A 254993-nucleotide genomic window follows, 5' to 3' on the forward strand; every position below is an offset into this window, starting at 1 on the left:
AAAAAAAAAATCCAAAAAATTTGTGGAGTTCACTTCCCCAACCCCTTGAGTGAACAAGCAAAGCAACCAACCCAGAGCCAGGAGCACTGCACATGAGTGGAAGACCAGAAATCAGTGGACACAACACGAGGCTCCCTGAATGCTTTGCCTGTGTTACCTAATCCTCAGACATCCCTTCCAGTGGGTACTATTGCTACCCCATTTTACAGATTCAAACACTGAGGCCAGGGATGTTACAGAACTTGCCACCCAGCTATGAGGACAGGAACGGGAGTCAAGTTCAGACAGTCTTGGTTCAGACTCTGCCCTTCACTTGCAGGCCAAGAAGTTGATTCAGTAGCTTCCCATTTGCTGCTTTCAACTGCCCACCATCATGACCACCTACCTAGAAAAGGTTTGAGAATTACACTCCATCTGGTAGAGACAGCAGTGGTACGGACCAGGACCCAGACAAAGGAGAAAAGCCAGAGGGGGGCACCTGGCCCAGCCTGGAAGGTCCAGGCAGGCTTCCTGGAGGAGGAGCCACCAGGTAAAGGGACAGCAGAAGTGTGGCATAAAAGCCTGGCCCTGCCCTGACTCCTGACTGCACCTGGGCCTCATTCAATCAGGACAAGCTTCTGGTACCACACTGGGCCCTGGCAGTCATGCTACGAGCAGCCCTATGACACCAGCCCTGCTCTCATTCCCACCCTGGACGGAACCTCATCTCTGATCTCAGTTTTCTCAGCTGGGAAGTGGGCCTGCAGCCAGCTGCTCTCCCTGGGCTCTGAGCTGCAGGGGCCATGGTAGCCCTTTGATGCCCCAACAAAGCCCTGAAGGTGGTACAGGCTGCAATTAGAGGGGGCTGGGTGGAGGCCTCTGTTTCTGAGATTCCCAGTTGGGTAGGAAGTTTAAGCAATTTCACCAGGCACTGGCCTTGGATTTCCTAATTAATTAGCAAATCCTGATCCTCCCGACTCACAGCCCTGGGCTCTGCCTGTGATCTTGGCCTAGGCTGAGCCTGCTGCAGGGACTGCTGGAGCAAAGCTGAGTGATAATCTTGGACCTCAGTGCCCAAAACTCCACATGTACTCTCTGCCTGCTCCCCCTGCTCCCCATAAGAGTGCTGGACCCCAGTGGGCCCCCACTGAAAATTTGCTCAATAATCCTAAGTGAGAAGGTCTGAGGGCCTAGATAGTTCATGTGGAGGCAGATTGTTCAATACCCTGGGTTTTTTGGGGGGAAGGGTACTAAGTGCTCTGGCTGGCTGACTGAGACCACAAAAACAGTGAAAAAGAAGCAATGGAGTATTTTTGAACACCCATTATGTGCCAGTGAGCGGGTCAACGTGAGACCCACATTGTTTTGGTGCAGGATCACAGTCCTGCAAGGGATAGGTGAGTCCCACTTTACAGACAGGAGGCAAGATGCCACAGCTAGGAGGTGACAGGGTAGGATATGAGACACAGGCCAGCTTATGTCCCCACTGGCTGCTGAGAGACATTTGGAGGCCCTGGGGGTACCTCTCAGGGTACAGCGCAAAGAGCATTGGGCTGGAAAAGGAACAGTGTCTGCTGGTGTCTCCTCTTGGGCTTCCTCGGTGTGGAACCCTGGACATGTTTCTCAGCCTTTCTGGTCTCTGTGTGTCCATCTGTAATTGAGTGCATCCTGGCTGGGACCAGCTTCCCTAGACTAGAAAGCTCCAGGCTGGCGCCCTCTTCCCAGGCACAGGCCCCACTCCGATCTTCTGTCTTTGGCTTTCCAACCCAAACCCTGTCGGCCAGGCTCGGCTGGTCGGCGGAACCAGGCCCAGTTTCTGGGAAGCTGCAGCCGCATCCCACCCTGCTGGGGACAGGGCCCCTCTCCCCCGCTGGCTCATCACATTCCGATGGAGTCAGCAGCCCAGGGCCGACCGTGCAGTTTCCACACTGGTCTGGCAGAGCCAGGAGGCCCAGGGACCAGGTCTCCTGCTGGGCGGACAGAGGGGCCTTTCCCCCCAAGGACCAGGCCTCAGGGGCAGCTGGCCAATCCTAGTGTCTGGGCACCACCCTCTGTGGACCTGACTCATCCAGACTCCCCAGGCCCACCCTCAGTGTCCCTCCCTTTGAGCCCCCCAACTGCCCACTCTCCAGGCCCCACCCAATCCCTTGTCCTCTGTGGAGGCCAGTGCTGCCAAAAGGAGGGGACATGTCAGCCCACCTCTCCCAAGTCCTCATCACAGCAGCCGAGAGAGGAGTGGAGGACTAGGATGACACACAGAGGGTGTCTGTCTCTGACCCTCTACTCTACAGAAAGAGAGTGAGGGAAAGAACCATGACCACTGGTCCCTGGGAGTCTGGCCTTCAGAAGCCCTCCCAGGCCTGAGTCCCATGACACAGATGTCCCGCCCTGCCCCCACGGCCTAGTCCCCAGCCATTTGTCCTGCCCCCAGACTGGGCGTCTAGGAATGGCCATTGTGGTGGCCCCTGACATCACGGCAGGGAGCAGTGTGATGTCACAGGGGCCCATTGTGGCAGTGGGAGGAGTGTCCCCAACCAGAGGTCCACTTCCCGCCCCCGCCCAATCCTATTAAGCAGGACTACAGACAAAGGAAGGCCCTTTGTGTTGACCTTGTCTGAGGGAGGGGATGGGCCAGAGGGTGTGCATTCCAGAGCGTGCCACCCCCAGCTGGGCCTCCAGGTCAGAACAAGGCCCTGCTGCCACTACCAGGGGTCATCTTTGGCTCCAGCTCCTCTTCCCCAGAGCAGAGGACCATAGAGATGATAAAGGAACTCCAGACCCCATGTTATGCCCCTCCCACATAACCCAAAAAGCCAAGGTCCATATCTGAAGAGGAGACTGAGGACAGAACTTACCTGGGTCCCTGGATATTCTGCCTATGGGATAAGGAGGTGAAGCCCTGGGGTTACTCTAGAGGTCATAGGCAGAGGAAGGAGAAAAGTCAGCAGGAGCCTAACAGAGAGGCCCGGGGGACACACACCTAGGGTACAGATGGGGGAGCAGGGCCTAGAGAGGATTGGGGACTTGTCCCCCAGTGCGTCAATGAGCACTTATTAAATACCCATTGTACCTATTGAGCATAGTAGCATGTGTCTGTAATCCCATTACACTAGAGACTGAAGCAGGAGGATAAAGAGTTTGAGGCCAGACTGGGCTACATAGTTAGATCCTGGCTCAAAAATAAGTCAGAACAGTGGCTCACAGCTATTCGGGAGGTAGAGGTAGGGAGGATGGAGGGTCAAGGCCAGCCAAGCCAAAAGTTAGTGAGACCCCATCTCAATACAAAAGCTGGGCATGGTGACTCACAACTGTCATCTCAGCTACCTGGGAAATATAAATAGGATCGCAATCCAAGCCAGTGCTGGCATACATGCAAGACCCTATCTCAAAAAATAACCAAAGCAAAAAGAGCTAGGGGTGAGACTCGAGCGGTAGAGAACCTGCCTAGCAAGTGTGAGACCCTGAGTTCAAAACCTAGTACTGCAAAAAAAAAAAAAAAAAACAGAAAGAGAAAAAATAAAATCTACTGAGGGTTATTATCACAAGCCTAGGAGGTAGTGGCCTGGACCAACATTACACCTGGCCACTCTGGACAGGAGGTCTTGCTTGGGGACAGCTAGGGCATGCCCTCTTCTCCCTGGCCTCCCTGGGTCTCCCCTGGACTGGGAGGAGGAGAAGGATTCATGAAGGCTCAGGGTTTGGGGTCAGAGACCTGATTTGCATACAGTCCCTCTTCTATCCCTGACTTGCAGACCTTTTCTGAGCTTTCATTCACCTGCCTGTAAAATGGGCCCCATGCTGCCCTTCTTGGGGTGATGAGACAGGACAAGATTGTATGAGCACCCAAATGCTGCTCCAAGCCTTTCACAACCCCTACCCCACCCCCTGGCCCAGCTTGGAGTGGGCATTTCCATAGCTTGGCATCAACACTGACCCAACTTCCCTCTCTCCTTGGGCTCTCAGGCTGGTATCTGCACCTTTGCTGCATCTGTCTGGGCCCCCAGCTGGGAAGAGGGTACAGCTGACCGAGGACACCCAAGTTGTGGCAGGCCGAGGCTCCAACAGAGGCGTTAGCTCACCCCCACAGCCCCCACTATGTGGGCTTCTCAGTCCTTGGCAGAGTGCCCAGGCATGCAAGGCCGGGGCAGCTCGGTTTCAGGCAACAAAGCCACCTTTCACCCCAGCTCCTGGAATGCCTGGCACCCCATCCCACCCCTGCTTTGATGCCTATCTGCAATGACCCCAATCCTAGCATTCACTTGGTGGGGTTCAGTCAATACCACCCTCACTCCTCAGCAGCACCCCCTGCCCTTGATATACACAAGTGTCCCACAAGACAGTTCAGCCCTCACCTGGGAGCCCCAAGTCTCATCCAGAACCCAAAGCAGTCGTCAGCAAAGATGTCTCCAGCTGACTGGGAGTTGAGCAAGGCCACAGAGGACCACGTGCATGGCCTCACCTCAGCTGTTCTGGGTCTTTGTGCTTGACAGCGTTTAAAAAAAAAAATGTCCCAAATAGGCGAAGCATGAAGGTCACAGTCCACCCCAGCCTTCCCTCATGTTCTGGAATTTGGTACTGGCTTGTGAAATCTCAGAGTCTGAGACCCCTCTCATTCTTACCAAGGAGGATGCAGGGGCCCAGAGACAGGGCAGGCTGGCACAACACAGAGCCTGGCAGGGCAGGGATGAGAAGTGGGGTTGGTGAAGGCTGCCAATTACTCTGGTGGGGCCTAGTCCCAGGCAGGGAGGAGAATGGGTTCCCTAATGACAGTCACACCCTTTGCATAGATCTTACACTGAAGCTACCAGGGAAGAGGCCCAGGGCACCCAGTGACAGCAGAGCCAGAATTAAGCTCCAGCCCTGGGCCCCATGGATGGAAGGGACATGGGAGCTGTTGCTCCCCAGGTCTCCTCTTGGCCACCAGGAACCAAGCACAGCCCCAGGCCTTGGCCACAGGCGTGTGCTCCGGCCCAGGCTGACGCCCTGGTCTTGACCCTGGGTAGGATCTGTTCCTCTGGTCACAGTCCTGGCTGGGCTCTGCCCACAGTCCACTGGAATGCAGGAGGAGGGGCACTCAGTGAAGATGAAGCTGGGGTCTAGAGGTGGCTAGGACAAAGAAGCCACGTGTCTGGACTCTTCCTGTGCCCTGGGCTGAGACCACAAGCTGGCAAAGGGGGGCCCACAGAGATGGCTCAAGCATACATCCCCATGTGCTGTGTGACCTTTGGTATACAGCTGCCTATCTCTGGTTTCCTGGGATGCAAAATGGTTAGTTCCAGAGCCTGGGAGCTAAGACAGAATAGCCTGTGGAAGATCCAAGGTTGGGACTTCTGGCAGAGGGGAGGGAAAAGTGGGGGGCCAGCCTCATAGCGGGCTCTTCTCCTGGCCTCCTCCCGCAGCCTCAGGAATCGCCTTAATTACAGCATCAGCCTCGCTGTGCTTCCTGCCATAAACCCAGGAATCTAAATTAGAGGGCAGAGGCCTGCTCCCCCTTCCCTCCGACCCCCCAGGTCTGCTGGGAAGCTCTTCTGGAGACAGGCTGCCAGTGGGGGCTAACTACAGAGGTGCCCAGCTCCAGACTGGGGGGGTGGGCTGAGAGGCCAGAGGTGGTTAAGAGACGGTCCACAGAATTCTTATGCTCATCACTGCCCAGAGCCCACTGTGGGCCAGCAACACAGCCAGACACAGCAACATCAGGACTCTGGTTTCCAAAAGAGGAAACTGAGGCACATGCCAAGGTCTCCCGGGGCGATGGTGGCTGAGTTGGCTGGACCCACATCCCCAGTTCCCAAGTGGAGTTGGCCACCTTTCTAGAAGGCAGAAGGGTGGTATGGGACACCCAGTCCCCTTGGCCTGAGGGGGAGGTGGGAGGCAGAATGACGAGGGAGAGGAGCGAGGGGCTCTGTACCCAGGGCAGGCAGGGTGTGCACAGAGTTGGTCTTCTGCAAGTCTGCCCTGGGACCGCCCCATGTGGTTTTGCTTGCTGCTCCCCGGGGACCTGGCACTGGGGCCAGCCGGGGGGCAGGGCTTCCTCAGATTCAGAGAGAAACCCAGCTGAGACCCTGTGCATGCGTGTGCGTGGCTGTGCAGGAGTGAGGATGTGTGTGCTTGTGCGTCTTTGTGCATGTTTGTGTTCTGTGTGTCCCTGTGAGTTTGTGTGTGACAGTGGGTGCATGCGTGTGCATGTGGTGGGGAAGTGAGGTCATGTGGCAACTGGAGCTGAGCTTGTCCAAACCACTGGAGCCACTGGGGAAGAGAGACGGTCTCGGGAGGGGGGCTGGGGGAGAGAGAGGAGAACAAGCATGGGGCTGAGAGAGGGAAAGAGACCAGGGCAGAGGGACAGGGCAGGGGACAAGATGGTGGAGGTGGAGGATGTTGGGGCAGCAGTGGGGAGACAAGGAAAGGCTCAGGAGACTCCTAGAGAGAGGATGGGTTTGGGGAAAAGGGACCCAGAGAGCAGAGAGCAGGGACAGGGTGGCTGAGCCCCTTGCAGGGGAAACAGCTGGCAGTCCCAGGGCTCCTACCTCGTGCTCCCCAGTGGAGAGGAGCAAGGGAGGACAGAAGCTCTGTGGCTGTTTCTTCCAGTCAGTGGTTCTGAGATCACCAACCATGAAGGCAATTTTGGGGGAACCCAGGTTGGGCCTGCCTCCCTCGGGAGCTAGGGCTCAGTGGGATCCAAGGAATGGTCCCCAGGGGGTGGCCCAGGACATGGGGAGAGGGGGGAGGTGTCCTAAGGAGCACAGGAGGGACTGTAGACGTGGCTGTGGGGGAGGCTGGTGCAGAGCTAGGTGGGGTTCACCCCTGGGCAGGGCTGGGGGCCAGGTGTCCACTTCCCACCAGCCAAGTCCTAGCTCCTCTTTGACTCTCTGATTGTCCACCTCTTAGAAGCAGCCTAGAGGGGCTCTGCTGGCCCTGTGATCTGCCTGCCTTGTCACCTCCCACATTCTTCCTGACTCACTGGTTTTCTGTAATTTTGTCTACCCACCTCTACCACAGGGGACATTTGGCTCTGCCTGGAGAATTTTTGGTCTCAACTAGGGGTGAGGTGGTACTACTGGTATCCAATGAACAGGAGCCAAGGATGCTGTGACATCTTTTACAAAGAATTTCCCAGCGTGCTTGCCTCCCCTGAGCATGTCACATTAGTTCCTGCCTCAGGGACTTTGCACTATTACCCCTGCCTGGAATACTCTTTTCCCAAATCACCATCCAGCTCATTTTGGTGGGAACCTGCTCAAATGCCACCTCTTGAGTGATTTTGCCTGATACACCACCCCTCCTGCACACTGTCACAGACCTCATTTCCATCCTAGCACTCACCCTCAAATGCTGAGGATTGTGCTTCTTTATTTTGATCCTATTTGTAGTTAGCTGTGAGGTCTGTCAGGGCTGGGGACTCCCTGGCCCTAAGCAGTGCCCAGAGGGTAAGTACTGGCGACAGAACGGAGCAGTCACTTACAACAGCCAGGAGGTGTCTCTCAGAACACTTTGCATTTCTGTAGTGCCCATTTCACAGATGGGGAAACTGAAGTTCAGAGATGGCAAGTGACTTACTTAAAGTGCCACAACTAGTCTATGTCTGAGTTGGGATTGGAACCCAGGCAGGCTGACACCAGCCTTCACTCTGTTGACTGTGACATGCCCACTTTTTTATAAGTGAAAGTTGAGTGTCACCAGGTTACCATGTTCCCCACAGCAACCTGAGCCCGTCTTGCTCTCTCCCAGAGGAAGTCCTCCAACCAACTGCTATCATTAGAGCAGTGGTCTCCAGAAAGAAAGGGGTCCTTCTCCACTCCAGGCCCTGGGGAGGTAAGAGCCTTCTTGGCAAACCCTACAATGAAAAGATGGAGGACCCAGGGATGGGGCTCTTCACCATGGTGAGGGACGACCCAGGTCTTACACACCACACTGTGGCCATGACCGCTGTCCTGAGTCATTGTTGACTGTCTCAAGCACTGGACATGCCAGCTTGTGACCTCCCTGCCCTTCCTGCAGACCTGGAGCTAAGCAGGAGGGCTCCATGGGCGCTGGGGAGGAAGAGGACCCCTTCTGGGGTGAATTTGAGAGCTAAGCCCTGTATTGGGGACCCAGGATAGCTAAGACCCCTCTCCCCCAAAACACACACAGTGGCAGCCCCAGATGATGACAGGGGCTGCAACTCCAACGGGGGTCATGGCAGGGACAGCCGGAAGCACTGTGCAGGAAGCTGTGTGGCAGGCTGGGAGCCAGCACCTCTAGAGGTGAGGGAGGAACCTGGAAGTCGGCCCAGTGCTCTTTGCTGTCCAGATTCCAGCCAGGAGACACTGACAGTCCAGAGCCCAAGGACTGCCCTCTTCCCAGCACCTCATTACTGTCCCACCACTGCACAGTCGTGTCCCAGTCTCCCCAAACTCCTCCCTGTTCTGTCCCCCTAACATCTATGGGGACAATCAAGTGACAGTCTGGGCCTGGGGTCTGCTGGGGAAGCCCTGGTTGCCATCCACTCATCAGGTGGGCTAGATTCGTATGGCTGGGATAGCATTTTGCTTCGTCACTTGCCAGCTGTGTAACCTTGGGCAAGGTCCACCATCTCTGAATGACCAATTTGGCAACAGTAGAAAGAGCAAGATAAACACGGGCCTTGCCTTGCAGGTGGGGATGAGACACAGAGCACAGTGCACTGAGCACTGTGCCCAGCTTGGGGTAAGTGCTCAGTCCATGGGAACTGCCCTTATTTTATTCACCGTAAACTTTCCCTGACATCCCTTGGGACATATGGAGGCAGGGCCTCTAACATCTAGAAAAAGGTGCTAACTGCTAACAGCAATCTTCCAGTCCAAAGAAGACATGAGGGCTTCCAGCAGGAGTAGCCCAGGAAGCTAGGGTCCTGGGTGCCAATCCTGTCTTGGTCACTGAGTTGCCTGTGCTCTCTGAACAATGACCAGTTGGCCTGGTGGCGACCTCAGGATCAGGATTGTGAAGACTGCCTGGGTTTGAATCCTGACTCTGCCACTTACTAACTGTGAGCTCAGGCAAGTTATCTCTCTGTCATCGTTTTCATCTGTGAAAGGAAGCAGCAATCGCGCCCACCTGCCTACAGGAATGCACGAGGCATGAAGGAGTCCTTCGTGGAAAGCAGCCACCTCACACCCGACAGGAAGAGCTCAAACCCTTAGCCAGCATTAACTCTACCTCTGGAGGCGTCTGTCCCAGACCTAATTCACATATTTATCTTTGTAAAATATAGGGCTGGGAGTATAGAGCCTAGCATGGGTGAGGCTCTGAGTTCAATCCTCAGCACCTCGAAAGTAAAAACAAACCTATACATTCTTCAGTGGTTTTTATCATGTTCAAAAGTTACAAAACCATCACCATGGTCGGATTCCAGATGACATCACTCACCCTGGAGTGAAACTCTGCCTATTACTCACTCTTCACCCCTCCCCCTTGGCAATACTAATCTACTTTCAATCGCTAGGATTTGTCAATTCTGGACATTTCATAGAAATAAAATATACAGTATGTGGTATTTTAAGGGTTTTTTTGGGTTTTGTTTTTTTTTCCTGAGCTAGGGTCTTGCAAACTATTTGCATAGGCTGGCTTTGAACCACAATCCTCCTGATCTCTGCCTCCTGAGTAGCCAGGATTACAGGTGTGAGCCCACCGGCACCCTGCTGTAAATATGTGGAATTTTGTGACTGGCTTCTTTTCCTTACCCTAAAGTTTTCTGAGTTCACTCATGATGGAACATGTATCAGTACTTCGTCCTCTGATTTATTTTTTGTTTCATTTTTGAGACAGGCTCTTGCTGGTCTAGAACTCCCAACCCTCCTGCCTCAGCCTCTCTAGTGCTGGGATTGCAGTGTGCCCAGCTACTTCATTACTTTTGATGGATGAATCATTCATTGTATGAATATGTCACATTTCAGTCAACGTTCATCAGTCTGTGGACATTTGAGTTGCTTTTACTTTTGGGTTTTATTATGAATGTTGAGTGTATGTTTTTTGTGTGAATGTATGTTTTTTTTTTTTAATTTTTAATTTTTAGTGGTACTGTGGTTTGATCCCAGGGGTCTCACGCTTGCTAGGCAGGTGCTTTATCACTTGAGCCACTCCATCAGCCTTTTTTTTTTTTTTGTGGTGGGTTATTTTGAGATAGGGTCTTGTGAGCTATTTGCCTGGGCTAGCTTTGAACTATGATTCTCCTGATTGATGCCTCTTGAGTAGCTAGGATTACAGGCGTGAGCCACTGGCCCTTGTTTTCTTTTTACCCAGGCTAACCTCAAACTCCTAGACTCAAGTGATCCTCCCACCTCAGATTCCCAAGGAGCTGTGATTTACAGGTGCCACCAGGCCTGGCATCTATTTAATTTTTTGATAGTCTTCAGAAGGTGATTTTTTTAAAAGCTGGATCTAGAGATTTTAATTGTTCTCAGCAGGAATGTTGGTTCAACTTACCTATCCTGCTACTTAAAGTAGAAACTCCTCCACAGCCATGATCTCCCTCTGGCATCTGCTCACCTTTGCCCAGGCTGTGCCTCAGCCAGATGCAGCCTCTCTCCACTGTTTCAGCAACCCTCATCTAAAAGTGCTGCTTAGAACATTGCTACCATAAACCATCCCAACTACGTCCACCTTCAGTTCCTTAAGGTCCCCGACGTCCACATCTTCATCGCTGTGGTCACTCATCATCAAACATTGATGGGCACCTGCCAAACCCTGGGAATTCAACTGTGAACAAAACAGAGGCTGCCGCTGCCCCTCCCAGGGTGGTCAAGGTTGGGAGGAGGAAGAGGAAGAAGCCAGGATCTAACCAGGGAAGGCTTTCTGGAGGAGGGAAAATTTAAGCGGAGTTTCAAAAGATACATAGCCATCACCAGGCATACAGATGTGGGATGGAGGTGTGTTCCAGGCATTTGTCAGGGTGCAGGGTGGAGCTGGTAAGTGGAATGTGAGGGATGGAGAGGGAGGAGAGTCAGGACCCTCCCAACAGGCTTTGTAGAGTCACCTCTTCCCTCCTAGAGAGAGGCTGGAAGAAGTGGAAGACCCTACACTCAAGGGAAAGTCAGTCCCCTTGATCTCCGTGCTAAGCGAATCCTTTCTGGAAAGGTCTGTCTTTAGCTCGCACCTCAGTCCTTAGGTTTTGCTTCTTCTTCCTCCTCTCCTGCCCAGGGCAGAGTGGAGGTTGCCACCTCCCCTTGCCCCAGAGAGCAGGATTTAGAGCTGAATGAAGCTACAGAGACTCTTCCTTAACTTCCTGTCACAGCGTCCTCCTGACAAGCCCTGAGGCTCTGCCGGGCCTTCCTGTGCTACCTCCGGCTTGGTCCTGACCATCCTGTTTGGCTTGGATGAGGTCCCTGATCCTTGGAGCAAGGAGAGACAGAGGGAAGGACACAGAGCTGAACCCCAAGCAATCAGCAATGGTCACAGCGACTCTCCCTACCTGGCCAGGGGTCTAGTGACTGGGGACATATGAGTTCCCCTGGACCCTTACCTGCCTCTCAGATCAGCCCAACGTCACAACCCTCAGCAAACCAGGATCAAGAATAGGAGGCCAAAGTTCTGCTCTGCCTACTGAAGGGTTTACAGCAAGGACTTAGGGATGGTACCAGGTGGGGACAGTTCTCTTCAATCATTTAGTCCCCTCAGCTAAATGACTGATAAAGGGAGGTACAACTCACAAAACACATGACAGGCATTGGTGAGACCAAACACAGATCTCCTGCCTCCTGGCCCCATGCTCCTTGCTTTCCTCCAGCCTCTCCACGCAGGTGTCTGATGTCTACTGTGGGTACAGAATGGTCCGTGGGCTGTAGAGGTCTGGCTGGCAGGTGCTGTAGGGTCAGCAATGAGTTAATGTTCTCTAGCCCCCAGCTGAGAGCCTGGAATCAGGCCTCCTGGGAGTAGGAAATTAAGGCTCCTCTCCAGCCCTGGGCCTTGTCCTGTGTCATGAGAAGCTGACACTTTCCTGGCTCATGGCTCCAGAGACATCAACAAAATGGGGTGAACAAAACAGGTCTTGTTCAGTCGTGAGTCTGTGTCCATGCCCTCCAGTCAAAGACCTCCAGAAACAGCCTTGGATGCTGCAGGCTTTATTGCTGGCTGGAACGAAGGAGGATGTACCCCTTGGGAATATGGGGCTTCCGAGGGTCACAGCCTGGGTTTGTGCTAGATGCTTCTGGGCTGTGCAAGGGAGTGGAGCTTTGATCAGATGCTGTCACAAGACAGAGGTGATTCTGTGATTAGAAATCATGTGATTTTTATCTGGAAGGGAAGAGGAATGAATGGAAGATAAAACTGCTGTCACTCATCTCGCCAGGATAGAGGACGTTTGGTCATTTTTGTGGTTTGGACCACGTTCATTTTTTTGTCTCTGTTCAGGCACGATTGTAACTGTGGTCTTGTTTTTTTATCTTGGTCCATCACGGTCCTGGAGTGGCCTTGTCTGACACTGGTGATCTATGAAATCGCTTCTGTGTGGTGGAGTCCCACCCAGGCCCCGCTGCCATCTGAAAGGAAATAGTGTGGAGCCCTGGAAAGCTGGCTTTATCACACGGGGTGCCCGTGAAGGGAAGATGCCAACCGTGCCTTCTCTGTGGGCCCCAAGGCTGCAGAGGAAGCTTGGCCAAGGGTTCAAATCCTAGGTCATGTCCTTTGACAAGTCATATCCCCCCCTTGCAATGTCATCCTCCCAACAAATACTTAAGAAATAACTTGCATATGCCTAGGGTCAGGGACCTCAGGCCAGTGCCTTGATTAACTCTCTGGGGCTCAGTTTACCTTTCTAGCAAGTGGGAACAATGTTGGTACCAAAGATAAACACATACTTATCTCCCAGGATTGCCATGAAGTTGGATGAAAAGCCATGTGTCAAGTCTTGAGTACAGAGTTGGGCAGGTGCCATCTGTACCTCTCAGCTCCCCCAGTCTTCCCTGACAACCCCTGCCTCACAGGCTCTGTATTGATATAGAATCAGAGGATTCCAATCTAGATTAAACCTGCTATGGGATCAAGTCCCCTGTCCCCTTTCCCAGTGACCTGAGACCACAGCTGGTCCCTGTGTAGGCCTTGGCTGCACAAAGCAGCAACCTTGAATGTCCAGCTGCTCTCACATCTTGGAATTGCCCTGCAGGCAGCCAGCCCCCAACACTGTCCAGGTCTAAGCCCTGAAGCTGCGGCTAGGATGCTGCCATTCCTGGGCCCATCCCACCTTGGAATGCTGTGGGACCCCTCTAGCATGGATGCCCTGTGGTTCTCCAGCCTCCTCCAAAGCAGCCCAGCATAGCTACTGGGGCCCTGGGAGGCAGAGAGGGCACAGGGCTATGGGGGTGGAGAGGGCATGTGCTATCCTGCCTTCTGTGGGTGTGGAGGTGGGGTGGTGACAGAGGTGGGTGTGAGACCAGCACAGAAGGAAGTTTGTGTATTTGCCAGAGGTGGTGGCAGAGGGAGGGGGGAGTGCCCAATACACAGGCCTGAGTGGTGTGGGCAGATAGGATGCTCAGCTGGGGGTGGTGTGCATGGTGCACCCACACGGGTGTAGGTGTGTTTTTGTGTGCAGGCAGTGCTCTGACAACACACACATGCAAATGTGCATGTATGATAGCCCCTACCTCCATCGGTAGATTTGGATTTAGGATTTAAACTAACTTGTGTTGGTTCCTAGTTGAACTCTTTCCTGGCTGTGTGGCTTTGGACAGGTCACTTGCTCTCTCAGCTGGTGGGAACAGAGCCAAGAGGCCCCCTCCAGGACACCCTTTACCTCCCACAATGCCCTTGCTCTGTCTGCTTGTGAGGCCTGGAATGAGTGGTCAAGGGGTCCAGGTGCATGGGGGAGATAGGGACTTCAGTATTCCAAGAGCCCTGCAGCCTCCCAAGCACCAGCCAAGGGGAGAAGGGAGGGGGTGGGTCTGCAGGACAAAGATGCCCCATCCATCATCCCTGCATATGCCCAGTGTGGGTACAGGTGTGGGATGGAAACTCGGACACCCTCTGTCTCTAGGGGCAGGGCTCCAGGGAGGGGGCTGGGGAAAGGGCCGAGGAGGCAGCTCCAACTTCCCACTGGGCTGCTGTTTATACCCAAGCGATGAGCTGGCTCTTGGCTTCATCGCCTTCTCACCTGGCCAGGTGTGCCAGGGCAGGCTGGCTGGCTTCTGGCTGGCTTCTGCCCGGCTCCAGTCAGCATTCAAGGCTCTGGCCTTGTTGGGTTTGGGCACCAGAAGGAATGGCGGGAGGAGGAAGACTCTGTCTGATCTTTTGTTGGAATCAGTGGGGCCAATGGCAGCCCGCTGAGTGAGAGGGGCTGCAGCAACCCTGCAGGGCTAGCTGACAGGGCTAGGTCACCCTGGGCCAGGAAGGATGATGCATGAGGAAGGAGCTGGTGAGCTCTCTTTCCCCATCAGTGAGGCAGGGGAGGGGTATTGCTGAAGGTGGCTCTGGTTCTCAGCCCAGAAGGCAGGTGGACAGGAAGCAGCTGTAGCTAAAGCAGGAAGGACCTGAGTTAGACCAGAAGGGTCATTGTACCCAGGATGGGTACTGGAATTAGGAAGCAGTGTTCTGGCCTGATGTCTCCCAGGGCCTGACTCTGGTGTAGGAAGGAAGAGAAGCAGGAAAGGTGGGAGGAGGAGTCTAGACCCCTTTTTCTGAAGCTAAGGGAAGGCATGTGGATTCTGGACCCCTTTTCTTCTACATTGCAGAGAACCTGAGCTTGGGACTTAGACTAGAAGGCTGATTGTGAGAAAGTCTCTTTAACCTCTCTGAGCCTCAGTTTTCCCTTCTGCTTGATGGGTACAGTGTATCTGCCTCTCAGGGCTTGTGTGAGACGAAATAGCAAACTACTGGCAGCCAGATGCACCAGGCACGTCATTTATCCCACACCCCTCCTCACAGGGTCTCTCTCATTCTGCCATCATTCTTCTGAGGCAGACACTCTTTGGAGCCCTGTTTTAGGAGTTTATGGGTTTTTGGCAGTACTGGGGTTTGAACTCAGGGCCTTGTGCTTGCTAAGCAGGTGCTCAGGAGTACCGTTTTACAGACAAGGAAATTGAGGGTCAAGGGAGACCCAGATGAGCCAAGGAGATGTCCATGGTGTGGTCCCTGCCCTCCTCTCTCAGTGCAGGGAGGCATGGTCACAGATTGAAGCTGCAGAGGTGGACAGTTAAGTGTAGGTTGTGGCCACCCAATCTTGACGAGTTCTTTGACCCAGCAGTGCTTCTCTTCTGGACAGCATCTCAGGTTTCATTTCCTGAAACAATTGGTTTTGGAGCCAAAGTCAACCCCTACTGATAAATAATACCTAGTGCTGGTGGCCCATGCCTGTAATCTAGCTACTTAGGAGGCTGAGATCAACAGGATCTCCATTCAAGGCCAGCCTAGGTAAATAGTTCTCAGGACCCCTATCTCCAAAATAACCAGAGCAAAATGGATGGGAGGTATGGCTCAAATGGAAAAGCACCTGCTTTGCAAGCACGAAACCCTGAGGGAAAACCCCAGTCTCACCAAAAATAAGTAAATAAATAAATAAAAATAAGGACAGGAGAACATTAGTGTCCAGATCCCCACCTAAGCTCTGCCCATCTCCCAGGGCCATCCCCAGTTCCCTAACCTGTCCCAGGGGACACCTGCTTCCTTTTGGGTCCTCTGCTGTTGAGGCAGGAGCTCCAGACCTAATCTCATAGCTGTGCCTGCAGCCAGGCTCTGGGCAACCTCTGGTCAGAACAGTCAGTGCTGTGGAATCCAGGGAGAGAGGAAGGGGGTCCTCTTGGTTCTGACCCAGTTCCAGCCTCATTTCATTTTATGTTCAGAGATACAGTCTGCCCCACATCTGGGGAGAGGAGAAGCCAGGCAGGGAGCCAGACAGCCCTGCTCCAGGGCCTATACTTCTACTTCCTTTCTCTACCATCTTCCGTAGGCCTCCATTCAGCCTGGCCTTGTTTTTCCTTCCAGCCTCAAAGCTGGAGGCCCAAGTGTGGCCTCCTCTCCACTTGGGTCTTCTCTACCTCCCTATGGCCTCAAGCCTCCAGTCTGGCCTCTTCCAGCAGCCTCATCTAACCACTTACCCCTATGTGGCACCATCAATAGCTCCCCTTTGCCAAATCCTTTGGTCTGGCATCCAGTGCTCTCCCTGTGGTTCCTGGCCAAACTGTGAATCCCCTGGGACAGCAGGGACCTTTTCTTCACAGCCATTTTCCTGGTCCTGCATCAGCTCTGCCTGAAGAGGTGAGGCAGTCAATGGTTTCATGAGGCCCCCTGAGGGACTCTGCCCTGTTCCAAATCCTATGGCAAGGAAGACCCACAGAGGCTCAGCCCCTTTGCCTGGGGCCTTCTCCCTGTAGGTACCAGGTCCCTGGAAGCCAAGCAGTCAGTGGGTAGGGCTAAGCCCTTCTTCCCACCTGTCCAAATTCCCATAAACCACAGCTGATGAATGGGCATGATAACCCCGGGGTCATGTGTGCTCACAGGCCTCACCACCCACCCGTGTGCCTGCTGCTCCCTAGAGACTCAGCATGTCACAAACACAGAGAACCAGCCAGCTACCTTCGCAAAGGTAGGTTTAGAGCCCAGGCCTCAGACTCCTCCCAAGCCTCTTTGGGGGAAGGCCACCCCTCAGCCACTTCCTTCTCCAGGCCAGGAGGCCTCCACCCTATGCCCACCCCAGCAGGTTGTTTTCCGGGCACAGGGCCTGGCTCAGCCTCCAGGGCCTGCCAGTCACGTAGCCAAACTAGTTTCTCCTCTCTGCTGCCCCGGCTGCTGAACACAGCAGTTTCCTGCAGGGAAGAGCACAATGCAGCTTGCCCCAAGGGACCCACCCTGGGGAAGCGCCAGCCCCAGCCGTCTTGGAGAGAAGTGCTGTGTGACCCAGGACAGGTCCCACGCCCTCTCTGGGCCTGGTTTTCCTTCATGAGAAGTGAGGGGGCGAGACAAGGTCAAGGGAAGTCACTCTTCAATAACAGTAGCAGCAAACTTTCCTTGAGCACTAAGTACAGGTCCGGCAAGCCCATGGCCTCCTAGCCACTGGAAGTTGAGACAGAATGAGTTTAACTCATTTGGCAACGGTCGACTCTCCCTTTATGATCCGCCTGTTCCTAAACATCAGGGTCCCATCCTGCTGACCCCTCCTCCCAGGAGGAAGTGGTGAAAGTACAAAATGGACCAGAGGCACCTGGGCTGAGGTGGTCCAGGCCTGCTGACCCCCGCTGGTGATGGAGAAGAAAGTGTGGGAACAGTTGGGAGGAGGCATAGGGACTGACAATGAGTGCAAGTGGAGGAGGAGGAGAGGATCCCCCCACCCAGGAGGGAGCCAGTGTGCAGGCAAAGCCCCCTGACGTGCCCGCAGGTGGAGGGAACAAGAAGTGGCGGCTGTCCCCAGAACCACCCCCTTCTCCGTGTTCAGTATTAGTACTCCTGATGCTGCCACCCAGACCCCTCAGGATTGGAAGGCTTGTTCCTGCCCTGACCTCCATTTGCCCCAGCCAGGCCCTGGAATGTCACTGGAGCCCAACCCCAGAGAGGTGCCAGTCTTAGGCTGAGCCAGCCCAGTGGACATCACCTCTGCTCCATCCATCTTCTGACTCAACACTAATGCACTCTAGGGTTCCAAATCCCACCAACATGCTTGGAGCCTCATTTTCCCCATCTCACTATTGTCCTCAAAAGAACCCCTTCTTCCTCGGCTGTTTGTGAGGATTAAAAAGTAGCCTCGTCCAACAAAACACACAACTCTGAGCATTTTTATTCTTAATTGTGTTGTCTACCAGCCCCCTCCTCTCCTGCACTCTGACTTCCGTATTTCCACTGTGGGTCTCCAGGGCTGTGGAGTCCCCATCCTCAAACAGAATCTACTGTGAACCTCTTTCTTCCCAGCGCTCTGGGTTCCTCCCCAAATTAGCTTCCATCTTTCCCAGCAGGTCTCCAAGACAATTGTCATCGGTGGACCTCCTAGATCACCTTCCCACAGGGAGGTCTTCCAGACTTAGGGATCTTGGGGGTGTGGGGCTCTGGAATTTGCTTGTTTCAGTCATTTTGGGAGGTAATTCCCGGGAATTCTGATGCACCTGGAAAGAGCCCTCACCTCTTCAGCAAGTCCTGAGCCCTCTGTCAGAGTCACCCTGACCTTCCTACCACCCCCTCTCACACATCTGCCGGGAAAACTCTTTCCCACCGGCTCTCAGCTGGAAGGGCAGGAGTGGGCAGGGCAGGGTTGGGCAGGGCTGGGTGCAGGAGGCCATCTGGGCTCTTTGTTTTGGGGGTTTTCCTCTTAGACAGGTTTTCTAGACAAAAAGCCTGGTGGCTGTGGAGACAGAGCCAGCTCCAGCCCCTCGTGAGGCCATAGGGACCACAGTAGAAGATGGTGGGGCATTTGTTCTCTCAGAATTAGGCAGTCTTAGGGAATCTTTGAAGCTCTGTGACACAGGGGCTGTTTCCCCATTACACAGAGGAGAAGACTGAGGCTCAGAGAAGCTTAAGGCACACAGCTGAGGAGGGGGCTGGAGGAGTGACTCAGCAAGACAGCCTGGCTCCTCTCTCTTCCAGCATCCCTCTCTTTCCTCCCCTTTCCCCTGTCTCCCATCAACTTGTGTTCCCCTCCCCCAAAACCTGAGCTGTGTCTCTCATCCCTAGCAGGGGCCTTACTTGAACGCCAGTCTTTTCCTTACCACTTCAACCCCTCATAGCTCCATTTGCAGCATTTAGACTACTACCAAGGGGCCATGGTGACATTGAAGGGGTTTGCACAGCCAGGCCCTGTTCTAAGTGGTATTCCTCTGGGATCAGCTCACTCAGTCCTCAGGATAAATCTGGGGGTAGGCAGAAGGCTATTGTTCTCATTTTACAGGGGACAAGGGAGGAAGCTGAAGCCCAGAAATGTGAGATAACCTGCCCACAAGTGGCAGAGCCTGGTCCTGGAGCCCCCAGGCTTGACTCACCCATGTTACCCACTGACTTTCCAGCCCAGGGCCTCAGGCTTATTATCTCTCCCCAGTTTCCTGTGGCAACAAGGTAATAGGGTCACTATGCCTGCCTAGAGCCCATCTAACTCTGGGTTAATGCTAGCTTGCTCCATGTCCCTACCCATCTACCCCCACCACTAGACTGGGGCATCTTGGGTCCACTTCATTCACAATCATGTCCCCATGCCTGGCGGAGGCCTCAGTGGAGCCAAGTGGGTTCCAGCTCAGGATCCACCTGGCTTCCCCACAGTGCCCTCTGCTGGTCAGGCAAAACTTTGCAGGGGGCTGGGGGGCTGGAGGGGCTTGGAGCGCGAGTCCGTGCTTGATCCCGGATCAGCAGCATAATAACCCCCTAGGTTTATAGAGCTGCTTTCTTCCATTGAGCTCAAAGCACTTTCCCACCTGTGATCTCCCTGGCCTGGGACCAGCTGCAGGAGTGTGGGAGGGCCCGGCATTCATCTCCCCATTTCACGGAGACAAACCAAGGCCTGGAGAGGGATGGGACGAGCCCCAGCGTGCAGCTGGCGCATCTTATAGACGCTTTATGCAGTCCTCTCAGTTACAGAGGAACACAATGAGGCCCCCGGGGGGACAGACTTGCCAGAATAAGTCCTGAGCTAGAACCACTGTCCTAAACACCATCAGGGCTTTCCCATGACATCCAGCTCTCTGCCTGCAGAGACATGGAGCAAGGCCTAGGCTAATTCATCAAACATGGTGGGCCTCTTTTGTTTCACTTATAAAAGGAACATACTTCCCGCTCCTGCCTACCTCCCAGGAAACGCTCAGGACTGGCCAGGTGAGGGGGTGAGGGCAGATGAGGGCCTCGACCCAAAGGGCAGATTTCATCAGGACCCTCAGCCCTGCCTGACATGAACACCAACCTGGAAGGAGACTCCAGGCCCAGGTGGTTCAATACACGCGTGCTGCCCACCTCCTGCCGGGGCTGGCCTGCTCAGGGTACCAAGGGTGGAGGTGAGAAGGAATGACCAACTAGTCTCACAGTCCATCCCATTCCTGCTCCTCCTGACATTTCTCACGATTTGCCAGCTTGTTTATTTAGTCCAGTGTCCCCTCCTCCAAACTCTAAACCAGGCATTGGCCAACTTTTTCTATAAAGGGCCAGAGACTAAAGATTTTCAGCTTTGAAGGCTATACCACCACCCTCATAGGACAGAGAAGTTATGGACAATAAGTAAATGAATAAGCTTGGATGTGTTTAAATAAAACTTTATTTACAAAACCAGTCTGTGGGCCATAGTTTGCCAACACCAGCCATGATCTCCCAGACAGCTGGATTGCGCCTGTTTGTTCCCATTGCATCACCTTGTTTGAATAGTAAGGTACTTGTTTGAGTTTGCAGGAACTGCTTCAATCTATATTGGGAGAACAGAGGCATGGATGAAGGAGCAAGATAGGCAGGAGCTCTGAAGCCCTGTGACTAAGGTGCTGTTTCCCCTGTGGGACCTCTTTGGATAGGACTGGAAGGACAGATGTGTGGTGTGGACCAATGGAGAGGGGGAGTGCAAAGCTCATGCAAACATCCAGAGGCAGAAATAGAGGTGTGCTGCTGGTCCTTAGGCTCCAAGAGTTCCCAGGCTTGGAGTCACTTCAGAGGTCAAGATAGAGGGGAATTCTGGTGCTCTAAGAGCTGTCCCCACATGACCATGGTGTGGACACACCTCCAGGGCCTCTGTGCTATGTGATGCGTATTGCCGTTATTAACTCCAACACTCACACTGTTCCTCAAGTTCCCACCAAGGCCCCTCCAGAGAGCAGGGGACAGGACCCCACTGGGGACAGGTCATACTAATGACCACTGTCTCTGCAGGAGCTGGAGATGTCTGTCCTAGTGTGGGGACATTAGGACCAGTCTGAAAGGACCAGATAGGGCTGGTCCCATCCTAGTGTCCCCAGTGCTCAGGACAGGGCCTGGCAGAGTGACTGTGCCTCTACTATAACACTTGGTGCTCCCTGAGGGCTCTGTTTTCCCCATCAGACTGGCAACTTGTCCTCCTGTCCCATCTATAGCCCAGCCAGTTGTCTGGGGAGAACTCTAACCTGACATCCAACTCTAGCTGGAAGTCCCCAACCCAGGCCTGCAGCTGAGAGTGACCCTTTTAAACTCAGATTCTTCAGAAAGGTCCCAAGTCAAGCCCCTGGGACCCCCAGGCAAGGCCAGATGTCCGGCAGTAGCACCTAGCATCTGAGCCCCTCAGACTGGAGCAGGGGATCCAGCTGGCCATGTGTTCTGGTCCCAGCTCTGCTCCTAACTGGCCTTGGCTCCTTTCCTGGGTCTTAATCTCTACATCTGTACAATGGAGGTCAGGACCAGGTACATCTGAGTTCGGGGGTGCTGCCTGCCTATATGGAGACTTTGTGCCAATTAGAAAAAGGCCACCCTCTGGGAAAATGCAGGTTTACAAGGTTTGGCTCAGGGAAGATAACATGAATACTAAGAAAAAGATGCTGTCAAAACCCCACGGTAGTACTCAGGGTTTGGTGACCTGAGTACTGGCAGGGTTTCAGTCCCCACCTCCTTGGCTGGGCACCGTTGTGCACGGCACAGCATGCACAACCTTGAGCCCTGGCTGGGACTGAGATGCCAGCGTGGTATTTTCTGGGTCAATTGGCCAAGGAAGGAAGGAAGAGGAGGCAGTTTAGAATGATGCTATCTCCGCCTGCCCCCTCGTGGCCATTTACTGCATGACATACATATTTCAGGGAATCCTTACTGGGTATCTTTGCCTAGGGACTCCTCCTGTCTGCAGAGATCCTGAGACCCAGAATTGGGAAGCCAGCCCCCCTGAACCTTAAGGAAGGGATCCTGTCACAAAGAAGCCACCATGGACCAGACCTGGGCCAGGCATTTCAGAGAAAAACTCAATGCACTCCTTTACTGCCCAGGATGGGGGCTTCCAGGGTGTGGCTGGTTTCTCCCCAGCATCCCAGGGCCCAGCACAGAGGCTGTGTCTCCCGCATCAGACTTGGAGCTCCCTGAGGGCTCTTTCTCCCCCATTAGACTGAGGGCTTAGCCTTCTCTTTCTTTCTTTCCCTGCTCTTACCCAATTCAGCTGTTCCCAGGGGATGAAGTAGGGAGACCATCTGCCCGGCAATTCCACCTAGAAGCCCCCAGTCCTGAGCTTGGAGCTGAGAGCAAGCCTATTTTGAGGTAAATCCTTCATTTGGGGATTCCTGGTAAGGCTCTGGGGACCTCCAGGCAGAGCCAGACCACTAGAAATATAGGGACATCCACTGGGAAGCCCTCACAGGCCTCCATCCCTCTGGAGAGTGAGTGGAAGGCCATTGGAGCTCCCCATTGCTTTTTGACAAAGACCAAAGCTCCTCTGAGGCTGTCTCTGTCCTGTGATCCTTGCCACCTCCTGGGACTCCATGCCTCCTCCCAGTCCCAGACTACTTCATGAGCTGTTTTCTCTGCCTGGGGGCCCTTCCATCTCTCTACCCAGCCAAGTCCCATGTGTTCTTCAGCTGTGGGATCTTTGACACTCCCTGCCAGGTCAAGTCTTTCTCATCTTACTTTCAAGGGCTCTTCTGTGCACTTCCAGGGAGAGGATTTCAAATGTACCTGGGCCACAACTGTAGGCTCCAGTGTGCAGGAACCTGTCTGCTCATTTGTTACGATCTCAGCACCAGATAGATATGGCACCATGGTCAGTGCTGAAAGGTTGATGAGGTCTTGGCCATAATCATTCCAGATGTGAGACCTTGAGCAAGTCTCATTTCTTGCACTCAATCAACACATACTTACTGAACACCTATCAGATATGGTTCTAGCCATAAGACCCAGACCCAGGTCTGTAGGGCTCTTGGTTGTTCCTTCTACTTTGTCAAGGTCTGCCTCTCCCAGAGATGCTTGTGGCCTGGGGACAGGTAGCCTCTGTGCACAGCCTCACCCTCTCCCAGGGTGTCATGTATGCCCTCAATGTCCCCAAATGTCCCTGCCTCCATACCTCTGCACAAAGAGAACCCTCTGCCGGCTCTGCCTGCTAACATCCCACCCAACCTTCAAATTCCAGTTTCAGGGTCACTGCAGCCTTGGAGCTGTCCCCAGGCCCTTGGCAAGTTCCACTCACACACCCGGCTAGCAGGAGGATGAGGCATTGTCCACCCTGACTCCCAGCTATTTTCACACGTGGCTCCTGGCAGTGTCCCTGCCCACCCTCAGGACTGCCAGGAGAGGCACTGGTCTGATTCATCACTGTAGTGGTTCCCATTGATTGCTCTTTCTCCCATCAGGCCCTGAAGCACCTCTTCTCCACACTCCAGTGCCCAGAGCAGGGCAGGCACTCAGGGCAGTGAATGTCTGTTGATGAAGCGTGACTCTGTCTGGGTGCCCAAGATCATGGCAGGAGAATAGGATGTGAAGTGTAAAGGGTATGGCCTGGGGTGCCTTCTCTGGGCCTCTCCCCTGTCCGCCATGAAAGGGCATGGCAGGAGGGCACCTGGGACAGGCAGTGGAAGGTTACAGGGCAGATGGGCTGTGAGGTGAGCTGGGAAAGGACAGCCTGCCCCCAGGAGGACAGCCACACATCTTGGTGCTGTCTGAACATCGTCCACTTCAGCAGAATTCCAAGGACAGGGAAGGTGAATGTGGATATGCAAGGGAGAGCCGTATGTGCCCTCCTGGCCCAGTCTTCAGGCTGGTGCCAAGGCTGGGTTGACTGGCAGGAAACCTGGGTTCTAGTCCCTCTTCTGCTATCAATTTTCTGAGTGACCTTGGACAAAGCCTTGCCCCTTCTCTTAGCACCTGTCTATATGATAACAGAACTGAGTCAGCATGGGACTGACCATTATGAATGCCAGAGGCTGGGTCAGCCAGAAGGATACAGACAGGAGTATTCCATCCCACTCCAGCTGCATCTCTGAGTTGGTCCTCCTGTCCCTGTCTCAGGTTGAAGAGGGTACAGTGTGGTCCCCAGGCATGACCTTCCCTGTGAGATGCCCATAGTCCTCTCCACAGGGGTTCTCCTGTCTCTTCTACCCCAGAGCTGTCAGGATGCCAGCTGGAAGAATCAACTGCTATGACTGAGCTCCTGCGTCACCATGAGTCAGAGCCCTCCCTCCAAGCCAGACCCGGTCACTTGAGACAGGAATAAGAAAGAGGACATTTCCTGTTCCTCAACCCCAGGCCACACAGGACAGGACCAGAGCCTGACCACAGGCAGACCAGGTTTTCCTTCAGCACCCGGGCATCAAATGATCCTTCAGAGTCACCTCGGTGAGGCCAGATGTGGAGGGCAGAGCATGAGGGACTCTGAGCAGCTGTCCCTGAACACAGCAAGATGGCTTGTTCACACTGGCACATAGTAGGCACCTTGTACATGCCCATTGAATGGAAATCTTCAGTCCACCCATGGAAGTACGATGCTGTGGTGAAATTATAATATTCAACCAACTTGTGCTGTCATCAGTATAATCCCCCTGGGATCCCAGGAGGATTAGCACCAAGACCCTGTCACTGGAAATCCATTCCAACTCCTTATATAAAATGTCATAGTAATTTTTTCTTTTTGCAATGCTGGGGCTTGAACCCAGGACCCAGCACATGCTAGGCAAGCATTCTACCACTGAGCCATATCCCCAGCCCAAAGTGTCCTAGTATTTGGCTCCACTCCCTCCCATATACCTCATAAGTGCTGTCCTCCTTTATACTTGAAATCAAATCATCCCTGGATTATTTATGATATCTTATACCATCAAATGCTGTGGATACAGCTGTTCTTGTGCATTGTGGAGGAGATAATGGCAAGGAACCGTCTGTATGTTCAGCACAGAGGCAATTTTTTGGACTTGGATACTTTTTTTTTTCCTTTTTTTGCGGTATGGGAGCTTGAACTCAAAGCCTACACCTTGAGCCACTCCACCAGCCCTTTTTTTGTGTTAGGTTTTTTCAAGATAGGGTCTCGTGAACTACTTGCCCAGGCTGGCTCTGAACTGCGATCCTCCTGATCTCTGCCTCCTGAGTAGCTAGGATTACAGGCGTGAGCCACCAGCACCCAGCAGTCTTGGATACTTTCAATCTGCAGTTGGTTGAATCCACAGAGATACAGAACCCATGTGTATAGAAGGCCAACTGTATTTATTTTCAGCCAGTCATTTTTTGCACGTTATTTCACTAACCCTCACACGGTGAGGTGAGTTTTTTTTCACCCTCAGTTGCCCAAGATCACACGTTTGTGTGAGTCGAGCCCTCCTTCACCCAGGTCTGTCAATACCAGGGTCAGGTACAGAACCACTCCCCATCCCTACTTCACTCCTCAGAGGGCACCCACCCCATCCCAGCCCACTGCCCAGGCCCAGGCAGCCCCACCAGCCTCTGCCCTGAGAAATGCCTTCAGTCTACCCTCCCCAGGCCCCTGTCTCAAACCCCACTCATCCTGTGGGGCCATCTCCAGTGTGACCCCACCTTCTGGCCTGGAAAACAGACTCAGCGCTACCTCCCCTGACTGGGCACCACTGATAGATCCAAGGATCTATCCTTGGGTGGGCAAGATGGAGGGGATACAAGTGTGAGCCTCAGACAGGGAAGTGTTGAGGGCTGGGGAGGTTAGCTAAAGCACCCCAGGTGCCCTTCCCAGGAGCTGGCGTGTAAACGTGTGTGCAAGGCTGATTGTGCACAAGGCTGGGATGTGTGAGGTGTGGGGGAATGCACACGTGGCATTATGTGTGTAATGTCATTAGATTGGCCCCTGCTGCTCCACTAGAGAGGCCACCGGGATGGAGAAAAGGTCTTGTGCCTCAGTTTACTCTGCCCTAGAGGAGCCTTGGATGGCAGTCTGAGTTTCAGTCACTGCCAGAGCCCGAGGTCACTGGTGCACTATTCCAGCCCTTTGTACCCCCCACCTGGCCCACTCCCCCAGGTGAGGAGGTGCGGGTCAAAAGGCGCTGACCCTCAGGGCTGAGGGCTTTTGGCGCCAGGCACCTGCTGCGCACAATGAAATGACTCGTGGTTAATTTAAATTACTGTCGCTTACTTCGAGCCCCAAATGCAGAAGTCGCCCTACCCCACTGTCCCTTTCCCTGACCTTCAGCTCCAGCCACCAGGGCGTGCGGCAGGCCTGAGGCCAGAGATCCTTCCTCCGCTGTCCCCTGCCCCCAGACGCACCCGGGCAGCAACAACAGGTGCCCCGGGTGGGGGCGGGGCACTCCCCCCGCGCCCCCCCTCCGCTGCACCGCGCGCTCCTCGGGCCCCGCCCCCCGCCCCTGGCAGCAGCGGGCGCGGCGCGGCGGGCTGGACGCGGCGGTGGCAGCGGCGGGGGCAGCGGCGGGGGCGGCGACGATCGAGGTCGAGCCGCGCGGAGCCCGAACCCTTCGCTCGCCCGCCCTGCGCCCTCGGCTCCCGCCCTACGCCCGCTCCGCGCGCAGCCTGGCCCGAGGAGACATGAGCGCCCGGCGGCCCGACGCATCCGAGGCGCAGCGGCCCGGCCCCGCAGCCCCGTGATGGGCTCCTGCGTGTCGCGAGGTGAGGGGGCCCGCGCCCGGGACTTGGTGGGGGGCCGGGGACCAGCGCACTTCTTGATCGCGCGAAGGAAACGCGCGGGGGGAGGGGAGGGCGTGTGAGCGTCCGCCCTTCACGGACCGGCCGCACCCCAAGGGACACGGTGCCCCAGGGGAGTAGGGGTGGGAAGGATCAGGGGGCAGCGCGGGGGGCGTGCGGAGGTCTCCCCATCCCTGGCTCCACTTCGCACCCGGCAGGTGACATGAAGCAGGGTCCCCCGTGCCATCCATGCTTTCTTCCTGTCAGCCACACGCCCCCTGCGGTGTGCCTGGTAGGGGAGGGTTCTTCCTGATGCTCTGTAAGGGCTGCTGGGCACCAGGAGGGCAAGCAGACCCTCCCTCCCCGCCCCTATCTGGATCTCCTTTCTTCCCCTCCCCATGCCCTGTCTTCAGTCACTGAACCCCACTGGCAGGAAAGGATTAACGGTGGTGGTGAACAGGTTATAAAGAAGGTTCCCCTTCCCCTCCCATCCCTAATTCCTCATCCCCACCTCCATCCTTATTCACAGGGTGGAGGAGTCAGAGGACAGCTGATGTTCCCAGTAACCCCTGGGCCTTTCTCACCATCTCTGACCTGGCACCCTTGGCTGTCCCCAAGGTGGTACCAGGAAGCTGGAGTGACCTGCCTCATCTGGAGGCACAGGGTCTTGCACAGAGTCTCGGGACAGGCAGTTGGTCTTTGGAGCCCTCCATTCCCCACAGGCTGCTGGGCAACATGTTAGTAAACCTGGGACTCTTCACCCCATGTGGGACCAGAGGGTGGGGCTGGGAGTGGGGGAGTGTCTTTGGCCTTGGCCCAATTGCTGCAGCTTGGGGCCAAATTCACTGACCTGAATTACAAGGTACCAACCCACCTGTCACCTCCGGTAGCTTACTCAGGGGCAGAGGAGATGAGTTGGCCTTGGGAGGAGCTGGACAGGCCCTGGAGCAGACCTCAGTGTTTTGGGGGATGGTGAGAAAGGAGCACAACACCCCACCTCCCATCCTCTAGACTCTGAGGGGCTCTGCTTATTGGTTCTCAGAATGTCTCTGGAGGGTGTCGGAAGTGGGATCAGGGGTGGAGGAGGGGAAGGAACAGGGTCAGGCAGTGTCAGGTGGATTGTCCTTTTCACTAAGATGATGCATACTGTGTGCCAGGAGCATTGGCTCCAGTGTGAGGAGCCCAGCACGGCACCTGGTCCAGGAGGCCTGCATCCAAGCAGGAGAGCAAGGCAGCTTTCAGAGTGGAGGATGCTGAAGGGTTGTTAGGAGTTCCATGCTTTCAGCATTGGAGGTGTCCCCAGATATTCCAAAGGCTTTGAGTAGTCTCCAATGCTTTCTCAATGTCCCTTCCCATCACTTGGCCATCCCATGACAGTGCTATGGGGACCTGCCCCTAGGTGAACTGGCCTGTGAGCTGAAAGCCCACTGAGAGGCCAGAGGCCAGAGAAGAAGAGATGACTGCCAAGGTCACATGGTAATGCTGCCATCCAAGTTCTCTGTCCCCCTACCCAAGGTTCCCGCTGCAGCCTTCCTCAGGGCTGTTTGAGGTCACGCTGGCCAAGATGCTTTCTGCCCTGCTCCATCTGCAGCCTGGGCTCTGGGTGTCAGACCCCCCCCCCCCAATCTAGCTGTGCATTCAAAACTTGTCCCCCTCCTGAGAGGCTGGGGCCACTATAGTCTCAACACGCACCCAGGCAAGTTGGATAGAGGGGAAAGGAGATTTTGAGGATGACTGTTATTTCAGAAGCTGTGGGTGGGTGACCCACTGAACAGAGACCACTCACTCTTCTCATTGTCACCAATACTGTCTGAGTACTTACAGCTTACCAGGTACTAGTCAGAAAATTTTAGGCACACAAACTAACAGGTTATATATATCATAGTCTCAATTTTTAAAATGTGGAAACAGAGGTAGAAGGCAGTTGAGTGACTTGCCCAAGGCCACCCTGCTAGGAAACAGCAAAGGCAGGATTTTGATCCTGGCATGCTGACTCCAGAGCCTGTGTCCTTATCTCTGCACCACACAGCCAGCCCTCAGCCCTATTGCTTGAGCCCCCATCTGCTTTCTACACCTACACCTGATGTTAACAACAGTCTCCACGTGCCAATGGCTTGCTTAAGCCAGATACACAGCCTGGAGTGGAGGCCAGGATTCGTGAGAGTAGTACTGATGATGTCATGTGGAGCCTGAAGTCTGCGCCCTCCTGGAGCCAATTCCCAAGTTTAGGCCACACCTGAGAGAACCACCCCATCCAGCAGTTAGCTTCTGCATGTTGGGCTGAGAGATCTAGGGTGTTAAGCCAACCCCGAGATGGCCAGTTTGCATCCCTACTCCACCACTCCCACCGCGTGACCTGCTTCAGCTACTTAACCTTGTGTGTGTGTGTGCCTCAGTGTTCTCCCCTGTATAGGGTTGTCGGAGGTGGGGGGAGGGGCAGGGGAATTCAGTGGCTTCATTCATTCGAAGCACCCAGACCAGTACCTGCCACACCACCCCGTCAGCACTCATTAGCTGTTCCTCTCCTTTATAGTTCATATTACTAACCTTCTGTGCTCAGTTATGGATCTCCTTGGCTGCAAAGGGAGTTGAGACTTGAGCCCCTCCTGCCTCCCAGGGAAGGAGCAAGCTGCAGGCACTTGTACCCAAGCCAGCAGGAAAGTGGCTGGAACCAGATTATGGCACGAAAGCTGTCTCGAGGAGTCATTTCATGTTCATTATCTATTTTTAAGCTGCCATTTGTTGGGTGTTTATCCCAAGCTGAGCCTTTGCCCTCCTGACCTAGTTAGTTCTCCTTCAACCCTGGGGGAGAAAGTGGGCTCAGAGAGGGGGAGAGCCTTGCCTCAGGTCACCCAGCCAGGGATGCAGAGGCAGATTCAAATCTAGGTCTGTGAGACTCAATGCTTTCTCAAGTCCCTGCTTAGAGAGGTGCTCAGGGCATAGTCAATGCTTCAAGACAACTTCTGGAATAACTCAAGGGGTTCATGTTTCGCTGAGGCTCAGCCGCCACTGTTGGTGACAATCAACATGGAGCAGAGAGGAACTTAGTATCTGCCCCTTCTCTCAGCTCCAGGTGTCTCAGTGCCCACCCTCTGCCCCTGGCACTGTAGCCCCTCTGCCTGCCCCTCCTGCCCCAGCTTTCTTCTCCAGACCAAGCAGCCTGCCTCCTGGCCCACCCTGGGGGGGTCTCTAATATGCTGAGCACTGGGGGTTGTGAAAGCAGAGATTGGAGGCCGAAGATTTTCTTCTGGAAGGTCAGACATTTGATTATGTTTAGGAGCAGGCATAAGCCGTGAGATGGCCAGCCAGAGTCATGCCCTGCCCACAGTACCCAAACCCCGGCCTGCGAAGCCCTCCCTGGCATTGCCAGTGAGCAGTCTTGTGCTGGGCACTGTAGGTAAACTAAGGAAAGGTTAGATAGGACTCTCTGTTTAGGAATGCACAGTCTGGAGAGAAAGATACAGCTTTGCCTTTGGAGTAGTCTCATTGGGGAGGCCCTCCCGACACGCATACACCACACCATGGCTCCCCTCCAGAGATCAACGCATGCATTGGGGTTTCACATTGGTCTTGGTTTGAACTCTGTCTCTGCACTTACTAACCGGTGACCTTGCATACATGATTTAGCCTTTCTGAGCCTCAGTTTCCCCATCTTTAAAGTGGGCATAAGAACACCTACTTTGCAGGGTTCGATGAAAGATGATGGCGGAAACTCCTAGCACACCACCTGACACATAGTAGACGTTTCATGAACAGGGGCGGAAAAGCTCTACAGGGTGGCTTTGGCCCATTAGGCTGCAAGTTAGGAGGTTACCTGCTTACAGTAGAGGCCAACCAGGGTAGGCTGCCTGGGAGTAGTGAGGCCAGACCAGGATATTCAAAGAAGCTGAGCCCCAGGATGGCAGAAGGAGTGGGAAGGAGCTGAAGTGTGTAGAATCCTTGCCTAGGGTGGAAAGGGACTCCCTTGAGCAGCTCAAGGAACAACCCAAGAATGAAGCTACCAGGTGACATGTAAACAGAATTTCTGGGGAACAGAGGACACAGTCCATTGGAGACTTGGTCTCTGCCAAGCTCTGTGGCAGCTCCCCAGGCTGACTGACCAAGCAGAGAGGCCAAGACTCCTTCTGTAGGGCCCCCAGGGCAAGCTCTAGCCTGGGAAGGACAGGAGTGGCTGATGGGATCTGACCCATTGTCCAGAAAGAGAAACTGAGAGAGAGAGACAGAGCAGCACCAAGGAAGTGCTTATCATGGCAGGTGCAGCTCCTCATGGTGTCTCTGCACTGGGTTTCTCATCTCACAGACGAGAAGCAAGCCAGGCACACAGGTTGGATCATAAGCCCTCAGCCCAGGGACTGGCGGGGAGGCATGAGGCCTAAGCCCAAGGCACCTTGAGAGGAACACCTGGGCCGAGGACAGCCTGGCACATTGGACCCGGGCTGTGGTGGCTGGAGTGACCACCTCGTGCATTGGTAGCAGGTGTCTGGAGCAGGTGCCACCAGGGAGGCTCAGCACACAGGGCATTGGACCCAGGTTGCTACTCAGTTATGGTTGTGGTTTCAAGAGGACGTTTGTCTTTCCTGGGTTGCTGGGGAAGAGCAGGATTAATCATGCCCCTCACTGTTCATCCTTCCAGGGTCCCCTCCCTCTATCTGGAACTCTCTCTCCCAAATGACTGCAGGCTCACTCACTTGCTCCTGGGAGACACTCTGGGGTGGGGGAAGGGGGCAGGTGGCAACCATGGTGACTAATGGACTGGGATACAGAGTCCCAAGGAACAGCTACGAGCTCTATGTGGGTCTGAAGCAGGTAAGAGGAACCTGAAGAATTGTGCTGCAGACTCACCTGGGGAACAAGCAGAGAAGGCCAGGATGGGAGTTTTGCAGCAAGAAGGGTTTAGGTTAGACATCAGGAGGAACTGTTGGGTGGTTAGGCTGTAAATCTGATGAGGAGCTTGTGTAGGAAACACCCTTGATAAGCAAGGGGGATGCTGTGGTTGAAGACAGAAGGATGGAGGGGACATCTGGATGATACCCCTCTCCTTGAAGGATCAAAGTGACCCCTCCAAGCTGGACATGGTGACTCTTGCCTGTCATCCCAGCTATAAGGGAATTGTATGTAAATAGGAGAGCCAGGCTGATTCAGGTATAAAGCAAGGCCCTATTTGAAAAACAACTAAAACAAAAAAGGCTGAGGGTGTGACTTCTGTCTAGCAGGCGCAAGCCCTGAGTTCAAACCCTAGTACTGCCAAAAGAAAAAAAAAAAAGCCCCTCCAGGTTGCCGTGGCAACCAGAGACCTGTCAACTACTGTGGCCAGCAGAGGTGGGGGAAGGGAGCAGGTCCAAGAAGAGGCCTCAGACCTTGAGGTCAACAGAGTAGGGTGTGACTGGGAAAGAAAGGGGGCATCCCCCACAGTTCCCTTGGGAGAGGGATCCACCCCTCAAGTAGGGACCGGCGCTCCCCTAAGCTTGCCCCCAGCCCCCACCCCACACCCCACACAAAAATCTGTGTTTTTCCAGTTGCCAGTGGCAGTGACGTGGCTTAGTCTCAGCTGGGCTAAGAGCAGCCTGTGATTTCACCCTGGGTTGCTTCATTACCTGACATCTCCATGGCAACCAGCCTGTGACATCAAGGGGCTGAAGTCCTCAGGGGGAGAAGGCGACTTTGGCTGAGGCACCTGCACTCCAACTGGAATGGGGAGCAGGCAGCTGGGGATGGCTGGGAGCCAGGAGGCCCCAAGCCCACCACCACCTCAGGGAATAACCTTGTTCAAGCTATTCTCCATTGAGCCTTGGTATCACCTGCCACCTGCTCAGTGTTCACTCCTCTGCATGTCCACCTTGCTCCCTGCTGGGTGGCTTCATGGAAGGGCAGGAACCCTAGAAATAGCCCAACCCCTCTCAAAGTTCTCAGGGACAGCCTGGAGCCAGTGCCACCCTGTCTGCAGCTTGGCAGACCCCGGTTTTGCACACTGTTTAGAATTTTCAAAAGCTTAACAGTGGCTTTGTTTTGTTGTTTGTTTTTGTTTTTGAGTCAGGGTCTCATTTTGTAGCCCAGCCTGGCCTGGAACTTTCAATCCTCTTGCCTCAGCCTTCCCAGCACTGAGATTACAAGCATGTATTATCACTTGTGTCACAGCTTTCAAACTTTATCAACTGGACCCACAGGAACAAATGACCCAGGGTGCACACCCGGAAAATTCTTGCCATATGTGTGCACACTCATGTGAGCTCATACACGTACCCATGTAGTTTAGACAGAAGCTTTGCGAAGCTTCACGAACTAGACAACCTCACTCTGCCGTGGGCTCCAATGAGCACTATTTTATCCACTTTTCTTTTTCTTTCTTTTCTTTTTTTTTTTTGGTGGGACTGGGGTTTGAACTTCACACTTGCAAAGCAAGCACTCTACTACCTGAGCCATGACTCCAGTCTATTTTCTTCTGGCTATTTTTGGAGATGGGAGTCTCTCAAACTATTTGCTTGGGCTGGCCTCCAACCGTGATCTTCCCAATTTCAGACTCCCAAGTAGTTAGGATTACAGGGTTGAGCCACTGGCGCTGATTTTGCTTTTTTAAAAAGTAGACGTGGTCAGTGGTTTGCATGGCCCACTGAAGAATGTACTTTGCCCGCCCATTGAACACTACCCTTGTAGAGATGGACACTAGAGCCCAGAGAAGGGTGAGACTGGCTCAGGGTCACACAGTGAGGACAGGACAAAGAGCAGGATGTGCTGGGCACTGCAGTGTACAGGCACAAGACTCAGCACCCAGGGTCGTGCTGTCCTCTCTGCCCTGACCTCCTTCTGCCTGGGCTATTGCGGGGAGGGAGGCTCACCATGACCCTGCCTTCCTTTTCTACAGTCTCTGCCCCACATGGCCTGGCTCTGACCTCTCTGCCCTGTTCCCCCCACACCCATGCAGCCTTGGGCAGGTCCCAGAGCCCTCTAGTCTCTTGTGCGTACTAAATCCTGCACAGTTTGGCTGAAATGTTCATCTCTCATCCAGATAAGCGGTCACCTTCTCCCCTCCAGCCACGGGTGGCCGCACTTGAAGGTCACACTCTGCTCTTAGCTCTACTGACCCCCTTCCCCTCTTGGGGACCCTTTGTCCTCTAATGTGTTGACGTCCAGTATGAGGGATGGAGAGAAAGGGCCAAGTCATTTTTATTTATCTGAGCTCTGGCTTGAAAATACCCAACACAAAGCAGGACTGGCAGAGTGGCTCAAGTGGTAGAGCCCCTGCCTAGCAAGCATGAGGCCCTGAGTTCAAACCCCAGTACCACCAAAAGTAAATGAAAAAATAAAAGTAAAAAAGACTTTTGTAGTAGGCATGATGACACATGCCTTTATTCCCACCTAAGTCAAGAAGATCACTTCAGTTCAGGAGTTCAAGGCCAGCCTGGACAACTTAGTGACATCCCATCTGAAAAAAAAAAAGTTATAGAAAGCCACATAAGGTTAATTTATTATTAAAGGAAGAAAACATTTTAAATTAAATTCAGCGTAGCCTGAGTGCAGTGTGTGTGAAGTCCTCATTGCTGCACAGTCGTGTCCCAGCCCTCACACTAACTCTCCATTCAAGGACTCACCAGAGCAACCTCCAGTCCTAAGAGTTCCGTTCTCCTAAGTGCCCTACACAGGCGTCCACTTTCCCTGTCATACCGCATCTTTACTGTGCCTTTTCAGTTTAGATGCACAGACACCTGTCCTCAAGTTACAGTTGCCTACAGCATCCAGTACAGTGACATGCTGTGCAGATGTAGCCTGGGAGTGACAGGCTCTGCCCATAGCTTAGGTGGGTAGCAGGCCCCGCCATCCCTCTGTGATGCTTACAGGACCTCAGAATCCCCTCAAAGCATATTCCCATCCTTGTGTGCTGCATGGTTGTGTTTTGGGCTCCAGCAGTCCAAGGGCAGTCCTCCTAGAAGTCAAATATGCTGCCCGTTGGAAGTAAAGCAGATGGAGGGGCATGAAACGAGGAGGAAGGGATCCAGAGGCACCAGGTAGAGCGTCCCCTCTATCCCAACCCCAGCGACACCACTGGCCTGGGAGATAAAGGCCTGTTCTGCTGGGAGGAGCCCTGGGCTGGTGCTGTCCTAGTATGTGAGGACGGTGGCCTGCACCCCAGGAGCCATGGTGAGGGTGGGGATGGATGAATCTGGAATTCATGCAGGAGGGCGAGCCAGAGGACCAGCCTGTTACTTGGATGGCATTGAGGAGCACAGAGGAGGCAAGGCTCTGAGAGACTCCTAGAGTTCAGTCAGTACAGCTGGGTGGGCAGTCACCTTGTTTCCTAAAACCAGGGAAAGGGAAGAAGGGAAGATGAACCCAGGTCTGGGAGTTCCTTTAACCTGGGCAGGTGGCCTTGAGATGCCTACTAGGTATCAGTGAAAGCATTGGAAGTTCAGTTGGGAGTTCGGGCTGGGGCTGGATGTGGGCATCAGAAAACCTGGACAGAAATTCTGGGGAGGGAGAGGATGGAGAAGGCCAGGATGGAGGCATGGAAGGCCAGTGGGTAGGACAAGAGCAGCCAGTGAGAATGAGGAGGAAAGGGGAGCATGGCTCAGGAGGATGGGGGTGGGGGAGTAACAAGCCTGTGCTGCTGGAGCTCCCAGAAGGAAGATGAGTCTAGAGAAGTCACCACTGGACTTAGCCAGTTGACAAATGAAAATCCATGTGGCCTGGGTGGAGGAGAAAATGGGAAGTGAGGAAGTAGGGGTGGTACACAGCCCTTTCCAAAATTGCAGTGAAGGGGCAGAAGAAGGGGCAGGTAGCTGGAGGGGAGCAGTGGTCAGGAGGAGGTGTGTAAGGGGCAGGATGCTTGCGTGATGGCCTGATGGTGCAGGGGCACTGGATGAAGCCACTGAGAGGACAGAGGATGCAGGAGAATCCCTGAGAGGCAGCAAGAGGCCTCTTCAGGCCATTTGTCCATTTGCCCATTTTTCTGTTGCATTGTTTCAGCTCTCATGTGTTCTAGATATGAATCTCTTGTCTGCTGAGGACTTTGCAAATATTTCCTCCCATTCTGTAAGTTGATTGTGTCCTTGGCTGGCAGCAGCTTTCTAGTTCAATGTAATCCCCTTTGTCTGTTTTTCTTTTTACCTGGACTTTTGAGTTCATATCCAAAAAAGTCATTGCCCGGTGCAATGGCCTGAAGCATTTTCCTTGTTTCCTTCTAGTAGCTTTGTGGTTTTGGGTCTTTGATCCATTTTGAGTTGGGTCTTTACATGGTGGAAGATAGGGGTCTGCTTTCGTTCTTCTGCATGTGACTATCCAGATTCCCAGCACCATTTATTGATGGGACTTTCCTTTCTCTAATGTCAGTCTCGTGGTGTTTGTCAAGACTCAGTGGCCTTAGATGGCGAATTCACTTCTGGGCTCTCTGTTCTCTTCCACTGGTCTATGTGTCTGTGTTGATGCTCCTGTCATGCCATGATGTTACTACAGCTTTGTGGGGTGGCTTGAAGCCAGGTATTGTAATGCTTCCAGCTTTCTTCTTCCTTCCCAGGACTACTTTCGCTCTGTGGGGTCTTTTGTGGTTCCATCCAAATTTTAGGAGTATTCCCCACCCCACACTGGTATTTTGATAGAAATTGAATCTGTAGCTTGCTTTGGGTAGTATGGATATTTCAACAGTACTACTTTTTCTAGTCCATGAACATGGGATATCTTTCCATTTTTTTATGTCCTCTCCAACTTCTTTCTTTGGTACTTTATAATTTCCATTGTAGAGATCATTCATTTTCTTGGTTAAATTTAGTCCCAGGTATTTTATTTGTTATTTTCTGCAGCAAATGTAAATGTGGTTTCTCTCTCAGTAAGTTTGTTATTGATATATGAAAGACTATTTTTATATTTTTGGTGCTGGGGACTGAACCCAAGGCTTCAGGTGTACGAGACATGTGCTTTACCACTGAGCCACCCCCTCCCCAACCTTTGTTTTTGAGATGTGATCTCTCTATGTTGCCCAAGCTGGTCGTAAGTCTTGGGCTCAGGTAATCCTCCCATCTCACCTTCCTGAGTAGCTGGGACTATAGATGTGTACTATTGCACCTGGATATAAAGCCATGGATTTTTGGAAATTGACTTTTGTCTCCTGAATTTGTTTATCAGTCCGACAGTTTTTTGGTATAGTCTTTTCTAATATATAAAATCAAGTCATCTACAAACAAAGATCATTTGTCCTCCCCCTTTCCTACTTGGATACTCTTTCTTTCTCCTGCCTTATTCTCTGCCTAGGGCTGGGCTTTTCTAAGTTTCTCTCATTGTCTTATTTCTAGATCTGCTCACAAGTGCCCACAAGGACTGTCCTATGCCCCAGGGCACGGACCTCCTGAACCCACATCTACCCTCCAGCCACCCACCAACCTTTGCTCCAGACAATGTCACTGGCAAGGTAACTAGTCCCTCATCATCCCTTGTCCCACCTGTCCCTTGGGTCCTGGCATGTCCCTACAGCTACCCACAAGGAACAGAAACCATTCTGAGCTCCTTTTCCCCCTACCAAACTCAGCTGTACCTCCTGAGAGGGCCCCTAAGGTTTGGTGTTTAGCTGGATGAGCTCTCTAACAGACTGGAATTCTAGGGACCCGCCAGGCTTGACTAGAAAACACAACCCTCCCTGAAGGTCTTCCCACTCAGACTAACTCAGCCTTACACACAGCAGGTTCTGCCACAGCCCCTGACCCCTTAGCAGCTGGCCCCACCCTCTGGAGAATGGAAGGAATAGAATGTTCAGTCCAGGTAGATTAAGAAGATGGTGCTAGGGCTAGTCCTGGTAAATAATGTCTACCCTTTTCCAGGGATTATGGCTTGAACCTACCAGTTGACATAATTGCTTTTAAAGGCATATACCATGTGTTGAATGCTGTGCGAGGCACTCTGCCCGAGTTGTGTCACTTCCACTTCACCTCCACCTGTGAGGTTAGTGGCGTTATCACATCACCGTTCTCCAGAGGAAGAAGCTGGTGTTCTGAGATGTTAAGTCACTAGGAAATAGTGCAGATGTACTCGAGCCTGGTGTGATCTCTCTCCTGTGCCACCGTGCCCCTCCTTCTTTTCTGCATGCCAAGGGACAAAGGCGTGACTGAGGAGTGGGCAGACCCTGACCTCTGGGAGTACCAGAAGGGCCTCCAGGACTCAGTCATTTGTGGACACAGTGAGCCCAGCCCTTGCCTGATTCCTTTTCTCCTCTTGCTTTAGGACAAACAGATGGATTTCTGTTGGGATCCTTGGCAGGTCAGTGCCCTTCCTGTCCCCATTCCAGCCAGCCCAACTGATACCATTGTTGCTCCTTTTACCGTGCCCAGCTCAGGCTCACAGTCCTGTCAGCCCTGAGGGAAGGGATGGCCCTGTGGGAGTGGCTTCACTTGTCCTTCCCTGCCTACCACCCAAGGGGCTGGGGTGAGCTGGATGCTAGCGATGGTCACGTAGGGGGATGGCCTCTGGCTGTCTGCCCCTCCTGCTCACTCTGTCCCCTCTTCCTACAGAGGTGCTTCCAGACCACCAACGGCTACCTGTCTGACTCCAGAGCCTGTTCCAGCAATTACAGCGTAGCAGCCCTGGCCACCGCATCCCTTGTGGGTAGGTTCCAGCAGACCCTCTCTTGCTCTCAGAGTTGCCTGCTCCACCCCTGGACCCTGGTGTGGGAAGGCAAAGGTGACCTGTGACCAGGGGGATGTTAGTCCTGTTGGATTCTGCCTATCTAAATGTCACACTCTGAGCTGGGCTCTGGAGTGACTGGTGTCTCCAGTTCTTACTCCAAGCGGTTAAATTGCTGGGTTCTTAAACTCTGAGAGAATGGTGGGAATTTTTGGATGTCTGTCTGCATGGTTTCCCTGCCTCTCTGCCACCCACGTCACCTTGTAACCTGTTGTCTAGAAGCAGAGCCTGAGGTGGGAACTGTGCATGGAGGGATTGCTCTCTTGAGGGTCCCCCAGGGAGCTAGAGAAGCAGAGTGGGGCTAGGGATGCTGTTCAGCCAAGACACGGTTGTAGGACAGTCTCCTAGTACCAACCAGTGAAGGCTCTGCAGTGGGCAGTGGCCTGAGGAATCAATGACACTTTGAGGTCAGGTAGCTGGACTTGACATTCCCCTGTTGTTCAGTCTTCAGCTGCTCTTGGGGAGGACTCTGCCAGTTCGAGGACATCTCTGGTGAGGTAGTGCCCAAAGCTGGGGCAGTTCCCTAGAGAAGGTGCAGATGGGGCAGAACAGCATATCAGAGGTCCCTGGGGGATTAGCACATAAGCCACTGTGTGCCTGTGCTCCGGTGGCCCAAAGTCTGGCCTTCTGGGCCACCCCAGCTCATCAACTTCTTCTCACAGCTTTGCCCCACCCACCTCAGGCCCCCATTGCACCAAATCCCTCCATATTCCCAGAGGGCCCACCTGCCTCCCTCCCCACATTGGCCTGTGCTGCCTGTCACCTCTCCAACTCCGAGGTCCTGTGAAACATCACCTCCTCCAAAAATCCTCTGATTGCCAACACCCCAACTTGGGTGTGTAGCTGCTCCTTTCTCCCTTACCTCCCTCCCTGCCATGTTCCCTGGCTCTCTTTCCTTGTGGACACCTTATCTTTCTTTAGTATTGCCATTCCTCCTGGCCATGGGCCTTGGTAGCTAGGGGCACCAGGGATGCCCAGATCTGTGTTCTCAGCTTTGGTTAATGGAGAGGCTGAACCATTCCTGCCAACCCCTCTCCATCATCTCCTAAGATGATGGTCAACTCCTAAGAACCTCTACCACTTCCTCTTCTTCTGTCCAGCTCTTGCCCTGTCTCTTCCTGGGTCCCTGAATTGCCCCTAATGGAGGACCCCTAATCCTCCAATTGGGATCTCTTCCTAAACAGCAGGTCTAGCCTGTCACTGTCTTGCTTCTTATCCTGCTGTGGCTCCGCATTGCTTTAAGGACAGCATCCAAACTTGAAAGGAAGTAAGGGGAAGCATCGGTGGGCAGGAATGTTCCTGGGAGTGGGACATTGGAGAGAGTGGGCACGTGAGCGGGTGGGACCTCTAAGGGAAGTGGGGCCATAAAACTTGGGAAGTGCCCAGGGCAGGGCATGGGTACAGCGAGGTGAGGCATTGTGGGGGGAGGGCATGGACAGGTGCAGGATGCTGTGTAGAGGGTGGCAAAGGGGGTACATGGTATTCAGTCCTTGGGGCTATTGCGTGGTTATGTGGGTGTGGGGTACTGACCATCGGGTGGGCTGAGGTGTGGGGGTCTGAGGGTCCCAGGGGGAGCGCTCATCTGGGCTTTGTGCTGGGACAGTCACCCATAGTCCTCCGTGCCCCCAGGGGTGGTGCAGAGCATCAAGGACCACATCACAAAGCCCACGGCCATGGCCCGTGGCCGAGTGGCCCACCTCATCGAGTGGAAGGGCTGGAGTGCCCAGCGGTCAGGCTGGGAGCTGTCCCCTGCCGAGGACGAGCATTACTGCTGCCTCCCGGATGAGCTGTGTGAGGCTCGCTTTGCTGCAGGTCAGTAGGGGCAGGGAGGGCACAGGCCGGGCTCTGCAGGGGTGAAGCTGGGTCCTTGAAACCAGATCACACCATGGGCATCGTCTAGACGGGGAAAACAATGGCCTGGGATGGAAAGAGTATTTCATGGGTTCCTTGATCACACATGGGCCCTCAGAGAGGCCCGCTTGGCATGGAGACCCTCCCCGCTACTTTGCCTGGGTCCCCACTGAACCAGGTTTCACTGTCCCCCAGGGGTTGCAGAGCAGTTTGCTATCACGGAAGCCACTCTGAGCGCCTGGTCCTCACTGGATGATGAAGAGCTGCACCTTGAAAACAGCACCCTGGACGCCCTCCAGCTGCAGGGTACAGCCAGGGGACAATAGGGAGGGGTGGGTGGAGTGGAGCTGAGGCTGGGTGCCTGCTGTGCACCAGATGCAGTGTGGTGCAACTCAGGCCAGCCCCTGCCTTCCCAGCCTCAGTTTCTTCTGTGAAATGGGGTTGGTGGACCTTGCCCTGTCTGTTGCTCTGGGCAGGAGTCAGTAATCATGAATGACATGAACTGACTGCTTCTAGACATCAGAGCCACTCTTCAGCCTTCTTCAGTCCCTAGAGGGTCTGTCTGTCCCTTACCCTTCCACCTGCTTCCTTTGAGACCCCCTGCTCCCCATCCCAGGGAGCCCATTTCCCTTGCTTGTACTCTTTCTGCCCTTCTCAAGGTTCTCTGGCATTGCAAGTGTGTATCATTTCCCTGAATCCTCATGACATCCTCAGGAAGCAAGTCCTGTTGTCCTCATTTTACACATCAGGAAACGGAAACACTAAGAGGTTCAGAAACTCACTCCTGATTCACAGCTAGAGGTGTCAGAGCCAGGGCCTGGAACTCACCACCAGGTGCAACCAAACACTTTTTAGAACCCTAAGTTACTGTGGAGGCTTCATGAGCCTAGGTCCTGGGGAAACCTGTATTATATTTCCTCACTTGATTGATGCTCCCACTGATCAGGAGGGGAGGGGACAGAGGACTGAGAGGAGCAAAGGTTGATTCAATTCTTAGAGCACAAAAGTGCTTCAGAACCTGCTCTTAACTACTTGCTCCCTGCACAGGGAGGAAACTAGACTCAGAGGTTCAAGGATTTGCCCTGGGTCACTCAGCTCAGCAGTGGCATAGCAGGACCTGGAGGAAGGTCTTCTGTCACTTGCCCTGCCTCCCACACTAGGGAGAGTGAGAAGCAAGCTCCAGGACTCCTTCCTTCCCCCACACCCCTGTTTGGCTTTTCCAGACCTGGAGAGCATCTACCTTCAGGACAGCCTTCTGAGTGGCCCCTCGCAGGACGACAGTCTCTTGGCCTTCTCCTCCCCTGGCCTCTCCCCTGACGGCTGGCCCTCACCTGAGGAACCCCCCATCACAGCTGCTGATCCCCAACCACCCAGCCCTGCACAGCAGCATCGACGACGGCTGCCAGGGGGTCCTGGATCTGAAGGTGGGGTGCACCTACAAGGCTCCCTGCCCTCGGTGGACAGTGGCTCGCTCTCAGAGGAGGAGGATGAGGTGTTCTATAACTGAGGCTGGGCTGGGCCGGGCCAGCACCTGCTCATATCACCACTTGGGCTGGTGGAGCTCATGCATAATAGGACCCTGGAGTCCACTGCTAAGCATCTCTTGACTCCTCGGGCCAGGCATGGAGTGGGGTGCAGCAAGGATAGGGTCAGCTGTCCTGTGGACCACTCTGTGCCTCTGTAGACTGGCCACCAGCGCTGAGAGCCATAATCACCATTCTCTCTGTACTCGTCTCAGGTGGGCACCTTCCCCTCCAGGGTTTCTGCCCTTAGCAAGCTCAAGGACTCTCAGCAGATACCACAGTTGGTCCCAAGGGAATTGACAGCCATGTCCCCAGGCAGACACCCATGGAAGGATCTGGAGAACCACTTAGAGTGGGGTCTGGGAACTCAGCCTTGAGTCTGGGCTTAACCCCAACTCACTTCCCTTGTGAACCTGCCCTATGGAAAGTGGTGCCACATCTTTGGGTAGCTGAGAGCCACTCCTCAACCCTCTTCAGTCTCTGGAGGGACTGTCCGTCACACACCCTCTCACCTGCCTCCTTTGTGACCCTCTGCTCCCCACCCCAGGAAGCCTGCTCCCTCTCCTTGTATCCCTGCCATCCCCCTCAAATTTCTCTGGTGACATTAAAGTGGTCGATTAACCCTGAACGAACTTGACCTGATCACAATGAGGAAGGTATCTGGAAGGGTGAGGGAGGGCTTCTACCCCAATGTCCCCATGGAGGGTGCATGGAGGATGTCCAGGGCCTGTGGAATCCCTAAGTAGACAACTGAGGGACCCCACCTTATCAACTGTGTATCAACCAAGGCGAATAGGGCTAGGTGGCAGGAACTGTGCCACAGGGTGCTGTTACACATGAGGACACGCATCAGAAGGCCTGATGGGGACCCTCTTTCCCTCACAACTCCCTGCCAAGGAATGGGGACTGAGGAGGAAACAAGGGGCCCAGGCCTGCAATGCCCATGTGGACACCAGCAATCCAAGAACTCATGGGTGAAAAGCCAGGGGACCAAATGCACAGCTCAGAAGAGAGCAGGGTGAACAGCAGCTCTGGGCGTCAGCTTTATTTTCCTCAGGGGCTTTTGGTTGAGAACAGACAACCACAGGAAGGCACAAGGGCCACCCTTGGTGATGGTGCACACCAGTCTTCACCATGAATTGCTCATCACTCACTGAGCACCAACCCCCCATGAGTTCTCTGCCATCTCACACTCTGCTCCATCCACGGTGGGATTTGTCCTTCCAGCTAGGAGCTGTCATCTCCCGTAGTGGAACCTCTCCCAGGCTAGAGACTTGCCTGCTCTGCCATGGAGTTGAGCTGCTGGAGGGGACTGGGTAGTGATGGGAAGAGAGGTGGGGTTTCTGCCCAATCTCAGGCACCAGGCATCTGGGTGCCCTGCTCCGGCTGACCAGCCTGGCTCACTTTGAGGCCGGTGGATCGGTCAGGGTGGAAATTGCCTTCTCCAGCTGCAATAGAGAACAAGGGGTCGGGGAGCGGGGAGGATTAAAGGAGGTGGCAAGTGTGGGCTATGGCACTAGCAGCTCTCCTAAGGTGGATTCTGGGGTGATGTTGGAGCCGGTGCCTCCCCATTGCATGGCTGAGGTCACTGAACACAGAAAAGGTTTCCAGGCCCAGTGGCCATTCTCGGCCAGAAGCAGAGCTCGTTGGAGTCTTATGAAGCTCCCAAAGCTTTGAATGAGAGGATGTTGGTGCTCCCCACCTCCTCTGTTTTACCCCACCCTCAAAGACCCTGGTACCTCCACCCAGGACACAAAGCCCACAGCTCTGCCCCGCGACGTCACGAAGAGCAACTGAAGGTTCAACAGCTCAAACAGGTTGTGTGTCTGCAGGAGGATTTGTACGAAATGCTGGGGCAGGAAGCACCCTGCTAGCCCAGTAACCCACCTTGAAGTCGGAACTCCTCCTTACCCCCACCCATCCTGTCCTTAAGGTAAGGCAGGGAAGCCAGGGACCTAGCCTGTGATGTCCAGAATTACCACTAGAGGTGGCCAGAGTCCACACAAGCAGCTGGACCAGGCTTTAGATGGCCTTTAGCCACCACTACCCAGCATCACAGACATCTCCCCCTATAGAGAGGTGAGGGCCATGGCTGCTTCTGTCCCATGCCACCCCATGTGCTGACTGTCTCCTTAGTGATTAAATAATTTGCTGAAGAACACAGGAGGAAGTGTGGCAGATCTATCTAACATTGATCCATGTGTGCTCCCTGTGACGCACCTGGAGTCGGTGTTTCCCCACACTCCCCCTTCCCTGGTCTCTCCTCGTGACCCTGACATGAGCCTGGCAGTAAGAGGTGTCCAGGAAGGAGCTGCCAGGGGTGGGGAGTGGATGTACCTCAGCTCAGCTCGGGAGGACCTGAGCTCCTCCATCGGGCTCCTCCCTGCACCCCTGTGTCCCTGTCCGCCTGCCTTCTCCAGTTCTCCCCTACCTGGTGCAAGGAGGTCTCTGGGGACAGCTGCAGGGTCACTGGCTCCATGAGATAGCCCCCAGCCAAGATGTCCTGGAGACAGCGCTGAGAATGCAGGAAGGACATTGGAGGCCTGGGTCGGCCTCCCCACTGCAGGGTATACTCTCAAACTACCTCTCCCACAGATCAGCTGGTCCCTCTCCTCACAGCCCTACTGACCTCCCGCATTCCAGCCAAACACCCTCCCAGGGACCCACCTGTTGACCTGCAGCCCAGCAAGCGGGCTCAGCCTGGAGGGCCTGCACCAGCTGGGCTCTTCCCACGGTGCCCACTAGGATCTGAGACTCTAGCAGGTGCAGAGGGAGGGTGTGTTATGAAGAAGGAACTCCCATTTGCTGAGCACCCACCATGGTGCTGGATGTGCTCATGGCTTCTAGGAATCTTGGCAGCCTATAGTTAGTAAGAGCCATCATCACCCAATTTACAGATGAGATAACTGAGGCTCAGAGGCACAGACGGGCTAATAGTCCTTCCTGAGGCTACCTGATTTTTAGGTGGAGGTTAGAAACTGAGATGGCTTTGTTCCTAGAAGGAACAGCCATTCATGGGGCGAAGAAGGACCCTCTCATTTCATGGGGTGAATAAGCACCCTCTCATCTCTCATTTGAAGGTGTCAGTCACCCCAGAGGGAGTGGTTATCATGTCCATTTCACCCATGAAGAAACTGAAGCTCAGAGCAGTGAAGTGACTTGCCCAAGGTCACACAGCGGCTAAGCCACAGAGCATGGATTCAGGTGCAGGTGCAATTCTCCTCTTACCCCTTCTGCCCTGACACTCAGGCCTTAGAGGAAGACACCCCACTTCCCACCAACCCACCTCCCTAGCAGCCACCACCCCCTTCCTGCTGGGCACCTGTGCTCTCCACCAGGGGGTACTGGGCCACATCAGTGGAGGTCACGACCTTGACCACCTGCTCCAGCGGGGTGTCCTTGGCCAGCGTGGTGACGGTGGAGTTCATGAAGTGCCCCACAGTCACAGGGTGGGAGCTATGGCAGAGGGAGGCTCCCAACAGGTCTTGGGCTAGGGGATGTCACCCCAGGATGAGGCAGGGGGACTCGGGGGAGACTGGCTGGGACAGGATTCGAGGCTATCGTGTGGAGATGGAGACTGAGAGGGTCCTAGAATAAGCAAGTCCTAGGACCCCACGGTGGGAAGGAACCTGGAGACTGTGTCACTAGTAGTCCCAGTTTAAACCCTCCAGCCCCTGGGATCCCAGAGTCCCCAGACCAGTTCCAGTTTGGTCTGTTTCATCCAGCAGCCCTTCCTGGAGAATTTACTTGAAAAGCAAGCTACATGGTAAAAAGCCCCACCCCCACCCCACCCCTCACACTTTAAAGTTTTAGAAGTCCAGGATTAACCACACCCATCTTGCACATGAGGAAACAGGTTTGGAGCAAGCAGGAGCTCGCATGCATTTGAGGATGGACTCGGACCCAGGACCTCAGAACCTCTGAGCACCTGCTGGGGACAGAAACTGCTGGGGTGCTGTCTGGATGAGTGAGGACCTCAAAGCCCATTTCCATACCAGCTCCCAGCTACCCAGCAAGGGCAGCAGAGCAGGAGTGGGACAAGCGGGGACCTCGGGGGAGTGGTGCTCACTCTCCATGTGACCTGGTCCCTGCCTGGGCCCCAGGTTCCTCACCTAGTGCATGGGCACTGAGGAAATCAGACCAGTGGGCAACTGTGAGGCCCCTCCTACATCCATGTCCAAGGTCATTCACAGTAGCATTTCTTGGGGGACCTTCCACCCCAGTCCACCCAGGACACCATCACCCCATCAGCCAGGCCCAGGCGGCCCACTCACCCGATCTTGCGACCCCGAATCCATGGCAGGTAGGGCAGTTTCTTGACAATGATGGTACCATCATAGAAAGAGGGCTGGCAGCTCTGGGTGATGGCATTGGCCACCAGCACCGCCATCAGCACAGGCAGTGCGTGTACAATCTGGCCGGTCACCTCAAAGGCCAGCAGTGCCGTGGAGATGGTGTGGGTCACCGCCCCAGAGAAGGCCGCAGCCCCTGGAAGCAGACCAGGGCAAGGCAGCTCAGGCCAGGGCCCAGGCTCACCTGGAGGGAAAGGCGTGACCGTGGCTGGGTTTGCGTCCAGAGGGCACTTGATGGCCACTGCAGGAAATGCCCAAAGCCTGGGTATGGTGAGAGGAGAGGGATTGGGAGGGGGATGTGCATGGAGGACAGACAGGAACCAAGAGAGTTAGGGAGACCCAGGGGATGGCAGGGCTCAGGGAGGGGACAGGCCCGAATGGGGGTGGGGGACAAATTGGGCAGCTCAGTGACCACTGGGAGTCCTCCTGAACCACCCATTCTCCAGCTGTAGCCCAGCCCCATAAATCTGGCCACCCCACCAGGTCCAGCCCCACTCACCTGCCAGAGCATACCCCCCAGGCATGATGGGGTTGACCACACCTCCAGCCACGATGCCCTCAGGGAAGATGAAAGAGAGAGCCTCCCCCAAGAGGCGCCCGATGGCTGCCCCTGCCACAGACTCAGGGTGAAGAGGGCAGTTATGCTGACCCAGCCCTGCGCCCTCTTCCCTAAAGACCTTGCTAAGAGCCAGCAACGAGGGAGCCACGGCCCTGCTTAATGCTCCTGAACCTCTCAGAGCCTCAGGACCCCAGACTCACCATAGATGAATAAGGGCATGAAGTACCCAGCAGGTATGGGGATGGTGGTGGCCACAATCAGCATCCAGAACTGTGGAGTGGGTGGGGGGGCACCAGAGGGCAGAAGTTACTGGCAAGTGGGCAAGGTGAGGGCAAGGGAGGCACAAGACAGGGGTGAGGAGGTTCCTAGAAAAAAGGGTGTCCAGGCCTATGCCCACGGCAGTGTCTGGCATTAGGGACAATTCAACCAGGGGAGGGAACTGCAGCCTGAGAAGGTGCCCAAGGTGTGCAGGCCACACGCCAGCTTCGTTCCTTTCTTCACTCTCAGCCTGCTTTTTAGGTAATGACAGCCTCTAGCCCATCTTAAAGAAGGAAGCCAGGTGTGATGGCTCTGTGTGTAATCACGGAAGTGAGGAAGTGAGGCAGGAGAATCACAAGTTCCAAATCAGTCTGTGCAAGATAGCAAGCCTCATCACAGGAGGAGGGGGGGGCGGGTCCTAGGCTCAGAGGGCTGAAGTGATTTACCCAGGAGCACAGTGGGCATTTCTGGGATCTGGTTTAAGAGGAGGCTCCAGGTTCCAGCCGTGTAGGCAGCCCCATCTCTCCCAGAGCTGGCTTGACTCTGATCACACCTGGGGACCCACCTTCATAACCAGAAAGAAGGCCAGCGTTCCAAAGATGGTGAACTGCGGGTGATACCATTCAAACCACAGGTTCTGGGGGTCGAGCTCGGCTGGCCAGGGTGGGGACGAGTTCCGGGACATCAGTGCCCACGAGTTGTTGTCAAACAGCGAGTCCAAATGCTCCTTCATGGACAACTGGACAGGGGCAGTGACAGTTCAGCATGTCCCCAGCCACCTCACCACCCAACTGAGCCCCAACTCCCACTGTGCCGTGTCCCAGTGGAGAACCCAAAGATGGCTCTGGTCTCCCTGAGTTATGTATGGTCTCCTCTTTCTCAAAATGATATCAGGCCTCTCCTTTGGGAAGTGGGGAACTGAAATAATACCCAGAAAGGGGGCAACACACGGGGGCTTCCTGCTCCCCCACCCCAGCTCAGCTCCTTACCCGAGAGGCCATGAAGCGGCCCAGGCCAGGAGGGTAGGTGATGGTCGCCAGAACCAGGGCTGCCAGGGCAGAGTACACAGGCTTGCTGTGGGGGGAGAGGAGCTGGATATAGGTTCCATTCTTCCCCCACAATGTGGGGAGACAGGGGCTCCTCACCCAGGACCAGGTCCAGGACTGACAGACCCAGGCCCTGGCAGGCCAGGACTGACAGGGGAAAGAACTAGCAAGGAGGAAAGATCAGGAGCAGGTGTCAGGCCAGCCCCCCTCCAGGGAAGAAACAGGTGGAGTGGGCCCAGGAGACCTGGGATGATAAAGGTCTCAGCTGGAGAAGGTTAGGACAGAGGCAGTTGGGGGAAAGGACAAAGCCAGGCCACACCGGGCCAGGAAAGGGAGGAGCTCTTACTCACTGGCATAGGGCAGGGGGAGGTGGTGGGGTGAGGAAAGCCAAGGGCAGGGGTCAGAGCAGTCTTGTGGAGGAGAGGAAGCAGGGATCTAGTGAGGGGTCTGGATCCTAAGAGGGGAGAGTTGCAGTAGGAGGGTCAGTGGATGTGGAGACTGGTGGAGTGTTAGAGAAGGAATAGAGTTCTGTAAATGCAGAGGGGTTTGGAGGTTCCATGGGAGGACAGGAGTTCAGGTATGGAGTGGGGCTTTCTGTATAAGTTCGGTTTAGGGGGCTACCTGAGGGCACAGCCCAGCCCCTGGCCCACCTGGTGGCCAGCAGTTTGGAGGTGAACCAGTTGTTCTTGACGAAGCCAAGGAAGGTCCGCTGGCAGAAGAGGTAAGCACAACTCAGGACACCACAAATGACCCTGGGGACGAAGGTAGGTGACTCCAGAGTTCCCCAGGTTGGGCCTGGAGGAGACCCTAGCTGAGTTCTCAGGTCTAAGGTCCACTCACCCTAGGACCACAAAGAAGAAGATCTCAGGTAGGTCAAAGGGCACGTCCACACGGAAGCTGGTCTTGTAGATGGACGTGATGGTCTCTGGGGAAGAAGAGTGGGGTTTGAGGTCACATCCCTCCCCACCTAAGTCTGGTCCCAGAATAACAGGCAGGGCTGGAGGTGGAGCAAGGCCCATCCCATGTGTCCATGGCTTGCCAGGCCTCACCTCCTGAGTCCCTGCCAGCCTCAGCCCTCTACTGATGTCCACCCTGCCCAGCACAGGTTAGACCCTCTGTCATTCTAGAAAGAGAAGAATGAGAAAAAGGGGAAGAAGTGGAAGGGGGAAAGTAGAAGGGACAGAGTCAGGGAAGGAAAGGAGGAAAAAGGAGACAGGGAGTGGGCAACTGGGCACTCACCTTGCTCACTGTTGAACACAGCCAGGAGGCGGAACACAAAAGCCCCACAGGTGGCAGCGAAGAAGCCCCTCCAGTAATCCCATATGGTGAAGTGGGAGGACATGACCTCAATGCTGAATAGGACGCCTGGGGGGACACTAAACTCAGGAAGACCTGACCCCACATTTTCAGAACGTGGGTGTCAGGCTCTCCCTGACCCTTTTGACCTGCGGTCCTGCAGCCTGGGCAGCCAGGACCTCCTATCACCTTTGTCCTGAGCTGAAGGAAAAGAAGTCAGGGCCTGAGAACTGGATAGGGAGGACTTGTTGACCTGGGACCGGGCCAAGGGGCAGCCCTGGCATGCCTGTGTGTTTCCACTCTCACCTTGGGTGGAGGATGGTCCCCTTTTTTTTACAGTTGAGGAAAACAGGCATAGAGAAATGAATTTGTTGGGCCAGGGCCACCCAGCAGACTGGCTTCCAAACCCATATGTGTCCAGGGGAGGCCAAGAGCGAGTGGACACTCCATCGTACCCTGGGATGGTTGTACCCAGGGAAAGACTGCAGTGAGAATTACAGAGGGCCCCTGTCTCTAGGCCTCTTCACTGGGCTCCAGATCTACCTGTTTGGTCTGGCCAAGCCAGCAGGTCCAGGGGCTGGGATGGGGGAACCCTAGAGTACAGGGGAGGCAAGGAGTGTCTCACCGCTAAATGGGGCTGCAAAGACTGTAGCCACGCCCACAGCAGCCCCTGCCACCAGCATTTCATTTTGTTTCCTCTTGTTCTGGGGGATCAGGGTCCTGGGCTCAGAACCAATCACCTCCCTCATTTCCCTCCACTCTCTCCCATTCCTCCAAGAGGATCCCTACCTGAGCTCCTCACCTCAGATTCCCCGATGGTCCTGGTGCGCACCTGGCCCAGGTAGGCAGCAATCATCGCACTCAGGTGAACAAAGGGGCCCTGCAGGGTGAGGTGTTGGGCAGGGCAGATGGCCTGTGCCCTGGGGAGGCTGGCTCTTGAACCTCATCCTCTTTCCCGTTATCCCCCACCTCCTTCTCCTCCTCCTTCTACCTCTTCCTCTTAGAGACCCAGGGGTCAGGAACCACAAGCCTGACCCAGAGACAGCATGGCTTCCTCACTCACACCCTCATAATGCCCGGAGGCCATCCACAGATGGCTTTGGTCACACCTAGGGAGCTGGCTGTGCTCTAAGACTGAGCTCCCCTGGCAGGACAGGCTGTGGTGGGGGATGGGGAAGGCAGAGGGGGAGGACAGGAACTCTCACTTGCCCATACCACTTTGCCTAGGAAGATGGTACTGCCCGAGGCCAGTGTGCAGGACAGGCCAACCACCTTGGCCCCAAAGTTCCTGATGTCCAGGTAGTCCTCCAAGACCACACCTGCCAAGATGGTCTTCAGCTCGGGGACTCCAGAGCCTTGCCCAGGTGGGCAGGAGAGGGACAAAGTCTAGATTAGGTCTCTGCACACACAGCCCCTGCACACAGTGCCTGCTCAATGGCAGCAGCATTCTATCCTGCTGGAGAACCCCATACCCTATGTGGGGAAAACTCCTGACCTCAGTTCACAGAAGAATCTTGAAGGTCAGAGTGGGGATGGGAGTTGTTTATGTTCTTTCTACTTAGACTGGAAGACCATGATGGCAGGGATAGAGGACCCAGGGTGGAATGTCAGGCCACCACTGGGGGCACCCAGGAGCACCCTGACTGGCCTAGAGCTGAAGGTGGCATAGAAGGCGGGGGAGCTGGACACTCCTTCAGCCCCTCCCTGCACTAGCCATTGACCTCACTCTGCAGAACACCCTGCCACCAATCCTCCATCCCTGCCCAGAGGAACCAGAGGAAGCTCCTGAGCCCCAGTCACCCAGGAGTCCACCTCTGCCCTCTAACTGTGGGACTTCAGGGAAATGGTACTATTCTTTGCAGCTGGCTGCTCTGGCTGTGAAATTGGGCTACTGCTCCTCTCTGTCCCCTCAGAAGCTCCACGCCATTGAAAAGATTTGTGACAGTGGGGACTACAGTGAAAGATACACTGGCCAGTGGCAAGGTCACAACCAAGGACTTACCTCCAGAGAAGGGCGTGATGCTCTGGGAGAAGCCCGAGGAGAAGGACAGGAGGGCCACCGGGTACACGGTCCAGGAAAGATACCGGAGCAGGTGGCTGTCCCCGAGCTCCCCATATAGCCACTTGTGTGCTGGGGAAGGCCAGCCATCAGGGAGCCACCCAGAGCCTCTGCAGCCCTTGGGGGCACATGCTGTGATGTCCACTGACTGACCAGGAATGGAGGCCCAATACCACCCAGGGAGTGGCAGAGCCCCAAGAGGAAACTGGAATAGGACCCTGGGCCCTTGTCCCAGCTTGGCTACTTCCTGCCTGACTGACTATGGGCAAGTGATTGAGGCTCAGAGAAGCCTCAGTTTCCCCATCTACACCATGGGCTGGTGATGGTGCCTTCTTCACAGGGTCCTGCAGACTTATTGAGGACTGAATGACACAGAGTGTGGAGTCCCTGTAGGTCCTCACTATGGCAGCTGAGTGTCCAGAGAAGGGTCTCAGGTCCTTCCTGCCCACTCCCTCTTCCAGGGAAGCCTCAGGGTGGAGCCTGCTAAGGATGGGAAGAAAGCTCTGTGCCTGTGGTCAAGGGTCACTTAACTGGGAGCCAGGAGGGAGGGAAGGAACAGGGTGTTGTGAAGAGAGGGCTCAGTGCCGAGGGAGAAGGGCTGCTAGGAGCATCCAGCTCACTCTTTCTCATTGTGCAGATGAGGTGGCCAAGGCCAGGAGAGAGGCCACAGCCCGTCCAGGGTCACAGAGCAAGTCAGGAGTGAAGCCAGGATGAGCTCCAGGCTCTGAGCCCTATCTCCACCCCACTGTCCTGACAATGAGGCATCTCAAGGGCATGCAGAAACCCCTTGGCCAGGGCAGGCATGCATGCCGGGCAGGGCTTACCTCTGACCACTCGGCTGATGGCAAAGTTCATGGCGAAGCTGATGAGGGCCATGAGCACCCCGAGGGTCATCAGGAAGTACCAGTCCTCGCCCACACGGAACAGCTTCTGCTTCAGCCACTCCAGGCCACCTGGCAGGCCATTGGGGCACAGCTAGGGTGGGGTGGATGGCTACTGGGGTCTGGGCAGGGAGGTTGGGCGGGGTGGTGGTAGAGAGGACAGGGCTGGAGTCCAGGGTCACGAGGAAGCTCTGCCTCTCACAAGGGGCACTACAGGGCATTTGGCAGGTGAAGGTGGTGACCTAATGAGAGCCAGGCCTGTGGCCTTCACCAAAAAGTCTTGGCCTATCTGACCTCCCACCCCTGCTACACTGGGGACTTATGGAAGTACGGTGCAGAGGCAGAGCAATGAGGAGAAGGCTGGCAGCCACAGCTCTAGTGAGAATCTCAGCAGAGGCCGGGACATCAAAACCTCGAGGGGCAGCAAGGGTCCCTCATCATCCCAGGGACTGTGGCACCATCTGTCCTCTGGGTCTCAGCGATGCCCCTGACCACTGGCTGCCAGCCCAGCCTGGAAGCTTGGCTCTCTCTGGCTGTGGGAACCAGTCCCTGGGACTGCACTTTTCCTCTTTCTGGGATCTCTGCCTTCTTTGTCCCTGTCTCTAGTTCTCAAATAAATAGTGAAAATGAGGCTCCAAAAACACATGCCAAGTCCTCAGCTCCCCAGACTCTTTCAGTAGCACCTGCTTCCCAGCAGCTGGCCCTCCAGCTCCCCACTGGCACAGGTGAGCAGAGAGTGGACACAGTGACCAGGCCTTGTGCTGTGAATCCCAAAGGCCAAGGGCTGATGTCTGGCTCACCTGACCCACAGGCAGAGGGGAAGTAGACAGCTCCTTCCCTCCCTGAACCCAGGTTTCTGGAAGAATTTATCTGGGACCAGAGGACAGGTGGAGGGGGGCTCTTGGGCTTGGGGATGGGGGATGCGTGGCAGGGGTGATGTCACCAGGGATCTTCCATGGGGAGGAAGGGGTCCAACTCTCACATCGGATGCCTTGACGGACACGTGGACACGGGCCCCACAGCTCCTGCAGAGTCACAGGCCTCCCCAAGGAGCCCTCACGCAGCCCCACCAGCTCCTCCATGGGTTTTCTGATGAGGGGACAGATGGCGGACCCTTGTGTCACTTAACACCCAGACCCCACCCTCTAGACTCTTCCTGACTCTACCTCCCAAACAGAAAGGAAAGACCGTGTGCTTCTCTGTGTGGGTGCCTGTGAGCACGTAGTTAGAGGGGACAGAAGCCTGGTGTATCCTCTTCACAGAGACTGTCACCAAGGAAGCGCGTGTGTGTGTCCTGTGTGGGGTGCGTGTTACTAGGTGTTTCTTCCATGTCAAGCAACAGAGCCCCTCCCTTGCCATGGCCCCTGCCGTGCTGTTGCCCTTCTGGGACACTAACCTGCTTCTACTGCGTAGTCATCACTTTGTCCAGGGTGGCACTGTCTCTGTGGGGTCCTTGTGGCCATCCCTGAACACCCCTGCCCCTCAGTGCAGGCCACAGCAGGTAGGAAAACCCCAGGCCCAGAAGGAGACCCTTGGAAGTGAAAGTGAGGTGCAGCTCCTGCCCTCCCCTCCTCATACCCGGGCGGCCCCTCTGAGCACCCAACGTCCTTACCTGTCAGTCTGTCCTGCTGAGGTTCTGACTGGCCTTCCTTCAACAGAGCCTCTTTGTTTGCAGCTCTTATGCACCTGGACAGGTGTGCTTGCTCTCCGCCAACCAGCGCCCTCCCTCCCTCTCCCCTCACCACAAGGTTAACGTGACCTCTAGGAGGGCTGATGGCCAACCACCCAGGACTCCCAAAGCTACTTTGCCCGTAGGGCACAGCTGCTGAGAGGTGCGGAGGGGGCGCAGGGGTGCCCCCACCCAGAGACAGGCAGAGGATGGCATCCAACCACACTTAAGGCTCCCGGGGGCTCCCGGGGACCAGGTCTGGGAGGTGGAAGCTGGTGCTCCCAGCAGGGAGGGTTAGGGGCCTCTGCTGAGGCTGAGGCTTAGGGCTCTAGATTCTCAGCTGGGCATGAAAGGTCATGGAAAAAGAGGAGGAGGGGAGAGGGGAAGGGGTGGACAGACGAGAGGACCCAGTGGAAAGTGGTCATGGCAGTGGAAGTCCCTGAGGTCCGAAGGGTTCTAAGGAACTCACAGAAATTGGTTGTGGAGTGCCTTGGCAGGAGTAGACCTGGCTGGACCCTAACCTGGAGTGTGTTTCCTGTGGCCATCTCACAGGAGGCGGCTGGCTTTTCTTTTCTCTCTCAGCCTACCAACTATCTGTGGGTCTGTGGCCTCAGGCACAAACTACCATGTCTGGCTTCTGTTCTCCTTTCTTTTTCTTTTCATTTATTTATTATTTATTTAGCATTTCTGAAGGTCGAACCCAGGGCCTTGGTCATGCCAGGCAGGCACTCTACTACTGAGCTACATGCCCAGGTTTCTTCTTTTTTTTTCTTTTTCCTGATATGCTCATACCTTATTTTATTTTACAAATGTATTAATTTGTTGTTGGTACTGGGATTTGAACTCAGGACCTCATGCTTGCTATGCAGGCACTCTACCACTTGACTCATGCTCCCTGCCCTTTCTTGCTTTAGTTATTTTCTGGGAAGAGTTGTGATTTTGCCCAGGGCTGGCTTCAGACCAGGATCCTTCAGGCATATGCCACCATGCCAACTGGACTCTGTGATCTTGGGCCTGAAGCCTCAGCCCTCAGTGATGCTATTTATTTCAAACAGGATAAACTGACCACCTCCCTGGGTTTCTGGGGGTACTCCTTATTTTCATCTCCCAGGTAGCTGGGATTACGGGTATGAGCCACCTCCCTTGCTACTCATTTGTTCTTAGTTGGCACATAGTGATAGCACATATGGAAGGGGCACAGTGTGACATATCAGTGCATGTTTACAGTGCGCTGTGTCTGTCATTTGTCACCTCAACCTTTATCATCTCTTTATGCCGGGAACATTCTAAACCCTTTCATCTTGCTATTTTGAAATATATTTTGTTACCAACCATAGTTGTAACTATTGTACTATAGACATTAGCAGCGATTCCTTCTATCCAAGTGCACCCCTGTACCCCATCCTCTCTCTATTCTCTTCCCCACACCCTTCCCAGGCTCTGGCAACAACTATTCACTCTATGACACCAACGTCTTAGCTTCTACCCATGAGTGAGAACATGTGACATTTATCTTTCTGGACCTGATTTATTTTACTTAACATAATGTCCTCCGTTCCATCCATGTGCCATAAATGACAGAACTTGTCTTTTTTTTTTTTTTGGCTGCATTTGGGTTTGAAGGCAGGGCTTCATGCTTGTTAAGCAAGCACTCTACCACTTGAGCCACTCTGCCAACCAGACTTATTTTTTTTGATGGCTGCTCTGTGTCTGTCCACCACATTTTTATCCACTCACCCATGGATGGACACTGGGAGATTCCCCGTCCTACTGCTGTAATGAGCCTGTTTATTGCTGCAGTGACCATGGAGAGCAAGTGCCTGTTCCTGTACTGATTTCAGTTCTTAGGATGTGAACCCAGTAGTGGGGTTGCTGGCTTACATGTGTTTTGAGGAAACTCTTCTATTTTCCCTAGTGGCTATACTAATTTATCTCCCACAACGTGAAGTTTCTTTTACAACACATTCTTGCCAAATGTGTGTGTGTGTGTGTGTTTGAATTTGGGGCCTCACACTTGCTGGACAGGTTCTCTACCACCTGAGCCACACCCAGCCCTTCTTGTGTTGGTTATTTTTGAGCTAGGGTCTCGCTTTATGCCTGGCCATTCTCCTGTTTGTGCTTCCCCATGTACCTAGGATGATAGATGTGCTGACGTGTCCTGCTATTGGTTGGATGGGTTCTCTAGAACTTTCTGCCCAGGCTGGTCTTCAATAGAGATCCTCCTGATCCTAGCCTCCCAGGTAGCTCCCAAGTAGCTAGGATTACAGGCACAAGTCACCAGCTCCCAATTTGTCTTTGATAATAGCCATTCTAACGTTGGTGAGGTGTTACCTCACTGTGGTTTTTGTTTTTCGAGATACTAGAGGTTGAATTCAAGGCTTCGTGCATGCAAGGCAAGCGCTATACTGCTTGAGCCATGCCTGCAGCCCCTCCTTGTGGTTTTGATTGCATTTTCATAATGATTAGTGAACTGAACATTTTTTATGTACTTCTCAGCCTTTTGCACATCTTCTTTTGAGAAACATCTCTTCAGGCCATTTGTCCATTTTTCTGTTGCATTGTTTCAGCTCCTCATGTGTTCTGGATATGAATCCCATGTCTGCTGAGGACTTTGCAAATATTTCCTCCCATTCTGTAAGTTGATTGTGTCCTTGGCTGGCAGCAGTTTTCTAGTTCGATGTAATCCCTTTTGTGTCCATATCCAAAAATCACTGCCCAGTGCAATGGCCTAAAGTGTTTTCCTTGTTTTCTTCCAGTAGCTTCGTGGTTTTGGGTCTTTGATCCATTTTGAGTTGGGTCTTTACATGGTGGAAGATAGGGGTCTGCTTTCATTCTTCTGCATGTGACTATCCAGATTCCCAGCACCATTTATTGATGGGACTTTCCTTTCTCTAATGTCAGTCTCGTGGTGTTTGTCAAGACTCAGTGGCCTTAGATGGCGAATTCACTTCTGGGCTCTCTGTTCTCTTCCACTGGTCTATGTGTCTGTGTTGATGCTCCTGTCATGCCATGATGTTACTACAGCTTTGTGGGATGGCTTGAAGCCAGGTATTGAAATGCCTCCAACTTTCTTCTTCCTTCCCAGGACTACTTTCGCTCTGTGGGGTCTTTTGTGGTTCCATCCAAATTTTAGGGCTATTTTTTTTCTATTTCTATGAAGAATCTCATTGGTATTTTGATAGGAATTGAAATGAAGCTATAGATTTATTTGGGTAGTATGGACATTTTAATGATATCCACAAACATGGGCTATCTTTTCATTATTTTTGTGTCCTTTTCAACTTCTTTCATTGGTATTTTGTAATTTTCATTGCAGAGAACATTTCTTGTTCAGTTTATTTTTAATGTGTTTTCTTTATTATTATTATTCGTAGTTATTGTGAATGGGATTGTTTTCTTAATTACTTCTTGATCCATCTATTATTGTTGTTTGTAAAAACATTGTTTGTTTTGTTTTGTTTTTTGAGATGGGTTCTCCCTATGTTCCCCAAGCTGATCTCCAAGTCGTAGGCTCAAGTGACCTCCCATCACAGCCTCCACAGAAACTGGGACTGAAGCTGTGTGCTACCACACCCAAATATAGACCTACTGATTTTTGGGTGAGGGGGCTTGTGGGACTTGGGTTTGAACTCAGGACTTTGTGCTTGCAAAGCAGGCATTTTATTGCTTAAGCCACATACCCACTGCATTTTGCTATGGTGATTGTGGAGATGGGGGGTCTCTCCTCCAGATTAGGTGGACTGGAGATCCTCCCAATCTCAGCCTCCCAAGTAGCTAGGACTACAGGCAAGAGCCACTAGTTTTTGTAGGTTGATTTTATGAACTTGGCCTACTGTAGCCTTACTACATTTGCTTATCAACTCAATAGTTTTTTGGTGTAGCCTTTTGGTTTCTCAATTTATAAATCATGTGATCTGAATACTCTTTTCTATCTGAATACCCTTTTATTTCTTCCTCCTGCCTTATTCTCTGCCTAGGGCTGGGCTTTTCTAAGTTTCTCCCATCATCTTAATACTAGATCTGTTCACAAGTGCCCAGAAGGACTGCCCTATGCCCCAGGGCATTGAGTTCCTGCACCCCGTCTACCACCCACCAACCTAGACTCCAGACCATGTCACTAGCATGGTCCACCTATCCCCTGGGTCCTGGCCTGTCCCTATAGCTCCCCACAAGGAACAGAAACCATTCTGAGCTCCTTTCTTCCCCCTACCAAACTCAGCTGTACCTCCTGAGAAGGCCCCTAAGGTTTGGTGTTTAGCTGGATGAGCTCTCTAACAGACTGGAATTCTAGGGACCCGCCAGGCTTGACTAGAAAACACAACCCTCCCTGAAGGTCTTCCCACTCAGACTAACTCAGCCTTACACACAGCAGGTTCTGCCACAGCCCCTGACCCCTTAGCAGCTGGCCCCACCCTCTGGAGAATGGAAGGAATAGAATGTTCAGTCCAGGTAGATTAAGAAGACGGTGCTAGGGCTAGTCCTGGTAAATAATGTGTACCCTTTTCCAGGGATTATGGCTTGAACCTACCAGTTGACATAATTGCTTTTAAAGGCATAAACCGTGTGTTGAATGCTGTGCGAGGCACTCTGCCCGAGTTGTGTCACTTCCACTTCACCTCCACCTGTGAGGTTAGTGGCGTTATCACATCACCGTTCTCCAGAGGAAGAAGCTGGTGTTCTGAGATGTTAATCACAGGATGTAAATCAATTACCTCCAGATTTCCAGCTAGGAAATGAAGTAACAACGCTTATCAGTGGGGTCTGCTCTATCACCTGTACCCATTGCCACTCCTCCCAGTGCCACTGTGCCCTTTTCCTTTCTGCATGCCGGGGGACACCAGAGCATGACCCGTGAGTAGGCAGACCCTGACCTCGTATAGAACCAGAAGGCTCTCTCATCTCTGAAACAGCCTCCAGTCTGACTTCCACCTGTCCAATCAACACACCTTCAAAGACGAACTCCAGGCTACCTCCTCCAGGAAGTCCTCTGTGAAGGTTTGAATACAACATGTCCTCCACTGACGCATGTGTTGAATGCTTGGTTCCTGCTAATGGTGCTATTTGGGGAGGTTTTAGAAACTTTAGGAGGTGGGGTCTAGGCCACTGGGGGTGTATTATGAAGGTCACACCTGGTCCTGGGTGCCCTTCTTACTCTGCTTCCTGCCTTCCATGAGGTACAGAACCTCCACTGCTGCATGCTCCTAGAGTCAGGACGTGCTGCCTTGTCACAGGCCTTGACACATAGAACCAGTGACTATGAACTGAACCCGTTGAAACGATGAGTCAAAGTAAATCCTTCCTCCCTTAAATTGTTTTTTCTGGTCAAAGCAATGATAAGAGAGAAGTGGGGTCATTGACTATGTGGTTCTTAAGCCTTCAGAAGTGGTTTGCAGGAGGGATTTGGAAGTTTGGAGATACAAACTAGAGAAAGCATGGTGTGCTGTAAGCCGAGCTCAGTGGGTGGCTCTGGCAGGAGTTTAGAACCCCTGAACGTTGGTAGGAATGGGGACGGTGACTGCTGTGCCCATGAGATTTCAGACAGGAATGTGGACTCCACTGAGAATTGGACAGGAGGCCACGCAAGCTGCATGGAGGCAAAAATCATGTCTCCACTTTGTCCATGCACTGAGAGTTTGTGTGAGGCTGCGTTTAAAGGTGATGACTAATTAATCTGGTGGAGGACATTTCAAGGCAGCCTGGCCCTCAGGCTGTGACATGGGTGTTGCTGGCTGCTTTTAGCTAGATTTACCATGAGAACTGGGAGCAAAGTGTTTTGAAAAACTTGTAGGTTTGTCAGGAAAACCAGTGTGAAGTTAGGAACACTGAAGTCTTGGTTTCTGAAGAAATTAGCACCATTAAAAAGAACCCAAGGAGAATTACAAGTTCAAATCCAACTTAGGCTTCATAGCTAATTCTAGCCCAGCCTGGGTATATAATAAGAACTTGACCCTAAGAAGCACCCTCCCACACCAAAAAAAAAACGAAGAAGCCGAAAACTTTGCATCACAATAGGAAATATGCCTTGATGCCATCTCAGGAATTGGTCAGACCTCACCCATCCCAGGCTCAAGGGAATGAAAGAGTAAACCCATATGACTTTTGCCATGAGGAAAGAGGATATCTGGAGTACTCTGGTCACACAGGACATCTAGGAAGTAGTTATCCCAAGATATATTTCATCTCATTCCACCACCAAATCACACAAGGTCTAAGGAGGCCCAGCTGCTGCTGGAGCTGGCGGCAGACTTTGGCTTCATTGCTGTGATGCTGGTCTTATAAGTTGCGGAATCTAGGAGTTGCAGGGTTATGCAGGGTTATGGAGGCTTCCGCCCAGATTTCAGAGGAGGCCTAAGAAGCCAGACAATGTGTGACAGGGTCTGACTTCCTCCAGGAATCCCCTGAGAGGTCAATGTGTGGCAGGGTGGAGGATCCCGGCAGATAACCCTGAAAGGATGATCTGTGAAGCTGTGAGGGTGAAACAATGGAGACCCACGGATGTCAAAGATGCCATGAACTTTGAACATCCACTGAGGAAAGCCAGAGGAGAGAGGCCACGTTGACTAAAAACGGCAAGGTCATGGGGTAGCGATGCCCAAGCCCTTTGGAGCTCATACAGTATTTAGAGTGAGTGCTGCTGGGTTTGAGGAATCAGTCTTGCTTTGGTTCGATTTCTCCTTGCCATCCTCCCACTCCTCATTTTGGGAATGGAAACGTGACTTGGCCCACCACTGCAGGTTGGAAAAAGGTGACTTGCTTTCAGTTTTACAGAGACTCACAGCTAAGAGTGTGCCTTGAGTCTCAGAAGACTTCCAGTTTGAATTCAAACAATGTTGGAGTTGTTAAGACCTTGGGGACTCCTGGAGATGTAGTAAACACATTTTTCTATGTACCATGGCCATGGGCCGAGGCCAGAGGTGGAATGTTATGATTTGAATATGAAATGACTCCCACGAGCTCATGTGTTGAAAACTTGTTCACCTGCAGGTGGCGTTACTTTGAATGATTCTTGAAATGGGAGATGAGGCCTATTTGGAGGAAGTAGGTCACTGGGCACATCTTTGAAGGCTATGCCTAATCCCCAGTCCTCTCCTTGACATCTGCTTTCTGTCCTCTAGGACATAAAGGACCTCCCCTGCTACAGATTCCTGCAGCTGGTCATGAGGTTGTGCCTTACCATGGGCCCAGAAACACCGAGTCAAGTGACCAAGGCTCAGCCCTCCGAGTCCATGAGCAAAACAATTCCTAGCTTTTAAGTTATTCTGTCACGTACTTTGGTCAAAGTTATGCAACAGTAAATAACACAACCAGACCGCCTGCTCTCCCCACTAACATCTCACGCAGGCAGAGTTGAGCACCGAGGTGGCTTCCTCAGAACTGTCGATTTGTGGGTGGGATAGTTGGATCAGAGAGAAGTGAGGGGTGTGACCACCTGGGGAAGAATCACCATTGGCAGAAATGTGCCTTGGATGGGACACTAGAGGGAGGGGGATATGAGCGGGTGGGACCTCTGAGGGAAGTGGGGCCATAAAACTTGGAGCGTGCCCAGGGCAGGGCATGGGTACAGCGAGGTGAGGCATTGGGCAGGGGGTTGCATGGACAGGTGCAGGACGCTGGGTAGAGTGTGGCAAAGGGGGTACATGGCATTCAGTCCTTGGGGCTATTGCGTGGTTATGTGGGTGTGGGGTACCGACCATGGGGTGGGCTGAGGTGTGGGGGTCTGAGGGTCCCAGGGGGAGCGCTCATCTGGGCTTTGTGCTGGGACAGTCACCCATAGTCCTCTGTGCCCCCAGAGGTGGTGCAGAGCATCAAGGACCACATCACAAAGCCCACGGCCATGGCCCGTGGCCGAGTGGCCCACCTCATCGAGTGGAAGGGCTGGAGTGCCCAGCGGTCAGGCTGGGAGCTGTCCCCTGCCGAGGACGAGCATTACTGCTGCCTCCCGGATGAGCTGTGTGAGGCTCGCTTGGCTGCAGGTCAGTGGGCGCAGGGAGGGCACAGGCCGGGCTCTGCAGGGGTGAAGCTGGGTCCTTACAGACTCGGATCACACCATGAGAGTTGTCTGGGCAGGGAAAACAATGGCCTGGGATGGACGGAGCATTAAGTGGGATCCTTAATCATTTGGACATGAATGGGCAGCTGAGAGAGGCCCCTTTGAGACAGAGGCCCTGCTCCCTACTCTGCACACTCTGGGAGGGAGAGCATACTGGACAAGTACTCTACTACTGAGCTATGTCTCCCACACACATACCTTTGTTTTTGAGACATGGTCTCTCTATGTTGCCCAGGCTGGTCTCCAGTCTTGGGCTCAGGTGAACTTTCCACCTCACCTTCCCAAGTAGCTAGAACTACAGATAATCACATTGCTATGAAGCTATGGATTTTTATATGTTGAGTTTTGTCTCCTGAAACCTTGGAGGGAGAGAAGGGTGAACAGCAGCTCTGGGCGTCAGCTTTATTTTCCTCAGGGGCTTCATGTTGAGAACAGACAACCACAGGAAGGCACAAGGGCCACCCTTGGTGATGGTGCACACCAGTCTTCACCATGAATTGCTCATCACTCACTGAGCACCAACCCCCCATGAGTTCTCTGCCATCTCACACTCTGCTCCATCCACGGTGGGATTTGTCCTTCCAGCTAGGAGCTGTCATCTCCCGTAGTGGAACCTCTCCCAGGCTAGAGACTTGCCTGCTCTGCCATGGAGTTGAGCTGCTGGAGGGGACTGGGTAGTGATGGGAAGAGAGGTGGGGTTTCTGCCCAATCTCAGGCACCAGGCATCTGGGTGCCCTGCTCCGGCTGACCAGCCTGGCTCACTTTGAGGCCGGTGGATCGGTCAGGGTGGAAATTGCCTTCTCCAGCTGCAATAGAGAACAAGGGGTCGGGGAGCGGGGAGGATTAAAGGAGGTGGCAAGTGTGGGCTATGGCACTAGCAGCTCTCCTAAGGTGGATTCTGGGGTGATGTTGGAGCCGGTGCCTCCCCATTGCATGGCTGAGGTCACTGAACACAGAGAAGGTTTCCAGGCCCAGTGGCCATTCTCGGCCAGAAGCAGAGCTCGTTGGAGTCTTATGAAGCTCCCAAAGCTTTGAATGAGAGGATGTTGGTGCTCCCCACCTCCTCTGTTTTACCCCACCCTCAAAGACCCTGGTACCTCCACCCAGGACACAAAGCCCACAGCTCTGCCCCGCGACGTCACGAAGAGCAACTGAAGGTTCAACAGCTCAAACAGGTTGTGTGTCTGCAGGAGGATTTGTACGAAATGTTGGGGCAGAAGTACCCTTGCCCAATAACCCATCTCAAAGTTAGAAATTCTCCCAGCCTCCCCCAGGTAAGGCAAAGATCAGGGTTGGGTTCACGCTTATAAAATCCTAGCTACTTGGGAGGCTGAGATCAGGAGGATTGCGGTTCAAGGCTAGTCTGGGCCTGGAAGTTCAGCCCAAGTCTGCAAGTGCAAAGCTCTGAGTTCAAACTCCAGTCCCACAACAAACACACACACACCCCACACACACACACAAACCAGAATAAGACCAGGGCCCCAGCCTGTGATGTTCAGTGTGACCACTAGGGGTAGCCAGAGTCCACACAAGCAGCTGGACCAGGCTTCAGGTGAAGTGACTTAGCCTCCGCTACCCAGCATCAAGGGCATCCCTCCCACCCCAGCAAAGAAGCCAGAGCCACGGCCAAGTGGCCCATTTGTCCGTAGTGATTAAATAATTTGCTGAAGAACACAGGAGGAAGTGTGGCAGATCTATCTAACATTGATCCATGTGTGCTCCCTGTGACGCACCTGGAGTCGGTGTTTCCCCACACTCCCCCTTCCCTGGTCTCTCCTCGTGACCCTGACATGAGCCTGGCAGTAAGAGGTGTCCAGGAAGGAGCTGCCAGGGGTGGGGAGTGGATGTACCTCAGCTCAGCTCGGGAGGACCTGAGCTCCTCCATCGGGCTCCTCCCTGCACCCCTGTGTCCCTGTCCGCCTGCCTTCTCCAGTTCTCCCCTACCTGGTGCAAGGAGGTCTCTGGGGACAGCTGCAGGGTCACTGGCTCCATGAGATAGCCCCCAGCCAAGATGTCCTGGAGACAGCGCTGAGAATGCAGGAAGGACATTGGAGGCCTGGGTCGGCCTCCCCACTGCAGGGTATACTCTCAAACTACCTCTCCCACAGATCAGCTGGCCCCTCTCCTCACAGCCCTACTGACCTCCCGCATTCCAGCCAAACACCCTCCCAGGGACCCACCTGTTGACCTGCAGCCCAGCAAGCGGGCTCAGCCTGGAGGGCCTGCACCAGCTGGGCTCTTCCCACGGTGCCCACTAGGATCTGAGACTCTAGCAGGTGCAGAGGGAGGGTGTGTTATGAAGAAGGAACTCCCATTTGCTGAGCACCCACCATGGTGCTGGGTGTGCTCATGGCTTCTAGGAATCTTAGCAGCCTATAGTTAGTAAGAGCCATCATCACCCAATTTACAGATGAGATAACTGAGGCTCAGAGGCACAGACGGGCTAATAGTCCTGCTCCAGGTCACTGCCTCCCAATGTGGACATGTGACAGCTATGGGTGGCTGGGTAAGACTCCATTAGCCAGGAGGGAAACTGACACCCACTGAGCATCCTCAGGCTGCAGGTCCTCAAGTCAGGAGGAAGCGGGGGACATCTGTGTGATGAGGTCTGGGTGTCAGAGCAGAGTTTTCTCCTCTGTTGTACTGCAGGAAATTTTGCTTAGTGTTTGGGCCAGTGACAGATGGGGTGAACCTGGTAGGTCACCATGTTTTTAGGTTTACTGTATGCTAGGGGCCCAGCAAGACTTACTCCGATTATGGCAGGAGTTTGTGGGTATTCTAGGTTTTTGTTTTGTTTTGTTTTGTTTTTTGAGGTACTGTTGCTTGAACTCAGGGCCCACGCTAGGCAGGTGCTCTATCAGTTGAGCCATGCCCTCAGCCCTTTTCGTTTAAGTTATTTTTCAAATAGGATCTCATGTATTTGCCCAGGTCAGCTTTGGACTATGTTCCTCCTATTTATGATTCCCATGTAGCCGGGTTGACAAGCATGTGGGGTCTCCTTATGTTTTTGCCCAGGCTGGCCTCAAACCTCAGTTCTCCCAATCTCAGTCTCCCAAGTAGCTGAGATGACAAATATCTGCCACTGTACCAGGTGGGTATTCCATTTGGAAAATCCAGCTTGGTATTTATCCTTCTAATAAAATACAAACTTGAGGGCTGGGCTGGGATGTAGCTTAGTGGCAGAGTGCTTGCCTAGCATGTCCCAGGCCTTGGGTTCCATCCTCACCCACAAGCAAACAAAGAAACTTGACAACCAGACATATAAATGCCCCTCCCCTTATTAGTAAGCAAAGCTATTTCTTGGGTGGGCAGTGGATTCCACAGCTGGGTCTGTCTGGTTGGGAGCTCTTTGCTTACTGTGGCTCTAACGGTAGATGAAACCTTTGTCTCTGGGACCAATTCCTTGTTCTAGGTTGTGCAGCATTTTGGCAGGCTCATCCATATGCAAAATCTGTAACCAGATATGTGGCAGGTTCTGTAGCAGAATGCTAAAGGTGTCCAATTAGAGTAGGGAGATAGCTCGCATTGGGGTGGAACCTATAACAACATTGCATATGGATCCCTTTTCCAGATGAGGACACTGAAATTCATGGAGCTTAAGAGCTCTTAAAAGCTTCAGAGGTGAACTCTCGATCCATCAACTCATCAGTGGTGGTCTTCCTCTTAGGGAGGGGGGATGGCGATGTGTATAGCTGACCCCTAGGGATGTCCACACCACTCACTGCCTAAGGTGTGTTCCCTTAGGCAGTGGGGACCAAATTCCAGCCATGCTGTTTTCCCAGGGTGTACCCTGTCTCAGGGCACAGAGAGGACTCATGGGCTGATTGTAACCTTGTGGGACAAGGATCACCCCCTCCCCTAGACCTCCCAGTTTATCTATCCTGCTCAGATACCATGCTTGAGTCAACAGGAAGGGAGGCTCTAGTTAGATCCTTCACTAAGATTTAACCAACTTTTAACAAGAGACATTATCTTTAAAAACACATGCTTTCTTGGCACCAGGGACTAGGGAAGGGCACTCAAGTAGGGTATGCTGACAGAACACCTAAGGAAGAAGCTTCAGGAAGACCTCATAGTAGCCCCATCAGTCTTCCTCCATTCCCAAGCACACCAGGCTTGGATCATAGGTTCCCAAGAGCCATTCATGGGGTGAAGAAGCACCCTCTCATTTCATGGGGTGAATAAGCACCCTCTCATCTCTCATTTGAAGGTGTCAGTCACCCCAGAGGGAGTGGTTATCATGTCCATTTCACCCATGAAGAAACTGAAGCTCAGAGCAGTGAAGTGACTTGCCCAAGGTCACACAGCGGCTAAGCCACAGAGCATGGATTCAGGTGCAGGTGCAATTCTCCTCTTACCCCTTCTGCCCTGACACTCAGGCCTTAGAGGAAGACACCCCACTTCCCACCAACCCACCTCCCTAGCAGCCACCACCCCCTTCCTGCTGGGCACCTGTGCTCTCCACCAGGGGGTACTGGGCCACATCAGTGGAGGTCACGACCTTGACCACCTGCTCCAGCGGGGTGTCCTTGGCCAGCGTGGTGATGGTGGAGTTCATGAAGTGCCCCACAGTCACAGGGTGGGAGCTATGGCAGAGGGAGGCTCCCAACAGGTCTTGGGCTAGGGGATGTCACCCCAGGATGAGGCAGGGGGACTCGGGGGAGACTGGCTGGGACAGGATTCGAGGCTATCATGTGTGGAGATGGAGACTGAGAGGGTCCTAGAATAAGCAAGTCCTAGGACCCCACGGTGAGAAGGAACCTGGAGACTGTGTCACTAGTAGTCCCAGTTTAAACCCTCCAGCCCCTGGGATCCCAGAGTCCCCAGACCAGTTCCAGTTTGGTCTGTTTCATCCAGCAGCCCTTCCTGGAGAATTTACTTGAAAAGCAAGTTACACGACAAACTTCCCACCCCCACACCCATCTTGCACATGAGGAAACAGGTTTGGAGCAAGCAGGAGCTCGCATGCATTTGAGGATGGACTTGGACCCAGGACCTCAGAACCTCTGAGCACCTGCTGGGGATAGAAGCTGCTGGCGTGCTGTCTGGATGAGTAAGGACCTCAAAGCCCATTTCCATACCAGCTCCCAGCTACCCAGCAAGGGCAGCAGAGCAGGAGTGGGACAAGCGGGGACCTTGGGGGGAGTGGTGCTCACTCTCCATGTGACCTGGAGCAAGAAATGTGCCTTGCCTGGGCCCAGGTTCCTCACCCAGTCCGTGGGGCACTGGGGAAATCAAACAAATGGGCGACTGATTCACCCTCCTTTCCCCATGTCCAAGGTCATCCATGGTGGATGGTCCCCATATTCTGGGGATCATCTGAGTCCAGGACACCATCATCCCATCAGCCAGGCCCAGGCGGCCCACTCACCCGATCTTGCGACCCCGAATCCATGGCAGGTAGGGCAGTTTCTTGACAATGATGGTACCATCATAGAAAGAGGGCTGGCAGCTCTGGGTGATGGCATTGGCCACCAGCACCGCCATCAGCACAGGCAGTGCGTGTACAATCTGGCCGGTCACCTCAAAGGCCAGCAGTGCCGTGGAGATGGTGTGGGTCACCGCCCCAGAGAAGGCCGCAGCCCCTGGAAGCAGACCAGGGCAAGGCAGCTCAGGCCAGGGCCCAGGCTCACCTGGAGGGAAAGGCGTGACCGTGGCTGGGTTTGCGTCCAGAGGGCACTTGACGGCCACTGCAGGAAATGCCCAAAGCCTGGGCGTGGTGAGAGGAGAGGGATGGGGAGGGGATGTGCATGGAGGACAGACAGGAACCAAGAGAGTTAGGGAGACCCAGGGGATGGCAGGGCTCAGGGAGGGGACAGGCCCGAATGGGGGTGGGGGACAAATTGGGCAGCTCAGTGACCACTGGGAGTCCTCCTGAACCACCCATTCTCCAGCTGTAGCCCAGCCCCATAAATCTGGCCACCCCACCAGGTCCAGCCCCACTCACCTGCCAGAGCATACCCCCCAGGCATGATGGGGTTGACCACACCTCCAGCCACGATGCCCTCAGGGAAGATGAAAGAGAGAGCCTCCCCCAAGAGGCGCCCGATGGCTGCCCCTGCCACAGACTCAGGGTGAAGAGGGCAGTTATGCTGACCCAGCCCTGCGCCCTCTTCCCTAAAGACCTTGCTAAGAGCCAGCAACGAGGGAGCCACGGCCCTGCTTAATGCTCCTGAACCTCTCAGAGCCTCAGGACCCCAGACTCACCATAGATGAATAAGGGCATGAAGTACCCAGCAGGTATGGGGATGGTGGTGGCCACAATCAGCATCCAGAACTGTGGAGTGGGTGGGGGGCACCAGAGGGCAGAAGTTACTGACAAGTGGGCAAGGTGAGGGCAAGGGAGGCACAAGACAGGGGTGAGGAGGTTCCTAGAAAAAAGGGTGTCCAGGCCTATGCCCACGGCAGTGTCTGGCATTAGGGACAATTCAACCAGGGGAGGGAACTGCAGCCTGAGAAGGTGCCCAAGGTGTGCAGGCCACACGCCAGCTTCGTTCCTTTCTTCACTCTCAGCCTGCTTTTTAGGTAATGATAGCCTCTAGCCCATCTTAAAGAAGGAAGCCAGGTGTGATGGCTCTGTGTGTAATCACGGAAGTGAGGAAGTGAGGCAGGAGAATCACAAGTTCCAAATCAGTCTGTGCAAGATAGCAAGCCTCATCACAGGAGGAGAGGGGGGGGCGGGTCCTAGGCTCAGAGGGCTGAAGTGATTTACCCAGGAGTACAGTGGGCATTTCTGGGATCTGGTTTAAGAGGAGGCTCCAGGTTCCAGCCGTGTAGGCAGCCCCATCTCTCCCAGAGCTGGCTTGACTCTGATCACACCTGGGGACCCACCTTCATAACCAGAAAGAAGGCCAGCGTTCCAAAGATGGTGAACTGCGGGTGATACCATTCAAACCACAGGTTCTGGGGGTCGAGCTCGGCTGGCCAGGGTGGGGACGAGTTCCGGGACATCAGTGCCCACGAGTTGTTGTCAAACAGCGAGTCCAAATGCTCCTTCATGGACAACTGGACAGGGGCAGTGACAGTTCAGCATGTCCCCAGCCACCTCACCACCCAACTGAGCCCCAACTCCCACTGTGCCGTGTCCCAGTGGAGAACCCAAAGATGGCTCCGGTCTCCCTGAGTTATGTATGGTCTCCTCTTTCTCAAAATGATATCAGGCCTCTCCTTTGGGAAGTGGGGAACTGAAATAATACCCAGAAAGGGGGCAACACACGGGGGCTCCCTGCTCCCCCACCCCAGCTCAGCTCCTTACCCGAGAGGCCATGAAGCGGCCCAGGCCAGGAGGGTAGGTGATGGTCGCCAGAACCAGGGCTGCCAGGGCAGAGTACACAGGCTTGCTGTGGGGGGAGAGGAGCTGGATGTAGGTTCCATTCTTCCCCCACAATGTGGGGAGACAGGGGCTCCTCACCCAGGACCAGGTCCAGGACTGACAGACCCAGGCCCTGGCAGGCCAGGACTGACAGGGAAAAGAACTAGCAAGGAGGAAAGATCAGGAGCAGGTGTCAGGCCAGCCCCCTCCAGGGAAGAAACAGGTGGAGTGGGCCCAGGAGACCTGGGATGATAAAGGTCTCAGCTGGAGAAGGTTAGGACAGAGGCAGTTGGGGGAAAGGACAAAGCCAGGCCACACCGGGCCAGGAAAGGGAGGAGCTCTTACTCACTGGCATAGGGCAGGGGGAGGTGGTGGGGTGAGGAAAGCCAAGGGCAGGGGTCAGAGCAGTCTTGTGGAGGAGAGGAAGCAGGGATCTAGTGAGGGGTCTGGATCCTAAGAGGGGAGAGTTGCAGTAGGAGGGTCAGTGGATGTGGAGACTGGTGGGGTGTTAGAGAAGGAATAGAGTTCTGTAAATGCAGAGGGGTTTGGAGGTTCCATGGGAGGACAGGAGTTCAGGTATGGAGTGGGGCTTTCTGTATAAGTTCGGTTTAGGGGGCTACCTGAGGGCACAGCCCAGCCCCTGGCCCACCTGGTGGCCAGCAGTTTGGAGGTGAACCAGTTGTTCTTGACGAAGCCAAGGAAGGTCCGCTGGCAGAAGAGGTAAGCACAACTCAGGACACCACAAATGACCCTGGAGACGAAGGTAGGTGACTCCAGAGTTCCCCAGGTTGGGCCTGGAGGAGACCCTAGCTGAGTTCTCAGGCCTAAGGTCCACTCACCCTAGGACCACAAAGAAGAAGATCTCAGGTAGGTCAAAGGGCACGTCCACACGGAAGCTGGTCTTGTAGATGGACGTGATGGTCTCTGGGGAAGAAGAGTGGGGTTTGAGGTCACATCCCTCCCCACCTAAGTCTGGTCCCAGAATAACAGGCAGGGCTGGAGGTGGAGCAAGGCCCATCCCATGTGTCCATGGCTTGCCAGGCCTCACCTCCTGAGTCCCTGCCAGCCTCAGCCCTCTACTGATGTCCACCCTGCCCAGCACAGGTTAGACCCTCTGTCATTCTAGAAAGAGAAGAATGAGAAAAAGGGGAAGAAGTGGAAGGGGGAAAGTAGAAGGGACAGAGTCAGGGAAGGAAAGGAGGAAAAAGGAGACAGGGAGTGGGCAACTGGACACTCACCTTGCTCACTGTTGAACACAGCCAGGAGGCGGAACACAAAAGCCCCACAGGTGGCAGCGAAGAAGCCCCTCCAGTAATCCCATATGGTGAAGTGGGAGGACATGACCTCAATGCTGAATAGGACGCCTGGGGGGACACTAAACTCAGGAAGACCTGACCCCACATTTTCAGAACGTGGGTGTCAGGCTCTCCCTGACCCTTTTGACCTGCGGTCCTGCAGCCTGGGCAGCCAGGACCTCCTATCACCTTTGTCCTGAGCTGAAGGAAAAGAAGTCAGGGCCTGAGAACTGGATAGGGAGGACTTGTTGACCTGGGACCGGGCCAAGGGGCAGCCCTGGCATGCCTGTGTGTTTCCACTCTCACCTTGGGTGGAGGATGGTCCCCTTTTTTTTACAGTTGAGGAAAACAGGCATAGAGAAATGAATTTGTTGGGCCAGGGCCACCCAGCAGACTGGCTTCCAAACCCATATGTGTCCAGGGGAGGCCAAGAGCGAGTGGACACTCCATCGTACCCTGGGATGGTTGTACCCAGGGAAAGACTGCAGTGAGAATTACAGAGGGCCCCTGTCTCTAGGCCTCTTCACTGGGCTCCAGATCTACCTGTTTGGTCTGGCCAAGCCAGCAGGTCCAGGGGCTGGGATGGGGGAACCCTAGAGTACAGGGGAGGCAAGGAGTGTCTCACCGCTAAATGGGGCTGCAAAGACTGTAGCCACGCCCACAGCAGCCCCTGCCACCAGCATTTCATTTTGTTTCCTCTTGTTCTGGGGGATCAGGGTCCTGGGCTCAGAACCAATCACCTCCCTCATTTCCCTCCACTCTCTCCCATTCCTCCAAGAGGATCCCTACCTGAGCTCCTCACCTCAGATTCCCCGATGGTCCTGGTGCGCACCTGGCCCAGGTAGGCAGCAATCATCGCACTCAGGTGAACAAAGGGGCCCTGCAGGGTGAGGTGTTGGGCAGGGCAGATGGCCTGTGCCCTGGGGAGGCTGGCTCTTGAACCTCATCCTCTTTCCCGTTATCCCCCACCTCCTTCTCCTCCTCCTTCTACCTCTTCCTCTTAGAGACCCAGGGGTCAGGAACCACAAGCCTGACCCAGAGACAGCATGGCTTCCTCACTCACACCCTCATAATGCCCGGAGGCCATCCACAGATGGCTTTGGTCACACCTAGGGAGCTGGCTGTGCTCTAAGACTGAGCTCCCCTGGCAGGACAGGCTGTGGTGGGGGATGGGGAAGGCAGAGGGGGAGGACAGGAACTCTCACTTGCCCATACCACTTTGCCTAGGAAGATGGTACTGCCTGAGGCCAGTGTGCAGGACAGGCCAACCACCTTGGCCCCAAAGTTCCTGATGTCCAGGTAGTCCTCCAAGACCACACCTGCCAAGATGGTCTTCAGCTCGGGGACTCCAGAGCCTTGCCCAGGTGGGCAGGAGAGGGACAAAGTCTAGATTAGGTCTCTGCACACACAGCCCCTGCACACAGTGCCTGCTCAATGGCAGCAGCATTCTATCCTGCTGGAGAACCCCATACCCTATGTGGGGAAAACTCCTGACCTCAGTTCACAGAAGAATCTTGAAGGTCAGAGTGGGGATGGGAGTTGTTTATGTTCTTTCTACTTAGACTGGAAGACCATGATGGCAGGGATAGAGGACCCAGGGTGGAATGTCAGGCCACCACTGGGGGCACCCAGGAGCACCCTGACTGGCCTAGAGCTGAAGGTGGCATAGAAGGCGGGGGAGCTGGACACTCCTTCAGCCCCTCCCTGCACTAGCCATTGACCTCACTCTGCAGAACACCCTGCCACCAATCCTCCATCCCTGCCCAGAGGAACCAGAGGAAGCTCCTGAGCCCCAGTCACCCAGGAGTCCACCTCTGCCCTCTAACTGTGGGACTTCAGGGAAATGGTACTATTCTTTGCAGCTGGCTGCTCTGGCTGTGAAATTGGGCTACTGCTCCTCTCTGTCCCCTCAGAAGCTCCACGCCATTGAAAAGATTTGTGACAGTGGGGACTACAGTGAAAGATACACTGGCCAGTGGCAAGGTCACAACCAAGGACTTACCTCCAGAGAAGGGCGTGATGCTCTGGGAGAAGCCCGAGGAGAAGGACAGGAGGGCCACCGGGTACACGGTCCAGGAAAGATACCGGAGCAGGTGGCTGTCCCCGAGCTCCCCATATAGCCACTTGTGTGCTGGGGAAGGCCAGCCATCAGGGAGCCACCCAGAGCCTCTGCAGCCCTTGGGGGCACATGCTGTGATGTCCACTGACTGACCAGGAATGGAGGCCCAATACCACCCAGGGAGTGGCAGAGCCCCAAGAGGAAACTGGAATAGGACCCTGGGCCCTTGTCCCAGCTTGGCTACTTCCTGCCTGACTGACTATGGGCAAGTGATTGAGGCTCAGAGAAGCCTCAGTTTCCCCATCTACACCATGGGCTGGTGATGGTGCCTTCTTCACAGGGTCCTGCAGACTTATTGAGGACTGAATGACACAGAGTGTGGAGTCCCTGTAGGTCCTCACTATGGCAGCTGAGTGTCCAGAGAAGGGTCTCAGGTCCTTCCTGCCCACTCCCTCTTCCAGGGAAGCCTCAGGGTGGAGCCTGCTAAGGATGGGAAGAAAGCTCTGTGCCTGTGGTCAAGGGTCACTTAACTGGGAGCCAGGAGGGAGGGAAGGAACAGGGTGTTGTGAAGAGGGGGCTCAGTGCCGAGGGAGAAGGGCTGCTAGGAGCATCCAGCTCACTCTTTCTCATTGTGCAGATGAGGTGGCCAAGGCCAGGAGAGAGGCCACAGCCCGTCCAGGGTCACAGAGCAAGTCAGGAGTGAAGCCAGGATGAGCTCCAGGCTCTGAGCCCTATCCCCACCCCACTGTCCTGACAATGAGGCATCTCAAGGGCATGCAGAAACCCCTTGGCCAGGGCAGGCATGCATGCCGGGCAGGGCTTACCTCTGACCACTCGGCTGATGGCAAAGTTCATGGCGAAGCTGATGAGGGCCATGAGCACCCCGAGGGTCATCAGGAAGTACCAGTCCTCGCCCACACGGAACAGCTTCTGCTTCAGCCACTCCAGGCCACCTGGCAGGCCATTGGGGGCACAGCTAGGGTGGGGTGGATGGCTACTGGGGTCTGGGCAGGGAGGTTGGGCGGGGTGGTGGTGGAGAGGACAGGGCTGGAGTCCAGGGTCATGAGGGGGCTGGGCTGCACTTTGCCTCTTTCTGAGGTCTCTGCCTTCTCTGTCCCCTGTCTATAGGGACAGTCAGGTCTGAAAGTGAACCATGAACTTGAGACTCAAAAACACATCCCATGTCCTTGGCTCCCCAGATACTTTCTGTAGCACCTGATTCCCAGCAGCTGGCCCTCCAACTCTCCATTGGCACAGGTGGGCAGAGAGTGGACACAGTGACCAGGCCTTGTGCTGTGAATCCCAAAGGTCAAGAGCTGATGCCTGGCCCACCTGACCCACAGGCAGAGGGGAGGCAGATAACCCCTTCTCTCCTTGCACCCAGGAGACTCTTCGAGTATTTATTGGTGGAGGGAGGGGGGACCAGAGGACAGGTGGAGGGGGGCTCTTGGGCTTGGGGATGGGGGGTGCGTGGCAGGGGTGATGTCGCCAGGGATCTTCCATGGGGAGGAAGGGGTCCAACTCTCACATCGGATGCCTTGACGGACACGTGGACACGGGCCCCACAGCTCCTGCAGAGTCACAGGCCTCCCCAAGGAGCCCTCACGCAGCCCCACCAGCTCCTCCATGGGTTTTCTGATGAAGGAACTGATGGCAGACCTTGGTGAGTAGTTCTAACACCTACACCATCCCCTCAGGCTCATCCAGACTCTACCTCCCAAACAGAAAGGAAAGACCGTGTGCGCTTCTGCATGTGCATGTGAGTGAGCAGGAAGTTAAAGAAAGGAATACAGCCCTGATGGGTCCTCTTCACAGAGGCTCTCACCGCAGGGGGGTGGGTTTGCGGTGTGGGGTGCTAGTTATATTGTCTGTTTCAGCAGCAGGCAGGGAATAGCTGGGACCCTAAGACCTCACAGAGCCCCCTTACTCCCCACTTCTGGTACACTAGGCTGCTTCTATGCTCAGAGCTATCACTTTGCCCAGGGTGGCACTCTTTCTGTTGGGTCCCATGGATGGCTCTGATGCCCTATGCCCATCCCTGAGCACTTTGTGCCCCTCATCTCAGGCCACAGCAGGCAGGAAAATCCCAGTTCCAGAAAGAGACCCCTAAGAGTGATTGTGCCTCCTTCCCTTCCCCACCTCGTGCCCTGCCTGCCCTAGCCTGGAGATCCCTTGAAAATCCAAGTCCATGCCCTGCTGCACACCCAGGAGCCCTCACCTGTCAGTCCACTCTGCAGAGGCCCGGACTGGCCCTCCTCCAGTACAGCTTCTTTGTTTACAGCTCTGTTGCACCTGGACAGGTGTACACTCCACCAATCAGCGCCTGCCTACCCTCCCCCACCAGAGGACATTAAGATTGTCCTTGACAAACCAGCTAGAACTCCCTAGGCCAGTTAGTATACAGGGCACAACTGCCAAGGGGTGTGGTGGGGGAGCAGGGATGTCCGCATACATACACCAGAGCTGGGCAGAAGGTGGCACCCAACCACACTGCAGGCTCCTGAGGACCAGGCCTGGGAGGGGAAGCCAGTGTTCACAGCAGGCCAGTGAACACCTAATGCTGAGGCTCAGAGCTCTGCATTCTCACCAGGGCACTGAAAGAGAGGAGGAGAGGGGAGGGGATGGACAGAGAGGAGAAAGCAGATGGTTATGAGGCAGTAGGGGCAGCTATGACTGCACCCCACACCCCACCCCTGGGAGCCAGGCATGGTGCTCAGCACTGCCCAGAATTTCTCTGAGGACTCCCAGAACCCAAGTAGGTGGCCAGTTAATCCTGTTTGAAAGAAATAGCATTAGGGAGGAGTGAGGCTTCTCCTTAGCCATCACAGAGTCTGGCTGGCATGGTGGCATGCACCTGAAGTGCCAGCTACTCTGAAGGCTGAGGCAGAAGGAAGGCTTGAGCCCAGGAGTTCAAGATCAGCCTGAGCAGCACATCTAGTCCCCATCTCAACAACAAACCAGATCTCAGAGACTGAGGGCTAGAGCCTGGATTCTCCCCCACACCCCCGCTCTGGTTTGCCTGACACCTAAACCTGAACATTGTGTTCCATGGTGCTGACTTGATTGTCCCATCTTGTTCAGGGAAGGGGGGGGATGAAGGGCAGTGAATGGGGGCAGCTGGAGGCCTTCAGGACCTGGTGAGAAACTTGAATTTGAATTTTGTTTCTGTTCCCTTCAGCCTCAGAAAACTGCTTCTCAAACCATTGTATCCCAGGGGCTGTGGCTCTGACTGGGTCGATGTCACAGACCTTACCTCACCCCATGAGAGGATAGAAACATGGGTATCACGAGAGATGGGGAGGGAGCAAGCATGTGTGTGTGCAGCCACACGCCAGGCACTCTATGCCTGCCACTCAGTTCCTCTTCCCCCACCCATGTGAGTCGAGTTAACTTCACCATTTTACAAATGATAAATGGAGGGTCAGAGAGGTGCAGCTACTCATCTGAGGTCACACAGTAGAGGCTGACCTTCTCCTAATGGAAGCTCCCCAGGCTTTGAGGCCTTAGCAGGGCACAAAGTAGTACCACTTTTAGATTTGGGCAATTGTCCCCTGCTCCAGACAAAGCCACCCATCTGAAAGTCATAATGGCCCTCCCATGATTTGTTAAAATCTGGGCCCCTGTGCTGCCTCCACCCCTAGTCAATTCAAAATAGTAACGAGTGTGCTGCTCTTGATTGGACTGGGGATGGGGGCTTGCTGCTCTGCATGGATCCAGGGACCCGGGCCCCACCCTCACCTTAGCGACACCAACCTGTTGACTGTATACAGTCACAGGTATCTGGACACCCTGTTGACATCCCAAACCCATCTCTGGTTTTGGGCAACTGCCACTACAGTGTCACAGCTGACCCTGTACTTCCTCACTCCGACTCCTGGATCCTGTGAGCACCAGGAAGCTGAGAAGAGGGCAGCAGACTGATTCCTCTTCTGTCCAATGAGGAGAGCCTGGGAGCAGCAGCCTGCCTTTCCCTCAAGTCCCTCAGGTCTAGAATAGTGCCCAGCACATAGGAGGTGGTCCATAAATGGTTTCTGGATGCTGGCCTCCAGTCAGGAAGGAGGGGAGATGAGGGGAGCAAATTCTTGGTCCTTCCCAAGACCCTAAATCCAAATCTTGGGGAGCTGTGCTTGGGGGATGCTCCCTAGATTCAAGGGCTTACTTCATCTTTGAAGCTCTTCCTATTCTGTGATCTGAAGGAAGAGGCATGCCTGGACTCCAGGGAATGACCTCGATGACCTTTTGAGATCCTGCCTGGCCAGTGAAGCCAGAGGATTCAGTATTTATGAGGATGACGCCTCAGGGATAGGGGAAAGGGGAGGAGAATGGTAGGTGGGGGTGGGTAAAGAGCTCTGACATCCAGGAGCAGTGACTCAGGTCCTCAGCACCATGACAGGGTGTCTGCATTTAGCCACTGGCTCCTGTTACCCTGGTGGGCAGCCCCCCACCTGTCCCCACCACTTTCCATCTCACCTCAGTGCTGGTGACTTCCCACAGCCCTGCCAGCACCGCCTCAGCAAGGAGAAGTAACACAGGCCCAGGTTCAGGCAGGACCCTTCTTGAACCAGTCACCACCCTGGCCCCTGCTGCCCTGTGCCCTGCCCTGTCCTGTTAACATACCATTAGCCCCATGAGGTCCTGTACTGGGAGGCTCCCCCACCTAGCACTCTATGGGATCCAGAGAAAAGGGAAACAGGCCTCATCTTCAAGAACCCCCAGACTAATCGGGACACAGTTGAACCCTGTGCAGGGGAACTGGATAGGGTAGAGGGGACAGAACACAGGAAGACCGTGCCATCCTACCAGGGGTTAGGGGTAGGCAGACAGTCAGTGCTTCAGGTTCTAGAAGGGCCTTGAGTGGACTAGAGCAACCAGAGGCATTTCATGAGGGAGGGGAGCTTGCCTATCTGAGAAGGAAGGGCAGAATTGGGAGAGAAGAGCAAAAGCCCCAAACTGCCTCCTGGACAGAGCAGAGGGCCCCTCCCACCTCCCAGAAGGGCCCTCCCCAGGTTCCTGTTCCAGCCTCTTAGGAAAGGCTGAGATGGATTGGGGGCTGAGGGGAGTGTCCAGCATGACATTTATTCTGGCTCTGTGGGCAGTGAGGACCTTCTCAAGGCCTTCTGTCTCCACACATGTATGTTCAAGAGGGCTTTAGGGGCCAAGTATGATGGTAAACACCTATAATCCCAACTACTTAGGAAGCAGAGACAGGAGGATAGTGAGTTTGAGGCCAGCCCTGGCAAAGGTAGCAGCAAGATCTTATTTCAAAAACAAAATACAAGCAAAAATGGGGCTGGAGCATGGCTGAAGGGAGTTCCATCCCTAGAACTAAAAAAAAAGGGCATTGTGTCAGAAGCATCTGAGTTTGAATCCCAGCTCCCAGCCCTGCCACTTGCACAGGTCTAGCCCTTCCTTTTCTGTGAGGTTCCATTTCCCACACTATAAAATGGGACTAATACCTTTTCCCTATGAGCCTTGTTGGATCAGAGGGATGCTGGGAAGCTTGCAGGAGGAAGCCCAGGTCCAGAGGCACCCCAGAAATCAGAGCTAGGACACCTGTTCCCAGACTTCTCCTTTACCTAGATCTGAAGTCCTGCAGTCCTGGGCAGGTATCTCTTCTAAGACAGAGGCCAAGCAGAACTCCAGGGACCCAAACCTCCTAGATCTTTAAGGACAATCACCACCTTGTCTGCCCCCTTCCCCAAGTCTGGGCCCAAACCCCCAGTCTTGCCTCCAGCTGCCAGTTTTCTTCTCTTGGACCCCAAAATGTTTCAAGAGAGGGAGAGAAGGGGAGGATGGCATCCAGGTCCCTGTGGGAGCTGTCAGGGAGACAGCTAAACATACTCACACACAAACAGACACCCCCACCATCTCAGCCTTTCCTAAGAGATGGACTATAAATGGAGCTCCTGGCATCTCACAAGGGGCTGGAGCAAGGGGAAGGGGGAGGGTCCTTCACCCACCTCTGTCCTCAAAGAATCTGCAGTCTGATGGGGGAGGCACAGGCAGGCCCTGGAGAACCAGAGTCTGAAGGGAGAGTCACGGATGCTAGAGAGACCCCAGGCTGGTGGGGAAAACACAAAACCTATAGAGTCCCAGGGCAGGCATGGGACCCTGAGTGGACAGAAGACAGGACCCACCCCTGCTCCATGGTGTGCAGAGGCTTTTGGGACTGGAGCAATCAGCCTGGAATGCCAGGAGGTGAGCTCAGCCCTCCAACCCGGTCTGCATGCGTCTGACTGTCAGCAGCCCTGCTTCTCCCAGAAGATTTCCAGCCCCCTCCGGGCCATGAAGAGGCCTAAATTTAGCTAGTAGACAAGGGGCTGGCCCCGAGCCCAGGGAAGGTCGGGCCTTATAAAGCGCTGGCAGTCAGGGCCCCAGCATGCTCCCCTGGAGGCCTGCACCCACACGCTTCTCCTGTCCAACCCCTGCCCGCCTGGCCAGGGCCCACGCTGCCTGTGGATGAGCCACCGCACCTCCTCTTCCTTCCGAGCGGAGAGAAGCTTTCATTCTTCCTCTTCCTCCTCCTCCTCTTCTTCCTCTTCCTCTTCGGCCTCCCGTGCCCTCCCAGCCCAGGACCCACCCATGGAGAAGGCCTTGAGTATGTTCTCCGAGGACTTCGGCAGCTTCAGGCGGCCCCACTCGGAGCCCCTGGCCTTCCCAGGCAAGTGTTGGGGCTTTGAGGGGAGGGGGCAGGGACAGGTAGGGACATCCACTCAGGGCACCAACTAACATGCTTTTGTGGCTGACCTGACAGGAATAAGTGCTGCATAGCCCACAGTCACATGTGGCTGTCCAGACAGAGGGGACCACAAGGCAGAGGTGGTCATGAAATAAGTCCTCCCATGAACAGTGATGGCCCAGGGATGATATATGCTCCAGAAACCCCACATGGCCTGTAACTGTGACCAGGTCCTAGCCGGATCCCTGGAGGTCTGGCTGGGGTGGGGTTGCTGCAAACTGAGTGTCACATACACAAACATGAAAAAATCTGTTTTGTGGGAAGCCCATGCCACCAGACAACAAGTAGACTACGAGAGTGAGGAAGGGCTCAGGAGCAGCTGCTAAGGAGAGGTAGCCTGAGGGAGCCACCCATTTCCCAAGGGGACAGAGACCTGGGTTCTTGATGCAGGCCCAGTGCCTGGCTCATGATAGCCCTCCCGAACAGCCCGTCAGGGGGGGCCAGGCAACATCAAGACCCTCGGAGATGCCTATGAGTTTGCAGTGGACGTGAGAGATTTCTCCCCAGAAGACATCATTGTCACCACCTCCAACAACCACATTGAGGTGCGGGCTGAGAAGGTGAGCCTGGTCCCCACCCCACCCCTTGGACCCTGACTCCAGCCCCTGCTCTCAGTGTCCCCTGATCCTACCTCCTGCCCTAACAGTGTTCCTTCCCCACCCAAACTCTCCCAGGTCAAACTGGAAGTCTTGTCCCCTGTTGCTAAAGGGTCAGGGACTCCTACCCTCAGGCTCCTCTCCACTCAAGGTTTCCAGATTCTTTAGGGGCCCACTGCAGCTGGGGGGCCTCTGGGATGGAAGAGGGCTGAAGGGATGTGGGTATAAGGGACCTGAGGGGTGAGGCATAAGGACAGGAGAGGAGAGGAGGGAGATGGCCATGGTGGAATGAGGACAGCTCCTCTGGCAGGAGGTATTGGGAGGTGGGGAGGGGAGCTTATCTAGGCAGCAGGCAGAGATATACTTTCCTGCTGCATCTCTAGCCCTCTTCCATTCCAGTGCCAGAAGCCCAGACCCCATCCTGGGGCCCTGTATCGGGCCTCCAGATTAGACAGAGGTCCTGCAGTTCAGAGTCACACACACTCTGAACTGCATACTTCTCCACTCATGGGTCACCAAGTTATCAGGAGCTCTGAGTCTGAGCCCCCAGGAGGCACTGAGGCCTGTGTCCCAGAGGAAGGTGTGGCCAGGCCTAATAAAAAAGCTACTCCAGGCTGCGAGGGCCACCTGTGTCTTAGAGATCTGCCAAGGCCTCCCTGATCCCCAGGGCCCAACTTCCTCCCTTGAGCATGGTCTGATCTCCTGGGAAGTCTTCCCAGGGGCGCCAGGACTACAGGTTTATGGTGGCACGTGCCAGCCCTGTCACCCCGACAGTGACTCAGCCAGCCCAGACTCCACTGGACACTATGTGCTGGCTGAGCTGTGAGGGAGAGCAGCAGCCCTGGCAGTGTACGCACAGAGTGTCTGGGCATCCACGAGGGCACAGCCCATGTCATCTACCCACACTGCTCAGGAGCCCCAGATCTGAGCCACTGCCACAGGACCTCTGTCCCCACCCAGCTGAGCTCTCTCTCACATGGAGCCAGCTCCCCGGGGACTCCTGGAGCTCCTCCAAGCTCCTCTGTGCCCACCCCTGAACAGCCCTTGGCCCTTGGCCAGCCCTCTCAAGCCTGCCAGCAGAAGCCCTCAACATGTAAAGCGTGCTGGAGTCGGGATGGTGAGGAAGGGGCAGAGCTGGGCAGCCTTCCCTGACCTGTCACTCCTTCCCCAGCTGGCAGCTGATGGCACGGTCATGAACACCTTCGCTCACAAGTGCCAGCTGCCAGAGGATGTAGACCCAACATCAGTGACCTCGGCCCTGAGGGAGGACGGCAGCCTCACCATCCGGGCACGGCGTCATCCGCACACAGAGCATGTCCAGCAGACCTTCCGGACAGAGATAAAAATCTGAGGGTTTCCCCTGCCCCTGCCCTCCCCCCATCTGCCTCCTTGCTAACTGGCCTGCCAGGGAAGTCTCCCTTGAACCCTGGACAATAGCCCCCAGAACATCTCAGCTCAGGCTCCAGCCCCAAAGACCCCTGTGCCCCAGGTGGGTCATCCCCTAAACTAGGGCCCTCTACTTTGCCCAAGGCAGGCCAGGGACCCCCTTGCTTCCCCCATGGCCCCTGGATTTCAGATATGACCTCCTTCAATTCAGAATAGAGGGGTTTGGGTGGGGATAGGGAGGTCCCAAAGAACCCACTTTGGGGAAGAGAATGGGGACAGGCAGGGTCTCTGGGCAAACAATCTGCAGGACAGAGACAGACAAGTCCTTCCATCTGTGGCGTCTCTGCAGAGCAGGGACACTGGGGCCCGGGGATGCTCCTGGCTAAGTTGAGTGGGAGAGGCAAAGGGACAGTCATAGACAGTGATGCCTATCTAGGTGGAATTGCCAGAAGGCCCAAAGAGGCTAGAAGGAGTCAGCCATGACAACAATGTCCTTCTGCTACTGTCTAAGCCTCAAACCAGCTGCCAGGCTACCTATTGCTCTGTGCTTTAGTCAGCCAGCTGTGCCAGGGCAGGGTACATGACATCTGTACACAGACAGGTTTTATGAATGCAGCCTACAGTTGGTTCATGATAAACGATGTGAAATTCCTGTTGTTCTCTACCTCCAGGTGCCTCCAGGAGAGGCTGGGGTATGGAGGATGGCTCTTTCTCCCTCCCACCAGAGACCCAGGCCCCTGAGGCTGCTCCCCCTGCAGACAGGATCCCCCACAGAGTGGAGCAAAAGCAGGGCTTTGGGACCTCAAGGGTGGATTCCAGCTTCTTGCAACCTTCCCTTCTGGGCAGTCTCCACCCCGTCCTTCCCCCTTCTTATCTATGAATCCACAGGCTGTGTGTTACACACACATATGTACACACACACACCCATCATTCTTCTTCAAATACTCACCATTACCATTGGTTGAAGCCAAATTTAGAACATTCTAAAATCAGATTTAGTGTCTCCTTCTGAATGGGAACACTGAGCTCTTGGGTTCTGGGCTTGCCACTGAAGATTGGATCTGAACCCAGGGTGTCCCAGCTGCTGCCAGTCCCCCCACCTCTGTCCATTCACTGGGCCTCCCTGGAGCCATGAACCCGCCTATGTGGTCCTGCTGGGGAGGGGGAACCATAGGAAGAGCCCAAACCCATCCCCTACTGGTCTTCAATCCAGGAAAGGATCCTGATCAGCTTTAACCTTGGGGAGCCCTAGCTGCCCGGAATAACTCTGGCTCAATCTCCTTCATACAGAAGCAGGGAGAAAGGGAGGGGTGACTCACAGTTAGTCATGGTCCCCAGAGAAGTGGCGGGGCCAGCCTCTGGGGTCAGCGTGCTGTAGGGTGGCCTAACTCTGCCATTCTGGGGTCCAGGGGGAGGCCGGGGAGGGGGCCTTGGGAGAGTCCGGGAGCTATAAGATGTACACACAATAAAGGACCGTCATATCACAGATTTGTGGGCCTTGCAGCTCTCAAACCTGGGATGGGGTGGGGAAGCTGGGCTGGGAAACCCCAATGTAAACAGAAACGTTTAAGATCTCAGGAAATGTGGGTGTTCCTTGGCCTCCTTGGCTCCCAAACCCCATCTGCAGGAGTCCCAGGATTATCCTAGAGAACGGTCTTATACAGCATCCTGACCCTGACCCTGACCCTGACTGCTGCCCTTCCCTTTGGATCCTTCTCCTTCCAGAGTATTTGGTGTGCTTTGACTATGTACCTAGCACTGTGCCCAGCACTGTCACAGGGGGATGGACACAGGCTTCTTTTTGAAGTCCTTTTTCTAGCCCCCCGGGGGCTCTGAGGCCCAGAGAGGCTGACTCACTGGCCCAAAGTCGTTCAGTCCCTGAGACAGCCAGTTAGACTAGGGGATAGGACCGGGGTAGGGTGGGGTGCTGGCTGGCTCAGGAAGCCTGGGGGGGGGTGCTCTTTGGAGTGACCCCACACCCCCCCAGGCGCTGCTGAAATCGGAGCACCACTCTGCGGTCAGAGAAGTGGAGGGGAGGAGAGAGGTGCAGAATTTCCAGCCTTGGTGACTCACTGATTCCACTGGGCTATTTGCAGCCCCGACACTCATCAGCGCAGAGCTTGGGTGTGGGGGGAGCCAGAGTAGCTCTCCCCACTTTGCCCCCAATGGAGGTCGGGTTCACCTTGGCCGCGAGACCCCCGCGAAGCCCCTCCCACCGCAGCCAGGGAGCCGGGCGCAGGCTAGGAAGGGGGCGGTTCCCTGGTGGCCGGTGGGCGGAGCCTCCTCCGCCCCCCCCCCCCCGCCCCCAGCTGCCGCCTCCCCAGGTCGCACACTGGGGGAAGGGAAGGGGGAAAGGGAAGGGGAAGGGGAAGGGGGAAAGGGAAGGGGAAGGGGGAAAGGGAAGGGGAAGGGGGAAGGGGGTAGGGGTGGGGACAAGGGCAGCGCAGTAAACCAGCCGCTAGGAACCCGGCTAAACCGGTCTAAGCGAGCCCTTAGCCACTCGGGCCAAGGTGACCTCGCGGACAGGGAGGGCGGGGATGTGGGCGCAGTCCACAGTCTTTTTCATCTCTGTCCTCTGAGCGCGGGGACTGGCTGGGCGCTTTGTCTCTGGACACCTTCCTCCCCCCCACCCCCCCACACAAACACCGCTTTCCAAACTAAATATAGGCCTGGCTGCAGGCCCTGCGCCCCGCCCCCACCGTGAGGAGTAATTATAGCTGCCCCATTCATTGAACCCCCCCAGGGTGCGTCAGGCACACTGCTCACCCCAGTAATCGCGCGGGGTAGTTACTGTTGTTGTTATACAGAGAGGGATATGGAGGTTCAGAGAGGTCAAGCAACTGGTCCACGTCACCCAGCTTGGAAGTGCCATGACTGGGCTTTGAATCCTTGTCTGCTTTAGTCTGTCGCTCTGGAAAGCCCTCTACTGTGTCAGCACAGATCTGCCCCGCTCCAAACACACCAGGGAGCACCCTCCTCCCTTAGCTCCCACAAGGAAAGGGAACTCACTCCCATGTCTTATAACTGGGGGCCGGTCTGGACACTAGGTGAGGGAAATTGACCCAGGTCTCTGGGGTCAGAGACCTGTGGGAAATGCCAACGCAGGCCAGGTGAGGAAGAAAGGACCAGGAGATGCCCTCATTCTAAAGGCCTAGCCTAGGGGACTATGGCAGTGCTTTTCTATAATCCCAGCAGTCAGAAGGATAGTGTGTTCCAGACCAACCTGGCACATGCCCAGGGGTGGGGCAGAACCTAAGGCCCATCCTCTTGGTTGGACAGCCCCACCTCTCAGGAAGTCAATCCAAGGAAGGCCCAGACCCAGAGAAGGATAGGGCCTGCACAAGGTCACACAACAAGCTAGTGGCACAGCTAGCAGAGAGTGCCAGGCTCCTTGGTGATATTTATGTGACTTTTAATGTGCTTCTGTAAGTTTGTCGTAAAACCACCTGAACATTGTCAAAAATAAAGTCAAAAACCATATTCCAAAAGGAAAAAAAAAAAAAACCCACCAAGTTAGTGGCAGAGTTGAAATGAAGATGTAACCTTCCTGCTTTTAGCCCAGGACTTCTCCCCCAGACCAAACCCCTTATCCTCTATGGCCCCCACCTCCTCCATCTGCTCCCCAGTCTGACATGAATTTCAGTTCTGCATAATGCTGGCTGATGTCTTATTCTGTCTCTCTTGCTTCCAGGCCTGGCATGGAAAAGGAACTAAATAAATGTTTATAGCACTATGAAAGTAACTAGCTGGTTTCAGTAAAGCACCGCTGGCTCACATCTGTAATCCTAGCTACTGGGAGGCTGAGATTGGGAGGATAGAGGTTCAAGACCCCCCCCCCCATCACCAAAATAACCACAGCAAAATGGACTGGAGGTGTGACTCAAACCAAAGTAAAAAGGGCAGGTGGAGTGATTCTAGTGGTAGAGTGCTTTCCTAGCAAGCCCAAGGCCCTGAGTTCGAACCCCAGTAATGCTAAAAAAAAAAAAAATCACACTCTGAAGCCAGACCACTTGAGATGAAAGCTTGACTTGGCTGATTCTGAGCTTTATTTTTGAGTAAGTAAAGTAACCTCTCTGTGCCGCAGTTGGCCATCTGTACAGTGTTGCTGATAGGATCTACCTGCTGGGGATGCTTGTGCAGCCTGGGGATCTGATGCCTGTGCAGTGCCAGGCACATTGTAGCTGACTGGCAACCGTGTGCCATATGCTGACAACACCCAGGAGGCTCAGCTACTGTGATTTCATTTAGATTTGGATCAGGACCTCCCCAGCCTTACCACCCACACTGCCCTGGGCCCCATCTTGGCCTGAATTTGGGGTGATCTTCTCTTCACAGAGAAGCAGTTGGTGGAGCTGAAAGGTTCCCTGCCTCGCTCCGAAAATCTAGCCAGCCTGGGTCCTGGGGGTGGAGGTGAAACAGGAGTTTTTAGACCCAACTTGAGTGCCTCTTACAGAGGCAAGAAGGCTCCAGAAGCTATAGTTTCATCTTGGCTAAACACAGGTGAGGCCCCACCCTACCAGACTGGTATATGCACCAAGCTGGTGCTTTAGTATGAGCTCAGTAAATGCTAAGCCCGGGTGAGAATTGCTGGGGTACTTTTCTGGGCAGGAAGGAGATCAGGTCCTACTTACCCAGGCTTTGTCCCCAGAAGAGAGGGTTCTGGACACTATGAGTTGAGTCTGCCAGACTGATGCCCAAGGCAGCAGTCTGTGGGCCTGGGAGTGTGGTGTTTACAGTCAGTACCCCAAGCCTAGCCAAGCCGGTCTGGAACTCCTTGGGAGCAGCTGGTAGAGGCCAGTTCCAAGCTCTGAGGCCCTCCAAGGCCAGATCCAGGGAGGACCTTCTGTGGGAGAAGGGGGCCTCCCTGAAGGGCACTGAGCACAGCTGCTGGCCCCAGGAAGCCAGAGAGGAGTGGGCAAGACCATACATTGGCTTGTCCCTCCCTTCCTCCCTCCCTCCCTTCCTTCTGGCACATTTTTTTCTTTTCTTTTCTTTTCTTTTTTTGCCTGTTTGTTTGCAGTGCTGGACATTGGAACCCAGTGTGTCCACCAAGCACACTGTCCACCACTGAGCTACATCCCCAGCCCCCACCTCAGTTCTTGCTCAGTCCTATGCGCAGAGGCTATAGAGAACTAAAATTATAGTTCTGAATTAAGCATGGCTGCCAACCTAGAAGTATGTACTCACTTGTCACATTTTCTGTCCCTGGCTCAATGAAGTGTTTCTGTGATTGATAGAGTCACTTCCTCAAGCAGTATGTCCCTACAAGTGTGGTTGGTTGCTAGGTAGAAAACTCTGAGGTCAGACTGTTACCAGATTAGGGTACTGGTGTTTGAACTCAGGACCTTGTGCTTGCCAGGTTGGTACTCTACTATTTGAGCCACACCCCCACCCCTTTTTGCTTCAGGTATTTGTCTGAATAGGGCCTCACATTTTTGCCTGGGCTGACCTGGATCCCACACCTCCCATTTGTGCCAGGATAACAGATGTGTGCCACGGCACTCAGTTTTTATAGTTTTGATTGATTGAGCTGGGCCTCAATAACTTTTTTCCTGGGCTGGACTTAAACCACTATCCTCCCAATCTTAACCTCCCAAGCAACTGGGATTACAGGTGTGAGCCACTATACCTGCCTGGTGCTACTATTGTCATTTTTATTTAGTTTTCTTGTTTGTTTGTTTTTTGGTGGGACTGGGGTTTGAACTCAGAGCTTCTTCTTGCAAAGAAGCTCTTGAGCCATGCCTCCAGTCAAATACTTTTGGATTTTTGTTTGTTTGCTTGTTTTTTTGGCAGCACTGGGGCTTGAACTCAGGGCCTCACACTTGCTAGGCAGGCACTTGAGTCCTCCTTCAGCTGTTGTTTTTAAGACAGGGATTTGTTGCTACCTTTGCCCAGGTTGGCCCCAAACTTCTGATCCTCCTACCTCTGCCTCCAGAGTAGCTGGGATTACAGACATGTAATGCCATGCCTGGCACTTCATCTCTTTTAAAAGCTGAGTCACCTCCCACTGTATGGACATACCACACTTTGTTGATCCGTTCTTCAGCTGGTGGATGTCTGAGTACTGTGAGCAGTGTTGCTGTGTATATTCACATATGAGTTTTCACATGGACATATGTTTTCACGCTCTTGGGTATATGCCTCGGAGTGGAATTGCTGGCTCCTATGTGTGTTTGAGAAAATGCCAGACTGTTTTCCCAAGAGGCTGTATCATTTTACATTCCCACTAAAGATTATACTTATCTTGAGCTGGGATGTAGCTCAGTGATAAAGCAGTTGCCTGGCATGCATGAGGCTCTCAGCACTGAAAAAAAAATTACTTAACTCAGTTAATGAAGAAACAGGTAAGATGGAGGCAAAACTGGCTTCTTCTGCAGTGGCAGGGCATCTGCTGCCTGTCTACAAGACAGGACAGAATCTTCTAGTCTAGACAAGATTTATTTGCATTCTTGTCAGTTACTTGCAATGCACAGAGGTATAAGATAGTCACAGGCCATGCCAGCGGCACAGCCCCCAGAGTGTCTGATTGGAGACACTTTTGCTTATTCAATTTTTCTAAAGCCTCCTTAATCTTGAGCCCTCAGGTCTGGCCTTACTCCCTGCCTTCTCCAAGTGGCCTCAGTTACTAGCTTCTGAGCTCTCTGGTCACACCAGAGCTCCAGCAGGGAACCGGCTATCTCCTGTCTTGGCTGCATCTCCCTGACATCTCCCCAGGTCCTCACTTGAACCTTTAATGACAGCTGGGCTGGGTCCTGGGCTGCGCCCCACCCCAGCAAGCTCCACCTACCTGTTCAGTCACTATTTCCCTCTCCTCCCCCCACAGCCAGGCCTGGGCTGGGTCCTTGGAATCATCCATTCTCCTTCATTTGCTCACTGAACAAATGTGCACAGAGCACCTACGGCATGGTACAGGGCGTTCGTGGGCGTGCGGCCACACTGCACAGGGCTCGTGTTGAGCCTCTGCCTCTTTATTTTCTTTTATTTATTTTTACTATTATTATTTTTTGGTGTGTGTGACACTAGGGTTTGAACTCAGGGCCTCATGCTTACTAGGCAGGCTCTCTACCACTTGTGGCACCCTGCCAGCCCTGTTTTGTGTTGGGTATTTTTGAGATAGGGCCTTGAGCACTATTTGCCTAGGCTGGCTTTGAACAACAATCCTCCTGATCTCCTTCTGAGTAGGCAGAATTACAAGCATGACCCACTGGTGCCAGCTGCCTCTTCTCTTTTTTCTTTCTTCCTTCCTCCTTCCTTATACACAGTCTCTAGCTCTTTCTTTTTTTTTTGACTGAGTCTCACTATGCAGCCCAAGCTGGCCTTGAACTCTCCCCATATGTCAGGCAGGGGAGTTCCCCTGTTCTGGTCTACCACACCTGGCTTGGATTCTATTTCTTTCCAGTTAGTGACCATGAGCAAAGTGTTGAGTCTCTCTGCCTCAGTTCCCTCTCTTTAAAATGACAATGAAATTCATAACCCCTTCATGAGACGGGAGTGAAATAAACTGATGTGATGTGTGGTCCATGTAAAATGTCTGATCGATAGGAATCGTGACAGTTCCCGTCACTGAGCACATGAGTGCCTGGCATCTGTGAATCTCCACCAAGACCTCCACCACTAAATTCTGAACCATCACTACGCTTGGCAGTAGTGATGCCATTATTCGGCACGAAAGGGGTGTTAGATGAAAGAGGCATTGGTTAGAATGAAGCCTGACCTCTTTTTTTCTTTTTTATGTTTTCATTAGCATACATTAGTTGCACAGGGGGTGTTCACTGTGACTTTTACATATGTGCTTACAATGCACCTTGATTAGATTTATCCCCTCCATCATAATAAGAGGTGTTTTTTAAATTCTTTTTTTTTAGTAAAAGTAACAGTAAAGTTTATTAGGAGAGGAACAGTGAGGAGAAAAGGGAGAGAAACATTTCCTGTTCCCCATGCAGGAAATGGTAGCAAAGACTCTAATTCTTTTTCTTTTTATGGTTTTTACATTTACTCACATATGTATACATTGGGCAACCTCCCCTCCACAATTCCCCGAAGCCTGACTTCTTGAAAACACGGGGCATCTATGGCTCTGGCCAGCCCCTGTCCACAATTTCCTTTCTTTCTGCCCAGGCCTGGACCCAGTGCCCTCTAGGCTGATGATATGGCGACACCTGTTGGTAAGACGCTAGATGTGCAACCACAGGCCTCCTTTTCCCCCTTGGTCTCTGGCAGTGGTTCTCAGCAGTGGGAGACAGCAGGGAGCTTTACCACCTTTCCAGATGGGCATATGTCACCCATATTACACTGCCACTCTGCCTAGTCTAAACCACTGCTCCCCTTTGCCTGGATGAAGGCCCAGCCTCCTAGGCTTCCTCCTCTGCTCCCTGTTCTGTAGGCAGAAGAGCCAGCGGGACTCTTTTTTTGTTTTGCTTTGCTTTGTTTTTGTTTGAGACAGGGTCTCTCTGTGTAGCCCAGGCTGGCCTCATACTCTCCTTCCTCCTGCCTCAGCCTCCCCTGTGCTGGAATTACAGGTGTGTGCCACCACAGCTTGGTTAGAGGGATTCTTTCAAAGGTGGGTCTGGTGGTGGTGCTTTCTGCTCAGTTTCCATTGATCTCATTTTAGAACAACATCTAAGGCCTTGTGGCCTGACGGCGTTTCGTGATGTGGCCCCTTCACTCCTCTGGTGTCTTTGTTTTGTGTTTGTGCATTCATTGCCTGTCTCTTCTAACTAGAAGGAAGCTCCTTAGTGACTGAGCCTTACCTATCTTATTCATGGATACATCCCAGGGTCTAGCCAAGAGCCTGGCGTACAGTAGGTGCCCAACAAATACTTGGTGAATGAATACGCCAACCAGACTGAATGACCCTTTGTCTTTTTGCAGACATACTCCTCCCCACCCCTCTCTTCGAGTAGCTCACTCATGGATCAGATTCACTTTAGGTGTCACTTCCTTCACGAAGCCCACCTGATCTGCTCTCCCTGAAGAGGGCCAGGCACCCACAGTTCCGTATTATCCTTGCCCTTGCACCTATCTGAAGCTCTGGCAATGGTCTGTTCCCCTTCTTGCTTCACCCACCCTGCTGTGAGCAAATGGAGGACAGGGTTATGTCTAGTCTCTTGGGATCCCATCTGCTTAGAAGAGGCCATGCCAGGATAAGAGGCTGTGTGCCTCACAGTGAGGGGCAAGAATTCGGGCATCAGGTGTGCCAGGTTCTAATCTCAACTGTGCCAGACTCTGGGACCTTGAGTGCACTCCTTAACCTCTGTATGTCCCTGTTGCCTGTGAAGTGGCTACAAAAATAGTGCTTCCCAGAACACTTGCCTAGCATAGGAAAGGCCCTGAGTTTGATCTCCAGCACTACAAAAACAAAAACAACCCAGTCCCACGAGGCTCTTGTTTCCTTGGCACAGAGTAAACAGAATGTGATCATCACTGATGTTTGTAGAGCCTAGTAAAATGGTCATTAACTAAACAAATAAGTGTTCAGCAATTTTTATTTGGAACTTTGAGACACACTCGAGTTTCACCCTCTGCTTTGCATCTCTTAGACTCACACTCACCCACACCATACCCTGCTTGGGACTCTGACTATTCTGTGGGGCAGGGACCAAGCTCCTCTTTTCTTCTGTACACCCAGGGCTGCCTGAGCATCTGAAGAGGTGGAGATGGATTGCTTGGAATATTCACCTCCTCTTCCCCCGGCCACCAACCCTTAAAGGTCTTCTGCCATCTAAGTGGAATTATGTAGTTTGCAGGACTATGGAGGGAACTGGAGATCATCGTGGTGAGCGAGACAAGCCAAGCTCAGAAAGACAAACATCACATTTTCTTCATATGCCGAATCTAAACCTTCTGGGGTGAAGGGAATTTCTGGTTCCCAGTTTCTGGATAGATGAGGCTGCTTCTGGATAACTGATTCCACCGAATGCCAGTATCTCCAAAGGCTTCGACTGGCTTCAGAAAGTCAGTCTTCAGTGTTTCCAAGTAGTCCTGGTCATATCCAAAGATTAGACATCCCAGGCAAGCCGTGGTGACATTACCACCTTTTCATCCAGGTCTTTTCATTCTGCTCACGCCAAGTCTACCTTACCTAACCGTTGTGAGAATCAGATAGCCCCTCCCCAAAATAAACATTCTTAAATCTGGAAAACAAAAATCACTCAAAGTGTCAGCCATACATCAGGGAAGAAATATTTTTGTTTTCTTGCAGTACCAGGGTCCCGATTCAAGGCCTTAGGCACACCAGGCAAGCATTCTACCACTGAACTCTTACCCTCCCTCCTTTTTTGTTTTGGCAGTATTGGGATTTGAACTTGGGGCCTCACAATTGCTAGGTAGGCATTCTGTCACTTGAGCCACTCTGCCAGCCCCTCTCCCTCCTTTTTGAGAAACCAGTTCCCCTCATTTCCCACCTCAGATGGTCTAGTTCCCCAGGCTACCTTCTGGGATAGTCTCCTGAGCCTCCCACCCCTTGCCATACCCGCCAGTCTCCCATTCAGTGCCCCATGCCCTCCCAGCCACCTTCATACCTGCATCTGAGACAAAATGACAGCCATCAACATGCCACCTCCCTTTGCCCCCATCATGCCAGGGTATCCTGAGCCCAGCTCTGGTCTGCCCTGGGATGAGGATGCCAGCAGGTAGCCCTGGGGAGAGTGGATTTTCACAGACTGGCTCCTCTTGTCTTTCAGATCTTTCTGGAGTTACCTGCCCTGAGGCCTTTTCCCAACCACCAAATGAAGAAAGCACTTCTCACTCCTGCTGCAGCCCAGGGCTGTGTTTGAGTTCCCAAACAGCATGCATCACTGCTCAAAATCCTCCTCTTTGCTTATTTGGTCACTTGTTGAACCACCTCTCCTCCCCCAAGAATATAAGCCTAGAGAAAACCATGATGGCATTGCTGGCACTGTGCAGGGCTCAGCATATAGAAGATGCTCCGTTAGTATCTGCCTGTGAATGGAGTAGTCTTCCCGTGTGGGGGATACCTTACCCTGCCTCTGCTGTGAGCCTGGCAGAGGCAGGGAGGGCGGAGGACAGAGATCGCCCACCTTAGGTGGATCCAGTGCTTTCCTTGGCTCAGACTCTGGACAGTCCTGCTTGGTGGGAAGCAAGGCTGCTCTGGGAATGGCTGCCCCTGGACATTGGAGCCTGGTGTATCCTCCCCTCCCTCCCATGTCCAGCCCTTGCAACTAATCAGCCTGCCCACACACACAGGAAGAAATGACCTTGAGTGAGCCCTTGACTGCCCCCCAAGTTGAAGGCCTGGCAGACCTAGCCTTCAAAGGGCTCCCATTGGCTTTAGGAACATCCTGGGGGCAGGGTGGACTGACTGGGAGGGAAACTGGGGCCACAACCCCTCTGTAGGATGGCAAGGTATCCTCAGTCTGGGCAAGACATCCCCCATCCAAGGGAGTAACCTGAGTCGAATGGGGCTGGTTTTCCCCACAGAAAACAGTATATGTCTTCATTGTTGGAGCAACAGGTCCCCAGTTGGGACTGAGTGCCTGGGGCGGCACTGGGGGTGCTGTCAAGGAGAGCCATTTCCCAGTGGCGCAGTCAATAATGAAAGTTACATGAGCTGCGGGGATGGCCTTCTGAGGAGGGGCCAGCTTCCCATCTAAAAGGAAGGAAAAAAACAGAGGTTCATGTTGACGTCACAAGGGCTGTGGTCTCATTCATCCATCATGCTCATCTATTTTATAGGATTTAACTGATACTCAGAGATAGGGCATGATTTCAGCATGGGAGCGACCTGAGTTTAGATGCTGACTTCTTCTCTTATCAGCCACTCCCTTCCAGAACCACCAAGTTTCGCCCATGGGTACTTCTCAACTTTACTGCAGGACTTGAAACTCCTAGTAATTTCCTTAAAATGCAGATCTGGGGTGGGGCCAGAGGTTCTATCTTTCTGACAGGCTCCCAGGGGATGATGATTCTGCTGGGCCATGGACCACACTGTGGGTAGCAAGGTCCTGGACCAAGAGGAAGGTGATGAAGGACTGAAGGACAGACTGTGGGAAGTCCCAAAAGGGCGATAAGTGGTCAAGGAGACACTTCTCCTCCCTAGGAAATGCCTGTTTGCATTTGAAAGGCATCTCCACCCTCAGGCAATACAAACTAGGCTACAAAACCCACTCCCCACCCTGACCCACGGGATCACCTTCCCCGCCCCCCCCCCCCCCCCCCCCGTTTCCGGGTCCCCCTGCATTCTCCAATATGCAGTCTTTCTCTTCTCTTTTCTCCAACTAAATTCTCTATAAATAAAATCTTTCCGACCTCTGCTGTTAGAGTCTGTCTGTGCTTTCATTCTCAGAGCAGGCTCAAGAACCCTGAGCATCTGAAATTCCTGCGCGTGTCATCCTTGCATCAGTGGTGCCCTCTTTTACAGATGAAGAAACTGAGGTCAGTCTACACAACTGTTGGTGGTCTCTAGGAAGCACCACTGTGTACTCCCCCACTCACAGAATCTTGTTCACAGCCTTGGAGAATCCCATCCATGCTCTGGAGATTCCTGCTCTAACTGCTGTACCATGTTGTCCCCCATAGCTCAGAGCCCAGTACATGCTAGAAGAGTGGATGAACCAATCAGTGGGTTTTATCAATGAAGCAAGAGTCAGAGCAAGTCTGTCTGAATCCAAAGCCTGTATTCTTTAAAAAGTAACTTCTCAGGCTGCTCAAGTAATAAACTTGTCCTCCTAACTCCTTGCTCTTAACACCACAGGGGTTCAGAAGAAAGCCTATATTCTGGTAGGCAGGAAATTATCAAAGCTCACCTGTGGCTTGAGAATCCTGGCAGTCATGAGGCACACACAGGGTGTCTGCCATTAGACCCCTGCCTGCCCACCTTCCCTCAATTAGTCTTTTTCCTTAGACCGAGGTGCCCTGTGCCACCTCTTACCAGAGCTGGTCTCCAGGCTGGCTCTCCACTCCCTGGGGTGTTCTGAGGGGGCCATGCTGCTGTCACAGTGCCTGCCTGGAACTGGTCCTCAGACACCCCTTCCAGGATGTGCCTACTCCACCCTGGGGCCAAGCCTTTTATGCTCCTGGATCCGGATCTAGACCACCAAGTGGTGGAAGGATCTAGACCGCTGAGCGAGTTCTACCACAAGCCACAGGAACTGGCCCAGAGCAGTCAGGGGACTTGCTTTGATCCACTGGGTTATGTCAACAAAATTATTATTGGGTCCAGGGAGACAGACTTCCTACCAAACAGACACTATCTCTTCCAACTCCAGCTGCTTCCTGACTTGAGATAGGTCTCTGGAATCTCCTCTGCCAGGCCTCAGTTTCTAAACTTCAGTCATTATCTAGCTGTTCTTTGTTTCCTAAGAACTGGATTTTTTTTTTTTTTTTTTTGCGGTACTGGGGCTTGAACTCACTCAGGGCCTATACCTTGAGCCACTCCATCAGCGTTTTTTTTTTTTTTTTGCCCTGATGGATTTTTTTCGAGATATGGTCACAAGAACTATTTGCCTGGGCTGGCTTTGAACTTCCATCCTCCTGATCTTTGCCTCCTGCATAGCTAGGATTACAGGCATGAGCCACCAGTGCCTGGCTCCTGTCTTAAGAACTACATGTGATACTTTCTCTTTTCTTTTCTTTTTCTTACAGTTCTGGGGATTGACCCAGGATCCTTCACTTGCTAGGCAAGTGCTCTACCACTTGAGCCACTTGGCCAGCTCTTGTTTTTTTGTTTGTTTGTTTGCTTTGGTGGCACTGGAGTTTGAACTCAGGGCCTCACACTTGCTAGGTAGGTGTTTTTATGACTTAAGTCACTCCACCAGCCTCTTATTTTGTTTTTTAAACAGAATCTCTCACTGCTACCTTTGCCCCAGATAATCTTAAACTTGAAAACCTCCTGCTTCCTCCTCCAGAGTAGCTGTGTGCAGTCTGTGACCAGAAGATCCTGGTTTTTGTGCTCCAGATGGAAGAATCCAAGCAGAGCACGTGGGTGGGGTGAGGTAGGGTAGCTTTATTGAGAGAAGGGGAGAAACTTGTTCTCCCACGTGAGCAAAGGGAAGAAGAAGCAGAGAGTACGGTGGGTGCAGGTGGAGTCTGCCAGCTGACAGAGTGTGCTTTTTTTTTTTTTTTCCGGGTGCCTTTAAAACCTACCCTGTGGTAGGGCAGGCCCAGGAGGTTCCCACCCAACAGTGAGCGAGTGGGGAGGGGCATGGGTGATTCCCAGCCAGGTGTAGAGGGGTCTGGCCCATCCCCCGGCAACCTGCATGAGCTCCAAACTTTTCCTACTTCCAGCCTGCCTCACTGTGGTTACAAGTATTAGCCACTACGCTTGGCTTTTCCTTATTTTGTTTTGTTTTGTTTTTTGAGACAGGTGCTTGTTATGTAACCCAGGCTGGCCCTGAACTCAAGATCCTCCTGCCTCGGCCTCCAGAGTGCTGAGTGCAGAGTGCAGAGCACAGGTATGTACCTGCAGGCCCAGCTTCTATGCAGTACTCAACCAAATGATTTTACTAAAAAATAAATGTAAGTGTACTTTACAAGGAAAGCTAGTGTTGCAACATTAACTATAAATAGTAAACTTCCATAAAGAAGTAACCATTCTTCGTAAGTAGAATAAAGTTCCCCCAAAGGTGTCCCCGCCCATCTCTCCAGCATCCATGTGAATAGGTTACCTTCCATGGGAAAAGGGACTTTGCAGGTGTCATTAACACTGTGGACTTTGAGATGAGAAGATAATCCCAGATTCTACAGGTATCTCAAGTTAATCACATGAGCCCTGGAACTTGGAAAACCTTTCCTAGATGGATTAGAAAGAGCTGTGGTGGTGGAAGAAAGTCAGAAGACAGGAAGTGAAGACTTAACCTGCCATTGCTGGCTTTGGAAATACTATCATAGACAAAAACAACAACAAGCACACAAGAACTCAGTTCCTCAGACTACCCTGTCACAACACAGGTCCCTTCTGTCACTCTGACAAACTCTACACACCAAGAAATAATCAATTGTGGGGCACTGGTAGCTCCCACCTTTAATCCTAGCTACTCAGAAGGCAGAGATCAAGAGGATCGTGGTTCAAAGCCAGCCCAGACAAATAGTTCAAGAAACCCTATCTTGAAAAAACCATCACAAAGAAATGACCCAAGCATTGTATGCACATATAAAAAAAATCACAAAAAAGGGCTAGTGGAGTGACCCAAGGTGTAGGCCCTGAATTCAAATTCTAATACCGCAAAAAAAAAAAAGCAATCAATTCAGGAGTGGATACAAGCTGGGTGACCCCTAATTCAATTTTGTTGTCTCTTACCTAGAGCTAGCAGCAAATCCCATGGGTTGGGGACTCAGTTCCCAAGACTGCACCCCTTTTCAGATGCCCACAGAAAGCCCCAGTTTGTTTTATCTGTTGGTCTGACTGACTAGCATAAACTGGGGTTCTTATACAACTCCTTAGGTTCAATAAATTTGTAAGAGCAGCTCACAGAACTCAGGGAAACAATTAAGTTTACAGGTTTAATATAAAGACTATTACAAAAGATACAGGTGAAGAGAGGAGCAGGGCTAGGCACGTGGGAAGGGGTGAGGAGCTTCTGTGGTGTCCCCAGGAGTTCCACCTTCTAGGAACTTTCCAAAAGCTCTCCAAATCCTGTCCTTTTGGGCTTTTGTGGAGACTTCTGGAAATAAGCGTGACAGCATTGAAAGCCATGTAGAAACATGATCACATGACAAGGGTTTGATCTGATGGAGTGAGGGAGGCCCAGCAAGGCCTGTCTGGGCAGCACTCCTTCTCCCAGGTAGGGACAGGGCCCCATCTGCTTGCCATTCGACTCTTAAGATCTACTGGCAGCAGAGGGGATTGAGGGGTGAAGTGATGGGGGTGATCTAATCATTGTACAATGTTAAGACCATTTGGAATTGTGGCTACGAATCCCCCCTGTACAATGAACATATGCTAATAAAAATGGGGGGGTTACTATGGGGACTGGGGGTTCAGTTCAGCGGTAGAGGCTTGCCTAGCATGCATAAGGCCCTGGCACCAAAAAGAGAAAAGAAAAAAAAAATCTGTAACAGAGAATTAAAAAAAATTGTGGTCATCTCTAAGACAGAAAGATAGGGGAAGACTAGGGAATGTTTTAAAATTCTATGGTCCACTTTAGGGAAGAGAAATTTTAGTTTCTCTCCAAGGTAGGCCTTGGAAAGGTAGAGACAGAGACTTTGCTTTCTAAGCTTAAAGTGCCCCAGCATTATAACAAAAGTCTGCTTTCCATCATCATTGCCCTAAAGCTGTTCCAAAGCGTCTTTGGGAACCAAGGGCAAATACTCTAACCTTATTGTTCGAGTCAAGTAGAGCCAGGAACCATGAACAAAACCCCAAAAATAAATACCACAATATCACACAGAGATGGAGGAAGGGTTCCTGGGCCGAGGAACGCAGGTGCCTCCAGAAGCTAGAAGAGGCAGGAAGCACTCTCCCCTAAAAACTGTATAAAGGAGGCTTCCTGCCAATGCCTTGATGTTATGGGTGTGGATTACCTTGATCAAGGACCTAGTGTGACCCACGCTGGGCTTCTGACCTAAGGAGACAATATTTGAAGTGCTTTAAACCACTCTGTGGTCACTTGTTACAGCAACGACAGAAAATATGCTCTGTAAATAACAAGTAACCTTAACAATAAAATTAAATTCTACCTGGGTGCTGGTGGCTCCTGACTCTGGAGGCAGAGAGCAGAAAGATTGTGGTTCAAAGCCAGTCTGGGCAAATAGTTCGAGAGACACTATCTCAAAAAAACCCATCTCAAAAAAGAGCTGGTGAAGTGGCTCAAGGTGTAGGCTCTGAGTTCAAGGCCCAGTACCACAATAAAAAAAAAATTAAATTCTAGCTAACTAGTGCTGTCTGTGTTAAATGACTTTAAAAAAGACTGAGCTGTGGTCATGCCTATAATTCTAGCTTACTTGGGAGACTGAGATCAGGAGGATTGCAGTTTGAGGTCAATCCAGGCAAATAGTTTGTGAGACCCTATCTCCCAAATAACCAGAGGAAAATGGGCAGGTGACATTTGCAGAAAAAAATGGGGAAAATCTAAAGAAAGCCTGGAGTTTAGATCCCAGTTCTGTCCCAATGTCGCTGTCCCAGGTTTGTTTCAGCCTGCTGGGAATCCAACCCAGGGTTTCACATGCTAACCATGGACTAGCTCTACAGCTGAGCGTCACGCTCAACAACTTTTCAAGAAGTCTAAAATCATTCTGGGATTGGGGATGTAACTCAGTGGTAGAATGCTTGTCTAGCATGTGTGAGGCCCTTGCCTAGTATGTGTGATTCCCAGCACTGAAAAAAAAATTTTTTAATCTGTCTTAAAAAGGAAGTGGGGAAATTGCCTTGTAGGCCCAGCACCTTGGAAGGAAGACCAGAGGAAGAGGATAGTTGGGGAAAACAGAGAGAGAACACTCTTGGAATGTGAATTTGGAAGGCATTTACCAGGCCATCACTGTGGTCTCTGTGTAGCTGCTCCCAGGGCTGGCACGCCCATCAAAGCTGGAGAACCATGACTAGCACAGCTGACATGGAGTGGATCGTGCAGGCCAAGGCCCTTACAGACTGTTCTACAGTGGTCAAAAGGTACCTGGAGATCAATCCTGACCACCCCTTTGTAGACACACTGCAGAAGGCAGAGGAGGACAACAATGACAAGGCTGCTAAGGACCTGGTAGCACTGCTGTTTAAAACTGCATGGCTCTCTGCCTGGTGCCGGTGGCTCACACCTATAAACCTAGCTACTCAGGAGGCAGAGATCAGGAGGATCAAGGTTCAAAACAGCCCGGTCAAATAACTCGGGAAACCCTGTCTCGAAAATACCCATTACAAAAAGGGCTGGCGGAATGGTTCAAGGTGAAGGCCCTGAGTTCAAGCCCTAGTACCAGAAAAAAAAACAAAAAACAAAAAAACTGCATTGCTCTCTTCTTCTTTTCTCTCAAGGATCCCCAGACTCCTCCATCTGCATCTATCACCTGTGTATTGGAGATGGAGTGACAGCTGAGGAACCCAATAGTGCTATTCCTGATGAGATCTACCTCCCCTCTCCCGCCCCCACACACACTTGAGGGTGATGAGGGCATCTTTAGCATGAAATAGATTAGGCATGCACACTGGGAAACCTGTGCACTCTGTAGAGCCTTCAATGGTCCTGTCCCATCTAGGTCCCTCTGATGATGGTTTTTCTCTCTCCTGTCCTTAAGTCTAAGGCAGGAAACAAGGACCTCAAGCCTCCTTCCCTCCCTCATCTTGACAGCAGGGTTGGGTGTTGTATATCTCGACTTTTTGTTTATTTTGTTCTAAAATTAAAGTGTGCAAAATAGAGAAGATGCAATTTTATTTATTTATTTATTTTGCAATACCGGGGCTTGAACTCAGGGCCTTCACCTTGAGCCACTCCACTAGCCCTATTTTTGTGAAAGGTTTTTTGAGATAGGGTCTCTCAGAACTATTTGCCTGGGCTGGCTTCAACTGTGATCCTCCTGATCTCTGCCTCCTGAGTAGCTAGGATTACAGGCGTGAGTCACCTGTGCCAGGTTTATACAAATGAATTGAATTTTTTTTTTCAGTACTGGGGCTTGAACTCAGGGCCTACACCTTGAGCCACTCCAGGCTTTTTTGTGATGGGTTTTTCTGAGATAAGATAGGGTCTCCCAAACTATTTGCCTGGGGCTGGCTTTCAACCTTGAGCCTCCTGATCTCTGCCTCCTGAGTAGGTAGGATAGCAGGTGTGAGCCACTGGTGCCCAGCTTCTACCAATTCTTAAAAGTATTAAAAATGAGGTTTCTATAAGACTCCTGGGTATGGTCCACATCTATATATATACCCAAGAGAAATTAAAACATGTTCACACCAAAACCCATATGCCAATGTTCAGAGCAGTGTTTTTTATAACAGCAAAGGGAAAATCCAAATGCCCAATAGATAAATCAAACCATGGTCTATGCAGACAATAAAATATTTGTTGATTTAAAAAAATGACATACTGAGTCAGGCACTGGTGGCTCATGCCTGTCATCCTAGTTACTCAGGAGACAGACATCAGGAGGACAGCAGTTCGAAGCCAGCTGTGGGGCAAATAGTTTCAGAGATCCTATCTCAAAAAAGCCCAACATAAAAAAAGGGCTGGTGGAGTGGCTCAAGTGGTAGAGCATCTGCCTAGCAAGTGTGAAGCCCTGAGTTCAAACTCATACACTACCAAAAAAAATTTTTTTAATGACATAATGATTATGAAAAGCAAGTGAAAGAAGCTTGTGACTGGCTGGGAAGGTAGCTCAGTGATAGAGCACTTGCTTAACATGCTCCAGGTCGGAGATTTGAGCACCAGCACTGAAAAAAAAAAAAAAAAAGACCATATGTTGTATGACTTCATTTCTATGAAATGCCCAGAATGGCAGAAAGCAGATAATGGCTGTCAGGAGATAGAAGAGGGAGGAGTGGGAGTGTTTGTGACTGTAGTTTCTTCTGGAGATGATGAAAATGTTTAAAATCAGATCATGGTGATGGTTGCACAACTCCGTGAATAGTCTAAAACCCACTGCCTTTACACTTCCAGAAGGCTGGGTCTGAATCTAGTGAGGCCTCCAGAGTTTACAGGAAATAGGGAGCAGGTAACTGGTTAATGACAGCACAAGTAGTTAGACCAGAGAAATCCAGAATGTAGGATATTCTGTGAGATGACTGACCCCATTTCTGCAACAGGACAATGAAATGGAACAAAAAGCAAGGAGAAGGGATGACTTGGAATGAAAACAACTCAAAAGACAATCTGAAAAGCACTCCCACCCACTTGTGATGGTGATGGAAGGGCCCTTTATGAACCTCGAAGCGATTGTGAAAAGACATTTGGAGACGATTTGGGAAATTTGATTGTGACTGAGTAGTAAATGATTCCAACAAATCAGTCTTAATTTTGCCAGGCATGCAAAGCATTGTAGAAATGTAAGATTTCTTTCTTTCTTTCTTTCTTTCTTTTGTGCTACTGGTGCTTGAACTCAGGGCCTTCCACTTGCTAGGCAGGTGCTCTACCACTTGAGCCACTCTACCAGCCTGTCAGAAGCTTCTTTTTCTTTTCATTGTTTTTAAATTTGTAGTGCCAGGGTTTGAACTCATGGCCTACACCTTGAGCCACTCCAGCAGCCTTTTTTTGAAGGGCTTTTTTTGAGATAGGGTATTGAGAACTATTTGCCTGGGCTGGCTTCGAACCTCAATCCTCCTGATCTCTGCCTCCTGAGTAGCTAGGATTACAGGTATAAACCACCAGCTCCCAGCTCTTTTTTTTTTTTTTATGACAAATTTATTTTTCACCTTTCTGGAGGTTGGAAATCTGAAATGAAGGTGATGGCGTGCTGGTTCCTTGTGAGGGCTAGGAAGGGGGATTCTGTTGCAGGCCTCTAGCTTCTGTTGGCGGTGGCAACCATCGGTGTTCTTTGCTTGTGATGCTTCTACCTCTTTTTTTGTCTCAATGGAGTTCTCTTTAAACATGCCTTCATATGGCCATCTTTTTGTTGTTTTTGGTGGTACTGGGGTTTGAACTCAGGGCCTCACGCTTGCTAGGCAGGCGCTCTACTGCTTGAGCCACTCCACTTCTTTTTTTTTTTTTTTAATGGTCATGTACTGAAATAGATGAGCAGACGATCATGTTCTGTGGGATTTACTTTGAAATATTTCTGCACTAGGGGAAAAAAAAAGAAAGCTTACCTGTTGGATCTGGACGATGGACATATAGAAAATGTTCTATTTATTTATTTATTTTTGCTTTTGTATACTAAACAACTGTTCCAAAATGGAAAGGAATTACGAAGTGTGGCCAGGTGTGTGCTATTTGGGAGGTTGGAGGTGAGCACAGGCCCCCACCCCCAAAAACATTAGTGAGATCCCCATCTCAACCAACACCTGGGCACGGTGGTGCTTGTCTGCCAGCCCAGCTACTCTGCAGGTTATAGGTAGAAGGATAGTGGTCTGAGGCCAGCCGAAGGCAAAAAATGTGAGATTCTATCTGAAAAATAACTAAAAAGCAAAAAAGGACTGGAGCCTACTTAGCAAGCATGAGATCCTGAGTTCAAATCCTAGTACTGCCAGAAAAAAAGAACAGTGTATGCAATTTAACTCTGTGAAGAATTAAGAAAATCATTTCATGACCAGTGAGCAAAGGAAAAGTAGCATTTATGAGTTAATATGTAATACAACTCATGGTTTTCAGGATTTATGTAATTAAATTGATGAACTAAATTCCATAAATAAACATTTGTCAGTTTATATATAGCTCTTTTTTTTCTTGGCAGTACTGGGGCTTGAACTCAGGACCTCACACTTGCTAAGCAGGCGCCCTTACCACTTGAACCACTCTGTCAGCCCTAAGTACAGCTCTTCAAGTTTGTGTCTACAACGTGCCAATTGAAAAGCTGTTCTTACTGGGAGAATGCAGGGCTGCCCACATGTGCATAGTAACTTTGGAGGCATTGGGGTGGGGATTCTGGAGATGGGGGTCTTGTGTGTCACTCTGGCAGTGGAGTGGAGGGAACATCAGAGGGATCTGGCTAGTAATATACTGAAACAATGACTCCTAGTGAGAAGGCAACCAAGTTGTCATCATTCATTCACTCACCAATCTACACGTGTATGCTTAGCTCCTGCCCCATCCCAGTCGTTTAGCCAATATTCTTGTATTCTTTCTTCTACGTTATTCTGCAGAGTTTCCTGTGTCTCAACTTTATAAAGCCCACTTGTCCACTCCAATTTTAATCACCCACTTGAACCATTTAGAACTAGTTCCACTAGGAACATTAAAACTCCAAATCTCAGCTGGGTGTGGTTGTGCATGGCTGTAATCCCAAGTACTAAGGAAGGCTGAAGCAGGAGGATCTCAAATTTAGGCCAGACCACTCTGGGTCTGAGACCCTGTCTTAAAACAACAACAACAACAAACCCCAATCAAGTCAGGGGTGGTGATTCAAGCCTGTAATATCAGCTACTCAGGAGGTGGAGATCAGAAGGACTGACTGCAGTTGGAGGCCGGCTCAGGCAAAAAGCTCTTGAGACCCCATCTCAACCAATGGCTGAGAATGGTGGTATATACCTGTCATCCCAGCTATATAGGGAAGCACAAATAGGAGGATAGCAGTCCAGGACCACCTGGGCAAAAAGCAAGACCCTATCTCAAAAATAACCAAGGCAAAAATAGCTGATGGAGTGGCTCAAGTGGTAGAGCACTTGCCCTGTAAGTATGTGGCTCTGATTTCAATCCTCAGCATCAAAGAAAAAATCTCTGTAATGTACATACACCACTGATAGCTCAGCAGAACCTAATTGTGTGTTCTTTCCTCCCCACCACAGTACCTTTAGGATCCAGTTGTGCCCATATTCCTCATGCTTTTTCTCATTTCTGTAAGCCTCGTGTGTTTGGTGTGTTGTGTTGTGTTGTGTTGTGTACAATATCTCCTCTTGGTCACACTCTGTGCCGGTCTCCTGGGATATTCTGGAATCTGCTCTCCTAGTAGACCTGGAAACCCTGAAGGATGGAGGAGAGGAATTTGCTGCCCAGGGAAAAAAGGATTAGACCCACCAGGTGGGGGTCAGGGGAAGGCCTGCTTCCATTTGCATAGGGGTCTCGTTGGATTTTGGATTTTGGGGTAGGAGACATCTTTGGGAATAGGAGACAGCAGAGCCATATGCATGCCCTCAGACATCCCCATGTCAGTCTCGAAGCACAGCTCTGTCATTCTGTCCATCTGACTGGATAGTGAGTGCAGGTTACACAGCAATTATATTACAAACCAGCGCCCGCAGGACCGGCTGTTCAGTTTTCGGCTAGCAAGCCTGATGGCTACAAGAGATGACACATATTTATTTATTTATTTATTTTTAGCTTAGTCAGGAGTTGTTCCAGATTCTCTGACCCTGTCTTGAGCTGAGAATTTAGACCCTAAGTCTTTCCTTTGCAAAGGTCTTAATAGTACCATTTTTTCCATTGTTGTTGTTTTTTGGCTGTGCTGGGGTTTGAACTCAGGGCCTCATGCTTGTTAGGCAGGCACTCTACAACTTGAGCCACTTTGCCAGCCCGTGAGAAGGTCTTAGTGAAATTATAAACAGCTCTGAGAACCTTTGTTCCCAGCGTTAACAGCCAAAGGGACCAACCACTGCAACTGCCAACACCTTGTCTTCCTTAGGTCTTTTTCCCAGACAACAACACTTTCTGTAACAAGTGACAACTTCTCCAATGATTTTTCTCCCTATGTAAAACTGCTTAGCTATGTGTCACCTGTGAATCCTTGAGAGCCAACTGCTGCTCAATTCTCTCTCCTTTCTTCCCTTGCTGGGAATGGAACCCAAGTTAGCATGGAACACATGCTTGGCAAGTGATCTACTACGAAGTTACATCCCCAAACCCTGGATTTTTTTAATTAAAATTTTCATTTTGAAATCACTGTAGGTTTCCATGTAATTGTAAAAAATAATACAGAGATTCCCCTGTACCCTTTACTCAGTTTCCTCTCATGGTAATAATTTGTAAAACTACAGTACAATATTACAACCGGGATATTGACGTTGAGTTAGCCAGGTACAGAGCAATTCCATCATCGTAATAACCCTCGTGTTGTTTCCAGGCTTCTAAGCAGAGAGAGATTTTTTTTTTTTTTGGCGGACTTGGGTTTGAACTCAGGACTTCATACTTGTAAAGCAGGCACTCTACCGCTTGAGCCACATCTCCAGTCCATTTTGCTCTGGCTGTTATGGAAATGGGGTCTCACAAACTATTTGCCTTGACTAGCCTTGAACTGTGATCCTCTCTATTTCAGCCTCCCAAGTAGCTAGGATTACAAGCATGAGCTTGTAATCAAGGGTGCTGGCTCCTTCCAATAATTTTATACACACTTCATGTTTTGTTTTAATCTTTCTCTGCTGCTGGGCACCCGTGGCTCCTGCCTATAATTCTAGCTACTTAGGAGCTACTCAGGAGGCAGAGATCAGGAGGATCGAGGTTTGAAGCCAGCCCTGGGCAAATAATTTGTGAGACCCTACCTTGAAAAAACCCTACACAAAACAGGGTTGGCGGAGTGGTTTAAGTGGTAGAGCGCCTGCCTAGCAAGCATGAGGCCCTGAGTTCAAACCCTGGTAATGCAACAGAGAGAGAGAGAGACAGAACAAATCACCACTCAGCATTAGTGGCTCATGCAATCTTAGGTATTCAGAAGGCAGAGATCAGGAGATGGTGGTTTGAAGATATTTGAAGATAGCCCTGGGCAAATAGTTCTCGAGATCATATCTCAACAATACCCAATACACACACACACACACACACACACACACACACACACACACACACACGTACACAGAGATGCCTGGATCTTGGTTTGGAGAGTCTGATGATGCACTGGGATGCTGATTGTAGCTGTCAGAACTGCCCAGATGTTTCTGGACATTCAAGTACTGCTACATCAGCATGGCCTTGGCTGCTGGTGGGTATCAGCCAGGTGCAGCAGATGAAGGAACTAAGGCCACACATGCCAGACTGGAATACTGTCTAGTTCAAGATGAACTCAATTGAGGAAGTATAACTTCAGAAAGGGCCATATGGCCTGTCTTTTCCTACTTGCAGAACACCATGAAGATTTTTTTTGTGAGGGATGTCCTTCACATGTCAAGGTTGGAAAATGACTTGACCACCAGAAACTGACCATTGGGGCTGCAGTGAACCTGAATAAAAAACCTCCAACCCTTTTCTCCCATGAGCTTCTAAATCTTCCAACACACACACACACACACACACACACACACACACACACACACACACACAATCTTAGTAACATCCTAGAACTTACAGCCCTATTTCAGAGATCCAGCTATCCTGCCATTCCTTCACAAATCGTTCTTTGTCTGAAAAGCATAAAAGCATCATACCTTGTTCATTTCTTAGGACTTTACTCTTTTGTGAAGATCCCTATCTACACTCCAATTTAATAAATACTTTTATGCTTTTCTCTTGTTTATCAGTTCTTAGGTTGGAGATCCTAGACCCAGCTGAAGAGCTCATTTAAGAACTAAGGGGAATGGGAGTAGGGGGTGTCTCTCCCATAATTAGGACTATGGCGACTGCCTCACTTCCACTTTCCAAATCTCACTCATTGGCAGAACCCATCTATACCTGGCATTGAATTGGAGCTGAATCTGGGAAATAAAATTTTAGCTTTTTAGATTCTGAAAAGAATGGATGCTGAGTTCTGATTGACCACACCCAACACAGACATATGGAGATTTGTACACTTAATAATGGGAAGGTAAGAGAGTTCCTATCAAGCCTATTACTATTTTCCCCATAAAAAAAGGTAAAACACAAGTGTAGGCGAGGATGTGGAAAGAACTCGAACTCTTGAATGTGAAGTGGTGCAGCTGCTAAGGAAAAGAGTATGAAAATTCCTCAAAAGCAGGGCAGTGCCAGTGGCTCACACCTGTAATTCTAGCTGCTCGGGAGGCAGAGATCAGGAGGACTGCAGTTCGAAGTCAGTCCCAGGGAAATAGTTTGTGAGACCCTATCTCAAAAACACCCAACACACCCACAAAAAAAAAAAAAAAAAAAAGGCTGGTGAAGTGGCTCAAGCAGTAGAGCGCCTGCCTGCCTAGCAAGTGTGAGGCCATGAGCTCAACCCTCATACCATCAAAAAAAATTTTTTAAAAAGAAAGAAAAAGAAATCCTGCAATGTTCAACAATGATAAACCTGAAGGGTGAAGTTTCTATAAACGGTCGGACTCATAGGACTGTAGAATTGTGATTGCCATGGGTTACGGAGAGGGGGAAATAGAGACTGCTAATCAATGGGCATAGAGTCGCACTTAATGTCAGATGTATAAATTCTAGACATCTGCTGTATAACCTCGGGTCTACAGAGTACTGTGCATTTAAACATTTGTTAATAGGACAGAGCTCAGGTTAAATGCTCTTACCACAGTAAAAATACTTTAAAGGTGATGTCAAGTACTGTGCTTTGTAGTTTCTCTAGTTATTGTGAAGAGAGTAGTGAGATGGTTGGCCTGACATTTGTCCTAATTCCACTTAAGTGGTCATGAAATTGTAGGGGACAGTTTGCCCCATTGGGTACTTTTTCCAATGGTAATTGGCTGTTTGGGGACAGGCAAAAGGAAAAGGGACAGCTGGCGTCATGCAGACTCAGAATACTTACCAAATCCGTGTGACAATACAAGGAAGCGTAAGAGTTTACTGTGCTGCTGAGGCTATTAAAGTAATGGAAAATAAACAGAACCAGAAGGTAAAAAGGAGGAAGTCCACAAACTGAGGAAGAAGTCAATATACAAGTACCGAAAAGGTTTGGAAAGAGGCCACAGAGGGGTGTGGGGGCCTGTAGACAACCGTCTTCAGACAACTGCATGCACGCCCAGGCTAATCCTGATCTACCTAAACAGAGAGGGATGGTCGGTTTAGAAGGTGAAAAAACATAACGGGACCTACAGCTCTGGAGCCACAACTAGGTTCACATCTTCACTCCATTATTTACAAGATGTGTGGTGATGGTCAATTTATTCATCCTTTTTGCACCTCCGTTTTCCCTTCTTTAACAAGGGAAAAATAAGTTGGGGGTGTGGCTCAAGTGGTAGAGTGCCTGCCTGGCAAGCGCAAGGCCCGGAGTTCAAACCCCAGTACCGAAAGTAAATAAATACTATTTTGAGATAATGCACGCAAACAGTTTACCACAGTGCCTGGCCGCGGGCTAAGCGTTGAGCACATGGAAGCTGTTACTGTTATATTCGGTACAGAAACCCCAAACAGGGTTATAACGAGGACAATTCTAAGAGAAGTACTGTAATGTGGACCTTCTGATAGCTATGCGCATGCGCTTGTTCTCGGTCGCGCCGTTAACGCGAACGCTACGCATGCGCCGGAAGTTGCAGCCCAGAATCCAGCGAGGTCGGTTCCGCCCGACTCTAACATGGCGGCGCCCTTTGTCTGCTCTGAAGTGCCGTCCCTGGCCTTCTCGCGGCAATGATGCACTTCCCTTTGCGGTGGGGTTCGGGACATGGCAGGTGAGGGTCAGCAAGCGCCGGGGACCCGGGGAATCCCAAGAGCCGGAGCGGAGCCACCGGAGGATGGGGTGCGGCGGGACGCCATGGACGGTTGTGTGGGGGAGGGGAGGGAAGTGGAATGGGACGGGATGGGGGCTGAAGGGGCACCGCGGGGCAGGAAGCTGCGGGCAGCTGGGCGGGGGAAGGGGTGGGGGGCGTCGCCAGGCGAACGGGCGGTGAGTGGGCAGGCAGACCAGCTGCCTCGGTGAGGGGCCGCGAGTCACCTCCCGGGCGGGGTGACACCCCAGCTGGTAGCATCTCCGACCCCGCCCCGGGCCGTCACCGCCCCTTGACCCTCGCGCGCCGCGGCAAGTGGACGTTCTGCAGCCGGGAGGGGGCGAAGTGCGGGGGCAGCGCGCGTCGCCGGGCTGGGGTAGGAGAGCGCAGGCCTGCCCAGAGCAGGGAAGTGGCGACACTGCCCCTGTAGGGTGATTTCATTCATTCGTTGGTTCCGCAGACGGTGGCTCAGCGCCCGCTGGGTCCTCAGGATCCCCGAGTAGTGGGTAGTCATGTGCACGGTTCCCGCCTCCATGCTGTGTCCATAGGCACTTTAGGCTGTCTCTGCCTCAGTTTCCTTATCCTTAAAGCCGAGATGATCGTACGTTTGCCTAAGAGGGTTTAAAGATTAAATGAGGGAATAGGTGAAAAGTGCCCAGAACACCTACGGTTGCAGAGCGAATGCTGTGTGTTTCTGTTATTTCTCCTGGCATCACCCAGGACTCAGAGACTCCTGAGGGATACCTAGAGGCAAATAGGCCCTTCAGGTACTGCTAGGCTGGAAGAAGGACCTTCCTTGCTCTAGTAGAGGGACTTCATTCACTCTAGGTGAATCCAGGGAGGCTTCTGTTCCCCAGAAAGCTGAAGGCTAAAGGATGCTTAGGGCAGTGAGGCAGGAGTAGGGAGGCAGATTCTCAGTTAAAGAAGAGAAAGTTCAGTCTCTTTACCTGAGAGGGATGGGGAGATAAAGCCATGGAAGCAGGCTCTGTCTTAAGTCTTAGGGGAGGCCTTGTAAACCTAGTTTTGGGCTGTAAATTTTAGGTTGATGGGATGGCATTTAAGAGTCAGATTTGTGGACTAGAAAGATCACTGGCCATGTTGAAGAACGTATTCAAAGGAATGAGCCTGGAAGCCACTTAAGATGCTGCCTGACTAATCCAGTTGAGAAATGAGGGTGGCCTTGAGTTAAGTTGAGAAGCAGAAAGTGGAGAGTGAAGGTTTTGGAGGTAGAATTGACAAAGTGTAGTGGTTACTTGGATGAGAGAGCTAGGGCAGAGAGGAGTCAGGATTGTCCCCAAGTTCTTGACTGGTGGATGTTGATACTGCCCATTGTGATTCGAACAGGACAAGGAGTGGTTTTAACCAAAAGAGAAATGTAGGTTTGGAACTGTTGGAATTAAGTGCCTAAAAACATTTAAGTGAAGCTGTTGCATGGTGATCTTACAGCAGTTGTCCACCAAAGGCCACTAAAGTTGGGGAAGGGATGAGCTCACCTAGCATAGAGGTATGAAATGAGTAAGCCAGGTGTCCAGGACATCTGCCTGTGCTGCAGTAATGCCAAGCACAGCTGTGCTGGTTTTGCCTATCAGCATTGTATTATGTCTTTAATCAAGCAGGAGTTCCTGGTGTGGGGACTAAGACAGTTTATTCATCCTTGTGTCCCATGACTGGTACATTGTCACGCAGCAGGCCAAAAATAACCCAATCTAACATTTATTGAGCACTGCCTTTGTGTCAGGCTCTGTGCCAAACACTCTGCATTTGCCTTTGTTTGATGGATGAATGAAAGAGCAGCCCTTCAGGAGCCAAGCACATAACCTTCATGTTCTCATCAGATTTTCCACTTGGGTGTCTTTGATTCAGGTAATGAGCTGCAGGAGGGAAGCGAAGCTGAAGTTTACGCAGACAAACTGTCAGAAAAGAGTAGCCCGGGCTATTTGGAAATCTGAGGTATGTATATTCAAGGATGAAACCAACCAGGAAATGAGTTTTGTATTACATTCTCTAGGTGCAGCATGGTTCAGATTACCTTTGTGTGTGTGTGTGTGTGTGTGTGTGTGTGTGTGTGTGTGTGTGTGTGTGTGTGTGTGTGGCACTGGGGATTGAACTCAGAGCCTCACACTTGCTAGCCAAGAGCTGTAGCACTTGAGCCACTCCCCCAGTCCTTCTGCTTTTCAGTTTGTTTTTCAGATAGAGTCTCAAGCTAACTTTGCTGGGACTGTCCTCCAACCAGGATCCTCCTCCTTCTGTCTCCTAAGTAGCTAGGATTACAGGCATGTACCATGTACAACAATACCTAGCTTCAAATTACCCTTTCAAGATAGTTTTTCCTTTAAAATTAGTAATGACAGAGTCCTTGTTACAGAGTGGTTCAGAAATTGTTGGTACTACTGGTTTTTTGGGTTTTTTTTTTTGCCAACAAAGAGTGGAGGTTTTACTGGGTGATACTCACACCTTGATACCCACAACTTGGGGGTTGTACTGGAGTTTGAACTCTGGGCTTCATGCTTGTAAAGCAAGTACTCTACTGCGTGAGCCACACCTCCAGTCCACTTTGTTCTAGTTAGTTTGGAGATGGGGTCTCATAAACTGTTTGCTTGGACTGGCCTCAAACCATGAGCTTCTTCATCTCAGCCTCTCATATGGGTGTGAGCCACTGGCTTCACACCTTGTTTTAATTAGTTACAATTTAAAATGCCTGAGAGTAGCTTAGTGGTAGAGCACTTGCTTAGCATTTGCAATTTCCCCAACACTGCAAATTAATTAAATAAAATCTCCAACAAAACTATCCCAAATATAGAAACAAAATAGAAATTTATTCTTCACCCCTTAATAGTCTGGAAGTAAGCAGTTCATGAGGTCCATCTGGGAACAGGATTTCTTTGATCACATTGCTCTCCTTGTTCAAACCCAGGAGTCCATCTCATGGTCCAAACTGGCTGTTCCAGCTCCTGCCATCATGTATGAACTCCACCTGGCAAAAAGGGAAATACAGAGCAGAAAGCACATGCTCATTCCTTATAAGGTTTCTAAGGTTTAGAGAGATGTATTTGTGTATCACATGTTCCCCAAACATAAGCCAGCTGTTGCAAATGCTATGCACTCAAAGAATGAGTCATGCTGATTCCAGTGCTGGAGGAAAAAACTGGCTCAGAGAACCTGCTCTGTCCCCAGAGTGATGGGATCACTGAGATGGGGCTTGGTCCTGGCCTGAAGGCAAGTTTACTGAACTGGTGGGGAAGGGCTGTCACACATAGCTGCGTGCTAGCAATACAGACATGTAAGACTGGATCCTGGAAGTAAGGTGCTCCTAGCCACATGGATAACCACATGCGAGGCAAAAATGCCATCAAGGTTTGGTGGAGTACAAGAGTGCACAAGAGGCCTGATTGACGTTGGAGGGATATACTGAGGTGGTTAAGATTGAGAGCGAAGGACGCACCCTCAGATAGATATGGGCAGTGAGGACTTGAGCCAGGTGTGAATCCTTGCTGCCCTCACTAGTGGCTGTGGGTCCCATGGGATGATTACATGGTTGCTGAGCCTCAGTTTCCTCATCTGTAGGGATAACGGTATATACCTTACAGAAGTGTGTTGAGTATTAGGTGTGATCAGGCAGTAATTCACAGGGTCTGCTGTGTGTTGGCACTTATTAAATGCCAGCTGCCTCCTGCTGCAAAGGAGCAGGATGGCCAAAGCCAGGTACAACTGTAATTGAGGAGGTCCCAAATCTGTGGGCCTTCCTCCCCCTCCCAGAGTACTTGGTTGCCTTTCCAGAGAGGCAGGTGCATAGGAAGACCCTGTTCACAGTTGACATCTCCGGCTGTTGCACATGCATGGGCCTTTCAGGCAGGTGGCCTGGGTGGCCCATTTAGTATGCAGGGTCTTTTTGTTTTGTTTTTGGTGGTACTGGGGTTTGAATTCAGGGCTTCACGCTTGGTAGGGAGGCACTCTACCACTTGAGCCACTCCTGTCCTTGGGTAGCCCATTTAGAAGGTTGTAAGGGCAGCCTCGAAGGGGAGCTGTAGGAGTCCAGTGGGTGCCTGGACAAGACCAAGTGGCCCATTCCCAACAGGGATTTCCCCGAGGGACAGTGTCTGCATGGCCGGCACAGGGGTAAGTACACATTGTTGGGTATTGTTCATCTTTAGAGAAAATGAAAAACTTCAAAAGTGTTTTATGCACAAGCACATTGCTCTGGAGGTCATCATCTGTATGTTTTGCTATCCATAATTTTTTTTTTTTTTTTTTTTTTGGTGGCACTGGGGTTTGAACTTAGGGCCTCACACTTGCTAGGCAGGAGCTCTTACCACTTGAGCCACTCCACCAGCCCAATGGCCACAGTTTTTAAGTGATTGAAGTGGTGGAGGTCAAAGAGTAAGCCTTTTGGCATGAAATCATTTCCGAATGTTCAGCAAGTGTGTGTGGCATGTTAGCATGTGGGCTTTGCACTCTCAGAGCTTCTGGTTGGCATCCATAGTTAACGTCCCAGGGCGAATTTAGGTTGACCTCAGTAATGTCGTCAGCTTAGACATGAGAAAACAGAGGCTTGGGGCTCCCAGATTCAAATGCACTTGTTATGCATTGGTGACACTTGGTTCTTCGGGCCTGAGCTTAAAGGCAGAAAGGAGGCAAAGGGCATAGTTAGATCAGGAATTGTTCACTTGTGTCTAAACAGCTGTGTGGACAGAAGCTCAGAGGTAGAAATCCATCTGAGAGTGAGGAGCAGGTCACAAAGCAGGCCTGGTGTGCTCATTATAACATCAAGTATATACTCACCTTCTGGTCCTGAAAGGTCTGGAGTACTGCCCACTCCACCCGCAATGCTTCCAAAACTGGAGCTATTACTCTGACAAATCACTTTTCTGTCTTGGATGGAAGGCTCTACTCCAGGTTCAAAGTCCTTCCAGTAGGAAGCCAGAGCTCAGAGAAGAGAGCACATCTCACTTTAGTGGTCTTGGGATCCCTTGCAGGGACTTTCCCTGTTTACTCAGTCAGTTGCCTGTTATGCTTCAAAACATTGTTTAAAGCCAGGAGTGGTGTCTCATGCCTGTAATCCCAGCTACCCAGAAGGCATAGGTAGGAAGGTTGAGTCTGAGTCTGACACTGGGCAAAAGAGATCAAAGAGTAACTAAAGCAAAAAGGGCTTGCTTTAGTGTGGCTCAAGTGGTAGAGCACCTGCCTAGCAAGCTCAAGGCCCTGAGTTCAAACCCCAGTGCTGCCAAAAAAGAATTGTTTAATTTATAAATTGCTTTTTTGCTAAATGCTGAGTAGATACAAAAGGATATGTTCACTAGAGAGAATAAGAGTAAAAGGGAACACTCTCCTCCTCATCACTCATTTTACAAAAAAGAATGTTAACATGACTCCCCTGTGTGCCACAGGGTACTTCTTTTTAAGAACTTCCATGATTGCCTACATAGTCTTCCAAACATTTTATTTTGCCTTTTATCTCAAGGTTTTTAATTCATTTATAGTTATTTTAATGTATGGTATGAGAATGTGCCAAATTATCTAGTACTAATTATCAAAAAACTACATCCCTTTCTTGCAGACTTGTAGACATCACCAGCAACCATTGTTGTATATCAAATGTCCACAGATGTGTGATTCTGTCTATAGACTCTTTACTCTCTGCTCTGTGTCTGTGGCAGACACAGACTTTATTATAATTTTATAATAACTCTGTGGTATTTGATAAGACCTTGTCCTTTTGCTTACCCATCTTCATTTTATTTGTCTGTCTATCTATCTATCATCTATTTATTGTGGATACTCGGAGCCCAGGGCCTCTCACATGCTAGGCAAATATTTACCACTTGAGCTACATCCCAGCCTGCTCATCTTTATTTTAGATCATTCTTGTCAAATGCCATGAATGTTGTTAAATGTTTAATTAGAATTGCCTTGAATTCATTACATTTCAATTTACATGGACTTTTTTTTTTTTTTTTTTTAGCAGTACTAGGGTTTGAACTTACAGACTTGCAGTGCCCCCACCCTGCCCTTTTTCCTTTAGTTTGTTTTTCAGATAGGGTTGGTGCTTTTACTCTGGACAGCCTCAAACTGAGATCCACCCATTCTCCACCTCTCAAATGGGATTATAGGAGTGAGCCACTATGCCTGGCCTTTTGTGTGTGTGTGTGATAGTGTTTCCCTTTATTGCTGAGGCCTGTCTCAAAATGTTGGGCTCAACCAGTCTTCCCACCTCAGCTTCTGCGACAGCTAGTACTGCAGACACTTGCCAACTCTTCGGGCTCCAACTTGACATTTTCTGATATATGAATATGGCATATCTTTGATTTATATAACTTGCCACAGCCTAATTTTAGTCATCATCCTTGCACGTTATATTCAGTTAGGGACCTTAGAGCATCTTATTTTTGTTTTTATTTTTTTGGACAGGGTCTCACTATGTGGCCCGGGCTGGCCCGGGCCAGCCTCCCGAGTGCTGGGACTACAGGTACGCCTCACCACACCCTGCTCTACAACCTTTTAATTCCTATCACCCCTTCCTTTGCTTTTATTCTGTAGGTGTGTATTTTAGTTCTATTAAAAGTTTACAAGGCATCACTAGTTCTGTGTTTGTTTAGAGTTACTACTTTCATAAATCCTCATTCCTTCTTGCATGCTTTGTTTTCCTTCTGGGATCACTTTTCATCTGCCTGAAGAATTATCTTTTATAATGTATGAATTCGGGCTCTAATGATTACACATTCTTGGGGATGTTTTCTCCTTCCTCCATTCAGTGCCAGGATTTGATACAGGCAATTTTCTGCACAGTCTTCTTGCCACTGAGCTCCTGTGAAACCTCCATCCTGGCAGGCAGGGTACCCAAGCTTGCTCATTTCTGCAGATGCCCTTGATTCCCAGCCTCCCAGCTCCAGTCCTCTCTGGATGCCAGCCTGTGTTTAGTTTAGTTTTGACCTTTACTACTTACAGACTTTTCAGTTCTTTGATGCATTTTAAAACCTGTCTTAAGTTTTCTTCAGCCTTTGTAGCTGTTTGCAGTGGGAGACTTGGCCAGGGCGCCTGGTATGCAATACTTACAGAAATTGAGATGTTTCATGGCTTTAATTTTGTATTTCATTTGGCAGCAGCAAACTCTGAATATTAGAACTAAGACTTAGTAATGTTCACGTCTGGATTTTATAAGATGTTTCATAGCTTAGGGGCCTAGGGATGTAGCTCAAGCATACATGAGGCCCTGGGTTTGATTCCCAACACTGCAGAGGAAAAAGAAAGGGAAGAAGGAGAAGGGTTGCTGAGTACCTATTCACAACAGAGAATTTGCCTTTTTTTTTTTTTTTCTATACTGGGGTTTGAACTCAGGACCTCATACTTACTAAGCAGGCACTCTCCTGCTTGAGCCATCCTACCAGCCCTGATTAAGGATCTTTTAAGCCTGATATTCTGTGGCTGCAGTGAAAGCTTTGTCCTTATCTATAGTAGAAAGTACATATGGGAAAAAAAAAAAAGTACATACGGTTTTGTCTTGTGTTCAGTTTGATTTTGCAGTGATGGAGTGTGCACACAGGGTCTTGTCTACCACTGAATTGCAACCTCAGTCATAGTTATTCTTTTTTCCCCTCAGATACATTTTATTGTCACTTAACATTGTTTTTCTTTTTGAGCTAAAACCTTGCTATGTAGTCTAGGCTGACCTGGAACTCACAGTCCTCCTGCCTCAGCTTCCCAAGTGCTGAAATTATAGGTACATGCCACCACACTAGGCTTAAGAATACAGTTTTATTTTATTTATTTGTTTATTTTTGCAGTGCTGGGGTTTGAACTCAGGGCTTCATACTTGCTAGGTGGGCGCTCTGCCACTTAAGCCACTCCACCAGTCTAAGAGCACAGTTTTAAAGTATGACAGACTTGGTCTTGAATATGAGCATGGCAATGGAGTTAGAAGACATGATTTTGTTCTTCTGGGCAATCCTGCTCCTCCCCCCCCTCCCTCCTCCCTTCCTTTCCTTTATTATTTTTTGGAGACAGGGTCTCATTGGCCTTCTGGGCTCAAGCGATAATCATCCTGCCTCAGTTGCCTGTACCACATCTAATCAAACTTTTTTTTTTGCAGTACTGTGGTTTGAACTCGGGGCCTCACACTTGCTAGGCAGGCACTCGACCACTTGAGCCACTCTGCCAGCCCTGTTTTATGCTGATTAATGAATCTCAAGATAGAGTCTTGAGAACTGTTTCCCCAGGCTGACTTCAAACCTCAATCCTCCTGATCTCTGCCTCCCAAGGAGTTAGGATTACAGGCTTGAGCCACCGGTGTCCAGCTTTGCTTAAATATCTTAATTGGTTTTATTTGTATTCTAGAATCAGGCAACATTTCCTTCTGTAAAATAAATTAAATGTTAGCTTGCATTTCTTTTGTGAATTCCTGTTTGGTTCTTTGACTCATTTTTCTGTTGGGATATTAATCTTTTTTTTTATAACAGCTTTATGGAGATTTAATTCATGTATTATATAGTTCATCCATTTGAAGTGTACAGTTGGGTGGTTTTCAGTATATTCACTGAGTTGGGCAGCCATTGTCACTATCCACTTTTGCAACAGTCTCATCCCAAAAGGAGACCTGATACCCATTAGCAGTCATTCCCCATTTACCTCTGTAAATCACCCCACCTACTACCAGAGGCAACCGCTAATCTTCCTTCTGTCTGTATGGATTTGCTTGTTCTGGGCATTTTATATAAATAAGTCACACATCTTGGGCTTTTGTGAATGGCTTCATTCACTGAGCATAATATTTTCAAGGTTCATGTTGTAGCGTGCTTCAGTTCTTTTTAAATTATTGAGACATATCCCATTATGTGGCCATTCCACATTTTGCTTATCCATTCATTAATCATTGGGCAGTTAGGCTGTTTCCACCATTCCACTATAGTGAATAAGTGTGTGGTGACATTTGTGTACAAGCATTTGTGTGGACATGGGTTTTCATAGTTGATTGATTTTTAAGAGCCTTTTATATTATAATCTCCACTTTTTTCCTTGCCATGTAGGCTATAAATAGTCTCCCTAGGTTTATTTTGGCATTTGGGAGATTGAAAATAAAAGGGTAGAAATATGAATGAAATAGAACGTTTAGATTTCTGCTAGTTGTTCACACCCATCAGAGTTAAGTTTTATACCCTTGGGTCTCTGCAAGGCTGGCCTGCCTACCTCAGAGCAGTCCTGGCATTGCTAACTGTCTGTCTCTGTCTCTTTCTTTCTTCCTCTTTGCCTCTTTCTGTCTCTTTTGCTCTCCCTCTGGCTCTCACTCTTGCTGCCTGTTTTAGAACCCAAGACCCAGGCAGTGCTCCAAGTCTCCCTCAGAAGCTTGTGCTTCACAGGGGCTGACTGAGGAACCCTCCAGGAGTGCAAGTCATTCTTGCAGGGCTCCCAGAAGCTTTGCTGGTACACAGGTAGTGAGGATTTGAAGCTGGAGGTGGGCAGCACTGTTTGTTCCAGGGTGAGTGCTGAGGCCCTGGGCCTCTTGTAACTCTTGTAGGACCATGGTCTGCCAGTTCTGTGTTGGAGAGCTGCACCTCAGCATGTAGATCTGTGGAGCCCAACAGGTTTTAAAAACCACTGAAAATTGAGACATGGACCCCTTGTTTGTTGTTTGTTTTTTTGAGACAGAGCCTCCCTATGTTGGCTAGTCTCAGACTTGCAATCCTTCTGCCTCAGCCTCTCTCATGCTGGGATTATGGGTGTCTCCAATCCTGGCATAGTTAGAAATCTTATGATAATACTGTAGCAAAAGTTTTAAATTAAAAAGAAATCTGCTAAGTGCTAGTAAATATTTCATTTTTGTTGTCACTCTCATGGTTTCTGTTATACTTTTAGTGCATACCTTTGTAATCTGGCAATCTCATTAATGAAGTCACTCATCCATTTGTTAAACATTTATTAATTCTTAACACTAGAAGGGACCTTAGCAGTTACCCAGTCCTGATTAGGAAACAAAGAGGAAAAATCAGCCATGTGTTTGAAGCACATGCATCACACTCAAGTCCACCTACATGCATTTCCCATTGTATTTAACCTCTTACTTCCTTTTGACTTGGATTCTCCATCCTAAGTAGAGTCATGGGACAACTAGTCCTGCTTTGGAATTGCCATGGTTTGTCTCCTCCCTTCCTCCCTCTGTCCCTCTCTACCTCCCTCCCTTCCTTCCTCCCTTCCTCTCCCTTCCTTCTCTCCCTTCCTTCCCTTTCCTTTCTTTTTTTGTTACTGGGGTTTGAACTCCAAGCCTATACCTTGAGCCAATCCATCAGCCCTTTTTTGTGATGGGTTTTTTTGAGATAGGGTCTCACAAACTATTTCCCCGGGCTGGCTTGGAACCACAAATCTCCTGATCTCTGCCTCCTGAGTAGCTAGGATTACAGGCAAGAGCCACTGACACCCAGCAAAGAAAGGGTGTCTTCCTCAATATGTTTTGATTTTTTTTTTTTTTTTTTGGCAGCACTGGGGTTTGAACTCAGGACCTCATGCTTGCTAGGCAGGCACTCTTACTACTTGAGCTACTTGATGAGCTCTGTGATTTTTTTTTTTTTTTCGAGATAGGGTCTGGCAAACTGTTTGCCCTGGTTGGCTTTTTTTTGCCAGTACTGGGGCTTGAACTAAGGGCCTCACCTTGAGCCACTCCACCAGCCCTTTTTGTGATGGTTATTTTCGACATAGGGTCTCGTGAACTATCCAGGCTGGTTTGAACCGTGATTCTCCTGATCTCTGCCTCCTGAGTAGCTAGGTTTACAAGTGTGAGCCACCGGCACCTGGCTCTGTCTCCTTTCTTGGCGGATTGCCATACCTGTGTCCTTTTTCAGTGAAACCTCTCCAAGTCATTGTGGACTGCATTACCATTGAGTGGAGTGAGCACTGGAGCCTGTAGGGCTTTTTCCTGGCCTTCCTTCAGGTTGAAACTTCATCATGCAGGGTGCCTGGGTTACTGATGAGTTTTTCCATCTGTATTTAGAATATGATAGGACAAGGCTTGCAGTAGCAGAGTTTCTGCTTTCCTGTGCTTCGTCACTACTGCTGACATAGGTTTACATGTAGCAGTGAGGACAGCCACAGCAGTTGTACAGGAGAAACGTCTGTCATTCCCATTTCATAGGGAGGAAGTTGAGGTTAGAGATCTGTGTGCTCCTGCCTCAAGACCTTGACTAGCTCTGCTGGATTCTGAGGCAGGGGGCTGTTGCTGGGTCCCCAAAGTCATCAGTGGCAGGCTGTGCTGTGTGTGCAGGAGGCTCCCAGGAGGACTCAGCATTTCACAGTGTCACAGGGCTTCATCTGTGCCTGACAGTGCAGGTGCCAACTGCTGTTCTAGGGGAGTCACCTTAAGGGATTTCTGCTCCTAGAGTTTTCCTGCGTGACACATTCTCTGTGCAAATTAGCAAAATTTTCCATTTCCCTTATGAGAAATATTTTCCTGTTGAGAAGCTTTTGGTCATCAGGTGTTGTAGAAAGGTTTTATGGCAAATACAAATGGCAGGACTTAGGGAGTGCTGAGCCTGCATGCAGCATGCATTCTAACCTCTCTCTCTCTCTCTTTCTCTCTCTCTTCCTTCCTCTCTCCCTCTTTCTCCCTATCTCTCTCTCTCCCCCTCCCTCCTCCCTTCTTCCTTCCTTTCTTAACTTCCTTTATTTTAATTTTTTGTGGGTAATATTTAGAAGTAGTAAAACAGAAAATACAGAGAGGACATCAATGATAACTGTCTCTGTGCCCCTCGCCCCCACCTTCTGAGGGGAGCCCGGTTTTCACTTTTTCATGCACCCTGGGAGATGTGGGTATCTGCTCTCAAGTGTGAGTCATTGCTGTGCTTTTGCCTGGGCTGTGGTCCTGCCTGGGCTGTGGTCTTGCACAGGCAGTGCGTGACAGCATCAGGAAGCTCTGAATGTTGCCGGGCAACTCAGCCCCTCCAGGAAGAGGTACTTACTTGAAACTTTCAAGGATTTTATGGTATTTCATGGGTGGGTCCCTCACACAGGCTATTCAGAGATCCATGTAAAGATTCTGTTCAGAGCCAGGCATTGTGGCTCCTGCCTGTAATCTTGTGACTTGGGAGGCCAGCCAATACATCAAGACCTGCCTCAGACAGATGCGTGGAGTAACAAAAGTGTGTTAGATTCTGGGTACCAGCTAAAACCCTCCCATTGCCAGCAGGGGGTGACATTCCATTTTTCATGTCTCAAAGGTCCAGTGCTGTGGGGCTTTCCAGAGTGTTTGTCAGCGTTCTGCTCACTGGTCTTTGGATGAGTACACCATGGCATGACTGTCACAGCCCTAGTCTGTCCCTGCAGCTGTGTTTCCCACACCTTCTGTCCTTGTTCTTCCTGTGGTATTGCAGCTGTCCTCAGTATACATACCATGTACCCACTCCATGGCTCATGTTGTTCTCTGCCTCAGTGTCCTGCCTTGGCTTTGCTTGAATGTTCCTTTCATTTTTCTGGTTTTTTTTTTTTGCACCTCCGGGGATGGAACCCAGAGCTTTGTGCATTCTATGCAAGTGTTCCAGCCCCATGTCCCATGTGTCTCTTTAGATGTGGCAGTCGTCATGTCCTCTTGGATGATGGCGCTCACTCATCAGACTGTCTCTCACCCCTGGGGGGAGGTCCCCAAGGACGGGGCTAAGAACTCCTCCTCCTCTTGCCTTCCAAGGCTTTTACCCACTGCTGCTGTTGGAGAGGAGCCCTGGCTTTGTAGGCACAGGGAGCTCAGTCAGGATACTCTAGTTTATTTTTCCCTTTCAAGTGCATACCAGTCACAGACCTGTGGTAGAGAAGTATCTAGTTCTACTTTGCCAGTGTTTGGACAGTACTTCCTGTCTGCTGTGGGTCTTGTTGATGGTGGTTTTCCTATTTGGGGGGTGAACAAAGTGAGATCAGAGACATTTGCTTGAGGTCACCCTTTAAGTATTAGAGTTGGAATTCAAATGCATGTCCTTTGATTCTGAGTCCACTGGTCTCTATTCTTCTTTATTAGACATCCACTTCCTTGAGTACCATCTTCAAGTGGACATCTGGCTGGGGCTTAGTTGGTCTGAGCAGAGCTCTCAATTCTCATATGTACCCCCTATTACTCCTTACCTGGGAGTGGCAGCAGCACCATGTCAGCTTCTCAGGCCAGAACTTTTAGCATCATCCTTGGCTCCTTTCTGGGGTTTGAACTCAGGGCTAATGCTTATTAGGCAGGTGCTCTACCACTGAGTCACTCTGCCAGCCCTTTTTTTTGTGATAGGTTTTTTTCGAGATAGGGTCACATGAACTGTTTGTCCAGGCTGGCTTCAAACCTCAATCCTCCTAATCTCTGACTCCTGAGTAGCTAGGGTTATAGGTGTGAGCCACCAGTATCCAACTTTTGGCTTCTTTCTTTTTCTCACAACCCATGTCTAATTATGTTGGCTCCAACAAAGCATGTCCCAAATCTTAGCATTTCTGCTGCCACCTTGGCAAGGCTACCACCATCTCTTGCTCTCTACTGAAGTGTCTTGCTTGATGTCCGACAGCCCCTTGCAGCCTCTCTTGCACTGAAAAGTGGCCATTTGAAGGTGTCACTGTTCTGCTCTCATCTCTCCCAAGTTGTCCCAGTGAGTTTAGAGGAAACTCCAAAATCTAGTATGCCCCTCAGACTCTGGAAGACCTCAGCCTCTGCTCTTGCCATCCTTGACTCTTCTCATTTTCCCATCCAGCTGCTTCTCTTCAACATACACACCCCTTTGCCAAGGTCATGCCAGCCTCAAGGCCTTGACATCTGCTCTTCCTTGTGTCCGTAATAATTCACTCTGATGCTTCATTCAGGTCTTTGCTTAAATGACACCTCCTCAGAGAGGTCCTCCTTGTTCCTTTTCTTGAATATTAAATAGCTTCTGCCTCTTCTCCTCCCCAGCTTGCTTTAGTTTTCTCTACAGCTCTTAGTGCCTGATATGATGATACTGATTTATTGTCTGTCTTCCCCCATTACATGCCAAGCTCTAATGCAGTACCTCAGATGAGCACAGAGAGGCGTTTGTTAAATGCTTGTGAAAACCACTGTTTTTTTCTCAGAACCTGCTCCTAATTTATGGCCTGAGTTGCCACAGAGGGCAGTAGTTATGAGTGGCTGTGCAGCTGTATCATCCTGCTGGTCTATATGCCTGGGAGATTTTCTACCCATGTGCATAGAATTGTTTCTCAAATACGTATTGTGTGTGTGTGACACAACACAGTACCACAGACTGGATAAAAATTTACAAAGAAAAACATATTTATCACAATTATAGAGGCTAGAAAATCCAATATGAAGATGCTGGCATCTGGTGAAGACCTTTGTGCTACATCTTCCCATGGCAGAGAGCAGAAGAGGGAAGATGGGATGCTGGATTTTATCCTTCTTGTCAGGGGCCCACTTCTGACATACTGCAGTCCATACATGAGACATACTGCAGTCCATACATGAGAGTAGAGCCACCTCTTAATGATCTGCTTTTTTTTTTTTTTTTTTTTTTTTTTGTAGACAGGGTTTCCCTATTTAGCCTGGGCTGGCCTCAAGATTGTGTAATCATCCTCCTTCAGCCTCCTGAGTGCTGGGATTACAGGCATGTATCACCATGTCTGGAAAGATCCCATCTCTTAATATTGTCATATTGGCAATTAAATTTCAACATGAGTATTGGAGGGCACAAACACCGAAACCATAATGGAATTTCCATAATGAATTTCCACTACTAGAATGGAAATTCATTTTTCAGAGTGGCTTTTGTCTGTTATTCACACAGTTAACAAGTGCCAAAAATACAGCTATCATTTCATAAATATCTACAGAATATTTTGACATTCAGTCAGTCATAACTCAAAAGGCCAAGATCTGTGCTGCTCCCCAACTTGATCTGTAAGTGCTTGAGAGCTGGGTCCTGGATTAGGTATCATAACCATCTGGAAGATGGAATTAGAAGTACCCACTGGACAGGACAGCTTATTAAACTGTCAGAAGACAAGGAAACACTCTGTGTAACTTCAGACTAGGGGATGAGGGAGAAGGCTCAGCTATGCCCATGTCCCATGTGTTCTGATTTTGTCTTTTCAGCAGGAGGGTTCTTACTTCACCTGCTGTTGACCTTCAAGAGCTCCTGGAGCTGGTGTAGTGGCCCATACCAGTAATCCCAGCACTCTGGAGGTGGATGCAGGAGGATCACAAGTTTGAGGCCAGTCTGGACTATGTAGTCAGACTCTGTGTCAAAACAAAGGAAAAAGAGCCTCAGAGCAAGTACTAGCACATTTGATTATAACTGGTAGCTGGCACAGCCTGGGCTTTAGGTAGCTCCTTCTGCAGCCACATTTCTAGTAGAGTTGGGCCCACTGGGTCAGGCCAGAGGGTGCCCCTCTTTGAGAGAAGCTTGGCCAAACCTTAGGGATGGTGGTAGCTGTAGTTTCAAAGCAAAGTCAGTATCATGCTGGGTGTCGGTGGCTCACACCTATAATTCTAGCTACTCAGGAGGCAGAGATCAGGAGGATCACAGTTCGAAGTCAGCCCAGACAAATAGTTCACAAGACCCTGTCTTTGAAAAACCCATCATAAAAAGGGGCTGAAGGTATAGGCCCTGAGTTCACACCCCAGCACTGCAAAAAAAAAAAAAAAAAAGTCTATCATAATTTCATTTTATATTTAAACTTTTTTTTTTTTTTTTTAAGACCTAAGGAAATCTGGGGCTGGGCACATACATGGTGCTACACTCCTGGAGGTAGAGGCAGGAGGACTGCAAACCTGAGGCCAGTTTGGGCTACGTAATAATACTCTGTCTCAAAACAAAAAAACAAAACATGGAGGGAGGGAAGGGGTGGGGGGAGAGGAAGGAAGGAAGCAAGCAAGCAAGCTTGCTTTTTATAATACAAATGACAGAAAACACTACTGACTCTGGGCTGGCAGGAGTATGCAGGAGGTACACAGTTTCCAAGGCCAGGGTAGGCACTATCTAACTGAAAATAAAAGTATCAGAATCTGGGCTTGTCATGAGGGGTTGAGTCAGATTTGTATGTTTACCTAAAAGGGAAATGGATGTTATAAGTGGTAGAGCTGGGAACGTAGCTCAGTGGTAGAGCAAGTGATCTAGCATTCACCAGGTAGTGGATTTGGTCCTTAGCACTGGAGAGGGGAAAGATAGCAACATGCACATGTATGTCAAGAGATTGCTAAAAGTTGGAGAAACACAGTCTCAATACAGGAAGAGCTTTTGCTGGGCCAAGAAGCCATGCCAGCAGGGCTGGGTATTCTGGTGTTTGTGTCTTTGCCAGGTTGCACTAAAAGAGACAGGTTGTCACTTGCTGGGTAGGTTTCAAGGTTGCCAGGCAGTGCTCGTGTGAACTTCCATTTCCTTGACCTGAACTTATGTCCATTGAGCCACCTGTATTACTAGATGATCAGGAACAGTGAGCAACCAGCAGCTCAGTGGTGACCTGCTCTCAGACACTTGGGTAGGGCACAGCTGTGTCATGTCAAGGCTGTGCGCAGCCAGTTCTAGGATCCAGGGACTGGATGGTGAAGCTCAGTGTTTCCTTGCAGCAAGCCAGTTGTTCCCTGGCTTAATGGCGTCCCCCTGTGTGGCAATTAGGAAACCCTGCCGACAGGTTAGTGCTTGCTGATAACCTGGGTAATGTTTCATGTTTGACAGAGGTCCATTTGGTTCCAGGATGGAGTTGTGCTCAACAGGGCCTCTTGGCGCTCTGGGCAAGCACTCCAGCTTCACCCGGGAGCACCCTCAGGGTTTAACAGTACAGTGGTTCAATGTAAAATGCCTCCTGGCAGAGAAAATCATTCTGAATGGCTCTTTGCTCAGTGTCCCCTTCTTTGCTCCCTCCCTTTTTTCTTGCTAATTGTGCTTCGGGATTTTTCCAGATTACATTTAGAAGGAATAATGGGTTATGATCACAACTTCCTTAACAGGGTCAGGTCACAAAATAATTGAGTGCATCCAAAGTACGCAGCATAAAAGGCACATAGAAACCATCTAATAAGATCTTTAGCTAAAAAAGAAAATTATAATCTGCATCTCTGCTTCCTGGTAACAGCAGTCTGCTGAGTGCTGAGAACATGCCAGGTACTATACAAGGTTTTTGCCTTACATTATGTCACTTAATCTTGTAATGAATCTGTGAAATCCTCCTGTGAATGCCTTCATGAATGGAGAAACTGCCTGAGATTCCTGGAAATCAGCAGCAAACCCTGAACTCAGGTCCTGCCAGCTCCTCTCTAGCCCCAGTATCCCAGAGGCAACAGCAATATGAGATGTCCCCAGAGTGGCTGCATTCTTATTTTTCAAGTGACCAGGATATGGTCAACATGCTGCTTGGCCTGTTGAAGGGACTGTATACATGCCGTTTTGTTGTTCTTGGAGGGCTCAACCGAATTGAGCAGAATGGATCTCATGACCCACAGAGGAACCTCCCTTATACCTGAAGGCCAAAGGAGGTGGCTCCACCAGCCTCCTGGGTCCCACTGTGCATGCCTTTGTGGCTTTTCTAGCTGCACTGAACCTTACCACCCTGCCATTGTCCAGGACCCTGGGCCTTGGGATATCCCTGATGAAAGTGGCTAATCTTTGCATGTGAGCCCTGTGCCATGACTGGAGCCTGTGCTTTGCTTTTTACTTACTAAAAATTTTGTTGAACTTTGAAATCTGTCTCCATTTGAAAGTATATTAAATGTATCCATTTTAGTTTAATAAATCTAGGAGTGTTCAAGTAAAGAAATAGAACATGCCCAGCATCTCAGTAGAGTCCTGGCACCCTTTCCTTACCCAGAGAGGGCCACTCTGTGATTTCTGGTTAATCATTCCCTTTCTTTTCTTTATTTTGGTGGTACACAGGTTTGAACTCAGGGCCTTGCTCTTACTAGGCAGATGCTCTACCACTTGAGCCATGCCTCCAGTGCACGCTCTCGCGCTGTCTCTCTCTCTTTTTTTTTTTCCCTCAGTTCTTTTTCAGGTAGGGTCTTGCTTTTTTGCCAAAGGCTGGCCTCAGACTGTGATCCTTTTATCTATTCCTCCTGTCATCATGCCTAGCTTATTGAGTGAGATGGAGTCTCCCTAAACTTTTTGGCCAGGCTTTTAAATATCTATCCTCCTGATGTCTACTTCATGAGTAGCTGGGATTATAGAATGCACCACCATGTCTGACCGTAATGGGTCCCTTTTCTTTGTTGTTTATTCTTCAGTTGTCCTTGCTGCATAGTTAAGGAACCCAAAGTTAATGGCTTCAGCCATCATCAGTTTCTGTTTCTCACAACTCTGAGTTGCTCTCCAGGGTGTTGGTTGAGATCATTCATGTGACAGATTTCAGCTGGCAGTTGGGAAGTTCAAGAAAGTGACTCTCATCCCATAGCCCTGGGATGTCATGTGGCCTTGCTCCTCCAGTGCCTGTCCCTGTGTTTCCCAGTCAAGAGAGGCCTGGACGTCCCTATGGCTTGGTGGCTGGAGCCTGGGGCACCAGATTTTTTCGACTCATTAAGGTCTAGGCCTGAGCCTGGCACGGTCACTGAATCTTGTTGGCTAGAGTTGTCATTAGCCAATCCAGATTTGATGGGAGGGACTGTGGGTACCTTCCTAAGAGCCCAGGATTGAGCCACCAGTGTCCACTGTACCTGTTTGGAGACACACTGCAGATATCCCTCAAGAGGTACCTCTCTTTTATTCCCAAAGTATTCCTTGTGAGCCCTTGTTGGTCATCAGGAGGGCATTCCAATGCTGGCTCCTGAACTGCAGCCCTTTAATTAAGGGAAAAAACTGAACCATGGAGGTGTCATCAGAGAAGGTGCCCAACTGCATTCCACACTTTGCATCCAAAGCTCAGGGCAGTTTGACTGTTAAGAGGTCCCTAGGTGAGCTGTGTTATCACTGGGGCTCATTTTCTGCATCTGATATGAGACCACAGTCTTGTCCTGCTTGCATTTTCTACAGTTCGAAGTTTTGAGGGTCTCTTTAGAAGAAACTTTAACACCCACATTTATCACCCATCAAGCAAGATGGAGTTGATGAAGGGTCCTGCACTTGTGTTTGAATGAAGGGCCTTCATTCCAGGATGCTGATGGAAGCAGCCTCTGGTGCCAGACAGTCTTTTTCTTTTCTTTTCTTTTTTCCCCCCTTGCCCCCTTCCCTTCCCTTTTTTTTTCTTTCTTTGTGCAATACTAGAATTTGAACTTGGCCTCACACTTGCTAGGCAGGCACTCTACCACTTAAGCCACTCCACTAGCCCTTTTTTGTGTTGGGTATTTTCAAGATAAGGTCTCTGTCTTTGAGAGACTATTTGCCCAGGCTGGCCTCAAACTGTGATCCTCCTGATCTCTACCTCCCTAGTAGCTAGGAACTATTATAGGCGTGAGCCAATGGCATCTGACTTGGAAGAATCTTCATAACCATCATTTAGAGGTGCCAACAGACATGGTAGGACCAAGATCAGTTGGCTGTCAATCTTATTTCTGTGGTATGGTCTCAGTCCACATGGCCCTTCATGCACACACTCTGAGAAGGACGATGGATGTCTTTGGTTACCTGTGTGACCCTCTTCATGGCCCCTCAGTTCCCATGCTCAGCCTCATTTCCTCTGCCCTTTTAAGCTTGGCCTTCTGGTAGAAGATAGCCTAATGATCGTTCTAGACCATTTTACACAGGTTTGGATATGGGGAGCCCTGCCTTGTAGTGCTTAGCCCCTCCCAGAAAGACCAGGCTAGCAGCATCTCACCTTCTCATATGTGACATTTATTTATTTATTTTCGGTATTGGGGCTTGAACTCAGAGCCTACACTTTCAGCCACTCCACCAGCCCTTTTCTGTGATGGGTTTTTCAAGATAGGGTCTCACAAACTATTTGCCTGGGCTGGCTTTGAACTGTGATCCTCTTGATTTGCGCCTCCTGAGTAACTAGGATTACAGGCGTGAACCACCAGCACCCGGCTTGGTCACTACCATTTAGCACTTGGTGCCCACTCAGCTCCTTTACTATTCCCCCAACCCTGGCTGCTCGCATATGTGCTGAGAGCACAAATTTGAACTGCTGCTTATCTGGCACTTGGAAGAGAGCTGGCTTTTTCTTTTCTCCTTTCCTTTTACTTGCTCTCCTCTCCTTCCCTTCTCTTCTAGTCCTTGCTGCTTCTCCTTCCCTTCACCTCTCTCTCCCCTTTCTCTTTACTAGAACGAATGCCCTTGTAAGGGTTTCTCTGTTGGAATGCACCAGAGGAAATTTGAAACCTCGTGTTTCCTCCCTACCCCCACATACGGGAAGGAAGCTGCCTCTGAGAGCGTCCTGCCTCAGAAGAGTGTTGTGGCATCAGGTGCAAATCTGGTAGGGAGGTGGAGCAGGGTTGGAGGATCCAGGCCACCATCCACCTGGTCCTAGGGCCCTTTACTAGTCTTCTGATCCTCAAGCCTCTGAAAGCAGGGCACCTTGGCCCCTCCTTCAGCTGTGTCCAACCCCAGGAGGGCAGTTTGGCTAGGCCTTTCTGTCCTTCCCTGTGGGAGCTCCAGGGTGACAGCCCAAGGCCTCATTGCAGCCCTTGCTTCCAGATGAGCTGCAGGTCCTTGCCCTGCTGGCTGAGGTCTTCCTGTTTCCTTTCCCTGCCAGGCAAGTCTTTTCCTGCTGGAGGGACCTGCTCTCAGCAGGCCCCATCAGTGGGGTCTGGGAATCCTCTGCCCTGCTTCAGAGCCTGGGAGTCACTCCCTCTCAGCTCAGTTTTTATGTTGTCTCCATATAAGGGCCAGGAAACAGGTTTCCTGCCAGAAGGGATGGATTTTGGCCTCACCTGCAAGTTCTGAAGCTGACTGTGGATTTTCCCCTTTGTGGACCTTTTACCTTGTGTCTCCTCCGTTTTGCACTTTGGAGATGGTTCAGTTGGGGCTCCCAAGATGGGAAGGGTGACTGGGGACTGAAGCCCAGGGTTTGTCTGCCCACACTCCCATCTGTCCATGTGCCTTTTCCACACAGAGAGAAGACAGCTGTCTGGTCAGTTTGGCCTGGGCTTGTCCTTGCCTACTGCCTTTGGTTCTGTTTATACCTTGCCTAGTGTGTACCCACTTCAGGTCCTGAGCCCCAGGGACTGGAATGGGTTCCTCTCCATATCTGACACTTGGAACCATCATAGGCAAGAACCCCCTTGCATCCCTTTAGGTTGTTGCCAGTGAGAGTTGTTGAGTGGGGCTGCTGGGACCAGAGCAGCACCACTGCCTGGGAACAGATGTTGGAGGGAGGGAGGGTATCCCAGGTCTCCAGCAGCAGCGACTCACATTTTATGGCTCGGGCTGGAATGCTGGGTTGTGGCCTGTGACCACTGGGGTGACTCGCCCAGCTCAGCAAGTATGTAAGTATATACTCTCACTTCTTTTTTTGAGACAAGGTCTTGCTGTACAGCCCAAGCTGGCCTTAAACTCACAGTCTTCTTGCTTCAGCCTCCCAAGTGCTGGGATTACAAGAGCATATTCCCTACTTTTGAGAAGTTTCCAGACACCACTGGGAGGTAGTCAGTGTTCAGCAGGGCTGACCTGTGCTGGCATGAGGGGGGGTGGCTTCCATCCCCTCACCCCAGCCGACCAGCCATACATGGTCACTGCTGTTCCAGGCTGCCGGCCAGTGACTCACCCCAGGAAGATGCTGTAAAAGGAGTGGCCAAAGCTGCTGCCACCCATGGCAGAGCACCCTAAAGTGTCCCTCTCCCCTGCCCAAGAGCAGCCCTAGAGCAGGTGTGGCAGACCTGGGCTCAGAGAAGAGGTCCAAACCTGGTCTGGAGCAGCTGATAGAAGACCACCATCACTGTTCAGCTCCTGGATTGGGCACCATAGCCTCCCCTGCTGATCTACACAATGTAGTCTCAGATAGCCAGTACTGGTTTTTATTTTGAAACATTCCAAAATTGGCTCTTTCTAGAAGGAAAGGTCACTGTTTTCCCTACAGAATTGCCAGTCTTGAGATGGACTCCACAGTGGTGCTGGGAGGCTTTTAGATACTTGTTTAGTTCTTGGTCTGTGCACACTCAGTTGAGATGGTTGTGGATTCCAGGCATTAAGCGAGGAGCTTGACAAAAGCAACTCTTGGGATCAGGATTAGAGTTCCTTATATATCCTGGGAAAGCCACCAGATCAGAGGTTTCTGGAGGCATAGGGACTCCTCACCTTTATGTTGTTCTCTGGGTCCATGAGCCGGGGGGAGGTGTGGGGGTCGGACAGGGATCTCCCCACTGGTTCAGTGGGAGAGAGACTGAGTTCTGAAATACCTGGTGATAAAAGCCATCTTGTCATCTTCCCAAACAGACCTTTCACTTGTCCATGAAAGAGAAAACATAACCAAAATAGAAGGGACTTCTTAAAGCTAGGTGTGTCCAACTGGACATCTGTCCTTTATTCTAAGATCATGGGGTATACTCTTTTTGAAAACAGTGTTGGGCTTAAATTAAGCTCATGTCTTTTCTTTGTTGCAGTGACAGCCATCATTGTTTTGTGTTTGTTTGCCATTTGACTCTTTAATGTCATTACCTGGCAAGATACAAAGGTGACTGTTTTTATGTTGGTCCCACCATGCTTTTTGGTTTGGGGAACTTCCCCTGTTCTGTAAACACCGGAATCTGGTCTACCTTGGCTTGTCGAGGGTATCTGGAGTTATCTGCCCTTACTGTGGTAGAAATGCCTCACTTGTTTCAGTTCTCCCTGACTCCTCCTGTCTCTGAGGGACTGGGCTGGCAGGTGAGTTGGCTGATGCACTGTCTCATGCTAACAGAGACTTCTGGCTCTATGCAGCCATGGACTTCCCCCATCATAGCCAACATGTCCTGGAGCAGCTGAACCAGCAGCGGCAACTGGGGCTTTTGTGTGACTGTACCTTTGTGGTGGATGGTGTCGACTTTAAGGCCCACAAGGCAGTGCTGGCAGCCTGCAGCGAGTACTTCAAGATGCTCTTTGTGGACCAGAAGGACGTGGTACACCTGGACATCAGTAATGCGGCAGGTACCCCCTCGGGGCCAGAGCGAGCTTGTGGAGTCTGAAGCTGTGGCTGGCTTTGTGCCATACAAGGCCCTCCTAAGGCAGGATCTGCAGGACATGGGGTGTACCAGGTCTCCCACACAAGTCTCAGGCACTGAACCACCTCTGGGGTACCTGTTTTGACAGGATTAGCATGGTAAGGAGAGAACTGGCAGGAAGGGCCAGTTCATGGTAAACTCTAGGCCAGAGCTAATATAGGACAAGCCTCATCAGGAGGGACAGAGAGTGGGCCAGCCCTGGGTCCCCTGACCCTTTCCTGCAGCTGAGTCAGTTCTGGAGCTGCTACTCCAGGCTAACCAGCAGTGTGGGGTGAGCTGATGGGGTGGCTAGGGCATGGGCTGGTTAGGTGTGGGGGTTGAATTTGTGCTCCCAACCCAGAATGATATGACATACTGTGAGAAGGTCAGGGCAAGTTGTTGTTCTATTGTATAGATGTAGGAACTGACACCAATGGAGGTCAGGTAACTGGCCTCGAGATCAGATGGAGTTGATGGCAGAGCCCTGAGGAAGCCAATCCTGACAGTGGGTTGGAGTGTCTGCTGCTGATGAAGTGTAGTGGCTGGGTGTTGGGTGTGCAGGGTGAATGTTTCCACGCCATGTCTAGTGCAGGGGCTGGGTGAGTCTCATACCCTCTGTTCCCCTGGATGTCCTTTTTAGAGGCTGTGTGCTGGGCTGGCCCAGCCTGCTCACCCCTAGCACAAGAGGCAGATGGTAGAGGCTCACCACTGTGTTCCAGAGCCCTTGATCTCTCCACTGAATGGAAGGGCCCTCTGAGATGGGTCTGTGATGGCTGTCCTATCCTTGGCAGGCCTGGGGCAGGTGCTGGAGTTTATGTATACAGCCAAGCTGAGCCTGAGCCCTGAGAACGTGGATGATGTGTTAGCTGTGGCCAGCTTCCTCCAGATGCAGGATATCATGACAGCCTGCCATGCACTCAAGTCCCTTGCTGAGCCGGCCAATGGCTCTGGGGAAAACACAGAGGCCATAGAAGGTAAGTTCAGGCTGTTCCTCAGAGGTGTCCAGAGAACCCTTGTTTTGTTTTGTGTGTGTGTGGTATTAGGGATTGAACTCAGGGCCTTACAATTGCTAAGCAGGCACTCGACCACTTGAGCTACACCCCCAGCCCGAGAATCTCGCTTTTGATGGGGCCTTGCCTCTGGGTCACCTCCCTGGATGTTACTTCCCTCATCTGCCTACCTCTGCTGTAGGGCACTATGGTCAGGAATGCTATGGTCATGCCAGAGAAGGGCCCTCGGCCTTCCCCTTCCCACCTTGCCAGCAGAAAATGGGAGTCATGCCTGGGTCACTGCTGGTGAATATAGACAGGGCTCACTCCTAAGCCTTGCCACAGCTGTCTTCTGTGTGCTTCCTTCCTCTCCCCTGACATCCTCAGAAGCCCTCAGACACCTGCTGTGGCCAGTGTCCTTGATGCATGTGAGGTATGTCTGTTTTTCTGGCCAGTCTACAGCCCCCACAGAAGCATGAGCTGCCACTGCTTCATTCCCAGTGCCAGCTGCAGGGAGCATGGAGTCAGTGCCCTGGAAACAATATGTTCAATGAACAAACCAAAAAACCACTATTTAGATATATCCCCAGGAAGGACAAGAGGACCCAGAAGAGTTAGCAAGTTCAGAGCCACCTCACCCCCCACTTCCCAGGTGGGCACTTGATGGGAAATGGCAGGTATGTCCTGTTCTGTCTCTAGGAGGGGACAAAAGAGCCAAAGAGAAGGCTGCTGCCACCACACTGAGCAGGTTGGACCAAGCGAGAAGTCCACCCTCAGGCCCAGGCAGGGAGCTCAAAGAGGAGCGGGGTGGCCAGGCCGAGAGTGCAGCCAGTGGTGAGTTCTGATCTGGGTACTGCGGGCTGCCTGGAGGTGGGCAGCAGGAAATCAGGCCTATCCCATTACCTCCCAGCTACCTCGGACCCAGGGTAATGAGGGACCTGTGGCAAAGAAGTAGGTTGCTTGGGTTTCTGCACTTCTCTGGCTCACATCACCCAGACAGACCCAGGGATTGTTCTATGGTGTCTGTTCCAGCTGCAGCAGAGACCTGGCTGGCCCCTGGACAAAGGGTCCAATCCAGCCTCTGGTGCCCCCTCCAGGTGCAGAACAGACGGAGAAGGCTGATGCCCCCCGGGAGCCCCTGCCTGCGGAGCTCAAGCCAGACCCCACCAGCAGCATGGCTGCTGCAGAAGCTGAGGCTGCCTTATCAGAGAGTTCAGAGCAAGGTGCCCTCCTCTCAGCCAGGGCCCTGGCTTGCTTGTGCATAGCACAACCTGCACCTCCCTTTCCTCCTGCCTCCAGCCTATCCTACTCGGAGCTGTCATTCACTTCAGCTTTTTTCTCCTGAAATCTTGAGCTCTGTGTCTTGGTTGTACATCTTGGCCATGCTTTCCATTAACGCAGACAGGCCCTGCTTCCACCCATCTGGGCACTGCACAGGCTGTGCCCTGCTGCTGCTGCTGCCTGTTGAAAGTGCCCATCCCCAGTTGACTGAGAACCCCAGGTAGCAACTATCCTGGTCATAAAACGTCCACCCCTAGTGCCGTCCCTGGCAATGCTAGGGACCGTTTGCTTGTTACTCTCAGACTTCTGCTAGAGCCCCTGCTAGGTGCTCACACAGAGAAAGAGGTGTGCAGAGGTGAGGCTGGTTATGGCCAGGCGCCTCAGTGCCTGCTCCCCTCTTTGCAGAAATGGAGGTGGAACCAGCCAGCAAAGGGGAAGAACAGCGAGAGGAGGAGGGCACTGGGCCTGCTGCAGTTAAGGAAGAGGGGCCGCAGCTGGAGAACGGAGAGGGCCCGGAGGAGAATGAGGAGTCCGCAGGCACGGACTCTGGGCAAGAGCTCAGCACTGAGGCCCGGAGCCTACGCTCAGGCACCTATGGGGACCGCACAGAGTCCAAGGCCTACGGCTCCATCATCCACAAGTGTGAGGTGCGGGGCGCGGGTGGTGCCAGCCCTCTGCCTGCCCAGTCCCAGCAGTCCCTCACCCACCCCTTTCCTGCTGTGCCCACAGGACTGTGGGAAGGAGTTCACGCACACGGGGAACTTCAAGCGGCACATCCGAATCCACACGGGTGAGAAGCCCTTCTCCTGCCGGGAGTGCAGCAAGGCCTTCTCTGACCCCGCTGCGTGCAAGGCCCATGAGAAGACGCACAGGTACCCACCCCGCCTCCCCTGGGCCACCTGTCTGGGACCTGGCGAGCTCCCTTCCCTGTTGTCGCCTTCTGACCCTGCAGCCCACTGAAGCCATACGGCTGCGAGGAGTGCGGCAAGAGCTACCGGCTCATCAGCCTGCTGAACCTGCACAAGAAGCGGCACTCAGGCGAGGCACGCTACCGCTGCGGGGACTGTGGCAAGCTCTTCACCACCTCGGGGAACCTCAAGCGCCACCAGCTGGTGCACAGTGGCGAGAAGCCCTACCAGTGCGACTACTGTGGCCGCTCCTTTTCTGACCCCACATCCAAGATGCGCCACCTAGAGACACATGACACCGACAAGGAGCACAAGTGCCCACACTGCGACAAGAAGTTCAACCAGGTGTGCGGCCCTCCCAGAGTATCTACTGGTGGCACCTCAGGGTTAGTGGAGAGCAGCCACCATGTGTGTGAACAGCAGCTCTCCCCAGGGTGGTACTCCGACCCCATGGCCCAGGCATCTGGGAGGGCAAGTAGAGAGGGGTTGGGGCCAGAAAGAAGTGGGTGGGGTGGTTTTTACCTTTCACGCAGGGAGCTGGAACATTCTCTGGACCTCGGGGAGATGAAGGCATCCCCCAACCTTGGGAGACCTGAGAATCAGTTGTTCCTTGGAGGAAGGGGCTGGGGAGGGGCCCAAGGCCACGTTCTGTGGGGGCCCTTCTGAGCCCCTGCCTGGACACAGGTGGGAAACTTGAAGGCCCACCTGAAGATCCACATCGCAGATGGGCCCCTCAAGTGCCGAGAGTGTGGGAAGCAGTTCACCACCTCAGGTAGGCCCCGGCGCCCCGGCTGTTCCCATGCCCGCTCCTCGGTCCCCGCGTGGTACCGCTTACAGGCTCACACTGGATCTCACTGCAGGGAACCTCAAGCGGCACCTCCGGATCCACAGTGGGGAGAAGCCGTACGTGTGCATCCACTGCCAGCGGCAGTTCGCTGACCCTGGTGCACTGCAGCGGCACGTCCGGATCCACACCGGTGGGTGAGCAGGCACTGCAAGCTGCTGGGCTTGGGGTGGAGTGTGGGGAGCAGAAGTGGGGCCAACGTCTTCCCCACGTCTGTCTCCAGGCGAGAAGCCGTGCCAGTGTGTGATGTGTGGCAAGGCCTTCACCCAGGCCAGCTCCCTCATCGCCCACGTGCGCCAGCACACAGGGGAGAAGCCCTACGTCTGCGAGCGCTGCGGCAAAAGGTGCTACCCAGGGTCCAGACAGAGCACACGGTGGACGAGCGGTTGGAACTGGTGCCCACGCCCCGGTTGTACTCAGGTGGTCCCAGTCCTGCTCCCCCAGCTCAGCTCAGTGAGAGCCCCTCCCTCCCTTGCTGCCCTGCAGGTTCGTCCAGTCCAGCCAGTTGGCCAATCACATTCGCCACCATGACAACATCCGTCCCCACAAGTGCAGCGTGTGCAGCAAGGCCTTTGTGAACGTGGGGGACCTGTCCAAGCACATCATCATCCACACCGGTGAGCACACGTGCCTGCTGGCGATGGGTGGGTGGGAAGGGGACTGTCCCCTTGGGCGCCAGCATTTGTGGTAGGTGGCCTTGGAGGCAGTTCAGTTCAGATGCAGGCTCCTTTTTTCTTAGAGCTTTCAGAGGGACAGGGTGCCACTGGAAGCAACTGTTAGCTCTGGTGGCCACCCCAGAGAACCTGCTGGAAAAGATGGGGCTGCTGGGGGTGGGGAAGCAAGAGGTCTGGAGGTCCTTCCCTCCACCCCCCGCAACCCCTCTCCCAAAGCAGGAGCAAACCTTGCCTCCCTACCAGGAGAGAAGCCTTACCTCTGTGACAAGTGTGGCCGTGGCTTCAACCGGGTGGACAACCTGCGCTCCCATGTGAAGACTGTGCACCAGGGCAAGGCGGGCATCAAAATACTGGAGCCAGAGGAGGGTGGTGAGGTCAGTGTGGTCACTGTGGATGACATGGTCACGCTGGCCACCGAGGCACTGGCAGCAACAGCCGTTACTCAACTCACAGGTGCGGGCTATGGGCAGCAGAGAGCGGTTATAGACAGCTGGCCTTGGGTGGCAGCAATGGGGTGGGGTGCCTGTGGCTTTCCCCTCAGGCTCTGCTGACTCTACCCCCAGTGGTACCAGTGGGGGCTGCAGTGACAGCCGATGAGACTGAAGTACTTAAAGCCGAGATCAGCAAAGCTGTGAAGCAAGTGCAGGAAGAAGGTGAGAGGGGCCACCCAGGGTTTGAGTGCTGGTAGAGCCAGGGCTCTTCCCACCCTGACTGCAGCTTCCACCTCCACAGACCCCAACACCCACATCCTCTATGCCTGTGATTCCTGTGGGGACAAATTCTTGGATGCCAACAGCCTGGCTCAGCATGTTCGGATCCACACGGCCCAGGCACTAGTCATGTTCCAGACCGACGCGGACTTCTACCAGCAGTATGGGCCAGGGAGCACATGGCCGACTGGGCAGGTGCTGCAGGCTGGGGAGCTGGTCTTCCGCCCTCGGGACGGGGCGGAGGGTCAACCTGCACTGGCAGAGACCCCACCCACAGCTTCTGAATGCCCACCATCTGTGGACTGAGCAGGCAGCCCTTCTGACTGTTTATTTAAGGATGGATGGCACCCTAAAACTGAGAAGGGTGAACCCTCCCCCCTACCTTCCCTAGAGAGAATAAATTTGATTATTTTCTAATGCTTCCTATAGGTCCCTGTGGGGGTGGGTGGTTTGCTGGCAGCTATGGCTGATTCCACAGAAGGGTACACACCTCCCAGGGACCAACCTTCTGGGAAAGCCCTGCTGTCCCTCTTGCAGAAGAAAAGTGGAGCCCAAGGACCTGTCTTCCCTTAGCCAACTGGATCCCAAGTTGGGGTGTATGCAGCACCCTGGACCTGAGATGGAGCTGCATGCACCCCAGGAAGCAACATTGTGACCCTACTACCCTCTGCCTGGGTGGTTGGGGAAAGGGCAGCAGGAGAACCACAACTTCACACTGAGACAGACCCAAGTGGCCCAGAGAGCCCAGCCCCAAGGCCACAGTGTTTTCCACTCTTTGGCCAGATTCTTTGGGAACCCAGAGCCTGGGGAAGTAGCAGAGCCACACTTGCTTCAGAAGTAGACCAAGCCAGAGATGTTTACTTGCCCTGCTGGAGTCTCCACCACCAGGCTGGCCCAGAGTGACTGACAGAAAGGAGCATCCTGGAGCTTCAGTGGGGACAGGCACAGCAAGCAGGGCTGTCCATCTTCACTCCTAACAGTGGGGAGCTAGAGACCTGTCCCTGCCTCGTTCCACAGCTTGTCCCCAGCAAAGGTGACCCTTCATAGGTGACACCATCTACAAGTATCTAGATCTTCCATAGGAGCCCTGTCCAGCCTCCTACCAGTGCACAGGAGACATGAACTTTGCTCCTCGTGTCCCTGTCCCCACCCTGGTTCCACAACTGCAGGGGAACTATCTCCCTTCATCCTTCTGCCAGGAAGCAGGTACAGGAGTAACTGAAGTATAGGAAGCACCTCCACCATGCTTTACTCCCACCTTTGAGGTGCTGCCAGCACCCCACTGGGGGAAGGGAAGGGGCCAGATGGCCAGAGCCAGCACAACAGGCTTAAGTTTGGGGCCGAGGATAATCCTGTATGGAAACCTGAAGTGCCTTCAACACTGCCTAGCAACCAGTTAGCATCTGTCTATCTATCTATGCCATAACATTGAAAAATGTTAAAGTTCAGTGCTTGTGACAAAAGTCTTTTTGTACAAGGTGTAAAATGCTTTTGGGGGAGGATTTCATGGCAGAAAGGCTCTTGTTCAGACTTCAGGTGGGACAAGAGAAAGCAAAGTTGGAGAGAGGGCTACTGTTCCCGTAAGTCAAGGACCCTGCTGCTCCCACTTGAGCTATGATCACATTCACACGAAGTGTTTTGTATTTTTTAATAAAGTTTGTAATCCAATGGACACACAAAACAAAACTGCGCTGAGAAAAACAGTTTCATAAATTAATAAGTGTTAGGAGGTCTGGGAGCAGTCACAGGAAGAGGGATTGGCCAGTCTTTTTGTACAGGTGCTGTGTGACACTTCCATGTCACGGGCGGCAGGACCCGTGCTGTAACGAAGTGCACGTATACAAATGAATGACGGTACAAAGTCTGAGTATGAAAATAAGATTTTCTTTGAAAACACATTTTTGGCACAGATTAAAAAAAATGTATGTCAGGGAAATTTGATTTTTTAAGTCAGTATTATATATATTTATATATATTATATATTTATATATACACACACTCCCAAGTTCTGCATGTCCCACCAAGAAAGAAAATCCTCCTGTTTGCTCTTGTTTGATTGTAAACTGTACATCCTGGTAAGTCAAAGGTGGTGGCAGCAGGAGAATTGAGAAAGGTGACATCCAATGAGCAGGGAAGGGAGGATGTGGGGCAAAAAAAAAAAAAAAAAAAAACCAATGAAATGTTCCTTGAACCCCCCCCCCCCAGGTTCCAGCAGAAGTCCCACATCCTGCATTGGAGTCCGTGATGTGTGTTCTCGTACACCAGAATGTCACAGTCCATATTCACTGTGCAAAAGTCCAAGTCACTAATTTAGTGCAAAGGCAGGTGTCTTCTTGTTTCTTTAAAAAACAAAAAAATTCCACTGCCTTGTTCCTTTTCTCCAAGAGGAGACAGAAACCCAGCCTCTATGCGTCTACGAGTCCATCGGTTGGTGATCTGTCCTGGGTGAAAGTGTCATTGTAAACATACAAGGTAGCAGCACCACCGCCCAGAGGAGGTCAGTCCCACGGATCTGGGCGGGCGCGAGGGTGCAGGAAGCTGGCATCTTGGCAGCCTGTCCCCTTCGGCAGCTTCCCCTCCACCTGGCTGGGTCGTCCTGTCCGGAGTTCTGTGTGCATTTTTTGCAGCAGAGGTTCAGGAAAACACCCGGAGGTGATGACCATTCAGTGACTCATACAGAGGCAATAACGATCATGAGATGGGGAGAAATGTTGGAGATGCTGGCGAGGAGGTCAGGGGCCAGGCGGGACAGGTGACTCTCAGAGAACTCACAGGGTGGGAAGATCTGCAGCACATAGGCAGGCTGGGGGAGGAGTGAGAAAAAGTGGGACCCTCTGTCTTCAAATCGCTCTCCCCACTGCATAAGACCCCAGGCAGAGCCAGGCCAGCTGCCCACCCCATGACGATACCCAGCAGATGAGACCTACTCCCATGTGTCCTGGGGCCTCTCCATCAAGCGCACCAATCCCCTCAGCTGCTCTCTCCAGGACAGGCAATGGGGCCCCGCCCAGGCTGGCGGCATACAAAATGCCCTTTGGCCCACCTCCTCTGGGAGCACCTGGGCTACTCTAGAGTCACTGGAAAAATCCACAGCACCTGCCCTAGACTGGCCCACCTGTGAGGGAGAGAGCAAAGGGGAAGAACACTGGACCAACCTGATTAGAGCCAGGGTTTGGAACGTTGATTATCCCCGCCGCCTGCTTGGCTTGCAAGTAAGTGATGAACGCAGCCTTGAGGGACTCGGTCTGGCTCACCACATCCTCTTGGTCACGACCACAGGGCAAGGCCAGCAGCAGACAGTAATCTGTCTCCACCTGGGGCAGAGGCCAGTGGTCAGGGGTCTCCTAGCCAAACAGGAGCACATGTCCAACCCAGGGTGCTAAGTCCACTATCACCCTCCCACACCTAGTCACCTCTGGTAAGTCAGTCAAGTCCACCCTGTATTTGTTGAAAGAGAACACGCTTTGTTTTCAGATTAGAGATATTTAACACCAAGTAGAAAGACAATGTGTCTGCCATTGTTCACCTCAAGAATTCCACTACTCAGAGGGAAAAAAAAATTCTATTACTCTGCCCGTGTCAAGAGACAGGCTGGCAAGGGGCCATCTATGTGCTCCTCTCCCTGTGGGTGGGGCAGGCGCTCACTAGGGCCCTCAACTCTTACCGTCATCCTCCTGGCAACCCCTTCCAGCTGTGAGGCTTCCAGCCGCATCCTCTGGGCAATCCTCAGTGGGGGGCCTCCTTCAGACAGGGGCAGGGACCGATGGGCCAGTACGTTGTTGCCAGAGACAAAGTGGAGCTGCACAGCAGCTGTGTCATTCTTAAGGGCCAGCAGCCCCTGCCACACGATGGGGTACTTCTGCTCATAGGGAAACAAAGTGGAAGTGAGCCTGTGGCTGGACAGCTGGGCTGTGCTGGACAGAGCTCTAGGCAGCAGCTAGCCGGTCTAAGTCAAACTTAGCACAGTCTGGGGGGCAGCAGGGACAGCCCTGCCCATGCTTACCTTCAGAAGTTGGACCATATCCACAGGTCTCTGGGAAGTCAAGTGTGGAGAAGAGTCTTGCTTTGAGGCTGGCTGAGTTTCAGTGTGCGACAGAGCCAGTCCTGGTGGGGTGCTGGGGCCTGACGTTGTGGGGACAAACAACGGCTGCTTTGGGGCAGCCTGCACTGACAGAGGGGCCGGGAGGTCAGGTTTCATGGAGACAGACACAGGGGAAGGGTGGGATGTCTGGCCTGTTTCCACCTGGGCCCTCTGAGTGTGAGGCTCAGGCGGCCTGTTTGCAGAGACAGCTGGGAGGCGAGGCTGCTCTGCTCCTCCTGTTTGGGTCCCCTTTGCCTCTTGGGAGACCTGAGGCATCTTGCTACTTGGTGGCTGGCCAGCTTGGCTGAGCTGGGAGGGCTGGCAGGGTGGCACAGGTGGGGCAGGCTGGGCAGGTGGCACAAGCGGGGCAGGCTGTGTAGATGATGTAGGCTGTAAGGCCTCACCATCAGGAGGACCCTAAAAGTGTGAAGGAAAGCAGACAGTCAAGAGTCGGCTATGTACAAGCCCCTTCCCCCAACCAAGGACCCATGGGACCAAGGGACAGGGTCAGCACCTCATCTAAGTTCTCAGAGGGAGCTTTAATCAGTTGTGCTGATTCTTGGGGAAAAGAGGTTGCCTATCACCTTCTTCCCCAACTCTGCAGGCAGGAGCCACTGGGCCAGGTATTCCCAAAAGCTCCTCCCCAAATCCGGTGTGATCTTTTCACTACTCCTACCCCATCCCCACCCAGTCTGGGAAGCCCCTACAGAGGGCCTCCCCAGCAGTGCCTGCACCCCAACCTACCATCTTGACAAAAGGTGACTTCCTAACCCATGTCCACCTCAAAGCCATGGAGCCCCCCAAAGCACATGCCCAGCAGATAGGGGAGAATCCTGGCTTCCTCACCTGGACAGGATTCTTGGTCCGGGAGGGCAGGCCAATGGAGGAGGCAACAGGAAACTGAGTGTGTGTGAGTTGGGCCGGGGCGTGGTAGGTGCGGATGTCGCCATACCTGTACTCTTGGAACAGTTCACCACTGGAGTGCACAATCTGCACCCCGTGGGTCACCACCACAGGCGGGGTCAGAGGCAACCCCTGGAGTTGGTTGCTGGGGGTGACTGTGAGGATGCGGGCCTCACCATGAGGAGCTGGAGCTGGGGCTGGGGCAGGGGCTGCTTTGGCGTCCGATGCCTTGGCAGCTTCCTTCGCTGATTGCTGAGGGGCCTTGCTGGCTGGTGGCACCTTCACTATCCCCTCGGCAGCCCTGGGCTGCTCACTGACTGCTGTCACATGTGGGTGCACCATGATCCTCACATCCCGGGGCACAGTGTACGGGTGCAGCCGGTATTCAGACTGCATGACCAGCACCTCTGACTGCACAGGGGCTGCAGCGGCTCGTGCGACAGGGAGGTGGTAGTGAACTTCCTCCTCAGGAGTGTGCTGGGAGGCCAAAGCAGGCACACTGGCTGGGGCCGGCTGGGGTGTGCCAGCGCGCGGTGGGGCCCTGACCTCTATTTGCTGGGGCTGCAAGGAGGCCCGAGGAGAGTGAAGCGTCTCTGGTCGGATGCTGTATGTGATGCTGGGCAACGTGGGCGTATTCATTCTCACCTCGCCCTGTGACAAGTGGCCAAGGGACACGGTCTGAGTGATGCTGTGGGGTGGCATGATAACAGACTGCTCGGGGTGGATGCTGGAGATGAACTGAGGCACAGGGATGCCTGCAGCCAGCATGACTGTGGCATTGGTGGAGAGTGCCGGAGATGTTGTGCTGCTGGGGTGGCACGCCCTTGGGAATGGGGACGGTGTAGGCCCGCTGGGTCGAGGAGAATGTGCATCTGGTTTTGTGGCTGTCAAGTGGGAGACAGTTCGATCTGCCGGGGTGCTAGGTCCCGAGGAGACATGGTTCACTTCTGCAGGCAGCTTACTAGGCAGAGCTGGAGGGTGGTGGGGAGTAAGAGTAGACCCCAGGTTAGCTGGCTGAAGGACCTTGGTTTCTATTTTGAGTGTGACGGGGTCAGCAAGCTTTTTGTTAGTGGTGACTATGCTCGGGGTGAGGACCAGCTGATTGTGGACCAGCACTGGGGGTGTGTTGATGCCCTGGGTGAGAACCTTCACTGTGCCACCCTGAGTAACAGGTGTGGACACAGACAGGTGAATGGGCTCAGGCTTCTCCAAGGATGGCCGGTCGGCCTTCACAGACGAAATCACGGGAGAGGCATTGTATGTCTGGGCAGTCAGAACCAGGGTAGAATGAGTGGCCACGTTTGCAAAGCCTGGAGGAGCCTGAGGACCTTTAGGCACAGGCTGCGATGGTGTGACAGAATCAGGTTTGACCTGAGACTTGGACACTGACTGCTGGAATTCGATGTCCATTGCACTGGCAGGTGGGATCTGGCTGATTTTGGCGCTGATTCGCTGCGGGCCTTCTGTCTTCTGCCCCGAATAGCTCAGGAGCACAACCCCTTCAGAAGTATTCACACGCAGCCCTGCACCAGAGCCCGTGTCTGCCGGCCGGTCATCAATCACAGACATGGACCCAGGGTGGAACCGACTGTTCTCATTACTGCTTGATCTCTGTTTGCCTTTTGCCGATGGTGCAATCACTGCACCTGTCATAGTTGTTGTACCTGTTGTGACAGTCACACCACCAGAAGCAGCAGTCACTGCACCTGCTGTGACTGTCACTGCACCCGTGGCAGCGTTCACTGTGCCCACTGTGGCATTGACTGGAGTGGTGAGGACATTCACAGGCCCTGTGAGGACGTTCACAGGTCCCTTCAGGACATTCATGGGTCCAGCAGGGGTGCTCACTAGCCCCTTCAGTGTGGCCACTGAGCCCTTCACAGGACCCTTCAGGGCATTCACAGGAACCAGGGAGACATTCACCAGGCCAGTCAGAGCACTCACCAGGCCAGTCAGGGTCTGAGGAGCTGGTTTTGCCAAAGTTATCTTTTGTGAATTCTCCAAATCAATGCTGACAGGCATCCGGCTAATGACAGAGGTGATTTTAGGGGCAATGACTGGAGCCACTTTTTCTTTGTCAGTGGCAACTGGAACCTCTAAGGCTTGTGTGTCAGAGGCACTTGTTACTGGAACTGATGCTTTTTCTTCTAAAGGAGGCTTCTGAGATTCAGCTGGCGGGGGCAGTGCCTCATGTAAGCAAGGGGCAGCACTCACGGGCTCTGCAATGGCCGTGGTGACACTCGTGGAAGTGATGCCTGTGGCAGATACGTATTTGGGGTCCATGAGGATCTTTCGTAATGTACTGGAGCTGGTGTCCACGTCAGAGGCCTTTGTGTCTGGGGGAAGAGCTGGAGATGGAGTGGACTGAGCCTGTGGTTCCTCTTGCCTGGTGATCCACTCTGTCACCTTGGTAGAAGAGTTCTCATGTGGGACTCCTCCAGAGAGGACAGGCAGTGGGAGTTTGGCTGCAGCCACGGAAGGAATTGTGGGTGGGGGTATGCTTGAGTCACTGGGTGGGGTCACGGGATCACTTTCAATGACTGAATGCACCTTGAACCTGGCTTGAGGTTCATCATCCACAGGTGCTGGCTGGGAGAGAGGGGGGAGGTCTGGGAGTACAGGTGCTTTGGCTGGGGTCTTCTCTTCAGTGTTGCTTTCTTGGGACAAACTCTCTGCAGGAGGAGTCTTGCTTGGGTCAGTAGCACAAGCCTGAGGAGCAGAAGGGGGCTTTTCGCTCTTCTTTTCTTCCTGTGGAGGTTCTGGGGGCAGTACGGGTGTCTCCTCATTCACAGCAGGGCCTTTGCTTGGAGCCTGGTCAGTCTCGGAGGCCTGGGTCTCTACTGGGGGGCCTACCTTCTTGCTTGTGTTCCGTTTGCGGCGTGACCGTGTTGTCTTCTGGCGCCCTTTGTCTTTCCTGGTAACTTCCACTTCTTTGGACCCTTTGGTTTCCTGCACTGAATTGGAGGTGTTACTGCTGTTCCCTTTGGCTTCCTTCGTACCTGCTGGGCCTGCTGAGGGATCAGGGGCACTGACTGGTGACCCAGAAGACTCTGTAGCAGCCTCCAAGATTCCAGACACAGCCTCATGGGTCTCAGGCTCCATTCCTTCCTCCGGGGGCTGCGGATCCGTCTGAGATTCTGCAGGGTAAGGGGGAGGAGCAGGGAAGTTTTCTGGCTCTCCAGAAATGTCATTGATGATGGAACCAATAGCTGCAGCCAGTTCAGTTTCGCTCGCCTGGCGTGCAGGTTTGTCCCTATCCTCAGTGGTGAGATCTTCAGGGGCAGCTGGGCCTGCAGCCTTGTAAGTGCCATTGGCAGAGGTCTCAGTGAGCTTCGCAATGTTCTCCACAGCCTGCTCCAGCTCCATCTGCTTGGCTAACTGAGTGGCCTCCGGGCACTGCTTACAGGCAGCCCCATCCTCCCTCTCCTTGTCAGGATCAACTGGATCATTTTTTAACTTGGCTGAGGAGCTATCCTCCTTTTCGGGGGGGCTCTCAATTTTCTCAGGGGAGACTGCTGCAAGCCCAGCTTCCCTGTCCACAGACTGCCCTGTAGTACCTATGGCCGCCCCAGGACTGGCAGCTGCACCTACACTTTTCAGATGTGCAGATCTGTCCACTGCGGACCTAGCATTCCGGGACCTTCCTCTCTTTGACTTGCAGCAGCTTTTTTCAGGGGTTGCTTTTTTCTCCACCACTTCAACTGGGGGAGTTTCAGGTGCATTTTTGTCTGTTTCTTTTCTGTCACGCTTCTGCTCACTCCCTGCTTCCTCCTTATCAGCCTTGGATTTGCTGTTATTTTCCTTCACATTCCTCTGGGGACTCGCCTCAGCAGCAGCTTCAGCACGCTCAGCATCAACTTTAGGTTCACTTTTCCCCCTTTTCCCTTGAGGACCGCCAGCAGCTGCTGATTTTTGAGACCGTGGGGATCTCCAACCCTCAGCTGGCCTTAGTGTTTCTGCAGGTTCTTTAGCCTCATTTTCCTCATCCTCATCAGCTCGACGCCGTGTTTTCGGAGGCCTCCCCCTCCGAGGGGTAGTGGGAACTGCTGTGGCCTCCTGCAGCTCTCGCTCCAATCTCTTCCTAGTTACTCTAGGTTGCTCAACAGGCTCTTTGGCTGGGGAACGGTTTTCATGATCACCCATGGTTGCATAAACACTCCTGACATTCCGACGTCTCGTTCGGCTGAGAGGCAGACTTGGCTCAGGGTGCTCAGGTTCCCCCGAGGAGTTTTTAGAAGCAGTCCTTGTAATCTTCTCTGCTTCCATCTTCAATTCTAACAGCTTCTGTGCTTCTCCCCGGGGGGAACTGGACCGCTTTAGCTTTTCCCGGTCTATCCTCTCACTCTTCCGTGTGACGGGCTTCTCCACACTTGCTGTAGCTGCCTGAACTGGTGTCTTGGAGCGCTTACTTTTGTTCGGCTTCTTATCTTTTGCAGCAACTGGAGGGTCTACTTCTGCATCTTCAGAAGCTTGAGGCTGTGCCTCAGAAGCAACTTCAGCTTTCTGATTTGCGTTAGGTTCAACATCCACGGCAGCATCCAGCTTTTCCACTTTTGGCTCTTCAGCTTCCTCAGTCTTCTGAGTTGGTTTGGAAAGTGGCTGGGGACTGTCAGGTTCTGGATCCCCATTGCTTTCTATCTGGGAAAACGAGGATCCAGGAGTAGGAGGCTTGGTATCCAGATAAGGCTGTGGGTCAACAGGTGAGCTGTCTTCAACAGAGCAAGGTGTCACAGTAGCATCTTTACTGGTGTCCCCTCCTGGGGGCACATCTACTTGTTCAGGTTGTTCCACAGGGACAGGTGCCAGTTCAGATACAAGTTTTGCTTCTTCTGGAACACAGGCTGTCTCCACAGTCTTCTCTTCTGTCACCAGAGGTGCTTGTGCTATTTTCTCACTGGCCTTCTCTGTTGCTGATGACACGGATTCTGGAGTGATGGCTGTGACACCAGGAGGCCCGGCTGGGAGTGGTGTTTTTAGTTCTGACTCTTTATTCTCTGTAATAGTCTCTGGGGTTTTGGGATGATTCTCTGCATCTTCCTGCTTCTCAGCCTCTTTGGGTTTTTGGTCTTTTTCTTTTTCTTTCTGCTGCATTCGTGTGAGCTCCATGAATCTGCTGTGGAAGAGAACAACTGGTTCCTGCACTGACTCACTTGTGCTGTTTGCTCCGTCAGATGCCTGCCTCCCGTACAACGGCCCAGAAGGGAAGGCTGACTCCTCATCCTTCCTCTCTAGGTGCTGCAGTCGCTTAGAATCTTGCTCAAAGATTGAGCTGTGTAAAAAACGAGAGGCAAACAGTTCTTGCCTCTCTTGATCCTCTTCTTTATGATCATCTTTTTTATCGGCCATTTTCCCTTCTGAATCAGTCCGGATTTTCTTCTTTTTCATGTACCATGATGGAATAGGCCTTGGAGCAGAATCAACCTTTTCTTTATCTTTGTTGTTTCGAAAATTAGCAAATCGGGAGTCCCAGTCCAGAAAAGACCAATTTTCTTCTCGGGATGAAGAGAGGGATTTAGCTCGTTCAAGCAAAGCTTTAGTGTCTGGTGTGATTGTCTTATCCAGTGCAAAAGAATAAAACTTGTTCCTTTCTAAAGAACTAGAGAGTCTTTCATCTCGTTCACGTAGTTTGTCTTCTCTGTCCCTTAATAAAAAAGACAGTCGAGAACTTTCGTATAACACAGAGGCTCTAGGAGAATGGGATTTGTGTTCACCATCTTCATCAGAATCTGAAGGCACCTCACCAGGTTCCAAATCTCTCACAGACCTCTTTCTCAGGCTGTCTCTTTTAATGATGCTGTTTGGGAAACTCACATCGAATCTGCTGGCCTCTTGTTTCATTTGAGAGTCCCAACGATTAAGTTCATCTTCAGAATGCAAGACAGACAGCTTTATTTTGGCCATGTCTGCCATATGTTCTCTCCTACTAGAATCGTAAGGATTAAATTTTAAGGACTCCTCCCTCACTGTTGCATGAGAGTAGGGGAGACCTTTCTCATCTGCTTTAGGAGACCCTTTTACTGGTGCTAGCCTTGGAGAGCCTAGGGGATCTTCATCTTCCTGGAAGGAACCATGGCGGGCACTGGGAGAACAGCTAGTCCTCTCAGAATCCTCACTGATTTGGCGTGAACTTCTGTAATTCCTCTCCCTTTTGGTACAGATATCAAAGTCGACGTGATCCATCCTTTTCTTTTTGCTGGGAGGAGAGTCATCTGTGACGTCTTGAGGGGGTTTGCCTACCTCATGAACAAGGCTCCGTCTTTCATATTCATCTACATCTTTTTTGGGACTGCCAAACTTTTCTGACTTGGCTATGTCCATCTCCATCTGCTGTTTCCTGCGGCTCTGCTCCATTTGCTTGCGGTAGCTCTGCGTGTGGTCGATGTCAATGCCTATGCTCTCTTCAGTGTTTATGGCATGTGGTTTCTCTTGGCCTGGTTTGCGTTCAGGTGTTTCCTCACGAAGACTGCAATAGTTTTTCCTGACGTCCTCTCTCTCTGGACCTTGATCATCTAAGTGCTGAAGCTGTCTGAGCTGTGGTTTTGAGGGTATGACTTTTTTTGACTGGGATTCTTGATTTTCCACAGATTCACCTACTGGTTCTCCCAGTCTTGCCTGCAGGTCTGAGCTGGGCCTTGAGCCAGACCCAACAGAAATACTGCCAAGCTCCTGACAGTCTTTGGGGCTGGGAACAATGTTAATTCGGTCCGGCTTGATTTTTTTAGATTCTCTTTTAAGAATTTCTTTTCTTACAGGCTTTCTTTCAGACTCTCCTTCCCTCAGCACAGTAACATCTCTAGATGACAGGTCAGTCTGCTTTTTTAAAAGCACCCGAGCATCTTCCATTTCAGGACTGCTTTTCTTGACTTCCAGTTTTTGCCTTTCTGCTTTCAAACTGGAATCTGCGAAGCGCCTTTTCCTTGCTTCCAGCTTCTCTAGATCCACAGCACTCAGGCCCTCACTGGCTTGCTCTGGCTTAAGGTGCTTCCTGGGCTTGGGCCTGCCTTCCTTATCTGCCACCTCCACGTGAGTTGAAAGCGCCTTTTCCCTTGGCACTTTCCCTCTGGCAGACTCCACTTTAGACGAGTCCAATTTTCCAGGGTCAGTCTGAGCAGCCTGGAGCTTCTGGTCCAGAGCAGAAGACTTTACAGTGTCATTATCAAGTCTGGATTTCAGCTTTTCCAACGGAGTGTGGTCAATGACCTTCCCCTCTCTCTCTTTCACTCGAGTCAAAACCACACAAGGCATGAGTTCCAGGCGGTTTTTTGCAATTCCTTCTTTGTCAGCTTTCTCTCTGCTCAGTTTATTAGAACTCCTTGTTTTTTCAGGGCTCTGCTCTCGCTCATTTTCTTGGTCTGTTTCTGAAGACTGAGAACTAGGGGAATGAACTTTTCCTTTCCGTTTCTGCTTGTCAGGTTTGTCCTTTTCCAATTTTTCCTTCCGTATTAAGCGTCTCTCTCTCTCCACTCTCTCAGTATCAAAAGTTCGTTCTTTATCTGTCTTTTCATTTTTTGTATAGCGTTCCAAACGAGACTTGTCCAGTTTATCGTACCGTGGAGGGGAGAGTGAGCTGCAGCTTCCACTCCGCTCTGAGGACCGGCTGTACAGCCTCCTCTCAGAGTCACTCGGCAACCTGTCGGACTGTGAGGGCGATGCCCCAGGACTCTGCGGCCTTCTCAAGTGCACTGGACTCTGACTTCGCTCAATGGGCCTCCTCTCATGGTCTCTGTCCCGCTCAGACTCAAATCTCTCACGGTCTCTCTCTCGTTCCCTTTGCCTATAAGTGTATTCCCGAATATCCTGTTCGTAAGGATCACTCCTGTAATCCCTGTATTCCCGAGGCTCATCATAATACCGTGACTCATAGTAGTCTCCTTGGTATGCTTCCCACTCTGAGTAGAATTCTCTCCCTCGAGCTGCATAGTCCCGCCTGGAGTCCTCCGCATACGCGCCTGGGGTCCGAACACTCTCATAGTATGTCCGGTCCTGACTGTAATCGTAGGACCCCCTTCGTTCCTCTCTGCCAAAACCAGAAGATATCACATTAGTTCTTTGTTTTATCACTTACGCATTAGATCAGAAAGTCCTATGAAACCACTCACTAAGCTGCAGTGGCCCTCCAACAAGAGCTACCGGCCTCCTGTAGCTATGAGCACTTGAGATTTGGCTAGTCTAAATTAAGGTAAGAGTGAAAGATACCAGATTCTGTAGATTAACTAAAAACAGAAAAAGACAGACTTAAACAATAAATGTTTAAGTAGTTCCAAATGCTAATTGCAATTTCACATTGTACACATATATCAAATTATCACACTGTACTCAGGGAGGCATATATAATTATGTATCATTTTTTAAATATTAATTTTTGGGGGATGGGACTGGGGTTTGAACTCAGGGCTTTGCACTTGCAAAGCAGGCATGCTACAGCTTGAGACACACCTCCAGCCCTAAAAAAAAATTTTTTTTTAAACCTCAGTAATTTATTTAAATTGGTGATAAGTTAAGATAATATGTTAAGACATGAAGAGTTAAACAGAATTAGTTCTACCCTTTTCTTTTCACTTTTTCATGTGGCTACTGGAAAGCTTAAAATCACATATATACTATATCCGTTCTCAATGGCACTGGTGGCTCAGCACTTTTTACATTCTTTTGGTAACTCGAGTGTACTGACTGTACTGACGTAACAGGTACTTATTATTAAATGCCACCACCCCCCACCCAGCCCACCCCCACCTCCACACATTTTTAAGTCTTTCACAATTACTTTTTTGCCAAAAGAGATTCTCACCACAACTTGGATTGGAAAACAGACACAAATTTTAATTAAAACCTTATCAGGCTGGCAGAGTGGCTCAAGGGGTAAGAGTGCCTGCCTAGCATGTGTGATGACTTGAGTTCAAACCCTAGTGCTGCCAAAAAATAAATAAAATAAAAAACCCTGTAATTCAACAAAAAGCTTTACAGAAATAAAAATATCTGAAACAACATAAAAAACAAAAACAAAAACAAAAAAAACCCCACCTTACCAGTGCTCTGGGATCTGCACGGTATCAACAATAGCCTTATCTCGATTCACAACTGAAAACACGTACTTTGGTTAAGCTCTCTGAACTATCCTTTTACTTATGGAATGATAGTACCTTTTCCTCATATAACTCAGAGAGATTAGGATAACATCTGTAAAGACTTTCATGACATAAGCCTGTGTACTTGGCTCTCAGTAAATGTTACTTCTTCCCAAACTACCACCTAACACATCAGGGGCAACTGTGAGTACTGGGAGGAGGACTCCATGGAGAAGACACACGCCGCGGGTTTTCTCACACCCTCACTGTCCAGTGCGTTCACCACAGGACTAAACTGATAAGCAAGAACGCTTATGTTACATAAAATTAAATATGCCCCCTCATCAGAGGCAAATCAATTCCTTCATTCTCATTCATTCCCAGAAAATTTTAAATGAAAAATAGCTCCCACTGCCAAATTCCTTTTAAAACCTTGAGCATCCAAGTTTTGGACGGTTTTTCATTAACAGATCAGAATCCAAATTGCAAAAGATTAAAACTCAACAGTCCTTTAGCTACAAAGCCCGTCTTGACAAGCTCTTCTGTCTATGGCTTGGCTTGCTCATTCTAAACAGTATTTTCATTAGTGGCTCACTGAAACTAGAACTTAGGCCCCTAAAAGCACAATAGGCTTTGTCTTCTTAGCCAGTTTCTCTAGCTCTTACAAGTGCTTGGCTCATCACAGACGCTCAAATATTTGTTAAAAGAATGAACTTCATATATATATATATATATATATATATATATATATATGTATTTATTTATTTATTTATTTATTTATTTATTTATTTATTATTTATTTATTTATTTTTGAGATAGTGTCTCAGTATGTAACCCAGGCTGACCTCAAAGTCTCACTGCTCCTTCCTCAACTTCCACAGTGCTGGGATTCCAGGCAGGTACCATCACATTCCCACAGTTGCATTTTAAAGCGCAGTATCAAGAAATGTTTAAAACTAAGCAAACCAGGCCAGACTTGAAGCTCAGTAGTGAAGTGTATGCTTAAGCACGTGCACAGCCCTGGGTTTCTATAAAACAAACAGCAACAACAATAAAAACCCGCAAACTAAAACTGCATCTCAAAGTATTTTTTAAAAGTTTGAGTCAGAGGTATCAGTGTAAAATTTGTCCTAGAGCACTGTTTGGTTTAATAAATATTTATTTTGCTGGGTCTCCTGACCATAAAAAGAAATGAGCAGCCCTGCTCTCAAGGAGCTCAACAACTTCAGGAAACAACACAACCGAGCACTCTGGACCTTGTGCACAGGGGGATGTACAAGGGACACTGAGGAACTGCTCGAGTCAGGTTTGGAGAACTCTGTTCACAAACTACCATGGGTGGGAAGTCCACATAAATCCTAAAAAGCGCTTGGTAAAGTGTAAAGCTAGCAAGTATGAACCCTGGATGTACCCTACACAACCTTCACTTAGCCTATGACCTCAGTAGCAAGTTACTTGGCCTTCAACTCCTTTAATAAAATAAGACAGAGTACAGGGATCAAATGAAATACTTAAGCCCTGTGAAAATAAAGTCAAGTGTTTATATTCCTGAGATGAATCATCAGAGTACAACATTTCAAAGGTTCAGTGTGATGACCTTCCTCTACTCTATGGAGAAGGCAAGAATCCTCAACTTCTACTGCAACCACTGCATTCCACAGACACTGCCCTCTGAAACCAAAAGAGGTAGGCCCGAGTCACAGTGAAGTACATCCTCCGGCTTCCTCCATTAGGAGAAAAAGGCCATTGGACAGAAATAAATAACCATGGAAAAGAACCAAAGAACAAAGCCAGAGACAAAATCATCACTAAAATGAGTGAATTTTAAGTAGTAATATGTAAAAATTAATACCTATACCACATCCTCCAACCTGCAAAAAGACACTGTTCTTTAAAAAAAAAAAAAGTTAACGTGTACACACACACCCCCACACACAGGATTTTAACCACACACACACACAAGTGAGACAGACTAGCTAGCTACCTTGACTGGCTTTCTAGCTACTGGACTGTTGGTTCTTATCTTTTATGATTTGGATTTTGATCTATTAATGAGAAACTATCCAAACCTTACTTGTTCAAACTTTTAGGAATTTGGCAGTGGGGGACATTTTTCACTTAAAAAGCTCCAAATGTTCAGTGATTATTGCACAATATTTTGCTAGGAAATGACTCCAAGACATACGCTTTCTGTGGTCTCAAAAAAAAAAAAACTGGCAAGAAGAGGCAATAGATGGAGAATAAATTCAAAAGTTTCTGGCAGCACAATCACAAGCTGGCATATCTCTGTCAAAGCCCTCTTCATTCTTGACTTTAAGTATCTCAAAAAGTTTTTCACACAAAGCCTTTTTTGACTGACACATATGTCGAGAGTGGCGCTTCACCATATCCACAAGTGTTTCCCTTTTCAAATGTAATCAGCTATTGAAGAACCTGATGGCATTATGTTATGAAGCTTTAGTATTCTGAATAATCAGCGAAAAAATATCAAATATTACATTACTGTGACTAAAAAAGTTAACATGGAGAAATAAGGCTCACCTTTCATATTGCCATAATTATCAGTTTATATATGTAAGCTTTGGCTTATTGATTCACAAATATTTAGGAGATTCAAATAAATAAAGCCCTTGCTATTCTTCAGAAGCATGGGGTTTTTGTTACAAGTATGAGCACACGTGTAGTGAAAAGCTAGATGTCATTGCTATGTATGGAAGGCATGTAACAGTTTGCAGCCCGCTCTAATACATACTGTGACAGTTAAAGCTATAGTGCAGAATGACTATAGTTATAGTTAACAGTAAATGACTGGCAAAACAGTGCTCTTCCAAACTGTAGGAGCATTCAACGAGAAATCTAGGTACAGAATTTCAATGCCCCTGTGAGCCACATGAAATCTGGATTCACAAAAACAAGCTTGTGTTTCTATATGACATACTAAGAAGGTTTTCTTGGGAGATGAGAGTACAAGTAAGGAGTGAAAAATAAAATTTAATTCCATCTCATTTTTGTGTGTTATGTACTAAAATTCAAGCTATACTGACAGGCTTAAATATGTACCTGCTAGGCCTGAGGATACAACGCAGAGGTAGAATGATGGTCTAGCATGCAAAAGGCACTGCAAAACACTTACTTAACTTCATTACATACATACCTTCTTTCTGTTAACATTTCATAAAAATCTCTAATATCTTGACCGGATTTCTCCATGCAGTGATAAAATGCTAGCTGACTTTCCCGATTTGCAAAATCAACCTTAAAAAAAAAAGATAATCCAACTTTCAGATTTTAATTATGGAAAGTGTTATCAAATTTGAAATTTCTTCACAACATATCCCTTCTGGTCAAATTTCAAAAAAGAGTAATCTATCTCAAATGAAGCAGTCCTCATAACAGAAAATCTATTTTTTGTTTTTTTCACGGCACTCAAGTTTGAACTCAGGGCCTCATGCTTGTTAGGCAGGCGCTCTTACCACCTGAGCCATTCTGCCAACCCCCAGAAGCTCTATTTTGTTAACCTAAAGTCTCTAAACTTCTATATAAGTCTGGACAAATGTAACTTAAGGTTCCAGCGCCCAATTCAAAAGGAGTGAAAAGGCCTGGTGTGGAGGTATACACCTAGAATCCTAGCTCTTAGAAGGCTGAGGCAGGAGGACCACAAGTTTGAGGTTGGTCAGGGCTATATAGACTCTGTCTCCAAAAGAAAAATAAATAAATAAATAAAGGAATAAAAAGTAAAATGGAAAACTGAAATCTCTGCCAGGATTCTAAGTTGACAATGAAATATAATCAGGTCAATTAAATCTAGCAATCTGCATTACACATACATTTGCTAGAACAGTTATAGCAGAAAATGGAAAAACATTTCAAATTTATTTACAGAGGCCCTCAAAGTCACAATATGTATGATAGCTATTAGCTAACAGTATCTTTATCATTTTATTTTAATCTAACCATTAGATATTAAGAGCACAATTCACTCAAACAACAAATAATACCAGGAAAAAAAAAAATGCTTACAGTGGCTACCCACACTCTAGGAGAAGGGGAAAGGAGGAGGCAGGACCTTCAGGAAGCTTCACCACCCTGAGTGCAGCCACTCATAGTACCTGTATGTGGGCCTGTACATGAGCATCAGGTACCCAGGACAGTGAGAAGACACTTCCTTGAATGAGAGGACTGCTATGGGAGGACCTGTGGCTGGTGGTTTAAGAGATCTGTGTCCACAAGTAGACAAGCATATAAAAATTGCAATATTCCCCCTAAAGCTGAGAACGTGTAAAGCATATCCTATAAATCATTCCGTTTGCTGACAACCTATAAATGTCCAGTTATTAGTGAGGTGAGGTTTGAATATGATTTTGTTTTGCTTCCCTTTAAGTCACACCTTAATTTTATTCCCACCAATTTTCCTCCCCTTGGTCTCTTTTACAGCTGCTTGTGCATATTCAATCTCATTGTAGAGAACAAGGGCCATGCCTTTTAAGCGGTCAAACACCACCTGTACAAAACAAAAGAGAAACCAGTTAAGAACCTCATCCACTGGATTTAGTGTTAGCCCCAATAAAATTCTAAGTCACAAGGACATGGCCAAGAAAAATCACTACATATATTTTATTCTAGAAAAAAAGTCAGGCTTTTCCTAATGAAGCCTGTCATAATAGTAACACACAATAAAATGAGCAGGGACTGTTTGGACTCGTGGATATTGTGATTTAAGATATATTATTATGCCTTTATTTTGTTTTTCTGTATATTTTTTTTCCATATTGACTGACTACTGTATTACATTTAAGTAAAGCATTCTTCTATTTTTGGTTAAAAAAAAATTAGCTAAACATGATGGTACACACCTGCGAATTCAGCACTTACGAGGTAGAGGCAAGAGATTGTAAGTCTGAGGCCAATGTGAGCTACACAGCAAGTTCCAGGCCAGCCTCATTACATATATAGCAAGAACTTGTCTCCAGAAAAAAAAAAAAGGCTGGTGGAGTGGCTCAAGTGGTAGAGTGCCTGCTTAGCAAGCATGAGGCCCTGAGTATAAACCCAGAAACCCTCATCCCAGCCCCCCTCCAAAAAAAAACTTGAAAAGGGGGGGAAAATTACAATGCTAAACCAACAAAAGAATTTCAGTGAATTTTGTTTATAAATAGCACTACTGTTTTAAAGCTGTTGAATTTTTATATAGGCCATCTTTAAGATGTATTTTTTTCCAAACAACAAAAACTACACCTAAATAAATGTCAGTGTTATCCAATGGGTCCATCACAGAGTAAATATGCTTTTAAGGAGTTAAATCTTTACCCTCACACAATGGCAATGGGACCCAAGATCCTTTTCTTGTTGTTCGTGGGTGTGTAATATATAACAACACTAATCAGATCAATAGTCTGTTGTATGAACTTTAAAGTCATATGCTTAAAAAGAAATCGTCTTATTAGATTTTTAGTGTAAGTGTGAATAATTATATAATGAGGCTGTTTAATTTTATGGTGAGAGAAAATTATAAAAATCTCTTAAGATTCTATTGTTTTCTTTTCCCAGAAAAATCAGTATGAAAGATTCTATTCTATTTTATTTAATTGTAGAGCAGTTTCAGTATTTTCAAGCACGAAGGGGTTAAATGGATCAAAGTAAAGAATACCCCACAGTGAGGCTACACTGAGAAACCCCTTTGAACATCAACTTAAATATTAACAATGAAAGACAGGACTGTAACATAGGTACAGTGAGGTGGGGGAAGAATGAAGGAGATTAAGGTGAGGGTATATGGTTGATGGACTTCATAAACTTACATGAAATATAACCAAGAGACCTCACGCAATTGCTTTAAGTGGGACAAGGAGGGGGTTGAGGGGGAGAGACGATGGGGATGATTTAATAAATGTACAATGTAAGCCTAATCAGAATTGTCACTATGAATTCCCCCCATATAACGAATATATCCTGATAAAAATTATAATTAAAAAAATTTCAAACATATTGGTTGGTTAAAAAGAACTTTTGTTTTTGTTTTTCTGTGGTGCTGGGACTGAGCCCAGGGCTCTGAACAGGCTAAGGAAGCACTCTATCACCAAGATGTATCTCTGATCCTTCAAAATTATCTACCAGGACTGGGATTTGAACTCAGAGCTTTGTCCTTACACAGGAGGTGCTCTACCACTCCAGTCACACCTCCAGTTCATTTTGCTGGAGTTATTTTGGAGATGAGGTCTCTTGAACTATTTTCCCAGGCTGGCCTCAAACCACAATCCTCATGTTCCCAAACTTGCAAGTAGCTAGGATTACAGATGTAGCCATGGGCACCAGACTCAAAATACTTATTGAAAATAATCATATCATAAGCTAATGCATCTAAATGACCTTCTAGACCAAATTTCAACAGAGTTTTAAAGTGCCAAGTTGTTAAAAGGAAAAGACAGTGCTAGAAATTGGAACTGAAAGAATGGAGTAGCAAGAAAACAAAGTCACAAGCCCCTCACCTACCTTTACCACAGGCCCATACCGGCAGAAATGTCGTGTTAAATACTGATCCGACACACTTGAGGAGAGCCCATCCAACCACACACAGTTTGTAGGCATACTCTTCCCAAACCCCAGCTGAATAGAAAAGGTGAGATTTCTATTAGTAAAGTTCACAATTTTTATTCAACTACAAAATGCTCAGAAAACTAGTCTCTATAGGAATCTTATCAACTATTTTTTTAAGGGGCTATGTACTAAGTGCAAAGCCTCACGCAAGCTAAACACTCTCTGTACCAATAAGCTACACCTCCAACCCATCAAACTGACACTGTAAGTGGGAAACATCTGACTAAAACCAAATAGAAATTTACAATAAAGCAGCAAACCTGCCTGGCTCACCAGGCATTAGTTCATGTTGTAATATGATAGGATGAGGATGACTTTTATGGTCACCTAACCAACTACTGCAACATTAAATTATCAGATATATGCACAAAATCACCAAATCTTAAAAACAAAACAAACTGGAACAGCAAAATAATTTATGCAAATTCGTTTACCTTGAGGCGATTATTTCCAAGGTATTCCCCATCCATCTTCTTAATAGCTTTACAAACACTGGCGATATCGCAGTATTGCAAGAACGCATACTGAGGAACTCCATTTACTTTCTTAATGTCGATATCCTGAAAAAGCCAATCAATACCACTCAGCAATACCCCAACAAGAAAATAAATCATGATAAGCCTAGTCCTTGTGGGCATGACTCAAGCACTAAAAGCATCTACCTAGCAAGTGTGAGGCCCTGAGTTCAAACCCCAGTACTGCCCAAAAAAAAAAAAAAAAAAAAGGTGATTTAAAGTATGCAATATTTATTTTCTTTTTCTTTTTTTGGATTGACTAGGGTTTGAACTCAGGGCTTTGCACTTACAAAGAAAGTACTCTACCGTCTGCACCACACCTCTAATCCATTTTGCTCTATTATTTTGGAGATGGGGTTTTTTTACACTATTTGCTTAGGCTGGCCTTGAACCTCCATTCACCTGATTTCAGCTTCCCAGTAGTTAGGATTACAGGTATGAGCCACGGCATCCAGTACAACATGCACTCCTGTATCAAGACTCATCTATATCACTATGCCAGTATATCCAATTAAGCCAAGGCTGGATTGCTGAGTCTCAAAATGACCTCATATTCAGAATGAGTGACTATATAAATACCTGAATCACTATGTGAAGATGCACCAGAACAGCATCGCTACGTTAAAGAAATATTCCACATAGGAATAACCCTTTCTACTCAAAATGCACAAGACCTGTAGCAGTTCCTTGATGCTCCTGTCCTACCTACTGAAAGGAGATAGTGGAAAACACCTGTCTTAGACAGGAAAATGGTTCAAAGAAACCAGACGGCAAAACTTGTACTTAAACAATAATGACCTGGGCCATGAATTACAGAATAAGCACTGTGGTTATACAAGCCTCCTTAAGACACTTAATCAAAACTTGCAAACAGCAAAATGAGTAATACATTTAAAGAGCTACTCAATGGGTCTTTAAAAAAAAAAAAAGCAATAATCTATACTCAAAAATTTTCAAAGAAATGGTAAAGAGGAGCTAATCTTCACTGTTACATAGAATTAAAAAATCCGAACACTGGTGAGCAAATTCATTAAATCAGTTATTCCACCTACAGCATGATCTATCATCAATAAACAGCAGACTAGTTTTCCAAAAGTTTGTGTGCCACTTAAAATAGTTAACACTAATGATGCCAGGTAGAGTGGCACCCACCTGTAGTCCCAGGACTTGGGAGGCTGAGATAAGATCATCACCTGAGCCTAGAAGTTTTAGATAAGTCTAGATAACATACACCAATTTCTCAATAAATAAATAAATAAATAAATAAATAAATAAGCCAGGTAAAATGGCTCATGCCTGTAAACCCTAGCTACTTGGAGGCTGAGTTCAGAAGGATGAAAGTTTGAGGCCAGTGCAGGCAAACAGTTGGTGAGATTCCACCTCAACCAATAGCTAGACATGGTGGCATAGACATGTCGTCCTATCTAGGTGGGAAGCATAAAACAGGAAGAATGCAATCCAGTCTGGCCTGGGCAAAAAGTGAGACCCTATCTCCAAAATAACCAGAGCAAAAAGACTGGAGGTGTGGCTCTGGCTCAAGTGACAAGAGTCTGCCTAGCAAGTACAGAAGCCCTGCATTCTAACTCTAGTACTGCCAAAATAATTATAAGAAAAAGTAGTAGTAATAGTCAGCAACTGCTAACATGACAGCTTGGTTTTCAAACAGAAAATCAACATAACCACTGAGAACAACTCTTTTTATATAAACATTCTTTTTTATCTTCCCAGGCTGGATTTGAACTGCAATCCCTCTGATCTCTCTGTCTCCTGAGTAGCTAGGATTATAGGAGTGAACTACCGGTGCCTGGCTGAGAACAACTCTTAAAACACAATAATCACCCCATTTTTGGCAATCCTGGAGATGCCCAACTACACCTTTGTTTGCTGCTCCAAAATTTAAATAGTTAAATTCAAATACAGGTACATCTAAAAGTTTTATCAATTAAAAGATTTTTGAATCACAAATAACAAATTAAATGATATATAGGTAAAAGTCTACAGACAGAAAATGGAGAGCAGATAGGCAAGTGATCAACTCACCCATCTAGGTAGGCAAGTAGAGCTGGAATTAAAGAGTGTATGCTACTCTTATAAAAACAGAACTTGCAAAATCAATATAACTGGGAAAGAAAGGAAGATGAATGTTTTGCTGGTATAGCTCTCTAACTATGGTTTTTCTATTTTCTCCTTTTCTACCAAATGCTCTATTTGCTGCCCCCAATTCCTATAAATTGAGGTTTAGATCAGCCAAATTAAATAATGTTTTGTTTAGAAGACTAAATTACCAGGGCATTGGTGGCTCATGCCTCTAATCCTAGCTACTTTAGAGGCAGAGATAAGGAGGATCACAGTTTGAGGCCAGCACAGGCAGAATAAAAGAAAGACCTTATCTCAAAAATACCCAACACGCACACAAAAAAAGGACCATCAGAGAAGCTAAAGTGGTACAGCACCTGGCTAACAAGTATGAGACCCTGAGTTCAAACCTCAGTACTGCCCAAAAAAAAGAGAGAGAGAGAGAGAGACAGACGAGGTTTAAGGCTGAGCACCTGGGAAGAAGGATAAAGCAGGTTTTCTTTTTTTTTGGTGGGACTGGGGTTTGAACACAGGGCCTCACTCATTAGGCAGGGACTCTACTACTTAAACCACTATGAAGTCATTTCATTTTACTTTATTTATCTATTTATTTTTGCAGTACTGGGGTTTGAACTCAAGGCCTCATACTTGCTAGGCAGGTGCTCTACCACTTGAGCCACTCCATCACCCCTTACGGCAGGTTCTTAAACTCAAGGACAGCCTCCGCTATGTAGTAAAACCCTGTCTCAAAAAAAGACCAGATCATATCATCAAAAAAAGAAAAAAAAAAAAAAGAATCTTTTTGCTTAGCTCAACAGTGTAGTGTAAAAAAGGATGGGCAAGTAGACAGACATGAATATACACACACACCAGGACAGCTTAACACCTGTTCCTACCAATAACATTTTTACTCTCCTAAGTCAATGTACTAGAGTAATTTCTTTACTGTTATTAGTAAATAATTTTGAAAAATCAGAATTTCCCTGTTTTTTCAAATACAGAAAATAGCATATCCAAAGAGTACACATGTAACAAAATTATTTTTTTTGTTGCAAATTGACTAAAGTTTTAAAACACAGAAAAATTCTTGTATCTCTAAATATAAGAATGTCTTATATAACATAAAGAGGAGTCAGGCATGGTGGTACCTCAGTGTGGGGTGTGTGGTCAGGGTGTGTGTGTGTGCATACACATGCAGGACGGTTATCATTTTGAGGCCAGCCTGGGTTACACTGTGAGTTCCAGGCCAGTGTGGGCTACATAGCAATACACTGTTTCAAAATACTCCATACCCTGCTCCCCCTCCCAAAAAATGACGACTTCAAAACAGGGTAGACCTTCCAGCACGTGACACCTACATCCTAGTAGTCCCCAGATATTTAATGGGCACTGTGGTCACACAAGAGCACGCACCAATTTGCTGCTTTTTACAAATGTCTTCTCTTCCAGATTTTCCTTTCAGTTCACAGTAGTACACATGACATTACAACAGAAACCAATGGACAAAAACGGTAAGAAACAGATGAGCAAAAAATATCCTTAGACGAATACAAGTTGTAGACTTTATGTACATAAACAGAACAGGACCTGCAGTGTTTCTCTGGGTCATCTTTTGAGGGCGGCACATGTCACGCAGAGGCGTCAACACCCAATCATCATGCTCATGAACCAAAAAAGGATCTCTCTGGATTATCTTTTTATAGGAATTAAAAATGCACAGAGCAAATGGGAAAATACTTATTACACCAATAAATATCATCTTCCCAAATGTATGTTTTATGACAAAGATCTAAAACTATTTTTATCATCAAAGCAACATACCACAATTTCTCCAAAGCGCTGAAAGACATTGCGAAGGTCATGATAAGTAGTGGTTTTTTCAAGGTTGCCAATAAAGAGAGTTCTTGTTGCTTTGGGGTGAAATTCATCTATCCTTTCATCCAAGGGGCGAAATTCATTTTCACTTTCTGTTTCTGTAAGTGGCATGGAGGTGGAGTAAAACAAAGAAGAGAGAGTTAAGGTATACTTTACACATACAGAAAAATCTCATGCCAGGCATTGGCAGTATATGTCTGTAATCCTCGCACCCAGAAGGCTATGACAGGAGGATCGTGAGTTCAAGGACAGTCTGTGTTGCATAGCAAGACCCTGTCTCAAGAAACCAAAAGCTGAAAAACTCAAATATCAGAAACAATGGCTTTGGACAACCACTCACCCAAACTAAAACACTATAAACACTTTCAGAATAGCTACCCCGTGTTAACTCAGGCTAGGAATACAAAAGCTAAAAAAATTTGCCCCCAAAAAGGATGAAATAACACTTTGTTTAATCTTTTACATAGAAAATGGACTTGAGCTGGGTGCTGGTGGCTCATGCCTATAATCTGAGCTACTTAGCCTATAATCTGAGCTATTTAGGAGGCTGAGATTAGAAGGATCCAGGTATGAGGCTAGCCCATGGAAATAGATTCTGAGACCCTACAGCCAAAATAACAAGAGCAAAATGGACTGGAGGTGTGGTTCAAGCAGCTGAGCACCTGCTCTGCAAGCACAAAGCCTTGAGTTCAAACCCCAGTCCTATCATTAAAAGAGAAGAAGAAAACAGACTTGAAATTGGATGAAATTTCAATCCCCTAAATTTATGTGTTTTTGTCTGGGGGAGGGAAACCGAGTCTTGTGCTTGCAAGGCCAGCGTTCTTCCACTTGAACCCCCACTCTTTAAGTAGATTTCTTTTAAAAATAACCACTGACACAGACATAGACTTTAAACTCCAGCAAAAATTCTAAGTGAAGCCAGGCATGGTGTTTCACACCTATAATCCCAGATATTCAGGAGGCAGACATCAGGAAGACCAAGATTGAGGCCAGCCCAGGCAAGAAAAGTTACCGAGACCCCATCTCAATCAATAAAAATCAGGTTGTAGTGTCATCCCAGCTATTCAGGAAGTGTAAATAGGAGGATCTTGGTTCAGCCTGACCCAAGGCATTAACTGGAGATCCTATTCAAAAAATAATGAAAGCAAACGAAGGCGTGGCTCAAGCAGCAGAGCGCCTGCTTTTCAAGTGTGAAGCCCTAAATCCAAATCCCAGCCCTACCAAAAAAAGAGAGAGAAAGAGAGAGAAATAATGAAAGTCAAAAGGGTTGAGTGCAAGGATTAAGTGTTAGAGGACATGACTACCAACTGCAAAGCCTTTAGTTCAAGCCCTGGTTCCACACACACAAAAAAATCCATCTTCATTATTTAATTCTACTTACCAATGTTATTATATTTAGCATTTCCTATTTGCCACATTAATAGTATAATATCTACTTACCAATGTTATTATATTTAGCATTTCCTATTTGCCACATTAATAGTATAATATCATACCAATCTAAATACAGGAGAACTATACAAAGCTAGCTGTGGTGGTCCATGCCTGTAACCCAGCACTTGGGAGTCTGAGGCAGGAGGATTAAGAATTTCAGTCCAGCCTAGGCTGAAATATCATCTCAAAAAAAACAAACAAAAAAGGCGGGGCGGGGGGGGGGGGGTTGGGGGGGGCGGAATGGGACTGCAGGCAAACTGATTGAATCAACATTTACAAAGTATCTTCTTTGGCGGTGTATGGTCTCCAATGATAAATAGAAAAAAGCTGACTAAATTTTCCTTGAGGTTTCTATTTTTTATGATCAAAAGCCCTGGATTAATTTCTAACTCATTCACACCCCTTTGATGATGTTCTATTTATTAACCTGATCTAGGGAAGGAACATTCAAGGTCTTGTTGATAATTATAGTTCAGTATTGCATGTTCTCTACCTTTTTAATGTAAAAAAAAAAAAAGTTATCAAAAACACAATGTGGCCATAGTGGCACACACCTATAATGCTAGCACGCTGAAGACAGATACAGAACTGAGTTCAAGGCCAGCCTAGACACTTTATAAATACACACATCCATACAAAAATCAACTTGGCTCAAACAGTCTTTTTGTGTGTGGGATTTGAACTCAGGGGCTTCACACTTGCAAAGCATGCACTGTACTGCTTACATCAAAACTTCAGTTCATTTTGCTCGTTATTTTGGAGATAGGATCTCTTGAACTATTTGTCAGGGCTGGCCTCAAACCTAAATCCACCCACTATCAGACTCTCAAACAGCTAGGATTACAGGCATGAGCCACTGGTGCCTGGCTTGAATCAAAGTCTTTAGTATCAGTCACTTAATGATAATGAGTCACTTTAGTATAAAGTCACTTAGTGATGATATCAATGACAATGCTGGCATTATTTAAAGAAAAACAGCCGGGCACTGGTAGCTCAAATCTATAATCCTAGCTTCTTCGGAGGCAGATATCAAGAGGATCCAGTTCAAAGCTAGCCAGGGAAAATAGTTCTCAAAAAAAAAAAAAAAAAAACCATCACAAAAAAAGGCTGGTGGAGTGGCTCAAGTGGTAAGAGCACCTGACTAGCAAGCATGAGGCCCTGAGTTCAAATCCAGTGCTGCCAGAAAAACACCCTCAGATGACTGAAATTCACTCTGATTCCTAGTTCCAGTTGATGACTCTGATAGCTCGGTTTAATCTTACCAGTTTCATCAAAGAGTATGCACTTTCGCAGGGTCAGGTAGACCCAGAAATTGTCCAGGAAGTAATAATACTTGTTCTCTGTATTTCCAGCATATCCCAGGGGCATATATCATTTTCAACTCAATTCAGTCTTCCTGAAACTATCCAACCAATGTAAGGTGGACATTGGAGAGGGAAACAGAAGAAGACAGAGGAAGACTCAGAAAGGTAAAGCATGATGTGCAACTATTAAAATCTGCAATGGCTTCTTTTTCACCAAATAGCATGTAAATTTTCAAAACTGGAACACTAGTTGAATAAAGAAAAACATGCTTCTCATATGTAGTCTACTCAACTTTCAGGACAGGCTTAAATCTTAATACCTATACATCTTCAGAAAAAACTTGTTCTTCCAGTTTCATGTTTAGGAGATCCTAATGCTATGTACAAGAATAAAAAAGTACACGCTCAGAAGCAAAACAGGTACCTTGGATTTGGATGTTTGTAAAAAGGTCCTTGACCTAAGCAATTAGTTCAATCCATTTATGACTAACATTATGATGGCATAATTATAACCTACTCTTCATACTCAGATTCGTCTGCTTCCAGATAATATAGATACGTATTAAGTACAATGGATATATTTAAATAAAAGCATTTATATTTTTAATTTTAAATACTGAATCATTAAGCCAGTATTTAATGTTGTCTCACTGGGAAAAGTACCTCTGGTTTTCCTTTTTTTTTTTTTTTTTTTTTTTTTTTGTTGGGACTAGGGTTTGAACGCAGAAATTTGCACTTGCAAAGCAGGTGCTCTACAGCTTGCACCACACCTCACCTCCAGTCCTTTCGTATGCTTGAACCAAACTTCTTAAAATCTTCAGTGCCATGTGGTTAAATTAAAACTGAACTGTTTCCTGAGTGCTAAAGAGTTAGGTAAAAAAATGTTATAGCTAAAATCTCAAGCTAGCCCTACAACTTGAAGATCAGAGTCACTGAATGCCCCTAGACTAGATCCTCATTGCTTATTATGATTGATTTTAAATATATTATATGACACACTAAACATTTTTCAAGTAGTTTTGACCTGTTCCAATGTTCTAATAAGAACTCCTGAGCTACTCTTAGCCCAGTATAATTAGGGCAGTGCATCTCAAAGTCAGTAAGGAAAGGAATGCAAAGGCATCCTTTGAATTCCTGCATTCCATCATAAAATTATGCATGTTTTACAACATTTACACCACAAATTCTGTGCCCGATTTTAATTGTAAGTAAGATTTACATATTCTTATCAAGGAAGTTATGTTTTCCTTTTAATTATCAAATAAAATGAATATCCCAGTATTTACCCTGTAAACGGACCATAAATTCCATGCAAAGTCTTAAAGTTTATCTCAAATTTAAAAGATGACTAGAATTTTAAGGTTTCTATTAACTTACTCACATGTCACTTTATTTTTTGATGAGACTAGGGTTTGAACTCAGGGCTTCACACTTGCAAAGCAGGCGCTCTACCTCTTGAGCCACACCTCCAGTTCATTTTTCTCTGGTTATTTTGGAGATAGAGTCTGGAGAACTATTTGTCCAGGCTGGCCTTGAACCACAATCCTCCCAATCTCAGCCTCCCAAGTAGCTAGGATTACAGGCATGAGCCACCTGCTCCTGAGTTTCACATGTCACTTTAAATCAGAGATTCCCAAACTTGACTGTTTGAATTCTGAAGCAGTTAGCTGGGGTTGGGTTAAAGACTCCATTTTTAAACAAACACTACAGGTTTTCTGGAACAGGAGAAACACTGACCCAAGCAATGTATGAGCCTTCCTGCCTTACAGTCAATAGGTCTTACAGCCTCAAGTTAATAAAAATGATCGCTTTAAATTCTCAGTGGGTCTCCCCGTAAGAAGTAGTCCCAGTCCTTAGTCACTGTATTTCAAGGCCATGTCACTGAGGTTAACAGATTCAATTTGTGCTGTGCTGGGCAAAATGGAAATAAAACTATCTGCTGAGTTCCTCAAATGTATTAGCACATGGTCTATTTTATAAGTAGTGTATATTCTGCTGTCATTCTCCTAATCTCAATCAATTCAATCTTTTTGGGAAGGCTGCCCTTTGGACTCTCCATTACACAATGTTTGTAAGGTGAACAATAAACATAACCATGCTTTAAAAGCAATGATGCTGAAAGTCTAAACAAACACAAAAGAGTGTTCACATCCAGCATATTGATACTACACACTCATGAACTGGATAACAAACAGCAAATGTCATTTGTGATTAAACCAGGCTTCCTTGTCTCTTACCCGGCCCTATCCATGCTGTCACTTCAATCTGCATGCCAAAGAAAAGTTTCCCTTTCGATGCAGTCAATGCTTTTTCTTGGTCCTCTTGCTGCCGAAAGAACACCAACCCGTACCTCTCTTCTGAAGCTCCATGTATCTGTACTGAAGTCACCTTGCCAAATTTCTTAAATTCATGGAAAAGACCATCTTTAAGGCTTGTATCTAAATTTCCAAAAGAAACAAATTAATTTCTAGTGCAAATGCAGTTCAATAAGCATGTTATGAAACCTCTTGTCTAACTTCTTACCCAAGTTCTGGTAACATCAAAACATTACCTTTTTTTTTCCCCCCCAGTATTGGGTTTTAAACTCAAAGTCCTAAGCAAGTACTCTACCACTTCAGCTAAGTCCCCAGTTGTAGCTTTTTTTTTTTTTTGAACAGTGTTCTTGAGTTTTTGCCCAGGCCAGTCTCAGACCAAGATCCTCCTACTCTGGCCTACACACCTCCACACTGGACCTGTTTCCTGAGTTGGGGTCTGGCTAACTTTTTGCCTAGGTTGGCCTTGTACCTCGATCTTCTCGATTGCTACCTCCCATAACAGCTGGGCATATAGGCATGAGCCACCTTGCCTGGCTGAAACATTACTTCTTCAAATAAATAACTTTAAAAAGGTATTTAAGAGAGTACTTCTGGAGCTGGCAAGGTGGCTCACATGGTACAGCACCTGCCCAGCAAGTATGAGGCCCTGCGTTCAAACCTCAGTATCACCCCAAAAAAAGAAAAAGAATAGTTCTGGCCAGGAGTGGTGGCAAATATCTATACTCCCAGCACTTGGTGGAAGCAGAGGATGTTAGGGTCAGGCCAGCCTGAGCTATATTAAGCAGACCCTTTTTCAAAAAGAAAACAGAAAAAGAATAAAAGGAAAAAGGAGGGCTGGTGGAGTGACTCAAGTGATAGAGCGCCTGCCTAGCAAGCCTGGCAAGCTTGAGGTCCTGAGTTCAAGCCCCAGTACTGCCAAAAAGAAAGAAAAAAGAAAGATTACTGTACAATTCCAAAAATAAACTGGGTGTTAAGATGATGATATTGATGATCTTGGGTAAGAATGGATTTGGTCGTTTGGGAAAATGCCCAAAGTATTTTCCTCTAAGTTCATATAAAACGGTGTAACGTCAAGGATTCACTGAAGAAAAAATTAAAACCACACAGGAAAGGAGAAAGATAGGAACAGATAAATCAAAATTGGGAAAATGTCATCCAGGTGTGCTGGCACACACCTGTAATTCAGCACTTGAGGCAGAAGGATGGAGAGTATAAAGGCAACCTAGGCTAACATAGTCAAGCCCTGTCTCCACAAAAGGCAATGATTTTTAATATGGTGTATGGGATAATAGGAGTTTGTTTTAATATTCTTTCTACTTTTAGATACGTTTAATACTTTCATAATAAATAAACATTGTGACGACTTAGGAAGGAAAGCCGTATTTCTACTTTTCCAGGTGTCACATCTCAATGACAAATTCTGTGGGCTCTCAAATACTCTATGATTGGGGATGTAGCTCAGTGGTACAGCACATGCTTAGCATGCAGAGGCCCTGGGTTCAATTCCAAGGACCAAAAATCAACAACAACAAATTATTATAACCCCATCAGGTCATCAGAAACTCAATGTCAAAATTAGTAGTTCAAATATAACACACTTATTTCCTATGACCTGTGTACTAACAGTTTAAACTTGTTTACATGGTCAATATACTTAATGGAAACAACAGTATAGTATGGTCAACTGTCAATTAAAAATATCAGGAGTGCTAGTGCACTTACCTAGCACATCCAAGGCCCTGGGTTTGATTTCCAGCAAGCAAAACAAAAAACAAAACAATCTGGTGTGGCTGGGTGTGGTAGTTCACACCTGCTATCCCAGCACTCAGGAGTCAGAGGCAGGAGGATCATAAGCTTAAGGCTGGCTTCAGGCCAGCCTGAACTGCATAGGAGACTCTCAAATAAATAAATAAAAGATAAAATTTTTTAAAATCTGGGTTTGATTTGGGGTAACAGGAGGAAAGACTACAGAACAGCTTCGTGATTAGGCTTTTCCACTATTCACGGCTTTCTTCTTTTAAAAATGTTAATATTTTATTTGATTTATTTAGTTTTACTTTTTGGCAGTATTGGGGCTTGAACTCTGGGCCTTGGGCTTGCTAGACAGGGCTCTACCACTTGCACCATGCTCTAGCCCAAAATATTAATATTAATATTTTGAAAGGGGTTTCTTGCCCTAATTTTATACCCAAAGTTATTTTGGATAACACAAGACTTCAAACCAACATATTAATAGTACTAATACATAATAACAGCATTTGTAAAATTTCATTATATCAAATTTCCCAATACCAAAATATTTAATCCAGAAAAATATTTATCCAAAAACAAACCATGCTTTCTTTATATGCCTAACAGACAACCTTTGTATGTACAAATACCTATGCATATAATATGTAAGTATATGTAAATATGTATGTGTATGTATTATGTTTACCTAAAATATAACAATCTTTGTTTGTGTATAAGGGCAACAAAGTAGAAATTAAACTACACAAAGTTATAATAATCACTTGCTTTATCCTTTATTGCGTTTGAACTCAGGACTTCAAACTTGTGAAGCAGGCACTTGAGCCATGCCTCCAGACACCTGCTTCTTCTTACAGGACATTAGATGTTGATGACCCACAAAATGAAAATGTGTTTTCACTACAGTGTAGAAAATTCAAGCTGACTAGTCTATCTCACTCCTCAATAGTACCTGAAAGGAAAGTGCAGTTCTATAAAATTTTACCTGTAGAGCGTACTGGAAGGTTCTGAACTTTGATCCCAAAACTTTTACGGGGCTCATCTTTTTCAAGAGATGAAAGCAACTGAGAAGTAGGTGCTGGGACTGCTGCAGACTGAACAGATCGGGCTGGAGAGTCATCACTTGAACTACTGCTGGAATCACTGCTATACAGGGAACAAACGAAAAGAAATTAAGTCTGGAATTTCTAGAAACCCCATATTCTCCCCATCTGTCACATTCTCTTTTCTTTTCTTTTTTCTGGTACTGGAGCCTCACATTTGCTAGAGCAGGCACTCTACCATTTAAGCCACTCCACCAGCCCTTTTATTGTGTTGGGTGTTTTAGAGATTCTTGAGAACTATTCACCCAGGGCTGGCTTTAAATTTAGTTCCTCCTGATCTCTACCCCAAGTAGCTAGGATTACAGGCATGAGCCACAAGCACCCGGCTACACTCAATCTTCAGAAGCAGTAGAAAACAGTAAACACTGCCCTGAGAATGCCAAGCAAAAGTAACACAGGCAGTATTGCAAGCTATGAGTAATCTGAACATTTTTTCTTAAAAGAAAAAAAAAAGTGAGAGCCAGGCATGGTGGCTCACAACTGTAATCCCAGTACTTGGGAGGATTAGGCAGAAGAATAGCACATTCAAGGCCAACCTGGGCTACATAGTTAGCTCCAGGCCAGCTACATGGCAAGACCCTGTCTCAAAAAAAAGGGAGGGAGGGAGGGAGGGAGGGAGCGAGGAGGGGTGGGACAACAGACTAGTAAATACATTCACTTAGGAGAATAATAACAGAACAATGGGTGTAATGGGTTTAGATCCAGAGACCTCAGATATATATGAGCCAAGAATGATATGAGTGATACGTCCTTGGACAAATCGCTTAACCTTTTGCTAAGTCTCAGTTGCAAAATGGAAATAGTGAAAATAGTACTTACTAAGAATTAAATGAAATAACCCACAGGTAGGGCTTGGACTACATCAGGCGCTCAATACCTTAACAGCACTGCTCTACTAGCTGGGTCTCTTCCATCTGAAACACCCAGAGCTAGAAACACTTTGGATTTCAAACAGTGGAACACTTGCACATATATGATGAGGTATCTTAGGTATAGGACTCAATCTAAACACAAAATTCAATTATGTTTCATATATATCTCATGTACATAGCCTGAATGTAGATGCATACAATATATTTTTTATAATTTTACATATGAAAGTTTCACGGCATGCAATTTTCCACTTGTAGTGTCATGTTTCAGACTTTGGAACATTTCCAATGTTGGATTTTCAAGTTAGGGGTGCTCATCCTATATGATCATCAGTAGCAGTACCGTTATTTCCTGCTAATGTATAGGAAATAAAATACCGAAAATAATTTTCTAGGTAATTTTGTTTAAAAATTTTTGAAGGACTAATGAAGAAATACATAATTTACTTGAGTCTTCTTAGTTTAGGCTCTCTTCTCAGTGGCAAATGTGAGAAAAATTAATGAAATTGATTGCTCTCCTCAGTTTAGTAAAATCCTCAAAAAGGATGACAGTGGACTGAAGAACATGAAGACATCTACAGTCAGATTGAGAGAGATATTTTATTAAATTTAATATGCCTATGATGCATGAGAAACACAAAATTCTTAAGTACTAGATATAAAGATTGCCATAGTCTTCAGTGCATTCACAGCATTTTCAAACAGATTAATAGAAAGTTATATATGAATGCTGAGGCCTTTGTAAAATATTGCTTCATACTTTCCTCCCTGGTAAGACTAATGTTGCAAGCCAGTAACTCTGGTGGTTAATCCATCTTAAGCACACTAACCAGAGGAAATGACCTATGGTAGTTTCTGTCATTTGCTCTAACTACAAATTTCAAACTCAGGACAATCACTAAAATATCCAGACAAATGAGTCCAAGCCTAAGTTGAGAAAAAATTTGTTACTGCTTTCCTCAAAATTAAATATACTATACATTCTTATAGGAAACTAAAGCTATTCAAGAAAACTAAGAACTTACACACAGCATTTACTTCGGTCTCATATGAAGGCAAAAGCCGAAAACCTCATGAGATTATTGCCAGAACTTACTTTGTGTGTGTGGAGGGGAGGAATTGGGATCTGAACTCAGGGTTTCACCATTGCATACCAGGCACTCTGCCCCCTTGAGCTACACTTCCAGTCCATTTTGCTCTGGTTATTTTGAAGATAGGGTCTTGTGAGCTATTTGTCTGGCTGGCCTCAAACCACAATCCTCCTGATCTCAGCATTCCAAGGAGTGAGGATTACAGGTGTGAACCACCAGAGCGCCAATATTGTCAGAACTTTTATTTCTTTTAGCTTGAACGTCAGTAAGAGTGAAAAAGAGGGAGTTAAGCTACAAATAAAACCAACTGCTTTTTTGTTTTCTGGTGCTAGGGATCTAACCCTGAGCCTCACACATACTAGGCCCAACAAATAAAACAAACTGATAGGAATAAAAGCCTCGAGATAAGGGCTTTGAAGCTTTGATTGTGGGGTCCTATTTCAATTCCGGGCATCAAAAGAAACAAATCAGAAAGCCTTAGAGCTGGTGCACAGCAAGCTTGAGGACCTGAATTCAAATCCCAGTATCGCCAAACCTCAAACAACCTAACTTTATTTTTAAAAAAACAAAACAAAACCAAAAATTGAAGAAGGAAGATTTGGGGCTCAAGGTCAGACCATCTTAAAAACACCAAAAAAGGGGGGGAAAAAAAAAAAGCAAAGCCTGAGATAGAACAAGCTATCACTGCCAGGTAACTGATCAGGCTTCAATTTTTCCATGTATAAAAAGAAAAACTTTTTTAGGTTATCAAGCACAAACAATGTTACTAATACCAAGTAAACAGTATCTTGAATAGCACAAGATATTATCACTGAAATTCACATTAACAAAATTAGGTGTTTTGGTGGGACCAGTTTTGGAACTCAGGGCTATGAGCTTGAGTGAGCTTGAGAAGCAGGCACTCTACTGCTTAAACCACGCCTCCAGTCCATTTTGCTCTGGTTATTCTAGAGATGGGGCCTTGCAAACTATTTGCCTAGGCTGGCCTCAAACTTTGATCCTCCCTATCTCAGCCTCCCAAGTACAGGTGTGAGGCACTGCTAGGTTTAACACAAAAGAAAAAATGTTTGTTATATAAGTATAAATACTCCAGATGCTACCAGATTATTCATAAGGTCACCAGATAGCTACAACATAGGATGTATTATGTGCTTATTTAAGAAATTTCAATAAGTCATAAAGTAACTACTAAGGTAAATACTTTAACTACGACACCACCAATATTATGTATGGCAAAATTCCTTAGCAACAGTGAGTAAAAAAAGAAGTAACAAACGTGGATAAAAGCAGAATTTCTGGCTACTGAAATAATGAGACAATAAAAAATTTCATATAAACTTTATTATAAAAATGGAGAAAATCAAGTGTAGTGGCACAGATCTGTAATGCCAACAGTCAGAAGGATAAGGCAGAAGGATCAAGAGTTCCAAGGCCATGAGCTAGGGGTATGACTCAAGTAGGAGAGTGACTGCCTAGCCAGCACAAAGCCCTAAGTTCAAACTCCAGTACCGGTTAAAGAAAAGAAAGAAGAAAAGAGATCAGGCCAGCATGGACTACATAAGACCTGATCTCAAAACAAAACAACAAAAATGTGGAGAGAAAATGATCTGTTGACGGTGATAACAGTTTATAATAAAGTGTAGTGGGAGGCTAAGGCAGCAGGATGGCAAGTTCCAGGCGACCCTGTTCCAAAATAAAATAAAATACAAAACAGTAACAGAAATGTGATCCCCCAGATGATATGGCACCAATTCTGAAACAAAATGTAGAATTTTACTGTCTGAATCATCTGCTGACCAGATAACTAAAAAGAGGAACAGTTTTTAAAAATAAATTATGAAACAACAGAACGATCCAAATTTGAGTTCATAAGTTTAGATCCAAGTTTGAAATGTTAATCTAAACTGCAATGAACACCTGTAGTATAGTACAATAAATATACTATGACCAGGCGGGGTGGTGCACACCTATAATCCCAGCACTAGGAGACTAAGGTATTGTGAATTTGAGGCCAGTCAGGGCTGCACAGGAAGACCCTGTCTACTGCCCACTGCCTCCAAAGGGCTAAGATTACAGGCATGTAAAAAGCCAAAAACAGTCCACTTTTTGGACTTAGATTCCAATCTAATTTGCATTAAAGAAGTACTAATGGGACAGGTACTGGTGGCTCACGCCTGTAATCCTAGCTACTCAGGAGGCAGAGATCAAGAGGTCGAGGTTCAAAGCTAACCCAGAAAAATAGCTGGAGAAACCCTATCTTGAAAAAGCCCATCACAAAAAAGAGCTGATGAAGTGGCTCAAGGTGAAAGGACAGGACAGGACAGGACAGGACAGGACAGGACAGGACAGGACAGGAAAGGAAAGGAAAGGAAAGGAAAGGAAAGGAAAGGAAAGGAAAGGAAAGGAAAGGAAAGGAAAAAGGAGGGGGGGAAGGGGAAGGGGAAGGGGAAGGGGAAGGGGAAAGGACAAGGGGAAGGGGAAGGGAAGAAAGTAACAATGCCATACTGACTAGTAATTTTAAGAAGTAAACAAATTTATCCGGGCACATCAATGATTACATTTTCAACTTTCTGAGGCTGGGGATGGAGTGCATACCAAACCTACAGGCTCAATCCCTAGCTCCGCAACAAGAACAAAATGGTGCGTAAGACTTCAATGTGATGGTGAGGCCTAACTACCCCAGCCTTAAATTCATTAAACAAAAAGAAAGAAAAAAGTAACTTCCTAAATGGTAAGGAATTGGAAAAGAACACAATCTAAGGAAATCTAAGCCATGTGGAGTTGGTCTACCTGCAGTCCAAGCCACACCAGAGACTGAAGTGGGAGGGCAACACAGTGAAACCTTATTGTCAAGGAAAAAAATTTTAAGGCCCATTTATTAAAGGCAGATATAGCCACAAGTGACAATTTCCCTCTAGCCTCCTTCCCATCAGGTAGGCAGTTAATTTTTCTTTCCTTATACATAACATACATATATACATAAGCTTGGGTCAACAGGAAAAGTACAAGTGGATTTTCTATCACGCTTGGTAGATTCAAAATGTGCCCACTGGTCCTTGGTGCTTTCCTCAAATGACAGTTGTGTTTTTGGGTTGGTGTTTTTTTGTGTGTGTGGTGGTTTTTTTTTTTTTTTTTGACGGTACTGGGGCTTGAACTTAGGGCCTACATCTTTTAGCCATTCCACCAGCCCTTTTTTTTTTTGTGATGGGCTTTTTCAAGATAGGGTCTCGCAAACTATTTGCCCTGGCTGGCTTCAAACTGTGATCCTCCTGATCTCTGCCTCCTGAGTAGCTGGGATTATAGGCGAGAGCCACCGGCACCCTGCTAAATGAGGGAAAAATTTAATCATCTAACTTACTGAATGGAATACATCACTACACAGGCAATAATGCTTCTATATCCTTTTGTTTTTCTGATTCAGGTTTCTTTATGTAGCCGAGGCTGGCCTTGAACTCTTACCCAACTGTCTTTGGATCCCTGCACAGTGCTGGGGTTACAGGCATGTGTTACCAAGCCCAGCCTTTAAAAAAAAGTACTAATTGTATCTTTCTACTGCAGCAGTTCTGTAACTGTGGTCTGAGGAGGGGGAAGGGGTCCCTTTTAAAGGGGTTAGGGGTTTAGTGGTCCCTAACCCTGTTAGGTTCTCTGAATTTGAACCACCTATAGTGAAGGACAGACCTTCTTCACACATTTTATCCAAAAACCCTTACAATCACAGTAAACATACAGAACTAGTTATGAGAATCTAACTATGTTACTAAATCAGACATTAGAGATTTATAGGAAGATTTAAAAATTCAACTTTTCTATAAAATTCTTGTTTGGCAATTCCAAGGTAGGGAGTGGGGGAGAGAGAGGAATTAAAATTTTTGTTTGGGCCTAGGTGGTAGATCACTTGCTTACATTGCATGAGGCCCTGGGTTCAATCCCCCAGCACACCCCCCAAAAAATATTAAATGAATGAAAAATTTAAGTTAAGTATTAATATAGTAAACATCAAGAGATACTACCTACAATAAGTGAAAGCTCAAAAGGTTTGGATCCTGAGCCCCGAAAGTTGAAAAGAAAGCATTACTTCAGTAGACCCCACTACCCTTTCTATTTTCAACTCTACTATTCTATTTCCAAGGTAACCTGAATTGAACCTGTGTTTATTTGTTTGTTTATTGGTGGTAATGGGGTTTAAACTCAGACCTTCACACTTGCTGGGCAAGCACTCTACCACTTGAGCCAGGGGCTGACTCTGACTGCAAACCCTTTTATCTAAGGCTTCCTGCACAGCTGGACCCACATAGACCCTCAGGCCTGTGCCATAATAACTCAGTTTGAGATGAGGTCTCACTAACTTTTTGCCCAGGCTAGCTTCCACTGGAGAGCCTCTCAATCTCTACCTCTCCCGTAGCTGAGATAAATAGGAAAGAAGTACTCAACTAGGTGGCCTAGACAAGGACCTCATTTTACCTCTCTGTATTTCAGCTTCCCTGGCAAGCCACCAGACCTCAAGATTTCTGAAGGTCTCCCCACCTGCTCTAGGTCTCAAGACCTTCCAATTCTGATAGCTCCCGAAACTCACAAGACAAAATCCACACTCCTCAGCAAGGCAGAGAGGACCCTTTAAAATCTGGTCTCCAGATAATTTTCTAACCACTCTCTTTCATAACCTTCCAAGCCCACCACCACTGATACTCTATCCACATCTGAGTTTTATACCAGCATCTAGTCACAGGAACTTTTTGTTGTTGTTGTTGTTGTTGGGTTTTTTTTTGGTTTTTTGGGGGGATGGGTGGAAACTGGAGTTTGAACTCAGGGCCTTGTGATTGCTAGGCAGGATTTAATGTGTTAATGATTATAAAGTGCTTAGAATTCTGATGTATATAGCAGGCATAGAGAGTCCCTCCTTGTCCATACCCACTATTGTTGAAGGCACCCTCTTTTCAAGAGAAAGAAATGTTTTCTTGCCTGCAAGGTTTAGTTTCTATGTAGCTGTTCCTAACACCCAACTCCATTCCATCAAATTCAGTATTTTCTTAGTTATATGTTCTAAAATTCTTTTAAATCCTTTCCCTCTGTATTATAACAACCCTCTTACCAGCCATCTGCAAAGGCCAACACTAAACTGATCTTTGTAAACAGAGCCCTAAATAAGGTGCTAGATATGTAATAGCTCCCATTCAAGAAATACACTGATATGAATGGTACAAGTGACTAACACCTGGAAAAGCACACTAAATTCCGTAATTCTGTAAAACGAAGGTATTAAATTCAACATTTAAGAGTGAAATGGAAATTGTGATAAAATAGTACTTGGACTGAACCCAGGGCTCATGCATGCTAGGCAAACACTGTACCACTGAGCTACATACACTCCCAGCTTCTCCCACTATGACTTTAAATGACACATATTAATAACCTGATTGAAAAAAGGTTTTAGGCTACAGGGTATTGCTCAGTGAGTGGAGCATGCTTAAATGGGATGGGGTGGGATGGGGGTTGTTAAAAGCCTAACAAAGACCAGAGTCCAGATGACTATTCTAATTCATTTCTGTTGTGAAGACAGTCCATAGCTCTGCTCTCAATGGGAGGGAGGGCTGCTAAAGGCATATACAGGCCATGGAGTGAGTGGCCAGGGTTCACGATAAACATAATCTGCAGCACACAGGACAGTCTCACAACAAAGAATTCTTTGGTCTCAAACCTAAGTAGCGTCATAGTTGAGAAATTCTGGCCTACGTTCTTTAGTTGACTTCTGTCTCTTCTTTTGAAAAACTGACATGCTAATTTCACATGGCTATCCAAACACAGGATGCTTAAAATGATTATTCTTCCTTATTATTAGTATAGTGTTTCATAAAAATCTTTGAAAAAACTCACAAGCTTACAGGTAAAAAAGAACCAATGTCAACTTCTAAACTTAGACTAAAGGAGAGACAGGGATCCAAAACACCCTAGCATCACTTGATTTCGGAAAACATGATTAAAAGGTAAAATACAGTTTTACAATGTGTACTTTGCCCTATTAGTATCAAGGTCAAAGCACTCTGCAGACAAAACTGTTTTGTAACTTTCAAACAATGAATGAAATACACAATATTGCTACCCACACTCTGTAAGATTTACATCAATGAAAACTATTCCACTCATATTAATATGAATTCACAGTGATAACAGCTTTCTTACCCTCAATTTAGGGATTTAAGGTGATACTTTACTATTGTAATAAAAATTTTTCCCTCACAAAAGAATATTCAGAAAAAAAATAGTAACAAGGTTACTGGGGTATTTTGTTTTCTTTTTTTGTTTGTTTTCTAATTTTAAATTTGCTATAAAAATGACATAACAAAAATATTCAAAACTGGGCAAAAACCAACAAATATCTCTCTAAAGATACAATATCCAACATAACATGCACATGAAAAAACGCTCACATCACTGATCACTAAGGAGATGCAAATCAGACCCTCACAGGGCCATGGAGATACAAGACTCAGATCCAGTGCTTCAGACTGAGCCAGGGAGTGCTCCACCAAGTTCAAGGCCAGTGGGCTACAGAGCAACATCCTGTTTCAAACCCCCTCTCCCGAATACACACACACACACACCATGTGGTACCACCTCTCAGATATTTAGATAACTTATTAAGAACAAAAGAAAACAATAAATATTGGAAAGAATATGGAGAAGCTCGGGACTTCTGCATTAAAGACAGGTAGGCAAAATGGAAAATAATATGACAGTTCCTCCAAAATTAAACACAGAATCATAAAATAAGCCAACAATTCCAACAATGGTTATATACCTCAAAGAAGTGAAAACAGAAACCTGAAAAGACATTTGTATATGTATACTCATAGTATGTTCTACAGCTTGGCTCAAGGTGTCCAGATAGCTGAATAGATAAACAAAATGCAGTGAGACACACATGGGGGAATATTACGCAGCATTTTTAACTCAGGCATGTGCTCTATGACTTGAGTCATGCTCCTAGCCTTTACTCAGCCTTCAAAAGGAAGGAAGGAAAGGAGGAAAGGACTGGAAGAAGAGAGGATGACAGGAGGAGCGGGGAGAAGTAACTGAATTAATAAGCAGAGTGAAAATGACAAAAAAGCAAAGTTATCTCCTTAGACAAAGCTAGAGGCAGAAATCATAATCCACAGTAATTCTTACTACAATCAGCTTTTACTGCTGATTTAAATAAATAACAGGAATTTATTTCCTAAGGATTTTTTTTTTTTTTGTAGTGCTGGGAATGGAACCTAGGGCCTCATGAATGCTGAAGTACTCTACCACTGAGCTACGTCCCTAACTCAAAGACTAATTTTTAAAGAGTGCTTAATTTTGACAGAAAATGCTGTTTCTGAATATTGAGCTGAATATGCTGTATAAGATTAGCTTGCTCACAAACAGGTTAAGAACAAGTTAATTCTTCAGAATGCAATCACAACTATAGTTAATGCTTTTAAGCTAATGGAGGTCTTTGGGTAGTTAAATAAAAGGAATATGGAAATAGTTTATAAGATAACTACAAATGGCAGGAGATACAGCCCAGTGGTGGAGTGCTTGCATGTTCATGGTGCTGGGTTCAATCCTAGCACTACAAAAACAAGTAATAAAATGAAATCTCTTTAAAAAAATAATAATGAAGCTGGGCACCAGTGGCTCACGCCTGTAATCCTAGTTACTCAGGAGGCAAGATCAGAAGGATTGTGGTTTGAAGTCAGCTCAGACAAATACTTCAAGAGACCCCATCTTGAAACTACCCAACACAAAAAAGACTGGTAGAGTGGCACAAGCAGTTGAGCACTTGCCTAGCAAGTGTGAAGCCCTGAGTTCAAACCCCAGTACCACCAAAAGACAAAAAGACTCAGAAAACCTGCTACTCAACCAAGCAAAGAGTATCAACCACAAACACTCTCTACAGACACGACAGGTCTACCTAAAGAACAAGAAACCCTTTTTCATGACAGCAAAGTCTTTTAGAACTTCGCAAGAATGCCTTAATCAAGAGAAAAACATGAGACAGTCTCAACTGTCAATTATGAGAATGGGTCTTACTATTATTGTCTTAACCATGTACTATGTAAAAATCAACAATCAACTTTTTTTTTTTTTGTGGGACTGGGATTTGCACTCAGGGCTTCATGCTTGCAAAGCAGGTGCTCTATTGCTTGAGCCACACCTCCAGTCCATTTTGCTCTGGTTCATTTTTGGAGATGGGGTCTCTTGAACTATTTGCCCAAGCTGGCCTTACTGCAATCCTTCTGATCGCAGCTTCCCAAGTAGCTAGGATTATAGGCTAGAGCCATGGGCACCTGGCTCAGCTATATTTGTATATGAGCAACTAAAATGCTTTAAGGACATAAGCCTAGATAGCATATAAATCAAATTAAATGTGGGTTTTTTTTTTTTTAATTCAAAATGGAATTTCAATGACAGAACATTTACCAAACTCATACCTTGATGTTTTACCCTTTTCCAATTTAACTTTGGGGCTAATTACATCTCATTTCTACCCAGAGTGAGAAAAAAAAGTTTGCTATTTCCCACTTCTGATCTCTTTATGAGGATAGTTCCAGGCCTAAGAGATTAGAAAAGAACCTAACCTCCTCACTAGGTAGGCTAAGTCATCTATTTGGGCCACTTGTTTATTTTTAAATGACTACAAATTAGAAATAAGAAACCCTGGTGTCAAGTTGTTCAGTTTAAATAAAACAATTCCTTTGCAGTACTTTCAGTAAAAGAGACAAAGCTACAGTCCAAAATGGCTCCCAACACAATGACACAGCACATTTAGAGGGCATCTGACCTTATCCAAACTACAAAAAAAATAACAAGAATCACAGAACTCCCCTAGGGTTCCGTTGTGCTCTCCCCACGCACCCCCACCACCACCACTTGAGCTCTTGAGCTACACCTCCAGCCCTCCCTAGTTTTGGAAGCAACACAGATGCCCTATTAACTTACTCTTTTCTGATTCCAACACAACTCCACTGAATGCTAACAGACACATTCTAAACCTTTACCCCAAGTGTTAGCCATCACTTTTAAATGACATTCACATTAAGATTCTTTTTAAAATTACGATTTTAAAAAATTTTACAGTACTAGGATTTGAGATTCAGGAGTATGTGCTTTGTAACAAAGATGCTCTTTTTAAATTAAAAAAAAAAAATTGCAATCCCCATACTTGGGAGGTAGAGGTGAGAGGATGTAGAGTTCAGGTCATCCTGGGCTACACAGACACTGTCTCAAAATATCAAAGGCTGCGGAAGTAGTTTAGTGGCAGAGAGCTTTGCCTAGCATGCTAGATGTACTGGGTTCAAGGATCTGGATTTGATCACCAGCAGAAGGGGCGGGGGGAGGGGGGGAGACGAAGAGAGACAGTTTTTAAAAGAAAAGAGGAATTACAATTAAAAAAAAAAATGGTCCTGGGCTGGACGTGTGGCTCAAGCAGTAGAGCACCTGCTTTGCACACTCTAAGCCCTGAGTTCAAACCTCAGTCCCACAAAACAAACAAACAAGCCAGGCTGGGTAATTCTAGCTACTCAGGAGGCAGAGGTCAGGAGGATCACTGTTCAAACAGTTCAGGCTGGCCAAACAGACCTTTTATCTCAAAAGTACCCAACACAAAAAAGGGCCAGTGGAATGGCTCACATGGTAAAGTGCCTGCTTAACAAGCATGAAGCCCTGAGTTCAAACCTCAGTTCAAAAACAAAAAAAGGTATCTTCATATAATTAGTAGTGCAAGTAAACTTAGTGGTGTAATTTAATGAGTGATTAATAACTTCAGTAAATTCCAGACAGTGCTCTTTTCATTTTGACAAGGGATGTGACCATAAGAGTGCTCTTTATAAACAAAGGCTATTACATAGTTTAATTCTAAGGTACTAAGCTACAGATTTAAAGGGGTGGCCCACTTGTAATGACATAATTATAAATTTCAGGAAATACTAATGTTCATTTTAAAGTGAGAATGCCCACTTTCCTTGAGCTCATGAAGGACTAGGGGGCAAGGTAAAATTGTACCAGGGCTTTTACCCCAAGAGCACTAAAGAACAAGACAGCCAAATCTGCACTGAGTAAAATGGCTTGGCACAGGTTTCAATCTCATTCCAAAAGTTTAAAACCTAAGCAAAACATTTCTGGCCATCAGTAAGACAAAAATAAATGACTCCTTTATTTGTGGCTTTACTGTCAGCTATCTCAGTGACGTCATGGGGTGCTCAGATTAGAAATTAAACCAGGTTTAACCACACAACTCCCTGATTTCTCAAAGAGGAAGCTTATGTACAAAGTAGTCATGGTATTAAAAATTTACAACTTATGCATACTATTATTTGTTTTTTTTAAGGATTTACATGTTTTACTTCCACATCAAAAAAAAATTGGCCTGGCACTTTTAAACTTCATTGTTTAGAATTTAATCTGTTGAATTAATGTTAAAAAAAATTTTTACGTCAATAATAAACTCACAAGACAGATTTACCCCAAACCTATTTTAATTTCCTGCACCTAAGGAAGCTAAACAAACCCCAGTGTAACCCCAGTAGAAAGAAGGAAAGGGAGAGACAGCCCTCACTAAAGCAAAGTTCCTGGGAACTTTGACCATGTGACGCGGGGCCGGAAACGGGCCTTTCAAGCCTCCGCTTCTAAGGGAAGAAGGCAGAGGTTAGCAGAACCAGCAGGCTGCCCGGTCCTCCGCCCACCGGAGCTGAGCCCGGCACCGACAAGACAAGGCACCGACAAGACAAGACGACATTCAGGGCCTGGGGAGGTGGCGGCGGTGGCCAGCTCAGAACCGGTTGATTCCAGTCTAGGCTGGCTTCGGTCACAGCAGCCACTCCCAGCTCCCGCAATGTGCAGACAGACAGACTGCAGGGGCTCCTCATCTCTCTAGGCAGAGCAAGCACGGGCCAACCGCCACCTGTTTCCAAAATGGGAAGACCTGTTCCCACAGGGCCCTAAATCAACACACCTACACTGCTTTATTATTTAAAAATAAACAAAAAAAATGTTAAATCCTTATTAAACGCTGTACTTGGCAGTAGTCTGGAAAAGCAGAAAGGAAACCAACCCGTTTATATTACAAATCAACACCCACCAGAGCAACTGGTAAGCAGACATTTTTCCATTTTCCATATTTAGCACAAATAAGGCTTGGCTGGCTAATATGACCCCAAAAGACAGCCGGTTGTGTGCGGCTTGTTGCGCAATACCACACACAGCACTACAGCAGCCAGAAAAGGACCGCTTCCACAACAGGGTTCTTTGGTGACCTCTGCAGCTGGCATCGGACGGAGCAGCTAGCGGCTTCTCTCCAAAGCACGCAGGGCAAAACACTCGCTCCATGCTTTGAACAGCCCTAAAACTGCGTTAAGCAGGAAATGACCAAAAGCTTTTGCTCTTTTGGAAGATAAAAGGCATTTTCAGACAGAAACAAGACCTATTGGTTTTCAGGGACACTCGAATATACTGCCTGCTGTTTTTTCCAGCAACTCCTCTCCCTAAGGTAGCTTTCAAAAGAATTTAGATAACCAATATTTCAAGGAGATAGAATAATTACATAATAAATAAAACATTAATTGGCTTTTATTGGATTCCATCACAAGTAACAGCTGCAAACTTCAAGACAGAAAATTCATTTAACAGCTGGAACGGTCCAGAGCAATGAATACATTTTATTCATAACACTGATTTTCATCCAGACACTCTCTTCAATACTCAGTTAATTCCATCTTATATAAAAAGGTAAAAATGAGGCAGAACAAAAGCCAGAAACAAATCAACTATATAAAATGCAATATATACTGATTTACTTGGGCTTAAATAAATTTGACTATTTGTATTTTAGGTGAAATAAGGGCTACAAGACAAATTAAGAAACATCCCTCCTAAGAACATTTGTTGGGCTAGAGGTGTAGCTCAACAGAGGTGTATGGGAGGAGGGCAGACACAGGACCTGGGTTCAATATCCAGTTCCACAAAAAAACAAACTTTTTTTATCCTTGACCTTCGCCTCTTAAATGAAAAGGTACTGTTCCTCTCTGAATGCTTCTACTACACGTCATTTATTTCAAAAAGCAACAAACACCTAATCACTGACTCTCAAATCTTCCTATTTTTTTCTCTCCTTATTTTAGTTGACAAGTAAATAATTTGTTTTCAGCTGTCTCTTAGCACAGATCTTTCTCTTTACACAATAAAAAACCCCTTCAAATTTCAAATTTAAGTGACTCATCTCAAATGACATCTATAATCAGAGCAGCAAGAGAAAAAGGTTACTATTGTACAATAAAGCCAGCTTCATTTCAATCCTACATGACTACAAACAGAACAGCCAAGGGAGACCATGGCTTCTAATCAATCACTAACAACCCAAATAAGGTTTAATTTCAGTTACATCATTTTTCTGGGTGTGTACAAATAAAAGACAATTTTTTTGCTCCTGTTTATAAAGCCAGTAAATACAGACTATTTTGACCACATAAAATATATCTGAGAATAAGGAATCGCAGTTAAGAAAAAAAAATTTTATTCCCAACTGAATCTAGAAATTACTTGCCTAACCCCTAATAGAAGGTAAGATCACTTTTGATGATAAAAATTCAAATGTTTTTATGATTACACATTGTAAGAAATCACCAAAAAATAACTTATTGTTGATTCCTTTAATATTTTAAGACTTTTAATTTATATATATGTAGTATAGCTGCTGCCATATCTGGTAGTTTCCAGCACATATTATCCTAGCAAATTTCACAGCTAGGTAATAAAATAAGCATTCATTCCTGCACTTAACACCTGAATAAGTACACCTATTAAAAAAAAAAGAGCAATGAGGGCTGGAGGAGTGGTTCAAGTGGTAGAGCACCTGCCAAGAATGAGGCCAAGTTCAAGCCCCACTACCACCAAAAAACAAAAGGTGTCATTTAATGCTGGATACCAGCGGCTCACGCTTGTAATCCTAGCTACTCGGGAAGTAGAGATCACGAGGACTGCAATTCCAAGCCAGCCCAGGCAAATAGTGTACAAGACCCTATCTCGAAAAAAAACCCATCACAAAAAAGGCCTTGTGGAGTGGTTCAAGATGTAGGCCCTGAGTTCAGACCCAAGCACCTCGCAAAAAAACAAACAAACAAAAATAATGGAAGGAACACTGTTATATTGATACATACAATGCTACCACTCCCAAGGTTTTCCTCACTTTTTTTCACAGCTTCATCGTATTTTTTCACAGTCCTACAAAATGACAGCAATTCTTTTTTTTTTTTTTTTTTTTTTTTTTTGCAATTTTGTCTCTGGTTTTAATTTTAAATAATGGCAAGGTCAGTTTCAGCTCAGTTTTTGACCCAGTCATGATTCATTCTTTTTTTTTCTTTTTTTATTATATTCATATGTGTATACAATGTTTGGTCATTCCCCCTAACCCCTCTCTACTAGGCAGAAAGACAGCAATTTTTTAAAGTTTTCTACTTCAAGTTGCAAGAAACTATCTCTCACAACTAAAATGAACTGCAAAACTTCTCTATATGAACACCTAAAACTCCTCCTCCTGTAGCAAAGAAACTATAATCTATAACATCCAAATTGCTTGCAAAAGTGAGCTTCTATAGCGGAAAATTACTTATCAGAGTAGGGCTGTTCGTGCCAACACTATTTTTTTTTTTACTCCAGCTGGAGCCTGGAGTGTCCCCTTGTACCCAGATCCTTTATCTGACCCTTGCTCTGTGCTTCTGAGCAAGTCTCTTCAGCCCTCTGGGTCTAGAACCCTTTCCTTTATTTTTGGTTTGGTTTACAGAGTCTTGCTAGGTAGCCCAGGCTAGCCTCAAATTTGTGATCCTACTGCCTCAGCCTCCCAAGTGCTGGGATTACATCATGCTAACATTTTCATAATTAAATGGGTCATGTTCCCTTTTTTGGCAGTACTGTGGTTTGAACTCAGAGCCTTATACTTGCTAGGCAGACACTACCACTTGAGCCACTCTGCCAAGTAGCTAGAGCAACAGGAGTGTGCAATGTACCCAGCTAAAAAAGGCATTGTTTATTAAATGGATGGCTAAAAGTAAATCTTAAACTTTAGCTTACAAAGAGATTTAGAGAAATAACCTGCTAGGAGAGCGAGACAAAAAAGATCTTAGATTATCCAAGCCATTGCTTTCCATTGCCTTTCCATCCATTTTTCCACCATTCATTCAATAAACCTTTATAGGACATAGAATCAAGAGCTAAGTGCAACTACAAAAGTGGCAGGGCCCTTTTGGGCAAGATATGGCAATATGGACCACTTTTAAGAATAATATTTTTGCCAGGCACCAGTAGCTCAGACCTATAATTCAGCTACTTAGGAGGCTAAGATCATCAGAAGGATTACAGTTCAAGGACAGCCTGGGCAAATAATTGGCACGACTCCATCTCCAAAGTACCCAGAACAAAATGGGTTAGAGGTGTGGTTCAAATAGCCACCTGCTTTGTGAGCTTGAAGCCCTGAGTTCAAACCTCAGTCCCACTTTAAAAATAAATAAATAATATATTTTAAAATTTATAAAGTACCCAGGCACCAGTGGCTCACACCTTGTAATCCTATCTACTTAGGAGGCAGAGATCAGGAGGACAGGATCAAGGTTCAAACCCCAGGCAATTAGTCTGTGAGACCCTATCTCAAAAACACCTATTACAAAAAAGGGCTGGAGGAGTGGCTTAAGCAGTAAGAGTACCTGCCTAGCAACCATGAAGCCCTGAGTTCAAACCCCAGTGCCAACAAAAAATTAAAATAAATTCATAAAGTGGAATAAATAGGAATAGGAAGGAAATTAATTTTACTAAAAACTCTTTTTTTTTTTTTTTTGGTGGGACTGGGCTTCATGCTTGCTAGGCAGGTGCTTCATTGCTTGAGCCAAGACTCCAAGACCCCCAACCCTCCTTTTTGTTTTTTTGTTTGTTTGTTTGTTTGTTTTTTGAGACAGACTCTGGCTATATAACCTAGGCTGGCCCAGAAATCAAGATCCTCCTGCCTCAGCCTCCCTGGCTGAGTACTGGAATTACAGACATGTACCACCTTGGCTGGCTACATATGTCTTTATTAACATTAAGTAACAAGACCAGCTAAGTGTGTTGGCATGCACCTTAATCCCAACACTCTGGAAGCTAAAGAAGGAGAATGGCCAGGTCCAGTCCAGCCTGGGCTAATAAACAACAACAAAAAGTCAACAAAAGCTGATGAAGTGGCTCAAGTGGGAGAGTACCTGCCCAGCAAGCCGTGAGTTCAAGCCCCAATGCCACCAAAACAAAAGACCTAACAATGGGCTTAGAAAGTTTTAGTTTCAAAGTAAGTATGAATATAAACTCAAATTTAAGATACCTACTATCTACAACCATAACAACATGGATCTGTACTGAAAACAAAGCAGCTCATACTCTATTACTGTGGCTTGTTAATATTACTGTGCTGTCTACTTTCCTAGTGTAAGGCAATACTTAATTTCAGTTAAAGGTAAGAGAAATGATATAGTGTTTTCCCTTATCCAAAGTCAGGGACCCACTAGCCAGTCCAGTCATTTTTGACTATGATTAAATTGAACAACTGGGATACAGCTCAGTCACACTTACTTTAAGATATTAAGAAAGTTTATGAACTGATTCAACGTCAAACATATCAATTCCTTTAGCCTGTATTAAAGGAAATTCTTACAATCTCATAGAGAAAAAACCTCCAAAGATAAGGAAGCTATTAGTACACTTGCCCTCAATATCAAAGAATTATACAATAAATGCTTTTGTGGAATTTAATGCATTTAAAGTGTTCTGTTGAAAAGGAAAAGTGACTCATTAAATGGCTGTGACAAAGAAAGAGACCTACAACAGCACAGGGCAGCACATGGGAAAGTTTATAAGACAAAGCCCCAGTTCGCACACCTTAAATGCTGAAAGCAGTTCTATAGAAGTAGTAGGTGTGTTGGCTGGAAGGACTTCACAACCCAACTGCCATTAATGCCATGTTTACTCATTTGAAATGCACAGCTAGGAATCTTTTCACCAAAGTTGTAACAGTTAAGGAGAATAGAGGGTTATAAGTTTCCCAGTCATGGAGACAGAAAAGAAACTTGTTTCTATGGTATAACCTAGCTATATTTTGTCCACTATACAAGTGTTAATTTTAAACATCTTTAAAGGGGTTTTAGGAATGTTACAGTTCTATTGTAGTTTTAAAGATTGCAAAAAAAGAGCTTATTTCTTCCAAAAGGAAAATACACATTTCAGAATATTTTATTTTGCATTCAGTGTAATTATAAAGGACATCTGATTTAAAAAAAAAAAAAAGTGAGGGGGAGGCTAAAACTAGGAAAGAGTATGCTATGATTATCAGGGACTTTATTTCTGTGCCCTTGCTACAATCACAATTTCATGACCTATTTACAGCAGTTCAGTTTTACCCTTTATGCTAACTAACAACTGTACCTAAATCTTTCAGTTGTTTTAAACAACTGAGCTCTATGGTGTACACAAAGATCACCTGGTCCCGTTCAGTCACTCATCAGAAAGTTCATTCTGTCTTTCATAAATCAGTGTAACCATCCTCTTAATACAATGTCCCACTTGTCCCACTTCAGGCACTCTCACAATTCCAGTCTTCCTTCTCCAAGGTACTAAAATAGCCTCCTAACCATAATCCTTTTCTCTCCCATGTTCCCGGTTGCCTTTCTATGGTTTGGTTTGGTTTTTTGGTTGGGCGGCCAGTGAGGGTTGTGGATTTTCTTTCTTTTTTCTTCTTTTGCTTCTCCCATCCCCTCTCTTTCTTTCTTCTTTGACGGTGAGGATCAAACCCAGGACCTCACACACCTGAGCAAGTACTCTACCACTGAGCCACATTCCAAGCCCACCAGTTATTGCCTTTCTAAAAAAAGCACAGATCTCACCAAGTTATACCTCTTCTAGAATCCATTAAGGGCACATCTCTGCATACAGAATAAACCCCTAAATCATTAGCATGTTAAACCATTCAAAATTATCTGCTGGTCTCAAAATATTCTTCCACTTACTTCCATCTCTTCCAGGTTGATCCTTCTGCCCACGTATTTTCCTCAAAACTAAAATGTTCCTCCTCTTGTTTCAGCTCTACAGATCCTCATAGAGCAACCAAATGCTACCTCTCAGATCTCTTTAGTAGTCCAACTAATTCTTTCTGTTCTCACATTGTTCTATGTATACATACGAAGGTTGCCATTATGTAACAGTTGTCACATCAGTGACACAAGAAGGAAATCAATAAGTTAATGAATGAGATTCAGGTTACCAATAACAAAGCAAGCTATGTAAGGCTGAAACGCTGAAACGTTAGCTCTAGAAAATATGACATGTGAAAGGAAAGCTGTAACCTAAGTACACACACCTCTCTCCAGAGAAATAAATGATGCTTTATCAGAAGGCAGAATCTAAACAGACATAGAAAGGGGAACAGCAGAAGAATCTGTCAGTGGTTCAGTGGTTCTCCCCCAATGGGAAAACATTGTCCACTGTCCTCACCCAGCATATTTTAGTATCCTTACCTTCTTTTTTTTTTCTTCTTTTTTTCTGGGGGAGGGGTCGGGAGGATGGGGGGAGGTGGTCCAACATTGTAAATTGGTGAGAAGAAACCGAAATCTGTGCTTTTAGGCAAAATTCCAAGTTTTTAAACACTGACAATAACTAAAATATAAAAAACACTATACAAGGCAAATTAAACTTGTCAGCTAGTCAGATAAAGCCTTCCAAACCTCCAGGTAATTGCGTCCTTTGGTACAGATAAATATAGCTTCTACAATTTGGTACAATAATTATCAAAAGGCCTGCTCGCCAACTTTTTTAATGTAATTTAGTCCCTGAGTACATTTTCTAGGTGCATCCTGCCTTTCTGGCAATAACTGTAAATATGCAGAAGCATAGACCTGCTCTTTTTATTGTGTGAGCATGGATTAGCTCCATCAAATTCATCAGATCATCTCTGGGTTTAAGCTTTTGAGTGTACGTTTCTGAGAGTCAGACCCCAAAACAACTGTAACTCCCGCCAAACTATAAACCACCCTGAAGGTCTTGTATCATTACTCCTCCTCTGACTTCAACACCACCAACACAGGCTGTCTTTTCAGTAAGTTTTGATCAATGGAATGCAGTAATATTCCATTAATGAGGCAAGTTTGGGGAAAATGACAAAAATGAGTATTTTTAGACAATTCTATACACAAAAAAATGAAACACAATATTTTATAATCAGCTTATAGTATTCAAATGAATTTCATCAATCATTTATCTGGACAGTATACTAAATGAAATCAAGAAGTTAAAGATTTTCACTGGGTGCCGGCAGCTCACACCTGTAATCCTAGCTACTCAGGAAGCAGAGATCAGGAGGATCACAGTTCGAAGCCAGCCTAGGCAAGTAGTTCATGAGACCCCCCCATCTCAAAACTAACCAACACAAAAACAGGTTGGTGGAGTGTCTCAAGTGCTAACAGCACCTGCCTAGCAAGTGTGAGGCCCAGAGTTCAAACCCCAAGACAGCAACCCCCCCACATTAAAAAAAAAAAAAAAAAAAAGGCAACACAGGAATATTGTTCAGTGTTAAAAAGGAATGAACTTCTGGGCACTGCCTAACAAGTGGAAAGCCCTGAGTTCAAACCCCTGTACTACCACAAAAAGAAAAAGTTAGAGTTTTGATCTACATCATAGAGTTGCAAAGCAGGAATCTGAATGTAATTTAGCTGACTTCCCAAACTGAGTACTTTTAATATGCAATATTTTCCTGAATGTTTGCATTATATCTAGATAGGAAAGTAGAGGTAAAAATGCTTGCATTTTTTTTTCTGCTTTTGATTTTAATTTTCTTTTTTTAATATATTATTGTGCTGGAGGTACATTGTGACAGTTACAAAAGCTTTTACCATATGTCAAACATATCATAGTTCAATTCAACCCCTCCATCATTACCCTTTATCCTCCTCTCCTCCCATGCCTGCAATAGTTTCAACAGGTGTCATTTTCCATGTACATACAGGTGTACAGTGTTTGCACTATATTCACCCTCCTACACTCTTTTCCCCACATCCTCCCCCCTTCCACTGGTAGCAACCTCCCCATTTATTGTTTAAATTAGAAAATTTAGGGAGCCTAATAAAAGAGCCATCTGATTACATGACCATTTGCATTTCTTAAATCTAAGTAGGCAATACTGAAAGGAAAACAATCTGGGTCGTTTAACCAGGTCAAAGAAGTTGCACCCTATTCATTTAAAATACCACCATCTACACTGACTCAAGTTGAGTAACAATAAAGGGAAATGGGATATATAAAAAGTCTCTCAGCATCTGAAGTAGTAATAATACCTATCACTTTAAGGGCGGTATTTATTTATTTATTTAACATGTATTGGGTATTAACATAAGCACTTCATGTGCCATTTCATTTTTAATCTTCACAGTTGCTCTATAAAGTAAGGTTTGGTTTTTTTTGTTTTTTTAAAAAGGGTCTCATGTAGCCAAGCTGGCCTCAAGCTCAAGATCCTCCTGGCTCAGCCTCCTGAGTGCTGGAATTACAGGTGTGCAAAACCATGCTTGGCTTTAAAGTGTTTAAAGTTCTTTAAAAGATGAAAACTACGAGGCCCAGAGAGCATAAGTAAATTGTTCCAAGATTACAAAAAGTAGCCTATACCACTGACCTAGATCTGTGAGTTCAAAACCAGTAATACCTAACTTCTAAGCTAAGTCTTAGGATTACTTCTTATTATTATTTTTCATCTTTAGAATAAGATTCCTTTCTAAAAAAAATTTTTCCCAGCTAATGAAATGAATTAACTCAGTAATGGGGAACAATATCACAACTTGCAATTAAAGAAAGTTTTTCAGCCAGGTGCCTATAATCCTAGCTACTCAAGAGGCAGAGATCAGGAGGATCATAGTTTGAAGCCAGCCCAGGCAAATAGTTCTAAGACCCTGTCTTGAAAAGACCCTTCACAAAAAAGGGCGGGTGGAGTGGTTCAAGGTATAGGCCCTGAGTTCAAGCCCTGGTACCACAAATGAAAGTTTATCTACTTGCATTTATAAATTTGGCTATCATGCAATGATGTTCAAATATAGTCATTGATAATAAATGTGTCAAAAATATATTTCACCAATACATATTCAACCCAACAGCTTTCGTAAGTATTCAATCAAAATAGCAAGTTGGTATTACTACACACCTAAAAAAATTAAAAACTTCACAGATACTTTCAGTATTACAAAAGATCTGTCTCACTGCTTTCTTTTCAACAATTTAATTTTAATGCTGAACATCTAGAGGATGAAACAGCATTTGCAAATCATCCCTTAGCTTCAGATTCATTCAATGGCCACATACTAATCAAAGCTTCTTTACTCATTACACATGTAATTCAAGACTACTTTCTTTAAAGTAAAATCTAAAGATTACTATGCTAAAACCAAAATCATCACCACTGATCATTGAAAATTTGAGAATACATTTGCCAGCTCATGTACCACAGCAAAAGAACCTACCTGTCACTGCTGGTACTACTGCTGCTGCTGATTGAATCACTACTGGAGGATCTACTCCTAGAGCCGCTGCCGCTAGGGGACCTGGTGGGTCTAGACGCTTGGCTGGCCAGTCTCTGGGGAGACTGAGTTCTAGACTGGGATGAATGTGGTGAGCGACTCCTGCTGTGCTGGTAATTCCGCTCTGGCCTTCTGCCTCGTACCTCCCGGGTTATATCATCCCTGTAGATATCCCTGTGTACCACACTGGGCAGTGTAAACTGCTCCCGAGCCCTAGGTTCGTATCGGGGGTCATGAGCATCAAAGCGGTTTGGACTTCGACTCCGAGAAGTATAATAGAGCCCATGTTGTAAAGTCCGCTCTCGAGGGTCTCTATAGTAATCCTGATCGTAATGTCTTGTCCGATCAAACGCTCCCGTCCCCCGTTCATGGTGTCCATAGGCACTATGTTCATAAGCACGCTCCCTGTTATCTGAAGCCCTGCATTTAGGAGGGGGAAAAATATTTAGTCAGAAAGGAGCACACAAAACTTACAGCAAATCATGCAAACATTCATTTCAGAACTGTCTGTCTTTAGGTCATTTTCTAAACAGCATTAACCTTAACAAGCAAACATTAACAAGCTGAACATTTTGCTTGACTCTAAAAATTAATTTTCACAGCTGAGCAATCATTGATTTACTTGTACGTTGGGCTTTCATGAGTAGTGCTCTGCAGGTGAGTTACTCGTGTTATTAGACTTATGGCTTGTATACAGAAATACATATGTACCATTTTTTTGTTTTCTTTTTGAGACAGAGTCTCACTACGTAGCCCAGCTTCCTGAATGCTAGAAACAGATATGCACCACCATGCTGGCTATACCATCATTTTAATATGAAAGTATTTTACACTTTCATCTGAATAAATATATACTAAGCTTTTGTTTCCTTGCAAATTCATTTTAGGCCGCATTTGCACACTACATTTAGACATAGACATGAAAGCCCTATTGCAATGTACATTGTGCAACAGGAAGGACTGGCAAAGAAATTCAGAGAAAAATCTGTCAGTGTAACTTTTCCTCCTTAACTTTTTTGTTTTGTTTTGAGACAGGGTCTCACTATGTAGCCCAAGCTGGCCTCAACTTGGACATTCTCCTGCCTTAGCCACCCAAGTAGCTGGGATTACAGGAACAAACTATCATGCCTGGCCTTCATTAACTTTTTTTGTTGTTTTTAAATAAGTTGATGCCTTTATTTACTCATTTGTTTTTGTGGTACTAGGGTTTAAACTCAGGGCCTCAGGCGCTCTACCATTTGAGCCACACTTTCAACCTTCTCATTAACTTTTAACTGCTTGGTTATATAAAAAAAAATTACTAGACTACATAAACGTCCCAAACAAATGCATTTAATAATAAAAATGAAATCTTAAGGTATCAAAATACTAGGTTATCACCTATGCTCATGTAAATTTACCTAAGAATAAAAGTTGCTTTATATCTCCTTGTGCTATTCAAGTCCACATAATTTTTAAATGTCTATTCAGTGATTCAATTTGTTAATATATGCACTTAATGATTACAGGAAATGTGTTCTCTTAACTTCAGCTAAATTCAAATTGCCTGTGATAAAATCAGGCAATGCTGAGAACTATAAGGTACTCTACAGTTACTATTAGCAATGACTCAATTTACAACTTTGTTGTCTGGGGTTTTTTCTGCAATGTTAGGGATTCCGCCCAGGGCTTCACACATGCTAAGTAAGCCCTTCACCACTGAGCCATATGCCCAGTCCCTTTAAGAAATTTTTTAGTAAGTCGTGAATATTCATCAACCTAGGAATACAAAAAAATTATTGCATGTACAATAATACACATGCAATTATGTGTTAATATTAAAAAACTAGTTCTACTCATGTAAGAAATCCTAAATTCTCTATTTTTTGCAACGACTAGAACTCAAGTCCTGTGTCTCTAAAAGACCAGTTCACCTGAGTTTCTCTTCAACCTCATCTTTGGATCAATCTTCTATTGAAAATAATTAAAGAATCATGAAAGATAAAGAATCAGAAGCTCTCCAATGAAAGATGTACAGCAAAATTTTGTAGCAACTAATAATATTTTCCCAATACATTCCTAGATTGCAAATCTCTCTCCTAATACTTTCACCCACCATTTCACTTAGTAGCAATCTCACTTTACTAGGCTATTTGCTTTTTTTGCTGCTATTATGAAAGTAACTGGCCTGGCAAAAGAATTTATTAGTACTTTTCCTTCCCAAATGTATTAAATGACTTTATTCTTTTCATTTGCTACAACTCTGAAATTTGGATACTTCAATGTCTAACAAGGTTTCCTTTGAGACTTAAGAGAGAATTTCACAAATAATTCACTTAGCACCCTATCAAATGTTAATCAGTGAAAGCCATTATTAATGATATAACAGAAGCAACAGGCAAAAGTTCTAGGAGAATTACTGCTACAGCTGATATTTTATAAATACACAAAGTTCTATCCATTAGGAAGATACAGAAGGCAGGCACAAGAGCTAGCAGAGCTGAAATCTAATGGGTATTCTTTGATTTGTCTATTAGTACTAAACACTTCTAGAGTTAGTGGGGAGGGGGGAGAAAGAGTTTGACTTGGGTTAGGAGAGGGGCTAATATACACAGGTCAGGACATACCAACCTTTTCCAACTGTGGAAACACGACCTATAATCCCAATTAAATCTAGGGAGAGAATTGTGAACATAACTTCCCCAATTTTGGCCCCTCTTACAGGGGTAATCCACCTTCTTAATGGGCAAGGGTGTCAAATGATATTTAGATGAACCACAAGAAAAAAAAAATCTTAGTGACCAGACAAGATTATTCCACTGGAAGCAAGTAGTTCCAGACAAACTGTAACTCTCAAACCCCCAGACTTCTTTCTTGAGATAGTAGACAATTATAAATTGATCCACATTCATAAACATCTCCAGCCCTAAGTATGAATCAGGCAGCTGGCAGAAAGAGGAAAGATCCTCTACAATTCCAACAGTGAGGAAGGGACAGTTGCTTGCAAATTGTTCACTTTTGTAGCCATCCAGCCCAGTCAATTTTGACTGCGGTATCCACAACTGGTCATACCATGTGTTCAAAGCTAAAGTACCTTTAATTGCACAGCAGCTTATTTAAGAAATGAGATAGTAATCCTCTTCCTCTGGGCTAATGGGAGTCTTGAGAGCACGACACACCATATATTCCAGCATTTAGAAAAGAATGGCTATATTCCAGCATTTATGAATGTCCGTCTCAATTTCCCCCAATTCCATCAAGGAGTATAATTCCAACACAGAAACTGTGTAGATCCAAAGTGGAAAAATCAAGCATTGCTTCGTTCTTCCTCATCCAAGCACACACATTTCCATGTTAAGGTATTGTTTGTAGAATCCAAATGGTTGAATCATTACGGTTTGCCAGATTTTTTGTGACAATCCAATTTGTTTGCAGACTTTATGTAGTGAAAACTGAGAAGGTGGTATTGACTTCTCAAAGAATCTGTGGGCTCTGATATTCCAGAATATTCCAGATAATACAACCACAAAACTTGTAGCCAAATAGCTCCATCAGGAAGAAGGGATATATCCAAAGAAGGCCTTGATATTATCCAAAAGAAGGAATCATTAATTCTGGAAGACAGGTAACTCCAAAAAGGATGTTTCCATAGGAATTCTTCATCACATTGTATCTCAGAAGTATATCCAATCCACTGAAGGAAATATCCTCTCCGGTTCCATAAGATACCAGCCACTGGGATAGAAATCACTTCCGTTTCCAACCCAAAATAGGAAACATTGAGAATGCCCAAAACTTTAAATCCATCTGGGGCCCCTAAATACGAGTTTCTGTTTCTCACCACATCAAATACAAAATACCTGCCTACAGAAACCTTGGAACTTACCCATCAAGTCTCCGCTCATAACGTCCTTCTCGTGCATGAAGTGATGGTGGGGGGCCATAAGCAGGCCCTCCACCACCTCCTCTGAACCCAGAAACCTCTCTACTACGAGATGCTATGGAAACTGTATCATCCAATCCCCGAGCAGCACTGGGAATGGTGCCTGGCTCATTGTAATCCGTGCGTAGGTCTCTATCTCCCATTTTGTTGACTGAGTTGTGAGCTTTCTGTGCACTTTTAATGTCCACAAAATCCACAAAGGCAGCCACTCCTCCTTCAGATCCCCTCTTGGGGAGAATTTTGACACTTTCCACACGGCCATATCTGGAAAAAATAAAGTCAACATTACTGTTGCATATCAATAATTTTCTGAAATGAGTTTTATAATTTTTTCTTGTTAGACAATTTACATTATGTATGTATGGGAGAGGGGCTACAAAGTGACTTTTTAAATAGCTCTCATTTACACATACACGTTTCTCTCTGGAACAAATACTTGCACCTAATCATTAAAATTACTATTATTTCTTAAAGTCTTTACCAAACTAATCTTAACTATTCTAGAACACTCAGCTGAAGTGAATCTCCCAAAAAGGTTTTAGGAATTTTTACATTCTAAAAAGGTTTTTAAGGGGCTGACGGAGTTGCTCAAGTGGTAGAGTGCCTACCTAGCAAGCAAGAGGCCTTGAGTTCAAACCCCAGTACCACCCTCCCCCACCCTCAAAAAAGGTTACTAAACATAAAATAGAATCAAAGTAATTTAAAATTTTTGGGCTGGGGATATAGTTCAGTGGTAGAATATTTGTCTGGCATGCCCAAGGCCCTTGCTGAAACTCTAGCTGAAAACACACACGCGCACGCGTGCACACACGCAGAGAAAACCTTAAGAGACTTCTACTAAAGTAAAAATTGATAACTATACATAATTACTTCAGTTACTGATTTCTTTTTTTATTTTGGCAGTGCTGGGGTTTTAACTGAGGGCCTCATGCTTGTAGGAGGGCGCTCTATACCTAAGTCACTCCTCCAGTCCTGTTTCGCACTGAGTATTTTCAAGATAGGATCTCACAAACTGCTTGCTCAGGCTGGCCTTGAACCTTGGGATCTCTGCGTAGACAGGATTACAACTGTGAGCCACAGGTGCCCAGCCACTGATTTCATTTTAATTCAATACTATGGGAGGGGGGAGATTGTTTCAAAATATTTACTCCTTAAAGACAAAAATAAATGCAGATATTCTGTGTGCACTTGCAAAGGCAGTATTTTGGGAAAGGCATTAACGGGCCATGGCAAGCACCACAACACTTGAGTCACCCCAGTAGAGTCTAATTTTTTATGTAAATTTTCACTAGTTTTCTTTTCCTAAGGTGTTACAGACACAACTGTTCATATTTGCAATTTAAATATAACTAAAACTTTTCCAAATGAATTAACAATTCTTAAGAAAATTTTCTTAGATCGTATGTATGTTCTAACTTTTATTCAAAAAAATGTACGATGTCTGTAATGAAAAATTTTATGATACATTTTATATTTTATGATACATTTTAGATTTTATTTCTCGCTTATGTGAGAAATAAAAATTGGAATCACTGAGAATCCATGAAAATTCTGTAAATTTCATTAGAAGGGAGTAATTATAGTTTATGTACTTATAATATGGCATTTTAGAAAGGCAGGCACAAGCACTTTTAAATATAGCTCTCTTATTTGCTGACAATCCAGGATTATAATTTTACACTTGCCTTGGAGAAGCAGACATTATCAGAAGGCAGAACTCTTATTCATATCCTCAAGTATGACTGAACTTCCCACCTCTTACAAAGGAAACAATACTAAAATCCAGTTTTATAAGGAAACAATATTAGAAGTGACAAAATTATTTGGCATAAATTGACAAATGAAAGGCTCTTTTGTAACTTAGGACAACTTTTTGATAGAAATTTAAATAGTTCTTTCCATACAAATACATAAAATTATCTTCCAAGCAATGGAATTACAATGAAATCTCTTTGTACAATTAATATACACTAATAAAAAATATATACCTTCCAACGTACTTAATGAAGAACTTGCATCTATAATACAAGAAATCATACAACTTGATTTACTTTTTTTTTTTTCCCTGCAGCACCAGAGTTTGAACTCAGGACCTCACGCTTGCTAAGCAGGTACTCTTACCACTTAAATCACTCCATCAGCCCTTTTTTCAATTTGTTTTTTACAAAACAAGGTCCCCCAAACTATCTGCCCAGGGCTGGCTTCTGGGACTGGTTTTAAACCACGATCCTCCTGATCTCTGCCTCGTGAGTAGGTAGGATTACAGGCGTGAGACAATGGCACCCAGCTCAATTTGCTTTTTATTGAATGGGCAAAGTATGTCACCAAAAAAAAAAAAGGAAGCTGTCAGCACTCAGGAGGATGGGGTAAGAGGACCTCGAGTTGGAGGTCAGCCTAGGCTAACTAGCGAGACCCTGTCTCAAAAGAAACCAAAAAAAAAAAACCAGAAGGTAGATTGATTGCAGACAAATAAACATATATAAATATTATCAAAATCTTTATATATTAGGGAATTACAAGACAAAACCACTTAAGATTCTACTCTACACCCACTTGGATGGCTAAAAAGGGGCTGTGGGAGAGCGAGAGATACAACTTAGTGGCAGAGCTTTTACCTAGCACACTCAAAGGTCTGGGTTCAATCCTTAGCACCACCAAAAAGAACAAAGTAAACACACAAAGGAAGAAAAAAATAAAAGGAAAACCTAGTTGGGCGCTGGTGGCTCATGCCTGGAAACCTACCTTTTTGGGATGCTAAATCAGGAAAATCAAGGCCAGAAGCCGGCCCAGGGAAATAATTTGTGAGAGGCCCATTTCCAAAATAACCAGAGCAAAATGGACTGAAGGCATAGCTCAAGTGGTAGAGCACCTGTTTTGCAAGTGCAAAGCCCTGAATTCAAACCCCAGTCCCACCAAAAACAAAAGAAAATCCTAAAAACAAAGTGACAACAAAAAACAAAGACTCACAGAAATTTAAATTTCTCATGTATAGCTGGTAAAAATGTAAAATGGTGGAGCCACTGTGGAAAAGATTAGCATTTTCTCAAATAGTTAAACACAGAATAATCATATAACCCAGCAATAATTCCATTGGGACTCACTGCAGCCATTACTGGAGGTAACCAAAAGGGAGAAACAACACAAATGCCCACCACTGGAAAGATGAATGGATAAAACAAATGTAAGTCATAAAAAGAAGTTCTCATACATGTTACAATGTAGATAAACCTTGAAACCTGCTATGTAAAAGCCAGACACAAAAGGACAAGTAGTGTATGATTGTACTTCACAGGGACAAAGTAGAAGAGAAGTTACCCAGAACTCAGGGAAGATGACAATGGGGAATTACTACTCTAGGTAGTTTCTTTATAAGACGAGGAAAAGTTTCTGGAAATAGGGATAAAAGTCATGCAGTATTGTAAATGTATTTAATACCACTAAATAACACACACAAAATTGATTTAAATGATAAATTTTGTCAACCACTCACACCTGTAATCCTAGCTACTCAGGAGGCAAAGATCAGGACGACTGTGTTCAAAGCCAGCCCTTGAGCAAATAGTTTGTGAGAGCCTATCTTGAAAATACCCATCACAAAAAAAGGGCTGATAGAGTGGCTCAAGTGGAAGAGCAACTGCCTAGCAAGTGTGAGGCCCTGAGTTAAAGCCCTAGTGCCAACGAGGAAAAAAAAAAAAGTCACTTAGTCTAAGACAACATAGGGGGAACAAATGAGTAAGCTTAAACCCTGAATAATTAAGAGCTAAATGCAATTAGAAAACTAGCTGGCAGAATGGCTCAAGTGGTAAGAGCACATGCATAACAAGCATTATAGGCCCTGAGTTCAAACCTCAGTCCCACCAAAAATAAATAAATAAAAGAGCTAGGCACTGGTGGCTCACACCTGTAATCTTAGCTACTCAGGAGGCAAGATCAGGAGGATTGGGATTCGAAGCCAGCCACGGCAAATAGTTCCAAGACCCTATCTCAAAAAAAAAACCTAATAAAAAAGGGCTGGTGGAGTGACTCAAGGTGTAAGCCCTGAATTCAAACCCCAGTACTACCAAAACACAAAACAAAAAGGGAGAGACAAAAACTAAATATTCATGCATCTGTTGGATAACAGGCACACAGCACGAAGCACATCTTCCTCACAAAGGTGGGTTCACTTACGCATCACTTTTACAAAATAAAGAGGTACACTTTAGAAACAAGCTACAAATCTACCTCCAAATTTAATTACACAAAAATATGATTGGGTTTTGTTTTAAACAAGATTCTGGAGTTTGAACTCAGGGCCTTACCACTTGAGCCCCACTCCCAGCCCTTCTACCCTACTTTTCTGTGCTAAGAAGGCTAAGAATTCCAAAATATTAATTAAACCAAAGAGGCTGCTTAAATCTTCCTATCCATGAAAACTCACCCAGTAAATGTGATAACCTGATTTGACTACTCATCCAAAACAACACATTTTCTTTCATACTTAAGTATTTCTCAGCTATTCGAGTTGAAACATTTGCCTGGTTTTTTTGATGGTGGTAGTGGCAACAGCAGTACAAGGGATGGAATCCAGAGCCTCTTGCATGCTAGGCAAATACTCTACCAATCTACTCCCCCTCTCCTCCTTACTTTCAACTAAAATTAGCAAGAATAATTAAACAACAATTAGATACATTTCCTTCTTCCAGCAAACCTACAGAATATTCTGCAGGTAATTAGTACAAAATGTTACTTTCTAAAATTACATGTAACTGGAATAAGTGATAACATGTTAGCTCATTTGTAGTTTTGAAAGAATAAAGAAAACCTAAATTAAAAAAAAAAACAAGAGACTATAAAGCTAAGAACCTGTACTTCATTGCTATAAGCTGCAGTATAAAACAATCTAAGAAGTTTGTCTTGAAAACATTTTCTTAAAGTTACTAAATTAATTACTTTCTATTTGTTTAAAAATATTTAATATCACTAAAATATTAAATTCACCAGCATACACTGCTATCAGGGCTGAGAGTAGAGCATGCTTGGAATTCACAACATCTTGGATTCAATCCCCAGCACCCAAAACAAACAAACAAAAAAAAAATTCACCATATCTTTCAACATACAGGCATCCCTTGGCATCCACTAGAGACTGATTCCAGGACCACCCCTACCCTCTGCTTCCAAGTACCAAAATCTGAGATGTTCAATCTTTCATATAAAATAGCAAAGTATTTGCATATACCATATTTACATATATATATATACATATACCATATTTACATACACATACACACACCATATATACATACATATGTATATATGTATATATTATATATTACGTATATAATATGGTGTGTATATATTAGTACTGGGGATTAAATCCAGGGCCTTGCATGTCTAGGCAAGTACTACCACTGAGCTATATCCTCAACCCCCATGCATGGCACGTGTGTGTGTGCGTGTGTGTGTGTGTGTGTGTGTGTGTGTGCGTGTACGTGGTACTGGGTCAATTGGACACAGAGTGCCAACTATATTCTCTTTAAGTTTTCAAGAGAGAACGGAAAACTACCCAAAATAATGCCAGGTTTCTTCAATGTTAGCTCTCCTTCCAACATTTGACAATGTCTATAATAAGCATGATGAGTTCTCAGAACGTCCCTGAAGAATGTAATTTCATGTATCAATGACCTCAGGTTTTTATATTTGAGAGCAAAGTGATATAGGGAAGGAAAAAGATGAGACTATGAAAACAGATTCTAGGAGTTGGCAGAGTGGCTCAAGTGGTAGAGCACCTACTTAGCAAGCATGAAGTCCTGAGTTCAAATCCCAGTACTGCAAAAAGTAAGTAAGTAAATAAATGAATACTGGTTTGAAAGGTGATGTTTGGGGCTAGCAGACAAGTGGCAGAGCACCTGCCTTCTTGCGAGCATGATACAGAGTTCAAATCCCAGTACGGGCAAAAAAAAAGGTAGTGTTGAAAAGGTAATGTTCTAGGCACTTGACACATACTGGGAAACAAAACAAAGATCGTTAGCCTAGTGGAATTTATTTACAATTTTCGAGTTCCTCATAGATGAAAAGAAGATCCCTCCTATCTCCTAGTCTAAAAACTGTTTTTATCAACTCCACAAGAAACTCATTCCGTAATTCACAATGCAACATCAGTTACACAAAGCTGAGGAGCATCAGTATGCCTCAGGACCTGAGGGTGGAAACATGTCATTAGTATATTGCAACCCAATGAATTCTCTCAGTACTCCTCTCCAGAAGAGACTGCATTCAATCTTCACTGGCTGGGTTATCTATAGGAATGCAAGAGTGATTTTTAATTCCAGCTTTGGCAAGTGACCTACTAATAAGCAATGAATTGCCACATTCTTCACTTGCATACAAGTCCTCCTACAGACAACAATCCTCCCTTAGTCATTCTTAAAACAAGACAACAGAACTACACCCCAATAATGAAAATAACACATTCAAGTTTTGCAACTAATCCTTCTTTGCCAGTTAACTCCTACAGTTAAAAGATCACATCTGCCAGGCACCTGTAATCCAAGCTACTTAGGAGGCAGAGATCAGGAGGATCTCAGTTTGAGGCCAGCCCAGGCAAATAGTTCATCAGACCCAATCTCAAAAAAAAAAAAAAAAAAACCACAAAAAATGGCTGGTGGAATGGCTCAAGTGCTAAGAGCACCTGCCTCAGTGCGAGGTCCTGAGTTAAAACCCAAAGACCATATCACCTCCCCCCCAAAAAAAGTAACATTCTGTAAAATGGAATATTGTTCAATGTTAAAAAGGAATGACGTTCTGGGCTGGAAATGTGGCTCAATTGCCTAGCAAGAGTGAAGCCCTGAGTTCAAAACCCAGTAATGTCGAAAATAATAACAAGAATAATTCCCCAGTACCAAAAAGAAGAGGAATGAAGTTCTGATAAATATTTCAATTTCTATGAATTTAAAAACATGGTAACTGAAAAGAGCCAGTCATACACTCTATGATTCCATACCTAAAAGATCCAAAAGAGGTCAATCCATGGAAACACGAAGTAGATAAAGGGGTTTCAATTTGTAATGATGAAGACATTACGAAAGTAGACAAAGACAGAGATGATAGATGAATTTTGTGATGTATGAATTATATCTCAATAAAACTATTCTTTTAAAAAAGACAAAATGGCCAGGCATCGGTGGCTCACACCTGTAATCCTAGCTACTCAGGAGGCAGGGATCAAAAGGTTGTGGTTTAAAACCAGCTGGGGCAAATAGTTCAGAAGACCCTATCTCGAAAAAAACCATCAAAAAAAAAAAAAAAAAAAAACGGGGTGCGGGGCTCGTGGAGTGGTGGAGTAGCACAAGGTGTAGGCCCTGGGTTCAAACCCCAGTACTGCCAAAAAAAAAAACAAAATGGCTGGGCACCAGTGGCTCATACCTGTAAATCCCAGCTACTTAGAAGGCTGAGATTAGGAGAATCTTGGTTAGAGGGTAGCCCAGGCAAACAGTTCTCAGACCCCATCTCCAAAATAACCAGAGCAAAATGGACTATAGAGGTATGGCTCGAACAGTAAAGTGCCTGCTTTGCAAGTTTGAAGCCGTGAGTTCATACCCCAGTCTCACCAAAAATAAATAAGACAAAATGTCTACCCTGTCCTTGAATATGTTTGTTTTGAGATAGGGTCTCAGGCCTGTCTGGCCTTGAACTCAGGACCTCCAGCCTCAGTCTCCCAGTGCTGGGATACTGCCTTACCAGCAATATGAGACTTTATACCTCCTTTAAAAACAAGCTTCTACATTATCTTAACATAAGCCAACTGAATGTCATGTTTCCTGTAACTAGGCACAGTAGAAGGCATGGTCTGCTTCAAGCATACCTGACTGGGAAGGTAAATAACTTATTACTGATGATAACCAAATGTGCTATTATTGTTTGGTATTTGGTACCAAATTCTTTCAGAAAATTTGCTGTGAAACTAATTTATGTGAAAGAGCATAATAAGTTCTTCTTTTTTTTTTTTAAGAGTAAAACAAGAGTTTATTAAGACAGAAAAGTGTAAAGTGGGAGAATAGAACCCCAAGAGTTTTGGGGAGGAGGTCCCAAGAGAGGGTGCCCCTTATAAGTTGTTCTTGAATAACTACTACATTCGTCTTTTGATCATTCTTACCTTTTGATAAGTACAAATAGCCAAATGACTCACAATCCCTAAAGCCAGCAAAAGACAGTCCACCAGAGTCCTAGTCTCATTTTAGAAAAAGTTAATAGACTGATTTATGTCTGTACTTGGAGGGATGCAGAAAGTGGAGGAAAAAGGGGGGGGGGGGTGAGGATTTACAAGTTTCCTGATTTATATTATCTCTCTGCCAAAACAAACAAACAAACACCACTGAACTGTAGTACAATCTTGGGAGAAGGAAAGACTCAGAATGATGTAAAATCCATAAGTCATAAAGGAAAAGACCACATAAATCAAACCACATAAAATTTACAACACCAAGGGCTAAGGAATAGTTCAGTGAGGCATAGCTCAGTGGTATAGCACTTGACTAGTATGTATGAGGCCCTGTGTAAATAAATAAATAAATTAAATACCCACTTATGAAAACTCAGAGGACAATGATAATGTTAATATACACCACAAAAAAAATGCAACCAAAATAATAGCAATACAGGGCTTACAGAGTGGCTCAAGCGATAAGAGTGCCTGCTTAGCAAACATGAAGCCCTGAGTTCAAACCGCAGTACTGTCAAAAACTAAATATTAAAATAATAATAATACAACCTCCAGCATCCTGAGGCTTATGCCATGGAACAAAGGTCTTAACTCATTAAGGAACTCCTTGAATGGGGCCTCCAGCAGAGATAGGGAAGAGAAAAAGAAACAGATGCAGGAGTGTATGGTTTTTGGAGAGGTAAGGCCAGGGCAAAATTTTGCCACACACACTGAGTGGCTGATGCCCAAATAAATGGAAGACTGATTCTTAATTCTACAAAGAAATAAACTCTCTTCTCATTCCCACCTCTTCTGCATGACTTGGTATGATAAAGCTCAGAGTGGTCCAGTAATTAAGCTGAGGCCATAGCGAGAGATCAAGTCAATGGCACAACCAGAGTCAAAACTAATTTTAAAAGTGGGGTGGCTCTAAATCTGCTTTAAAATGACACCAGAGGCCAGGTGCCTGTGGCTTACGCCTGTAATTCTAGCTACTCAGAAGGCAGAGATCAGGAGGATTGAGGTTTGAAGCCAGCCCAGGCAAATAGTTTCTCAAGACCCTATCTCAAAAAACCCTTCACAAAAAAGGGCTGGTGGAGGACACAAGGTGGAGGACGCAAGGTGAAGGCCCTGAGTTCAAGCCCCAGTACTGGGGAAAAAACACACACACACACACACACACACACACACACACACACACGCACCAGAGGCAATTGTCATTTGTGAACCCATTCATCTACAAGTTGTCTCCTATGAAAGAAAAAAATGAGGACAAAAAGGCTGGGCACAGTGACTCATGTCTATAATGGAAGCTACTCTGGAAGCTATAGGGTAGAGGAGGATTGCAGTCAGAGGTCAGGCCTGGGCAAAAAATTGAGACCCTATCCAAAAAATAACTAAAGCAAAAACAGGGCTGGGAGCATGCAAAGTAGAGCACCTGCCTAGCAAGTATGAGGTCAAAAGTTAAAATCTCATTACAGCCAGGTACAGGTGGCTCACAGCTATAATCCTAGCTACTCCAGAGGCAGAGATCAGGAGGATCAAGGTTCAAAGCCAGCCTGGGCAAAAGTTCCCAAGATCCTATTTCAAAAAATACCCAACCCAAAACAGGGCTGGCAAAGTAGCTCAAGTGATAAGAATGTCTGCCTAGCAAGCGTGAAGCCATGAGTTCAAACCCCAGTACCACCAAAAAAAGAAAAAAAACAAGAAACATGCAAGTCACTCTTACCTTCCTTTCCCTTCCTTGTCCCCCTCCCCATATTGGTTTCCAAGGTGGGACATAGCACAAGTGGTAGCCTGCCTAACAAATTCAAGGCCCTGAGTTCCAACTCCAGTATCACCAGAAACAAACAAAAGGAGAGTAGTTGAGAGGGAGGGAGGCCATGCAGAGGTAACAGGAACAATGTCTTCAGAGGTAGCAAAAAAAGAAGGAGACAGAGTAGTTGGGATATTAGTGACAAAGGGCACACAACTGATTGAGCAAAGAAATAAATACATCATGAGTAATGGGAGTCAGGTTTCTCTGCGAAAAGATTTACAAGCATGGAAAAGGGGAGGTGAGAAAAAATTCTCATGTACTGGAACATATGTGAACCCAGTTTTAAAAATGTACGGTATTTCTATGTTCATGTTTATACAGACACATACAGCACACATCTCAGCTTTGCAAAAATGTCCACTAAGCATCCAGATCTTGCTTTCTAAACTACACTAAAAGGAACCAGGGTTTCTTCCAGGTCTGGGAAGGAGAAAATACAAAATAAGCTTTTGTTATGCCTGAAATAAATACTTAGAATGATAGGAACACAGAAGCTAGTTTACAACTTTTTTTTGGTGGGGGGGCACAGGAGGAGGGGGGTTTTGGACACTTTACTACTACACCGTCAGGCTGGGCTCAAATAATCTTCCTGCTTTACCCTCCTAAGTAGCTGGGACTATAGCAGGTACGCACCACCAGACAGGCTACAGTAGCTAGTTTAAAGGAGCTCCCACTGGTCAAACCTAGAGTGACATGGATATCAAAACAAGCATTGGATTAAACGCACTGAAAAAATAGGAAAAAATGAGTTTTTAAAATAAAGGGAGAGCCAGGTGCTCTCACACCTATAATTCTAACTACTCAGCAGGCAGAGATCAGGAAGATCACAGTTCAAAGCCAGCCCTAGCATATAATTCTTGAGACCCTATATCAAAAAACCCTTCACCAAAATAGGACTGATGGAGTGGCTCAAAGTGAAGAAGACCCTGAGTTCAAGCCCCAGTACTGCAAAAAAATGAAATAAAGGAAGCGAGGGAGGTTCTTGCCTACAGAAGAATAAATGTAGAAGGAATCACAGTAAGATAATTACCATTTGTGGACAATCACAGTGATAATATCAAAATTGCTAAAACAAAGGGGGAAATAGTAGAGACACTAACTTGACTGGGCAAAGTTTATAACCACCAGTCCATATTGTTTGCCTCCTGATATATACCAAGAAGGGGAAGACACCACTTCTGTGGTTTTACTGCCTAGAATGGATGGCCTAATCTGTCAATGCCAGACAGACCCAGGGGAGGGTGGTATTGAAGAAAGACCTAAGCTCTTTAAAACCCTCAGGTATACTGGCCTCACACCTTTAACCCTAGCTACTCAAGAGGCAGAGATCAAGAGAATCGAGGTTCAAAGCCAGCCGGGGCAAATAGTTCTTGATACCCTATCCCAAAAAATATTCAACATAAAAAAGGGCTGATGGAGTGGCTCAAGTGTTAGAACACCTGCCTAGCAAGTATGAGGCCCTGAGTTCAAACCCCAGTACCAAAAAAGAAAAAACTCTCAGGTATATGAGAATTACAAAAACAACTGAAGGACATGATGAGATAAGACAACCAAAAGCAACATGTGGTCTACTGATTAGGATTCTGGATCAGAAAGCAGAGTCATTGTTGGGATGGTGGCATCACTTGACTGAGATCTATGGATTAGTGGTACTGCTGTATCCTAACTGAGAGAATTATAAGTGGCCATGCAGGAAAGTGTCCTTGTCTTGGGGAGGTAAACACTCAAGAATTTAAGGTGACAGGACATCAAACCAGAAGGCAGGATAGAATTAGGAAGCATACGTGACCATTAACAATTGAGAAATTTGGAAGAAGAGAATATGAAGGTTCTTTGTTCTATCCTTGAACTATTTTATTAGTTAATGCAAAAATAGTAATAAAAGTCAGGTGCCAGTGGCTCACAACTGTAATCCTAGCTACTCAAGAAGCAGAAATAAGGAGGATCTCGGTTTAAAGCCAGCCTGGGCAAAACAGTTCAAGGAAAAAAAAAAAAAAACCTTCACAAAAAATAGCTGATAGCATGGCTCAAGGTGTAGGCCCTGAGTTCAAGCTCCAGACAGGCAAATAAAAAAGCAGTAATAATGATACAAAAAGGAGAGAAATAAATCTGACCCTCATTCTGGTATATCAAATGCCATCTTTCCAAAGAGAAGATCCTCTTTTCACCGCCCCCTCCAATTTATTCCTTTCCACTCCTTTGCTTTATTTTTCCTCACGGGCTGCATGCTGATAACTGTTGGGGCTGAATGATAGGTACTTGAGATTTTATTATTTCGTCTACTTCTGCGTATATTCAAAATTCTCCAAGACAGGATTCTAAAAATATATCTGAAACCCAAATTGGTGAAACATATAGGCTTTTTTATTCATGCATTAACTAAAAGCATCTAGCAGCAGGTCTCATACTGTTATTTCCTGAATGTGAAAATACATATGAGCTGGCATGGCAGTACACACTTATAATCTCAACACTAGGGAGGCTAAAGCAAGAGGATGACAAATTTGGGGCCAGCTTGGATTACATAGTGAGACCCAGTCTCAAAAACAAAACAAAACAAGCCAGGCACCAGTGGCTCACACCTGTCACCAGGAGGCAGAGATCAGGGGTACTGATCACAGTTCAAAGCCACCCTGGGCAGTTCGAGAGACCCTATCTCAAAAAAAAAAAAAAAATCACAAAAACGGCTGGTCGAGTGGCTCAAGGTGTAGGCCCTGAGTTCAAACCCCAGCACCGCAAAGGAGTTCAATTCATTTGTATAAGCCAGGCGCAGGTGACTCACACCTGTAATCCTAGCTACTAAGGAAGCAGAGATCAGGAGGACTGAGGTTCGAAGCCAGCCAAGGCAAATAGTTCCATGAGACCCTATCTCGAAAAACCCTTCCAAAAATAGGAAGGGTGGATTGGCTCAAGGTGAAGGAGCACCCGTACTGCAAATAAATAAATAAATAAATAAATTTGTAAACTCAAAATGAAATCATAAGTAATTAAATTAAAAAATTCACTCAATTTAAGTTATTATAGAGTCATTCATTCCACTGTGGGATTTTTCTGCTTGTTTTTATTTTTCTTTTTGGCGGGACCAGGGTTTGAACTCAGGGATTAAAAAGCAGGAGCTCTACCACTTGAACCACTCTGCCAGCCCTTCTTTATGTTTAGTAAGTCTGAGATTAGGATGGGGATCTCCACTGCCTGAGTAGCACCCTGGCAAGAATAAATAAAAGTTTCTAAAAAGCAAGTAATAAAGGTTGGAAATTTAAATGTTACTTTGTTTAGTTTTGGGCAGTTTTTTCCTGAGACAGAGCCTTGCTATGTAGCCCAAGCTTGCCTAAAACAAGAAATCCTCATGTCTCAGCCTTCCTAGTGCTGGAATTACAGATGTGAGCCACCATGCCCCACTACTGCCAGTCTACTTTTTTTAGTCTGTTGCTCAACAGGCTAATATGCATCTGCTACAAGGTGCTGAGTAACATTTGCTTAAAATTATCCAATAGCAAAAAGCTCAATTTTAGTGAATATATACATCAAGGCATTTCAGATTTCATTGTTTAGAGTAATTACTGTGGAATATTTAGTATAAATCACTAACACTAGAAATTTTTTACACTCCCCACCCTCTCTGGTGCTAGGAACTCAACTAAGGAAGTTTTTTTTTGTTGTTGTTTTGTTTTTTTTAAATAGCAGAAACTGGCAGTGTAGCTTAGGGCCCTGCGTTTCATCCCCTGCGACAAAAAAAAAAAAAAAGGGCCAGGCAGCAATGGCACACACCTGTAATTCTATCTACTCAGAAAGCAGTGATCAGCAGGATCTCAGTTAGAAGCCAGCCTGGGCAAATAGTTCGAGAGACGCTATTTCAAAAAACCCCATCACAAAAAAAAAAGGCTGGTGGAGTGACTCAAGGTGTAGACCCTGAGTTCAAACCCCAGTACTGGGGGAAAAAAAAAAAAGGAGCTGAGCATGCATGGCTCAACCTGTAATCCTCACTGCTTGGGAGGCTAAGGTCCAGAGGATGAAGGTTCAAGGTCAGCCCAGGCAAATACTTCAGGAGGCCCCATCTCCAAAAATAACTTACAGCAAAATGGATTGGAGGTGTGGCCTGGAGGTATACCACTCAAGTGGTAGAGTACATGCTTTGCAAGTGCAAAGCCCTAAATTCAAACCCCAGTCCCACCAGGGAAGGAAAAAATAAAAAAAGCAGAGTCTACAACAAAAGTAGCTGTGCCCTCTACAAATCAAACGTCATTCTTACTTGCAATCAGCCCTATGTTTTCCCTCAATTTGCCAGAGGCATTCTTTTCAAGAAATAAAATAATACATTTTAAGCATTCTTTATTAATGCTAATGCTATTTCAAGACAACTGAATTTAGTGTAGTTTTTAAAATATGCAAAAACCTGTCCCAAGAATAGATAGATACTCAAAATCATATTCAAAGCCAGAGGCAGTTTCGCAGAAACTGTCTGGTTTCAAATAAACAAACCATGTAACAATGATGAAGTCTAAAGATACTGCTAGTTGTATAGTAAAGATAAGGAAACTGATTCACTTTTATTTTGTATTGTGTCAAACAAGTAAAGTTACTTGAATGTATGTAACATGTAACATTTATTTCAGTTATTTAAACTCAGCAAAGCCACTGTGATAAAACATTTAAAATTAGCAAAACCAACCACATTTTTAAAAGTGTCTCATTCTTTGAAAAAAAACTAATGAGGAGCTTCCTTGCTCAACTTCTGTATAAGGTTTAACCTGTCTGTAAAAGTAGGGGTGGTAATTAAGAACCTAATACGTGACTGAAAATAAGGTATAAAAAAATTTAAGTCTTTAAAGGGTTCCATTCATATGCTCATTCTAATTCAAAGAGTCGTCTTTGCATACACCTCTCTCTTACAAGACAGCAACCAATTGTTGTGTAATTCCTCCCTTCCCCCTTCAACCCTGCTAACATACAAAGGAAAAAGACTTTCTCTATTGTGCCCCAGTAATGAATCTTTGTTAACTACAACCGGATTCAGAAATAGTCTACATTTAATTTTTTTATTTCAGCATATGGAAAGCAGTAAAGAGAATGAACACAATATACTTACTATTATGCAAGAAGGTAAAGCCAATTTCTGAAAATAGGTTGATTATGTTCTAAGAGTCTGAGGTCTCTATGTCTGAGTCTGAGGTCTTTCTTTGACATTAAAGGGAAAAAAGCCAAACTAGCAACTGTCCCTCAATCTATTGTCAACTAAAAAAACACTGATAAACATCAACCCAATTATCCATTTTGCTTCAATTTTCAAGAACTCTGTATTTGTGTATGATTGAACAATTTTAAAAAATAAAGTTGACTAAAAAGAAAAAAATACTGATGAAAACATAAACTGAGAAAAAAACTATGATCTTTTATCCTCCTTCACAATGCTTCTAAGCTGCCCTGTCTCCACAGCACTGTTAACAGAACATCATCTTGAAAACGCTTCATATAATGTATTCCCAGAATACACCTCTTAATCCTGTAAAACAGTTATTAGTTAATGTTGTAATCAGCTAGGGAAAAGGGTAAGCAAGGCACTTAAGCTTCAGTTTTAATATAGCTATTACACGATTTTTCTCATTCTGATTTCTACAAGACAGTAGAGGTAAATACCATTAATTTTTCTTCCCGAGCCATCATTCTGCTACAACTGCCTTTTATTTACAATTATTCAGATTTCATTTTCCTGCCCAGTAGCAATCGCACATTTTACAAAACCTATTACACAATAGAGATAAAACACTGGTTCATTTAGCTCCACAGATTAGCAAGAACGTTTCTTGTACGTAGAAAGACAAGCAATAAACAGAATATAGAGATTACCTGTTTGAGGGAAGAGGGAAGGAATACAGGAACTGGGAATTCCAGGGTCAGGGGTGAAGGGGAGATTATTCTGTATTCCTTTATATACCCTTTGTACTGCCTACTCAAGTAACAAAATATATTCGTTTAAAAGTGAAAAAGTCACCATTAAAATAAAAGTTTCAAGAATACACGTATGGTGAGTTTTAAAATAACCTGCTTTTATCAGTAGCATCTGCTTTTGCTCTGCGATAGGTAAGATACTCCTTTAAATGCAGTAGTGAGCAATGTGCCAGCTAAGTCCTCTTTAATAGAGCAAGGTTCCTCCAGGCTGCCGCTCTCCGCCGCAGCTCTCATCCTCGCAGCCGCCTCCCTCTGTGCATTCTGAGATGTGCTCCGCCGATTCCCACATAAAGTGGGTCCTGGCCGCCATTTTAGAAAGTCATTCACGCGAGCGGGACCGCAGCACCATCCACTTATAAACCTCACAGAACTGGTCTGAACAATTTCCTCCCGGCTCTCCCAACCCCCGCCCCCCCCCCAATTTCACAGAGGGGTTAAACTCCCCGCCAGAGGTACGCAGTGTCTCTGGAATCTGCATAATGCGAAATGACACATCTGGTCACATAACACAGAGGAGCAGACCAAATGCTGCAATGCACGTGTTTGCACGTCGGTGCGTACAGATTTCCCATGCAGGGACCTACAGAGAAGGTCCACAAGGGATTAAAGTGAGCACATCTCAGCAGGTTTTCCACTCCGATCATCAGCGCCTAAATGATTTTTCCACCAGAACACTGACGATGGGGGCGGGGGGGGGAATAAGGGGTGGAGCAGCACGAGGAAAGAAAGTTCCCATCTTCTTCCCAATTCAGCCCGCAGCCTCCCTTCGTCCTAGGGCACCGAGGCGACTCTGCTCCCGGCCTCCCCTTCGCCGGCTTCTCAGGCACAACGTAGTAAACACTCGGAGTCCCGAGAAGCGCGCACCTCCCCCAGGCCTGCCGAGGACAGACTAGCACGTTATGAATGGCCTCACTATGCCGACTCCTTTTCACACGCGGGCACGCGCACACGCGCGCTCCGCCACGAAGATTTCATACCCCAGTAACAGCGACGGCCAACAGAATCAATGGTCCTCCACCCAGAAACAGGATCCTGCGGCCGCTGCCTCCTCGCCCTCACCCAACGGCTCCAGAGCGAGCCGTGCAGCCTGTTTTTCCCAGCTGACTCACTAATGAGCACGTTCCATGATTTCCTTCACTCGCTAGACAGCAAGGGGAATTAAAGAGTGAGCCAAACGTGAACCTTTGGCCTTCGTGTATGGGTAGACGGGCGCCCAGTAGGATAAGTCGTCATTCTAAGTGGGCTGTGTACGAGGCCTCTTCTGCCAGCCGCGGTACACGCACGAGTCAACGAGAAAAGCGCCGCGCCGCGCCACCCAATAAATGGTGTCCATAGCAGCATCTACTCTTCCGTTTCACGCACACAAAGTACACTGGGACAGTGAAAACTGCCCATCCCGAACCTGGAAGGCTTGCACTTTTTAGCATTTCCCGAAAGAATTCAGGGTCCGGGGACACCACTATTCCAAAGGCCGCTCGGTCACTAGGCCAGCCTGGCGCGGGATGCGGCGCGGTACCTTCCGTAGCGCTCCCCTTCCTGGCGGGCGCCGGACGACAGAACCCACAGGCACGGCCATTCAGGCTCGGACCGCTGTCCTCCCAGCCCCGCCAACAAGAAAGCCCATCTGCCGCTGCGCTGAGGTCCCAGCCTCGGGTCCCCGTTGAGCGATCGCAGTCCCGGTGCCGTCCCGCCTGCCCTACGTGACTCACCGGGACTTCGGCTTCTGCACAGCCCTCCCTTGTCCAGGCCAGACATCTCCAGCGCGAAGCGCGGGAGCAGCGCGGATCGGGGCTCGCCGGGCCGGGCAGGGCAGGGCCGGCGGGGCCGCTCGGGACCAGAGAGCGACGCGTAAGGACGCGACCCCGCCGGCGAGCCCGGCGAGAGCGCGGCGCCCACCGCCCTTCCGCGGACGCGAGCGCCCGGTCTCCTCCCTCCCCGGCAGGGAGGCGGCGGCCCGCTCCTCCGAGGCGGACGCCACGACGAGGGCCGAGCGGAGGGACAGCCGCGCGCGGCCGCACTGCCCGTGGGTCGGCGGCGGGGACCGCCGCGCCAGTTCCGCGCACGGGGAGGGGCCGGCAACGGGCCGGAGCGGCAGCGACGCCCGAGGAGCGAGCGCGGTCCAGGCCCTCGTGTCACTCACCGTTTGAAATGCTCGATGATCTTCTCTTCCCGCACGTTCTCCGGTAAGTTGCCCACCCAGAGGTGCCTGGTTTCCCGGACCATGCTGGGCGGCGTGCCGGCGACCGCGGTGGTTGTCTCCCCCTCGCCGGCTTCGTACTCGGCCGTCAGCGCCGGGAAGCGGGCGCCGGGGCGGCGGCGGCGGCGGCTGCGGCGGTGGCGTCGGCAGCGGCGGCGGCTCCTCCGGCTCCCCCCCGTGCAGAGACCATCCCTCTCCCCCAGGTTCTGACTCTCGGGCCTCGCAGCTCCGCTCTGCCGCCACCACACACCCGAAGCCGACCCTCGCGCTCCGGCGGCGCATGCGCGCGGGCGGCGGCGGGCGGGGGAGCGGGAGGAGGGGCGAGCGGGACCCGGGCGGCAGCGACTACGATGGAGCTGGCGCTGTGGCTGCCGGACGCTTCCCACCGGCGCGCGCGGCCCGCCTCCCGCCGCCTGGCCACCGCCCCCTCGCCGCGGGCACGCGCGCGTCCGCCCGCCGCGGCCCAGACTCCGAGTTCCTCCCAGCCGGCGCGCAGGCGCGCGGGGCCGATCGGGGGAGGAGGAACGCGGGGCCGGGAAGCTACGCTCGCGCGCTCAGCTCGGGTGCGCAGGCGCGAATCAGTGCGGGAGGCCGTCCGCCGCCGGCACGCTGTCAGATCCCCGCGCTCTCTGTGGGGTTGCGGGGGCGGCCTGTAGCCTGGCGGGCGCCGGGGACCCAAGCTCTGGCCTGAGCAATGAGGAAAGAGAAGGGGGTTGGTTCCGACAGCCAGAACTCCTGCCTGGCTCGCGCTGCAGCCACGCCCGGCGGCTTCCGGCGCCTGGATCCCCGCCTGCTTGGGAAAGTGGTGAGGGCAAGGCCGCCCTTCTCACCGCCCAGCCGAGCCGCCACCGCTGCAGAGACCCATCCCTCCCAAAAGTCACTGGCTTGTAACATGAAGCAACTTTTTTATGTAGGACCTTGCGAAATCTTTTGCAGGATGTCCTTGCTCATCGTTACTGTGTGCCAGGCATACAACTGAAGAGAGACAGTTAGGAGTCATACTGCTCCCCTCGGAGGGTTTGGCATAATTTAATCTCTACTTAAACCGAGAATTTTAGACCTCCAGACCCAAGGGCTTTAGAAACCTGCAATGGAACTTTTATGTAAAGGCCAGCTTACAGAAACCTGGGGAAAATCTACAAAAATAAGGCTACTGTATAGAACGCAGAAAAACCGAGTTGATTAGGACGGTCAGCAACTCAATTTTTTTTTTGGTAGCAAGGTCTCTATGTAGCCCAGGTTGGTCTTGAACTCGCGATCCTCCTGCTATGTTACAGGTTTATGCTTATCACGCCTAGCCAAACTACGTTATTTTGAATTGAAAAATACAAAGTAAAGCACCAAATTGGGGGAGGTTTTTTGCTTACCATATTAGCCTAAGTTTCATAATGATTGAGTCAGAGTATAAAACTACCAGAATCACATTAAACTTCCTGTATTTAGTTTAATAGTCTATATTAGACTTAATAAACTTGATCAGTAGAAATAAACTGTTTACCCTCCTCTCAAGACATTCAGAAGGCTAAGCAAACATCACACAATTACAAGACAATACAAGATGTGCTACCTCGGGCATTTTTTTGACCTGATTTTGACATTTGACAAGTTACTGCTAAAACATCGAGATTTTGAACCAAGATAGTTAAATGGATGTTTTGTTTTGTTTGGTGGGACTGGGATTTGAACTCAGGGCTTCACGATTGCAAAACAGGTGCACTACTGGTTGAAGCATACCTCCAAGTCCATTTTGCTCTAGTTGTTACATTGGAGATGGGGTCTGTAGAACTATTTGCCCAGACTGGCCTCAAACCTCAGTCCTCCCCATCTCAATAGATAGGCTTACAGGCATGAGGCACTAGTGCCAAGTGCCGAACCTGTTTTTTAAGTGAAGTTGACCTCATGATTTTATTTTCTTCATAACAAAACAGAAGATGGAGCTTAGAACTGAATCAACTTGCCCCTTTCTCTTATCTCTTCCCAATTCAAAATGCTTGCATCTCTTGATAGCCAGCATTCTCTTAGATCTGCAGTTGGGCTCAGGAAGAAACTCAGCACTATTTTCTTTGTAGTTTTAACTTCTTTTTGGAAAATCAGCTTAGTCTGCCCACCATAGCCACTCTGCTTCCTGTCATAACGCCATTTTCCCTGGTCATACAGAGAATCCCTGCCCTTCTTGTATTGTGCACTTTGTGAGGTTGGTGCAGACTTTTTACAGAAAGTCCGGAGAGTTTTAGGAACATTAACCACGATTACGGGAGGGTTATAAGCACAAAAAAAGAAAGAAAAAACTAACTGGTTTGTTTCCTATGCTATTTTGCTGTCTATTTTACATTTTCTATTTCAACATCTTTTTTTGTCTTATCTATTTGGGGAACTTTAGTGAGAGGCAGAAACAGAAAATACAGGTCTAGGAAAGTTGGAAATATGCTGACATGGTAATAAATGCCTGTAGTCCTAGCATTCCGGAGGCTGAGCAGGAGGATGGAGTTCAATGCCTGCCTAAATAGGAGACCATGGCTCAAACAAAAATGGGGGGGGACAGGTAGGGGGCATAGTGGCAGAGTGGCTCAAATGTTAAAGCACCTGCGTGGCAAACATGAGCTCCTGAGTTCAAACTGCAGTACCATCAAAAAAAAAAAGAAAAGAAAAGAAAAAAAAGTACTTGGTATTTGTAAACAGCAAGAGTGGCACTCATTCATAATTGAGTTAAAGTATGATATCTTGGACTGGAGGTCTGGTTCAAGTGGTAAAGCACCTGCTTAGCAAGCCTGAGATCCTGAATTCAAACCTCAGTTCCTCCAAAAAAAATTTTTTGAAGGTTTGAATTAGTTGAAACCTATTGGGAAAAGCCAAAGCATCATAATGAAAAACAGAAGATGCTCACCTTAATTACATCAAAAGGCAACTGATAAAGAAAAGGATCCAGAAGCAGTATCTTATATTTAGAGAAATACAGGCCATAGTTCACCTGGAATAATGTTAAAATTGTGCTAAAGAAAAACTTGAAGGCTGGATAAAATATTAAAGGACTTTTAGAATCAAAATCAATAGAAGAGAGAATGTTTAGAGTAATGATTAAACATGGTATTTTGTAACTACACAGCAATAAAGGAATAGGGTGCTGGAAGCATGGTTCAGGTGGTACAGCACAAGTTCAAGGCCCTTAGTTCAAGTCTAGTACTGCCAAAAAAATAGGAATATGATAACAATTAAGATATATTTATTCTGCATGCATGCAAGTATGGAATTATCACAATGAAATCTCATATTATTAACGTATGCTAATTCAAAAATGATTTTTTTTTTGTAGTAGTGGGGTTTGAACTCAGGGCCTACACACTAAGCCACTCTGTCAGACTTTTTTTGTGATGTATTTTTTTGTTTTTGTTTTTGTTTTGAGTTAGGGTCTCTCAAACTATTTACCTGGGCTGGCTTCAAACCTCCATACTCCTGAACTCTGCCTCTTCAGTAGCTAGGATTGCAGGTGTGAGCCACTGTGCCTGGCTCAAAAAATAAAATTTTTAAAATGAAAGATTGTTTTGATATTTAAAAAAAGATGTATTTATAGTACTTTCTCCATAGCACAAGACTAAAGAGAAGTTAGGTAAAAATTAAAAACAATATTTATTAATTTTTTTTTTTTTTTGGAAACAGGGTTTCACTATGTAGCCCAGTTTGGCCTCAAAACACACTCCTCTTGCCTCATTCTCCCAAATGCTAGGATTACAGGGGTGTACCAACATGCCCTGCCTACTAACCAAATTTTTAAAAATGTAGTTCTGGGGCTGGTAGAGTGACTCAAGTGTTAGAGTGCCTGCTTAGCAAGCATGAAGCCCTGAGTTCAAACCCAGTGCCACCAAACAAAAAGTAGTTCTCCTAGATTAGCCTGAAGGTTATGTTACAGTAGTGCTGTTTCTCCTTGTTAAAAAAAGCAGAGTAGCTATTTAATCAGTTCCTTGTTTTTTTCTGACCTTTTCTGTTGCAAAAGTTCTTCATAATAGCAAAACTGATAAGGGCATGCTCTTCGTACAGCCTCAAATCAAGTGTTCGATTCTGTCAGTGCTTTTCATTTTTGCTGGTAATGCATAAAGAAACATTGGGAAAACTTCTCTGCATTCTCTTGTTATAAATATTTACAGAGCAGAATTTTTTCATAAGCCTGTATCTGCATGTTTTCAATAGAAAGGAAAAACAAAAAGGGAAGGACCTATAGAAAGGCAATTTTTTATCTCAACAATAATTGATGCTTATTGAAAAAGAACAAAATGTAGGTTGTGGGGGCTGAAGTTGTAGCTCAATGGTCTATTGCTTCCCTAGTGTGAGGCCCTGGCTTTCATCCCCAGCACCTCAAAAAAATAAAAAAGGGGAACAACAAAAAAGTAGGTTGTGATTTATCTATGATAATGGATGGTGAAACAAATTTCATTTGAATACTAAAGAGAATTCAGAAAGGTGACATGAAAGCAGAACCATTTGCAAAGGGGAATTAAAATAGATTTGCTTTTAATCAAGTCTTATTTTCACACTGTGAAGAGCTGCTGTATTTAGCATGCTAGACAGGCTCAAAGAGTTCGGTCATGCGTAATGGAAGCTCAGATGGGGAAAGCATGTGAGTCTCAGAAGCAGGCTTTGAATGCTAACCTAGTCACATAAATTCATACGACATTTAAACAACAGGACAGAATGGTGACCAGATACTTAAGAATTTGGTTACAAACAGGGTCCCAAGCTATAAAATTAAGCTGTTTTATGAGAGAACATACATGTAAAATGTAAGGATTTTTTTCTAAAAGATGTCATATAAAAATATATTAACTAGCTCTAAAATGACCAAAGCCCCACTTACATGAGAACTTGACGATACTAACACACTCCTTTGATTAGAATCAGGGTTTGTTTTTTTCCAAAAATAATGGAAAATGAGAGCTGAGCATGGTGGTACATACCTATAACTCCAGAATATTTTGAGTTCAAGGCCAATGTGGGTTTCTCAGAGGAACTCTGTCTCAATAATAACAATAATAAAAATAATAGTACTAATAGAAGGTAAACACCACTGTGTTATTATCAAAGAGTGTTTCTCTAAACGAAAATGATGGAGAGGGTGAATTCAAGTATGATATATTTGATATATTGTAAGAACATTTGTAAATGCCACAATGTACCTCCACCCAGCACAACAAAAAAATTAAAAAAAAAAAAGTGTTTGTCATCTTGCTAATTGTAAGGATCAAATGCTGAGGGATCTATTACCAAACTTGTAATACAGCAAGTACATGCTAGGGAAATTATCTACAAATTACCAGAACTCCAAAAAATTGGAAGGTTAATAGAAGTCTAGTTCTCTAGATCACTTTCAGGAAGCTAACACTTTATAATCTCTTTTACTATTCAGGCTTCTAAGAAAGTAGATAATTTAGGTGGGGGAAGGGGGAAGAAATGACCCAAACATTGTATGCAAATATGAATTAAAAAAAAAAAAGTAGACAATTTGGCTCATGCCTGTAATCCTAGCTACTCCGGAGGCAGAGATCAGGAGGAATGCAGTTCTAAACCAGCCCAAGCAAGTACCTCAAGAGACCCTAATCTTGAAAACACTCAAATCAAAAAAGGGCTGATTGAGTGGCTCAAATAGTAGAGCACCTCCCTAGCAAGCCTGAAGCCCTGAGTTCAAACCCCAGTACTGCAAAAATAAATAAGTAAATAAAAATTTTAAGCTTCTACCATTCTTTATCCCAGGAAAGTTACTGAAAGCAACTTTTTTTCCCTCGATAAGAAAATACTGCTTATTTATCTAATATTCAGATTTATTAGCATAATTTACTAATATGTGTATAATTTAAAAAATAGATTGGACTTTTGCAAATGTTAATCATGGTTTAGATTTTAAGTGTAAGAATTTGAATCTCTTAAAAATTTCATTCCTCTATATTTTCCAAACTTTGCTCTGGCTAACATATGTTGCTTTTATTTTCTTATTTTTTAAATATATATTGCTTTTTATAATTGGAAAGATGTTATAATAAAATTATTTCGGAGGTATTTATTTTGTTTTGTATTGCTGGAGGTGGGGGTGGGGGAGGGGAAAATCAAATCCAGGCCTCACTTATACTATGCTACTCCCCAGACCAATAAAATGATTTTTTGGAAGTCAGCATTTGGGTCACTTAAGCGCCTATAAAACATTACTGCTTGACTTCATTGAATCAACATATATAACAGATCTCAACCTAAGTTTAGAAAATGTTACTGCTCCATGTTAAGAGATTTCATTCAACACATTATCTTTTTTCTTTTTTTCATTCAACCTTTTAAAACACTACTGTTAGCCTGGAGCCAGTGGTCCCTGCAATCCTTTCTACTCAGGAGGTAGAGTTCAGGAGGCTCTAGGTTCAAAGCCAGCCCGGGGAAATCTAAAAAAAAAAAAAAAAAAACCAGAAAGAGCTGGTGGTGTGGCACGTAAATAAATAAATAAATAAAACCTTACTGCCAGGGCTGGAGGTGTGGCTCAAGTAGTACAGCGCCTGCCTATCAAGTGAGAGCCCCTGAGTTCAAACTCCAGTACCGCCAAAAGTAAATAAATGAAAGAAAATAATAGCCTATGCCTGGAATATAAATGATACTAAGAATTAAAAGAGCTGTATCCAGACAATAAAGTTACAAGTTTTTAACTGAACCAAAAAAAAAAGAAAAAATAATAGCCTACTGCTTATCTCTGAGAAAAAAAATCTTGGCTTCATCACTGTAAGTGATATACATTAACCAAAACAGCTCACATCTAAGAGATTGTAACTTTTAAACCATCGGGAAGCAAGCAGAATATAAATACTTCGAATCAGGGCTTGAGAGAAGACTTTCTAACTGCACGTGATGGTGCTAGGTGCATGGCTCAAAGGGTGGAATACCTGCCAAAACGCTACAAACAGTACCATTTGAGCCACTCCGATAGCCCTTGTATTGGGCTTTGTCAAGACAGGGTCTTGCAAACTATTTCCCAGGGGTGGCTTTGAACCAAGATCCTCCTGATGTGTGCCTCCCAAGTAGCTAGGATTACAGGTGTGAGCCACTGGCACCTGGCCTAATTTCAGTATTTTGATAGAAAAGATACAGTACAAAAGCCCTGGGAACCATCTAACTTGTATTTTGGAAATACTTTGGCTGAAAAAGAGAATGCTTCAAGATAACTTTCTTTAAGGCTGGATTAATTTTAAATACTTTTTCTAAGAAAGAAAACAGAACCCGTAAGGGCCTTAACTAAGGATTTCACTGTATACTGTTTTCTGACGAGAAGGCCATGGAAGGAGCTTTTTAATAAAGGAAGCTTATGTTTTCCCCACTCCCACAAGGTAATTTAAACACACATAGCACACACACCTTTTACTTTTAAAAACTTCATCCGAAAAGGTTGCTTTACAACAGGGTATTTTACCTTTCAGAGTTCTCAATTTAAACATGATTCTCCTTAGGTTTGCAGAGATTTTATTTTTTTCTTTTTATTATTCATATGTGCATACAAGGCCTGGGTCATTTCTCCCCCTGTCCTTGCGGAGATTTTAATTACTTGATAGCACGTAAGTTCGAAACGTCTATTTTAAGTTATAAAGTGTACACACTCAAAGGTTTCCTTCCCTTTCGTGATTTCGAACTGTGATTTGAGACCCCATGAAGCATCATTGAAGGCAGAAGCCGTTAACAGGAACACGACCTGGCCATGGCCAAGCCTCAATCGCAGCCTCGTCAGCAGGAGCGTTCTGTGCGTGCTGTGAAGTCGGCGTCCTGGAGACGCAGGTTTTAACGGAACTCCATCCCGCAGTTCCCACCGGGCGCCAGCGGCTCCGCCCCGGCCCTGCCCCGGGCTGACCCCGGCCGTCCCGGGCTGTGGGGCCCACGTGCGGCGGGCGACCCTGGTGGAGGGCTGCAGCCGCCAGTGTGCTTTCTTCACGAGCACGTCCCCTAAAACCTCACGCCCGGACGGCCTGAAGGAGCGTCTCAGGACCACAGCCCACCAGGGAAAAGGGGGTGCAGGGCGCGGCCCCAAACCCCTGCCGGGCACTCGGGCTGCATTTCCAACTCGAGTCGGATTACACAAGGGGGGAATTGGTTCGGTTTTGTACCTTTAAGAATCCACAACCCCGGTAATAATTTCCCCCCACACTCCTACAGGAAAAGGGGGGGAGGGCGCCTCTAAAAGTGAACACGGTTACTATGGTTACCACGGTGCAAGCCCCACTCCGCCCCGGGAACAGGAGCAGCGCTGAGGTCTCTGCGTCCCGCCGCCCAGCAGCAACTAAAGGACACCTTCGTTCTAACTCTGGGCACAAGCGCACCAGGCAACATCTGCTTTCAGCCCGCGGGGCACGGGCTTCCAGGGCTGTTTCCCTAGTTTACAGAAGGCTCCACCACACGCGACACTCTCAAATATGGCGCGGGCGGGAATGGGGGGGGAGGGTAAAGCCAGCGAGATGGTCCAGCCTCAGCCCCCGGGCTTTTACAAAAGGAAGTCTAATCTCAGTACGCAATCGGGAACCCCTAAAGGCGCTATAGTTTCTGCCAGTGGAAGTTGAGGGAAGGAGGGATAGAGAATAAGCGAGCAGCTCAGACACACTTCATATCAAAAACACGGCCACCAGCAGCGGGGAAAGCAGCGCGGGCGAGCACGACCCGGTGCGCAGGCGCGCGGAGCCCCCGCCAGAGCGCTTGGGCCACCCCTCCCCCTTCTCTTGTCTTTGGACAAGGGAAATTGTCCCAACGCGCGTGCGCGATGACGGAATGTTGGGGGGGAGGGGGGACCCGCCCCCTTCATTGTGAGAGAGAACAGCCTTCGCTGGGGAGTGCGCGCGCACGTACCGCTTTCACACACTCCCTTGCGCGCGCCGTGCTTTTTCTGCCCGGCCCAATCGCGCATGCGCGGAGAGGAATGCAGCAGCGGCTTAGCCTGCGGCTTTTTGCTGCGTTTCCTTCAGAAGTTTCTGGAAATACGGAGCCAAAGGGAAGCTGGGGGATGGGAAGCACAGAGAAGCGAGCGGTTGAGCGAAGAAAAGGAAAAATCTAAAGCACACCGCCTTGCTTTCATCAAGCCGTGACCAAAGCAAAGCCTAGGCTCACCGAGACCCACAAGCCAGGGGAAAAAGCATGGGGCCCGCAGCAACCGCTGCCTCCAGAGCCTGTGCCCAACCCCGAGCCCCCCTCAACGCGGGGACAGGGCAAGGGGACGTGGAACGCCTAGGGCGCTCACGGGACATTTGCAAGGTGGAAGAAGAGCGAGCTGCCCTGCGGAGCCGCCTGCACACGGAGGGGGGGGGGGGTCCGCGCTCTGCGCTGCCCGCTCTGGTGGCTCTCCGCTAGGAGTCGGCGTGGCCGCCCAGGCGTTGGCTTAGGGGGTCTGAGCCCCGTTTTCTTTAGCTTCTCTTCATGTGCGGGCTTTCCCCCCGAGCCTGTCTTCACTGGGCTAGCCTGGAGCTAATGCTGCGAGTGTGCGCAGACCTAAGATATGGCGTCGGCCCGGGGCGTCCCTGGGAGAGGGCAGCGCGGGGGCAGGAGAGGGGCGCCCGTGACCGCGAAGGGCCGGCGCTCCGACCACGGTGGGAGGGATCCGCGGCGCCCGCTGTCGGCCGGGCTGGCTGCCATTTTGTGGCCTGGTGGCCGCCATTTCGCGCGGCCCAGCTCTCGCGAGGGGCGGTGGGGGGGAGGGGCGGAGCCCTTTGTTCTTCGCCTCGGGGTGCGCGCGGCCCCGCGGCGTGTGAACCCGGAGACGCAGCCCGCGGGCGCGCGGAGCTTCCACATCCGTTCTTCGCCCAAATCCGTTTGGAAGCATCCCCTGTGGGGAGAACGCTTCGTGGAAGCGGACGCTTAGAGCGCGGCCGTGGGAAGGTGTTTTCGCAGCTCCGTGCGCGTGGGAGCTGCGATCCCGTCTGCACGGTTGTCACGGCCATGGCGGCGTTCTGCAAATGCAAGTCCAAGTGCAGAGCATGGCTCGCAGTTCCCCTCCCTGTGTGGCTAGGAGACCTAACAAAGGTGCAAAAGCCCTGTAACCCTGGGGGGAGCTGCCCCACACAAGGTGGAGTCTCTGCCGTGCTGCGAGCCGGCGGCTGAGAGCCTGCTCCCCATTGGCCAGCCCCGAGCACGCACTGCGCCGAGATTCCCGAATAAGGGTTAACGGCCGCCACCACCGATCGTGAGCCTGGACAATAGATGCGGATCTGGCTGTTGAAGCCACCTCCGACATCCGAAAAGTCCTTTAGGAGCGTAAAAATAACAAACGGACGCAACAAAATAGGTGCCTTGCAGCCTCATTCCGAATTTTGAGAGAGCTATTGTTTTTCTGAGTTCAGAGGAGCTATTTAAATGTGAGTCTTCGTGCTTTTAATGTTAACGACGTGGCTCGAATCAACAAAGCCAGGAAATACAAGAGTAATGCTGCTAAATTTATCTTCCAGCCTTTTGTACAAGGTTTTGTTTAATGGGTTTTGTTTTGTTTTTCTCTTTCATAACTGCGTGAGTTCATAAAGAAGCCAACCCTTCCTGGCTTTTGGTATCTCAGCTACAGTAGGTTTTTGGGTTTTTTTGTTTCTGTTTTTTCTTACCATGTATAATTACAGGGAGTGGTTATCTGTTTAAGTAATAGAAGGGTAAAGCTTATAATGATAGGATGAATAAGTCAGAAACGTCGTTGAGGAAACCGTTCAGGATTTGATGGCTTCCAGATGAAAGAAATATCTTAAGGAGAGGCTTTTACATTCCAGATTTTGTTTTAGTTCCATTGTGAGTAGGAGCACTGCATAGAGCTTCACATTTTTTTATATTGCCTCTTAAAATTCTGTAAATCTTCTGAAACGAACCAGTGTGTTTTCTTTTGGCAGTGATTGCTTTTAAGTATTTTATCAATGTTTTCTTTTTTCCTGCACATCAAAAATGAAATATTAAAGTACTAGTATTATCATAGTGATACAGGCAAAACATTATGCTCCTAATTAGCTTAGGAGTTGAAATTCAGAGAATGATTGTAAACTCTTGTTTGTACAGACTGTATAATTTCTTAGGGTTAGTTTTTATTTACAAATACATACGTCATACTGTGAGAAATACACTCACCTGCCCAGACTACTACTAGCAAATTATTTTGTTGATAGGTCATGGGCAACTGTTTGTTAATAGCTAACTCAAAACCAGGCACCTGTGGCTCACACCTGTCTGTAATCCTAGTTACTCAGGAGACAGAGATCAGAAGGATCACAGTTAGAAGCCAACTCAGGCAAATAGTTCTTGAGACCCTATCTTGAAAAACTCAACACAAAAAAAGGCTGGTGGAGTGGCTCAAGGTGAAGGCCCTGAATTCAAGCCCCAGTACTGAAAAAAAAAAAAAAAAAGTGGAATTTAGGCTTTATGCTTTCAGTGAATTGCTTCCTGATGGGGTGTAAGTCCACCCTTGATATTGAATAGTCTACCATACATTGCTCCAACAGGGACAAGGAGTTGCCAATAGATACCCTAACTCTCCTGAAGGTTGCCTCTGATTTTCTAGATTTTTCAGAAGTCAAAACCTGTTAGGCATCAAATTTGTTAGTTTGAGGTCCCAAAGTTTTTACTACATTACTCACTAATTTAACTGGATATTCACCTCTCACTCCTGGTATAATATCCCATGGTAACCATATCACTGTCTGCCTGTCATCCGAGGGCCTGAGGCTATTCTTTATGCTTTCCTCAGAGTTATTTTTAGAGATTTCTCAGAAGACCCATATACTTTCCACTGATCCTCTTTTCCTTCTCCTTGGCCTTCTTTTATCAGTCCTTGGCTCAGGTATGAGTCCACCCTTTTTCAGCTGTTTGAATAGCTGTCTTAGTGGTTAGAAGCACTTGACGGGGGCCTTCCCAACTGGATTGGAGCTTGACATCCTTCCAAGTTTTGATCAGTACAAGGTCTCCAGTCTAGAAGTGATGAACCATCTGGGCAAGGAGTCCTTTTAGCCTAAGGGATGACAGGGTAGAAGATATGGCCAATATATAGTTCCTTACAAATTGATCTTTGGTCTCTATGGTAGGAAGATGAGCAGTTGTGCCCAGGGATGGAAGCCTATATAACATTTCATAAGAGGACAGTCCCACATCTGTCTTCAGGACTGTCCTAATCCTGTTAGCTATTGGGAGACATTTGGTCCAGGGCAGTATGGTTTTTAGGGTCAGTTTGGTAATTTGTTTCTCAAGGGTCTGATTAATTCTTTCCACCTTTACTGAGGAAGCCTCCTGGGGAGAGTGATAGTTCCACTTGATGTTCAACCCCACATCCCTTTCAACACCTTCGAGGTAAAGTGACTCCCATTGTCTGAGTCAATATTTTCCACCAGACCAAACCTAGGTACAGTCTGCTCTAAGAGTACTTTGGTGACACTCCCTGCCATGGCAGTCAAGAGAAGGAAGGCCTCCACCCATGGGAAAAGTGGTTTACTATTCCAGTAGGTATTTCTGTCTTCCTACCTTGGACATCTCGATAAAGTCTATTTGAACACTGAACCAGGACGATCTCCCTCCTGCTGCTTGCTTCCTAACTACCTTTCTGTTTATTGTTGTCCTTGGTTAGGGGGCTCTCTCCCCAGAACCTCAGCATTCTCCCCAGTGGGCTATCCAAGGTGAATGTCCAAGGGAGCCTCTTTGGCTTTGCTTCCCTTGGTTTCCCTAGGCTTAGAATTCTTGTTCCCCATTTTGAGCAGGTGCCCATGGTGACTATCCTATGTGCACTCTGAGATTCACTTTTTTATCTCTGGTTGTTTCCCTCTCAGGAGAACAAAACCATGGATCCAGACTCCCCACTCACTCTGTGTCTAGGTCATGTTCACACTATTGACCTTCGAATATACCCAACCACCAAGGCAGTACTTACAGTCCAATTTTCCTACCTTGGCTCATGCACGAGGTTGCTTGGTTGCTGCAGTGTGTACTTTTCTTTCTCCCTGTGTTCTCGCCGTCTTCTAGAAAACAATCTTGGGCTTGTCTATGGCTTCTGTGGAGAGACAGAGCACCCAAAATTGGATGGGACACATCTCTACTTTGACCAGGGCCTTGCTGTACATGGGCACAGAGATCCCAGAGAACAAGCTCCCCGTTGTGAGAAGTATGCTCACCTGCCCAAACTCAACGAATGGACTCAGAAATATAAAATACAGCAAAAGCAAGACTTTACTGATGGTCTTGCAAGATCAGGTTTCTGGCAAGCAGGCACAAAAAACTTGCACCCAACCCCCTACCCATCCTCACAGTCGGTTCCTCATTGGGTTGTACAGTCTTATGCATCATCTAAGTTTATTTCCTATTGGTTTATTTTTACATGTCTCGGGAATGGTCAAATTTTACAACCAGCTTTGGTCATCTCCACCTCCCTGTTTCTTTGTTGTTGTTGTTGTTGTTGTTGTTGTACTGGGGCTTGAACTTGGCCTGCACCTTGAACCACTCCACCAGCGCATTTTTTCGAAGGGACTTTTTTGAGATAGGGTCTCTCGAACTATTTGCCCAGGCTGGCTTCAAACCGTGATCCTCCTGATCTCCGCCTCCTTGAGTAGCTAGAATTACAGGCGTGATTACATGGCTCCCTTTGTTTCTTTATGGCAGGAAGGCCTTCGTATGATACGTGCTTTCTTGCACGTACATAGTTTTTAACCATTTTTTTCATTTTATCTTGGTTTACCCTTCCCAGTTTAAGTTCCCTTGTCAGTTGGCCCTACCCCCAACATCCTGTTTGTGGCTTTTCTGGCACATGAGCTTTGTCCTGTCCGCAAGCTGCTACGCAAGCAAGCTGCCAGTAGTTTTCCACTCAGGGTTAAATGTCTTGCCCTGAAAATGTACCACTGACTTTATTTCGAATAATACCACTCATTACATTTAATGCAAAAACATTTTTGTACAGCCAGGTGCCAGTGGCTCACACCTATAATCCTAGCTACTCAGGAGGCAGAGATCAGGAGGATCTTGGTTTGAAGCCAAGCAAATAGTTTTGAGACCCTACCTCGAAAAAATCCATCACAATAAAAAAAAGGGTGGAGTGGGGGGGTGCTGGTGGAATGACTCAAGTAAAGTGTAGGCCATAAGTTCAAACCTCAGTACTTTTGCACACACACACACTTGTAGGAAAGTGGTGCCATTTTGTATTTTCTTAACGAGTAGGCAGTATTTGCACTGTTGACATCTCCTTTATGACCAGTGGCTTATATTTGCAAAACAAACAGTTGAACAGAAATTCAGGGATAACCTCCTCCCCTATCCTAATATTGGCTTCAAAACATTTTCAGCTTCCTAAACCTAAAAGCCCAAACATTGTTCAACAGGTGAACTTTGTTCAGAGAGCCATGTTCAAATAAATACTTTGAATCAGCACAATCTCATGACCTGCCCCGGGAGTGAAAAGCTTTTGTCTATGTAGTCCTAAATCTCATTTGAGTTTGCCTAGCCAGACACAGCTAGTGGATTCCGGAATAGCCAGTTCATTGTTCCTTTAGATTTTTTTTTTCTTTTTCTAAAACTGAGGCGTCTGAGTTAATTTACATTTGTGTTCCTTAAAAGATGATAGGTTTTGACCAAAATCTTTGGCTTCTTTAGTTTCTTAACACAGTAGAGAATAGAAATGACACGTGCTGAGGCCCCTTTGGATGCCTTTGAAATTATTTTTTGGCATTTTGTGAAATTTTATGGGCTTTTTTTTTTTCCTGAACAATAAAAACGCTTCAGTTTCTCTATTCATCATTCCAGGAAAGGACAGCTTCCCATGCCAAATTCTGGCTTAGGAGGGACTTTAAAACAGTAACAATAATAATAACATTTTCCTGGTAAAGATAAATGAGCTCTTTTTAAGACTTTAGTAATATGGGAAGTACTTCAAAATACTGTTGGCAACAGTTAGCACTCCCACATACGATAATAGATTTTCCCCTTTGAAGTAAAACATTTAGGTAGTTGACTGTAAAATACCTCCCTGTACTGCAGATGTACAGACCCTTGCAGCTAACAGTTTGCTTCTTAGAAAAATAGCACACAGAAAGTAAAAAATACTCCAGAGACAGCCAACATTTGTTTGTCCTGAGTACAAATAGTTATCCCCAAAAAAATAAAAAGCAAAAGTGTTTATCCCTAAAAGCAAAATTCCATCCTGACAACTGTGCAGATTACATGAAACCTGAAGATTTTTTATTTTGGCATCATGGTTTATGTGGCCTCGTTACATAATACATCAAAAAGACTTCTGACTTTTTTTTTCTCGGAGGTACTAGGGTTTGAACTCAGAGCTTCACACTTGCTAGGCAGACCCTCTACCACTTGAGCCAAGTCCCCAGTCCTGAAAGCCAGGATTTTAATTCATTTGTTTAAAAATTTTTGAGCATCCGCCCTATGCCATCGTATTTCTGGTGCTTACAGTGCTTCACTCAATAAAAATAACACTTCTTATGGAGCTTATCCTGGTGGAGGAGGCAGAAAAGGGAGTTAAACGAAACAAAAGCAAGTGAGCTGTGTGTTAGAATGCAATGCTTACCATGCTCTGGACTCTGGGTTTGATCCCTAGCAGAAATAAAAGAAGGGAAGTGGAGGGGAGAGGAGGGAAGGGAACAAAAGAGGAAAAGAAAGAAGAAAAGGAAGGAAGGAAGGGTAAGTGACAGGGTGAAATACAGAAAAGGATAAAAATGTCCTCCAGTTTTAAATGGGGTGGTAAGGATAGATAGACCTCATTGATAAGGTGAAGATTTGCAGGAGCCAAGAAAGCAACTCTGTGGACATATGGGAAAGAGTGTCCAGGCACAGCCCTCAGGTAGGAGGGCTCACATGAAATAGAGCAAGGAAATCCATGTGGTTGAAACTGTGAGCAAGGAAGGGGAGAGTAAAGGATGATGGATATCAGGCGAGGGGAGTGGAGCAGGTCCGCAGACCCTTGCAGGCCATAGTGGAAGGACTTTGGCTCTTGTTTGTTTTTACAATTCTGGGGATTGAAACCAGGGTCTTAGTACTACTTCTACCACTGAGCTACAATCCTCAGCCCTTTTTTTGGCTTCTATTTGGCATGAAGTATTGCATGAAGGATTGAGTAAAAGTATTAAGGATAAAAAGCCAAAGAGTAGAAGCAGGAATCCAGTGACTGCTGTTGAAAGAATCCAAGTGAAAGATGAGCTCTAATAACCAACAGTATTTTGGTAAGTCCAGGACAACTTTCTGATGGGTTAAATATGAGACTGATGAAAAGAGAAGTCAAGGATGAGCCCAAAGTTTTTGACCTGAGCAATTAGAACCACTTATACTCAAGGAAGTCTGGATAGGACAATTTTGAAGGGGAATATTGGGCTTTAGTTGTTTGGGCATGCTCAATTTGAGATATTTATTAGACATTCAAATGGAGAGACTAGGTGGTAGGAGGATATATGGGTATTGAGTTCCGACATAACTTCTAGACATAGTATTCTTTTGTATGTCTCTTGTACATATATATGAAACACTATATATGTGTCATAAATATACTCATGCAGTCTTGCTTCAATGAATATACAGCAGACGTGTGGCATGCATCATTAGTTGGTTTTGTCTTTATGTGAACATCATAGAATGTCCTCACACAAACTAAGATGGCAATGTACCTGGGTGATAAAATCATTTCTTTTTGTTTATTTCTTTATTTTTTTTGAGGTACTGGGGCTTGAACTAAGGGCTTACACCTTGAGCCACTCCACCAGCCCTATTTTTGTGAAGGGTTTTTCTAGATAGGGTCTCAAACTATTTGCCGGGGCTGGCTTCAAATCACGATCCTCCTGATTTCTGCCTCCTGAGTAGCTAGGGTTATAGGCATGAGCCACCAGTGCCTGGCTTGGATGATAAAACCTTATGAGACCACCATCATATATTTCGTTCTTCATTGACATTATGCAGTTCATGACTGTCTATGCTTGTGAATGTGGGAAGTGGGCATTGGTCAGCCAATACAAGCAGCATTTAAAGTCTGCAAACTGGATGAGCTCACCTGTGTAGAAATGAGGAAGCCTGGGGCACTTCACACTAGGAGGTGTGAATAGACTGGAAGTGGCAATGCACACTGAGAAGGAACAACCAGTTATGTAGGAGACAAAGCCAGAGGATGGTGTCCAGAGAGTCCATTGAAATAAAAGACGGCAGAGCAGTGATCCACTGTGCAATGTTGCAGAGAGATTAAGTTGAGGCCTGAGAATTGAGAGTTGTATTAGCAATGAGGTTGTCATTGCTGACCTTGCCCTGAACAGTTTTTGGTGGGGCAAAAAGCTTGATTGGAATGAACCAAAGGGGGGGGAAATCATTGAATCTCACCTTTGGGAAAGTCCAACAGAGGGGCTTGGAAAGGAAGATGCCAGAGGCTGTGATATTGGAAAGTACCTTCGTTTCCTAAAAATACATGGATCAGTGCAAGAACTAGGTTCGGGATATGCTCTTCTAGCTCCATGATGACATGAATAATACATATTTTCCTTGGGAAAGAAGAGTACTTTCCTATAAAACTTACAAATTCTTTCTTTGTTCATGAGGCAGTGCCTCCCAACGTAGCCCAGGCTGACCTCAAACTCACCATACTCCTACCTCAGTTTTGAGTGTTGGGATTACAGAAAGCATCACCACAACTGGCCAAAATCTACAGACTCTTAACTTGGAATTTGGTCAGTACTTAGAAGAATTGGTTGATTGGACAAAGAGTCTTAACAGATTTTTCTGGAATTTTGTAACCATCAATGATTCTCACCAGTGTTCCGAGATTATTTAGTCACATAGGGCTGTACTTGGAGATGTAGCAAAGCCTACTTTGCTCTGGTTTCTCAAGTACATACTTCAGTGATCAGTGATTTTGAAGACTTTTATAAAAAATTTTTTTTATTGTTGTACTTAGAGTACATTGTGACATTTACAGAAGTGCTTACCGTGTATCTTAAATTCACCCCCTCCATCATTCTCCTTTATCCCTCCCTCCTCCTTGATTTTGTAGGATTTCCTTTAAAGGTACTAGAACAATGAAGGCAAACTGATTTCTTCACAAGAATGGCAATCCCCGAAGTGATATGGGGGTTTTCCTTTTTTTTTTTTTTTTTTTTTAATGGAACACTTCACAAATTTGCATGTCATCTTTGCTCAAGGGCTATGCTAATCTTCTCTGTATCATTCCAGTTTTAGTATATGTACTGCCGAAGCCAACATGAGGGTTTTCCTTTTAACAGGTTTTCTTTCCCCATGTTTAAACAACAGCTTTACTTGAAAACAAATTTAACACTTTAGGTTTAAACTCCACTTTTAGAATCCTATATACCGATAAACATAGGAGTCAAAATATTTATTCTCAATGTATTACCTTAATCCTTCCTTTTTTTGTTGTTTTGCAGTCCTGGGGGATCCAGCTGAGGGCCTTGAGCATGCCAGGCAGGTGCTCTGTTGCTGAGCTATGCTACCAGATTGAATTTTTTATTCTGTAATATCAATTTAGATGAAGCCTTGTAGTACCGTATGGTAAGGTTACATTGGCTAATTATTATGAAATGTCACTCTCAGCTTACATAGAAGAAGGTGTCTCCTGGTTTTCTCTTGGCTCAGAATGCTATTTTTTTTTCTTTTTGGCAGTAGTGTGGTTTGAACTCTGGGCCTCACACTTGCTAGGTAGGCACTCTACCACTTGAGCCACTCCATCAGCCCCGTTTTCTGTTGGGGTTTTTTGATATAGTCTCCTGAACTATTTGCCTGGGCTGGCTTTGAACCATGATCCTCCCAATCTCTGCATCCTGAGTAGCTGGGATTACAGGCATGAGCCACAGGAGCCTGGCAGCACTCTACTTCTGATTCATACTGATAAGTTGAAGATACATTTGAGGGTAAGGAAAACTGTATCCCTAGAAAAGAATATCAGAATTCAAGGGGAAAACAAAAAAAAAAAGAGAGAGAGAGAGAAATGCAGGGAATTGTGATATCTACTTTGCAGGACTTTTATCACCTCCTGAGAATCTCCAATGTAGAAGCTTAAAATAGAGCTGAGGAACAAAAGACCATTTCTCTAACAAAGCAGTTAGCTGAATTGAATTTTTTTTTTTTTTTTTTTTTTGCAGTATTGGGGTTTGAACTCAGAGCCTACATCTTGAGCCACTCCACAGCCCTTTTTTGTAATGGGTTTTTTCGAGATAGGGTCTCTGGAACTGTTTTGCTCAGGCTGGCTTCGAACATCGATCCTCCTGATGGCTGCCTCCTAAGTAGCTAGGATTACAGGCATGAGTCACAGGTGTCCAGGTGTCCACCTTTGAAATGTATTTCTGCTGGTAGGGGAGGATATGTCATGAAATTTCAACTTCCTTGAGAGAGCTAAGAGAAATTCTAAAATTTAAGAGAGACTTATGTCTTTTTGAAAGATGAAAAAGTAAGTGTGCTATCCATTATATTGTGGAAATTAAAGCTATTCGTGCAAATACCATGCCGGATTTTTTCTTTCTAACCATTGGTTGTAGTTCTGCCTTTTGCAGAAACAACCAATGTTTGTCTTTTTGTAACAAGTTCTGTATTTGAATTATCATTTTTGTGCTAAACATTCCTGGTTCAGGTATTTGGCATTTGTTCAAAAAATATTTTGATGAGAGGAGTTTGCTGCAAAAGGAGAGCATAAAGATTGGAATGCAGACAGGAGGTGTAGCTCAAGTTGTAGAGTGCCTGCTTTGGAAGCATAAAGCCCTGAGTTCAAATCCCAGTCTCACCCAAAAAAAAAAAAGAAAGACCATTTAGCCGGGCACTAGTGACATACACCTGTCATCCTAGCTACTCCAGGAAGATCACAGTTCAAAGCTAGCCCAGGCAAATAGTTTCCAAGACCCTATCTCAAAATAAATAAATAAATAAATAAAAATCCCTTCACAAAAATAGGCTGGTGGAGTAGCTCAAGGTGAAGGCCCTGAGTTTAAGCCCCAGTACCGCAAAAAAAAAAAAAAAAAAAAAAAAAGATTGGAATGCAAGGGCTGGGCTGTAGCTCAGTGACAGAGCACTTGCCTAGTACTTATGAGGCCCTGGATTCCATCCCCAGCACCTACAAAATAAAAAAAGGAATGGTAGCTAGTAGGAAAAGTTGCATACTTCTTTGTTTTTCTTTAGAGGTGGTTTTGAGGTGGAGTGGCCTCTTGCTGTGTTGCTATGGTCTCAATTCCTGGATTCAAGTGATCTTGCTTTTAAGCTTCCTGAGTAGCTGGGACTACAGGCATTGTTTGCTTTTTTAAAGTAGAAGAAATTGCAATACTTTTGCACAACACTGCTCAGGGATAGGGAATTGATTTGAGTGGAAAGAGCTGGCTAGATGACTTATGTCCTTAAGAAGAGAGGGGATGCTAAATGAAGGAATTGGCTTTAGATAGGAGTATAATTAGTTCCCTAGTGAGGGACTAGAAGATAAAATACATGGAGACATGCTGGCGACTGGATGTAGTGTGGCAAGTCCATACAAAAAATGCCACTAATTTACTGAGAGTTGAGATAATTATCTGTGCTTCGTTTTTCCAACTAAAGAAAGGAATAATTATACAATACACCAGTCAAAAGGATTCAGATTCACAGTCTATGTTCCTAGGCAAGTTACAAGTACTTTTGGCAGGTTCTTGGCATGTTTTATTTCCCATGGAATGGTCATCATTGGCCCTTAGGCCAATGCCTGGCAAACAGTAGTTGCTGAATATTTGCTGAATAAACTCCAGAAGTGAATCCATTAACTGTGAACTACACCACATATGCCATAGCTACCCCACAAGGTTGTTTAGAAGATCCAATCAGATAAGATAATGGATATAACAGTGCTTTATAACCTGAAAAATGCTCTTGAAGTCTAATCTATGTTACAATGAGGATGAGGATAAAGTCCACTGAGTTTTTTGACTCCTTATATGAATTTTGTTTTTGTTTTTGCTTAGAGGGATGCACTAAGACCTAAGGATCTGTCAGTTGGTTTAAAACTCAAATATGGAGTACAATAATTTGTATAATAGCTGGCCTTATAAACCACTTAGTATTACAGAATTGACCTCTTTGGGGAGGGGAGGATAAAGGAGAATGATGGAGGGGAAGGATGAATTCAACAATGATATAATGTAAGAACTTTGGTAAATGGCACCATGTACCCACACTACAACAACAACAATAATAAAAAAGATTTAAAGAGCTTACTTCTTTCTTTTTCTTAATGCTTTTAAAAAAAGTTTATTTATTTATTGAGATATTAGAGTTTGAACTCAGGGCCTCACTCTTGATAGACAGGTACTCTACCACTTGAGCCACTCTGCCAGCCCTTTTCTTTTTCTTTTATTCCTTTTTTAATAGATTATAATTTCCAAAGCAAATACAATATTGGAGTTGTACATTTCTCCAGATAACAGAGTGAAATTTTAAAATTATGGATGTTTCTGCTAAGGATTCTTTAATTCCTCCCCAACTAGTCATATCCCAGGTACATTTCACTTTTTTTTTTTTCATGACAAATCTCTAAGGTCTTCCAAAATATAGATTTGATCTGGACCAATATTCTGGCTCATAAAAATAACACAGAAAAAATGTCAGTGTATTTCCGTTTCCTTATTCATTCTAAAGGCTAAAGAAATATACTTGATTACTAAAGTTTGAAGGCAGATTCCTTTCCACTGAGGTTTTATTTTGAAGAAACACCTTTGTCTGGTCTTGAAGCAGCATCTGCAAGAAGAGAATCAACTCAGCATCATTTTCACATTTTATTTTGTTTTTGGTGGGACTGGGGTTGAACTCAGGGCTTCATGCTTTCAAAGCAGGTACTCTATACTTGAGCCACACCTCTAATCCATTTTGCTCTGGCTGTTTTGGAGATGGGGGTCTTATGAACTCTTTGCCCTGGCTGGCCTCAAACCTAGATCCTCCCAATCTCAGCCTCCTAAGTAGCCAAGATTACAGGTTTGAACCCCAACCACTTAAATTCTCCTGAGGGGGAGGTGTGTGCACTGTTCCTGGAGGTACAATAATACCAGGTCCATGCATGGAGAGGACAGAGCAAGTTCCTAGTCCATCTCTGCGCTCCAAAAAATCCATTTAATATATTGGCCTTGAATAGAGGATATATCAGCTACTAAACCGATAAGAACAGGTATACTACATCTGATCTTAAATCAAAAGGTGAGGAAGTGATCATTTTCACGTTTTTCATTGCTATCACTAGAGATTAAGATACTACAAAATTAGCCAAAGTCATAGAAGAGGATTCAGTGGAACATGTAGGATTTAAATTTAGGAATTAAACATTAGGAACTCATTGGGATTCTCAAATGTGTTTTTAGTGTTGCAATATGGGGATGCTTAATTAGGCTTCCAGCCTCATTCCTGCTGTTACCCAGCACCAGGCCTTTCAGGATTAATTAGGAAAAAAAAAAATGCTCAGTTCTCAGAAAATCTCAGAAGCCAGCTTCACCCTGAGGAGCTGTGCTGAGTAATGCATTTCAGTCCCCTTCCTTGTAAAGCCGGAAGTACAATACGTGTTTTTCTAAATAGCCGAACCAGAATTTTCTAGGCATGATTGTGCATCAGGAAGCTAGCCATTTTGCCTCTGGGGATTTTTGTGCATTCTCAGTGAAGTTTCCCATCCGTGTGATAAGCCTGTACAAGTTTCCTATGGCCCAATTCTGGGTCACGTAGAAAGATTATGCCACGCAATCTTATCTGGCTTTCCCCTCCAGTGCCTTGTTAAACAACAACGACCACAGTGACACTGACAAAATATATCTCCCTTCCAAGTAGCACCAGTTCATCTTGCATCTTGCACGGGGCACTTTTTAATGCGAAGGATCTCACAGCCTTTTGCAAACACTAATTATACTTCATAAATACCTCGTTGATACTAGGTTGCAAGCCCTACTAGCCCCATTCTATGATTGGGGATCACAAAATAGAGATGGAACTTCAGTCTGCTCAGATCAAGGACAAATCTGGGTCATGAGCTCAGTTCCACTCGCCTCCTAACACTGTCCCTTGGGCTCTAGGAGAACTAATTTCCTCTCTGTCTCTCTGTCTCTCTGTCTTTCTCTCTCTCTCTCTCTCTCTCTCTCTCTCTCTCTCTCTCTCTCTCTGTTCCCTCAGCACTCAGGAAACATTTTAAAGTGTCCACTGATGCCTCTGAATGTCTAGCTTGCTTTTGCCACTGTTTTGGCTTCTTTGCCTTCCAGTCTAGCTAAAAGTGCAGATTTTGTGTGTGTGCTTGAATTCACCTTTGGCAATTTGTCAAAAAAGAAAGCCAGTATGTATTTTCAGCAGTATGAATGCACATATCATCCTCTAAAGCAATTCGAGCCATTTCTGACCCATTCTTTTTTTCTCCTAGTACAGGATTGTAAGTACATTCTATTCTGGGTTATGAATACGAGGCTGTACTTTGGAGTCATCCTAACCAGTGCTGCCCCCTGGAGGTTACAGGTGCAGCTGCCAGCATTAGAACCCAGATTGGACAATGTGTGAAGCAGCAGAGATAAGAGATATAGAAGGACCAAAAGAGGTCGTTGTCATGATAAAACAAGAAACCTTTGCTTACATGCTTTTATGGTGCTGAAGTGAAAAAGAGCACCAACCTGCAGCCAGAGTTCTCTTCTGCTATTTGCTCACTGAGATCTCAAGCCAGTCTTTCTCTGTGTCTTCTTCAGGTTCCCCATCAATAAAATGGGAGCTACTGGCTAGCTGAGTGCCAGCAAACTTTGTGTAAGAGCCTTGGTGGGTTGTATCATCTCAGTGGCAACTACCCAGTAGCTCAGAGACTCCAGGTGGCTCAAAGGCACCCACAGACGTGTAAGCAAACGAGTATGGAAGTATTCCAGTGAAACTGTATTTATTTATTTATTGATTTTCACAGTACTGAGGTTTGAACTCAAGGCCTACACTTTGAGCCCTCTACCAGTCCTCCAGGCTGGCTTCAAACTGATCTTCCAGCTCTGTGCCTCCTGAGTAGCTAAAGGCAAACTTTATTTTTATGGACACTAAAACTTGAATTTTATATAATTTTCATATGCCATGAAACTTTTTTTTTTTTAACCATTGAAAAAGTATAGCCGGAACTGGATGCCTGTGGCTTACCCTCAAATCCTAGCTACTCCGGAGGCCACAGATCGCGAGGATCGTGGTTTGAAGCCAACCTTGGACGAATAGTTTTGTGAGACACTATCTTGAAAATAACATCACAAAAAAAGGCTGGTGGAGTAGCTCAAGGAATAGCCCTGTGTTTAAACCCCAGTACTGCAAAAACAAACAAACAAACAAACTTGTAGCCAGGCATGGTGGTACATTCCTGTAATCCCAGCATTTGGGAGACTGAGGCAGGAGCATTACAAGTTCAAGGCTAACCCAGGCTACATAGTAAGACCCTGTTTTAGAGAAAAGAAAAGAAAGAAAAAAGAATTGCTTCTCAGCCTTTTGGCTAAGATCAAGTGTAGTATCTGTTCTTATCAGTTTAATATCTGATACATCCTCTATCCGAGGACAGTATATTAAATGGATTTTTGGAACAGGAGATGGAATAGGAACTCGCTCCGTCCACTCCATGCATCGGCCTGGTATTGCAGTACCTTCAGGAACGGGGCACCAAAAAAAAAAGAAATGACGGTGCACACCAGCACTTGGGAACTGAGGCAGGAGGGTTTTAAGTTTGAGGCCAGCTTGAGCTAAATAGCCACCAGCTTGGGCTACATAGGGAGACCCTGTCTCAAAACAACAACAAAGGGCTAGCAGAGTGGCTCAAGAGGTAAAAGTGCCTGTCTAGCAAGCATGAGGCCCTGAGTTCAAACTCCAGTGCTGCAAAAAAAAAAAAAAAAAAGGAACCTTTGAAACTGTTCTTACCTGTCAGACTGTAGAAAAAACAGGTAGTGGGCTGGATTTGGCCTAGAGCCAAAGTTTCTGACTTCTGGACTGGATAATTTTTGAGAACCCTTCTAATATATACTTACAGGAGTTTAAAAACAGACTTAACTATATTTCTCTTTTTTGGGGGGAGTGACCTAATATATACTTATCTAGTATGATATGCAGAACATCACAAGATACCTTGCCCAAAAACATGCTCCACACTAGTCAGCCCCAAATACTAGGGACTCTCCTGCTACAGCTACCCTGTCTAAACCAGCTGCTAGCCAAAGTGGCTCTGAGTACTCCAGATGTGGCCAGTACTAACTCTGAGATATGCTGCCAGATTTTTTTAGGCAGTATTGGGATTTGAACTCAGGGCCTCATGCTTGCTATGCAGGCACTCTACCACTTGGGTCACCCTGCCAGCTCTTTTGTTGTGTTAGGTATTTTTTCAGATAGGGTCTCTAGAACTATTTGCCCAGGCTGGCCTCAAACCTTGATCCTCTTAAGTAGCTAAGATTACAGGCATGAGCCACTGGCGCCCAGCTTTACACATACTTTATAAAAAGTATAAACTGGGCAGGACAAGTAGCTCAAGTGGTAGAGGGCCTGCTCAGCAAGCATGAAGCCATGAGTTCAAACCCCAGTGCCATCAAAAAAAGAAAGAAACAAAACCCCACCAGCCCAGGCAAATAGTTCCGAAAGACCCTATCTTGAAAAAAGCCCCAGACAAAAAAAGGGCTCAAAAAAAAAAAAAGTATAAACTAACCAGATGCTGGTTGCTAATGCCTATAATTCTAGCTTACTCAGGAGGCAGTCTCAGGAGGATCACAGTTCAAAGCCAGTCCAAGCAAATAGTTCAGGAAACCCTATCTTGAAATATACCCAACTCAGAAAAGGACTGGCAGAGGTTTATAATCCTAGCTACTTGAGTCCTCCTAAGATCAGGAGGACTGTGGTTTGAAGCCAGCCAAGGCACATAGTTCATAGGACCCCATCTCCAAAATAACTACAGTGAAATGGACTATAGGTATGACTCAACAAAGCCCTGAGTTCAAACCCCAATCCCACCAAAAAAAAAAGTGTAATCTATCATCACTATGTTTAAGCATTTGATATATTGAATAAAATAAAATCCAATGTATTTAAATCTACCTTACCTATCCCTTTTTAACTTTTTAAACATGGCTAATAAAAAAATTATTAAATACATGTGTGGCTCACATTCTGTTCGTATTGGACAGTACTGCTACAGAAGATTACTTCTTTTCATTTATTTATTTATTTATTGTGGTACTATGGTTTGAACTCAGGGCCTACACCTTGAACCACTCCACCAGCCCCTTTTTGTGATGGGATTTTTTTTTTCTTTCTTTCTTTTGTCTTTTTGTTTTTTATTGTGATGGGATTTTTGAGATGGAGTCTTGGGAACTATTTGCCCAGGACTGGCTTTGAACTGTGATCCTCCTCATCTCTGCCTCCTGAGCAGTTAGGATTATAGGCGTGAGCCACCGGCACCCATCCTTACTTCTTTTATTGATTAAACATCTGTCCCTCATTCAAATGTAGTGTCCCTTGATGGAAATAATGCATTTGATTTTATTATCCTTTAGTATTAATGAGAATGTTATAGTAGGTTGAGCACAGGTTTTGAGAGCTGTGGAGGCCCAAGCAATTGTGTGTGAGGGGGAATGATAGGTGGGGAACAGGTATGATTAAATGTGAGGCTGGAGTAAAGTGAGGCAGACCAAATCTCCCCCACTTATCAGCTTGTTATTTTTCTGTGGTGCTGGAGCTTCACCTCAGGCCCTTGTGCAGTCCAGGTAAGCACTTTACCAGAGCTAGATCCCTGGCCCTCATCAGCTTTTTGGCAGCCTCCCATAATATCTCTGGATTTGTTTGACAGCCCTGTTTAAGGAAAAAGTATTTAACTGGGGATTAGGAAAGCTGGCTTTTAGTCCAGTCAATAGCTTACTATATAACTTACTATGTAAATTGTTTTTCTACCTTTCTTTCCTTCTTTCTTTCTTTTGGTAGTACTGGGTTTGAACTCAGCACTTGCTTGCTGGCAAGTGCTCTACCACTCCAGCCATGCTGCCAGCCCTTTTTGCATTGGTTATCTTTGAGATGGGGGTCTCACTCTACGCCCAGGCTGGCCTGGACAGCAATCCTTCCATTTGTGCTTTCCTGAGTACCTGGGATTACAGGTGTGAGAAGCTTGGTTGGCATCCCTGCCTCCATTTTGTATCTGTCTTTGCTCTAAGCCATTCTCTTTGCAGTCACTTTGCAATCACCTTGGATTCAAGGAAAGACAGATAACATTTTCATGACAAGGGACAAAAACTACCCTCTATAGTAGACCTTCCTTTGAATGGACCACCTGCCTGGCTCTAGATAACAACTCTGGAATCTCTCTCAGAACAAGGATTTGAGATAATGAAGCACCTGACCACACCTGTGACTGGGACTGTTTAACCATGCCTACCTTTTGTCTCTTGCCCCCCAGTTCTTCTGTCTACCTAAACCTATCGCTCATGCCTATACCCTGAGGATGGCTGAAGATGGGCTGATTGCTTACTCTGCCTCTTTCCACGGCAAGTCCTGAGCTGTGTGATAAACCTTCTTTCTCTGCCTTTACCATGCCTCTTTATTTGGTGTTTAGGGGTGGGTGGCTGGACCTGGCATATGGAATCTCAGGAGTTTGGGCCTTGGGTCCAAAACTCTTGTTTTAGAAGGAAACTGGTATTTTGGGGTTTGTTTTTTGTTTTTTTTTTTTTTTGGCAGCACTGGGGCTTGAACTCAGGGCTTCACGCTTGCTAGGCAGACACTCTACCACTTGGTCCACTCCACTAGCCCTTTTTTTTGTGATGGGTTTTTTTGAAGAGAGTGTCTTTCAAACTGTGCCTGGGTGGCTTTGAACCATGATCCTCCTGATCTCTGCCTCCTGAGTAGCTAGGATTATGGGTGTGAGTTACCTGTGCCTGTCTGGTTTTTCTTTTTATCTCCCTCAGAAACATGCTCAGCTAAGGCTTCCCAGCCTTGGCAAATACCGTCCCTTGCCACGTCCCACAAATGCATTTTCTCTTCTCTTTCACCTGCTAATGCTACCAGCACTTCCAGCTCCAGCAGCACTCCCCTCCCAGCATATCTCCCTTGACCTCTGCTGTCCCCAGCTCCTGTCTGAAAAGGCATTTCCTTCACTGTTCCCACTGTGGCCTTCTTCAGAGGCGGAGGGAGCTTCATGTGTACCGGGTCCAAACCTCTCACCTAACACCAGAACCAATCCCTGACGGCTCTGAGAACTTCTGTTGTGGTCTCTCGGAGGCCTCCAGTTCTGGGCTCTCCTTCCCTGAGGAAGTCTGTCCCAGAGCAGGATTCGAAGAAGAGGCTTAACTACAGAGCTATGGACTTCATGCTGTCTCCCCCTAACGCTGAGTCAGGCTGGGCTGACACTGAGAACAGAACGACTTTTTGGCTAAAATGTTGGAGAGGGTTTCCAAGAAGTTCTCTTCTGGGCTGTAATTCAACAGTGTGACTCAGCTTTCCCATTGTATTGAGAATAAGAGAATTACAAAACCTAAACTCTTTTTTTCCCCTCCCTGAGGAAAGGCAGTGGAGAACAGTCATCAGGGCTGGCAGACACCTTATTATCCACGGTGCACATGTTGGGTAGGAGTTCTGTACGCAACGAAGCCCTTTCCAATACTCCAGCTCACTAGGACTGGTTTTGTTGTTGCTGCTGTTTGCAGTGCTGGGGGTGGAACTCCTGGGGCTCATACATGCTAGGCATGTGTTCTGCCATGGAGCTACACCCTGAGCTGTCATTAGAGCTTTTGGATGTTATTATCCTAACTTTACTAGGGGAGGAAACTGGGCTGGTGTAGTGGCTCAAGTGCTAGAGCACCGGCCTAGCAAGTGTGAGGCCCTGAGTTTGAACACCAGAACTGTCAAAAAAAAAAAAAAAAAAAGTAGGAAGGAAACAGGCTCAACTTAAATCATTAGGGTAGCAGAGCTAGTGAGTCTTCTGGTTTCAAAAAACCTAGTGCTAGCAGAGTATAGTGGTGCATATCTGTAATCCCAGCACTTGGGAGTCTGAGACAGCACAAGATAAAAGCCAGCCTGTTCTACATAATGAAACTCTGACTGCAAAAAATAAAAGTCTAATAAAGTGTTGTCTGTTTTCACTTAGGTAAACAGCCATCCATCTGAAAAAAAAAAAAAAAAAAAAACCTGCCACTACGAGTAGAGAACACTTTTGTGCCAGAGCTGAATTTGGACCTTGGGAAAGAATGAGGCTCAACAAGTAGGTTTGGATACAGATTCCTCGGATGCTTGAACCCCAGAGTAAATGGCAGGGACCAAACAAATGCTTCTGTCTTCCCCCTACTCTCCTCCTTGCTGCTGGGGCTGTGTCTAAGTGGAAGAGCTCTTGACTACATGCTCAAAGCCCTGGGTTTGATCATCAACACGCAAAAATAAATAAATGAAAAACAAATAAAATTACCTCAAGTTCACCTTTTCCATGAATATGGAGGACGCTGGGATCAGGGGGACCCTGGGGATGAGCTAGTCTGCCCCTCCACCAGATTACTCATGGGGAAACTGAGGCCTTCTGAAGAACAGCCACTGGCCCAAGATTATCAGGCAGAGTGGTGGAGCTGGGTTTGGAGTTCTGGTACAGGGCTCTGTTCCATAGTTCATACCAAGCCCTGGGGACCATCATGCCCCACAGTCTGTCATTACTGAATCCTACTGTGTGTGGGCACACTTGATCTCACACAAATCAAGATATTAAATATCCATTCACTTAACCAAAATTTATGGAATGTCTGCCACTTGCCAGACAGTAGTGAGGTGGACCCAGAAGATTCCTGCACTTCTGCTGCTTAATTTTAGAAGGAAGCCTTAGGAAAATAAGGAATGAATAATTCCTGTAAAGTTGAAAACAAATTAGGTATGATGAGTAGATGGGGTGGGTACCAAACTCAACATCCATCAGATAGTCCCACAGAGATGAAAGGACCACTTTCAACTTTTGTCCTATGACCAGGCCACACAGTCTGTGGTCCATGTGAAGGACAATTTTTATAATTCCTACCAAACTGCAATGTGGTTTGATATGTGTGTCCAAAGAGTTCACCTCAGGGCTGGAGTTGTGCCTCAGTGGTACAATGTGTACTAAGCATGCTCTAGAGAAGGAAAAGATAATCAGTTAATATAAACATTTAAAATTTACTTTTGTGTGTGTGTGTGTGTGGTGCTGGGGTTTGAACTCAGGGCCTCACACTTGCTAGGCAGGCATTCTACCACTTGAGCTACTTCATCAATACTATTTTGTGTTGGGTATTTTTTCTTTTTTTGTGCTATTGGGGTTTGAACGTAGGGCCTACACCTTGAGCCACTCTACCAGCACTATTTTTGTGATGGGTTTTTTTTGAGATAGGGTCTCCAGAACTAAGCTGGGGCTGACTTTGAACCTCGATCCTCCTGATCTCTGCCTCCTAAGTAGCTAGGATTTCAGGCATAAGCCACCAGTGCCCGGCTTCATTTTTTGAATATACTAAATGAGTTTGGTAGAGTGGCTCAAGAGGTATAGTGCCTGCCTAGCAAGTGTAAATCCCTTAAGTCAAGTCTCAGTACCATCAAAAAATAAATAAGCTGAATGCCACACAGAATGAAACCATCCCAGTCCTCAGTCTCTGCAAGACCCTAATTTAGAGGTACTCTCTTTGAACATGTAATTATGCTTTGTCAATTCCTTCAAGGCAAGAGGAAGTCCTAACATCTGTCCCACAACTGTATTGATATTTGTCAGGGAGAAGCTTACCCAGGAGAATCACTGTGCCTTCTCATCAGGGTGGGATAATGAGGCAGGTTAATTTTCTAACAGAGAAAACAACAAGACTTAGGACTTTGGTCAGATTTCCCCAGAATCCTCAGAGGAAATATCTCAGCCTTCCTTCTCCTAGATTTTGTCTCTCCTGTGCAGAGTATGTGTCAGTGTGAGCTGAGAGCCAAGAACCTTGAGCCAGAAACACCATTCTCCAGAGACAAGCTGACACATGGGGAGGTGATGAGTGATTTGAGAGGGACAAAGCCCCACTGTCACAGGTTCTGGGTGTTGTGCAGATCACCTATTCCACTGCAGGTCACACTTGCCAGATCGTGCTCTCGCTGTTCATGTGGCAGTTGGAGGAAGAAAAGATGCTACAGGCTCAGTCAGGTGTGGTGGCACCTACCTGGGGCCAGAGCAGAAGATTGTGTGGCTGCTCTGTTTGTTACTAGCCAGCTTACACATAACCCTCCTGATTGCTTTGCTTTTCTTCTTGTTTCACAAATCACCAAATATATGTTCCTTGTAAAAAATAAAACTATAGCCGGGGGCCAGTGGCTCATGCCTGTAATCCTAGCTATTCAAGAGGCACAGATCAGGAGGACTGAGGTTCAAAGCCAGCCCGGGTAAATAGTTTGAGAGCCCCTATCTCAAAAAAACCCTTCGCAAAAAAGGGCTGGTAGAGTGGATCAATGTGAAGGCCCTGAGTTCAAACCCCAGCAATGAAAAATAAATAAATAAATACAACTATATATATATATATATATATATATATATATATATATATTTTTTTTTTTTTTTTTTTTTTCCTTTTACAGTGTTTGCAATTAAACTCAGGGCCTCACACATGTTGGCAAGGTGCTTCACCTCTGAGCTACACCCCCAGTCCTGAAACTACATATATTTTTTCTTTGTTTTGAGATGGGCTTTCACTTCGTTGCTCAGGTTGTTCTGGAACTCCTGGGCACAGTGATCCTCTGGAACAACAGGCCTATTTTTTGCTCTGGTTATTTTGAAGAAAGGTCTTGCTTTTTGCCTAGGCCTGCCTGAACTGCTGTCCTTCTAGTTAACATTTCCCACTGTCACTGGAGTGACAGGTGCATACCATCGTGCTCAGTCTTTCAGTTGATAGGGTCTTGATAACTTTTTTGCCCAGGCTGGCCTGGAACTGCAGTCTTCCTGATCTCAGCCTCCCAAGTAGCTAGGATTACAGGCGTGAACCACCAGCACATGGTTCCCATTAATATATATATTTTTTTAAGTGAGCAAATGGTAATCTTCTAAATTTTGGCCATTATGAGTAATACTGGAATAAATATTCTTATGCATCCAAACTTGCATACATAAAAGAGAGTCTGAGTGATTATTATTTTGGCACAGACCACTGGTGGCTCCTGCTTATAATCCTACTTACTTGGGAGGCTGAGATTGGGAGGATCGAGGCTCGAGGCCAGCCTAGACAAATCGTTCAAGAGACCCCATCTCCAAAGTAATTAGAGCAAAATGCACTGAAGGTGTAGCTCAAGTCACAAGTGGTACAAACAACTGCCCAGCAAGCATGAGACCCTGAGTTCAAAACCCAGGTTGTTTCTGGGGCTTGAACTCAGGGCCTACACCTTGAGACACTTCACCAGCCCTGTTTGAGATAGGGTCTCATGAACTATTTGCCCCTGCTGGCTTTGATCCTACTGCTCTCTGCCTCCTGAGTAGCTAGGATTACAGATGTGAGTCACTGGCGCCTGGCTGCCTTAAACTCTTGATGCTCCTGCCTCTGCCTTCTGAATAGCTGGGATTACAGATATTTGTCAATAAACACACACGCACACATACACATTTTTTGGTGTACTAAACTCAGAGTTTAGTACTTGCAAAGCAGTTTCTGTACCACTTGAGCACACCTCCAGTCCTGCTTGTTCTGGTTATTTTGGAAGTGAGGACTCTCAAGCCGTAGAGTGCACTTGCTTTGCAAATGCGAAGCCCTGAGTTCGAACCCCAGCTTTCTCTATGCCCTTCTTTATTGCTTTGTAGCAGAATGCCCAACACAGAACGTAATTCTAAATATTTGAGCAAGAGGAGGTGATACTTAAGTACAAAAGAGAGACATGAATCGTTTGTTTTAAATAAATACTTAACACAACTGGGGTCCTACAGATGTCTGGACTCAGGTCTGCGTGAGGAGCTTTTTTGCCTGTGGATCTGCAGTGAAGCCATGACCACAGTGAGTCCCTTTTCTTTCTCCGTACATGCTAAGGAAGCATTCTACCAAGTTACATACATCCTCTTTTTATTTTGCTGTTGTTGTTTTGGTATTTTTGACAGGGTCTCACTGGGTAGGCCAGAATGGCTTCAAATTCATGATCTCCCTCAGCCTCCCAAGTGCTGACATTACAGAATATGCCACCATGCCCTGCCCAGCCGCTTTTCTAGAGCCTTTTCTAGTCCCTGTGGACATGATCTGGCCAGTAAAAAGTTGACTAGAATTTCTAGAAGGTCAATGGTCCGTTAACAGTTTTCTATGTTTTAATGTCACCTCAAGCCAAACTTCTTAAGTAGCTACTCATTCCTTCCATAAATATTTACGGAGGGCCAGTTCTGTGCAGGCAATTCTGCATAAAGGAAACAGCTCACACGCCCCCTGACGTAACCAGTAACTGCGCCTGCTCCAGTTGCTGTGGACTGACTTCCTTGACTTTCACCTCCTTTCTTTCCCTCTAGCACTCAGATCCAGCAATCCATGGATTCTGTCCTTTTGCCCTGCCCTTCCTTCCTCCCTATTCTTCCTGCCCAGCCCACATCCCAAGGTCAATCTCCACCTCCACCCCCATTGTTTATCTCACCTGACCAAACCCAGCCCTCCACCTACTCCACACCTGCACCTGGGCAGGGAGGCTTAGCTGGGGAGAAACAAGGCCACCTCACCAGCGTTTTCTCTTTAAACCACTGGCAGGAAGCCCGGTGGCCCTCAACTGGAATTCATCGTTACTCACCCTCTATGACTTGTATCCAGTCTTCTCCCTGTAACATGGGGACATGTCTGTCTCCTGGGACTGTTGGCAGTGCTAGCGCCTCTGGCAGCAATAGGTCTTCAATTGGTGGTAGCCTCTGGTGTTATTTTCTCTGGTTCTCAGTCCAGGAGTTCTCTGGTTACTTGGGGTGTTGAAGTCCTTCCCTGAAAGCTTGAAAGCTTTTTTTTTTTAACTTTTTTTGTTCTAGTGCTTGGGCCACCATGGGTTCTCTGCCACAGCTGATCATCTCCTGGAGACAGGAGGGGACTGGGATGTAGCACAGGACAATGACATGTTTGGCCCAGCTCAGCCCCAGAAGAGGGACGCTCACAACTTCCTGCAGCCAGTGTCCTGCATGACAGGTCAAGCGAAACTTGAAGGTGGGGCCAAAATGGAAACTTACCAGGACTCAGAAAAAGGATATGGGGGAGTTCAGAGGGCGGTGCAGACAACTGACGCTAGGTCTGAGCTTAAAGGGCAAAGCAGGAAAAGACCTGGCGGTCACCCCCAGGAATCCAGGCTGCAGCTCCCTACGGGGAATCTGGAACCCTAGCCAGAGGAAGAAGGAAGCATGTGCTTGTATTCCAGTGACACACTTCATCCTTCTGGGGCAAGTGAACTCTCACCCCAGCAGACAGGCAGTTTGCCCTGCGTCCCACAGGACTATGGGGCCCTGGGTCAGCCTGTTCAGAGCACTGGCTCCATTCCTTCACCTTCCTTCACAGGTGTGTGCAGGTGTTGCCTGCCAGGGTCTGCAGTGGATCTTAAGAGGATAATAGAGACTGTGGAGGGACAGGAAGAGCCCTGTTGCAGAAGTCAAGATGAAACTAGTTTTGCACCCCAGGCCCAAATTCCTGGGATTCCACATGCCAGGTCTACCCACTCACCCCTGTATGCCAAATAAAGAGACATGGTGAAGGGCAGAAAAAGATTTATTACACAGCCCAGGTACTCCGTGGGAAGAGGCAGAGTAAAGCACTCAGCACATCTTCAGCCATCTTCCAGGTACAAACATAAACTTGACCTTTAAATAGACAAAGCATTAGGGCAGGGTAAAAGGTATGCATAGTTAAACATCCCAGTCACAGGTGTGGCCTGGTTGGTCATTACCTCAGTCCTTGTTCTCCAAGCATTCTGGAGAAGTTATCGCTGTCAGGACTTGAGGGGAGCCATCTGGTTCCCTAGACAAGACCACTCCTGCTCCGGGATGCAGCCTCATCACTATATGTAATTGTCCTCATTTGGAAGGTGGTCTGTCCTGCAAGCTTCCACTGTTCCTGAGGGGTAGTTTCAGTCCCATGTCATAAAGATGTTATCGATCGTTCCTGTCCTTCCTTGATTCCAAGGTGGTTGCAGGAGTGCAGGAGAGAAAGGCTCAGAGCAAAGGACAACAGGTACAAAATGGAGACAGGGATGTCAAGATTTTCTCCTGGTTTTAGTTAATTTCTGGGCCCAAGTAATGAGTCAGTGCTTTTCAGCATCTCTTACAATTCCTCTTATGGCCTCCTCTTATGCTCAGGTGTGGTAGGGTGTCCCCAGTCAGGATCTCAGGCTCTCCTCTCTATCCAGTGACTATTAAATAGTGAACATTTCCTTTGAAATACCTGAATTTAGAGACCTGGCAAAGATCGTACAGAGATCCTTATACCCTTTACCGTTTTTTTTTTTTTTGGCAGAACTGGCATTCGAACTCAGGGCTTCATGCTTGCTAGGCAGGCACTCTTACCACTTGAGCCACTCCACCAGCTCTGGGACACAGGATGGCCCGGTCAAATCTAGGAGGCAAAGACAGTGGACAAAGTGGCCAGATTCAGAGCCGGAATCAGGAGCCTTCGCCTTCTGGTCCAAAAGCCAGACTCACAGATAACCACTTCAAGGCAGTCCAATGAGATCCAGCTTCTGGCAGAAGCAGCCCACAGAAGGTAGCTTCTGTGGTTATTGTGGCTGTCAGTGTCATCATTACTAAGGCGCCTGATCCAGCCAGGCAGCCTAACCCTGCAGAAACCCAGCTGCCCGGCAGGCATAACCTCATCTGCCTCCCCAGCCTCACCTCAAGCAAGAACGCAGGGAATGGGAATGTCAGTTTTCCCTGTCTTTCCTTCCCTTCAAAGCTTAAAGAGGTTGCCTCAAGGTCAAGTAGCTGGTTAGGAGTTTACCCAGAGGGAAAATCTAGGTGCTAACCTTGTCCATGGTTTTGACTTGTCCCATCCACCTAAGCGGAGCCCTCCGTCTTCCCCTCTCTTCCACAGATTGCTTCCTGCCCTTTCTCTCAACTCTTCCTCACAGGGTGACAGCAAGGGACCCCACACCTCCCCTGTGCGTGGAGCAGCCATAAACACCAAGTGAAGGAAGGATTAAGAGTATTTTCTGAGCTGGGCACTGATGGCTCACACCTGTAATCCTAGCTATTCAGGAGGTAGAGATCAGGAGGATCACAGTTAGAAGCCAGCCAGGGCAATGCCCAACACACAAAAAAAGGGCTGGTGGAGTGGCTCAAGTGGTGAAGCACCTGCCTAGCAAGTGTGAAGCCCTGAGTTCAAATCCCAGTATCACAAATAAAGGGGAGGCGGGGAGCCAAGTGGATGTTATCTGCAGCTCAGAAGGGTAGTGACAGGACTCCCATATGTGTAGATCAGGGATATTGAAATGAACGTGCAACTGGAGGCGAAACCGGTTCTTCAAGGGGGCGAGGGGGGGACCTCTACCAGACAGAACAGAATTTTTACCTCCCTGCAATTTACAGCGCTGTAAATAAGCTCAAAGACAATTTAAGGCTAGAATCCAACAACCCCAAAGGCCATGTTGTGTAGACAGCACATAGTTTCCTGCTGAAGTGTGCTCATTGCTTTCTGTGGAAGGCTTAGGTCGTGAGAAGGTCACTCCTCCAACCTGGTCCTAGGCCTCTGAGCCTTACATGCAGGATGCCAGGTCCTTTCTGGGTGAATGGGGGGAAATTCCAGCTCCATTGCAAGTTACAGACTTATGCTACAAAAAAACAGTGTTTTTTTTGTTTTGTTTTGTTTTTTTGCGGCTTGAACTCCAGGCCTACACCTTGAGCCACTCCACCAGCTCTTTTTTTTGTGTGTGATTTTTTTTTTTTCTCATGAACTATTTGCCCAGGCTGGCTTCGAACAGCAATCCTCCTGATCTCTGCCTCCTGAGTAGCTAGGATTACAGGCGTGAATCATCCATTCTTGGTCATGATGAAAGGTTTTCTTTTTAGTCAGATTTGGGCATCTGTGTTTTTGCTGACAAAATTAACTGAAGACAGGAAAAAAGCCTGGTCTCCCCGCCTCCATTTTGCATCTGCCTCCTTTACTCTAAGTCTCTCTCCTACAGTCATCTTAGGTTCCAGGAAGCACAAGACTGATCAATAACATCTCTGAGGGACAAGGAACAGAAACTACCCCCAAAGAAAGGAACTGCAGAGCCTCCACAGGACAGACCACCTGCCAGATGTGATTTCTTATCCTGTCCAGATCTCGCCCCTCAAGTATTGACAGTGATAACACAACGACTTCCCCAGAACTCCTAGGCCATGACTTGCCTGGGACTATTTAATAATCACAAGTTCCTCTCACCCCATCCCAGTTCTTCCTCTACTTAAACCTACAGCTCATGTCTGTACCCAGAAGATGGGCTGAAGAGCTGGTGCTACCTCTTCCCGCCTTATAAATCTTCTTCTGCCCTTCACCCCCATTCATCTCTTTATTTGGTGTATTGGGGTGAGTGGCTGAACCTGACATATGGAACCCCTGGAGTTAGGTGTCTGGCCTAGAACTCCCAGCTACAACCTGATGCTTTCTGGGACATTCTAGAACGCGGATGTTTCTGAAGTGTCTATAAACAAGGCCTCAAGGGTTTTCACTGGACCCATTTCGATCCTGACTCTGCTGTGTAGCCTTGAGCAGTTACACTGCCTCGCTGATGTGCAGTTTCCTTGACCTTAAATTAAGGAAGTTAATACTGCTCACTTCATCAGTGTTCTTCCCTCTCAGCCCAGCTTTCTTCCCTCCTTGCCCCTCACTCCCTTCTCTCCATTCATTCCCCATTTCCACCATCTGTGTCTATGGCAGGGGAGGAAGCAGCTGGTCCCAGAGAGGCTGGCACATGTGGGTGGGTGGGGTGACATCTCCAAGCACCTGGGCGGGGGGGGGGGGGATGGACAAGGTGAACATGGAAAGGCTTAGGGCTCACCAGCAACCACATGCTGTTTTGTTTTTTTCTTTTTTTTTTTTTTTTGGCAGTACTGGAATTTGAACTCGCAAGGCAGGCGTTCTACCACTTGAGCCACTCTGCCATGGGTATTTTCAAGATAGGGTCTTAAGAACTATTTGTCCGGGCTGGCTTCCAACCTTTATCTCCTAATCTCTGCCTCCTGAGTAGCTAGGATTATAGCAGTGGGCCACCTGCGCCAGTTCCCATTTTCCTATTTCCATTCTGTTCTGCACTTGTGGAGCCCAGATTCCCAGGTATTAGCATCAGCAGGTGGAAGTTTGGGCCACTAAGGAGTTTGGTCTCCTTCCACCCTGGACAGGTGTGGCAATTGTACAGCCACATCACTCACTCTTTAGTACTGTAATTTGTTTTCTCTCTCAGCTTCATTGCAACCTGGTGCCATGGGCAGGCTAGATGATGGTTGTTCCCATCTTGTGTTTGGAAAAGTCTGGGAGGGAGGAGAACCTGGCGGGGGGGAGGGCAGGCACTGCAGTTCATTATTCTCTTACCCATGCTGCCCCCTAGTGGCTCTGCCCCAGACCACACCACACCCGCCTCAGGAAGCCCCCCAGACCACACCACACCCGCCTCAGGAAGCCCTCCACTTGCAGCTGCACCTGGCAGGTTAGCAGGCAGCAGGCCCGGCTTCCAAGATCCCAGGCAGGGGACACATGCCCCTCTCAGGACTCCTACAGCACATCAATACTTTATCAGTTTCTCTTCCTGTCTCTGAGCATCTATTTTAGGTCATGTGTATACATACATGCTTTGTTTGGTTTCGGTGCTAGGCATGGAACCCAGGCCTTTCTCACACTAAGTGTGCTGTACCACTAAGCGACTTCCCAGCCTGTCAGTATGTATAATACACACAGCATAAAACTTGCCATCACAATATTTTGATTTGTGTCTTTTCTTCCTACTGCTGGAGATTGCACCCAGAGCCTTGTGTGTGCTAGGCAAGCATCCTACCACTGACAACCGAATCCCCAACCCTTGGGTTTTTGAGAAAGGTTTGTTAGGTAGCCCAGGTTGGCCTCACACTCACACTCACTCCTGAGTGCTGGGATCACGATCTGCACCTCCATGCCTGACTCACTATATACATATATATGTATAGTGATTGGCAGTACTGGGTTTTGTCAGGCCTCATGCTTGCCAGGCTCTACACTTAAGCCATGGTACCAGCCCTACAATCATTTTTTAAGTGTACAGCCCAGCAGCCCTGTTGTGCAGGCATTAGCACCACCCACGGGAATCCGTCTTCCCAAACTGAAATCTGTGCCCATTAAACACTGTCTCCCCATTCTCCCCTCTCCCCCAGCCTCTGGGAACTACCCTTCTACACTCTGTGAACTTGACCGCTCTAGGTACTGCTCATGTGTAAGTGGAATCATACCATAATTGTCCTTTTGCGACACTGGTTTATTTCACTTAGCCCACTGTCCCCAAGGTTTGTTCATGTTGTCGTAAGCTAAGCGTCAGTTTCTCGTTTGAAGGAGTAAATAATACTCCATTGCTGCATATACATTTTATTTATCCATCCAACTGTTGGTGGCACTGGGGTTGCGTCTACATTTTGGCTACAGTGATAATGTTGCTAGGAACATGGGTATAGCAAAGTCTTTGAACCCAGATAACATCTTTAATCTCTGTCCACGGACTGCACCTAAAAGGAAGGGAGGTTGTCTTTCTGCAGGGTGCTCTGTCTGATCCTAGTACTTGGCACAAGCCCTTCAAGAGAAAGCAGAAAGGAGAAAGAGTTCTGGGTGCTGTTGGCTCACTCCTGTAATCCTAGGTACTCAGGAGGCAGAGATCAGGAGGATTGAGGTTCAAAGGCAGCCCAGGCAAATAGTTCATGAGTTCCTATCTTGAAAAAAACCCTTCACAAAAAAAAAAAAAAAAAAGCTGATGGAGTGGTTCAAGGTGTCCGAGTCCCAGTAACACAGTAACATACACACACACACACACACACACACACACACACACACACACACACACACAAAAGAAAAAAAGAATAAAAGAAAAAAAGAAAGGAGGAAAAGGAAGAAAGGTTGGGTGGGGATGCTGGATGGATATAAATAAATGCATGGTAGAATGCTCTCCAGAAATGTCCCCTCATGGAGTCATTTACAAATCTGCAGCCTGGAAAGCACAAGCATCTATCCCAGTGACACCCCTCCAAAAGTAATCCACCAGAAACAAGCTGGGCCCCGAGGACTCACACCACCAGGTTGCAGGTAACTAGGAAAAACCAAGCTAAACTTGGTAACTATGAGACAAGAGGCTGCTGAGAGCAGAGCTGGCCTGGCCCTTTTAGCCGCTCACTCCAGACAAGGTCACTCTAGGATGGTAAGGACATGAGTCAAAGTCAAAAGCAATGGTACTCAGTAGACATGTCCTGAGCAGGTGCCTCCTGGACAGCCACAATACTCACTGCCATCACTGCCTTGCTGGACCCGTCACTTCCCTCAGGCTCACGGCTATATGGCTACCAGACCATGGACTCTCCAGCTTCCTGACCACACATGGCCAGACAATCCCCCAAATCCTGAAATCCTCCCCACCCCAGCCCCAGGAGTCCCTCCTAGCACCTCAGGGCTTCCTGGGACTTTGAGGGGTCCCAGTGCTGTAAGCAGCCATAATAAACCCAACTTGTTGACAGAGGCCTGTTCTTGGCGGTCTGACTGATGGGCACCAACACGACCCACGGCACTGAGGACAAAGAAGCCACAACTACAATGATGGAACTGAGAGTCATGAGACACGCACAACCCCAGCAGCTTGACCAACACTTCTTTCTGTCATGGTGACCAGAGATTTGCACTGATCCCAGTTCATGGAGGCACAGAAGGCTGAAGAAGTTGTGCGTGCTTTGGAGCTGCACATGGGGGTTTGTGCCCCAAGGTGCTGGGTCTGGTGCACTTTCCCACCATGCACCCTTCCCTTTGGAGCTGTGCTCACCAGGTGAGCGCAGCTGTCAGCATCTCTCCGGTGCAGTGGGTGAGTGAGCTCACGGGGAGGGCAGG

General features: G+C 47.6%; 7 protein-coding genes, 1 long non-coding RNA gene, 3 other non-coding genes and 1 pseudogene across 32 annotated transcripts; 4 read left to right on the forward strand and 8 right to left on the reverse strand.

The window, feature by feature from the left end:
- The first annotated feature begins 26188 nt into the window (after window positions 1–26188).
- Fam131c (family with sequence similarity 131 member C) lies at window positions 26189–42079 on the forward strand. The gene is made up of 7 exons (XM_074081242.1): window positions 26189–26385; window positions 36678–36793; window positions 37600–37635; window positions 37887–37980; window positions 39688–39870; window positions 40105–40215; window positions 41133–42079. Exons 1-7 carry the CDS (start codon window positions 26364–26366, stop codon window positions 41414–41416), a joined length of 846 nt encoding a protein of 281 aa, XP_073937343.1. The 5' UTR covers window positions 26189–26363; the 3' UTR covers window positions 41417–42079.
- A 368-nt stretch (window positions 42080–42447) lies between these two features.
- LOC109692556 (chloride channel protein ClC-Ka) lies at window positions 42448–53532 on the reverse strand. Of its 6 annotated transcripts, XM_074081255.1 has the most exons (20): window positions 53496–53532; window positions 52866–52972; window positions 51827–51955; window positions 50946–51074; window positions 50159–50298; window positions 49746–49823; window positions 49569–49647; window positions 48887–49012; window positions 48488–48572; window positions 48298–48399; window positions 47591–47675; window positions 47167–47340; window positions 46544–46613; window positions 46284–46394; window positions 45707–45968; window positions 44755–44888; window positions 44100–44188; window positions 43864–43947; window positions 43172–43258; window positions 42448–42880 (listed from the first exon to the last, which is right to left on the reverse strand). In XM_074081255.1, exons 2-20 carry the CDS (start codon window positions 52963–52965, stop codon window positions 42833–42835), a joined length of 2112 nt encoding a protein of 703 aa, XP_073937356.1. In that variant the 5' UTR covers window positions 52966–52972; window positions 53496–53532; the 3' UTR covers window positions 42448–42832. The 6 variants fall into 6 exon arrangements, with proteins under 6 accessions (XP_073937356.1, XP_020042866.2, XP_073937353.1 ...); XM_020187277.2 differs by lacking the exon at window positions 53496–53532 and having other exon boundaries at window positions 45707–45920; window positions 52866–53003; XM_074081252.1 differs by lacking the exons at window positions 46284–46394; window positions 53496–53532 and having other exon boundaries at window positions 45707–45920; window positions 52866–53003.
- An 8458-nt stretch (window positions 53533–61990) lies between these two features.
- LOC109701803 (chloride channel protein ClC-Ka) lies at window positions 61991–85723 on the reverse strand. 7 transcript variants are annotated; one of them, XM_074081243.1, is made up of 22 exons: window positions 78229–78450; window positions 74725–74862; window positions 74487–74560; window positions 73797–73915; window positions 73093–73221; window positions 72212–72340; window positions 71425–71564; window positions 71012–71089; window positions 70835–70913; window positions 70153–70278; window positions 69754–69838; window positions 69564–69665; window positions 68858–68942; window positions 68434–68607; window positions 67810–67879; window positions 67550–67660; window positions 66974–67235; window positions 66055–66188; window positions 63783–63871; window positions 63547–63630; window positions 62700–62786; window positions 61991–62408 (listed from the first exon to the last, which is right to left on the reverse strand). In XM_074081243.1, exons 4-22 carry the CDS (start codon window positions 73894–73896, stop codon window positions 62361–62363), a joined length of 2112 nt encoding a protein of 703 aa, XP_073937344.1. In that variant the 5' UTR covers window positions 73897–73915; window positions 74487–74560; window positions 74725–74862; window positions 78229–78450; the 3' UTR covers window positions 61991–62360. The 7 variants fall into 7 exon arrangements, with proteins under 7 accessions (XP_073937344.1, XP_073937345.1, XP_073937346.1 ...); XM_074081244.1 differs by lacking the exon at window positions 78229–78450 and adding an exon at window positions 85621–85723 and having other exon boundaries at window positions 74487–74862; XM_074081245.1 differs by having other exon boundaries at window positions 66974–67187; window positions 74487–74862; window positions 78229–78447.
- Hspb7 (heat shock protein family B (small) member 7) lies at window positions 78618–82477 on the forward strand. The gene is made up of 3 exons (XM_020173213.2): window positions 78618–78929; window positions 79434–79567; window positions 80775–82477. Exons 1-3 carry the CDS (start codon window positions 78728–78730, stop codon window positions 80952–80954), a joined length of 516 nt encoding a protein of 171 aa, XP_020028802.1. The 5' UTR covers window positions 78618–78727; the 3' UTR covers window positions 80955–82477.
- A 4733-nt stretch (window positions 85724–90456) lies between the features above and the next one.
- On the reverse strand, window positions 90457–94166 carry Srarp (steroid receptor associated and regulated protein). 2 transcript variants are annotated; one of them, XM_020173209.2, is made up of 2 exons: window positions 93879–94166; window positions 90457–92597 (listed from the first exon to the last, which is right to left on the reverse strand). In XM_020173209.2, the coding sequence occupies exons 1-2, from the start codon at window positions 93931–93933 to the stop codon at window positions 92170–92172; spliced, it is 483 nt and encodes a 160-aa protein (XP_020028798.2). In that variant the 5' UTR covers window positions 93934–94166; the 3' UTR covers window positions 90457–92169. The 2 variants fall into 2 exon arrangements, with proteins under 2 accessions (XP_020028798.2, XP_073937358.1); XM_074081257.1 differs by having other exon boundaries at window positions 93754–93889.
- Window positions 94167–107875: 13709 nt separating this feature from the next.
- Window positions 107876–138120, forward strand: Zbtb17 (zinc finger and BTB domain containing 17). 5 transcript variants are annotated; one of them, XM_074081262.1, is made up of 17 exons: window positions 107876–108002; window positions 109902–109988; window positions 114444–114501; window positions 130787–130993; window positions 131838–132020; window positions 132735–132869; window positions 133133–133258; window positions 133722–133963; window positions 134046–134188; window positions 134269–134569; window positions 134909–134996; window positions 135085–135201; window positions 135292–135412; window positions 135555–135685; window positions 135986–136195; window positions 136306–136395; window positions 136475–138120. In XM_074081262.1, exons 2-17 carry the CDS (start codon window positions 109905–109907, stop codon window positions 136756–136758), a joined length of 2520 nt encoding a protein of 839 aa, XP_073937363.1. In that variant the 5' UTR covers window positions 107876–108002; window positions 109902–109904; the 3' UTR covers window positions 136759–138120. The 5 variants fall into 5 exon arrangements, with proteins under 5 accessions (XP_073937363.1, XP_073937366.1, XP_020028807.1 ...); XM_020173218.2 differs by lacking the exon at window positions 114444–114501 and having other exon boundaries at window positions 107888–108002; window positions 130767–130993; XM_020173217.2 differs by lacking the exon at window positions 114444–114501 and having other exon boundaries at window positions 107889–108002.
- On the reverse strand, window positions 127863–214365 carry Spen (spen family transcriptional repressor). Of its 5 annotated transcripts, none has more exons than XM_020173221.2 (15): window positions 214015–214365; window positions 195871–196191; window positions 191949–192425; window positions 169346–169506; window positions 166534–166734; window positions 161505–161656; window positions 157527–157652; window positions 156988–157101; window positions 154889–155002; window positions 153656–153756; window positions 141380–149453; window positions 140456–140950; window positions 140117–140311; window positions 139608–139766; window positions 127863–139255 (listed from the first exon to the last, which is right to left on the reverse strand). In XM_020173221.2, exons 1-15 carry the CDS (start codon window positions 214095–214097, stop codon window positions 139124–139126), a joined length of 10905 nt encoding a protein of 3634 aa, XP_020028810.2. In that variant the 5' UTR covers window positions 214098–214365; the 3' UTR covers window positions 127863–139123. The 5 variants fall into 5 exon arrangements, with proteins under 5 accessions (XP_020028810.2, XP_073937359.1, XP_073937361.1 ...); XM_074081258.1 differs by having other exon boundaries at window positions 169346–169503; window positions 214015–214206; XM_074081260.1 differs by lacking the exon at window positions 214015–214365 and adding an exon at window positions 213584–213687.
- On the reverse strand, window positions 161289–161363 carry LOC141425401 (small nucleolar RNA U13; annotated as a pseudogene).
- A 10130-nt stretch (window positions 214366–224495) lies between the features above and the next one.
- LOC141425030 (uncharacterized) lies at window positions 224496–248255 on the reverse strand. Of its 2 annotated transcripts, none has more exons than XR_012450105.1 (3): window positions 247732–248255; window positions 226965–227068; window positions 224496–226039 (listed from the first exon to the last, which is right to left on the reverse strand). It is a non-coding gene; the product is annotated as an uncharacterized lncRNA (long non-coding RNA). The 2 variants fall into 2 exon arrangements; XR_012450106.1 differs by lacking the exon at window positions 247732–248255 and adding an exon at window positions 227190–227725.
- On the reverse strand, window positions 232145–232249 carry LOC141425186 (U6 spliceosomal RNA). Its single transcript, XR_012450276.1, has one exon. It is a non-coding gene; the product is annotated as a U6 spliceosomal RNA (small nuclear RNA).
- LOC141425103 (U2 spliceosomal RNA) lies at window positions 236024–236218 on the reverse strand. The gene has a single exon (XR_012450208.1). It is a non-coding gene; the product is annotated as a U2 spliceosomal RNA (small nuclear RNA).
- LOC141425090 (U2 spliceosomal RNA) lies at window positions 238467–238656 on the forward strand. The gene has a single exon (XR_012450195.1). It is a non-coding gene; the product is annotated as a U2 spliceosomal RNA (small nuclear RNA).
- Window positions 248256–254993: the final 6738 nt, after the last annotated feature.

Source organism: Castor canadensis, chromosome 7 (assembly GCF_047511655.1).
Source record: "Castor canadensis chromosome 7, mCasCan1.hap1v2, whole genome shotgun sequence".
NCBI lineage: Eukaryota > Metazoa > Chordata > Mammalia > Rodentia > Castoridae > Castor > Castor canadensis.

Coding starts and splice junctions, on each gene's coding strand:
- Fam131c (XM_074081242.1), top strand. CDS start 26,364: ATGGGCTCCTGCGTGTCGCGAG. Junction 26,386..36,677: donor GGGCTCCTGCGTGTCGCGAG/GTGAGGGGGCCC, acceptor TCTTATTTCTAG/ATCTGCTCACAAGTGCCCAC. Junction 37,636..37,886: donor TCTGTTGGGATCCTTGGCAG/GTCAGTGCCCTT, acceptor CTCTTCCTACAG/AGGTGCTTCCAGACCACCAA.
- LOC109692556 (XM_074081255.1), bottom strand. CDS start 52,965: ATGGAGGAGCTGGTGGGGCTGCGTGAGGGCTCCTTGGGGAGGCCTGTG. Junction 47,676..48,297: donor TCCAAACTGCTGGCCACCAG/GTGGGCCAGGGG, acceptor CTCCCCCCACAG/CAAGCCTGTGTACTCTGCCC. Junction 44,189..44,754: donor CCCCCTGGTGGAGAGCACAG/GTGCCCAGCAGG, acceptor TGCACCTGCTAG/AGTCTCAGATCCTAGTGGGC.
- LOC109701803 (XM_074081244.1), bottom strand. CDS start 73,896: ATGGAGGAGCTGGTGGGGCTGCGTGAGGGCTCCTTGGGGAGGCCTGTG. Junction 70,279..70,834: donor CTTTGCAGCCCCATTTAGCG/GTGAGACACTCC, acceptor GTGTCCCCCCAG/GCGTCCTATTCAGCATTGAG. Junction 66,189..66,973: donor ATTCGGGGTCGCAAGATCGG/GTGAGTGGGCCG, acceptor CCTCTGCCATAG/CTCCCACCCTGTGACTGTGG.
- Hspb7 (XM_020173213.2), top strand. CDS start 78,728: ATGAGCCACCGCACCTCCTCTTCCTTCCGAGCGGAGAGAAGCTTTCAT. Junction 78,930..79,433: donor GGAGCCCCTGGCCTTCCCAG/GCAAGTGTTGGG, acceptor CCTCCCGAACAG/CCCGTCAGGGGGGGCCAGGC. Junction 79,568..80,774: donor TTGAGGTGCGGGCTGAGAAG/GTGAGCCTGGTC, acceptor CTCCTTCCCCAG/CTGGCAGCTGATGGCACGGT.
- Srarp (XM_020173209.2), bottom strand. CDS start 93,933: ATGGCCCCCTCAGAACACCCCAGGGAGTGGAGAGCCAGCCTGGAGACC. Junction 92,598..93,878: donor CAGCCTGGAGACCAGCTCTG/GTAAGAGGTGGC, acceptor CCTTCCTTTTAG/ATGGGAAGCTGGCCCCTCCT.
- Zbtb17 (XM_074081262.1), top strand. CDS start 109,905: ATGAGCTGCAGGAGGGAAGCGAAGCTGAAGTTTACGCAGACAAACTGT. Junction 130,994..131,837: donor GGACATCAGTAATGCGGCAG/GTACCCCCTCGG, acceptor TATCCTTGGCAG/GCCTGGGGCAGGTGCTGGAG. Junction 136,396..136,474: donor GAAGCAAGTGCAGGAAGAAG/GTGAGAGGGGCC, acceptor CCACCTCCACAG/ACCCCAACACCCACATCCTC.
- Spen (XM_020173221.2), bottom strand. CDS start 214,097: ATGGTCCGGGAAACCAGGCACCTCTGGGTGGGCAACTTACCGGAGAAC. Junction 157,653..161,504: donor AGCGCTTTGGAGAAATTGTG/GTATGTTGCTTT, acceptor TGGCTTTTTCAG/GATATCGACATTAAGAAAGT. Junction 140,312..140,455: donor ATATGGTCCAACTTCTGAAG/GTAAGCATGGGC, acceptor CCCTATGAGCAG/AAGTACCCCATCGTGTGGCA.